Raw genomic sequence first — 288,358 nt, 5'->3', positions numbered from 1 at the left:
GGGATATGGAGATTGGGTAGTGGGAATTGTGTGGAGTTGTACCCCTCCTACCCTATGGTTTTGTTAATTAATCCTTTCTTAAATAAAAAAAATTTAAAAAAAAGAAATATTGTCTGATAAAATGGTGTCAGAGTAGAGAAAGGGGCTATAAAGTTGGATTAGGGCAAAAAGTAGCTCCCATTCTTGGGGGAAAAAAAAAACCTCTCTGGGTAAAATTGGCTATTCACCTCCATCAATCCAGCACTAGAGCCTGTGTAACCTCTAAGTCCCTATTGGTCTGAACTAGCATCTCATGGTCACAACTAGGAACACTGTAGGCTGCACTCATTTTAGGACCAGTCTTCCTCCTCGGGTGGTAGGGCAGGATACTCTAGCCTCCCTTCAGAGACTGGAGCGAGACTGGGGCTGTCCCTACCACACTGATTTATGGTGAAGGCAAGGTCTTAGCAAGGCACACAACAGGGTTTATGATGATGTTCTTGACAGAAATGGCCAGTGGTGGTGCAGAGAATGATCCATTAGAAGTCTAGGCCCATCATGTCTGTGTGGGAATCCAAGGGTTCCTTGACTAGGGCCCCAGATGATGAGATGGTGTGTATTGATCAAAAGGGCCATTATTAATTGAGCTATTCTGTTACCCTTACCCAACTGTTATAGTCCTCTCTTTATTTTGATAACCTTAGACTTTGTTTAAGCATTGAGTATCATTTATTGAACCAAACTAGAATTTTTTTCTTTGTGATATGTCTTTGGGTCTTTCTGCTAGATTGCCAAGCTAATTTGGTCTAAGTCTAATCAATTAGATAATTTATGACACCTTCTTTAGGCACTTCAACTGGGATTCTAGGTTTATTAGGTCTAAGACTAGTCACTGAAGACTACTGAGTGCTATTACTTTGAATTATATAATTGCCCCTTGCTTATGGATACATGCACACCTGCACCCAGTACCCTAAACCCTAGCCTATATCTGTCATCTATTGTGGATGTAGGAAGTCTCATGTGTTAGGAAAGATCTCACACAGGTTTGAAGAGTTGCAAGGTTGACACGTCAGACTTGGTTACAGTCCACAGTAAGAATTCAGTAGCAATCTAATGTGGGATGGCAGTGCTAGTAGCAATTCAGTTGAGGTCAATAAAGGTAGTGTGGTGGTAAGGAATCAAAAAAAAGAAATGTAAAGAAGTATAGGTATAGTCCTAGAAGTTTCAGGACTAGGAGAGATGAGAATCTTAAAGAGAATGCAAGGGTTTCTTGTAGTCTTAGAAATAGCTTGGAATAAGAATAATTGTTATTAAAACCAGGTTAGTTGGGAGTTTGTTTTCTATGATAATCCAATGGTTAGCATCTGTAGTAATATACTTGACCTCACTATGCTTTGTTCCCTTTTAGTGGTATCTGATCATCTTCATATTTTAGATACTGACAGGGCCCAATGGTCTTGATCTTTCTGGCCTAAAGTTGTACTTGACTTAGATGTTTAAAAAGCTATATATATAGATATATTTTTAGAGCTCCTTAAACTATTTAAACCCATTCTCAGTTTGATCATCTTACAGATTTAAGATATTAAATACTTAGGCTAAAGCAAATATTTGTACTTAGGGTTATGATCTAGGTAGTTATAGAACTTGAAATATTAAATATATTTCCCCCAATATGTCATATTAATAGTGATTTATGTGATTATAGATCAGTAGGATTATAATTTCATACCTTTCCCACAACCAAAATTCTGTGCCCACTCCCCTCCCCTGTAGGTAAACATTGTAGTTTTTGACAGTCTAAATATAGGTTGTATTTTCTTTGTTTCAAGAATATGTGTTCAGTTCTCTAAATTCCACATATGAATGAAACCATCTTGTGGATTTCCTTTACCTCCTTGCTTACTTCACTAAGCATAATATTTTGGAGTTCTATCCATTTTATCCCAGAGGATATAAAATCATATTTTTTATTGCTGAGTAGTACTCCATTGAGTATATGTCCCATAACATTATTCATTATTATCTAGTCATCTGTCAAAGGGCATTTTGGTTGCTTCCAAATTTTGGCTATTGTGTATAATGCAGCTATGAACATGGATATATATATATATATATATATATATATATATATATATATAATCTTCAAAATGGTGTTATCTCTTTTGGATAAATGCCTAGGAGTGGAATTTCTGGATCATAAGTATTTCCATCTGTATTTGTTTAAGAATGCTCTATACTGTTTTCTGTAGTGGTTGTACCAGTTTGCATTCCAACCAGCAGTGTAACAGCATTCCTTTCTCTTCAAATCCTTTCCAACACTTACACCCTCCAGTTTTATTGCTGAAGGCCATTCTCACAGGTGTGAGGTGGTATCTCAATGTGGTTTTAATCTCTGTTGATGAGTGAATTAGAGCATTTCCCCAAATGTCTGTGGGTCATGAGTATCTCTTCTTTAGAGAACTTCCTAGTCATATTTTCTGCCCACATTTATTTTATTTTTATTTTTTTTATTTTTTCCCATTTTGTTGCTCTTGTTGTCACCTTTGTTGTTGTCATTATTACTATTGTTGTCATTGCTGTTGTTCTTGTTGGATAGGACAGAGAGAAGTTGAGAGAGGAGGGAAGACAGAGAGGGGGAGAGAAAGATAGACATCTGCAGATCTGCTTCACCACCTATGAAGAGGCCCCTCTGCAGGTGGAGAGCTGGGGGCTCAAACCAGGATCCTTGCACTGGTCCTCGCACTGTGTGCCATGTGTGCTTAACCCACTATACTACTGCCTGACCCCCCCTGCCCACTTTTATTATTGGGTTATTCTTTCTCTTTTTCTTGAGACATATGAGTTCTTTATAGATGTGTGATATCAACCTCTTGTCTGAAGTATGGTGTGTGAATATGTTCTCCCAGTTGCTAGATTTCCTATTAATCCTTATTAAGTTTTCTTCTGATGTATAGAAGCTTTTTAATTTAATATAGTCCCATTTGTTCAATCTTGTTTTTGTTTCCCTTGCCCATGGGGTGAATTCTCCAAATATGTCTTTAGTGTTAATGTCATAGAATGTTTCATTGATATGGTCATCTATGTATTTCATACTTTTGGGTCTAATATCCATACCATTTATCCATTTTGAGCTAATCTTGGTTTATGCCATCAATTGGTGGTCTGGTTGCATTTTTCTGCAAGTGGATATCCAATTCTGCCAATACCACTTGCTAAAAAGATCTTCTTTTCCCTAGTGGACAGAATTGGCCCTTTTGTCAGATATGAGGTACTTATACATATGTGGGTTAAATTCTAGATTCCCTATTTCATTGGCCCATATAACCATGTTTGCTCCAATACCATACTGTTTTAATTTCTACTGCTTTGTAGTATAACCTAAAGCTAGGTATTGTTATACCTCCATTTTTCTTCTTTTTCCTTAAGAGTGCTTTGGCTATACATAGATTTCCAGAGTTCCACACAAATATTTGAATAATCTGTTCAATTTCTTTGAAATACATCACTAGTATTTTAATAGAGATTACAATGAATTTACAGATTGCTTTTGGCAGAATTGCCATTTTGATGATATTTATTCTTCCAATCCATGAATAGGAGGTTTTCTTCTATTTCTTTTAACAGTGTCTTAAAGTTTTACTTGAATGGGCCCTTTACATCCTTTGTTAGATTTATTCCTAGGTATTTAATCTTTTTGGATTCAACTGTAAATGGGATTGCTTCCTTCAGTTTTTTTTTTAACTCTGACCCATCTTTTATATAGAGAAGTGCCACAGATTTGTGAGTATTGATTTTGTAACCTGCTACTTTACTAAATTTATTGATGACTTCCAGTAGTTTCCTTTTATTTATTTTTTTAATTTTATTTATTCTTAATTTCTTTATTGGGGGATTAATGGTTTAGAGTCAGCAGTAAAATACAATAATTTGCAAATGTGTAACATTTCTCAGATTTCCACATTTCCATTCTTCCCCCAGTAAGTCCTTCTCTGGCATCATATTCCAAGATCTGAACCCTCCTCCCAACCCCAGAGTCTTTTACTTTGATGCAATGATTTCCAGTAGTTTCTTGGCAGAGTTTCTGGGGTCCTCTAGGTATATCAACATATCATCTGCAAATGATGATAGTTTAACATCATCCTTTCCATTAAGATTCCTTTGATATCTCTTTCTTGCCTGATTGCAATGGCAAAGACTTCTAAAGCTATGCTGAATAAAAGTGGTGAGAGTGGTTATCCTTGTTTAGTTCCTGATTTTAGGAAAAAAGCTTTCAATGTTTACCCATTGACTATGATGTTAGCCATGGGTTTATCATATACAGCCTTTATTATGTTAAGGAATTTTCCTTCCACTCCCAGTTTCTTGAGGGCTTTTATCATAAATGGGTGTTGGAAATTATCAAATGCTTTTTCTGCATCAATTAATAAAATCATGTGATGTTTATTTTTCTTTTTGTTTACATAGTGGATTCCATTGATTGACTTGCAGATGTTGATGCATCCCTGTTTCCTAGGGATGAATCCTGCTTGGTCTTGGTGGATTATTTTCTTAGTATGTTGTTGGATTCAATTAGTCAATATTTTGTTGAGGAGTTTTGCATCAATGTTCATCAGGGATATGGGTTTATAGTTTTCTATTTTGGTGGGGTATTTTCCTGCTTTGGAGATCAGGGTGACTTTAGCCTCATAGAATGTGTTTGGGAGTGTTTCCTCTTCTATTTTCTGGAAGAGAGTGAAAAGTATGTGTATTAGTTCTTCTTTAAATGTTTTATACAATTCATTATATAGCCATCAGGACCTGGGATTTTGTTTTGGGGGAGGCTTTTAATTACTATTTCAATTTATTTTACTAATGATTGACCTGTTAAGCTTATCTAGTTCCTCTTGTGACAAGGTTGATAAATGGTATGACTCTAAGGATGTGTTCATTTCTTCTAAGTTGTAAAATTTAGTTTCACACAGATGTCCATAATATTCTTGCATAATCCTTTGTATCTCTACCTTATCTGTTGTAATATCTCCTCTCTCGTTTCTGAGTGATTTTACCATAGGATTCTCTCTTTTTCTCTTGGTGAGTGTAGCTAGTGGTTTGTCTATTTTAGTTAACCTTTAAATGAACCAGTTCTTTGTTTCATTAACCTTCCTAGTAGTCTTCCTGTTTTCTATTCCATTGATTTCTGCTCAGACTTTAACTATTCCCAGTCTCCTGCTGACTGTTGGGTCTTTTTGCTACTTCACTTCTAGTTGGTCAGGTGGATTGTTAGATATTTTACTAGTGATTTCTCCTGTTTATTAATATGGGCTTGTATTGCTATGGACTTCTGTCTGAGAACTGCTTTTGCTGCATCCCATAGTCTGGTGGCTAGTTTTTTCATTTACATTTGTATTGAGGTAATTCTTAATTTCTTTTTTGATCTCTTCAATGACCCATGTATTGTTCAGAAGCATATTGTCTAGTATCCAGGCTTTGGGGCAATTTCTTTTCTTTTTTTAGTTAGTTTCTAGTTTTCATGGTCTGAGAAGATGCATTTTATAATTTTAGTATTTACATATGTGATTGGGCTATCATTGTGGCCCAGCATATGGTGAATGGTCCATGTGTACTTAAGATTAATATGTATTTATTTCTTACAGGATGAAAAGTTCTGTATATATCTATTAGGTCTATTTAATCAATGGTTTCATTTAAGATCACTATTTCTCTATTGTTTTTTTTTTTTGTCCAGATGTTCTGTTTCTTGCTGTGAGTAGCATGTTAAGATCGCCTACTATTTTTTTTTTAATTTTTAATATTTATTTGTTTTCCATTTTGTTGCCCTTGGTTTTTTTTTGTTTTTTTTTTCCTCCAGGGTTATTGCTGGGCTCGGTGCCTGCACCATGAATCCACCGCTCCTGGAGGCCATTTTTCCCCCTTTTTGTTGCCCTAGTTGTTGCAGCCTCATAGTGGTTATTATTGCCATTGTTGACGTTGCTTTGTTGTTGGATAGGACAGAGAGAAATGGAGAGAGGAGGGGAAGACAGAGAGAGAGGGGAGAGAAAGATAGACACCTGCAGACCTGCTTCACCGCCTGTGAAGCGACTCCCCTGCAGGTGGGGAGCCGGGGGCTCGAACCGGGATCCTTATGCCGGTCCCTGCGCTTTGCGCCACGTGCGCTTAACCCACTGCGCCACCGCCCAACTCCCAAGATTGCCTACTATTATTGTGTTTCTGTCAATGTCTGCCTTAAGTTCAGTATTTGGTTTTTTGTTTGTTTGTTTTCAATTTTTATTTATAAAAAAGGAAACACTGACAAAAACCATAGGATAAGACAGGTACAATTCCCACCCCCAGAACTCCATATCTCCTCCCCTCCTCTCCCTTGATAGTTTTCCTACTCTTTATCTCCCTGGGAGTATGTATCAAGGGATGTTATGGGGTGCAGAAGGTGGAAGGTCTGGCTTCTGTAATTGCTTCCCTGCTGAACATGTGCATTGACAGATCAATACATACACCCAGCCTGCCTCTCTCTTTCCCTAGTGAGGTGTGACTCTGGGGTAGTGGGGCTCCAGGACATATTGGTGGGGTCATCTGCCCGGGGAAGTCTGTTTGGCATCGTGGTAGCATATGTAACCAGGTGGCTGAAAGAACAAAAAGCCAAACAAATTGTTGACTGATCATGAACCTAAAGGCTGGCATAGTGCAAGTTGCAGGCGGATGCAAGTTATTGTCTGGGGAGATGATGTCATGGCTGGAAAAAGGTCCAGAAAGTTTGAATAGGGAAGAGAGTAGATCCCTAATATGGGAAAGGGGTATAAATATTGTTGACTGTAAACCCCATCGGTCTGATGTGATCTGGGGGTGCATATTCAGCTTAGGAGCCTATGTGACCTCTGCATCCTTGTAGATCTGAACTCACATTCTGTGGTCATAAGTAGGAATGTTCCAAGCTGCCCCAATTTCAGAACCCATCTTCCTCAGGTGGAAGATAGAGTATGTTGTCCACCTTCCCTTCAGAGGATGGAACATTCTCTACCATTGTTGATCCACATTGAGGGCAAAGTCCTCTGAGGGCCCACAAAGAGGTCTATTGTATTGTTCCTGATAGAGATGACCAGTAACAATGTAACAATGGAAAGAGGGATTTATTTGAGGTCTAGGCGCATTGTGTCTGTTTGGGAATCTCAGGACTCCCTGAATAGGGCCCCAGCTAATGGGGTGGCCTGTTAGTGACTAAAGAGTCATCGTTAAAGTATGCCAGTCTCTTGCTCTCATTCAGCTTTTGTAGTCCTTACTTTGATAAGGTTAACTTTGGAGTGACTGAAGGAAGTATAATAGGAAGTAGATGAGGAATGTATCTAAGTCTAATAGAAACTATTTCCTTAGGAACTTTATGGTGTCTTTTTAGATCTTTCTACTTGCTTGCTGCATATATTGACTCACTGCAAACTATTGTGCACTTTTGCTTTCAGGTATATATTTTGTCCTAATTGATGGATACTTGTGAACATATGCCCTATCTCATGGGACCTGGTCTATATCTAAGTTTCGAGACTTCATTAGGAAGTGAACCAACCTGAAATGGAATTAGAGAATCTTATGAGAAAGGAAGGGTCTCACCCAAGTAATGTGGCTGAAGGGTTGACATTCCATACCTGATGACTCTGGACATAGGCTGAAATAAAGCATGCCAAGCTGGTACTCCTTGCATTGATTAGGTTGAGGTCAGCAGATGCAATATCATTTGGTATGAGTTGAGAGATGCATTCAGGAAAGTGAGCTCTACTCTAGAGGTTCCAGGAGTGGGGGAATTACAGGCTTTATAGAGGAAGCAGGAAGTCCCTGCTGTCTTAGGTCTTAAGAGGACAATAGACAGTTATTGCTATAATCCAATTATTTGGTAACTGGGTTAACTTTGAAAATCCCATTGTTAGGATTTTCTGTATCATACACAACATCACCATAATTTATATGCTTTGACATTATTTATATATAGCTGTGTCTTACAGAGTAAAGCCACTGGTTGCTTCTGTTCTCCCTGGTCTAAGCTTTTAGGAGAGTCTTTGAAATCAAAGACTCAGCCAATCATCTGTGAATTAAAACATTTGAGACATTCAATCAATGTTTCCCCTCATATTAACTGAATAGTGATTTATATGACTACAAGTTAATAGGAGTGTACATAAACACCACTCTCACCACCAAAAGACTGTGTCCCATCCTCTCCCTTGCCTCCCCCTTAACCCCCCCAACCCAGTGAAGATGAGCATCTACCCTCACCCTCAACCCAGAGTTTTACTTTAGTGCCCTACTCCAAACTCAGTCAGATCCTGTTTTGAGTTTCCCTTTCTGTTCTTCTTCCTCAAATTCTGTCTATGAGTGGTATAATCCCATAATTGTCTTTGTCTTTCTGACTTAGCTCACTTAACATAATTCCTTCTAACTCTATCCAAGATGGGTCAGAGAAGGTGGGTTCATTGTTCTTAATAGCTGCAGAGTAGTATTTGTTTTATATATTTGGGTTCACCTGAATTTTCAGCATATATGTTTGTATCTTTTTGTTAGAATAATCCTTTAGCCATTATGTAGTGTCCCTCTCTGTCTCTGATTACATTATTTACCTGTAAGTCTATTTTATCAAAGAACAGAATAGCTGTCTCTGCCCTTTTTATGAGTTATAATCTTGGAATATCTTGCTCCAGCCTCATATTCAGTTTCTGTTTGTCTTTTCTTTGGATGTGTGTTTCCTGAAGACGTATAGTGGTTGGGTCTTATTCTTTAATCCATTTAGCTAATCTGAATCTTTTGGCAGGTGAATTTAGGCCATTTACATTTAGGGTGATTATTCATATATGTGGTTTATTTACATCCATTCTGATTTTTGTTTTGAGTTTGTTTCAAATTGTTGATTCTTTGCCTATTTGTTTCTATTTATCCTTTTTTTTGTTTGTTTGTTTAAATGAGTTTCTTTGGTGAATTCCTCATTGATTTTTCTTGTACTTCCCATAAATCTGTTTCCTGTTTTGTTTTGTGGTTACCATAAGTGTTATAGGTAGCATTGTGTATCTAGAAAAGTCTTTTTTAAGTTGATCATGATTAACAAACATTTGATAGAGCTGCTTTATCCTTTAATTACCTCCTTGATTTGCTTTGTTGCTCTTTCTTATTTTTATTGTGTTTTGAGTTCTAGTCTACTTCTGTTCACTTCACTTAGAGTATATATTCCTTTGCTTCCTCCATTCTTATAGTATTCCATTCAGTAATTCTTGCAAGGTGGAGTTGATTGTGCCAAATTTCTTTAGTATTTGGATATTTGAGAAAACCTTTATTTCTTCCTCATATTTGAAGGATAATTTTGCAGGATACAAAATTAATAGCTGGAATTCTTTCTCCTAGTACTTTGAATATGTCATTCCACTCTCTCCTTACCTCTAGGGTTTTTGTAGAGAGGTATAATAAAGCCTTATAACTCTGCTTTTGTATATTACTCTTTCTTTCCCTAGCAGCCTGAAATTTTTTCTTTGTCATCAAATTTTTATACTTTTACAATAATATGTCTTGGTATTGGTCATTTTTTAATTTACAAACCTTGGTGAATAAATATTTTCTGAGGATTGCCTAAGTGAGGGAAATTCTCAGCTAAAATTACTCTGAAAATTATGTCTGGTCCTTTGACCTGGTCTTCATCCTCAGATATTCCTATCACTCTTATGTCTGACCTTTTGATGGAGTCTGTAATTTCATAGAAAGTCACTTCATTCTTTAAAAACCTTTCCTCTCCCTCATCTTTAAATTGAAAGAGTGAACTAATTGTATCTTCGAAATTGCAAAAAATGTGTGAGCCTACTTCCTAAGCCTTTAGCTTGAATTGCACTCAGAGTATCTTTCACTCACTGTGGTTCTGTTTGAAGTTTTTCCTTTGTGCTTCCCAACTTCTTGGTGAATTCTGATTGAAGTGCTTCTTTCAAGCTTTGTATTTTCCTTAGAAAACTCTATTCTGAGTTCCTCTTTTGTGTGTCTTAATTCCATAGTAAAATGCTGTTTCAATTTTTGGGTATATTTCTCCATACTATGCTTAGATTCTTGGCGAGTTATCATAATGAGATTTCTGTAGTCTGTCTAGGATAGTCTTTCTGTATCTGTAATCTCTTGGAGTTCCTCTGTTTCATTTCTATGTAGCTGATGTGACATCATACTTAATTGTTTATTCCTATTTCTTTGATTAAGCACCTGCTGTGCTGGTTATTGCTGGCCAACAGGTGGTGGCGCTATTGCTGTGCTCTCTAGCCTCTTTCTTCATATGTTGAGTAGTATAGGGGATGGGGGCTAAGTTTGAGGCTTTTTTTTTGTTTAATGTTCTGTGTTTTTTTTGTGTGTATGTGTGTCTTGTGTGTATTAAGTTATTCTGTGTAATTTTGATCTGTAATTACACCTTAGGAGGTTGCTGCTGGGCTTTAGCTGCTTTCATATAAGCAAGGTTAGCAGTGTGTTGTAAATTATGTTTAAGTTTGGGCAACAGACGAACTTTTTATGGTGGTGAATGGTGCAGGTAGAGGCAAAAATGTCACTGAGCAGTGTTGCCAGGAGTGGAAAATTTCTGTCTTTGCCTACAAACCCATGCCCCTTCTTGCCCCAGCCATGTACAAGTGTACCCACCTGTGGCTACAGATGTCTCAGCTGTAGCTGCTGACTTTGACGAGGTCTGTTGTTGTAAATATTAGTTGTTTGGGGGAGAATCCTGTTTCCTGTTACTCCATGGCCACTTCTCCCATAAATCCTCTACCACAATTTTCTCAGCCACTCATCTGCTATTGGGCACCAATAATTTTGGTTATTACAAATGGTGCTGTTATAAACATAGATATTCACAGATCATTTTAGATGGGTATATTTGACTCCTTAGGATATATCCCTAGAAGAAGAATCACTGGGTCATAAGGAAAATGTATTCCTAGTCTTGTGAGGGTTCTCCAGACTGCTCTCCACAGTGATTGGACCAATTTACATTTCCACCAGCAGTGCAGGAGGGTCCCTTTCTCCCCACTACCTCTCCAGCATTTGTTGTTGCTATCTTTCTGAAGTGTGATATTCTCACAGGGGTGGGGTGGTGTCTCATTGTTGTCTTTATTTTCATTTTTCTGAAAATCTGTAACTTTTAGCTTTTTTTTTTTTTGCACATCTGTTGGTGTTTTGTATCTCTTCTGTGAATATTCTGCTCATATTCTCTTCCCACTTTAAATGGGTCATTTATTTATTTTTATTAGTCATTTAATAATGATTAACATGATTGTAGGATATCCATAGCCTCTCCATTGGAAGCTTCCCTATTCTTTATCCCTCTGGGAGCATGGATCAGTTGGGGGAGGGGGGTCAGGGGAGAGAAAGTGGAAATTCTGACTTCTGTAAATGCTTCTCCACTGAGCATGGGTGTTGGCAGGTCAATCCATACCCCCAGCTTTTTTTTTTTATCTTTCTCTCTTTCCCTAGTGGGGTAGGGCTTTGGGGAGGCGAGGTTCTAGGACACATCAATGTGGTCATCAGCTCAGGAAAGTCAGAATGATTTCATGGTAGTAGTGCCTGTAACTTGGTGACAGAGTACTGAAGCTGGAGAGTTGACATCTGGGACTTGGCAAATTTGGATACAGTCTGAAGTGAAACATGGCAAGGTGGCACTGGTTGCATTGATTTAGTTGAGGTCAGCAGACACAGTAAAAATGGTAGGGATAAAGAAAAGCATGAAGAAAAATGAGCAAAGTCCCAGGGGTTCCAGGACTGGGAGAAGTAGGGATTTTAAAGAGAATTAGGAAGGTTCCTTGCTGTCTTAGTCTTCAAGAAAGCAATAGATAATTATTATTTTAACCAAGTTATTAGGGAGCTTGATTTACTTGGAAAATCCCATGGTTAGGATTTACTTTTGAATCGAGTCATTTACTTTCATGTTGATAAGCTTGGTGAGCTCTTTATATATTTAGCCTCTTGTTTGATGCATGGCTTATAAAGATCTTCTCCCATTCCGTGAGGGGTCTTTGTGTAGGTGAGGAGGGGAAGACAGAGAGGGGAAGAGAAAGATAGATACCTTCAGACCTGCTTCAACACTTGTAAACGACTGACCACCCAGCAGGTGGGGAGCCAGGGGCTCAAACAGGGATCCTTACTCCCATCCTTGCGCTTTGTGCCATGTGTGCTTAACCCACTGGGCCACCTCCTGACCTTCTGCCACTTTTTAACCCAAGTTGCAGGCACTACCATGACATCATTCTGACTTCCCTGAGCAGATGACCTTACCAATGTGTCCTGGAAACTCACTTCCCCAGAGGCCTATCCCACTAGGGAAAGATAGAAACAGGCTGGGTCCACCTGCATATTAGATGTCAGGCTCAGGCAAAAACTAGTAAAGTCATGGGCTCTATGGAATATACCTAAAACAGACCTACTAGCTTTCTCCAAAATGGAGACCACAATCTTCATTTACAATATTCATGCCTTTAGGTTCATGATTAGTCGACAATTTGTTCTGCATTATATCTTAATTATTTTTCAGCCACCAGATCCCAGATGAGATCATGATGCCAACCTGACTTCCTTGAGCAGAGGACCCCATTATGTGTCTTGGAGCTCAGCCTTCCCAGATCCCTGCCCCACTAGGGGAAAAGAGAGGCAGGCTGGAAGTATGGATCAACCTACCAATGCCCATGTTCAGCAGAGAAGCAACTACAGAAGCCAGACCTTCCACTTTCTGCACCCCACAATGATCCTGGGTCCATACTTCCAGAGGTAAAAAGAACAGGGGAGCTATCAAGGGAGGGGCTTGAATATGGAGCTCTGGGGTGGGCATTATGTGAAAATGTACCCCTCTTATCCTATAGTCTTGTCAATGTTTCCATTTTATAAATATAAAGAAGAAAGAAAGAGAGAAAAGAAAGAAAGAAAGAAAGAAAGAAAGAAAGAAAGAAAGAAAGAAAGGAAGGAAGGAAGGAAGGAAGGAAGGAAGGAAGGAAGGAAGAGGCTGAGAGTATGGATCGAGCTGCCAACATCCATGCTCAGTGGAGAAGCAATTACAAAAGCCAGCCCTTCCACATTCTGCACCCATAAAGAATTTTGGTCCATACCTCCAGAGGGAAAAAAAATAAGGAAATTATCAACAGAGAGGATATGGAACTCTGGTGGTGAGAATTGAATGGAATTGTACCACTCTTATCCTACAATCTTGTTAATTATTATTAAATCACTAATAAAGATAAATAAATATTAATAGTGGAATGACATAGGGAGACTAAAAAGTGAATGAGCATGCTGAAGTTGTCCCCTCCCTTCCCTAGGTATGGACTAAGGACTTGAACCTGGGTCCTTATGCATTGTAATGAGTGTTTTCAACCAGATGTGTCACCACTCAGTCCTCTTCATGATTTCTTTTAGTGCAAAAAACAACATGGGGGAAAAAGAAGATATGTTAAATAAAAAGGTTTTATTTAACTCAAAAAAATAAAATATTTGGTAAAGTAGTATTGGGAAGATAAAATAATACTTATGCAAAAGGTCTTTCCTGCCTGAGGCACCAGGTTCAACCCCCAGCACCACTATAAGCCAGAGTTGAACACTGCTCTAGTACAAAAATAAATAAATAAATATAAAAATAAATAGGCTCTTAATATATCATAGTAATAATATCACACCTATCCATTTTCATTGAGTGTGTAGCCTTGAGCTGAGATGGAGCTCCCTTGAACTGAGGAGAAAAGTCTGGGCAGATGCAAACAACTTCTGTGTTTAGTTCATTCCTCCCTTCCTCCACCTTTATTTTTTTATGAAAAGGAAACACTGACAAAAACCATAGGATAAGAGGGGTCCAACTCTACATAATTCCCACCACCAGAACTCCAAATCCCATCCCCTCCAGTGATAGCTTTCCTATTTAAAATATACATATATTTATTTATTTATTTATTTATAAAAAGGAAACACTGAAAAAAACCATAGGATAAGAGGGGTACAACTATACACAATTCCCACCACCAGAACTCCATATCCCATCCCATTGCCTGATGGTTTTCCTATTCTTTATTCCTCTGGGAATATGGACCCAGGGTCATTAAGGGGTGCAGAAGGAGGAAGATCTGGCTTTTGCAATTGCTTCCCATTGAACATGGGTGTTGGCAGGTCGATCCATACTCCTAGCCTATCTCTATCCCTAGTGGTGTGGGGCTCTGTGGAAGTGGGGCTCCAGGACACATTTGTGTGTGTGTGTGTGTGTGTGTGTGTGTGTGTGTGTGTGTGTGTGTGTGTGTGTGTGTGTGTGATGAATAGTTGTTTTCAATATTGGGTGTAGTCCCACACCACAACCACCACTAAAATTCTATGTCCCCACCCTCCCAAGGATAACTATCAAAGTTTTTACAGAATCTTAGAGACAATTTGTTTACTTCTGCTTTTGTTTTTTTATTTGTTTGCAAGTTCATGTTTCATTTTTTGAGATTCCACATACCAGTGAAAAAATGCGGTAGTTGTCTTTCACCTCTTATTTTGTTAAGCACAGACACTTCCAGCTACATCCATTTTGTTCCAAAGGACACAATTTCATATTTTTTATTGCAAAGTAGTATTCCATGCAGTATATATCTATAATATTTTTAAATTATTTGTATTTATTTATTGGATAGAGACAGCCAGAAATCAAGAGGGAAAGGGGCCATAGAGAGATACAGAGACAGAGAGACACCTGCAACATTGCTTCACCACTTACAAAGTTTTTCCCATGCAGGTGGGGACTGGGGGGTCGAACCTGGGTCCTTGCACATTGTAACATGTTTTCTCAACCAGATGCACCACCACCAGACCCCTCCCATAACTCTTTTATGTAATCTTCTTGTTGATGGACATTTGGGCTAATTCCACTCTTTGGCAATTGTGAATAATGCAGCTAGGAACATACAGTTGCATATGTTCCTTCAAACTAGTGTTTGCACAGCCTTTAGATAAATTCTGTCCAGCATTTATCCATCTTAGAAGGCTGAGAAAAGGACCCCAACAAGTTTTAGATTCAAGTGCTCACAAACACTTTAATATTCTCCCTAATGGTGGATTAATGACCATTTTTTCTTATGTTATACAGGTACTATCCTTATAAACAGGAGTTTATCATCAAGTTGTTATCTTGCCCTCTAACTATAACTTGGCTTTTGGAATCACACTGGCCATGTTCAAACAGTGGGCCCATCCCCTAGGCAGGTGCTGAGTGATCTAGGGCACCAAGCATCAGTGGCCTCAGTTTCTTTCTCTAAAATAGGCCTATGAATCATGTTGTCAGGTTTAACCAAGTTAACACCCTTGAAACACTCAATGCTTACCAGGGACAAGTGGCCTCTCAGTCAGTGTCAACTCCTGGCTTGTCAGTTGTTAAAACTCTGTAGCTCTTGTTTATCTTCTTAGCAGCTCAAACTCAGAATTATACCTTCTTGGTTTTGCCCGGCTTACACAAAAACCAATCGTTTTGAGGTACATTCACAGAAACTTTTTTCTCCTAGACTTAATACTCTGTCTTTCCTCCTCCTCCTCCTCTTTCTTCTTCTTTTACTTCTTCTTTTTTGAAATTCATTCACTTGTTGGGCTTACACTTCCAGCCCAAGTCATCCCCCCCCCCCCATTGGCACATTAAGTCAGTGAGCCTCTCACACAAATCAATCTGCTTTGTAAACTGAATCCTCCATGCCAAAGGATTGGTCCAACTTTTGCTGGGAAAGGACAGATGGTAAATATTTTAGACTATCTGCTGGCTGTCTCTGGAGCCCTCACTTCACTATGCTATTGTCATCAAAAGCAGCTGTAGACAATACACCAACAATGCTCAGGGCAGAGTTCCAATAAAACACTATTCACAAAGATAGCTGACCGGCCAGAGTTAATCCTCAGGCTCTAGTCTATGGGCCCTTTCCCTCCACTTTCTCAGGAATTTGTGCTGATTAAGTCTCTATTGATAGGCAGGCCACTTGATCTGTGATTGACTCTTTGCCCACCCATTAATTATCTGGTCTAAAGTGTCTCTTACAATTTCTTGAAGAGGATGGGTGAGGGAAATAGTGGTTATGCAAAAGTCTTTCATGCCTCAGGCTCTAAAATCCCAGGTTCAGTTCCCCATTCCAATATAAAACAGAGCTGAGCAGGTAAAAAAAAAAATATGTAAATCTTATTTAAGAGAGTAATGTGAATAGGCATGTTCAAAAACCTTGCTGAATTTAAACTAGATAATACCTACCAGGACTATAACTACAGTTCCATACACAAATTTATGGAAGAATGCAGCACTGTCATCTAGATGTCCACACCAGTGCTATTTCCCTATGGGAACCATGCATTATAGAAAGATCTGATGCATGAGATCACTTCTACTGGGAATCCCATTTTATGTATTTTATAATCATTTTCCTTGTTTTTGAGGTCACCTTGGTGAGCAGTTTCCCCTCTCCCAGTCTGATATGTTTTCATTTAAAGAGAGACAGACAGACAGAAAGATAGAGAGGGAGAGCTTCTCCCAGTGACATGGCACTCCTACATGTTGCAGGGAGGGAACAGAACCTGGATCACAAGTATGGAAAGGCACACACCCTACTCAGGGAGCTGTCAATCCAGCCCCGTAAGTGTTTTAGAAGTATAAATCTCACTATTTGAAATGTGTTACCACACCTCACCTACCACCATCAATACCCCTCCACCAAAGTCCATTAGACACCTCACCTTTGTAATCCACTCTCCAGGCCCTTCATAAATTCATTCCAACAGTCCAAGTCTGGAGATTTGTCTTCACTTGACTTTGTTCTCTTATTTTGTTCCTTTATTTACTCCGTATGCAAGAGAGAGAGAGAGAGAGAGAGAGAGAGAGAGAGAGAGAGGGAGCAGTCACAGTTTTCCTTTTATGTAAATACCTTTAGTATTTTTCTTATGGTGGATGTGGTACCAAAAATCTCACCACTCCTTCAAACCTGATTAATAAGCTATCCAAGTAAAGTGGTTTGGGGTGGATGTCTTCCATGTGAAATGTTGGCTATGCTCTACCTATCCTGCCTGTCCTTTCTGTTCTTTAGAGCTTTCTTCTGTTGAGAAATCAGGATTATGGGAATCCCCTTGTTACTTTGTGGCTTTTGTGGTTTGGTTTGGTTTGGTTTTTGTGGGAGTTTTGTCTGATTGTTGATTTGGTTGGTTGGTTTTGTTATTTTTACTGCTGTATGAAGCTCTTAGAGCATCCTGGATCTGAGTGTCTATTTCCATCTATAGTCTATGGGGATTCTCAGTTGATAGTTCTCTAAATAACTCTATCTATCTATCTATCTATCTATCTATCTAATCTAATCTATCTTATCTATATATATATGTCTATCTATCTTACCTATCTAACTTATCTATCTTATCTATCTATCTATCTATCTATCTCTCCTTTCTCCTGGTACTGACATCCTTTAATGTGAATGCTATTCCTCTTGATGTTTTCTTATGACTCTTCTATATTATATTTATTTGTTTCACTTACTTTTCTTTGCTGTCGTTTTTTTTATCCACTCATTCACCATATTTATTTTTCATAGTCTGCCTTTCTACTGATATTCCCCTACAGTTAGGACTTTTTTTTTTCATTTTGTTTCTTTGTTCTTAATAAATTTTATTTATTTTCCCTTTTGTTGCCCTTGTTGTCTTTTTATTGTTGTTGTAGTTATTATTGTTGTTGTTATTGATGTCACCGTTGTTAGATAGGACAGAGAGAAATGGAGACAAGAGGGGAAGACAGAGAGGGGGAGAGAAAGATAAAGATAGACACCTGAAGACTTGCTTCACCACCTGTGAAGTGACTCCCCTGTTGGTGAGGAGCTGGGGACTCGAACCGGGATCCTTACTCCAGTCCTTGCGCTTTTATCCACTGGTGCTTAACCCGCTGCGCTACCACCTGCTCCCCAATTAGGACTTCTTTCACTCATAATTTTTATGACTTTGTTAAGGTTTTCTTCCACTGAACTTTTCATTGCAGTGAGGTTTTTTGTTTTTTTTTTTTTAGGAAATTTATGTAGCTCTGGTGTATGTAGGCTTTTCTTCTAGTTTCTGTGTTTTCCCATCAAGGCAGGTTATTTTTTCTGCCTTCTCCTTATGTTTTATGGGTCACCATCTCTATCTTAGTAGTCACTACTGGTCACCTGTCTTGGCTGGAATCCTGAAAGAATATGACTGCTCTATCCTAGATTCTTCCTTCTTTATCCAGGAAGTGCCCATTTCATCTCAAAATGTTCACCTTGATGGGGAATTCTTCCCAACCACTTTGAAAGAAACACCACAGACACAGAAGTAAAGAGCTCTGGGAGTCGGGCGGTAGTGCAGTGGTTAAACTCATGTGGTGCAAAGCGCAAGAACTGGCATAAGGATCCCGGTTGGAGACCCTGGCTCCCCACCTGCAGGGGGGTCGCTTCACAGGCATTAAAGCATGTCTGCAGGTGTCTTTCTCTTCCCCCTCTCTGTCTTCCCCTCCTCTCTCCATTTCTCTCTCTCTTATCCAACAATGACAACATCAATAACAACAGCAACAATAAAAAACAAGGGCAACAAAAGGGAAAATAAATAAATTTTTTTTTAAAAAATTTTAAAAAGAAAAAGCTTTAAAAAAACAATCCGGAGCTCTGGGTAATTGCTTAGCTTCTCTAAGATATTGTAAACTTGGCCTGGGAAGGAAGCAGCTTCCTAAGACCATGGGTAGTCTTGGGTATCATGGTGTCTCTTATCCCTTGGCATATTCCCCTGACCTAGTCACACCTGTGGGTACAGGTGTTCTATGCCTGAGTTAAAATAAGAAAATCTGCCAGATATAGGTGGGACTCAAAGATACATGGCAGGGAAGAGCTACAGAGAACAGCCCACCAAAAAAAAAAAAAAAAGGAAAGAAAAAAAGGGTGAGGCCCAGAAAGTGCTAAGTGAGGTACACAAAAGACATGGTAGAGCACCAGTTTAGAAAGATGTGCGCTTTTCAAGGGAAGGCCAACTGGAAAGCCATAAAGCTTCAATTTTCCTCCAAATGTCTATGATTTGGGAAGTTCTGGAAGGCTCGTGTACTTTCTGGAAAAATCTTTGCAGGGTAAAGTTTCCAGGCAGTCAAGGCAAAAGGGAACAGAAACAGGTGAAGAACAACTTTCCTCAGCCTCACCAAGGGTCACCCCTTCACCTGCCAGCTGCAGATGGCAAGAGTGCCCACTCTTGTCTGAGGACTACATCCCAAATGCACTCCTGGATCACAAAGGACAGAGGCAGAAAGACACCTGTGAGTCCACTCTAGAAAGAAGGACCACTGAAGCACAGCAACCTGTGCTTTTCAGACATTCTGGTCATCTGAGGTTATGCAGAATAGGAATAAAGGGTTCCAGCTTGAGGAATGAAGGAAAAAAGGAAGGAAGGAAGGAAGGAAGGAAGGAAGGAAGGAAGGAAAGAAAAGAGGGAGGGAGGGAGGGAGGGAGGGAGGGAGGGAAGAGGGAGGAAGACAGGAAAGGAAGAAAGAGAGAGAAGGAGGGAAAGAAAGAAGGAAGGAGGGAAGCAAGGAAGAAATGGAGGGGAAAAGGAAGGAAGTAATGATGGAAGAAGGGAAGGAAGAGAGATATGGAGGGAAGCAAAAAAGGAAGTGGGAAGTGAGGGAGAGTGACAGAGAAGGATGAAAGGAGGAAGGGCCCTCTTGGAATCATGCCAAGGTGTCACCATGGCAGATCAGGAGTTAGCCCAGGCCCAAAAGGACTTGAATGAACTGGACATGAGTCCAAAGCTGAGCTGTGAGGAGCTGTGGGCCCTGCACCCCTGTTATTTCAGTCCCCCAGGCATGACTTTTGTCAGAGGTCTCTGTTGGATCTCTGCTCTCCTGGGTCAGTCTATGGAAGAAGATTCTCTCCCTGGGAATGGCACACAGAGAGTCAGGTTGTGGGTGGATGACTTTGGTGGTGTGGGGGACCCAGATTTGATGGCTGCACTTCCAGTTACTTTGTGCCTCTCCTTGCCCTGGGGGGGGAGCTGGCCAGTGCTACTGAAGCTTTGACTCCTCTGCTGTGTCCATTTTAAAACATTTGCTGCCCACCTCATTGTGTATTAATTACCTATTTCAGCCGCCTAATGATGGGGCTCTCCCTGTGTTTACACTGATTGAGTAATTGAGCCTTGATGACACTAATCAGGCTAATGACAGAGGATCCCAGGTGATCTGGGAGGGACACTGGCCAAGAGGGGAGGCAAAAAGCCTTCAAGGGCAGGTCAAGCTCTATCTGTCCTCTGTCTTCAGCCCACCCTTCCCCAACCCACCTCCTGAACCTTCCAGAACCAAGGACAGGCATCAGCAAGACTGTCACTATAGCCCAGGAGAGCACAACAAAGTGGCACAGATTCTACAGGCCCCCAGACACCACAGTGGTGGATACATCAACCTTTCCTAACATAGCAAGTCTTTCCAAGGCCTAGAGCCTGGGACTAAATGACCTTCCACAGGGGTTTGAGGTGGGTCTGCTGGGGAGAAACTGCATGAGCTGGTGGAACAATGCTGCAGGTGTCTCTTTGTCTCTCAGTCTCTCACCTTCTCTCAAATAAAATGACCACCAGAGGCACACCTGGATAAGCACCCATAGTACAAAGTGCAAGGAGTTGTGCAAGGATCTGGGTTTAAGCCCCCAGTTCCCCTCCCTACCTCACAGATGGTGAAGCCAGTCTGCAGGTGTCTATCTCTCTCCTTCTCTATCTCCTCCTCCTCCTCTTTCAATTTCTCTCTGTAATATTCAATAAAATAGAAAAAAAATGGCGGCCATTTGGATCCATAGTGTTGGCACTGAGCCTTGGCAATAATAACACTGGAGGCAAAAAGAAGAAGGGAGGGGAGGGGGAGGAAGTGGAGGAGGAGAAGAAGAGGAAAAGAAAAAAGAAAATGACCCCAGAAATGGTGGAGTCATGAAGGCATTGAATCTCAGTGGTTCCTTTTGTTCCTGGATGCAAATATTTAAAACACATGCAGTTAAGGTGCTAGGTGGTGGTGCACCTGGTTGAGAGCACATATCAATATGCACCCTGGTTTAAAGCCCTTAATCCCTACCTGCAGTAGGGGAAGTTTCATAAACAATGAGGCAGGGCTGCAGGACTGATTCTCTCTCTCTCTCTCTCTCTCTCTCTCTTTCTCCCTCCCTCTCTCTTTCTCTACTTATCTCTATCTATCTCCTCCTCCCCTATCAATTTTTCTCTGCCCTATCAAATAAAAGAAAAAAGAAAATGACTGCTGGGAGCAGTGGAATCATAATGCAGGCACTGAGCTCCAGGAATAAGCTTGCCAACAATAAAAATAATAATAATAATAAAATAAAAATAAAATAAGACACAGGTTTCCAGTTCAGTCTGTCTGTCTCTTCCCACTTATCAGTTCTTCTCAAGAGGCCAGATGCAGAGTTCAGTCCCAAGCTCCCTCTCATTTGTCTTGCTCCCAAAAGCCTCTGGGAATTTTCCTGGAGTGTTTTAGGCCTACTTTCCCAATCTCAGTCCCAGGGCTGCTGGAAGTCGATGCTTCTCACACTTAATGGCTTTTGAAAGTGTTAACTGATCAGAGATATGTCAGATCCCTCTGGTTTTTCCATGCATGGAGATGCAGAAGGGCAAGAAATCAAAAAAGCAATACTATTCACAGTAGTATCAAAACAGCCATATACAGCAGCCCAGCAGGTAGTGCAGTAGACGAAGTGCTGGACTCTCAAGCATGAAGTGCTGAGTTCAACCCCTGGTGTCACATGTGCTAGAATGATTCTCTGGCTTTTTTCCCACTGTTTCTCTCCCCTTCTCTTTCTCTCTCATTAATAAATAGATAGAGGGGCCAGTTGGTAACATACTCAGCTGAGCATACAAGTTGCCAAGTGTAGGGACCTGAGCTCAAACCCCTAGTTCCCACCTGTGGGCAGAAAACTTCAGGAGTAGTGAAGCAGTGCTCAGCTGTCTCTCTTTTTCTCTTCCTCTCTTCCACTCCCTCTCAATTTCTCTCTGTGCTACCAAATTAAAAATAAATAAATACATATTCAAACATAAATTAATCTCCCTGTTATTTTTAAGATAAAGGGAGAAAAAGCAGAGAAGCAAAGAGAGAGAGAGAGTGCAAGAGAGCATAGCACCAGAGCTTCCTACAATGCAGTGGGGGTTGGACCCAAACCTGGGTCATACGCATGACAAAGCAGATTGGTATGCAGGTGAGCTATTTCCTCAACTCTCTCCATAAATATCTGAATGAAAGAGGTGACTCAGAAACATCAGAATGACATGTGTGTAATACCCTAGTGTCACAAAAAAAAATAACAGCAAAGAAGCAGACAATCAGAACAAGAAAACATCCAGCTGAAACAGTAAAGGTGATACACTATGGTTTCAGAGCAAATCTTCCTATCCACCTCTGGGAAGGGTAGTGACATTTGGAGGGTGACACAAGTGACCTTCACAACATACCCTTGCCACACTAGTCAATCACTCAGCTGAAGGCTGCTCTCCTTGCCACCCCCTTCACACACAGAGAGAGAGAGAGAGAGAGAGAAGGAAACTGAGTCACTCTGCAGGGAAGCAGTGCCTGATTTACAACCATATGGGCAGCTGGGGAAAAGCCAAAACTTAAAACCCCAGACAACCATAACACAGATGTGGAGGCCAGGTGGTGGCACACCTGGCTGATCACACATTACAGTATGCAAGTGTCAGAAAATTGTGAGGAGCCTCAGAAAGCACCCTGCATTCCTGATACTATGGCCTATCTACATAATCATTGTTTTGCCTGAAAGATCCCCACCCATTTCATTTCTTTGATCTATCTTCTTTCTACCCTCAAGACCCTCCCTACCTCCAGGATATTATTAATCCAGCAGTTAGAACCCTTGCAACAGTCCTAAGGAAGTTCCTACCTTTCCAGCCCACTTTTGCCTTCCTCTGCCCCTTTCCTAGCCATTTCCATTTCTTTTTTTTTTTTTTTTAATTTTTTATTTAAGAAAGGATTAGTGAACAAAAGCATAAGGTAGGAGGGGTACAACTCCACACAATTCCCACCACCCGATCCCCATAACCCACTCGCTCCCATGGTAGCTTTCCCATTCTCTATCCCTCTGGGAGCATGGACCCAGGGTCGTTGAGGGTTGCAGAAGGTAGAAGGTCTGGCTTCTGTAGTTGCTTCCCTGCTGAACATGGGCGTTGACTGGTCGGTCCATACCCCCAGTCTGCCTCTCTCTTTCCCTAGTAGGGTGTGTCTCTGGGGAAGCTGAGCTCCAGGACACATTGGTGGGGTCTTCAATCCAGGGAAGCCTAGCCAGCATCCTGGTGGCATCTGGAACCTGGTGATTGAAAAGAGAGTTAACATATGAAGCCAAACAATTTGTTGAGCAATCATGGATCCCAAGCTTGGAATAGTGGAGAGGAAGTGTTAGGGAGGTACTCACTGCAAACTCTAGTGTAATCCTGCTTTCAGGTACATATTTTGCAGTAGTTTATGGATACGTGTGCACATAAGCTCTCTCTCACAGAAACTGGTGTATATCTAGGTTATGGGACTTTGTTAGAAAGTGAACTACCTGAGATGAAATTAGAGTGTACTATTAAAGGAAAGATCTCACCCAAGTAATGAAGCTGAAGGGTTGTCATTCCACACGTGAAGTCTCTGGATACAGTCTGAGGTGAAGCATGTTGAGATGGCAATCGTTGCTTTGGTTAGGTTGTGATCGGCGGATGCAATATTATTTGGTTAGGATTGGGAGATGTATACGGGAAAGTGGGCCCTATCCAAGGGTTCCAGAACTGGGGGAAGTAGGGGCTCTATAGTGAAGATGTGAGGTTCCTGCTGTCTTAGGGTTCAAAAAGACAATCAATAGTTAATATTATCATCACATTATTTGTTAATTGGGTTAACTTTGAAAAGTCCCTTTGTTATGGTTTGCTGTACAGTACCCAGTATCTTGTATATAGCTGTGCTATTGGAAGCTTCTAATCTACTTGGTCTAGGCTTTTGAGAGAGTCCGTATATCAAATACATAGCCTATATATTAAAAAGATTCAGTTTGTGTTTTGAGAAACTTTGAGACATACAATTGATTTCCCCCTCTCATATTAATTAACTACTGATTTATATGTCTACATTTTGCTAGGAGTGTACATAAACACCATTCCCACCACCAAAGGACTGTGACCCATCCCTCCCGCCCACTCCCACCCCCCACTGGCCCAGGAAGCTACATGTCTACCCCTCACCACTGGGTTTTTACTTTGGTGCCCTACTTCCATTTCCATTTCTGACTTGCCCCTTCTGGGTCTGTTCTTTAAAAAGTTTGGCTCTCTAATCAATAAATATATTGCATTGCCACACCTCCACAAGTCTGTTCCTGAGTCACCTCCCTCATATCGCTGAGTGAGCAGCAGCCCAGGCTGGCTCCGGTCGAGTTCTCTCCAACCCAGAGAGTACACACCCGGGAAGAGGCACCCCCACGCTAGCCCAGCATGCAAGGACCCAGATTCAAGTCCTAGGAGGGAAGCTTCAGGAGCAAGGAAGCAGGACTGTAAGTGTTCTTCTTTCTCTCTCCCCCTTCCCTCTCAATTTCTTCTCTGTCTCTATGGAGCAGAAGCAGTGGGTTCATCGCACAGGCACTGAGTCCCAGTTATAATCCTGGTAGCAATAAAAAATGTTTTTTAAATAATAAGTAGTGCCTGGAGTGATATCTCAGTAGGTACAGGTAAGATGTATGCCTTGCCACTCTTAAGGCCCAAGCTCGAACCCAGGCACTATCTGGGAGTCCCTTGGAATCAGGGGAATCCCTGGGGCTGGGGCTGTGGTGTCTCTCCCTTTCTCTCTCTGTCTCTCTCTGGATGAAAAAGAAAATCGAGAAAGAGTTGAAATCATATACACATAATGTCCTAGCTCCACAAAGCATAAGTTAAGTTTTTTTGTTTGTTTTGTTTTGTTGCCTCCAGGGTTATCCTTGGGGCTCAGTGCCTGCACTAGGAATCCACTGCTCCTGGAGGTAATTTTTTCCATTTTGTTGACATTGTAGTTACTGTTGTTATTATTATTGTTGTTATTGCTGTTGTTGTTGGATAGGACAGAGAGAAATCTAAAGAGAAGGGGAAGACAAACAGGGGGAGAGAAAGATAGATACCTACAGACCTGCTTCACCCCTTATGATGTGACCCCCCCCAGCAGGTGGGGAACCAGGGGCTTGAACCAGGATCCTTTGGTCTATTCTTGCGCTTCACACCATGTGCACTTAACCTGCTGCTATACCATCCAGCCCCTGGTAAAGAATTTTTTTTTTTTTACCTCCAGGGTTATTGCTGGGGCTCAGTGCCTGCACCATGAATCCACTCATCCTGGAGGCCTTTTGTCCCCCTTTTGTTGCCCTTGCTGCTGGTAGCTTTGTTGTGGTTACTAATGTTGTTGTCATTTGTTGTTGGATAGGACAGAGAGTAATCAAGAGAGAAGGGGAAGACAGTAATGGGGAGAAAAAGATACATACCTGCAGACCTGCTTCACCGCTTTTGAAGCAACTCCCCTGCAGGTGGGGAGCTGGTGGCTCAAACTGGGATCCTTATGCTGGTCCTTGTGCTTTCCGCCACGTGCGCTTAACCTGCTGCGCTACCTCCCAATCCCCAGTAAAGATTTTTTAAAGGAAAGCTATTATCATCTGAGAGCCAGTAAGTGGCCTCCCAGCTCCACCACTGGCTGGACCCTCCATCTGCCCAGCAGAAGAAGGATGAAGACAGAGGAAGGACAGTATGAGCCCTGTCACACAAAGGCTCATGTCCATCTGCCATGACCCTTTTTTTTAGCCAGACAGCAGTGGCCCAGAATAGCTGTGATCCAGCTTCTATTTGGGGAACCACACAGAGTCAGAGGGAAAGGTGGTGTGAGTTGCTGTCACTCCTGTCACCCCTGCCCTCCCAACACATAGGAGCTCCCAGAATCCAGTCCTCACAATAGCATCCTCCAATCCATCATTGCCTCCCCCAAACATCAGGTTTTGTGCCTCCCACTTCAAGCCCCCAGTCCCCAGCTGGAGGGGGGAAGCTTCATGAGTGCTGTAGGTGTTTATTATTATTATTATTATTATTATTATTATTATTATTATTATTCTCTCCTTGTTTCTCTGAGATCTCCCTCTATATCACTCACTCTCTGTCTCACAATATATCAAAAGAAATGTGGAGAGGAAATGCCAGATGGTGGTACACCCAGTAGAGAGCACACATTACCATGTCCAAGGACCCAGGTTTAAGCCTCTGACCCCCACCTGCAAAAAGGTAGCTTCACAAATGTTGGAACAATACCTCAGGTGTTTCTTTCTCCCTCCATCTTTCTATCTGTCACCCTCAAAAAAATTATGGCTACAGGGAACAGTGGGGGCATGCAGGCACTGAGCCCCAGTGATAACTGTGGTAGCAGAAAACAAAAAGAACAGTCACTTTCCCCTGAAGCCTCCTGGATTTCCAACTGGGGATCCTAGAATCATCTGGGAGCCACCTGCTGTGCCAAGAAGAGAAAGTTGGTCACCTGTTGGTGTGGCACTTCCCCAGCTGTGGAGTAGGAGTGACCTTTATACCAGGGAACCCCACTTTTCCAAGAGACATGTTTATTCCTCCATCCAGCTCATTATGGGAGCCGCCCTTATCTGCAGTCATGCCACAACTTCATGTTCTCAGAGAAGGGTGCCTGGGTGCCTGGGGTCCCTGTGGAATCAGCGTCCTGTCCACTTCCTGGTACATGATCTTGAGCTCATGTGACCTTGACCTATTGGACAAGGCCGCCGAAAGTCCAAGCCATGGGCTTCTGGCCCCATCTTTAGGCTACTATCCTTAGACACAGTCCCCAGACCTTTCCTAGGCAAGGACTCTGCTCTGTGCCCTGTCCTACTGAGGAGAAGAACAGCCTCCTCCCTGCCAGGCAGAGGAACAGCCTACAAAGGTGGGCATGTGGCCAGCTTATGTCTTTGTTCCCTTTGCAAAGTAGAGGCACTGGCCTCCAAACTCCCCAGGAGAGGCTGGTTGGAACACAGGGCTGGCACTGTGTCCTCTCCCTGCTACAGGGCTGAGCACCCAAATGAGACTGACTCTGCCATGAGATGCCATCACAGCTGACAGGTGCAGCCAAAGCATGGGACTGGCAGGTGCACAGTCCCATTTCTGATCATTCCCTGTTCATTCCCCTTGGAGAGAAGAGGGAGAGAGGAGAGACTCAGAGCTCTGAAATCATTAAAACCAATTCCCTCCCTACCTCCCCTCAGTCCCCCCACCCCCATCTGTGGGCCTGTTGCCTCTGCAGCCCCTCACAGCCTCTGCCACTATCGATCCATGTGGAGAAATTGGTATTGACCCAGCTCAGCTCCCTGCACTTCCTGGCTCTTAAAGACGCAAAGCTGAAGCCAGCTAAAGAATGCCAATGAGAGGGAGAGGGCAGCCTGCTTCTGGAGTCTCAATTTGCATCTAACAGGGCTCCCAAAAGGCTTTCAGAAGACAGTCATAGGAGCAAAACTCCATGCCCTTCCTTTAAAAAAAGAAAGAAAGAAAGAAAGAAAGAAAGAAAGAAAGAAAGAAAGAAAGAAAGAAAGAAAAAAAGAAAGAAAAAAAGAAAGAAAAAAAGAAAGAAAGAAAATGAAGGTCTGCAAAAAACAGCACAGTGGTTCTGCAAAAGCCTTCCCTGCCTGAGGTTCTGAGGACCCAGGTTCAATCCCCAGCACCACTACACTACTGGAAGCCAGAGCTGAGCTGTGCATGTGTGTGTGTTTTGTGTGTGTGTCTTTATTCCTCTCTGGTCTCTCTTTAATAAGTAAATATTTATAAAATTTTTAAAAAGGGTAAATGAAGTAGCTCACCTGCATAGTGCATGCTTTGCCATGTGTGTGACATGGGTTCAAGCTTGACCTGTCTATCATCTATCTATCTATATATCTATCTATCTATCTCTCCTCTTGAAGAGAGCAAGCAATCATGTGGGTTTCCCAATCCCCTAATTCAAACCATCTGTGAAGATGACGTTACAGCTTGTACAATTGCTAAGGTAATTGGATTTAGACTCCACTGAAATGACATTTAGTAGATCAATCTCTTGATCAAAGAAGAAACAAGGAGGTAGACTTGAGACTCACCATACAGATGCTTCCATGACATAAAATAGAACCAGCAAATGGTGGCCAACTGGTGACTTCGTTAATCAGGGATCTATTAGCCTTGTGGGAAAAAATCATATATATGCCTATGGAATGTTTCTGAAAAGCAGCAGGTCAATAAAGCAACAAGACTCTGGCATGCTAGTGTGTTAAAAAAAAAAAAAAAGCAAGCAAAACAAAATGACAACTTTTAGCTAAGTGCCTTTACAAATAGATTGTCAGGATTATCATCATCACCTTCCTCTTCTCCTTCTCCTCCTCCTCCTTCTTTTCCTTCTCCTTTCTCTTCCTTGTCCTTTCTCTTCATTACTGTGTTTGCATGTAGAAAGTCATCTTTCCTCAGGGAGAAAAGATGGGTTCAAGAGCAGTTTAATTTCCATGAACATCAACCACCCTAACAAAGATTCAGGATTTGGATAAATGTTTCATTGAAGATAAGTGGTAGGGTGACACTATGAGGCAGATAACCAATTTCACAAGGGCAGGTGATTCCACACTGATACTATAAGAGCAAGATGTACTCAGGAATCTACAGGAGGGCTAGTAAGGAAGTTACTAGTGCAACCGTGGACCTGATCCAAAAAGCAGATCCAAGAAGCTTACAATGAGGCAGCAAGGAAAAATGGATAGAAATCAGGTAAGGAGAAGCTCATGACAGGAAAATTCACAAGAATTGGAATAACTGAATTTAATCAGTGAGGACAAGGCAGATATCCAAGAAGACTCAGACTTTAAGAAAGATTGTCCTTTGTGTTTTGAGATCCTGCAAGGCCCCCAAGTTCATCTCATGCAACCCATTCTTGCAAAGATGAAAAGTAAATTCTAGAGATTGAAGGGTCAGTTCAAGGTCAACTAGTTATTAACATTAGACTAAACTTGAGACTTTCAATGTTCATGAAACTTATCAAAGGTTGAGTGAGGAAGCAACTGTATGTATCAACCTGCCAGTGTCCATGTCCAGCAGAGAAGCAATTACAAAAGCCAGAACTCCTTCCTTCTGCACCCCAAAAATAATTTTGGTCCATACTGCCAGACAGGGAAATGTTCGGGGAAGATGATCAGAAGCCTCTGAATCCCAGGTGCACCAACCTGTAATTTTTGTGGCAAGGAACTTTTATTTGTACACCATCACCAAGAAGGAAGAGATTATGGAGAATACCCAAGGAAGTCAGGTGCTCTTTCTCTTATCTGAGAGGGAAGAGGGGGAAAAGGAGAATGATGGGATAATTTTGCTCATAAGAGGAATATAGAGAATTGAAACACATGAATGTGAAAAAGAAAAAAAAATGTATATATAAACATGTAGTCAACCTGTAACTATGACCTTGGGAGAGCTATAGTGGTTACCACTGGGAATTGGGGGACAGGACACAGATCTTTGGTGGTGAAAATGATGTGTAGTGATATTATAGTCTTATAAGTCACAATTAAACCACTAATAATAAATAAATAAATAACCAGCCAAAAGTAAGGCATATTGAAGAAGAAAAATAAATATGAAGGGCAGAGGTAGATAGCATAATGGTTATACAAAGAGACTCTCATGCCTGATGTTCCAAAGTTCTAAACTCAGTCTCCTGAACGACCATAAAATTAAAAGGAGGAAGAGGAAGAGGAGGAGAGAGAAAAAGATGAAGACAGTAACTTCAACAACAACAACAACAAAAGCAGGATGCCTTCTGTCATACACTTCTACAAACCTAGAAATGTACCTTTGCAGAGGCTATACGACATCAACTATGGGCTGCAGAGACAATATAGTTGTTATGTAATAGGAATTTCATTACTGAGATTTCATGTCCCAGGTTCAACCCCCAGCATTACCATCAGCCAGAGCTGAGCAGAAACTTCAAGAGGTTCAGTTTTTCAAGTATTAACAACTTACCACTCCTCTATGAATTACTGACACCTTCATTTAATATGCACAATTGTCCTTCTTGAAAAAAATATTTATGACAAAAGAGATAGCACAGTGATTCTACAAAAGATGCTCATGTCTGAAGCTCTGAGGTCTCAGGTTCAGTTCCCATCACCATAAGCCAGAGGTGAACAGTGCTCTGTTCTCTATGTAGCCTTCTCTCTGTTTCTCTCATTAAAATAAATTAGAAAAAAATTAAATCACTATTAAAACACAAAAGGTCAACTCTATCAATGAGGAAAATATATTTTAAATAATTTTTAAAAGCAAAAACAGAGTAGACTGAAATCAACCTCCTACCCCAAACCCCCAAGATGATAACTTTGACTTTGTTTTTTTAACCAGAGCACTGCTCAGTCCTGTCTTCTGGTGGTGCTGAGGCTTGAACCTGGGACCTCAGAGCCACAGGCATGAAAGATTTCTGCAACATCATTGTACTATACCCCTGCCCTCAGACTATATTTTTCATAACCCAACATCTAAAAAGCTTTCCTTTCAAAAATTTTATTTTATTTTGAGGGGGGCTGCAGTACTTGATTCACCACTCATGAAGCTTCCCCCATGCTGGGAGCTTGAACCCAGGTCCTTGTGTGTTGTTGAGCCAGATGTTGTTGAGCGCGGGCCGCAGAGATGAGAGAGAGGACATCTGGAGCGAAGAGGAAACACAAATCTTTATTTGCGCTGGCACCTCAGAGTTGGGTGCTAGAGAAGCAGGTTGGGTCACGTGGAGGTAGCGAAAATGGCTGCCTCACGCAGTAACCTTTCCTGCATCTGAACACCGGAGTGAAGTGCTGGCAAGAGAGAGAGCTGCGGAAAACGAAGGGTTTTTATAGGAGTAGCTTAAACGAGAATGGGAAGGGGGAGGAGTAACCATAGCACTCCAGGATAGGATGATAACTCTCGTGAGAATGGGAGGGGGGAGGAGTAACCAAAGCACTCCAGATATCGCGGGGATATAGACAATGTCCTGGGAGCATAACATGGCTGAACAGGCACTCTGAGAATGTCCCAACTCTTGCGGGAACTAGTAGCCTGAGGAGACAACATGGCAGATGTGACTGCATCGGCATAATTTCCCAGCACTTGTGCATGGTGATATGTGAGTTCTCTGAGGAGCACCACTGCCCCACCCATTCCCGTGCATTTCACATGTAGCTGGTTATCTTTGGAACCATCTCCCAAGCCAGCCAAAATGTTTCTGTAACTTGAAGAAGGCACAACATGCCCTGTTTTATCATTCTGCTCAGTGTCAGAGAGGATAAGAGAGAGTTGTGGAGAAAGGGAACCACACTTGAAGTGCCTAGAGAACAGAAATTAAAGAGGTGGCTGGTGCAGCCAGGCTGTGCATTGTGAAGTTGATGTCAAGCAGGAGTAGAGGAAGGGATCTGGGCTTCCCATAAGCAGGATCCACAGAAGCAGCAGGATGCAAAGAAGCCTTCAGTAGTCTACCCACTCCCCCATGCACAATTTGCTGACTCTCTCCTCTTTTTCCACTCTTCTTCTTCTTCTTCTTCTTCTTCTTCTTCTTCTTCTTCTTCTTCTTCTTCTTCTTCTTCTTCTTCTTCTTCTTCTTCTTCTTCTTCTTTTTCTAAATCAGAGCACTGTTCAGCTCTGGCTTCTGGTGGTGATGAAAGAGAATTGTTCTGCAAAAGATTTCCAGGTTTAATCCCAGGCACCACGGACAGGAAGGAGGGACAGAAGAAAGGGAGGGAGGAAAGAGGAACATAGTGAAGAAATAGGTTTCCTTGACTTCTGATTCACTAATATTAATACCCTCATTTGAATGAAAACTTCAGGGTAAAAACCAATAGCAATGCAATTAAGGCCTACATTTGGGTGCAGGGGAGACAGCATAATGGCTTTGCAAATACCTTTTATGCCTGGGGCTCAAAGTCTCAGGTTCAGATCATCATAAGCCAGAGCTCAGTAGAGTTCTGGTAAACACACCACACACACACACACACACACACACACACACACACACACACACACACACACACACACACCTTTATCTTGTGACCTGAGTTCTATCATCAGCATTGCATGTGCCAGAGTGCTGCTCAGATTCTCTCTCTCCTTCCTCCCTCCTAGATAAATGAGAGAAAAAAGCAACAGCAAGAGGGAAAACGAGAGAGAGAAAGAGAAAGAACACAAGGCCTAGGCTTTCTGGTCACAACTATTTCCAGAATTGTCCTTTTTTTTTTTTTCCATTTCAAGTATTCCTGATTTCGTTTTTCTGCCACACTTGCCCCAGGTGTCTACCCCACCTGCTCCCAGGAAATCAGGGTGTCCCCCTCCACTTCCTGTCTTTGTGAACAGGAAGACAGATGGATGCAGACAGTAGCCCCCTCCTTCCCTATCCCCTCCATTCCCTCATGCCCTCCCCTGCTTGGTTTTGTCAGTTCCTTTCTCTCCAGCACTGCATCTCTTTCAGTTCCAAAAATAGATCATTCAATTTAGAACAATTAACTATGATGGAAAGAAGAAAAGAAAAAAAAAATCTGAAGTATGGGGAGGCATCTCAGCTCATTGGCAACTCCACCACAGTGTGGACAGGGTGGACGTGCTAAACTGGAAGCTGCTTGAAGCCCGGGGGCTCAGTTTCTCCAGTCCCATGACCTCCACTTGCCAGCTCCACACATGTTGCAGCACCAGGGCCCAAGGACAAACAGAAAATACTTCACCAGAATGGACATTCCTGGATGTTTTGCCAGTTAGATACTTCTCACCAGAGCCTGGGAGGTGGCATGGAAGATAAAACTCTGGACTCTCAAGCATGAAGTTCCAAATTCAAGCCCCAGCATGGAATATACCAAAGTGATGTTCTTCTTCTGTTTCTCTCCCACCTCTAGAAAATGCATATATATTTTAAACATATACTTAGTAATTTCTCTATATATTGACCTGTCCCCTGAGAAGGAATATTCATAGAACATTCTAAAAACTATGGGAAATTTTCATGCCAGATGTCAGGTACCTATCTAATGGCAAATTTTCTCTAGGTGGGATCCTTAGAATCACCTGGACTAGGGCCTGGGTTGTGGTACACCTTGTTGAGCACATATGTTACCATGCACAGGGACCCAAGTTCAACTCCCTGGTCCCCACCTTCAGGGGGAAGCTTCATGATCCAGTGCTGCTGGTGTGTCTCTCTCTCACAGAGATGTCTCCCCAATTCCCTCTCCATCTCTTTCTGCCCTACCAAATAAAAGAAAGGGGGGAAAGGGAAACTTACTCACTGGGAGTGATGAATTCATTGTGTAGACACCCATTCCCAGCAATAACCCTGCTGGTAATACACACACACACACACACACAATACCTACACTAGAATCAGCTGTGTCCTTGATCAGCAGGCAGGTTCCCAGCAGATATCCAGATGATTCTAAGAAGGCAATAACGCTCAGGAAATGCTAACAAGGATGTGAACACCCTGGCTATGCTCAGAAAGTTAAAGACCCTTTACAGCAACAATCTCAACCCAGGTGATCCAACCTTCCAGACCATCTCTGAAGACACCTGTGGAGTTGCAGGAGTCACAGGCTCAAGCCCCTGACTGCTATATGGGAGCGTCCTGGGAGCACAGGTGGGGGGAGCTTCCCAAGTAGGGGAATTACTAGGGTTTCTTCTCTCTTTTCCCCTCCTCTTACCTCCCCTCCTCTCCTCCCCTCTCTTCCCCTCTTCTCTCCTCTCCCCTCTCCTCCCCTCTCTTCCCCTCTCCTTCCCTCTCCTCCCCTCTCCTCCCCTCTCCTCCTCTCTCTTCCCCTCCCCTCCCCTCTCCTCCTTTAACCTCCCCTCTCCTCCCCTCTCCTCCTCTCTCTTCCCCTCCCCTCCCCTCTCCTCCTTTAACCTCCCCTCTCCCTTTCCTCCCCTCTCCTCTCCTCCCCTCTCTTCCCATCTTCTCCCCTCTCCTCTCTTCTCCCCTCTCTTCCCCTCTTCTCTCTTCTCCTCCTTTATCCTCCCCTCTCTTTTCCTTTCCTTCCCTCTCCTCTCCTCTCCTCCCCTCTCTTCTCCTCTTCTCCCCTCTCCTCCCCTCTCTTCCACTCTCCTCCCCTCTCCTCTCTTCTCCTCTCTTCTCCTCTCCTCCCCTCCCCTCTTCTCCACTCCTCTCTTCTCCTCTCCTCCCCTCTCCTCCTCTCTTCTCCTCTCCTCCCCTCCCCTCTCTTCTCCACTCCTCTCTTCTCCTCTTCTCCCCTCTCCTCTCTTCTCCTCTCCTCCCCTCTCCTCTCTTCTCCTCTCCTCCCCTCTCCTCTCTTCTCCTCTCCTCCCCTCTCTTTTCTCCTCTCCTCCCCTCTCCTCTCTTCTTCTCTCCTCCCCTCTCTTCTCTTCTCCTCTCCTCCCCTCTCCTCCCCTCTCTTCTCTTCTCCTCTCCTCCCCTCTTCTCTCTTCTCCTCTCCTCTCCTCTCCTCCCCTCTCTTCCCCTCTCCTCCCTTCTCTCTTCTCCTCTCCTCTCCTACCCTCTTCCCCTCTCCTCCCTTCTCCTCTCTTCCCCTCTTCTCTCTTCTCCCCTCTCCTCCCCTCTCTTCCCCTCTTTTTCCCTCTCTTCCCCTCTCCTCTCCTCCCCTCTCTTCCCCTCTCCTCCCTTCTCCTCTCCTCTCTTCTCCTCTCCTCTCCTCTCCTACCCTCTTCCCCTCTCCTCCCTTCTCCTCTCTTCCCCTCTTCTCTCTCCTCTCCTCTCCTCCCCTCTCTTCCCCTCTCTTCCCCTCTCCTCCCTTCTCCTCTCTTCTCCTCTCCTCTCTTCTCCTCTTCTCTCCTCTCCTCCCCTCTCTTCCCCTCTCCTCCCTTCTCCTCTCCTCTCCTCTCCTCTCCTCCCCTCTCTTCCCCTCTTCTCCCCTCTCTTTCCCTCTCCTCCCCTCCCTTCCCCTCTCCTCTCCTCTCCTTCCCTCACCTCCCCTCCTTTCCCCTCTCCTCCCCTCTCCTCTCACCTCTCCTATCCTCTACTCTCCACTCCTTCCCTAGCTTCTCTTCTCCACTCCTTCCCTATCCTCTGTCCTCCCTTCCTTCTTCCTTCTTTCCTCCTTTCTTTTTTCTTTCTTTTTTTTCTTTTTCTTTTCCTTTTTTTTACCAGAACACTGTTCAACTGTGCTTATGGTGGTGCTGGGAACTTGGAGCCTTAGGCATCAGAGACTGTTTATATAACCACTATGCTATCTCCCCATCCTTTTGTCTGTGTGTCTGTCTCTCTATATCTCTGTATCTAACCCTTTACTTAAAAAAGAAGAAAATGTTCATTTCAGTTGCATGGATTTGCTTAATGATTGTGTGATATGTAAAAGAAGACGAAAACAATTTTGCTTCTACATGTCTTTTCATTGTTAAACATACCACATACATTGCATAAACTTCAGGAATGTGACTTCAGGAATCCTTCTCTTGGTGACCAGGTGGTGGCACACCAACTTAAGCATGCTCATTACCCTGTACAAGAACCCAGGTTTGAGCTCCCGCTCCCCATCTGCAGGGGGGAAACTTCATAAGCAGTGAAGCAGGTCTGTGGGTGTCTCTTTTTCTTCCTCTGTTTCCCCCTCCTCTCTCTCCTATCTAATGAAAAATAGAAAGACAAAAAAAAAAAAAAAAGAGGAAAAAGTGGCTGTTGGAAGCAGTGAATTTATAGTGCCAGCACCAAACCCCAGCTATAACCCTGATGGTGAAAAACAAAAATGCTTCTCTCTCTCCCTGTTATTTGTTTTTACTGGGATACTGTTCAACTTTGGCTTATGGTGGTGCTGGGACCTCAAAGCTTTAGGCATGAAAGTTTCTGTAGAACTGTTATGCTGTTTTCATTCCCCTCCACTTTTTTTTTTTTTTTTGTCAGAGGGTCATCTCTAGGGCTCAGTAGAGAGTCAGAGAGATCAAGAGGGTGAGAGAAACAGAGGGAGGAGAGATACCACAGCACAGCTCCCCCACTGTAGTTTCCCTATTCTGTACCAGGGCTTCAAACCTGGTTTCTCCATCATGGTAACATGTGCATTCTACTGGGTGAGCCACCTCCCAACTTTGAAGGATTATTATCTTGGCCTGGAAAGCAATCTATTTATCCTCTCTCTCTCTCTCTCTCTCTCTCTCTCTCTTTCTCTCTCTCTCGTTCATGCCTGCTGCTATATATGCAATCCAGGCCTCTCAGTGAAAGTGGAGCAGTGCTCCTGGTGTCTCTCTGTCTATCTCCGTATTTCTCTCTCTCTCACCCTCTATCAATAAAAATAACTACCAAGAGTGATGAAATCATTCAAGTACGGAGTCCCAGAGATAATCCTGGTGGCATAAATAAGTAAATAAATCCTCTATAAATGTTCATCAATGCTGAGTTAGAAATTTTTGCTTAGGTACTGTATGCATTTGATTAGTTTTGTTGATCAAATGTTTTTATTTTAGGACATTGTAAATGGTGGCATTTAGAAATGTTTAGGTTGTTGATTATAGAAATACATTTCCTAAAGGTGTAACCATCAGATTCATCCACAACTTTGATAATTTATCTAGAAATTCTGTGGAAATTCTCTGCATGTGTGGTTTGAAAGTTTAAAAGCATTTTATTAATACTATATAGTATTATATTAATATATAATACTCTCTCTATATATATTAATACTATATATATATATATAGATATATATATATATAGAGAGAGAGAGAGAGAGATGTCTGAGGAGACAGAATAATGGTTATGTAAAAGACTTTCATACCTGAGGCTCTGGCCCAGCACCACCATGAACCTGAGCTGAGCAGGGCTCTGGTATCTCTCTCTATCTCTCAAAATTAAATTAAATCAAATCATATATATATATATATATATATAGAGAGAGAGAGAGAGAGAGAGAGAGAGAAAGAGAGAGAGAGACCAGAGCACAGCTCAGCTCTGGCTTATAGTGGTGCTGAGTATTGAATTTGGGGCCTAGAGCCTCTGGTATGAGAGTCTTTTACATAATCATTATGCTGTTTCCACAGTCCTAATTTGAGAGTTTTATTTCATACATTCCAATACATTTTCTATGCTTATTTCTTCTCTTTCTCCTTCTCCTTCTTTTTCTTCTTGCCAAAGGATAACCTCTGGAGTTCGCTACCTACATAGTTTCACCTTTTCTGGTAGCTATTAATTTCTTTTTGATAGAGAATGAGAGATAGTGATAGGGAGACAAAGAGAGAGAAAAGGAGAGACACCTGCAGCCCTGCTCTACTGCTTGTGAAGCTTTCCTCTGCAGATAAGGACTGGGGACTTGAACTCAGGTCCTCACATACAGTAATGTGTATGTTCTACCGGGTGCATCACCACCCAGCCCTGTTCTTTATTTCTTTTTCTCTTCTCATGCCTCTAGATGGTCTCCAGTAAAAAGCAGAATAAACCTGTGATATCAGACAAATCTGTTCCTGACCTCCAGAGAGAAGTTTTTCCACACTTAGTCATTAAGAACTAAACTTACCTGTGCTTTTGAGAGATGATCTTTTTTCTTTCTTTCTTTCTTTTTTTTTTTTTTTTTTTTTTTTTTATCAGCACACTGCTCAACTCTGGCTTTTGTTGGTGCTAGGAGGTGAACCTGACACCTTAGAGCCTCAGGCATTGGAGACTTTCTGCTTAACTATTATGCTGTCTCCCCCTTCCCCTTCTAGAGATAATCTTTATCATCATAATAATGCTCCTTTTCTTAAAATGGAAAAAGTTTTTTATCATGACTTGATGTTGGGTTCTATTACATGTGTTTACTGCAACTGGTGAATCTGATACTATCATCTTCCCCTTTTGTTCTGCTAATGTTGTGTTGTCAAGCCACACTGATGTTTTCATATTACACTTGTTCTGTATATTGTTGAAATGAACCCAACTCTGCTATAATGTATATCCTCTTACATGTTGAAAGATTTACTGTGTTAACAGTATATTTTGCCTATAATTTCTCTCTCTTTCTCTTTCTCAATATATCCACTATGGATATCTCTGGAGCTCAGTGCCTGCATCACTCCATCATTCTTGGTGGCCTTTTTAATTTTTTTTTTATTTTCCTATAGATAATTAGAGATAAAAGTAGAGATATCGGGTAGACATGCAGCTTCCTGGGACAGTGGGGGGTGGGAGTGGGTGGGAGGGATGGGTCACAGTCTTTTGGTGGTGGGAATGGTGTTTATGTACACTCCTAGTAAAGTGTAGTCATATAAATCACTAATTAATATGAGAGGGGGAAAATTAATTGTATGTCTCAAAGTTTTTAAAACACAGACTGAGTGTTTTTAATATATAGGCTGTGTATTTGATATACAGACTCTCTCAAAAGCCTAGACCAAGTAGATCAGAAGCAACCAATAGCACAGCTATATACAAGATACTGTACAGCAAACCCTAACAAAAGGACTTTTCAAAGTTAACCCAATTACCAAATAATGTGATGATAACATTAACTATCCATTGTCTTTTTGAACCCTAAGACAGCAGGAACCTCACATCTCCACTATAGAGCCCCTACTTCCCCCAGTCCTGGAACCCTTGGATAGGGCCCACTTTCCCGTATGCCTCTCCCAATCCATATCAAATAATATTGCGTCTGCCGATCACAACCTAACCAATGCAACAATTGCCACCTCAATGTGTTTCACTTCAGACTGTGTCCAGAGACCTCACATCTCCACTATAGAGCCTCTATTTCCCCCAGTCCAGGAACCTTTGGATAGGGCCCACTTTCCCGTATGCCTCTCCCAATCCATATCAAATAATATTGCATCTGCTGATCGGAACCTAATCAACATAACAATTGCCACCTCAACATGCTTCAGCTCAGACTGTGTCCAGAGACTTCACATGTGGAATAGCAACCCTTCAGCTTCATTACTCAGGTGAGACCTTTCCTTTCATAGTATACTCTAATTCCATCTCACATGGTTCACTTTCTATCAAAGTCCCAAAACCTAGATATACACCAGTTTCTGTGAGAGAGAGCATATGTTCACACGTATCCATAAACTACTGCAAAATATATACCTGAAAGCAGAAGTACACTAGAGTTAGCAGTGAGTACTCCCCTAACACTTCCTCTCCACTATTCCAAGCTTTGGGTCCATGATTGTTCAACAATTTGTTTGGCTTCGTATGTTAACTCTCTTTTCAGTCACCAGGTTTCAGATGCCATCAGGATGCTGGCCAGGCTTCCCTGGACTGAAGACCCCACCAATATGTCCTGGAGCTCCGCTTCCCCAGAGACCCACCCTACTAGGGAAAGAGAGAGGCAGACTGGAAGTATGGACCGACCAGTCAACGCCCATGTTCAGCGGGGAAGCAATTACAAGAGCCAGACCTTCCACCTTCTGCAACCCACAATGACCCTGGGTCCATGCTCCCAGAGGGCTAGAGAATGGGAAAGCTATCAGGGGAGGGGGTAGGATATGGAGATTGGGTGGTGGAAATTGTGTGGAGTTGTACCCCTCCTACCCTATGGAGTTGTTATTTTATCCTTTCTTAAATAAAAATAAATAAATAAGTAAATAAATAAATAAATAAAAAGTAGAGATATTGTAGCACCATCCACCACTCTTAATGTTTTTCCCCTGTAAGTAATTCCATGTGGTGGCATGGGGCTTGAACCTGGGTACTTGTGCATGATTAACATGTGAGCTCTATTGGGTGAGCCACCTACCTGTTGGCTCCTGGATCTGTATTAAAAGAAAAAAAAAGCAGGTCTAACCTTTTTATTTCTCACAATCTTTTTACAGATTATTGATACCAAGGTTATGAAGGCTATAAACTGTTTCAATGAGAGCAGGAGGGAGGAAGAGAGAGAACAGCACTCAAGCTTCCCTTAATGCAGTGGGTGAGGCTTGAACCTAGGTTGCATGATTAGTAAAGTAGCATACTATCCAAGGGAGCTATTTCACATTCTGAACTCAGAAGCCTTTTGTGGAAAAGTATTTAATTATCAATCCAACTCCTACATGCTCCCAACATTCTCAGTTTCTTTGAGTGACCTTTTTAACAAATTCAGTTTACTAGAAATTTTCTTCTTCAATTATTTATCAAAGAAAATTAAAAATAAATATTTCCTAGCAATACTCACTCATGCCTTCTTCCCTTTTCTCTCGGTCAGTCTTGCTGGGTATCCATTGTATTGGTATGAAAGAAATCTGATCTATGCATTATTGACAGAAACATGCAAACATTTTCTGACCAAGATTATTCATTTGTTTCTCTTTGTAGGCTTTTTAAAGTTTTATCTAGTGAAAGACTATTTTTATTATATGCATACAAATCTAGGACAGCTATCTATTTGGAAATCACTAAGTTGGATCATATCTCAAGCACATATCATAGACAAATAAACACATAAACTCGCTTCAATAAATAATAAGGCCATTATTTGTGGAAACCTTTATCAAATAATCCAGAAAGTCTAGAAATCCTAAAATAAAATATTGATGCATGTGGCTATATCAACAAATATTTGTATATGACAGAAAAATACCATAAATGAAACAAAAAATAGAAAAATATTTGCAAATCAATTTACAATTTATAATCAATTTAAAATTTTATAAAATTATAATCAATTAAAAATCAATTTATAATTTTGCTTAAGTATAAAACCTCCTTTGAATCATTAGCAAGTGAAAACAAAATGAGCAAAGGGTATTTTAAGTAGCTTTAAAATACAAATAACTTAAATCTGTGATATGCCACTCTGTTCAATCACTATGTGAAAAAAATATAGATTTAGTTTACACTAAGATGTTGGCTTTTTACCCATCATTTTGGCAAAGATCATGATAATTGACAAGTTATTGATTTGGTAAGGGGTAATAGGACTGCTCAAATATTAATGACAGAAGTAAAAATTGATGTGAGTTTCATGAAGGAGGGCATTATAATATGGCAACACCTATCTAAATTAAAATCATCTTTTGGAGGCCTCTGAGATAGCAAATGGATAAATCTTTTTTTAATTATATTTATTTTCCCTTTTGTTGCCCTTATTGTTTTTAATGTTGCTGTTGTTATTGATGTTGTTGTTGTTAGATAGGACCAACAGAAATGGAGAGAGGAGGGGAAGACAGAGGGGGCAGACACCTGCAGACCTGCAGGCCAGGGAGGGACCTCGAACCAGGATCCTTAGGCCAGTCCTTGCGCTTTAACCGCTGTGCTACCACCTGACTCCCGCAAATGGATAAATCTATGAGCTCCTGAGTTCAATCTCCAGAATTACATGTGCCAGAGGAATGCTCTGATTCTCTCTCCCTGCCCCCCCTCCATAAATAAATAAATAAATCTTTTAAAATATGTTTTGGCCCAATAATTACAATTTCATAAATGGATTCTAAAACCACACATACATATATTTGTATAACTATATATACACATTTACACAAACACTTTTCTATAACTATTGTTTATTAGGTTTGTGATGTTTTAACTCTTGTTTGTTATAAAGAAAATTAGAAAAGCCCAAATACCCACCAAGAAGGAACTTGTTAAAGTAGTTATGACTTAAGCAGACAAGAAAGTATTATGTAGCAGATAAAACTGTGTATTGCTTTTTTAATTACCTATTTTTTTTGCTTTTTTTTTTTTTTTTTTTTTTTTAGAAACACAGAGAAAGATACTATATCACCAAAGCTTTTTTCAATGTCATGGAGGCCAGGCTCAAACCTAGGCCACATACATGACAAAGTAGAATACTATCCAGATGAGATATGTTCCCAGCTCGTAGAACCATTTTAATTATATACAGGCAAGCAAAATAGACAAAGAGTAAAGCATAGTCTGTGCAGTGCTACTACTGTGTAAAAACAGGTCAAAGAAATTATTGTGCTACTTGGCTATTCAAATAATTAACATGGGTCACACAAGACTAATTTCTATTCTATCAGGGAGAGCTGGGGGTCTCCTCAGTGTCAAGAGAACAGGGCTGGGAGGGAGTTAACTTTGAACTTTTCTACCTTAAAACACTTAACTACAAAGCAGGTGAAATGGCTCACTTGGATAGTGCACCCCTTTGCCGTGAGTACAATTCAGGTTCAAACCTGGTCCCACTGCACTGGAGGAAGTTTCAGTGCTGTGTCCTCTCTCTCTCTCTCTCTGAATAAATTATTTCCCATGCAATAGATAAGTAGAAGTTCACTGGTCTAAATGAGTTGCCCTTAAAATGTTTAGTCAGGATCACCTACATCAACTATTTCTCCTTTTCAGCTGAAAAAATAATTTGGTGAGGGCTAGGAAGACAGTATAATGGTTAAAAGGTAAAATGCCTTTCATGCCTGAGACACCAAAAGTCCCAGGTTCAATATCTGGCACCACCATAAGCCAGAGCTGAACAGTGCTCTGGTAAATAAATAAATAAATAAATAAATAGAATTTGGTAATAACAAAGAAATAAATATAGAAGTAAGCCAAGGCAGGAGCCAGGTGGTGGTGCAGTGGGTTAAGCGCACATGGCACAAAGCGCAAAGCCCCTCTGAAGGATCCCAGTTCCCGGCTCCCCACCTGTAAGGTGTTCACTTCACAGGCGGTGAAACAGGTCTGCAGGTGTCTTTCTCTCCCCCTCTCTGTCTTCCCTCCCTCTTTTAATTTCTCTTTGTCCTATCCAACAGCGACAACAGCAATAATAACAACAATAAACAACAAAGACAATAAAAGGGGAAAAAATAAAAATAAAATATTTAAGCGGGAGTCGGGTGATAGCCAGTGGGTTAAGCCCATGTGGCGTGAAGTGCAAGGACTGGAGTAAGGATCCCAGTTCAAGCTCCTGCTCCCCACCTGCAGGGGAGTCGCTTCACAGGTGGTGAAGCAGGTTTGCAGGTGTCTATCTTTCTCTCCCTGCCGCCACTTTCTTCCCCTCTTCTCTCCATTTCTCTCTGTCCTAACAACAACATCAGTAACAACAACAATAACTAAAATAACAATAAAAAAACAAGGGCAACAAAAGGGAAAACAAATAATATAAAAAATAAAAAATAAATAAAAGTAAGTCAGGGCAGTTAGACATCTTCCTTAGCAGTGCAAGTCTGGCTGACTCATGTTTGCATTTGTAGTATTCTATCCCTTAAGTCCCAATTATTAGGAAAATATGGCCCAAAAATACTGTCCATATAAATGTAAATTTTTAGAAATTGCAGTATTAATAAAACCAGTAACTTTCAAATCTTTTTAAATACAGTCAACAGTAGGAAATTCTGTACCCTAGCATCCCGGCAGGTGTCACAAGTGGTTAAAATAAATAATACAGTACGAATATACAAAGTAAAACATCTTTAAAACATCTTTTTCTAGTCAATTTTATAATTTTCCCTTCCCTTTTCATATTTCTTTTTCTTTTTTCCTTTCTCTGATAATGCTGAGGCTTCACCACTTGTCTGACTTTTTCCAGATAGATAAAGACAAAAAAGAAGAGAGAGAGAGAGAGAGAGAGAGAGAGAGAGAGAGAGACCATAGCACTGAAGCTTCCTCCGTTGGAATGGGGGCTGAGCTTTAACTTAGATTGCACATGCGACAAAGCAGTGCATCACCCAGCTGAGCTATCTTCCCAGTCCTCCTTTCTTTTTTTATGGCTGGGTTGTGTCCCCATGTGTTAGCAGCTGGCACTGAGCTCCCACCAAGGAGAGGGTGGGAGTGGTAAGGAACTATATCCATATTATCTTATAACCTTGTAAACCACTATTAAAACACTATATTAAATAGTAGAAGACATTCCCCCTGTGATGACTGGGGAATCAGGTGGCTCTAAGTAGATCTTTGCTAAGAAATATCTGCCTCAGTTTCCCAAACCAGATAGGCCACCAAACTGCCAAAGACCTCCTAAGACAAAGTCTAGAGTGAGAGTCAATCTCATACCACAGTCAGGACTAAGGAGATCAGAGGCAAATCTAAAATTTGCAAGGGGAAGAGGTTGTATCTTCTGACTTAATGGTTTGATATGGAGGTGGGGGTGGGAGGATAAGAGGGCTAAAGCTTGCACTGTAGCATAGGAAACAACCAGTAAGCACATAAGGAAGTCTATACACTCAGAGACTCACAGATGTTGTGGATGAGATACAAGTAGGGGGAAGGTGACACAGAGTAGGGGTGGCAACATGGAATAGGGAGAAGACTTGCTCAGAAGGTGGCATTTGAGGTTAGTCCTGAGTGAGAAGTCAATATAGGCAGATCCTAGGAGAGAGAAAGTACAGATGACATATGCTAAAGGCTTGAAGGAGAAGAATCAGAGAGAGAAAAAGCATAGAAAGATGGAATCAGGGAAGCACACAGAGACCAGACAACATTAAGGATGTTTGGGCCCCTAATAAGGACTGTGGATTTTATACCTTGTGTATTTGAAATCCACTTGAATGAGGGCCAGGGAAATAGCATAACAGTTTGTGCAAAGACTTTTCATGGCTGAAGCTCCAGAGTCCCAGGTTCAACTCCTGGCACCATCATAAAGTGGAACCAAGCAGTGCTCTGGTTAAAGACAGAAAAAAGAAAGGAAGGAAGGAAGAAAGAAAGGAAGGAAGGAAGGAAAGAGAGGAAAGGGAAGGAAGGAAAAGAGGGAAGGGAAGGAGAGAGAATGAGACAAAGAAAATCAAAGGGAAGGAAGAAAAAAGAAGGGAGTGTTAGAAAAGTGAGAAACAAAAGAAATAAAGGGGGAGCTAGGAAGACTGGAGCTTACTAAACAGGGGCATATCAGCAAGCATTGATTTCACAAAAAGTCTTTGACAACAAGAGATTTGTTGGTCATTTTTTGTTTACCAGTGGATTTACTGGCAAGGTATCTGCTCACTCCTTCAGCCCTGGAGGGGAGAGGAGAATGGAGAAATGAGGAGACTTGGGTAGAGGACCAGCCTGTGCCGTGCTGAGATGCTAACATGTCTGCTCTAGTGTCTGCGCTGACTGTGAACTTCTGGCTGCCATGAGTTCCTTCCTATCAGTGAAGAAAGGTCAAGCTCACTGTGAGAGATACTTGCAGACCTGCTTTACCACTTATAAAGCTTACCCTCCTGTAGGTAGGAAGTGGGCGCTTAAACCCAGGTCTTTGTGCATGGAAAGATGTGCACTATACTGGACACCCCAATCCAATCTCAATAGAATCCAATCTCAGCCATAATTTCTCCCCCCTTTAGTATTTTTTTCAATTTGTTTTGGATAGAGACGGTGAGAAATTGAGAAGGGAAGGGGAGTGAGAAAGAAAAAACACCAGTAGCACTGCTTCACCACTCATGCAGATGGAGGCTAGGGGCTTAAACCTGTGTCCTTGTGCATGGTAACATGTGCACTGTATCAAGTGTTCTACCATCCAGCTCAACAAGTGATCTCTTCCGAGATCAGATAAGATCAGTGGTATGGCCATAGACAACCAGTGATCTCTTATCACAAAGAAAATCATCCTCAGATTTGTAGTTTCAAACTATTCAATGTAATCCTTCCTTCCTTCCTTCCTTCCTTCCTTCCTTCCTTCCTTCCTTCCTCCTTCCCTCCCTTCCTCCCTTCCTTCCTTCCTTCTTTCCTCCCTTCCTTCCTTCCATCTTTCCTTCCTTCCTTCCTTCCTTCCTTCCTTCCTTCCTTCCTTCCTTCCTTCCTTCTTCTCTTCCTTCTTTATTCTTGCTAGAGGGAGAAAGACAGAGAAAGAGAGACACTTGAAACACTGCTTCACAGCCATCCCCTATGGGTGGGGACTGGGGGACTGAACCTGGGTCCTTGAGTATGGTAACCTGTGCACTCAACTAGGTGTACCCCTGCCTGGCCTTTATAACCATTTCTTATGGCTTCCAGAGCTGCCATTCATTTGGATGTTTCTGCTGAAACAGGTGTGTTTGGACATATGTAATCAGGTTGTGAGGACAGCTGGAAGGTGGCTGGGAGCCTGTCTGGTCTGGGACAGCCTCATAAGAATGTTCCCTGGTTGGCTGGCAATGGTCTGGGGTGATGACAGCCATTGGGCTGTCATGCCTTATCGTCCATCAGTTCAGCCCAGACTTGTTCCCAGGGTGGGGAGAAAGAGAAAGCTGTTTCCAAGAGAGAAAGTGAAAGCACATGGAGCCTTTCTGAGCCTGAATTTAGAGCTGGCTCTTATCCAACTCATCCCAAGCAAGGGCTACAGCCAACCCAGAGTTGTAGGCAGGGGATTAGGCCCATCTATACTCACACTTGGTTAGAATTGGCTACAACACCCACTTGCCAAGGTGGAGAACAGGGAAGGAAGCTGGCAGCAGCTGAGACTCTGCATGGACCTGTGACATGGGACATGTGGCTTCCAGGAGGTAAAATCAGGCCCTTGTCTACTTGTCCCAGAGAAACAGGCCGAGGCCACTCTGTCTCCACAACTGGCCTTTCTAGATCAGTACTACGTTAGAACCACATTTTTCTCAGACCTGTTCTTGAGCTAAATTTATTATTACTCTTTTAACCCCTACTATCTAGGGTCAAGAGATAGCTGCCTCTCCTCCCACCACCCTTGTAGAGCACACACTTTGCCATGTGTGAAGCCACCACATAAAATACCATGCAGAGGGAAACTTCATGAGATTTAAGAAATCCTGTGCTGTCTCTCCTTCTCTCTCAGTCTCTCCCTCTCCTGTTTGACTCTCACCTTCTGTCTGAAAAGAAAAAAAAAGGCAGGAATGAAAGAAGGAAGGAAGGAAGGAAGGAAAGAAAGGAAGAAAGAAAGAAAGAAAGAAAGAAAGAAAGAAAGAAAGAAAGAAAGAAAGAAAGAAAGAAACTAGGGGCTGGGGTGGCATTTGTGGTTGAATACACCCATTACTATGTGTGAGGACCCAGGCTTAATCTCCTGGTTCCCACCTGCAGGGAGAAAGCTTCATAAGTGGTAAAGTACCACTGTGGGTATCTCGCTCTCTCTCTCTCCCTCACTATCTCCCCCTTCCCTTTTGATTTCTATTTGTCCCTGTCCCATAGATAAATAAATACATGTTTAAAAAAGAAAGGAGATTGGAAAGAATAGGGGAAAGAGGAAAGGTGCTTGGCACTAGAGGGTATAGATTAAATTATATTCAGTGACCCTTGACCCCCCTAGGTCACATACTCTTAATTCTTGCTGGCATCTTTAATGTACATATGCATCCATGCCATATGTAGACACTGAGGCCTCTGAGAAACCACCGCACTTCTTTATATCTTATTTATTTTATTTATTGGATAGAGACAGAAAGAAATTTATCAGGGGGGAGTAGAGGGGGTGACTCCTATAGTACTGTTCATTGCTCATGAAGCTTCCCCCCTGCAGGTGGGGACCAGGGCTTTGATTTGGGTCCTTGTGCATGGTGATGTTTGCACTCTACCAGATGTGCCACCATCAAGGCCCCTTTCTGCCTCTTTATATTGAAAAGGAAACTGTGCCCGTAAGGTCCAGTTGCCTCCATGCCTCCAACCTACACAATATCTAACTCAGAAATTTTGACAGAGAAGGAAAATTGCAGCAGACCCCTCCCCCTTGCCCTCGGGCTCCCTTGTGTAGGTATAATCCTATGCTGTAATTCCAGACAGTGAAAGAGGAGAATGGGGAGCACTGTGTTTAGCTTCTGGGAAGTCAGCTTGAAGATCATGTTTTAAGATCTTACAAGTCCTGCACTCTCCGGATGGACTCCATGAATCTATTTTTGTTTTTAGTGTTAAAAATATATGGGCTTCTCCAAGACCTTTCCCTCACTTTAAAGTAGCAATGGTAGATACTGCCCCACTCTTCAAAGGGAGGCTGGATCAGCTTATTATGCCACTCCAGGTAGACTGGTCCTGAGATGAGTGCAGCCTAGAATGTCCCCAGCTGTGACCATGGACTGTGAACTCAGACTGACAGGGATTCAGAGGTTACACAGGCTCCTGTGCTAAATATACATGGGCTCTAGGTAAGATCTATGGGGTAAATGGTTAGTGGTATGTATATACTTTTCTCATGTTTGGGAACTACTGTCTGATCAAATCCAACTTTCTAGCTCTATTCTCAACTCTAACACGGTCTTCCCAGACAATATTTTTAGCCCACTTGCATGTTAGCTATCAGCCTTATACAAAAATTACTAAAGTCATGGGCCCCTTGGTACATAACTAAAGCAGACTTCTTATTTTCTTTCCACCCGGAAGATCCCTAATTTCATCTGCTCTATTCCTACCTTTGGTTTCCTGTTTATTTGTCCTGATTTATATCTTACTGCCTTTCAGCCACCAAGACACTACTACACCATCCTGACTTTTCTGGGCAGATGACCTCACCAATATGTCCTGAAGTCTCACCTTTCCAGAGTCCTACTCTACTAGGGAAGGAGAAACAGTCTAGGGTTATGGATTGACCTGTCAATGTCAATGCCCAGTGAAGAAGCAATTATAGAAGCCAGGCCTTCCACCTTCTGCACCCTATAAAGAATTTTGGTCCATACTTCCATCATTAAAGTGTGCTGGCTTCTTTCCTTTTTTTTTTTTTTTTTTTTTTTGCCTCCAGGGTTATCACTGGGGCTCAGTGCCAGCACTTCTTCTTCTTCTAGCGTTTGCCCTTCTTCCGTAGCCAGTCAACAGCGTCAGGTTGAGCCTGATGTAAAGTTTCGAGATCTCCTTTGAATCTGGAGAGGTGGCAGTCGTTGACTATGTGGGTCATAGTCTGTCTGTAGCCGCAGGAGCAGTTCGGGTCGTCTCTGGCTCCCCAGCGATGGAACATAGCGGCGCACTGGCCATGGCCTGTTCGATAGCGATTGAGGAGGGCCCAATCATAATGTGCTAGATCAAAGCCAGTTGACGCTTGCAGGGGTCTGTGATGAGGTGTTTGTTCTTTACCTCAGCTGACTGCCAACTCTGTTTCCAAGAGTCTGGAACAGAGAAGTTCAGTGTAGGTGTAGGGGACCAGACTGGGTGACGAGACGTCAAGCGTTGGACAGGGTGGGTGAAGATATCCGCATATATTGGCAGGTCCGGTCGAGCGTAGACGTGGGAAATGAACTTAGATGATGCCACATCCTGACGAATATCTGGTGGGGCGATGTTGTTAAGAACTGGCAGCCATGGAACTGGGGTGGAATGGATGGTTCCAGAAATTATCCTCATGGAGGAATATAATTTGGAATCGACCAAGTGGACATGGGGGCTACGGAACCATACTAAGAATATACCAGCACTAAGAATATACTGCTAGCGGCCATTTCCGCCCCCTCATTTTATTGGATAGGACAGAGAAATTGAGAGGAGAGGGAGAGAGAAAGACAGACACCTGCAGACCTGCAGACCTGCTTTGCCACTTGGGAAGCATCCTCCCTGCAGGTGGGGAGCCAGAGGCTTGAAACCTGATCCTTGTACAGATCCTCGCACTTAGTATCATGTTATCATGTGTGCTTAACTGGGTGTGACACAGCCCAGCCCCCAAGAATGGGGAAGTTTCCAATGGAGGGAATGAGAAAGGGAACTCTGGTGATGGGAATGGTATAAAATTGTACCCCTGTTATCTTACAATCTTGTTAATCATTATTAAATACTAAAAATGTACAAGTTTAACATTCCTGTGTTTTTTGCCCACCCTCCTTCCCTACCTTGTTTCCTTCCTTCTCCCTATCTTTTTATTTTATAATATTATCTAGAAGCAAAAGAGTTGTTTTGGGACCAAGAGAAGGAAAGATGTTGTGATGGATGGGAGAATAAGAAACTGGGAATGGACTGGACCCTTAATGATTTACTTGAAAACCATACTGATCCTTGACTGTCTACTTCTGGGTTTTCTGTTACTGGCAATAAAATGATCCTATATTTGCAGAGACCATTGTCATTGGTATATATGTGTTCCCCAAATGATTTTTTTCTTTTCAAAATCACTTTACTTGGGGAAAGTGGTGATTCCCAAAACAAAAGAATTGTGACATGAGTACAGTTTCTTATCTCCCTATTAGGTATCTAGGTACACAGAAACTGATTTTTTTTTTTAAGTTTTTAGTTATTGATTGATTTTTGTCTCCATGGTTATTGCTGGGGCTCAGTAACTGCACTAGGAATCCACTGTTCCTGGTGGCCATTTTTTATTGGATAGGACAGAGAAAAATTGAGAGGTGGGGAAATAGAGAGAGACAACTGCAGACCTGCTTCATTGTCTGTGAAGCATCCCCCCACACACACAGATGGGAAGCCAGGGGCTTGAACCTAGATCCTTGTGCTTAGCTGAAGTCTTCCTCCACCATCTGCACTTAATCCCCTAACACCTTCCTCTCTCCCTCTTTTAGAGGCCTTGGTTCTGCTGCAATAGGCCACAACTGGTCTCAACTTCATCCTGTGTACTCCCCTTTCCCTTCTTTCCTTTCTTCCTTCTTTCCTCCTTCCCTCACTCCTTCTTCCTTCTTTTCTTTCTTTTTCTTTTCCTTTATTATTTATTTACTTATTTATTTATTTATTTATTTATCAGAGCACTGCTTGCTCTTGCTTCTGGTGGTGCTGGGGATTGGATCTGGGAACTCTGAGACTCAGAGATGAAAGATTTTTTGCATTTCCACTAAGCTGTTTCCCCAGTCATGTTGCTGTTTTTATTTTCCAGATAGACACGGAAGACAGAGAGTCAGAGAAACAATGAAAGAGACTACAGTACCAAAGCTTCCTTCAATGTGGTGGTGGTGGTGGTGGGGCTTGAACCTAGGTTGCACACATAGAAAAGCAGTGCATTTAAAAAAAAAATTATTTACATATTTATTAGATAGAGTCAGAGCTGTTTCTCTGGCCCCACTGTTGTATTTTAAGAGACTAAATCACAAGAATTCTCATCACAAGAAATTCTTTCACTTGCTATCTCCTATTACTGTGCCTACATGAGATAATGAATGTTAATTTACTGCAATAACTATTCCTCAGTCTGTTTAAATCAGCCCATTATGCTATGCACCTTAAACTTATAGTTACATATATTGATTATATCTCAATAAAACTGGGGAAATATTCTGGAGCTTGCCATAATATAATACATACTCTCTCCCAAAATAAAAAAGATAACATGGTGTGTCTACTTGTAAGGCAATGTAAGGCCACATGATAGTGAATTTACTTCTGTGTTTGGACACCATCTTTGCAGTCATTCTATTTGGTGGGGACAGGACCAGAATACTTGCACATCCTCAATATACTCTACCTTTGGTACCTCCACAAAGATAAGCTTATGTCCTAGAGACAAAGTGACATATACCATCTTAATAACATCCACAAGAAAATATTTATATTGGCTCATATATTGACACAGAGGCAACATGACAGAAGACTTTGTAGACATCAGTATAAGATCAGAATTGAGAACCACTTTTATAGTTGGCCAAATTTTGATAATTGTTCCCATGATTGTCCTCAGTTGGGTCCCCATGACATAATTCAGTGGATTTATATTATGATTCTGAGATAGTGTGAAGGTTCATAGCATGTATTCTTTTAGCACATGTTTGCCACATGCCTATTACAACACAACTGCTCATTGCTGAGACATGGAAGGTATAGAGAATTATTAGCTATTTATCATCACAACCCATACTACATTGACAATCATATGGATGTCTCTCCTCTGAACCTATTTTTAGACATCTCTATACAGATAAGAGCAGATTCTAATTTTTGGTCTGTTGCATCTGTAGTAGCTTCTCCTTTTGATGCCAATTATATTCTGTGATGTACTAAACATGAAAGTTTGGAAACTTGTGCTTTTCCAAGTCATTCAAAGTGTTAGTCATTCACCATAAGGAAGTTGTTAAGATGAAGGGTCATCTACACCCTGTTTTCAAATGTGACTGGCATTCAACAACTTGTATCTACAGTGTTCCTCATAATCTTCTCATCTCAAAAAATTTCATGTTGGGTAACCAGCTCATACTTTCAGAAACATACTTTTCTGCTTCCCTGTTATAAACAAATGAACACACATTGGTAGATAGCTCACATGGTATAGAGCACACATCTTACACACACACACACACACACACACACACACACACACACACACACACACACACACACACACCAGGTTCTAGGTTTGAGCCCAGCTTCACATGAGAGCACCATGATGGCACTGGAGGAATTAACTCCTCCAGGAATGTTGGGGCAGCAGTGCTATATTGTCACTATTCTGTTCCAAGTTCTGACACCTGCATCTTCTGAATATAATTACTGTTGTTCCTGAAGCAATTGCCAATAAATGAACCCTTGCCAAGTTCATTAGCCTGTCCCCTGGAAGCAACACCTCCTTCAGACTTACCTCAACTTCTCAGAGTCACCAAAAACTGGTAGACGACATCTTAATGTCATCTCTATGGCCTTCATTCCATATTGAAATATCCTTAGCAACACAATAGGACAATAGTTCATAGCATATAGCAAAGACATCATAATGTCATCTCTATGGTCTCCATTCCATACTGAAAAATCCTTGGAAACATGATAGGACAATAGCTCATAGCACATCAGTGAAGTCAGAAAGTTGGAATGATTAAATTAATAAGGCATCTTAAACGTTAAACATAGCAATGAGTACTGTTGTGTCTGGTTTCAGAAGAAAACAAAGAAATTTATTTTAAAAGAAATTTCTTTTTTCTTACTTTATCCCTCTCTTTTTAAAAAAATTTTATTATTTATTTATTTGTTATTGGATAGAGACAGAGAGAAATTGAGAGAGAAGGGGGAGATAGAGAGGAAGAGAGACAGAGAGACACCTGCAGACCTGCTTCACCGCCTGTGAAGCAACTTCCCTGCAGGTGAGGAGTAGGGGGTTTGAACTGGGATCCTGATGGTCCTTGTGCTTTGCACCACATATGCTACTTAACCCACTGTGCTACCGCCTGACTCCCCCTCTTTCTTTTTTTTAGATTTACATATTTGCTTTTATGCGAAGCAAAGAGACTAGAACACAGTTTAGCTCTGACAGTAGCAGAGTTAGGGATTGAGCCTGGGACCTCAGGCATGCAAATTCTATTCATTATATTTTTCCAGTAATTTTTCAGCATAATAATAATAAATGAACATTTATTATTTCCTTTTCTTATAGAAACTGAGAGTGAAAGAGATCACAACAGTGTACTGGAGGCTGGGCTCAAACCTCAGTTATACCCATAGCAAAGCAATACACTTTCCAAGTGAGGTCACATTTTAATTAGCTCACATTCCTTGTTTCCTACTGAAATGATCCCCCGGTGCCAGTGACCAGGTGGTCTTGATGACACTTTGCCAGTACTTTCCCTGGTGAACTCTTTGTTCAATTTTCAGTTAGGATGACTTGCTCACAAAGTGACTTCTTGGATGATCTGAGCTAAATTCTCTTCAAGCATGAAGATGTGATCATTTCATCTGTGGAAGGGACATGCTAACTCACATTCATGAGGACCCTGGACTTGAAGGCATAGTTTTGGGCTAAACTTTCTACCAGTATGGATTTTCAGATCTCTGTTTTAAGTCAGGGTTTGTGTTTACAAACACAATAGTGATTCTTATGAAATGTGACATCTTAATGATAATTAACACCCCCAATGCATGTCCTCATGCCAGTAATGCAGAGTAATTAGTTAAAGAGCTACTTAAAAGCATACAAAAGTTTGTCAAGTGCTCCTTATTTTGTCAAACTTGCCTTTTCCTAATGACTGGGAAGGAGGTTGGACTTGTGAAAAAAACAGAATTCCATTTGAGGATCTCAAAGTATCTGTCAAGACTGCTTTCCATTTTTCACATAGGGTACAGTCATGTCTGTCCACATTGGTGGGATACATTATCTTTGGCTATTCCTAGAAACAGAACCAGCTATAGGAAAGAACATTCTAGAATGTTCTGGAATCTTCCTAAGTAGTCCATCTTCTCTTTACTATATGATTCTTCACCTTGTTGGGCGAAGACTGGGGATTTAAATTCATGGGTCAGGGGCCAGGCTATGCTACACCTGGTTGAGTACACATATCATTATGCACAAGTACCTGGGTTCAAGCCCCTGGTCCCCATTTGCAAGGAGAAATCTTCAGGAGTGGTGAAGCAGTGTTGCAGGTATCTTTCTCCCTCTCTAGTTCCCCTTTACCTCTTAATTTCTGTCCCTATCTTATAAAACATTTAAAAATATTTTTAAAAATTTATGGGTCTACTTGTAGTTTTGGTTGTCTTCTATGAGTTTCTTTTTTTTAATATTTATTAATTTTCCCTTTTGCTGCTCTTGTTTTTTTATTGTTGTTGTAGTTATTGTTGTTATTACTGATGTTGTCATTGTTAGATAGGACAGAGAGAAATGGAGAGAGAAGGGGAAGACAGAGAGGGAGACAGAAAGATACTTCACCACCTGTGAAGCGACTCCCCTGCAGGTGGGGGGGGCGGGAGGCTCGAACCGGGATCCTTATGCGGGTCTTTGAGCTTGGAGCCACGTGTGCTTACCCCACTGCTCTATAGCCCGACCCCCATCTATGAGTTTCTTATTGACCGCCCCTCCATTTTGTTCATTCTTTGTGTTTTTATTCTTTCCCATTGAATTTTCAACTTGTGAAAGTGCCTCATTGTCATTAATTTCATTCTCTCTCTTTCTTAATATTTGTATTTATTTATCAATGAGACAGATAGGAGGAGAGAAAGAACCAGACATTACTCTGGTACATGTGCCTCCAGAGTTCAAACTCAGGATTTCACGCGCTTGAAAATCCAATATTTTATTCCCTGTGCAACTTCATTCCCTTTTCAAACAAGGTGATCAAGACTTCCACAATGAATTTCTACACTAGTAACACATTTCTGTTGGGCCAAGGCAGATCGTATACTGAAACCTTAGGCTAAAAGTAAGAAAGTAACGCTTGGGTCTGGATTCAGACCAGGCACTTGATTGTGGGATCATTAATTAACCCCTCTTACCTTCCACAGAACTCCCAGAGATTAAATCGAACAAACTCTGTGCATAGTGGGCATTCAATATCTGCTGGTTATCTCCTTCTCTCAGTTCATAACTGGTATTAGAGCAGACTGAGAGAATACATGTCTTGATTAAGTATTTAAGCCCAATAACTAATTTCCCGGGAGGGAGAGAGATGTGTTGATTCACTTTCACTGGGTGAACTTCTCTACACAGGGTGAACTTCTCTACACAGTCTTCCCCCACCCTCCCTTCCTTTGTCATTATTTAGTTTCCTAGCTCATAATTTACTTTTCATGCAACAAATGTGTCAACGTCTGGGTATTGCTTTGAATTCGAGTGTGACTTTTTTTAAGTCGATCGCATTTTCCGTGTATTAGCGATCGCTATTAATTTGATTAGCAGCTCGGTGGCATTATATAACCAGGGCCTTGGTGTTGACAAACTTTAGTCTGGATAGCTTCCCTGAGGTCTGATTTCATTGGCTAAATAAAGAGCCTTGCTACAAAGGGGAAGGAGGGCGAGGGTGTGGGGGGGTCAGTGTCCCCCCCCTTCACTCTCCCATGTCTGCGTCTTCTGCTGTGTATCTCAGGCGCATGCATCTGGCTCTGGGCAGCCACGCAGTCCTGGAAGACTGAGGCAGTCAGGCAGGCAGGCCAAAGACCGCCCCGAGTTGGAGCTACGGGTGCCCTTGCACCTTTAAGAACCAGGGCGATTCTGCAGGGGGAGCTCGGCCTCCTCCGCCGGCCCACCTCCGAGCTCTGATTGACAATGCGCAGCCAGGAGGCGGAACTTAAAGTGGCAGAGGGGCGGGGAGGCGGGGCGCTCTGTCCGAGAGGACCAATCAGACCTCGGGGGCGGGACTAAGGCTACCTCCTTTTTCTCCCCCCCCCTCGGTTCTGGCTCTCGCATCCCCGCCCCTCTCCCTGCTCCTCCTGGGCGCCCTCCTCCTCCCCCCACCACCTCCTCCTCCTTCCACTCTTGCTTCTCCTCTCCCTCCTCCCCCCTCCCTCCTCCCTGCCCCCTGCTTCCCTTCCCCCTGCTCTCCCTCTTCCCTTCCCCCTCCTCCCTGCTCCTCCTCCCCCTTTCGTCTCTGGCCCCCTCCCCTTCGCCTCCTCCCGGCCCTCCCTCCCCCCTCCTGGCAGGCTGTGGTTTTCCGAGCCCGTTCCTGGAGTCGGAGCCCGAGCTAAACAAAAGCAGGAGCCGCCGGAGTTGGCGGCGCGGGCAACAGGAACGCGGCGGCCCGCAGCCTGGGCAGAGCGGCCGGGGAGGGCGGAGCAGGAGGGTGGCCGGCGGGCGGGCGGGGGCAAAGTTTGCGGGAGCCTCCCCGCGCCCAGCCGCTGCCCAGCCCGCCGCCCAGCAACCCGAAGCCGGACTTGGTGGGCGGGGGGGGGGAATCACAGAAAAAGCCAAAGAGAAGCGAGCAACCCTCCCAGGCGGCTCTTCCTGCGGGCGCCCAGCTGGGGGGGCAGGGTGCATTGGTCCCCCCCCCCCCCCGTGCATTTCGGCGCCCCGCGGCGCGGGCCCGGTGACCGGCGCCCCCCTTCCCCTGCCGGCGGCATGGACGAGCAGCCGCGGCTGCTGCACGCGCACGCGGGCGTGGGCATGGCGGGCCACCCCGGCCTGTCCCAGCACCTGCCCGACGGCCCCGCGGGAGCCGAGGGCGACGGCGCCAGGAAGCAGGACATCGGCGACATCCTGCAGCAGATCATGACCATCACCGACCAGAGTCTGGACGAGGCGCAGGCCAGGTGAGTGGGGCGCGGGGTGACAATGGGGACACGCAGGCCTGGGGTCCCCACCGCGGCAGCAGCTGGTGGCAAGTGGCCGCGGGCCCCGAGAGTGTGGACGCGGGTCCGAGCCCGCGGCCCTCCCTATCCCTGTGCCCGCCCCCGCCACTTTTTACTGCTTTGCAAAAATAAATAAATAAATAAATAATAAAAATATATAGGGGAATAAAGTCTCCGAGAGAGAGAGAGAGAGAGAGATTTGTCAAGTTTTTGAACAAGATTTCCACGCTTGCGGGTTTTTGTTGTTGTTGTTGTTGGGGATTCTGGTGTTTGGGGGGACTCTCCAGGACCCCTGCAAAAATCACTTTGTCCCAACAGCACTTTTTTTTTCTCTGCAGCTTTCGGGAATCCGAGTCCTGACTCTGAATTTTTTTCTTCCCGGACTGAGCCCTCCAAAATAATGATTTATTTTAAATCTCACCCACCACCCCGGATAAAAAAAAAAAAGGCAAAAAAGAGGTCGATTGTCAGTGTAATTCGATATACAAGAAGGGTCTTATGGCACGCGTTTAATTCAGTTTGATTTTTATTTTTAAAAACCAACAAAACAAAGCGGGTGGAAAGGAAAAACAAAGGTGGTTCTTTTTCTTTTAGGATATGTATTTTCTTAGTATTCTGAGGCCACTCTGGGAAGAAGCTCAACTTTATTGTCCCTTCGTTTTAGTGGCTTTGCTGGCTTGAGGGGGCCCCAGAATGATGGGGAGACGCAGGAGCTGGGAAAGGGACCCCACAGCCTGCTGATCCTCTAGGCCTTCTTCACCACTTCCACTTACAATTCCACTCACAAGAAATGAGGGCGATGAGCATTTGCTGGCATTTGGAGTCTGTCTCCCCGCTAAGAACCAGGCAGCGGAATAAAGAAACTGTAGCTCCCCAACTTCGTCACCCCCCCAACTGGCATTTATATATATATTTTTTCTTTTTTTTTTTCTTCTAAACACAATACAGGGCTTAGCGGACACCCACCAACAGTTTGCCTGAGAGGAGCCAAGGAAAGACTTTTCAAAAAAAAAAAAAAACCAAGGAGTACTAAGCATTGTTCAATCTCAGGAGTAGTTGTTTCATTTTTATTTTTATTTTGTAACACACACACATACACACACCCTCTACTTCAGATTACTTAGTTTCTGGAGGAAATCCCTCTCTAGATTTTTGTCTGAAGGAAGTTGACATTGGATTTGAAATCATGGAGGAATTGGGCATTTTTGCAAGGATGCATGTTAGGAGTCACACTCTACTTTTCCTGTGAGCACACTGCAACTTGAAAACTCCCAAGAACTGAGTGAGGTCTGCTGGTTGCAAAGCTGAAAATACTCGGAGAAATGGAACCATTGAAATTCCTTCCTTCCTTCCTTCCTTCCTTCCTTCCTTCCTTCCTTCCTTCCTTCTTTCTTCTTTCTTCCTCCCTATCTTTCTTTCTATCTCTCTTTATATCTCTTTCTCTCTCTTTCTTTCTTTCTGGAGAGCAAAGTTTCAGAAATGAATTGGCTTGAGTTTTCTCATAATTGCATTATCCGGAAGATTTTGCTTATCTTCCCTGCTAAGTGAGAGACTCCTGCTGGCTCTCACTTACTCTTTGAACTGAACCCATGTCTCTATTACATTGTTCTTGAAAAATAAAATTACATAAAATAATAAAGTCTTGGCATAGTAGGAAACTATGGTTTGAGCACAAGTGTGTGTGGGGGGGAGAAAGAGAATGAGTAAGAACCAAATCCAGAGTTTTGTGATTCTTACTATTCTTTTTGTGCAAGTGGCCTCTCCCTTCTTCTAGTGGCCTGAGAGGTTAGATACAATTTAGGGTAGGCTGTGGCAACACACTGGGGTCCCTGCTGCTGCTTTCTTTTTGCTTTTGCTTTGGGGCCTAGCTCTGAGAATATAAACAAAACTATTTTTGAAGACTTTCCAAGAGGTTTTTTTTTTTTTTTTTAATTCCTAAATGGAAGTCTTTCTTCCTCCCCTTTTCTTCCACCCTTGCTATTTTTCCTCCTCTTTCTTTCTTTCTTTCTTTCTTTCTTTCTTTCTTCCTTCCTTCCTTCCTTCCTTCCTTTCTTTCTTTCTTTCTCTCTCTCTCTCTCTCTCCCTCTCTCCTCCTCCTCCTCCTCCTTCTTTTTCTTTTTTAAGAATGTAACTCCACTCAGAAAACCTTCTTTTCTATTTTGTGTTCTGGAGGCTTAGGGTCATAGCCAGGCTAGGGTTCATTTTGAAAAGTCTTTCTTTCTTTCTTTCTTCCTTCCTTTCTTTCTTTCTTTCTTTCTTTCTTTCTTTCTTCCTTCCTTCCTTCCTTCCTTCCTTCCTTCCTTTCTTTTTTCTTCAAACTTTAAAGGGCTGGAGTAGGGATAGGAGGGTTCAGTTTCTTTTCCCATACTGATTTCCAGTGACTAAACAGAATTCCCTGAGCTCACAGATGAGGAAACCCTCAGTGTTCTTTGGCCTACGCGATAGCTATCCTTCTAAATGCTTCCATCCTCGAAAGCAGGGGAAGGTATTGTCTTGTTCAGATGCCTTGCAAGAGGCAGACCCAGGGCAGCAGGGCCAGAAAAATCAGGGATCCTGAAAGGAGAACTTGTGTTTATTTTTAACCCACTCAGCCCCTCCCCCCATGGGTGCGAGGTCCTAATTGTAAATAAATGCATTTCAACACCTGCCGATAACGGGGTGTGCATGCTGGAAGGAAGGCTGCCTGTAGATGCAGAAATGAATTTCTTTCCCAGCTGGGTTGCCGTGCCCTGAGGCCCTGCATTTCCAGACTCTTTAACTTGGGGGGGGGGGGAGATTGTCTAAATTGACAGTCACACTCCGAAAGCCCCTTTCTCTCTCCCAGCGTCTGGCATGGATGAGAGGACTGGGGCATCTGCGGAATAAATTCAAACACATGGGTGAATTTGATTTGAAAACACACACACACACACACACACACACACACACACACACACACACACACACACCCCTACTTCAGCGAGGGAGGTTGTATGGGGTTTTTAGAAACTGTTAAACCATGCTTTTGGCCTCACGGGATGGAATCAGAACAGGCCTAGGTGGGAGGATTGCTTTAAGAAATTTCCACTTCCAGCAAAGTCTTCTAAAATTAAAAAAATAAAGGAGAAAGGGCTTCAGTGGGCATCATTTTGGCTGGTTCTGTCCTGTAGGTAAATCCCCCCTTCTTTCCCTGGGTTTCTTTTTCTTTTTTTCCTCCCTTGAGCGCGGGGCCTTGTTTTGTTAAGTCATAAAACAATTGGAGCCTGCCACAGAGTTCTCTGCCTGGGAGAGAGTGCTTGGTTTCTGTGCTGAAAAATTTCCCCGGCCCCTGCATGTGCCTGACCCAGGATCTCGGATGTCCACCTAAGCCTGCCTGTTCTCTTCTTTCTTCATCTTTATGCAGGAAACACGCTTTAAACTGCCACCGCATGAAGCCGGCCTTGTTCAACGTGTTGTGTGAGATCAAGGAAAAGACAGGTAGGAGAGCTATCCCAACATATTTTAAGCCTTTTTCTTCTGGCTGCCTGACCCATGACTCCCTGTGGCTGAGCCATTATTTCAGTATTCATATTCAAAATGCTCTCAGAATTCAGCTTGGATCTTCTGCCTAGGGTCGGCTCTCCAGGAAAGAAAAAACTCCCAAGTTTTTCTGACAGTTAATTTCTAATTTTACTGGTCTGTTTTGCCTTTGCTGTCTTCTTTTCTTTGGAATTATGGCTGAGAAAATTTCTTTTTTAATTGGGGGGGGGTTTTAGAAATTTCTAGATTGAGGACCTTTGTGTGTGTGTGTGTGGGGGGGCTATGAAAGAAAATGTCTGTTTCCAGAAGATGTTTCTGGTCCACATTTAAAATCCAGCATTTTTTTTTCTTTTGGAGTTGGGCCTGGTTGGAGGTGGGGGGTGGGTAGGGAGCAAAAGGGGCTAAACTGTTCAAACCCCCCTACACACACATACACACACACACACACACACACACACACACACACACACCTGAAATTACAAGAAGCAACTGAGCACAGGGTCAGTCAGTCTTAGGCTGGTGTTGTCAGTTCCTTAGATGAGAGTTCAGCCTTGGGTGATAGGATATGGCCGCTGAGCTTGGTGGTACCAGTGCACCAGGGATCACTCACTCTTGTGCTCTGGTGTGCTATGACTTTCTGGGGACCCCTCCCCACCATCACCAACACACACACATACACATAACCCCCCTTGTTGAAGGAATAGGCTTCCAGGCTATCCCAGGAGGGCATTTTACATTTTTAAAGCTATAATTAAAAAGTGACTGTCATCCATCAGAGAGAGGTTCTTAACTTACATATGTGCCCTTCTGGCATGTTGATTTTTTTTTTTTTTAAACTTCTTCCTTGGTTGTTTTGTTTTGCTATTTTTCCCTTGAAAAGGGGGTGGTGGTAAATTGCTCCCCTGTGGTAAGGGAGACCTAAGAAGGAAAGCCAGCTATAGCAGGCAGTACTTACAGCAAGTCTGACTGAGCTGGGCTGCTGGAGCCTGTGCAAAAAGGACCCCCCCCACACACACACACACTTATTTGTTTCATTTTGTGAAACAGAGGAGCATTAGCCTTTAGGGGTGCCTATTCCGCCTATCTAGATGAGAGTGTGACATGAGTGGAAATGACCATCAAGATGATCACATACTGATTGATGGACATCTTAGAGACTTGTAAAAAAAAAAAGGGGGGTGGAGAAGGTCATGGTGAGGGTGGTGGTGGTGGCTTGGGAAGGAGGAGGAGAGCCTGTCAGCTCTGTCTGTGTCTTTCCTTTAAAAGAAAAAGAAAGAAAGAAGGAAAAGCAAAGAATTATTTCAAGATGTGACTGCTGTGGTTGGTGGTGGTGACATCTGAAAGAAGTTCAAGAGATGATATGGATTTGCAGGTGCCTTTGTGGAGTGTGGGCCCCAGGGTGAAATAGCTTACCTGGACTTTGGTCTGGACCCTTCCAGAAGGCCGGTACAGAGGTTGCTGTCTGGCCCGGACCTGACTTGCTGACCTAGCTGTCTGTGCATGACTCCCAGCAAGGCATGCAGATAAATAGGAGAGCGTTCATCAGTTTGTGACACCGTTTCCTTTAAAAAAAAATTTTTTTCCCTCTGTCCATCCAGAACAGGAAGCCTTCCTGCGTGTCTTTCTGTGTCTCATTTGGAGAGTGGCATGTGTTCTTTCTGGGCTGTCTTGTTCCTTTCTGTGGCCCCCGATGTTTATAGCATTTGATTATCTGGTTGGTGGAAGTGTGCACTTGCTGAGGGCCATTGTTTTATCAAATGTCAAATCATTCTGGAGAATTCTGGCTAAGGAGGTTTTGGTTTTTCATTTTCTTTCCTTCTCTCTCTTTTTCTTCCTTTCTTTCCCTTTTTTCTTTCTTATCCCTCTATGTTTCTCTTCTTTCCCTCTTTCCCTTCACCCTTTGCTTTTCTTTCTCTCCTTCCTTTATTTTTTTCCTTTTCCTTTCCTTTCTTTCTCTCTTTCTCTTTTCTTTCTTTCTTTCTTTCTTTCTTTCTTTCTTTCTTTCTTTCTTTCTTCATTCCTTGCTTTCACTCTCTCTTTCTTTCTCACATTATCAGACTTGCAGGGAAGACAAGTTCACCGGGGCACCTGAGTGTGGCCAGAATGTCCCCTTCTGATTTTCTGAGACCTTTCCCTGCCAGTGATCAGAGAGGGTGGAGATCACCTGAAGTCAGCTCAAGCTAGCCCCGCTTGCTTTGGCTCCTGGTTTACCTTGGTTCCTTGTGGCCCTGAGTCAGACTCCCCACACTCCCATGCTGTCATTGAGAGTCCTGAGTGCGTATCTTGGGCCTTTATGTATTTTTCCTTTGCTTGTGGACATTTGTAATGGAAGGTTTGTTTATTTGTTTTGTTTGGAATTGCCCTGATGATTTTACAGGTCACCTCTGGGGCAGGGTGTTGAAAATGAAAATTTTCTTAAAAATTGTGAGGCTCATTTTCTTTGCATCTGGATGTATATGTGTACAGAGTTTGGGAATGTGGGAGTGAGAGGGCACATGTGGGTCAAAATAAAAAAAAAGAACAAAAGAGAGAAGAAGGAAGGAAGGAAGGATAAAATGAATGAAGAAAAGAAAGAAGCAGAGGCTGTTGACTTCCTATCTTTCATCTTGTGTATTGGCAAGTTCTGGAGACAGGTGCTGTTTACTGAGTACCCTTTGATTCTCATACGGGTTGCCTTGGTGGCTGTGGGCTTAAGTCCCCTGTACTTCTGTCATAGCCGGCGTGTCCTGGGCCTCATCACGTGTCTGAAAAGTTGCAGGAGCCTTTTTCTGTCCTATCCCCCTGGATGTAGAGCTGGTGACAACCTGGCCAGCAGGCACTCTGGGCGCCCCTCCTGGTGGGTTTGTGCCTCTCTCTTCCTGCTATCCCTTCCCCACTGATAGAGCTGAAGGAATGGCTTCTCAGCTCCCCCTGCCGTATTGCAGGGTCCCCTCATTCACGGTGGGCTTTGTTCCTCAGTGTGTGGGGACCTGTGGTCCACCGTCGTCGGGGTTCACCTTAGCTGTTAGGAAGCAGTGGGGAGAAGAACCTCCTTGCCAGTTTGAATTGGAAAACTCTTGAGAGAAGCAGGGAAGCAGACTGGGGTTGTCTCAGAAATGTCCTCCCCCTGTCAGTTACAGTAGATTGACGGATCTCCAAATCAGGAATGTCTGAGTCATAATAATAATAATAATATTAATACTCATGTTCTTGCTTTTGGAGAGTATGGGGCAAATTTTTATTACGCTTTTTTTTGCTTTTGGATTTTTGAATCAATGCTAAATCAAAAAGGATACCTGGGCCAGTGAAATAGCTTACCTGGATAGTGTGCTGCTTTGCCATGCTTGAGACCCATGTTTGAGTCCAGTCTAGGGGGTGCTGTGGTCTCTGTTTCTTTTTTTTTTTTTTTCCTCCAGGGTTATTGCTGGGCTCTTGACTGCACCATGAATCCACCGCTCCTGGAGGCCATTTTTCCCCCTTTTGTTGCCCTTGTTGTTGTAACCTCGTTGTGGTTATTATTATTACCATTGTTGATGTTGTTCGTTGTCGGATAGGACAGAGAGAAATGGAGAGAAGAGGGGAAGACAGAGAGGGAGAGAGAAAGATAGAAACTTGCAGACCTGCTTCACTGCCTGTGAAGCAACTCCCCTGCATGTAGGGAGCCGGGGGCTCAAACCGGGATCCTTATGCCAAGTCCTTGCGCTTTGTGCCACGTGCGCTTAACCCACTGCGCCACCGCCCGACCCCCATGGTCTCTGTTTCTTTGCCTCCATCTCTTTGTTGCTAATAAAATAAAATAATGCGTTTGCAAATAGTTCATTGTCAGTTCCCACAGGGCCAGTCCCAGGCAGGGTGACAGCTCTGTAGATCTCAGAAGTGACTTCTGCTTCTGCAGGGGAATCACTGAGTGTCTCATTTTGTTTGTAAGAAGCCTGGGCCAGGAGCTCAGTTTCACCTCTTTATAAGTGGTGTGTGTGTGTGTGTGTGTGTGTGTGTGTGTGTGTGTTTGTGTGTGTGTGTGAGAGAGAGAGAGAGAGAGAGAGAGAGGGAGAGAGAGGGAGGGAGGGGGAAAAGGCCATGGAGATCTCAGTTTTAAATGAAACAAAACATAAGAAAAACAAAAAACAAATAACAACAACCAAAAAAAAAAAAAAAGCAAAGCAACGCAAAACAAACACAAAAAAACACCTTTTCCCTCAGCTTCTACTATATCTTGATTTTTTTTCTTTTTTTATTTGTCATCTCTGTACCCCAAAGCATGCAGGTTAAAAAATCAGGACCACACATGGGCTGGGGAGATAGCATTAATGCGTCTGCAAAAAGACTTTCAAGCCTTAGGCTCTGAAGTCCTAATTTCAGTCTCCTGTACCACACCGTAAGCCAGAGCTGAACAGGGCTCTAGTGACAAGAATAAATAAAAATGAAAAATGGGAACATGCACACAAATATTGGGGTGTTTGTATTTATGGGTATGGAGAAAGAACTGAGCTTCTTGGGGACTTTTTAAAAAAATTTTTAGAATATAATAGGTATTTTGGGATGGGGTAGATGATGTAATGATTATGCAAAGAAACTTTCAAGCCTGAGGCTACAGAATCCCAGGTTCAACCCCCCTCATCAACATTAGCTGTAACTGAGCAGTGCTCTGGTTAAAAAAAAAAAAAGCTTCACATGCTTTTTGTGACACTTCTCAGTCGTTCCCCCCCCCCCCACTCTTGTACATCCTGCCTTGAAGTGAAATACAATCGTTGAAGGCGGGTTAAGAAAATAATCTTTTTTTCCCTCTTGCTTCCTCCACACCCCTTTGGTCTCCCCCCCTTCCCCTTTCTGTTCAATTAAAAACCTCATCAGAAGTAGTTTTTTTTTTAAGTCTACGACAGTATTTCACTTGTGACACTTTCTTTCTTTTTCTCTTTTAATCTAATCTACTCATGGCATGAGGGCACTTCTCTGTGTAGCGTAGAAGCAGGCGCAAATGTTTGTGTGTGTGTGTGTGTGTGTGTGTGTAAGCACGTGTGTGCCTGCCTGTAAGTGTGTGTGTGGAAGGAGGAAGCTATGACTGCAGGGCTGTGACCCTAGGTGGCTTTCAAGCCTGCAGCAGGGGACAGCAATGAAGCCACTTTTGGCCATTTCAGGTCCTGTGGTAGATGGTCTTTTGGGGCTAGAGCCTCACACTCAGCAGGCAGATTAAAAAAAAAAAGCTATTTTTTTCTTAGAGAGGGAGAGAGAATTCCAGTGCTTGGTGTGTGTGTGTGTGGGGGGGGCAGTAGTAAGATTGTGGATGACCTTTTGGGCTCAGCAATGTGTTAACTGTGTCACATGACAAATTCTACACTTGTTTCTTTTAATCTAGATGTGGTTCCACTAAGGGAGACACAACATGAGTTTGTTTCTGTCTCCATCCTTTCTCCCTCTCTCCTTCCCTCCTTCCCCTCCCTTCCTTCCATCCTCCTCCCCTCTTTCTTTTTGCCTCCAGGGCTATGGTTGGGGCTTGGTGCCAGCACTATGAAGCCACTGCTCCCAGCGTCCATTTCTTCCATTTTATTGTATAGATGGAGAAAAATTGAGAGAGGAGGGGGAGATAGAGAAGGAGAGAGAAAGACACCTGAAGACCTGCTTCACCTTTTGTGAAGTGCCTGCCTTGCAGGTGGGGAGCTGGGAGCTCGAACCTGGATCCTTTCATTCATTGGTCTTTGTACTTAGTATCCTGTGCACTTAACCTTGTGCAACACCACCTGGCCCTCCTCTTCTTTCTTTCTTATATTCATATTTAGGAAGATACAAGAGTTTCTTTTCCTCCTCTCCCTCAGGAGAGAGAAGAGAAGTAAAGCAAAGTCACTCAGATACATGTAATTCCAGGATTGAACTCTGGACCCTGTGCCTCAAAGTCCAAACCCTAACCTCTGTACCCCCTCAGCATATGTGTCTGCTGGAGGTGTGCTCCCTTCTCCTGGTACAGCACTGAGCAATCCATGTTTAGAAGTGACTTTAGGAAAATAAAATCATTGCAGGAGAGGGAACAGTGTACTTGTAACCACTTAGTAGGATCTTGGGAAGTGGGGTTGTTTCCTTTTAATCTGAAGGGTGTCCCTGAGCCTTGGGAGCAAGAGGGGATACCAGGAGAACTTGGAGATAGAGACACTAGTGACCTGGGACTGGGACATGCCTGCAGCTGGTAGCAGTGGGGTGTGTGTAAGGGCGCTGTGGGTCTTGCTGAGGGGAGATGCTGATCATCATGTGCTGTGGATTGTGCCAGTGGGTCATGTGAGTGTCCCCCACTGTCTGCCCACGCATTTGAGTTTTCAGTTGTCATTTTTGACCAGATAACAGAAATACTCCCCAGCTAGCACATGCACCAAACTGGGGTACCCAACCTATTTAACTAGGACTGGTGTTTATTTAATTTATTTTTTTCTATTTTTTTTTTTCAGAGAGAAATTGAGAGAGGACAGGCAGATAGAAGGAAAGATAGATACACCAGCAGACCTTCTGTAGCTCTCCTCAAGTGGACCCCCTTTAGGTGGGGAGCAGGGACTCAAACCTTGATCCTTGTGCTTGGTACTATGTGTGCTTAACTGGGTGCACCACCGCCTGGCCCCTATTTATTTATTTATTTATTTATTTATTTATTTATTTATTTATTTTTACTTACTTATTTTTGATAGAGAGGCAGAGAAAGAGAGTGCAAGAGATCAAGTCACTCAGGCCACAGTGCTTTGCGGTTGAGTTTGAACCTGGGCACACACATGACAAAGCAGTGCACTATCGAGGTGAGCTGTTCTGCCTTCTTTTCTTCCTCTCCTATAAAACCAGCACTTGACTCCAAGTTCCATATAGGAGGGGCAGTGTTCTCAGCCTGGACCCCTATGCCAGCTTATCCCTGGCACCTGGATTTGAGGAATTGTGTAATTCTCAACTCTCCCCTTACTCTTTAGATGCCCTGGCCAGGGGGTATTTTATAAATAAAACTAAGGTGTGTGTGTGTGGGTCAGGCAGTGGTCCACCTGGCTGAACAAACATATTACCATGTTTAAGGACCTGAGTTCAAGTCCCTGCTCCCCACCTGCAGGTGGGATGTTTCACAAGCAGTGAAGTAGCTCTGCAGGTGTCTGTCTCTTTCTCTCTCCCCTCTCAATTTCTTTCTGTCCTATCAAATAAAAAGAAGAAAAAAAATGAAAATAAATTAGTAAAGCCAAGGTAAAGAGGGCTCTGAGTGCCCTGGCTATGTAGATAAAGGGTGTTGGGTTTTTTCTTTTTTTTCCTTTAATAAATCACTTTTCTCCATTGGTCCCCAGGCTAACTCTTTTAGGCCCAAGGCGCACACATCAGTTAGCCGGTGACAATGTGGTCTATGGTTTGGGTCTATGGTTTTGCATGTGGGACTGCAGCCTGGTTGGCTGTTATACCCACTACCTGTTTCAAAATGCCTTTCCTCAGAACTTGGCAGAGTGGCTTACAGGGGACAAGAAATTAAAGGTGGTCAGGTGGTGGCACATCTGGTTAAGCGCAAACATAACCATGCACAAGGATATCTGGTTTCAAGCTTCTGGTCCCCACCTAGGAGAAGTTTCACAAGTGGTAGAGCAAGTCTGCAGGTCTCTCTCTTTTCCCCTCCCTCTCAAATTCTCTCTCTCTCTCTCCCCTTCTGATAAATAAATAAATATTAAAAGAATGGGTGTTTGGGGGCCGGACAGTAGTACAACAGGTTAAGTGCATATGGTGCAAAGCACAAGGACTGGCCTAAGGATCCTGGTTCTAGTCCCCGGCTCCTCACCTGGAGGGAGGTCACTTCACAAGTGGTAAAGCAGGTCTGCAGGTGTCTATCTTTCTCTCCTCCTTTCTGTCTTCCTGTCCTCTTTTTTTTTTTTAATGTTTTTTTTAATATTTTACTTATTTATGAGAAAGATAGGAGGAGAGAGAAAGAACCAGACATTACTCTGGCACATGTGCTGATGGGGATGGAACTTGGGACCTCATTCTTGAGAGTCCAAAGCTTTACCACTTCAGTACCTCCCAGACCACCCTCTTCTCTCTTGATTTCTCTCTGCCCTATTCAATAACAATAACAACAGCAATGGCAACAATTACAGCAATAATAAGGGCAACAAAAATGGGAAAAAATGGCCTCCAGGAGCAGTGGATGTAGGGCAGGCACTGAACTCCAGCGGTAACCCTGCAGTAAAAAAATAAAAAGAATGGGTGGTTGCAGGTGTAAACTGCCTGGAGTTGTCAAGCCCATGTCCCTTGGGGCAGATGTATGGGACATTCTGCAGGGATCCCCTCTGGTGGCCCTGCTCTCTTTTTCTGATCTGAGGGGATGGTGGGGATGGTGGAGATGTTCCTATTACAAAGGCTGGGACATTTTGTCTTTGGGGGGGTTTGGCCCCGATCCCAAGGACATGGTCTGCAGGCACTTTTGTTACTGACTAGGTGCTGGCTGGGTGTTCATCTGAAGTCCTTCTGAGCTTCCCCCCCACCCCAAGCTCCCCACCAAGTGTTTACAAGGCAACAGGATTTTAGGGCCTGGTGGGATAGCTCATCTGGGTAGTACACCTGCCTTGTCCTGCCCACTAAGATTCAAATCTGGCCTACCAATGTATTTGGGGAAGCTCTGGTATTGTAGGGCTTTATCTTCTTTCCCTCTGTCTCTCTGTCTGTTGTTTCTCTGGATCAAGAGAGCCAGCCTGGAGCAGCAAAGTTATGTTAAGAGAAAAAAATTAGGCACTTTCTGGAGGGGGAGGGCACAAAGGAGAGGTGTATTGGATTGTCAGAAATGTCAGGATGCATGTTTGCATAGAAAAAAATGAGTCATAGGTAAAATGAAAGAAAAAGAAAAAAGATGCCATGACTTTTTCAATAACCCAGTAATGGTAGTTTTTAAAGATGCAGCGGCCTCGGGAGCCTGAGCCCCAGCTGTGTGTCTCAGATCCTCTTCTGAGCTGTATGCCATTACTTGAGTGACTCTTCCTCTCTGTCCCAGATGCCCTCTGAGGATTGTCCTGCAGATGTGTGTCAGTGATAATGCCTGGCATAGGACAGAGAGTTACTAACTCATCTTTCTTATTTCTGGCCATGCATTCCTCTAAGAAAAAAAAGTCACTTGCTCCAGATGATTCTTAACCAGCAGACAGAAAGGGTGGAATTTAAGATTCACTCTTCTGTTTCTCTCGCTGGTCTCTCTAAATTTAATTATTTATCTATTTTGCCCTCCTTCCTCAGTCTGGGCTACTATTTTCATTCCAAGAGAGAGACACATAAACAGACAGGGATTTCAGTTGCCATTTTTATTTTATTTTATATTAGTCATCATGGGGGCTTCTTTGCTCTCAGTTGACTTTTTCAAAAAGAGAGCTGGAGAGGGAAGTTGAGGGAGGGTGGGAGCTAGGGAAAGACACAGAGACACCACAGCACCAAAGCTTCCTCCAGTGTGGCAGGGGTCAGGTTCTAACCTGGGTCACACACATGGCAAAGCAACACACTGTCCGGCCCCAGTGGTCATTTTCAGTGGAACATAGAGAACTTTCTGGTGGTAGTGTATTGCTCAATGTAAATTGCAAGCAGTGGAGTCAATTGGAATAACACACCCTGCTGGACACAAATAGATGGAAAATGTTTTATAAAGCATGTGGCCCATGTGAAAGCTAACACGGTATTTTCCATTTTTATTTATTCTTCTTTTCCTTTGCTCCTTCACTTCTACCTCTTCCTCCTCTTCTGTTTTTTTTTTTTTTTGCACTAAGACTTTGAAATCCATTGATGCATTGTGTGTTTTACATTGGCAGCATATCTTTGACCTTTGCCTGTCCAAAGAGGTCCATTTACTGCTCTGTTTCCTTCTTTCTTTCTCCTTTCATTCCTTCCTTCCATCCTTCCTTTCTTTCTCTACTTTATTTACTTTTCTGTTGTTGTTATCAATGGGGTTCAGTGCCAGCATTATAAATCCATGGCTCCTGCTGGTCATTTTCCCCTTTTCCCCCTATTTTTCATTTGCTAGGAGAGAAATTAAGAGGGGACAGGGAGATAGGGAGAGAAAGAGAAACACGAGAAACACCTGGAGACTTACTTCACTGCACATGAAAGATTCCCCCTGCAGGTGCGGAGCGGTACTTGAAGCTGTGTGCTTAACTAGGATCACCCCACACACACACACACACACACACATTATTAGAGCACTGCTTAGCTCAGCTCTAGCTTATAGTGGTGCTAGGGACTGAATATGGGACCTCAGAGAATCAGGCATGAGAATCCTTTTGCAGAACTACTGTGCTGTCTCCCCAACCTCCTTTCATTGTATGCTTTGTTCTCTTATCCTTTACAAAATCTGAAATGTCCTCTAAAATGGTGTGTGTGTTTATAGTAGCCCCCTTCCTGTTGTTTGCTTGTTAGAGAACAAGGTTGCAACTCATGAGTTCTGGGGTTTCCTGCTGAGTGTGCTTTTGAGCAGTGTCTCTGTGTGTCACTTTGGAGAGCCAGGTGGTTGACCTCTCCTCATTCTGGGGGTCATAGCCCCAATATAGACCCCATCAGGAGCCCCATGTGGGCTTAGGACCTCAGGCAGGTGCAGCATCCTTGGCCTGCCCACTGTCTCAGCTCTCCCTTGCCTCCGTTGGCTGCTTTACCCAGGCTGAGTCACTATTCAGACACCTGTCCATGTAGGCGTGGATACATGAGTGTGACAGTACTGACACATGAGTGTGACTGTACTGACTGTCCCTGGGGCATTGGGCCACAGAGTGTCTGAGCTGTGTTTCCTGCATGCAGGGTGCCCACATGGTATAGACCCATGGGTGGCAGTGTAGATTGGTGCTTGGTACTGTTTTATCTCTACTCCATAAATATTCCCATTGGTGTGGAAATGAATCATGAGGCATTATCTGAAGCTGCTGCAGAAAATAGCCCCTGTTCCCATGTTTTTAGGGAACCCTTCATCTTATGCCAGGGTTTTTATAAACCCAGAGACAGCACCTATTTTTGTGTTCAGGTGGGTCTAATTCCTTTCATGCTTGGAGAATGTGTGGTGGTGGGGGGTCTTTGGACAGACCTTCTTTCTCCCATGGTGTTTTGGTCTTGGAGAAGGAGAGTCTGAAGGAGCTTCATGCTTAGCTCAGAAGGTGGCTGGAAGTGTCTATGACCAAGCACAGCCAACGACCACTGAGCTGTTTTTTCCTTCTTGTAAAGTTGCTCAGGAAAGGTGTTCTGGGTGTGTGACTGGGTCTTAGACTCTCCTCCTACAGCCTTTATAGCCTTGAGGATATTGGTGCTTCTGTAGACCTCCTAGATCTTTCTATGGCACAGAGGAGACATGGAGAGAGAGAAAATTCAGGAAGGACGAGTGTTCTCATGGTCTGGAAATCAAGAGATTAACTGTCTCAGCCCAGAGAGTTGAGAAATGAAGAGAAAGAACATGTAGGTAGACCTCTAGTGGGTGTTGGTCTCTGTGCCAGAGACAAGAAGTGTGAATGGGAGAAGCAGATAGGGTGTGGACCCAGGTCCCACAGTGGAGGAGAAGGGTCGTTTAGGGTGGAAGGTGTGGCATGCCCACAACTAATGTGAGGCCATGGGAACTTGGGTGCCTGCGACAACAGTGACAGTGTACATCATAACTTTCGACTACCCTATAAAGTGATTGAATGAAACACAATTCCCAACAACCTGGTGTTTTGTCTACCAGCTGAGGGATCAGGCCTCTAATTAGCCTGAGGGTGAAAGCAGAGATGAGCTCCAGGAGCTCCAGAGTTCAAAACCTGCATGTGTACACGTTGTTCCTTCTTTTTATTTATTTATTTTTGGATGGAGACAGAGAGAAATTGAGAGGGGAGGAAGAAATAGAGAGGGAAAGAGACAGAGAGAAACTTGCAGCCCTGTTTCACCACTCGTGAAGCTTTCTCCCTGCAGTTTCTCCCTCTCTGCTTGCTCTGGGCTGGAGTGTGGATGGGTGGGCCTCCTTGAACTCATGCTAAGGAGACAGAAGCCTGCCTTTGGGGGTTTCCATTAGGGAGGCAGCAGTTGCCCAGTTGGCTTGCCCTGTTAAGCCCCTTGCAGTGCTCACAAGTCTGGTGTTCTCCACTCTGCTCCTCCCTGTCCATTGGGATGGACCTTTTCTTTTCTGACATTTGGCTCCTTTGTGGAAGCTTAACTGTCCTTCAACTTGGTTTGCCTGCTGATGTTAGCAGACTTTCTGCTCTGGAGATGCTGAAGGGTGGGGGAGTAAGAGTCCTACCCCCTCCCCACTGCCCCACAATTTGATAAGTGTAAGTATTAGTCCTCAGTTCCAATCTTAGTTGCTTTTCAGTTTAGTTCTGCTGTCCACTCCAGAGGACTAGTGACATAGCAGGATGACAAGAGTTCTATTTCAGTCCATTGGCTGCTTTGCAACTGTTTGTGCAGAGGCTGGGTAGTGGCACACCTGGCTGATATCATATGTTACCATGTGCCAGGACACAAGCTCAAGCCCTTGGTCTCTACTGCAGGAGGCAGCTTCACAGCAGTGGAGCAATGCTTTGTTTCTTTCTGTTTCTGTAAGGGGTGGGAGGCCACTGGGAGTGAGGAAGTGGTGCAGATACTGAGCCCCAGCAACAATCCTGGTAGCAGCAAACAAAAAAGTAAGTATCTGTGCGACCTTCCTATAGGATTAGGCTGTGGATCCTTTTCTTCAAGGTGCTTCAGCCCTAGAAGGGACCCGAATCTTGGTCATCATCCTTGTACTATAGACTGCCAAGTCCCTGTGTCCCCAAGGGTCGCCAAGAACCACCTTCTGTCACCTTCTGGGGCATAGGAACTGGCTCATATTCAGTTAACCCCATGAAGATGCTGCTCATGCTGCCTCGGAGTTCCTGCACTGCAGGTCCAGCACTTGTCCCTCTGCTCTGTCACTGCTGTCTTGACCCTCCCCCCACCAGCCTGCCTTCTGTTCCTCCCTCTCCTAGGGTGGGGATGGCGGGCGCACTGAGTTTGCCTGGCATTTCCCTGGGATGGCTGGAATTCATGCCTCTCTGCGTGAGCCTCTCTGATATTTGTTCTCCCTGGTGACTTAGCTGCAGAGTACTCCTGGCTAGTCTGTGAGTGTGTTAGCCGGATGCATCAGGCTGGGCCTGATTATTCTTTTCGTGCTTGTGTAGAATTTCTTAGTTGTGTGTGTGTGTGTGTGTGTGTGTGTGTGTGTATACATCTCTGTTTCATGTTTGTTTATGAGAGAGAGAGAGAGAGGGAGAGAGAGAGAATGAATGAGAAAGAGAGAGAGGGAGAGGAGGGCAGAGAATGAGAGAGAGTGAGGGAGAGAGAAAGTGGAAGTACACTAGAGCATCACTTTTGGCAATTGTGAGGCTGGCAATACAACTTGGGACCTCATGCTTGCATGTCCCAGTTCTATCCACTACACCATCTCCTGGGTACTTTGTACTTTATTATTATTTTTTCTCCCAAAATGTATTTATCTGTAAGAAATAACTACAGTATCACACTGGTACATATGATGCCAGGAATTGAACTCAGGACCTCATGCTTGAGAGTTCCACCTTCCAGGCCACTGTAAGTATGTTCCTCAGGCATCCAGTAAATGCAGACAGACCTTTTCAGTGTTGGCTGTCATTCCTGAGTCACTGTGTTAACAAGCTCCATTTCCACAGCTAGCTGCATCTTACCTATCTACCCCTCCCCACCCCATGGCTGCCTGCTTTTTTCATTCTCTCTTTGTCTGACAACAGGAGACAATGGGTCACCTGGTGCTCTGGGGCCTTTAATTGATTAATTAACATTGAAAACATTGAAAATGTTTCTATTTATTAATGTGAGAGAAGAAAGATGTGGATGAGGGAGAAAGAACCAAAGCATCACTCTGGCACTTGAAATACCAGGGATGGAATTGGTGATCTTGTGCTTGAGTCTAATACTAGACACACACACACACACACACACACACACACACACACACACTTCTTTCTTTCTTTCTTTCTTTCTTTCTTTCTTTCTTTCTTTCTTTCTTTCCAGAGCACTACTCAATTCTGGCTTCTAATTATGCTGGGATTGAACCTGGGAACTCAGAGCCTCAGGCATGAAACCGTTTTGCATAACCATTATGCTATCTTCTCAGCCCCCTAGATTTTTTCTTTCCCCAAAGTCAAGCTATCTTCTGTTGTCTTCAGTTTACTTTGTACTTTCTTTAAAATATTTTTATAAGGTCCTTTTTCTCTCTGTTCCTTTCTTTCTTTCTTACTTTCTCTTATAGAGGTAGAGAAGGCAGAGAGAGAACGTCAACTGAAACTTTCTCCAGGGAAGTGGGGACCAGACTCAAAACTGGGTCTTGGGCATAACAAAGCAGCCCAAAATGTAAGTGGGATTCTGTGTTCAGGTGTAGACCCAGAAGCAGGTTAAGTAATTGATCTGGAAAGTTTCCTTCTCCTCCAGTCCCCAGGCCCTCCTTACACACCCCCCCCCCCCCCACAAGTGAGCCAGGAGGGCTCCTCAGCTCTCTCCCCTCAGGAGTAAATGGAACAGTCCCCTTCTGAAGTGGGAATTCCTGGCTGTGGAGTCTGTGACATCTCAAACCACCTGTCATCTCTCGAGGTCACTCCTGGGGTGGCCTTTCCCTGCCCCTGGCTGGAATGGCTCATACTTTGAACACAAACAACCCTGCAGCAATTAGCTGCCCCCCTCCCCCAAGCCTTTGCCTATGAGCTATCATGGGAGCTCACCCCAGAAGTCAGTGCAGCCCTCTCTACTTCAGAACTCTCTAACTCTGTACTTTGTGATTTCTTTTTCCTTTTTCTTTTACATCCTGATCTTCCTTTGTGGAAGGGTCCCTTTACTTATTGCAACAGGTTAGCAAACTTGCGTTAGTTTAGAAGCTCACTCTCTGACATTTCTTGAGTGTGTAGTTTATTTATTTATTAGCAGAGTGCTGCTCAGCTCTTGCTTCTGCTCGTGCTGGGTATTGAACCTGAGACTTCAGAGCTTCAGGAATGAAAGTCTTTTGCATAAACACTATACTGTCTCTCCTGCCCTCTTACTAACACTCACTCTATCAATCAGTGGCTCTTGCATGGACTTCTAAGAGGAAAGTAAGCCAAGAAATGCTTTGTGAACAACACATCCCAAGACAACCTTGTTTCCCTCTGTGGTTCTACTCTCGGTCAGGGCTGTAGAGAGCATTCTAGCAAGGGAACAGTCACAGATGGACAAAGCCTTGGGAGGACTGAGTGAGGACAGGGCTGAGCTTCCTGCATCTCCTTGAGCACTGAATTGATATGGTGGGCAGGCAGTGGGAGGCAGAGGTCTGGGGAGGGCATACTTAGAGAGGTGTGAGCCCCCATTTCAGGCTGGGGTGCATGTGTCTGGGGCTTTGGGGAGAGGTGATGCCGGGATGAGTGTGGTCTTTGAATGACTCGTGTCCTTGCTGTAAGCCCACTCCCTTGAGTTGTAGTCCCAGTGTGTGTGAGGGAGGGCTGTGTGTGTGTTCGTGTGTGTCTGTGTCTGTGTCTGTGTTTGTCTGTCTGTCTGTCTGTCTCCTGGACTGACCTGACTTTAAATGAGGGGCTGAAATTGGCCCCATGGATTGGGCTGAGCTGCCGGCTTTATTTGTGGCCACGCAAGGTCTGATTTGTCTTTTTGTTTATTTGAGACAGAGATGCAGAAAGAGTGAAAAAGATCACAGCACCAACACTTCCTCCAGTGTGCTGGACACTGGGCTTGAACCTGGGTTCCACACATGGCAAAGCAGTGCACTATCCAAGTGAGCTATTTCACTAGCACCTGATTGATCTTGTCTATGATCTTTGTGCCTCTGTTTTTCTTTGAACAAGGACATCACTGAGCCTCATTGATTTCATACCTCTGCTTTCTTCTTAATTAATTAATTAATTAATTCTTTTTTGTTATTGTCCAAGTTTCACCACTCTTGGCTTACTGAATGGTCAGAGAGAGGGAGGGAGGAAGGGACGGAGGGAGGGAGAGAGGGAGGGAGAGAGAGAGAGAGAGACTGACCACAGTGCCAAAGTTTCTTCAATGTCATGGGGGTCGAGCTTGAATCTAGGTGGTGCACATGGCAAAGCATCACACCGTCCATGTGAGCCATCTTGCCAGCCCCAGTGGAAGGGTTGACGCATCGGGACTGCCTGCCGACTCTGGCTTCTCCTGTGGGTGAAGGGCTCCTCCAGATGGTCCAGTTCTTCATCCCTCTGTCTGCTTTTGTAATGATGAGAAAAGACTTTCGCTTTCTCTTATACCTGCATACCTTTGGGTGGAACCTGGAGTGGAGGGGCAGGGTGGCTCAAGGACAGTGGCCCATTGACACAAGGTGAACAGCAGCCACCTGCCCTCAGGGAGTGGGACTGGAGGCCTAGCTGTTGGGGATCCATGGGGTGTCGGGCAAGAACACTTGAGCTGCTCATGTATTCCTGTATTTAAGACATTTGGATCCTGGGTGAGGGACTCCATGGAAGTCTTGCTTTGAGGTTGAGGGGCCTGGGCTGGCTGCTGCTCTCAGCTCCTCTCCTCCTGCCTCTGCTCCAAGCTGGCTTTATTAGGAATTCCCTGGCCTTTGGAGGGGGGACATCCAGGGAGAGAGCCCAGTCCTGCTCACATTTGGCAGGCAGCCCCACAGCCCTGGCCATCAGTTTCCTCAAGCTATTTTCCCCCATCCCCCCAGTCTGCTGCCTTTTTTTTTTTTTTTTTTGTCTGAGGTGACTGGGGGTGGGTGGGCTGTTTCTCCCTTTCCTTCCAGCCTCTCCCTTTTGAAAGAGGCCCCCCTTTCTCTGGTTCCAGCCACTGGGCTCTAGGAAGAGAGAGAGGAGGAGGGGGGAGGGTGGAGAGTTCATCCAGAGTTCGCATCCAGATTCCCCCACAAAGTGCCTGGGACCTCTTGCTGACTCCTCACCCCTTGTCCTCATCACTCAGCGACAGACAGGAATCCAGAGCCTGGGGCCCAGCCTGGGCCCTGGGGGAGGGGAGGCCTGAGCCCCCTTTCCATTAGGCACTGGAGGGTGGGGTGAGGGGGTTCTGCTCCCCCCATGCCCAGCCCTTCCCCCTGCCCTCCCCATCCCAGCTTCCTCTGGTCTTTGCTTTGGGGCCCAGCTGGGAAGGCAGTTTGGGGCAGAGAGGGGATCAAACAAAGCTTGGAGGGGAGGCATCTCCTGAAGCTGATATTATCTACTCCCCCATTCTTCCTGCCAGACTCCTTGGGAGTGAAGGCATAGGTACCTGGGAACCATGAGGCTCAGGGTTTTGCAGAGCATTGAGTGGAGCCTACAAAAGGCAGGTTATTCAGGGACTATGGCAGGGAATCATCCAGCTTCTGTAAGGCCACTTCCCCATCCTCCCCTGTCCTGCCAAGTGCTCTGGGATGCAGAGTGGGAAGGTGAAGGGACGCCCCTAAGATGCCCCACATCCCTTCCCCTGGGGAGTGGGAGTGGGAGCCAGACTTAGCTGCTGGTCAGGGAGGGAAGGGTGGGCTGGGGTAGCAGGGGCGGGTGGCGGGTGGCTCTTCCATGGTGTGCCCTAGCTTTACACATTTTCTCTGATTGCCCCCAGTGTGGGACACCTTCACGACTGTCCCCAACCTAGGACTGGACCCTTCAGTGGTTATCCTCCACATGTATACATTCTCCTGACTGTCCCCAGCCTGAGACAGCTCCATGATTGTCCCCAGCCTAGGACAACCTTGGAGCAGGAGGGGCATTGGGAATTCAACTTGGTGGCATGAATGGGAGGTTGGTTCTGTTTCTCCTGACCATTGACTTGCTGGAACCCTGGCAGCCAGGGAAAGAAACCGGACCCAGCCAGTGCAAGGGTGTGGGGACTTGGCACTGTCTGTCCAGGGAACCTGATGGAGTGGCCTCATATTGAGTTGTGTGTGCTGCTCCTGGACAGGACTTTTCACCTGGTGATCTGAATGTGGCCAGCTTGAGAAACTAGGATGCAATAGTCCTGAGCGGGGGCATGCGGTCATTGAAAGAGCTTGCTAGAGAGTGTAGAGGGACTGGGGAGACAGCATAGTGGTTCTGCAAAGGACTCTCCTGCTTGTGGCACTCAGGTTCCAGGTTCAACCCTCAGTACCCACCATCAGCCAGAGCTGAGCAGGGCCCTGGTAAAAAACAAAGCAAAGGAAAACAAAACAAAGCTATGTGTATTATAGTGGAATATAGTGCATGTCCAGCTACATATGGTGTGTGTATGGGTATGTATGTATACAAATAGATATTTTATTGCCACCAGGGTTATTGCTGAGGTTTGGTGCCTGAACTATGAGTCCAGCATTCTTGGTGGTAATTTTTTTCCTTTACCTCCTCCTCCTCCTCCTCCTCGCCTCCTCATCCTCCTCCTTCTACTTCTCTTTCTTCTTCTCCTTCTCTTCCTCCTCCTCCTTTTCCTTTCTTTCATTAGATAGTAGAGAGAGAAATTGAGAGGGAAGGGGAAGATAGAGAGGGAGAGAAAGAGAGACAGTTGTAAGCTGCAGTCCTGCTTTACCACTTATGAACCTTCTTTCCCCTGCAGGTAGGAACTGGGGGTTTGAACCTGGGTCCTTGGGCATTGCAATGTGTGCAGTCAACCTGGTGCACACCACTGTTCAGTCGTGTGTATGTGTATATTAAGTAATTTATTTTTAATGCCAATATTAAATCATCTGTATGATTTTATCATGCTTGGAGAGCTCTTTTCCCTCCTCCTCCTCTTCTTTTTTTAAATATTTATTTTCCCTTTTGTTGCCCTTGTTTTTTTATTGTTGTAGTTATTATTGTTGCTATTGATGTCAGTGTTAGATAGGACAGAGAGGAATGCAGAGAGAGGAGGGGAAGACAGAGAGGGGGAGTGAAAGATAGACACCTACAGACCTGCTTCACTGCCTGTGAAGCGACTCCCCTGTAGGTGAGGAGCTGGGGGCTCAAACGGGGATCCTTATGCTGGTCCTTGCACTTTGCGCCACATGCGCTTAACCTGCTGTGTTACCGCCCGACTCTCCCTCCTCCTGCTCTTTTCTTCAAGCTAGGGGGTGAGAGACAAGGAGTAAGAATCACAGAAGGAGGGAGAGATAGAGGAGAGACCCCCGCAGCACCACTCCACTGATAGGAAGTTTTCCTTTGCAAATGTTCCCATGCAGTGGCTATAGCTTGAACCCAGGTCACCTATTGGGTGAGCCATCTCCTGTCTCCTCCAGTAATAATTTTTAAGGGTGTATTTTCTAGTATAATAGAGGGAGAGAGGGAAAGAAGGGGTGGGGGAGAACTGAAGACTCAGTCTTTTCCTGGGTGTTACCTGGGATTGAAATGGAGACTTTGGGCTTACATGTCTGATATTCTATCCACTGCCTGGCCTCTCTGGTTCCTGATTTCTTTTTGGGCAGAAAAGCTGGTGCACAGATCACTTGGGAAGAGAGAGAGAGAGAGAGAGAGAGAGAGAGAGAGAGAGAAAGAGAGAGAGAGACACTATAGCACTGAAGCTTTCTCCAAGTAACCACAGGCTGGGGAGAGAGGGTGCTGTCTGGTAGGTTGTCCCATTAGCCCTAGTGGGTTTGGGATGTCCCTTATTCAGGGACACATATGCTTAGCTCCACAATAGGGCCCAGCCCACACTGGTTGTCCCAGTCCTCACCCCTGTGTGCTCTGGCCTTCTGGCTTCCTGAGGGCTCTCCAAGGCTGTCTGGAAAGTTGGGGTTCCCCACCCTTTGCAGGGGGGCTCCTGAGGTTGGATGCAGTCTAGACTCCCATCCTCCCCAGGGCTTCTCACGGAAAGTTGACAGGTGTAATTGATGAGTTATTCTAAGAATGTGGTTCCTGGGGAACTCTCTGGAATGGAGTGGCTGCAGTTAGTGTGGCTTTGGGGGGGAGGCTGGTGGTGAGGGGTGGGGTGCAAATGGAGGGAGGAAGCTGCAGGTTGGGGGAGGAGCTCTGTTTAGCCCCATCATGGTGTTTTCAGGCTTCTGTCTCTTCTCTCAGGGTGCCTGAGAGTCTGGCTCAGATGAGGCCACTGTGTCTCCTGCACTTATTTTAACTTGCCTTCATCCCTTTTCAACATTTATTAGAGAGAGAACCAGGGCATGACTCTGGCATATTCTGTACTAGGGATCAAACCTAGGACAAACTTGGGACACCAGCACTTTCTCTCTGGATTGTGCTCTATCCTGGGCAGCTCACTTATGAATAATCACTTGTAAATACTTGTGAAATTATTGTCAGTTGCACCAGTCCTATGGGTTGAACCAACTTCTCCTGTCCAGGGACCACTCTCTCCCCCTACTCCCTTCAATGCTCAGGGTTCTGTCTGCACAGCTTGTGGGCTATTGAGAAGGGACTGGTGGAGGCCCCAGTATAACCCCCTGTTATCATTGCCTCTGGAGGACAAGGGGCTGGAGCCCTGAGCTTGGGCCTGGCTCTTGGATGAGAAAGACTTGGGGTGGAACTGGGGTGACTTGAAAAACAGGACAGAATCTGTGGCCTTTAGTGGCCATCCTGATGATGTCCTGCTGTCAGGACTTCCTCCTTTGTGATAGCTTTGTTTGTTCCCAAGTCTTGGGGAGCCCTGATTTCAGGGCTGTGCTCCTGGAAGATTAGAAATGTGTGATCTTGCCCATCATCCGGCCAGTGTGAATTCTAGCTTCCAGCTTCCAGGTGGAATATTAACATGTTATTAATATTAACATGTTATTAACTCTTCCTTTTGTCTATGTCTCTGTCTCCCTTTTAGGTCTGTCAAGTTTGGGGTTCCAACTTAACCTCTAGGTGTTATTGGTAGAACTAAAAATATAAAATATTTTTAACAACAAGTATTTAATAACAAGTATTGTAAAAATACTTGTTATTGTCTTCTTTTTTCTCTTTTCCTTTGTTTTAGATAGAGACAGAGAAGTTGAGAGGGAAGGGGGAGATAGGGAATGAGAGACATCTGCAGACCTGTCCCCTCCCTCCAGGTGGGGACTGGGAGCTTGAACCTGGGTCCTTACTACTTATTGTCTTTCTTTTTTAGTGTCTGTCCTCATGGCCCCAAGTGTCCAAAGTCCACGCTGAGATGACACCACACAGTGACAAAGGGACACATGTTTCAAAGGTGCTCCAGTTGCTGAGTGCTGCACTGTCCTGTCTCCTGGAGGTGGGATGTGCCCTGTGTTTTGGGAACTAATGTACTTTTCATGCCCCTTTCCCTCCTCCCCCACCTCCCTCAGGCACCATGGTTACTTTCTGCTTTCCACTGCTCCTTCTAGAATATTCCATGTCCTCCTTCTCCCAGAAGTTCAGCTCCCCACCTCCAGGTTCATTCCTGCTTATGTACCCTGGAACTCATGTTGGGTTCATTCCCTTGCTGTAGGAGAAAGAAACTTTCTGACTTCTTCCTCCCTCCTTCCCTCCTTCTCAGTTTCTCTCCTATCCTCTCTCCCCTTTCCCTCTAGTCTTTCATTCCAGGCTACTCGTTGGGGGGTAGGGGGACACCTCCTGGCATGTGACTACAGAGTGTGTCATCATGATAGTCATTTTGCAGAGCACACCCTTCTTTTCCAGCCACTTCTCTAGCTTTTCTCTCATCAGACAAGACCCTATCCTTGCAGGGAAGCAGTGTAGCTGCCATCTGTCTGTTTCTAGCTTTCTACCCCAAGGTTGAGAAGCACAAAAGGAAGGAGTGTCAGAGCTCTAGCATCTAGTCCAGCACTGAGAGAACAGACAGGACCTTTGAATTCACAAAGAAAATGCTTATGTGCCCAGGAGGGGGCACCATGGATGAGACATTGGGCTTTTAAGCATAAGGTCCCGAGTTCAATCTCTCATCTCATGTGTCAGTAACACTCTGGCCTCTTTCTTTTTTTTCCTTAAAAAATAAAACATTTAAAAAAGATGTTTAATATGTGATGACCATGTTCAGAAAGGAGAATTAGCTACTACATCCCCAACTTAAAAAATGCACTAGGGGTTAGGTAAGTAGTGCAGCCGGTTAAGGGCACATGGTATGAAGTGCAAGGACTGGCATAAAGATTGCAGTTCAAGCCTCTAGCTCCCCACCTATAGAGGGGTCACATCACAAGAGGTGAAACGGGACTGCAGGTGTCTATTTATCTCTCCCCATCTCTGTCTTCCCCTCCTCTCTCACTTTTTCTCTGTCCTATCCAACAAAACAACAGCAATGGCAACAACAATAGTAGCAACAAGGGCAAGGGCAAGAAAATGGAAAAAATGGCCTCCAGGAGCAGTGGATTCATAGTGCAGGCATGGATCCCCAGCAATAATCCTGGAGGCAGAAAAAATAAATGCTAACCATGATGTGTACTCTGTATAAAATACTTGATGCCATTGACCGATCTTCCTCTTTCTCTCTGTCTCTCATATCAAATCTTCAACACTGAGTGTGTGTGTGTGTGTGTGTGTGTGTGTGTGTGTGTTACTCTTTGCATGTATCTCAGCTTAGACTGGCCCCATTGCAACCATCCTGGAGCTGCACACAGAGGTGATGGGTGTCAGGCCTGGGGTTAGGGGGCTCCAGCCTGTCCATTGCTTGTACAGATGGTGATCCTGGGGGCCCAGAGTGTCACAGTGACTAGGGGAGGGGTGACAATAACACAGGTATCCTGTGACACCTTCTTCTTGAAGAGCCTGGGTCTTTTCTCTGAACTCTGTGGTTTGAGGTTAGGGGATGTGAGGGTCTGCAAAGATGGCCTGCAGTCTTCTCTAGATATTCTTGTCCTCGTGGTAATCCCTGTGGATGGTGGGACACTCTGTCCAGCACCCCATTGTCTCAGGCACAGCCTTGGTTACCTTGCTTCAGGATTCCTGGAAGCCATTAGCAGTGCCATTGGCAGGTTATGACAGGTAGGTGAGGGGACAGGAGTCACAGCCTCCAAGCAGAGGCAGAGACAGCTGTGAGGGAGAGCACAGTTGTCCCAGCTGAGGTGGAGCTTCTTGAGGGAGGGGGGCAAGGAGAGTTTCACATGCCCCCTGTGTCAGATTGGGATAACTCATTGGCTTGCAGCCCCCACTTGGCTTAGCTTTGCACTCAGCAGGTGAGCTCCCAGTGGGCTGGCAGGTGCCAAGGAGGTTGGGTCTTCTGTATGGTAACCCAGTCCTTGCTGGATTACCAGCAACTTCATTTGGAACCATTATCATCATGATTATTTTTATTTTTACCATCAGGGTTATTGCAGGGGTTCAGTGCCTGCTCAGTGAATCTACTGCTCCCAATGACTATTATTTCCTTTTCACCCATTTACTTAATAGGACAGAGAGAAATTGAGAAGTGATGGGGAGATACAGAGAGAGACAACTGCAGCACTGCCTCACCACCTGGGAAGCTTCCCCCCGCAGGTGGTAACTAGGAACTTGAACTTGGGACCTTACCTTGGGTAATTTGTGCACTGTTCTGAGTGTACCACCACATGACCCCCGTTGTCACCATTGTTTCTCTTTATTTCCCCAGTTCAATAATATTTATGCACCTTTAAAAAAATTTCTTATTTTTCCATTTTATTGGGTGGTTAATTGCACTGCTGTTGATATACTGGTAGAGTTTCTCATCTTATGATAGGTGTCTGCAAAATACTCATTCCCAACTTAGGTCCCTTCCCACCATCATACACCAGGACCCTAAAGTCATTACCTCACCACCATCCCAGAGAAAGGGGGGGGTCAGATCACCTTGGGGGAGTCAGGGCATAGGATCCTCTGGGGATAGTGTCAGAGCATCTTGGGGGTCTCAGGGCACTTTGGGGGATGAGAGCACTGAACTAGTTCCCTGAGTGGTCAGAGCACTGGATAGAGCCCTTTCTCAGCAGTCTGTCTTGTCCCAGTTTACCTTGTCCACTTTTTGTCTCCCACCCAGGAGCTCATTCCATGAACAGGGTGAACCCACCCAAGGTATGGGGTCTCACAGTTGCTTGATGCCTATCATAGGCTCTCCTGGAAGAGGTGGGGTCATTCCTACAAGTGTCCTGCTTTGGCATAGGGTGAAGCAGGGTGGGACTGGGCACAGGGTGGCACCTCACAAGTGAGTCATTGCTGCTTGGGGGGATTGTAGCTGCAGCTTCAGGTGGCTCTGAAGATGGGACCCCTCATTCTGGAGGACTTAGTTTACAATGAGCCTTCTGGATAGGCTACAAGGAGTCCCTTTGAAGGGAAGTTGCTGAGAACAGACACCACCTCTCCTTTACCTTCTTCCTGGGTGTCACATGCAGTCCCATGACTCTCTGTTGGGCTTTGCGGACTGGGGATTCGATCCTCCATCTTCATGTAGAGCTCTGATTACAGGTGTTTTGCTCAGCTACCCTGTCTCCATTTCTGCTCTTGCTGGAGTTGGGTGGTGGTGGTGGTGGAGTGTGTTCTTGCAGCAGAGTTGCCCAACCAGTTTCTAACCTGGTGAGGGAGAGCCAGGTAGACAGCCCAGGCCTGCAGGACGGGCCAGGAGAGGCTGAGCCCCATTCACAGAGCAGGTTTGCTGGGGTGTTTGCATGGCACCTTCCCAAACCCTTAAAACAACTGTCAGCTCAGAGCTGAGATCAGAGGCTATCAACTCTCCCAGCCTGGCCTAGCCCAGCGCTTCCTGAGAATCAAGTTTCATTTCTCTATTCTCTCTCTCTTTCTCTCTCTCCACTGAAACTTCGTCCAGTATGCTTGGGGATATGCTCGAACCAAGGTGAGGCACATGACAAAGCAGCACACTATCCAAGTGAGCTATTTCCTTAACCTTTGGTCTTTCATGTCCTTCATTTGTCCCTCCCCTCCCTTCCTACCTCCCTTCCCCTCCCCTTCCTTTCTTCAGATAGTCTTCTTTCAGTGGGAATGTGTGTTTGAATTTGGTGGGGTTCTTTAAGAACTGAACACAGGATCAGTATTTCTGTCCCCCCCCCCCCCCCCAGGGTTTTCACTGAGGCTCAGTACTGGCATTATGAATCTGCTGCTCCTGGAGCCATTTTTTCCATTTTTTTATTGGCTAGGACAGAGAGAAATTGAGAGAGGAGGGGAACACAGAGAGGGAGAGAGAAAGACACCTGCACATCTGTTTGACCACTTGTGAAGTGACTCCCCCCCCTTGAGCGGGTCCCTGCACTTTGTACTATGTGCGCTTAACCTGCTGCACTACCATCCACCTTTCCTTTTTTTACTTTAATATTATTTATTTGTTTATTTTATTTTATTCTTTTGGATAGAGACAGGGAACTCGAGGGAGCTGGGAGATGGAGAAAGACAAAGAGAACGAGAGACACCTGCAGCACTGCCCCACTTCTTGTGAAGCTTTCCTCCTGCAGGTGGGGCCCAGGGGTTTGAACCCAGGTCCTTGCACATGATAACATGTATGCCCTGTTGGGTGCACCACCACCCAGCCCCTGCTCTGTGTTGATGACTTTTAAATCTCCTTTCTAGAATTGGGTGTCCAGTGGTCCCTTTAATTGAAACTCCAGTACTTGAAGGCTTGGTGATGCCCTTGAAAAGCAGAAGATAAACACACACACACACACACACACACACACACACACACACACACACACCTCTGAAATTAATACTCATATGTTATGTGGGCTTAGATGTCTGGTGTGCTGGGGTATGTACTTCAGTTTGCTTTGGGAGGATTGGCTGGAAGGCTTTCTTATCTCCCACCTCTCTGACTAGCACCTTGGGCAGGTTAATGTACTTGTCAACTTGTATGCTCTTGTATAGGGGGGGCTGAGAACACCAAATAGTACTTCTTGGTGGAAACTTAATTTGTGTTTATGTCTCAAACCAATCAGATGTTCCTTTTTACTCCAATTTCAAAATACTCAGATAGTTTTGAGAATTCACTCTTTCCCTCCAAAGTCCCTAGCTTGGTCAGGTTTGACTGTAATTGATATTTTATTTTATTCTTTTCTTTTTATTAGAGCACTGCTCAACTCTGACTGAAGGGTGGTCCTGGTTTTTTTTTTTTTAACTTTTAATCTTTATTTATTGAATAGAGACAGCCAGAAATCAAGAGGGGAGGGCGTGATAGAGAGGGAGAGAGACAGAGAGACACCTGCAGCACTGCTTCACCACTTGCAAAGCTTTCCCTCTGCAGGTGGGGACTGGGGGCTCAAACCCGGGTCCTTGCGTATTTTAATACGTGCCTTAATCAGGTGTACTACCACCCAGCCCCGGTCCTGGGGATTTTATCCTGAGTCATCTGGCTAGTTTTGTGACCTTGATGCCAATACAGGTCTCCCTGCTGCTGTTCCAGCCTCTGTGGGGAAGTAGCACTGGAGACTAGAGAAGTCACAGCTGTAAATTGATGGGTTTTTAGCTGATTTTTTTTTTGTTTTCAGTCTCTTTGTTGCTAAAGTTCAGACCTGGAAAGGTGTCTCAGAAACCAATCTAATTTGATGTCTGCCATCTCTAAGCACCGGTTTTTAGTCCTAGGAATTACCCATTCACCACCTTTCTATCCACAAACCACATATATGTCTCTGTTCACCGGTGGCTTAGGTGATCGCCTCTTCCCTCCCCTCCCCTCCCTTCCCCTTCCCTCCACTTTCTCTTTTCTCTTTTCCTGCCTTCCCCTTCCCTCCCTCCCTCCCTCCCTCCTTTCCTTTCTTCCTTCCTTCCTCTCTCTCTCTCTCTCTCTCTCTCTCTCTCTCTCTCTCTCTTTCTTTCTTTCTTTCTTTCTCTTTTTAACTATTTGTTTCTTTAACTCGTACCCAGAAGTGGTGAACCTCAGCTGTCACTCTCCTAGTTTGGTGCCAGTTTTTTCTGAGTATGGCCTTTTAGTCCTGGAATCCTCCCTCACCCCCTTTCTGTCCACGAGCCACACATGTATGTACTCACTTGTGGCTTGTTGAGTTTTTGAAGAGATCCTAGTCCTATTTTGTTGGGTTTCCAGGTGATTCTCCTTGCTTTATCTAGTTGATTGAGGAGAGCAAAACTCAGCTGCTGCTTCTCCATAGCCACACCTCTGGAATTCCCCGGTCCTGGGGATTGAACCTGAGACTGGGAGCCTTAAGCATGAAAGTCTTTTGCAGAACCACTAGGCTATCACCCTAGTCCTATAATTGCACTTTTCCATAAAGATATCGTTGGGCTAGTGAAGTAGCTTACCTGGATAGTGCTGCTTTGCCACATGGTGTGTGTGTGTGTGTGTGTGTGTGTGTGTGTGTGTGTGTGTGTGTGTACACTGCCTGAAGAAAGTAGTCCTCTAACATACTTAAGGTGTCTGGAATATAATCTCTATTTGCTTTCTGTTTGTCATTCCCAGCGCATTACATTCTGTGATAAAGGAGCCTGGTGGTGGTACACTTAGTAAAGCAAACAAGGATCCAGTTAAAGCCCCTGGTCCCTTCTTGCAGAGGGGTAGTTTCATGATTGATGAAGCAGGTCTGCAGGTGTCTCTCCCTATCTCCATTTCTTTCTCTATTTATTTCTCTTCCATTCTATCCAAAATAAATAAAATTAAAATATAAAATGTAAAAATACCTTATTTTAAGTTCTGTGATGACAGGAGTGAGACAGTAATCAAACTTTGTCCTTTTAATTTATTCTCATCCAGAACATTCCCTGCATTTGGCCAGGACGTGGTACATTTATTCACTTGACTGAAGGAAACACTGAGTGCTTTCTTTGTGGGTGGAAGCTGCTGCTGTTTGAACAATCTGTGTAAAAGACACCTCAAACATTTACCCAGCTTTTGTTATAGTGACTTTTTGGAGGAAGAGAGGAATTTCCTGGTTGGATGGTCTCTTTTATTTGAGGAGGATGGCAGAGCTGCATCATGCCTTAGGCACCTGGGAGGTATTTCAAGTGACACTGGACTCGATTTCCAGTGGACGTTGGGCACTGCTGGGGTGAGCTGAAGTGTGGCTCTGTGTGTTCTCAGCAAGGCCCCAGACTCTGGGTCCCATCTCTAGGTGAACTCTGAGGATTCTACACCCAGTTCAGGGTCTTCGTAGCAGAGAGCTTTGGTTGCTGGGACATATCCACCACTGCATCAGATACTCACTCATCCCCTTTTCAGCAGATCCTCACTGAGTCCCGAAAGTGTGCCCAGCCCTTTCAGGAGTTTGCCAGTCAAGTGTGAGGGGTGACAGGCTTGTCACAGCCCTTCTGGGGGTAGGGGATAGATGGGGTTGGCACAGACTGGGTTTCTCTCATGCCTCCACAGAAGAGGTGCTCATTTGCCATGTGGAGAGCCAGGCACAGAACCCCCAAGCAGAGTTGCCAGGTAGCAGTATTTTAATACAAGTGTTGCTCATATTCTGGAATCTTCCAGGACCTTCTAGAAGCCAATGGACAATGCACATAAGGATTTTGCTAGTCACAGTGGTCCCTTATCTATCATTACCTATGACTTGGTATCATGTGGCTCTCTAGTCTGCTGTCTCTTGGACCTGGGAGGGGGGTGAATGTAATCTTAGGTCCCGAAATAATTCCTAGTGAAAGATTGAGCCCAGACCCCTACCCACCTCGCCAGTGCCACCTCCCAGACTTCTGAGGTTCAATTTAAAAATCAGACTGCTCTCTGAATTGGGACAGCCGTAGAAGAGACCGGAAGATGGTTGGTGGGAGGAGGAAAGAGGATCACCTTCCAGAACTTTACTGGGTTCCCCATCCACAGTTCCCCAATTTCTCTCTGCAGTGAATTTCTGTGAAATGTTAAGAATTCCAGCAATCCCTGAGGGAGACTGCTGGCTCCTGAAATGTGAACCAGCTGTGTGTGGGGGTCTCCTAGGAGCCCCCCACCTCCCTGTCTGGGGAGAGGAGCTGATACGAAGCAGACATGGCTGCAGACAATAAAGCTACCCTCCTCCCCCTTTTGCTGATGAAGGAGAAAATAAAGGCAGGTACTGGGGTGTCACACTTTTCAGGAGGCCTGTCTCAGCACTGATTTTTAAATCCTTTTTTATTTTTGTCCTAAGAAGTCTATTCAGAGTAAGAGAGCAAGTATCTAAGAGCACAGGATCGAGGCTTTGTGTGGGTTGGCCCATCTCTGTGGCCCTACTGTGTGCTAGTATTTCAGAGGGAGTTTTGGAGCAGGGGTTATGTCCATGATCAGCAGAGATGATAGAATTGTGGCTCACATGTGACAACTGGAAAACATTGGCAACTTCCTTAAGCCACCTCTCTCACCCCCTTTCCTTTTATTTCACCCTACAACCCCCTTTTCTCTTCTGTGACTTTCCCATCCTCTACTCTCCAGCCAGCCTGAGGATCTTAAAGTCTCCTAAGAGACTTCTAGAAGCTTTTAGAACTTTTTGGGAATATTCTAGAATCTGGTGTTGAGATAGATCTCTCTGCACCTCCTTGTGAATAGCTGGATTTTTGAGAAGTCACTGAAACTCTTTTATATTGAGTGTGAAGACAGTTAGGCAGAGGGGCTGACATGCTTGACAGCAGAGTCCTCTCTGGTTTGACCAGTCACAGGACCAGCTCTGATACCACTCCTACCCCACAGCAGGCATTTGGGGTGTGGCCCCTGGGGGATCTGGCAGCATGGGAGTAGGGGAACTGGACAGTGCCTGGGCATCACCAGCAGAGAAGGAAGTCCCCAGACTTGGGGACCTGGAAGCATAAGAGCCCTACAAGTCTCCAGCAAATCTCATGCCCGTGACTCTGAAGGGTTGGAGCCAGTTCATGGTGGCCCTTAGTGTCTGTGACTCACAGTGTCTGTCACCCTCTGAGTCCCACCAGACTCAGCACTGGTGGAGGTGGAGGTGGCTGGGTGGCTGTGCCAATGAATCCCGGTCTGCCACAGCCAGCCAGCAGACACCAGTAACAGGACTGGACAGGAGTGGGTGGAAACCAGAGTCCAGGGGGGCGCCTCTGTCCCATTGTTTCTCTCTTTTGAAAAGTCAGTGTGGAAGGGTACTTTGAAGATCCCCAGGGCCCTATCCCCCTCACACAAAGTGGAGGGGGACTCCTGCTGTGTTTCAGAGAAACTGCCAAGCATCACCCCAGAAGTGGACTCTTATTAAGTGGGAAACCAGTAGTCTTTGGGCTTGGATGATCTGTCAGACAAAGGGGTGACACTCCTGCATTTTCTGCTGTAGAGATGTCCTAGGTTTGTCCTTAGTTCCAGCTAGAAGATGGGAACAAAGGAAAAAGAGAAGACAAAATGTCTCACAAACAAAAGTCTCTGTTTCCTGTCTCTCTTTCATTCCTCCCTGTGGTTTTCACCTGGTGGCTGGGCCTCCTGTCTGTCCTCGCTCATCTGGGGTTCCCCAAGTATTCTGTTACTTTAGATGGGGGGCCCCATCCCTTCATATATATATATATATATATATATATATATATTTTTTTTTTTTTTAATTTTTAAAAGTATTTATTTATTTGGGTAGAGACAGAAATTGAGAGGAGAGAGACACCTGCAGCACTGCTTCACAGCTTGTGAAGTTTTCCTCCTGCAGATAGGGGCCAGGGATTTGTACCCAGGTTTTTGTGCATTGTAGTGTGTGCACTCAACCAGGTGTACTACCATTTGACCCCCACCCCTTCACTTTGAAATGCTGCTTTTCCCTTCTCCCTCATTTTTTCCCCCTTTACTTTCAGGAGTCTTAGTTTGATATTGCTTGGCCCTTTTGTATGTGTGTGAAAAGGTCTGTTTCTTTTCTCCCTGTGTCTGTCCTTATAGTAAAAGCATCCTGTGCACAGTTGTGGTTCTGTTCTTTCTGGGCCTGTCTCCTCAGAATCCCTGAATCTGACTCAGAACAAACAAATAAAATAAAAATAAATCAACCAAAGAGAATTGGTCTCAGGGTTTTGTTGTCTTTACTGCTTCTTGAGGCGTGGGGATAAAAGTTACTTAGCTGGTCTCTTCCCTGGCAGGCTGGGAAGGAGGGGGTTGCCCTACAGGAAGAGGGGACCCCTGCTTTTTTTTTTCCTTTGAGGAGATAAGAGAGGGGAGGCAGCCCTGCCCCTGGACTCCCACAAACCACTAACATTTCTTCAGCTCCTTTACCCCCAGCCAGAGGGGCCCAGAAGGCAGGAACAAAGACCTGCTTTCTTCTCAGGCTGTTTGGATAGTGTTGGGTTACACCCGGCTCCCGGCCCATTTATAACCCCTGACACGCCAGCATGATGTCATGTGATTTTTCAGGCTCTCAAGGAGGGAATGTTTTGCCCTGGGTCAGAAGAATGCCAGTTGAGTTCTTTGCTGAAATGAAGGATGGCATGGTCTAGTGGAGGGGCTCTTTCCTCTTAGAAGGTGGTGGTGGGGAGCTAGTGTGAGGGCTGTTCGGGATCCCTCCCCCCCATTTGGATGGAGGCAGGCTGTCTCTTTTGTGGGAGGGCTGCCTATTTTGTCTTTGTCTACATTTACAGTGGAGCCCTCCACCCCCACCCCAGTGGCGAGCTTGAACTAGCTGGGAACATGTGCTTGCTCCTCACCCTGCCCCCACATTCCTAGGGGTCCCCTTAGTGTTGCCCTGCTTCATTGTCCCTAGTTTCCTGGCCCTGGAGTCCTGCCTCCCCAGTATGTAGGTCTTTCTGCTGCCTTGGTTATACACTGTTGTCCTGAGCTGTGACTATGGGAGCCCCCAGTCCCCCTTCCCCCCACCCCCCAGTTGTGCATTAGAGTATTAACCCTCCCCTCCTCAGCTAGCACAAACCTGCTCCATCCCAGTGCCCTCTGCTTTCACTAAACACGCCAGGCTTTGAGGAGAGCTAGCATAAGGGCTGTTTTTGCCTGGGGGAAGAAACACAGAAATCACTCTTACTTCTCTGGGGCTGCAAGAATTCTTGGTCCAAAGTACTGTGACTTCAAAGAGTATATAGAACAGGGTATAATTTTTCTTTTATTATTATTAATAATTTATTTGTTTACTGAAGAGACAGAGACTGACCCCGACCCCAACCGGAGCACTGCTCAGGTTTGGCTGATGGTGGTGCTGAGGATTGAACCTGGGACTTCAGTGCCTCAGGCAGGAGAGTCTTGCAGAACCACTATGGTCTCTCACCAGCCCACTTTTTTTTTTTTTTTTTTTTTGCTGGGGAGGTGTATGCAGCTGATCCCTTAACTTGGGGACTCCCAAACCCAGAAAAACATGGCATCCTATGGCCTGGTTGGGAGGCCATACTCAACTTTAGTTATCCCAGGCTGACCTTTCTAGATTCTTCTTTTTTCTTTTATTTGATATGACAGAGAGAAGTCAAGAGAGAAGTGCCCACTTGGAGTACTGACAGTTCATGAGCAGTGCTTCAGGTGTCTCTCTTCCTCTCTGTCTCCTACTTCTCTCTTGATTTCTCTCTGTCATATCAAATAAAAGAAAAAAGGAGATTTGATGGGCACTGAGGGCTTGAACTTGGATCCTCACTGATGATAACATGTGCATTCTACTGGCACGCCACAGCCCAGCCCCTTCTAAACTCTTTCTCTATAGGATGGTTGATGGCAGGGAAGTAGAGCCAAATGGAAAACTCTGGCAGTAAAACTTAACTGTTCTGGGCTCCCAGTGGTGGAGGCCTCAGGCTTAGAAGAATAGAGGCCACTGGCAAGCTGGGATGGGTGTTTCAGAGTGCAGGGCCCACTCCTCCATCTCCTAAGTGAGGTGGGGAGCAAGGAGGCTCTAGGCTCTGTCCCAAGAACCTGGGGAGTTAAGCTGGGGAGCCAGACTGAGAGGTGGTGCCTCCTACAGTCCTGGCTCTGCACCTGCTCAGCTTGGGTCCAGGGCCTTGTTGCTATGCTTGGGGGCTCCTTACACGTACACCCTGCCCATGGAGCTCATGGGTGTCTGCTAGGTGGCACTTGACTCTTCCTTTCCTTGCCACCCCCTGCCATGCAGACACAGGGCAGGAAGGAAGGCACTTCCCCCCCCCCCCCCCACCTATGGAACTCTGAAGAGTCCTTAATGGAACACCTGTACCTAGACGTGGCCAGCTGGTGCCTGAGGACTGTCTGAAGGGGTGTGGCACATTATGTGAACCTACCCCCCATGCTCAGCCTTTTTCTTCCTTCAGGGATGAGGAGACTTCCAGAAGATTCCCTGGGTCACCAGCAGAGGTTTCTGGAAACATTTTCTGCCTATCTGAAAAAAAGAAGAGAAAAGGTGGCTTGTATTTCTTTTTTCCTTGTTTATCCCCCATCTAGAGGGTGAGTTTGGTCTTGTGGATATCTTAAAGTTCATTTTTGTTAGCTTGTTAGCTTGTTTTTCCTTTTCTTCTTGTACTGGGACTCAAACCCAGGGCCTCAGGCATACCAGGCTTGTTTTTTTTTTTTTTTGTAACCACTGAACCATTTTCCCTAGACTTTTGTGTTTCCAGTGTTGGCCAGAACCATCTTTCACACAACTTCTAGGGCTTTTAAAAAGAAGATTAGTTGGCCTGGAGGTGGCTCAGCAGTAGAGCACTGGACTTGCATGCTGGGGGCTCTGTGTTCAATTCTTGGCACTCCAAATGCTAGAATGATGCTCTGCTTCTCTCTCATTATGCAAATAAGTACACCTTTAAGAATGAAAATAGGCTGTTTTGCCATGTGTGAGGCCCAGGTTTGAGCCCTGCCCCCATGGCACTGAAGTAGGCTTCAGTGTTGTTATCTCTCTCAGTCTCTGTTTCACATTCTCTGTCTAAAAAAAAAACAAAAAACAAAAAACCGAAATGGTGAAGCCCTGGAAAGGAAAAATAAATGAATAAAAAAGAAAACAAATTTTGTCTCATTTTGTTCCTGTAGATCTGATTTTCTCTGTACTGATAAAACCAGCGTGAGCCATATAGCATTTTCCTATTTTATTTTTAATCACACATGAGCTTCACCACTCCAGTTTGAATTTGTTTAGTTAAAAAGAGGAAGAGAGAGAGAGAGAGAGAGAGAGAGGAAGAGAGGAGCCACAGCACTAAAATTCCCTTCAGTGGAGTGGGGGCCATGCTTGAAACTGGGTTATGCATAGGGCAAAGTGGCACAATGTTCAGGTGAGCTTTCTTGTCATTCCTGTGACATCTTTTTGCTAAGCATTTCCTCCTTGCAGGTCAGTGACTCTTGGTTAAGTGGAGCATCTCGCTTCTCTCTGGTGTCCTCCTCTCTGGTCTCCTCCCCAAAGCCAGTGTTGAGATGACAGCCCAGCCTTTTAGTGCCACACTGACCTTTAGGCCATCAATGGACTGAGATGAGGGGGTGATGAAAGCCACCAGCCTAGTCCTGGGGTGTTTTGTGGTCAAAGCCCCTATTTTCAAAATGGCACTGAATTGTGTCTGCTGATACTCAGTCAAAGCTAGGTGACAATTAAGATGGCCTGTCCCCTGGCCACCATTCCTGGTGACATTGGGTTTGCCTTTCCTGGGCCAGGCCCACCTGGAGAGTTCTTGGAGGGCTGGAACCAGGAGTCTTGGGGGACCGGAGGTGGGGACAAATGTCCCTGTGCTCCCAGTGGTCCTTTGCCCTAGGGTGGGTTTGACATGCGCCGGGGGTGCCTGGGCCCCAGAGACATGGGGCAGCTGACTGCTGTGTGTCCCCATCTATTCTCCTAGGTCCTGTTGCTCCTGGATCCTCACTGCCTCAGCTCCATATCCTTTGGGGAACCCTCTTTGCTGATCTGTGTCATAGCTTTGGTGGGATAAACTCTGGCTAACCAGCAACTAACAACCCTACCTAATTATTTAGTATCATCTTGAGGGTATCTCCCTAAGGGAGAGAAGTACTGGGGTGTCTGTTGGCACAGAGTGAGGCTCACTTAGCTGAGTCGTATTTCACAGCTGCTCTGATGATGGATTTAGAAGCCAGTTTTCAAGGACACAAGCCCGCCGAGGCCACCGCCTCCCACACGCTGGGATTTTCAGGGACGGATCAGAGGCAGGCTCCTGATGAATTACAAGGTGCAAAAACACTTCTGGCACAGAAAGAGGCAAAATTCCAGGTCAAGTTTTCTTTCTTTCTTTTTTCTTTCATGGATGTAAACTTAAGCAGGAGAGCAGGCTGTGTCTTTAGAGATGATTTCCCTCCTTCCATCCCTTCCCCCCCTTGCTATCCCTCCCTCTACTGTTTTCTCTTCTTTCATTTCTTCTCTGTTTCCCATAGACAGAGATAGACAGCAGGCACACACAGAGCTAGATAAAGAGACCACTGCACTAAAGTTTCCTCCAGTGCAGTAAGGGTTGGGCTTGAACTTGAGTCATACATATGGCAAAGCAGCACACTGTCCAAGGAATATTTCTCCTGGAGCTTGTCATGACTTTGAGTTATTCCAAGGCCACCTTCTCTCCTCTTCTGCTGAATTTTTTTTTTTTTTTTGCACAACCTCGGTGGCCCTGTTCTGATCATTGTAAAATGAAACAATGTAAGGTACAAGTGAGAGGTATGTCTCATTGTGTGGTACTTAAAAACAGCCCAACAAGGTCACCAAAATCAGTAACTAAATGTGTGTGTGTGTGTGTGTGTGTGTGTGTGTGTGTGTGTGTTGGGGGACAGAAAAAGAACCAGAGCATCACTCTGGCATTACTAAAGATCGAACTTGGGACCACATGCTTGAGACTCTGCACTTCATCTACTGCACCATCTCTCAGGTGTGTATTTATATATTTATTTTTAGCCAAGATGTGTACCAGTATTCCAATACATTGCCTGAGGGATTCATTACCACAACATAAACACACCAGAAACTCCTTGGTCTTCTTCCCATCTCTCATGTTTCTGAGGTACTGCGCCTCTCAGCCTGCCAGCAAGGAAGCAGGATGATTTCCATTGCTCCCCGGCACACACACACACAGTTTGGGGGAGGGTTAATTTGGATTGAAAATCCAGGTGGCAGAAATAGCTTCCCTGCGTATTGTGCTGCCTCACTATGTGCATGACCCATGTTGAAGCCCAGCCCTCAGTGCATTAGAGGAAGCTTTGGCACTGTAGCCTCTTTCTTTCTGTGTCTCTATCTAAAAAGAAGGGAAAGGAAATACAGGGTTCACCCACATATGAACATTTGTTGAACTTTAGAATTTACAGAGCTCGGGAGTCAGACGGTAGTGCAGTGGGTTAAGAGTACATGGCGCAAAGCTCAAGGACTGGCATAAGGATCCCGGTACGAGCCCCTGGCTCCCCACCTGCAGGGAAGTAGCTTCACAGATGGTGAAGCAGGTCTGCAGGTGTCTTTCGATACCCCTCTCTGTCTTCCCGTCCTCTCTCCATTTCTCTCCTATCTAACAATGATGACATCAATAACAACAATAGTAACTACTACAACAACAAAAAACAAGGGCAACAAGAGGGAAAATAAATATAAAAAAAGTTAAAAGAATTTACAAAGCTCTCTGGTTATGAATATTGGTGTTTAATGCCCCCCTTTTGCCATCAGTGTTAACATTGGGGTTCAGTGCCAACACTACAAATCCACCATGCCTGGTGGCCATTTTTTCCTTTCTATTTTGTTTTTTAAAGGACAGAGAGAAATTGAGAGAGGAGGGGGAGACAGAAAGGGAGAAAGACACCTATAGTCCGGCTTCACTGCTCCTGAGGCATCATTCCCCCTACAGGTGGGAAGCTGGGGCTCAAGCCTGGGTCCTTGTGCATGTAATGTGTGTACTTAACTGGGGGTATCACCACTCAGTCCCTGACCCCCCCTTTTTATTGTATCCACTAGTTAATTTAATTTTTGATAGGACCCCTGCTGCTGGGGGCCAATGGCTTGAACTTAGGTTCTTGTACATGGTAATGTGTGCACTCTACTGGGTGTGTTGCCTGGGCCCAGCCCCTCATGCTGTGGTGCTTAACAAAAGCACTTTTAATTGTATGTCCTCTGGGTTCCCAGTGAAATTGGGGATTGGACCTTCTCCTAAGTAGAGAAGGGGATGAACCCTTTATGTGGAATATGTAATCCCATAAGGTTGTGTGAGGAGAACAGAAACAAAAGAGGAGGGTCACAGGGGCTGTCCCTCATTGTGGGACTTGCCAGGTGCCCCCCAACCCTTGTGTGACAGTGTCTTATTCCTCTTTGTGACTATCAGGTGGGACAGTGAGCTCTTGGAGCCCAGCTGGAGACCCCCTCCTTCCCCATGCACTGAAACTTGGCAGGCCTTCGAAGAAGCATGTTAGTGAATGCTCGTTTGGACATGGCTCAGAGTTGAGTTCCACTGAAGCTAGTTATACAGACTTTCCCCAATGTCCTGCTGGATGATCAGGTTTGAGAGGCTATGGATGGGGGTGCAGGTGCCATCCTCACACTGATAGGATTGTGGCCCCTTCAGCACCTTTTTGTGGGAGGGGACCCACCCACCTCTGTGAGGTCAGATGATCCTTTGACTTCTGAGCAGTGCCAAAGAACTTCCTGTCTTGTTGGGTTCTAGAAGGTTATATTCCAGAAGGCTAAGGAAGGACTGGAGTGCTCTCTGGGCTTGAGAGAAAGGGCAGTCCAGGCAGCCCAGCCTTGAAGTCCCTATAGGTCTGTCTCCCAGGATAACCCTGCAAGTTCAAGGCTCACAGTTTGGGAAGTGACAGCAAATTATTAATTATTATTCTTTACATATTTGTCTAGAGTCTATTTAATCTATTTTAATGAGAGAGCTACCAGAGCATTGCTCAGTTCTGGCTGCTGGTGGTTCTGGGGATTAAACCTGGGGCCTCAGCCCCAAGGGTATGTTTAGTTTATGGTTATGGTTAGTTTGAGAGTTATGGTTAGGGACAGGGTTATGCTTGGAGTTAAGGATAGAGTCATGGTTTAGATAAGGGTTATGGTTAGATTTTTGGCTAGAATCTGGGTTTGGGTGAGGGTTATGATTAAGGTTAAGATTGTATTTAGAGTTACAGTACAGTTACATTGAAGGTTACTGTTAAGTTTATGATTCGGGTTAGGACATGTGCTCTTGGTGTTCATTCCTCTTTTGATGGAGGGTTAGTGTGATGGTTAGGGTTTTGTTGGGATTAATGTCAGGGTTATGAATGATAGGGTTAAGGTTAGAGCTATGATTAAGGTTAGGCTTAGGTTTAAGGTTAGGGATTTTGGTTAAGGTTACAGTCATGGTTTCTGCATTTCTTCTAAGGGTTTAATGCTTCTCTGATGTTGGTATAGGTCTAGCATTGGGGTGAAGTTTGGGGACGTGCCCTAGGGCTTCATTTACCACATGTTGTGTGGCTGGGATTTGAGTTGGGGTTGTGATAGATTTGTGAATGGGGTTGGGGTAGGGCTAGAATTGGTGTGAGGGTTAGTGTTAGGTTTGTCAGTAGGGTGTGTTTGGATTAGGGCTTGAATAGGAAATTGTTTGGCCTTCTCTTATAGTCCTCCACCTCATATCCATTGCTCACTACTGCCTTACCCTGATTTCTTGGTATTATATTTACAAGGACAAGACTATGGGTTTTGGTCCCTTTTGCAACTGTCTCTGTTCACACTTCTTGTCTCACTTTCTTAACTGCCTTTTCATTAGTGCCTGTCCCCTCCATCATCATTCCTAGAACCCACAAATGCTGTCAATTCTCTGTTAGACTCTGGGTACAGAGAGAACTTCCCAGAACTTGCTCAGGAAAGGCCCTGCAAAGATAATGAGTCCCCCTCTCCCAGTCCTGCCCATGTGAAGCTTTTTGCAATTGTTGATAACTCAGGACCAAAATGGGTAGGGGGGCACCCCCATGTCCAATGCTCAGCAGGAGGGAGAAGGCACTCTGTGCATGGTGTCCTTCTGGTCTGGGAAGTTGCTGGTTCCTACTCTCTCCACAGGGAGCAGGGACCCTGATGCCCTCATCACCTCATGCCTCCCTCCATCTGCTGTAGCTGCAAGCTGTTCAGTGCTGCCTTTGGGGTGTGCACCCTTTCTTGTTCACATGCACCCCTCTCTGCTTCTGCCCTTGCCTAGACCTCCATATCTCAGTCTTGGGGTCCAAAGGCCTCCCTTTCCATGCTCCTGCCTGGGGCCTGCCTGGTGCTTCTCATTACCAAGTTAACAAACTGGAGTGGTGCCTCGCCGGGACGCCTCATACGTTATGCTAATGACCAAGAGACGTGTTAATGATATTTTAGAGGCCTAATTAGTGGAATATATAACTATATGCAATTTGGTAATGGGCTGTGACAACAAGTTGTTAAAAGGGAGCTTGACAAATCCCGCCATTGCTGGCCTCTGACACACAGGCCCTGAGTGTGTTGGAATGGGAAGAAGATGGAGTATGGGGGCCATGGACTGAGGTTTTAGGCACCTGCAAGTCCTCATGTGGGAGTCAGTCCTTCTAGGGGTGATCAAGGTTTCTTCTAGTCTCCCTGGTGCCTGAAACCACTGGGCTGGCTGCAGGGAGAGTGTTACCCACTAACTTCACTCTTCTCAACTTTGGCCCTGTGAAACAGCTCTCCTGGATAGTACACTGCTATGTGCATAGCCTGAATTCAAGCCCGGCCCCCACTGCTCCTAAGGAAACCTCAGTGCTGTGGTGTATTTCTCTTTCTGCCCCAGTGCCTTTAACTAAAAACAAAGAAACAAAATACAATAAAAAAATAATAAAACACACATTCCCTTAAAAGAGTACCTCCTTCCCCCCTCCCCTTGCCCAGTCTGGGAGCTGGTGTAGTGGATAAGGCATTGGACACTGGACTCTCAAACATGACGTCCTGAGTTCCCAGGCATAGCATGTGCCAGAGTGATGCTCTGCATCTCTCTGTATTAGTAAATAAATAAATATGTACATGTTATTTTATTTTATTTTTCCAAAAAAGAACTTTTTCCCCTGCTGGTTTCTGTTGGCAGTGTGTTTATTTGTACTTTCTTCCACTTGTAAGAAGCTAAAAATGTCGGTGTTCTTAGGGCCTAAAGGTGCTCACCTGGTGGAGTCCACACTTTGTCATGCTCAAGGACCCAACTTTGTGATCCCCCCTCCCTGCCGCCACATGGGTGTACCGTGCACAGTGGAGGCATCATGAGTGTTGGAGTGGTGCTGTCCATTCTTTATCTGGAAAAAAAAAAAGAGTTCACTGGAAGCCTTGGAATCCGCAGACCTGAAACTCTAGGAAAACCCTTGTAGGGAAGTACAGCAGTTCTCTTGCAGGGTTCCTAAATATTCTGGAATGCCTGAGAAAGGATTCTCTGTGCTCACAGAGACTGGGGATTTATCATTAGTATTATTATTTTTTTTATTTATTTACTTTGACCAGAGCCCTGCTCAGCTCTGGATTATGGAGATGCTGGGAATTGAACCTGGGACTTCAGAGCCTCAGGCATGAGAGTCTTTTTTGCATCATCACTATGCTGTCTTGCCAGTCCTAGCTGTCCCTTTTGACAGCAGTTTTCATTGTAGCAAACATCATGGTGAGAATGTCCTTCCAGTAGTGTCTTTTTCCCCCTAGTGACTCTTGCTCTGCCTTTAGGGGTGTATCTCCCTAGGTAGAAAGGTCCCCCCTTCTCCAGACATCACAACTTTTGAATGGAAGGGCTCACAGGATGCTGAAGCTACTGCTTGCATGCTTGTGCGGTGGGGTTCTGTGTTAAGGACCTGCCCTTCTAGAAACTTAAGCTGCTGTTTTCAGTGTCTGTGAAAAGTGTGTCTGTGGTACCACCCTCCACCCTTCCCTGTCAGGGAATGCTTTTGGAAATCAGTCCAGACAGAGCCTCAACTTGTTACTTCCTTTTTCTTTCTTTCTTTCTTTCTTTCTTTCTTTCTTTCTTTCTTTCTTTCTTTCTTTCTCTTTCTTTCTTTCTTTCTTTCTATCTTTCATTTTCTTTGTTTTATCTTTAACCAAACTAACTTCCCTTCCCACTTCCTTCCTTCCTTCCTTCCTTCCTTCCTTCCTTTCTTCCTTCCACCTTACTTTCTTTTAATTATTTTACTTTAATTATAAATGAAAGAGATAAGAGAGCGAGACATCACTCTGCCACATGTGATGGGAAGATTGAACTCAGGACCTCATGCTTGAGAATGTAGTGCTTACATTCACTACACCACCTCCTGGACTGCCGTCTTTGCTCAGTGCAGAGTAGTATTCCATGATGTATGTGTCCTATAAGTCACAGACATATGTCTATCATATGTAAGTCATATGTCTGTCTACTTGTCTGTCTATTTTTGACTGTTCTGCTCAAGCCTTTGTGTTATTTTACTTTATTTTATTTTTTATATTTATTTTCCCTTTTGTTGCCCTTGTTGTTTTTCATTGTTGTTGTTATTGATATCGTCATTGTTGTATAGGACAAAGAGAAATGGAGAGAGGAGGGGAAGACAAAGGGGGAGAGAAAGATAAACACCTGCAGACCTTCTTCACCGCTTGTGAAGCGACTCCCCTGCAGGTGGGGAATCAGGATCCTTATGCTGGTCCTTGAGCTTTGCACCACCTGCTGCACTACCGCCTGACTCCCTGCTTTTTTTTAAATGACTTATTGAACCCATTTCTGTGTCATGTGATCCCCTTGTGGTTGATGCTGAGTGTCAGGCTGGATGACAGATTTTTTTTCCCCTCAGCTTCCCTTTATCTGGTTGCCTTAACTTGAACACAGGGATGGGGGGCCTTTTACCTGCCCAGAACTATTTGGGGATTTATAGCAATATTTCTGGGCTGTACCCAATGCTGAGCTGAAAAGTCAGTGCTAGATGTTACTGTGACAAAAGCTCTGGTCGCTTTGGGGTGGAGCAGACCAAATGTTTTCTTGGGCTATATATGGATTTTTAAAAAAAGATTTATTTATTACTAAGTGGGGGAGGGAGAGGGAAAGAGACCACATCCCCAAAGCTTCTTTCAGTGAATGCAGTGGGGACTGGGATCGGACTTGGGTCCTGCACATGGCAAAGCAGTGTCCTAAGTGAGATGTTTTGCCATCCCTCCCCACCCCCACCACATCCTTTCTCTTTACTGTTTTCTTTCTCCCTTCTGGACTCTCCACTGAAGTGGGACTTTTAGAGACCTGGATCCTTGGTCTTAAGACTTGACCTGCTTTTTGTAAAGGTTCTGTAACATTCCAGAAGCCTTTCCCAGTCCATTCTGTCAGTACCCTCATTTTAAAAGTAAACCTGCTATGAGCTATTCCCCACTTCCACCTGACCTTTGTATTGGTAACTCACTGAAGACAGAGGCGTGCGTGTGTGTGTGTGTGTGTGTGTGTGTGTGTGTGTGTGTGTGTGTGCGTGCGCTCTCGCATGCTCAGGACTCAGCTGCTACATTGGATATGTGTGTCTGCTGACAGATGAGCCCTAGTATTTTTTTGGGGGGTAGAGTATGTGGGGGGTAGAGGAAGATGACGGAAAGGGAGAAAGTTAGAAGTGAGCCTGGTGGAAGAAGTTCATTCATTACTGTTGCTTTTCTTGCTTAGTCGTTTGAAGCTGGGAAAATTAGCAGCCTCTTTGAAGCTCAGGCAATCTTTCATCTCATTTGTGTGCATGTCTGCCTGTGTGTGTGTGTGTGTGTGTGTGTGTGTATGTGTGTGTGGTGTGTGTGTGAATGTGCTAATATTAAGTGGAGATTCTTTTTTCTTGCCACTTATTTGGCTTTTCTGCTAATAATGAAATTATAATGAGATCCCTGATGGGATTAAAAAAGGGGAAGAAGAAGCTGAAACACCTCACATGAATTATCCCATCCCCCCAACTCTGTAAAATTTATTCTGCATAATAGGTCTTTGTCTGTGGTTTGGGGACAGAAGTAAAGGGAAGGCATCCAGGAGTGGGAAACCCCATTGTTCTTTTTGATGAGTGAGATCTAACTTTTTGGTGTGTGTGTGTGTGTGTGTGTGTGTGTGTGTGTGTGTGTGTGTGTGTGTGTGTGTGTAAGGGGCTACTTGCATCAGACCTCCCTGGCCTCAGAGTCCCAGGACCTTACCTCCTCACCAAGCAGGAGACCCACTAACTTTATGTGGAAAGGAGGGGCAAGATGAAAGTTCAATGCTCTTGCTATTTGTGGTGTAGGTATTTGTACCCTCATCCCTTTTACTTTTGTGTTTTTAGGTAGAAACAGAGACAGAGTGAGTGAGTGAGTGAGTGTGTGTGTGTGTGTGAAAGAGACCACAGCACCCAAGATTCCTTCAGTGTGGTGGGGGTGGGCTCAAGCCTGGGCCACATCCCTGGGAAAGCAGGGTACCATCCTGGAGAGCTATAGCCACCCCACCCCTACTTCTAGTGTTGATTACAGGCTCTGGTGTGCCACACCTTCACCTCCATCTCCATGTGCAGGCTCAGATGTTTGTCAGTCTCAGGGAAACCTAGATCCCAGTGGCAACACTTCCAGAACAAGCCCTCCACCTTCTCTGCCTTCACTCCTGTCCCTCTATCTTTTACTTGCTAGGCCTTTCACAAATGCCACCGATTTGCCAGAGCATCATGTGTAAGCCAGAACAGCCATCCACGTGGTGGTGGGTTATTGGAGCCCCTCCCTGTAGGACAGTATATCAACAGAGGGTCAGTTAAAGACACATCTATTTCCTGTTCCCAGGAAAAGCAGTAATAGTCTAGCTCAGCAGTTGAAACCTTGGCAGCTCTTAGTTACAGAAAAATCCTTCCAGAATTCACCCTCAGTCCTGTTAGTATTTGGCTCATGTCTGAGTTAGTCAACCGCTGCTTGTGAGTTGGAAGAGCCAGGGCCAATGGTGAGATGGGAATAGTCATCTCCAGATGGCTTGGTCCAAGCCATTTTGGGGACTTCTCATGCTTTGGTTTATCTGGTCACTGTTAATTCCCCTTTTCAGAGGCTCCCTCCCACTTCTGTCTTTAGCCAACCTTACTTCCTCCCTACATTAAAGAGGTGCAATAAAACAGGGGACCCTTCACAGCTGGTGGTTTTATATCAGAAAGCAGAGATCACAGCCAAGGCTGACACACAAAGCAAATGTAAAAATTAACGGTGTTCTCAGTTTTACAATGCATTTGGTGGTAACGATTCTTATAAATTTAATATCAATTAAGCACTTATCTTTTTAACCCCTACCCACATCTAGTTTTGGTGGAGTGCTGGGAAAAAAGAAATTAATTGGACATCTTAAATCTTGGGTTCCTGGTAACTTGACAGAGGGGTTTCAACACCACTTAGAACATCTTGGATCCTTTGATCTCCCTTTTACCTTACTGAAGGTGTCTTTTCTCCTCTCTTCAAGAAGAGAGAATGATTTGCTATCATCATCATGGTGATTTTGGAGGACATGTGAATTACAGTCTCCTTTCCTAGCTTGAGCTAGGACTTGTGGCACATTTCACTCCTGGCCCAGTGGGACATGTGAATTACAGTCTCCTTTCCTAGCATGAGCTAGGATCTGTGGCACATTTCACTCCTGGCCCAGTGGAAGCTGTTGTTCTAAATGTCCACTCTGTTGTGGAAACTACTGGATGGGTGTGTTCAGCCCAGGGTGGTCTGCTTTGTGGAGGGTGGTCTGCCTTGTGGAGGGTGGTCTGCCTGAGGAGAGAGTGAACTCACTTTGGCAGTGAGGACCTTGTGGGAGTCTTAGGTCCAAAGACACTGCACTGTCTGTGCAGTGCCACAAGGCAGCACCATGGACAGGAATTTCCATGGATGGTAGAGCAGGACTGTGGGGTCTCTCTTTTCTTTCTCCCCACTTTTCAATAATAAATATACATTAAAAAGGGGGGTGCTGGCTATTGCATTCTCACCTGGACATCATTTCCTGTAAACCAGGCAACAGATGCCTATGTTTCAGGAAAAGCTCAGTGGAAAAGTCTCAGTGGTAGTTTTTCTACAATGTACCAAAGCTGTTTAATCCAAGGAACCTCATTTCTTTCTCATAGTACTGTGGAATATGGGGCAAGGAGACTTCAGGCCTCTGCTTTCCTGCTGTGACCAAACACTTGGAACTAGCAGCTGAGAGTCTGAAAAACTAGAGCATGGCTTTCAAGAAGGCCTTTCTCTACCTACATGCAATTCAGGTGACTGAGAAAGCCATATAGTGACTGCCTTTTGGGGACAGTGCTCCATGGGGTCTCCTGATTTATTTGGACCTCACTTGAATAAAACTCAGAAGAAATGAAATGGAAGAGGGGAGACAGTGGATCAATCATTCATTTTGCCAAAATATTCTGAAGAATCTACTCAAGGGAGCAGAAGACAGGTTAGTAAGTAGAGTACACATATTGCCATGCATGAGGCCATGGAACCCTGTCCTGGCACCACTGGACAGCACCATGGACGGCACCTAGGGAGTTCCATGGGTGGTAGAACAGGACTGTGGGGGTCGCTTCTCCCTCAGTACCCTGGACAGCACCCCAAGTAGCCCCATGAATGGTGGAACAGGATGGTGGGGTCCCTACTCTTCTCAGTACCATGGATAGCACCCAAGGCACACCATGGATGGTGGAGCTATGCTGTGGGATCTGTTTTTCTCTCCCACTATCTGTGTCTCAGCATATAGAATAAAATAAAATAAAAGTGGCCTAAGGAGACCCTTGGTGCCATGCACACACAAGACCTTCAGTTTGTTTCTGGGTACAAAACTAGTTTTCTCTCACTGCTGGGGAGGTGGGTCAGCATGAAATTGCCCTCTTGAAGCCTCAGGTTTGATCCTGACAACACATGTGCTGCCACAGAGGTCTGATCTCTCTCTCTCATAATGACAGCAGCCAGAGAGGCAGCACAGTATACTGAGGCATGAGGTCCTGAGTTTGATCCCTGGCATTGCATGTGCCAGAATGATGCTCTGGTTCTATTTCTCTCTCATAAATAAACAAACAAATACAAAGTTTTTAATAAAAAAATAAATATTCATTGGCCCAGGAGATAGCTTTGTACAATTACACATTGGACGCTCAAACCTGAAGTCTTGGGTTTGATCCCTAGCATTGCATATGCCAGAGTAATTCTTTGGTTCTCTCTTCAAATCAACCAATAAACCTTGATAACTTAAAAAAAAATGAACATTTAGCTTCTACTCCCAATCTTCTAGTCAACTCACATGACTGTGAAATCACTAAGAATAACCCCTGCATTGTGTTTGGAGTATGGAGAAGAACCTAGATGTCCATCCCCGAATTGTTGGAATCCCCACCCTGGCAGCAGTGCACCTGGGCTGTTATCATGAGTAAGAGTACCTTTGGGTCCAGCTGGGCAATAGCAGATTAGAAGGAATGATAAGGGTGTCTGGGCAGGGCTTTCCCCCCTGTTACTACTCATTGCAGCCTGGATTTGACAGCCTGTGGTGTCTGATCACATGGATTTGGGTAGGGGGACATCAGGGTGAGTGGCAGGGCCCAGCAGCCAAGGGCCTCTTCGCATGCTGGCTGGGCACTTTTGTGGATGGCTTCGTGTCTGACGCTCCACCCGGTTCCCTTTTGATATGTGGGGCGCCATAAAAATTTTAGTGCCTGACTTTGGGCTGACCGCCTTATGGCTCATGAGCGAGCCATCCTGGGCTCCTAACAAGTGGCAGTAAAGGCTTTACGGCACCCCTTACACACATGGATTTTTGTTTAGGCCACAGATTCATATTCTCTCCCCCCCCCCCACGCCCGCCCCAAGTCTCCCTTTGAGCCTGTCCCTGGGAAGTACCTCAGTTGCCATGGTTACGGCTCCATCCTCACTGGGGGAAAAAGGAGGGGGAGGGCGGAGTGAGGTGACATCTTCCTGTAGGATGCTGAGAAGCCAGCTGGTGGGGGCTGGCCTGGACCCCAAAAAATGGAGTTGGAGGGGCTCACCTCCTGTGTTTGTGAGTCCTCTTGTTCACTCACTCTTGTGCCCTTGTGACCCTCTCTGGTGACTGTGGTGAAAGCAACACTTTTGCTCTCAGCAAGAAAGGATAAGTTAGGGCTCAAGGCTTGGGGTGTAGAAAGGGGTGCTGGGTTTGATGTGAGTAGCCTTGTCCAGGCAGAAAGATAGAAACCTTTTGGGCACTCTGGCATCCATGGACTCTACATCTCCTGGTCACTATGTGTGTCTTTGATTGTTCCCTGTGTATCTAAGCTCATCATCTCCAAACCTATTTTCCTTTGCCCCTCTTCTTTCTTTCCTCCTTCCCACTCTCCCTCCTTCCCTCTGGGTCTGGGCACACCATCCTCTGCTTTAATAGGGAACTGAGGCTTACAGCAGTCACCCACCTCTGGGGGCACAGGCCAAGCTCCCCAGTGCCCACTGGGGGAGTGGCTTGTGGCTTTCAATGTTGACCTGATTAAAACACACACACACACACACACACACACACACACACACACACACACACACACACACACACACACACACACGTGTGTGTGTTTATTTTATTCATCTATTTTGCATAGAGATAGAAATTGAGAGGGGAGGGGAGATAGAGAGGGGGCTAGAGAGAGATACTTACAGACCTGCTCCTTTACTGGGGAGGCTTACACTGCTGCAGGTAGGGACTTAGGGTTTAAACCCAAGTCCTTGTGCATGGTTAACATGCACACTCTACAGAGTCTCAAGAGCTGCACCTCCTTCCAGGCTGCTGGTTGAATCTTTAAAGCAGAACTTACTCAAGACATCTCACCTGCAGACCAGTCTCCATTTAACTTCCTCTGCCCCCTACCCTGAATTCCATAAAATCTGGGTACAGCCCATATGAGTTTATCATTTGGTGAAAGCAGACAAGTGGCAATGAGCTCCTCCTACCCTTATTCCCCACCTCCAGGTTCTTGTCTCTTTTTTCAACATGAGGCACTGGCTTGCCAACTGCTCCTTGAGGAAAGGCAAGAGTCCCCCTATCAGATTGCTCCCCCATACCTGCCAGGCTTGTACTTGTGTCTGTGTGTCTTTGTGTGTTTCATATGGATGATATTTTGACTGTGCTTTTCAGTTTATTTATTTTTTGAAAGACAGCATGAGTGACTGAGTTGCCAAAAACCTCAAAAGATCCAAGTGATCCTACCAGTACAAGCACTTCCCCCTGAACACTCAGTGGCTCCCATAGTCCCCCAAACAGCACGGACTTTTTCTTTTTCCTCTTGATGTTCTTTTGCAGAGTCATCAGACAAGCTGGTCTTTTCAGTATTTTCTCTCTCTCTCTCTCTCTCTCTCTCTCTCTCTCTCTCTGTGTACATATTCATAGACTTTTATACACCCAACAAGAAAGGATTTCATTAGGAAAAAGAATCCTGATCTGGGAGCTCAAACTCCCACACGTGAAATAGTCTCTCTTACAGATGGGGACTGTGGCTTCAAACCCCATTCCTGCACTTGGTAATGTGTGTGCTTAACCAAGTGCATCACCTCTTGGCCCACAATGCTGATTTTCAAGTTGATTGTTTTCTCTGCCCCATAGATGCTTTTAAAAATATCCAAGTGACCCTATGTAGAAATCAGTGTCTCTGCCTTTTATTCTATGAAAAAAAAAAAAGAGTGACTAGGGAAGTAGTGTGGTGGATAAAGTATTAGACACTCAAGCATGAGGCCCCATGTTTCATCTCTGGCATCACATGTGCCAGAGAGATGCTCTGCCTGTGTACATGCATGCCTCTCTCCCCATCTGTTTTATAAATAAAATAAAGAAAGCTTTAAAAAGAAAATAGATATGCCTACCAGTAGTGATGGAATCATGCAGGCATGGAACCCCAGCAATAACCCTGGTGACCTAAAAATATATTTATTGATTACTCATGAGAGAGACAGAATGAGAAAGGCAGAGTATCCTGGCTCAGCATGTGGTACAGTGGATAGAGTGCTGGACTCTTAGGCATGAAGCCCCAAGTTCTTTTTTTTTTTTTTAAATTTTTTATTTAAGAAAGGATTAATGAACAAAAACATAAGGTAGGAGGGGTACAACTCCACACAATTCCCACCACCCAATCCCCATAATCCACCCCCTCCCATGATAGCTTTCCCATTCTCTAGCCCTCTGGGAGCATGGACCCAGGGTCGTTGAGGGTCCCAAGTTCTGTACCCTGAAATCACATGTGCCAGAGGGTTGCTCTAGGTCTCTTCCCTTTCCAATTCTTATTAGCATATGAATACATTTAAAAAAAGAACATCAAAGCACATGGACTTGCTGGGAGTGGAGTCCAGGACTGCAGGCATGAGCCTTTCCCCATGTTCTCCTTCTAGCATTCTCATCGGCAGCTGTGCTCTGTCTTTCCTCAGGAGTCTTGCTGTACATGGGCCCTTGGATCTTGTGGAATTTTCGAGGCTCAGGTCATAAGGACTGTAGTGCCAGGGATTTGCCTGGCAGAGTGGATGTGGAGGTGGGGGCCTAGAGTCCAGTGTGTGGGCAGCCCTGCATATGTGTGCTTGGAAGCTATCACTGCAGTACCCTGACTTGTGGAAAGGGAGTGCTAGAAGGGCCTTCTTTTACTCACAGCATACAGCACACAGCAGCTGGTTGCACCTGCTGGTCTCTCAGGTCACCTGGCTACCCCTTGTCCTGTCTGCTCCACTTTTTTTTTTTAATTTTAATTTTATTTATTTATTCCCTTTTGTTGCCCTTGTTGTTTTATTGTTGTAGTTATTATTGATGTCGTTGTTGTTGGATAGGACAGAGAGAAATGGAGAGAGGAGGGGAAGACAGAGAGGGGGAGAGAAAGACAGACACCTGCAGACCTGCTTCACCGCCTGTGAAGGGACCTGCCTGCAGGTGGGGAGCCGGGGGCTCGAACCGGGATCCTGACGCCGGTCCTTGAGCTTAGCGCCACCTGCGCTTAACCCGCTGTGCTACAGCCTGACTCCCCTGCTCCACTTCTTAGCTGTGGCTGGCAGCCAGCTAGGGCCCTGGAAGCCAATGTCTCATGGGGCTTGAAAAGTCATGGTGGCTGGTCCCCTTGGGGCTCTACTTCCCTTGGTCAGCCCAGCAGCCAGCACCCCCCTAACCCCCCCCCCCCCCCCCACTGGCTATTTTATCTCACCTGTCCTTTCCAGAGGAGAATCTGAATATTGCATCCGGGTGACTCAGATTATCCTGTGGGAGGCTGGAGCAGAGCATCTTGTGTGGGGCGTGGGGGTGGGTCAGAGCATCCTAGGAGAGGTAAGGGTTGACCATTTGGGGAGGGATCAGAGAATCTTGGGGAAGGTGGATGGGACTCAACATGTTGGGTAGTGTTCAGAGCACCCCAGGCTTGTTCAGTGATTTTCAGGGATTTGTATTTTGGAGATCAAGACACCCCTCAGCTGTCTCCCAGCCTGTGGTGGCCATGCACAGGCTGGGACATTGGGCATTGGGGCTGGGCATTGGAGCTGGTCAAGTCTTGGGGCATCCTGTCCAGGCTCCACATGGACTCTTGAGTCCTGTAACATCTCTACAAGTCCCCAGACTCCTCTCAGCCTCCTATGAGGTAACCAGAGGCCCCATATCTGTCTCCAGGGGTGACATCAGAGGGCAGGGAGAGGGCCCAGGAAACTTCTTTCCATGGCTTAAAGACATTTTAGACAAGGTTGAAACTTGTGTTTGTGTGTGTATGTGTGTGTAGAGCCTAGGGGGTGGGAAGGCAGGGGGAACAACTGTAAAAATGTTAATTTATTAATCACTGAATATATAGCAGTTCATCTGCAATACTGTTGCTATGACAACACACTAGGAGTTTATTTTCTTAATCCAAGAGGGGAGCTCTCAGTCCCTGGCTCCCCTGCTGTGTCATTTGAATTTACTGCTGCCACTGCTGCCACCATGGTATCTGTTTTAGAAAGTGTGTATGTGTCTATGTGTGGAGGGGACCTCCAGCCAGTATGTAGTTGGGGGAGGGTGGGCAGGGGATGGTGGCCCAGCCACCAAGGCGCTCCAATGCAAAGCAGTGAGAGGCCCTTCGCTCTCTGCGCGACTTAGTAAAAATGACACAAATTAATATACTCTACTTAAACCAGACCAAGATTAATGGTCCTCTTTCAGAGCAGCTTAGCCCAACTGTCACTCGCCTGGCGTTGGTGGGACAGAAATCAACACTAATCCACATTTATTCCTCTCTTGCCCTTGGGTCTGATCTGGGCCCCAGCACCCGGCTACGCTTTTCACCCTCCATCCATCCCTGCCATACATCATGCTGGCCTGGCCTGGCCCTAGCCCCTAGACCAGGGGACATTAGTGGGTGACGGACTTTCCCTTTTAATTTTGATCTCTTCTATTCAGCAAAGGACACCCTCCCCAATCTCCTTGGGAGAATTTTAGCGCTGACTTAAGGTAGATTGAAGAAACAGCTTCAAGTAGACTCCTCCTCCCTGTATATTCTCATTCTCTCTCTCCCTCTCCCTCCCTCCCCTTTTTCCTTTCTCCCTCTCTCTTGATATACTAAATTCTTCCCCTGATCCTGGCTTTCCTTCAAAGGATGAGCACATTCTTAATATTTTACTTTGTTTATTTGATGGGACAGAAAAATTGAGAGGTGAGATGGAGATAGGGAAAAAGAGAGACACCTGCAGACTTGCTTCACCATTCACAAAGCTTCCCCCTTGCAGGTGGGGAATAGGTGCTCAAATCCTGGTCCTTGTAAGCGTTTGTGTGTGGGGGCAGGGAGTGTGGGGGGTGTTTCTCCCTGGCCTAGCCTGACCTGGTACCTAAGTGGTCTTTGACAGATTGCTTGCCCCTTCCCTAGCATTCGTCCAACACTTCTGCTCTTCTTTTTCTCTTTATCTCAGATATTTCCCTTTGCCCTGTTTAATTGTGTGTGTGTGTGTGTGTGTGTGTGTGTGTGTGTGTGTGTGTGTGCGGGGGGTGGGGGGGGTAACTGGGATTAACTCAGAGCCCCAGTACCTGTAAACTGTTATGTCTGCCACTGAGCTATAGTGGTATACCATTGCCCTCTCTTAAATCTCATAAATATTTGTATGTGAGAGAGGAGGGGAGAAAGCCAGAGAACCAAAGCATCAGTCTGGCACATATTGTTCTGGGAATCAAACTCAGGACCTTGTGCTCCAAATGGCCAAAATGTTCAATCCCTGGCCCCTAGAAGGCCTGAGATTTTATTTTCATTTATTTCTATTTCTGCTTTTTTGTCCCTGAGGATCTCATTGGGGCTGCTTGCTGCACTACTCCTTTCCTGGTAGCCAGCTATTTTTTCTTTTCCTCTAGATAGTGAGTGAGAGAGAGAGAAAGAGAAAGAGACAGACATAGGAAGAACTGGTGAAGGTGGACACATCACCAGTTTCAGTGAGAGGGTGATGGGAACTCATGGGGTGGGGCCTTCACTCCTGGCAAGATATATTTTGTGGAGGTGGTTGTTTGGTTCTCTATTTTCTGGGCCCAGGAGACAGACTCCAGAGTGCCTTGAAACCCCTGGGCAAGGATTGACTTTGGCTGTGAGAAGCTCACTGACTAAGCTTAGTGTGGTTTGGTAAGGGAGGTGGTGTCACCCCCTTTTTGGAGTGGCTGACCAGGTGCCAGGGGCATTCACTTTACAGATGTGACTGCTGCTGGAAGAACCTTGTGTCTGTTGCTGTGATTTTATCTGAAGCCACCAGGTAGCAGGTCTAGGATACAGGTCCTGTCAAATGACATTTTGCGTTTTGGACCCAAGGGGCAGGTGACATAGGTATCTTTCCTCCCTGCCTGTTCCCGTCTTGCCTCGCACGTCCCTGTACTTGGGTGGGGGGCCATTATCAGGTGCAGAGTCATCATAACCCAAGGGTAGCCTTCTTGTTCAGAGAGACCATGGTGAGTGGCTGTTTTCCAGGAAGCTGGGGTACATGCCTGCAGCTCAGACCCTGTGCCTATGGGGGTGGGAGATGCTGGTTGCCAGGTAACTAGGGACAGATATCCCGTTGCCTGGCAACGCAGAGCGTGGTCACTTGCGCCTGAGTGCCTCTTCCTGTGGGGCTGGCAGAGGAGGCCGCTGACTTCCAGGAAGCAGGACAGAAGGAACCTCTAGTCAGCCTATGTCTTCAGCAGTAGACTTCCATGGTTTGGGCTCACAGAGGGCTTGGAGTCTTCCAAAGGCTGCAGTGCCTAACCCTTAGTACCTGCAGCAACTTTGGGGCACCTGCCCAGGAGGTGGCACAGTTGGTCAGGCATTGGGTTTGAAAACGTGAGGCACTGAGTTCAATTCCCAGCAGTTCATGTGCCAGAGTAATGCTCTGCTTCTCTTTCCATTTTCCTCTCTCTCACACATACTTGAATGCTGGGAAATTGTGCCCGCGCACAACAACACTTGAATAAATACTTAAAAATAGATTCAGGGGTTTGTAGTTGTGCACCAGGTTTTGCTCCTATCTGCAGGTGGAAGCTTCACAAGCTCTGGACCAGTGCTACAGGTGTCTCTCTGTCTCTGTGTTGCTCTCTCTCTCTTCCCTCAGTCTTTCTATCTCTACCATACATACATACATACATTATAGAGGATTGGGGGTGGCAGTGTCGCTCAGTGGTAGAGCTCAGGTCTCACAGGTGTTGGGGTTCTGGGTTTGGTCCCTGGTGCTTCCTGCAGTTTAAAGGGAAGGAAGTTCAGATGAGACAGCATGGTTTGTATGAGTGATGTGTGAGTGATGTGTGAACTTGATTCCTTGGATTCAACTGGAGTCTTGGTGTTGGGTGCCCTCTTTATGCTCCACGAACCTCCAATTCTACCATCAGGTGAGGGTGAACCTGTACCCAGTGGGACCCGTCAGTACGATTTGGCTCAGAAGAGCTTGACATATCTCCATTCATGTCCCAGGATATCCTAAGGCCCCAGTCCACAAAGCATAGAGGAGTGAGGAGGGAGAGACCCCTGATGGTTACAGGGTGGGTTCACATCCTGAAACCCCTGGAGGTGGAGGTAGCTGGAGAGGAAGTCAGATGGGGTCTGAATGTTTTCAGGACTTGGGTTTTACCCTTCAAACTGGCAGTGGTTCTGTGACATTGGACTGACCAAAGAATGGTTTCTGGAAACTTCTCTAAGCTGGATAGCTTGTCAGGGCTGGAAGGAGACCTGGTGTCTGTCCTATTTCTGCTTCTCTGTGTGCCCATTAAGCAGAGGGATGGCCCATCTTCCTCCCTCAGCTCTTGTGTGGTGTGCTTATTCCTGGGGGGTCTGCCTGGAGGAGAATCGTAACTCTTTCTTTATGTCCAGTATCAACTTGGACTCCTCCAGAAATGTTCCTCCAACAAATGGGTCCTCAAAGACCACACATTGACAGTGGTCTGCTTGGTTTTGACATGGGGTAGTCTTGAGTCTGGTACATTCTAGAACTTTCTTGTTGGGCCAGGACCCTAGACAGTTTCCCTGGCTGGTGAGGTCAATTGGGCCACAAGGTGATGAGCACCAGGAATGGCCCTGCCACCCTCCCCAGTGCCTGATAGACAGAGCCACATCCATGGTCCCACAAGGTCACTTCTTCTGTTCTCTGAGACTGGAGGACAGAGGTCTTGGGGCCCAGTGCCAGCCCTGGTGCAGGGACATATGTGCCCATGCTCCATCCTCAGCATGGCATCAATGTAATAGTTCTTGTATGCCACCATCCTTGTTCTTCCACCATTCCCATTCCTCCTCCTTTTCCTCTATTTCCTCCTTCTCCCTCCTCATCTTATTCCTCCTCATCCTTCTCCACCTCCTCCTCTTCTTCTTTTCCTCTTCTCTCCCCTCTTTCTCCTGCTCTTCCTCCCCTTGCTCCCATGCCCTGCTGCTTGAGAAAGGAGTAAGGCTCCAGGATGGGGAGCGATAGCCCTAGATACAGCTTTCTCCTGGGGACTTCCTCAAAGTTGTCATAGGAGCCTCTCCCAGGCAGATAAAGAGAGGCTGATGAGGCTGAGCTGGTTTCTTCTTTATGGAGTAGGGAGCTGGGCTGCTCCCTGTCCACCCCATCCATAGCTCATGGGTGAGGGAGGTTGGTTAAATGGGATGTGGCCGGCGCCCCTGTACCTTGTGTCAGAGCCAGTCACCAGCCAGCAGCCAGATAGAGCTGAAGGCCAGTTGCCCTCTGTGACAGGGGTGGGGCTGGAGGAGACAAAAGCTGGACAATCACTGAGCCCATATGAAAAGGGCCAGGTGTCAGGGGGTCTACTGTGCTCACTTTGGGAGAGAAGGCCTTGTTTCCTTTCTGCTCTATGGCTGTCCTCCTCACTCCTTCAAATCCCAGGCCACCACAAGGCATTTTGGCCGTAGGGAGGTGTTTCCCAAGAAAGATTCTAGAACATGATCTTTTCTGGGTGCAAACCAATTTTGTCCTATTTGAGCCAGATCTATTGCCTCTCTGTACTCAGGGGGCTATTTCCCCATTTGTCTGCTTTTTTAAAAAAAATTTATTTATTTTCCTTTTTGTTGCCCTTATTTTTTATTGTTGTTGTAGTTATTATTGTTGTTGTTGTTGATGTCATCATTGTTAGATAGGACAGAGAGAAATGGAGAGAGGAGAGGAAGACAGAGAGGGAGAGAGATAGACACCTGCAGACCTACTTCACTGCCTGTGAAGTGACTCCCCTGCAGGTGGGGAGCTGGGAGCTTGAACCAGGATCCTTAAGCCAGTCCTTGCTTTTTAAAAGAGATAGAGGGACTGGGGGGTGACAGCATAGTTGTTCTGCAGGTGACTTTCTTGCCTAATACTCTGAGGTTCAACCCCCAGCACCACCATAAGACAGAGCTGAGCTCTGTCTCTCTAGTCTCTCTCTTTTTTCTGTACCCTCTCATTCAAATTAAAAAATAAAGTATTTTAAAAATAAATGATAAAGGGGGCTGCATGGCGCTGCACCCAGTTAAGTGCACACAGTGTTCATGAAAGGACCTGGGTTTGAACCCCTACTCCCTAACTGAAGGGAGGATGTTTCACAAGTGACCAAACAGGTCTGCAGGTTTCTATTTTCCCCCTCTATCTCTCCCTCCTCTCTCAGTTTCTTTCTGTACTATCCAACAAAAAGGAAAAATTGGCCACCAGGAGCAGTGGATTTGTAGTGCTGGCACTGAGCCCCAGCGATAACCCTGGAGGCAAAATAAATAAATAATAAATCAACCATCTAGGTGACCACAAATGACTCACTCAGTAGAACACGTATATTACTATGCCTGAGACTTGAGTTTGAATTCTTGGTCCCCACTTGCAGCAGGGAAACTTCATGAGCAGTGACACAATGCTGCAGGTGTCTCTCTGTTTCTCCCTTTCTCATTCTCTTTGTCTTATCCAAATAAACAAGTAAATAAGTACATTGGCAAATAAATATTTTTAAAAAAGAAAATGAAGTTTATTGGACTGGGGCTGAATAATGGAAATCCCTTACTATCCATGCACCAGCTCTGTCTCTTGGCCTCATGCTGGTTTTGCCCTTGTGGGGGCAGTTGTGAGGATTGGGGAGCAGGCCTGTGGCTTCTGGGGTACAATGTGGACAGGGCTGTCCTCCACTGGAGTCCCTTCTAGGCTTCTCATGGAGTCCTTCTGCAAGTCTGTTTCCCTCTGTGCCCCACAGCCGTGCTTCAGGCATAGGGTTCCCAGCATCCCTGTGTCTCTGTCTCAGGGTCTCTCCCCTAATCACGTAAAGAAAGGAGTTAGAGCCTGCTACCACCACCACCCCCTCCCATTTACTTCAGCCCAGGGGTCTAGAGAGAAAGCCTAGAGGAAGGAGAGGATTGTTCCCTAATAACCAGGGTAATCCACTCTCTCCCCTTTCCTCCCTTTAGACTAGGGAGGATTGCGGAGCCCCTTTGATCCTGATGAGTCTTGGGTCCTAGGGGACAAACCATGGCTGCCTTCTACCCCATGCTGTCCTGGACCTTCTGCCACTGCCTACCTCCTTCCCCCCACCCCCCACCCCTATACTGGGAACCTGAACTCCCAGCAGGGGAGAAAAAGTTCACAAAAGAAATGAATTATGCATGTAGAATTCATTTCCTTGATGAATAGGGAATCTGAACACAGTCCCTGGCTGTTTGCTTTACAGGCAGAGGGGGGAGGGAGGGTGCCTCTAGGGGCAGAACAAGGCATAAGGGGTGTGTATGAGGGGGGTAGTGGTGGTGATGGAAAGGAATCACTGCCTGAGTTGGGACAAATCCTCAGATAGAAGCCACAGGTCTGGAGTAGGGAGGACTGAGTAGATCTGTTGTCCTTTGCAAAGAGTTCACTGCACATTTTCATTGCCTACACATACCTCATTCCTGAAGCATGTGCACAGTTGTCCTCAGGGAAGGTGTGACTGGTCTCAGACTAGATCTTACAGGAATGATGTAGCAGCCAGCAGGTCAAGACCCTGCTGAATTTTAAGTTCTGCAATGATTACAGAGTCACTTTCTTGCAGGCTAACAATGGACACTTCAGTGTTTCTGTTCGTGACTGAGGAAGGAAAAAGAGTGGAAAGAGAGACCCCACAGTTCTGCTCTATCATCCATGGAGCTTCCTGGTTGCTGTCTATGGTGCTGAGAAACACCACAGCACCACCACTCTACCACCTGTGAAGCTTCTTCCCTCACAAGTATTCCCATATGGTGATGGAGGTGGTGTCTTCAACTTGGGTCCTCACACATGGGAATGTGTGTACTTTACTGAGTTAGTCACCTCTTGAGTCCCCACAAATGCCTTCATTTCTTTGTTTCTGGGGCTAAGGGTGTTTGATGGACTAGAACTCTCCCCTTATTTGTCACATAGCTGTGTGTAAGGTGCACTTAAGTCTTTAACCCTTACAACCCTCCTGGTATGGTGTGGGGGTCTCCCAGGGTCAACTGGTAGGAACCTGCCTCTGAGAAACTTGAGGAGCCAGCAGAGCTGAGAATAGAGCCTTGACAGCTCTGAACTACTCATCTGCTTGTCAGGATCTTTTTTTTCCCTTGCCACCAGAGTTAATGCTGGGGTTTAGTGCCAGCACTTTGAATCCATAGCTCCAAGAGGCCTGGCCTGGCCTGGCCTGGCCTGGCCTGGCCTGGCCTGGCCTGGCCTGGCCTGACCTGGCCTGGCCTTCCCTGGCCTTCCCTGGCCTTCCCTGGCCTTTCCTGGCCTTCCCTCCCCTCCCCTCCCCTCCCCTCCCCTCCCCTCCCCTCCCCTCCCCTTCCCCTCCCCTTCCCCTCCCCTCCCCATCCCCTCCCCTTCCCCTCCCTTCTCCTCCTTTCCCCTCGCCTCCCTTCTCCCCTCCCCTCCCTTCTCCTCCTTTCCCCTCCCCTCCTTTCTCCCCTCCCCTCCCTTCTCCCCTCCCCTCCCTTCTCCTTTCCCCTCCCCTCCTTTCTCCCCTCCCCTCCCCTCCCTTTTCCTCCCCTCCCCTCCCCTCCCTTCTCCTCTCCTCCCCTTCCTTTTCCTCCCCCCTTCCCCTCCCCTCCCTTCCCCTTCCCTCCCCTCCCCACCCTTCCCCTTCCCTCCCCTCCCCACCCTTCCCCTTCTCTTTCCTTCCCCTCTCCTCTCCTCTCCTCTCCTCTCCCCTCCCCTCCCCTCCCCTCCCCTCCCCTCCCCTCCCCTCCTCTCCTCTCCTCTCCTTTCTTCTCTTTTTTTTCTTCTCCCTTCCCTTCCCTTCCCTCCCCTTCCCCTCCCCTTCCCTCCCCTTCTCAGAGGGAAGGGGAGATAGAGAAAGACACCTGCAGACCTATTTCAACACTTGTGAAGCTTCTCCCCCTACAGGTGGAAAGTAGGGGCTCAAACCTGGGTCCTTGTGCCCAGTAACCTGTGTGCTTAACTGAATGCACTACCACCTGGTCCACTGTTTGTCTTGATTTTCATGGCCCCTTTCTTCCCAGGTAGGTCTGGAGCACCATTAAGCGCTAGAGACTTGAAACAAGTCTGTGGTGGCAGATGTGTAGGGAAGGATGGGGACAGAAAGGGAGAGACCAAGAGTGGGTGGGTGGTGGACAGTCCCATCTGTGATCCTCCACCTGGGCCAAAGCAAGCAGGTAGTGGGGTGACGGACCTGCTCTGAGGTTTCTCCAAGGGAAGGAGGGCAGGAGAACACCTGGTTGACCTCTCCTGCCCCTTCCAGGTGTCCTCTTTGCCTGTTTCAGGTGAGAAGACCAATGCCCTGGCCAGATTGTCGTGGTGAGGGCATATTCTGGAACATTCTATATGGGTCTTTCAATCACATGGCAAGCTCTTGCCTGGAGAGAGTTGTTTCTAGCCCAAGTCACCTGTGATCAATGTCTGGGACTCAGGTGTGACCAGGATGGAATACTTTGTGGGGTGATCTCAAAAAATCCTGGAGGGGAATCTACTCTGGCCAGTACAGGTGATACCCACTTTGACTACTGTGGGAATCCCCAAGGGTTTTCAGAAGGTGCCCCTTGGTTCTGCTTAGTGCTCTCACAGAGCCCTGTTCTTATTAATCACCCTACCTCCTGCCTCCCAGAACAAAATGTTCTAGGGCAATATTTTTTCCAGCTTGAAGCAAAGTTAGTCCTTAAATGCAGTACAATCAGAGAATTCTAGCTATGCTCCCCACCTGCAGGGGGAAGCTTCACAAGCGGTGGAGCAGTATTGTAGGTTGGTCTCTCTCTCCCCTTGATATATCTCTGATCTTTCATTTTCTTATGCAAGAACAAAATTAATTAGGGCACTTGGAATAGTGAAGTTGTCCTGCGTAGGCATTGAGCTTCAGTGATAACCCTGGTGGCAATAAAAAAAAAAAATCACACATGTAAACACTCTTAGAAATGGGTCTCTTTCTCTTTCCCTGGGGACTGAGGAAACAGCACTTTACCCGCCACCTTGGGTCAGGGACTGTTAAGTCCTCACTGGTGAGGATACCCAAGACCATCCGAGGAGTGGAGAGACTTGTTTTTGTGGGGACTCAAGAAGTATCCAGTAAAATTGTCAAGGCTGCAACCCAGGAGGTGGAGCAATAGGTAAATTAAATTGTTGGACTCTCAATATGAGGTCCTGAGTTCAATACCTGACATTGCATGTGCCAGAGGGAGGCTATGATGCTTCCTCGCCTTCTCCCCCCCTCCCTCTCTCTCCCCTCTCCACTCCCCCCTCTCCTGCCCTGTTTCCCCATACCACTTACGGTTATCAAGACTCTGCTGCCAAGTTTTGAGTTCATAGTTTGTGCCCCACCCTCTCTAAAGGATGTCCTGGGACCACATAGTCTCATGTCCACTTGGGTGTCTGCTCTGGAATCTGGATTCTTCCCTCCACCCAGATTCCATAATGCTTCCCTGATCTTTTATTTATTTTTGCAGACAGAGCCTCCTGTCTGTACAACTTTGAGGACCTGGGTCCCCTTTTCCTTTAGGTAGAATGACTTACCGAGGAACAGAGAGAAAGGGAGAGACACCATTGCACAGGAATCTCCCCCAGTGATCTGACGCCTCACACATGCTGCCAGGGCTGGGACTTGGGTTGGCATGGTATGCTTTCTAGGGCAGACTCTGGCTCCCTCTGGGGTCCTCTGGAGCCAGGGGGCGAAATGGTTGATGCTTCTTGGGTAGGGGGCTTGGAAAGCAAAGCAGCCCTGGCTGACCAGACCCCCCAGAGTAAAGTGTGGACCCTCCATCTCTGCAGGTGCTCTATCAGGTTCTAGCTAGTTCCTCTTGGGGACCCCCATGTGAGTTGAATCCAGTCTGTTCATCCACTGATTTTTGTGTGCATGTGATAGGGTCTCTGTTCAGTCTGCCTGAGTTCAGCCTTCTAGAATGTTCTTTGCTCTCCCCCCCCCCCCACAAGCTAAGCATGCCCCCTTACTGACACCTCTGTCCTGCATCCTCTTTCCTTCCTCCCTCACACTTCCTCCTTCTAGCACTCCTTGGTACCCTGCGTGGGGGGGGGGGGAGGGGGGGGGACTGATGGTGGTTTAAGGTGGGAGGAGTGTTGCTCTTGGAGGGGTACAGAGTGCAGCTTCCCCAGAGCCTCAGAAACCCCATCTCGGATTTGGTGAGTGACACCTTTACTTTCCTCTGGTACTGAACCAACCACTGTGGTCCCTGTGCCCAAATGAAGATCACTTAATCAGGTCCCATCCCGACCCCATGATCCCATACAATCTCTGCTTCTTGAGCACCATGGAGAGCCCCACACTAAGCTGTTGGTCTGCATCCCCTAGCTGAGTCCGGCCTCCACCTGGCTGCTGTGGCTGCCCTCCTGCCTGCTTGTGCATGGGCTGTCATGCTGATGACGTTCATGTTTATTTCATTGCGCGTGGCGGCTGTCTCGTTTCCCTTGCCTCCGATGTCATTAACACGCTGGGCGCGGGGCCCCGCGGTGTGCAGCCTAATGAATTCCACTGTGACTGGCCTGCCCCCCACCCCCCAGCCTTGTTACCAAAGCTCAAGGTGTCAAATTAAACCCAGCCTGGAGTGAGTAGGGTGTGTGTGTGTGGGGAGCCACACAGCTGAAGGTGACAAGAGTAGGGAGGCTCCAGCAGTGCCACAAAGAGTGACCTCCTGAGAGGGGCCATTCAGAGCAAGGTGACCTAGTAATAGAGCAGGACACTTAGACCCACACTCCATCCATCCATGTTTCTGTCTATCCATCCACCCATCCGTCCGTCCGTCCGTCCGTCCGTCCATCCATCCATCCATTCATCCAGTGTTCATGCATCCATATTTTTACCCATATATCTTTCTGTGTGTCTATTCATTCACCTACCTATCTGTCCATCCATCCATCCATCCATCCATCCATCCATCCATCCATCCATCCATCCATCCGTGTGTGTCCATCCATCCATAAGCTACATGTACCCATCTATAAGTCCACTAGTCTCCACTAGTCTCCCTATGCAGCTTCAGCCCTTGGCCTCAGCTATTTTTTGGGTATCACCAGTAAAGGCTTTTGCCCAGCTTGATGCATTGCTCTGACCATGAAACTTTGCTCCAGACCATGTTAGTGTCTGATTCAGTATAAGGAAGGGATGAGGATTATGTAGTAGAAGTAAAACTGTGGCCACCTTTCTGGTCAGAACAGGAGTAACAGGTACCTTGAAACTGAGCCATTCAGTGTGAAATAGGAAGAAAGTCTAAAGAAGAGAATAAGGCACTCAGATGGACTTTGTTAGGACTAAGAGTGAGTGAGGCTTGTGACTATCACTTCTGCTTATGTCTTATTGCATGTGAATGCTATTCCACTGTGTTGTTTATATATGCTAATTATTAACACATAGTGTTCATATTTCATATTATACAAATATACTGTGTACTGCAGGTATAGGTGATAGGATTTTTCCTTTTTTTTTTTTTTTTGCATTGGTACCCTGTGTATACATGATCTTGCTACTCCAGTGCTATTTTTTTATGTTACTTTTATTTAAGACAGTTGAGGGGAGGAAGATACCACAACACTATCACACTACTATCTGTGGAGCTTCCTTTGATGCTATGGTGGCTGGATTCAAACTAAGAACCTCATGTTTGAGCATCCAAAGCTTTATCTACTGTGCCCCCTCTTGGACTGTGATGGTAGTTATTTATTTATTTTTTAAATATTTTTATTTTATTTATTTATTCCCTTTTGTTGCCCTTGTTGTTTTATTGTTGTAGTTATTATTATTGTTGTCGTTGTTGGATAGGACAGAGAGAAATGGAGAGAGGAGGGGAAGACAGAGAGGAGGAGAGAAAGATAGACACCTGCAGACCTGCTTCACCGCCTGTGAAGCGACTCCCCTGCAGGTGGGGAGCCGGGGTTCGAACCGGGATCCTTATGCCGGTCCTTGTGCTTTGCGCCACCTGCGCTTAACCCACTGCGCTACAGCCTGACTCCCGGTAGTTATTTTTTAATTTTTATTTTTTGCCTCCATTCTCTGGGGCTTGGTACTGACACTACAAATCTATCACTCCTGGCAGGAATTATATATATATATATATATATATATATATATATATATATATATATATATATATATATTCCATTTTATTTGATAGGATAGAAAGAAATTGAGAGAGGAAGGGAAGATAGGAGAAAGAAAGGTAGATACATGCAGACCTACTTCACTTCTTGTGAAACATCCCCTCTACAGGTGGAAAGCAGGGGCTTGAACCCAGATCCTTGAGTGGATCCTTGTGCTTAATATTAACGCTATGTGTGTTTAACTGGGAGTGCCACTGCCTTGCTCCCTGATGATATTATTTTTATCTATCTTGGGGGTCCTGCCATAAAAGCTGTGTGAGTTAACTGGACTTTATGTGTGATGCCAAACCTGTGCTAAAAAGTAAACACAACAAAAGAAAGAAAAACAAACAAAAAACTCCAGTGCATGAGTCATTAGGCTAGAGCAGGATCATAAACTAGACACTAGTCTGAATCACTTATTTATTTATGTATTTGTGTATTTATTTTCATTGTCACCAGGGTTATTACTAGAGCTCATTGCCTGCACAATGAATACGCTGCTCCCAATGGCCTTATTTTTTCCCTTCCCCCTTTCTACTTTATTTGATAAGACAGAGAGAAATTGAGAGGTTAGGGGTACATAGGGAACAAGACAGAAAGAGACCTGCAGACCTGTTTCATTGTTCATGAAGCTTCCCTCTTGCACATGGGAACCCACGTCCTTGCTCAGGGGGACCAAGCAGGTAACCACCTTCTGGACCCAATAATATCTTTTCGATGAACAAAAGCTGCATAATGTTCTGGCATTGTTTGACAGAGGGCAAGAATTCACTCAGTGCTGGTGAAACTGGAGAGACGCACATGGAAACTGGCACCCAGGGCAGGGCTGAGCCCAGTAATAGCACGGCTTCCAGCTGCCCACTCCTTACCTGTACCCCTTGCTGGCTGGTGACAGCATGTTGGTGACCAGCATTGGCATTTGTGCAGAGAGGGTCAGGACACCAATAAATCTGGTGAACCAGCACGGCATATCTGAAATGGATGAGCGGAAGTCACACAGATTGGCCTTGGCTGCAGGTGGAGACAGCCCTATCACAGCTCTTGCTTTCTTTGGGTCGTTGGAGACAGGCAGGGCCTCCAGCCCATCTTGGATGCTAGTGAGCTCTTCGGTGGCCCTGCACTGGAGGGGTTCATTGTCCACAGACAGTTCCTTTCGCTGACTCCCCACTCGACAGCTGTGAATGGAGCCTGCTGTGTGGGCTGAGGGTGCGATAGGAAACTACCCTGTGACCTGCTGTCCCCTCACAGAGGCCCTGTGAGGCCCTCCCTCAGTCTCACCAGTGCTGGTCCCTGTGCCCTGCTATTAGCCCATTCTGGGGGTGGGGGCCCCCAATATAGAATGACTCTGCTGTCATACAGGAGTGGGGGCTTCCCCTCGAGGAGATGAAAGAGAAAGGAGAAGAGGAATGGAGAAAAATGGGCTTTGTGTGCTTGTGAGAGGTTTAGGGTTTGAGCCCCTGTGCTATGCACAGCCAGAGCCATGGACAGAGCAGACAAGCAAAAGCCAGGGCCAAGCAAGTCACACAGCAGACCCGCCTTGCATGCACCTTTCATTCTGTAGGTCACTACCTGAGGCCTTGGCTGAGCTTCAGGTATGTGGCTGCAGGTATTTCTGGGGCTTCGTTCCTGTACCCTCTGAAAGCTGCCGCTTAGGAGCTAGGGTGGGGATGCTTGTGGGAAGGCCAGGGCCAACCCTGTTGGGGGGCCCAAAATTGAATTGTCCCTCTGGTTTTCTGTGGGGCCCATATGGTCTTGCTCTGGCTGGTGGGGTGTTTTTCCAAGGGTGTGGGACAAGGCAGTGACCCCTACACTGCCAAGAGTCCTGAGTACCCTGTGGCTTTTGGGTCAGCCCCCGCTCCCGTGCTGTGTCCTTTCATCTACTGGCCCCCCACTTCTGGCCTTGGATCACATCTTGGTACATGGTGGGCTTACTTATTTATTGATTGATTAACTTAGTAATGATCAACAAGACCGTAGGATAAGAGGGGTACAAATCCACACAACTCCCACTGCCAGAGTTCCATATCACATCCCTTCCATTGGAAGATTTCCTATTCTTTTTTTAAAAAAATATTTATTTATTTTCCCTTTTGTTGCCCTTGTTGTTTTTTATTGTTGTAGTAGTTATCATTATTGTTGTTATTGATGTCATCGTTGTTAGATAGGACAGAGAGAAATGAAGAGAGGAGGGGAAGACAGAGGGGGAGAGAAAGATAGACACCTACAGATCTGCTTCACCGCTTGTGAAGTGACTCCCCTGCAGGTGGGGAGCCAGGGGCTCGAACTGGGATCCTTATGCTGGTTCTTGTGCTTTGCATCACGTGCGCTTAACCTGCTGCACTACCACCCAACTCCCAGCTTTCCTATTCTTTATCCCTCTGGAACATGGATCCAGGATCATTATGGGGTGCAGAAGATGGGAGGTCTGGCTTTTTATAAGTGCTTCCCTGCTGGACATGGGCATTAGCAAGTTGTTCCATACTCCCAACCTTTCTCTCTCTTTCCCCAGTGGGGCAGGGCTCTAGAGAGGTGTGGTTCTAGGACATGGTGAAAAGATCATCTGCCCTGGGAAGTCAGGTTGGCATCATGGTAGCATCTGCAACTTGGTGGCTGAAAAGCATTAAGATATAAAACAGAACAAATTGTTTAAGAATCCGGAGCCTTAAGGAAATAATATGACAAAGTGGTCTAGGAGGTGGAGCAGTGGATAAAGCATGAGGTCCCTAGTTCAATCCCTGGAAACACATGTACCAGAGTGATAACTGATTCTCTCTCTCTCTCTCTCCTCCTTTCTCATGAATAGACAAACAAAATTATAAAAACAAACAAACAAACAAAAGGATATATCAGTTGGGATTTGCAGGTTTCCATTTTGGAAAAGTCGAGGAAGTCTATTTTAGATGCATTAATTTTTGCTCAAGCCCAACAACAAATATGCAGGTAGGCTAAAGATATTGTCTGGTGAGTTGGTGTCAGCATTGGAAATAGGACCAGAAATCTGGATCAGGGAAGAAAGTAGCTCCCAAATATGGGAATAATATATAAATACTGTTAACTATAAAACCCATCAATCTGATCTAGGGCCCATATTTAGCACCGAGCCTATATAACTTCTGTATCCCTGTAGGTTTGAGTTCACATTCCATGTTCATAGCTAGGAATATACTAGGCTACACTCATTTCAGGACCTGTCTTCCTTGAGTAGCAGAGCATTTTGACCTAGCCTCCCTTTGGATAGTGGGGCAGTCTACATTAAGGGCAAGGTCCTTCTAGAGGCCCACATGAAGGTTTATGATCCTAATAAAGATGACCAGTGATGGTGGAGATAGGGATCTGTTAGAGGTTTAGGCCATATATAGGAATCCCAGGATTCCCTAACTAGGGCCCACACAGGGGGTTTCAAGGCCACATGGTGAGAGTAGATGTCTGTGGAGCATGCACTACTGTGTGTGGTGTGCTTGTTGCTGTGTCTTCTTGCCTTTGTTTCCCATTTTCACACTGGTGCACCCCTACCTGCTCCCACCACCCTCCCCCACTCACACATTTAGCCCTGGTTTACGGTGGTGTTGGGGATTGAAGCTGGGAGCTTAAGAGGTTCAGGTATCAAGGACTCCTGCTCATTCTGGTCTCTGACCCTACTCCATCCCCAGTGCAGCCTGGCGCTGGTGCTTAGATATGCAGACACCTTTCTTCCTCAAGGCTGTTATGTGTTCCTGTGCACTGCTGGCATATTCCATTCTCTTTCTTTCCCTGGCATCAGCTTGGGCCTGGCTCACTAGCCAAAATTTTTCATTTCTCCCCATGTAGAACCAACCCTCTCCTGGACTTTCTTACTGTCTTTATTTTAAATATTTCTTTATTGGACAGAAACAAAGAGAAATTGAGAGAGACAGAGAGATACTCATAGCACTGCTTTACCACTCATGAAACTTTGCTACTGCAGGGGACAGGAAACTGAACCTGGCTTCTGGAACCTGGTTCTTTGTGCATAGTAGTGTGTGCTTTACTGAGTGTGTCACTGCCTGGCCTAGATTCTTTTATTTTTGTGGCCAATGTGCAAATGGGAGATCTAGTACTTCTTCTGTGCTCTGGGGTTCCACACCTTGAAAACTGCCCTGGCTGGCTTAGTAACCCCATTTGGATGCTTCTAGAAGCCAGAGCTTTGTGTATTGCTCAGCCAAAGACACATCTGTTCTTCCCCCCCCCCCAAAAAAAAAAATTCTTTGAACTTGAGGCCTGTTGGGGCAGAGCTGGGTATCTGGGTAGGGTACTGTGCACCTCCTGATCCCTACCTTAGGGGACAGGCCACACCTTGAGCAGGGACCTTGGGCCTTTCCAACCCCTGTTCTGAAAGTGAAGATACTTATGCATGACACACTGTGTATGTTCTTTGAAATCACAGCTATGTCAGGGTGTTGTGAGGGTTGGACATTATAGAGTTCACACATTATCATGTGCAAGGACCTGGCTTCAAGTCCCTGATCCCCACCTGTAGGAGAAAGCTTCACAAGCAATGGAATAATGAATGCTGTGGGTGTTTTTCTTTCTCTGCCTGTCTCTTACCCTCTATTGGAAAAAAAAATGATAAAAGAAAATGACTAGGAATGGTGGAGTCATATAGACACTGAGCCCAACAATTACCCTGGTGGCAAAAAGGAAAGACAAGCAAAGCAAGTACAGCTAGATCAAAATTGTGTCCCTTTGATGAGATGACTCTCCTGTCCCTCATTATCGCTGTCACATCATTGAGCAGTGAAGCCCTTCTTCATGCACATCTCAGTGTGTGGCTCCAGGTACCCTGATAACATTCACCAAGCCTGGTGGCTTCCCGTAGTGCCCCACTCCAGAGGGGCTCCCTGATTACTCACTAGGTGCCTCTCTCCTGGGCTTTTCCAGCTTCCAGAAGATTCTAGAGTTTGGCAGGTGGGGAAAAAGGAGGCTGGTTGGAAAAAGGAGGCTGCATTGAGTTCTTGATGTAGATGCATTAAAATGCCATAGTACACAGGGCAGGCAGTGGCGTACTTGGTAGAGCACATGCTTTTCCATACACAAGGAGCCAGGTTCAAACCCCTGGTCCCCATCTGCAGGAGGGAAGCTTCATGAGCGGTGGAACAGTGCTGCAGGTCCCTCTCTTTCTCTTAGTCTCTGCCTCCCTCCCTTTCCTACCCACCCCCCTAATAAAAAAGAAAGAAAAGGAACTGGCTTCTGGGTATGGTTGAGATTACGTAGTCACTGAATCCCAGAGATAACCCTGGTAGCCAGGAACAAAAGCAAAAAAGAAGAAAGGGAGGGAGGGAGAAACAAAGGCAAATAAAGGAGACTGAAATTTTTTACCTTTGTTCTTATTTGCTTTCATACTCAGATACACTCAAGGTTTTTGTTTTTGTTTTTTTGTTGTTTTCTCCACTTTTTTTTATTGATTTAATAATGATCAGCAAGACTAAAGTTTTTTTTTTAAATATTTATTCTCTTTTGTTGCCCTTTATTGTTGTAGTTATTATTGTTGTTGTCATTGTTGGATAGGACAGAGAAAAATGGAGAGAGAAGGGGAAGACAGAGAGGGGGAGCAAAAGATATACACCTGCAGACCTGCTTCACCATCTGTGAAGCAACCCCTCTGCAGGTGGGGAGCCGGGGGCTTGAACTGGAATCCTTACACTGGTCCTTGCACTTTGTGCCACCTACGCTTAATCTGCTGTGCTACCACCCGGCTCCCAAGACTGTAGGTTTTAAAGACCCCACTGAAGGCTCAGCAGCTGCTTGGGTTGTTAGTGTGTTTGTTGTTAAACCTGTTGGAGATGAGGAATTGGTTAATGATCACAGCTCTGAGAGCTTGACTTTAGCCTGACTGCTGAGGCTGGTGTTCTGCAGTGGGAGAAGCTCCACAGAAGTGGAAGGCTTTCTGTTTTAGGCCCAGTCTGGTCTTGGACCTCTCTGTAGACAAGTTTTTAAGGGCTTCATGATGCCCAAACCCTGGGAGGTGGTATGATGGATAAAGTGTTGGATTCTCAGATATGAAATCCCGGCTTTGATGGTCCCTGGCATTGCATGCACTAGAGTCATGCTCTGGTTTATTTTCTCTCTCTCTCTCTCTCTCTCTCTCTCTCTCTCTCTCTCTCTCATATAAATAAATGAATCTTAAAATATAAAAACGAATCTTAAAATATAAAAATGAATCTTAAAATATAAAAATAGGCCTGGTAAAATAGCTCACTTGAATAGTGTACTACTTTGCCGTGTGTATGACTCAGGTTCAAGCCCAGCCTCAACTATATTGGAGGAACCTGTTACAGTGCTGTGGTCTCTTTTCATTCTCTTTCTCTGCCTTGGTTTCTTTTTACAAATATTTTATTGGGGCCAGATAGTGGCATACCTAGTTGAGCACACATGTTATAGTGCACAAGGACTATAAGCCTCCAGGCCCCACCTGCAGGGGGAAAGCTTTATGAGTGGTGAAGCAGGTCTGCAGGTATTTCTCTTTCTATCTCCTCCTACCCTCTCAGTTTCTGTGTCTAACCAATAAATAAAGATAATTTAAAAATTAAAAGAATAAATAAAATAAGGACTTTAAAGCATTTTACTTATTTTTCATAGAAGCAGTTGAGAGGGAAAGGGAGATATAGAGGGAGAAAAAGAGAGACAGCGACAGTAATCCTTTACCACTTGCGAAGCTCCCTGTGCAGGTGGGGCCTGGGGGCTTGAACTTGTCTCTGTGTCTCTGCTTCATTCTTTAAGAAGCCCAGAGGAGAGTTTTGAAACAGACATGGAGTGTGAACAATCAGACAGGAAGAAACGTGGTACTTAACTGGATTTTCAAACTGAAGGGGGTTTTACAGACCAAGTTCTTAATCTTCACTCTCCCCTTATTCAACAACAGACCACAATATAATTAATAATCTCCATGTTGGATTGAGTGCTAATTTTACCCTGAGGTCTTTGTAAGCCAGGGGTGTCATTTAATCACCACAGTGCTCTTTAATGGAAGGGTTCATTGCTTCCCCTTTCTTGGATGAATAGACTGATTTTTTTTTTCCTTCTGATTTTAGGGATGTCCCTTTTGTCCTTTGTTTTTTCTAGGGTGGAGCTATGCTTTGAGCCTGGAGTTGCTGCTTAATTTTTTTTTTTTATTTATTAGATAGAGATGAAGTTTCAGATGACACTCAGAGAGGAGAGAGATTGAGAGAGAGAGAGAGGGAGAGGGAGAGAGAAGAGGCTGAGAAGTCAGAGATCCACTCTGGTGCATGTACTGGCAGAGATCAAACTGGGACCCTCTGACATGCAAGCTCTATTTTATACCAGTTAAGCCATCTCCATCACCTGGATTTAGCTTTTAAAAATCAGGCAGGCTAGATGTGGATAGGGGTCAGCCTGGGTTTGAGCTGAGCCCAACACTGAAGGAAAGGTTAGTGCTGTGGTAACACTTGCCCCTTCTCCCCCTCCTCTCCACCACTCCTACGTGGGTGTCTTCACTACCCTCATCCAGTGGGAGCTTAGGATCTGAGAAAGTGAATACTGGCTGGACCATAACTCCCCCTCTGCGGGGGCCAGTAGACAGAGAAGCAGGGAGTGGGGTCAGGGGTCTCTGAGGAAACTGAGGACCCACTGAGTCATGCTGTGACCCAGAACATTGCCAGCAGAGAAGCCCTCTGTGGGCACATTGCTACTTTGTTTTGAGGGAAGTGGCCCTGGGCCTTCAGGGGTTCCATGTCTTAGAATAGGTGGAAAGAGAGAAACAGAGGGTCACTCTGGAACATGCAGTGCTGGATATTGAACTCAGGATCTCATTCTCAAGGATCCAGCATTTTAGCCACTTTGCCACTTTTTAGATGGCTGATGCTGGGTCTTTTTGTTTTGAATATTTATTTATTCATTAATGAACTAGAGACCCATAGCATTCCTCTGGCACATGTGATGCTGAGGATCAAACTTGGGACCTCATGCTTGAGAGGCCAACACTTTATCCCCTGCACCACCTCCAAGGCCACTAAAAGTGGGGTCATTTGAGAGATGAAGGGTGACCAGGAGAACTTTTGAGGGTTGAGCACTGTGTACTGAGTCCACATCCTGATTTCCAAAGTACCCTGCCCCCCCCCCCACACACACACCACAGATCTCCATGACATCATGTAGTATCTTTTTTCCTTGTTAAGTGGAAAAGCATGTAGGGATCCTCTCTCCATTCTGACTCCTGAATCTCCCTCCAGCCACCTCCCAGCAGACCCCCCCCCCCATGGCCTCAATGAGAGAGGCAGCATTTCCCAGTACTAATACTGGGGTCAGTCCCCAGATTATGGGAGCAGGTTGGACCACAGCCCTCAGTTGCCCAGGGCATGTGGACACATCACTGCTTGCCTTTTCCTCCTCTTTCCCCTCTCTCTTTCCCTCCATCCCACAATGCAAGCACTTAACATCTTTTGATCAGAGGAGCCTGGTGTGGCTGGGCTGGGCGGCCAGGGAAGCAGCCGACGTGGCAGCCGCCACAGGCCCCCTCAGCTTGTTAGACTGAAAGAATGTGCCTTTTTAATTAATGATATGTAAATATCCTTGAATGGGCTGCATTTGCATATTAAGAGAGATTTGCGGAATCTGCGGAGTAATATATTTTAATTAAGGATTAATTAAAAATAATGGGAATTTCATTTCGCCTGGCAGAATCCGTTTAGATCCAAGCGTGCGTCTGCTCACAGGGGCTGCTGGAGAAGGTCTCTCTCTCTCTCTTTCTCTCTCTTCCCCCCTCTCCCTCTCTCAGTGTGCCTTGGTGCCCTAGGAGGAGAGGGGTTCTCCAGCGGGGATCCTCTTTGAACCCCATATTGGGGGAGCAGAGGGAGGCTGTCCAGTGAATGCGATCCTCACTTGGCCTTCCCTCAACCCCCCAGCCCGCCGCATCCTCCCCTGGCTGTGATTTTTCGGGCTGTTTTTGGTATTCTTTATGGTAAAGTAAGTAAATGGCTCTGAGACACGGAACAGTAGTTGTGTTGGCAATTATGTTAATGGGATGCTATTAGGCTATGATTCTATATGAGCAATTGGGGAGAAGGAACGTCGTACCGAGAGCCGATGATACAACAGACGTCTGTCTCCTTGATGGAGCCCGGGCGGTGCTTTCTGCATAATTACACCCGTCCTCTCTTTTTCTCTTTCTTTCTTTCTTTTTTTTTTTTGTAGCTGGGGGAGAGGCCACAATGGCGGGGGAATTGGGGAGCCCAAGGCTGGGATCTAGGGTGATGGCCTTTTGTAGGTGAGCAAGAGCCACCACACAGAAGCCCTCCTGCTTGCTCTCCAGTTTACTCCCTGGACTCTGCTCCAGCTGAGACTTGTGTGCCAGTGCCCATAGATCTTTCTAGAACTTGATATCTCTGGCCTCAAGCCAGGAAGGTAGCATAATGATGGTACGAAAAAGACATTCACTTCCAGTGTTCCCAGGTTCAAGCCCTGGCAATGCCTGAAGTCAGAACTGGGCAGTGTGCTGGTCAAAAGGAGTAAATGAAGTGGCGAGAATTCTCTGGAAAGAATGAGCAAGGTGGTGCCACGCCTGGTGCCTGGTTGAGCAAATACGTTACAATACTCCAGAACCAGGGTTCAACTCATTAGGCCCCACTTACGGGGCACGAAACTTCATAAGCAGTGGAGTAGGGCTGCAGGTATCTCACCTTCTCTGTTTCTCCTCTATTTGTGTCTCTCCCTAGGAGTGGCAAAAACAAACACACACATATGTGTCAGCTCTCTGTCCCCATAGCTTTGTAATGGATGGTTGGGTGGTGGGGGCAGTGGGTCCACAGATTTTTGCCATTTTTTTTTTCATCAGAGCAGTGCTCAGCTCTGTTTGATAGTGGTGCAGGGGATTGAACTTGAAATTTTGGAGCCTCAGGTGTGAGTCTTGTGCTTAAGTATTGTGCTATCTACCCTCTGACCTCTTTATTTTTTGTTTTACAAAAATTTCTATTTATTGGATATAGACAGAAATTGACATGGAAAGAGGAGATAGAAAGAGATCAGCAGCTCTGCTTTACCACTCATGAAACCTCCCCCCTGCAGGTGGGGACCTGGGACTTGAACCCACATCCTTAACATCTGCGCTCTACTGGGTGTGCCACTGCTTGGTCTCTGTCATGTTTCTTGTAGGCATCTGACCAATATCTCTGTGGCTGTCTGTAGTGAGGACCTAGTCCAGAAGGAAGATAGAGAGATAGAGAGACAGGGAGACAGATAGACAGAGACAGACAGATAGGGACAGCCTTGGGTGCCAAGTCGTCTTCTGAAAGCTTTTGGAACCACAAAGCCACTTTGGGTTAGGGAAAAAAAAAAAGAGGCAAAGCAGGGCAGGGACACACAAGTCAGAGGGCTGTGAGGACCAGATCTAGATCTGGAAGGCTAGGGTGAGATTGGGGTCAGCCCCTCGGGGACAAGGGAGAGGGTAACATCCTAGGTCCATTCCCAAATCTGAGTGAACCTTTGCAGAGGCAGTGGCTGTCACAGTCGCCCCTGCAGACTGAGAGGCCTCAGATCCTGCTAAGTGCTCCCTAATAAATAACAGCGAGGTTCCCTCCCCTCCTGCCCTGACACCCTGCATTTCTCTTCCCTCCGTGCCAGCCTGAGACGTTTAATGAGGTGGCGCTCCTCCTGGGATGTGAGGACCATGCTAATGGCCCGTGCTTCCCGCAGGAGGCGGGCGCAGTGCTGGGGACGCCCCGCCCGCTGCCTAGTGATCCTGTACCCTCAGGAATTTCGAAAGAAAGAAAAAAATGTATGTATGTATGTATGTATGTGTGTGCTCCAGTGTGTGCAAAGGTCCAGGAATATCAGGGGCTCAGTGGCAGCACTCTCTCTACCCCAGAGCCAGGGAGAGGGTGTGTGTGTGTGTGTGTGTGTGTGTGTGTGTGTGTGTGTGTGTGTGTGTGTGTCCATCCATCCCTGATTGTCTTTATGGAGAAACCCAACCAGGCCCCGGTTCTTGGTCGCTGGAGGATTTCATTAAGGGAATGAAGGAAGAGAATCAATTTCAGCGCTTCCCGGTGTCCGTGGTAATGGGCTCTGACGATTCTGATGAGGCGCCCAAGAGAGAGGGGCTTGGTTTTTTTTTTTTATCCTTTCTTTATGTGCAGTGACTGTGTGGGGGTGTGAATTGTGGCCAGGCCTGGGGCGTGTGTGAATGTGTACTCCAATGTGTGCATACGTGCCTATGTGTGACATGATCACATACATATATGCATGTTTGCAGGTGTGTCTGTGTATCCAAGTTCATGTGTGTGCACCTATGCCTGCATGTGTATACATGTGTGTGCCCACCAAGAACAGGGCAGGGGGCATCTTCTCCTCCTGGCCTCTGTTCATATCCCTTGTCATAACCTTGTTCTCACCCCCAGAAGGCCTCTTAGGCAAGTCTGTGGAAAGCTGACCCTGTCAGTGTTCTTGTAAGTGGAGGGTGAGGATGGCATGAGAGAGGGGGGGCGGGGCCTGGTGGCATCTGCATTTGGATCCATTGCTGCCTCATACCTCCAGTCTGGGAAAGGAAGGGTAGAGGTGGGTGTGGGTGGCTTGGCCCCCATCTGCAAGGGCTATGCCTCATCTTCCCACTCCCCCCACAGCCTCCTCCCACCCGACTTTCAAAGCCAAACACATCACAGGCGGCACAGTCCACAGCAGTGCCTCTATTATTAATTGCTTCCCTTTTATTTATTTTTCATGGATTTCCCCCCCTCCATCCTCTGGTGGGGTTTGTGCTTTGCTTTCTTCCTTTTTCTGTCTCTGCTGCCTTTTATCTGCTCCTGGGCTCTGTGTGTGGACGGCCAGCCCCCACCCACTCCCCGCCCAGCTCCTCTGTGTGCCCAGAGGTGTGAGCATGGTGGTAGCCACTGTGTCCCACACTCTCCCCTTTGATGAGCTGTCACCTGGCCCCCATCTGAAGACCCTGTGGATAGCATGAAATGCCTGCTCCTCCCTGGGCCACTGGCCTGAGTCCCTGCACCCTCTGCCTCTCCTCTCCTCCAGCCTCCTGCTAACGATTCCAGGGGCTCCCCCTAAGCCCCCTTCATAGTATCCTCAAATCTAGATGCCAGGACATGACCGAGATACTGATCAGAGCTGGAGATCAATAATTTAGGGCCCTGGCTGGCTCTCAGGGAAGGGCGGGGAGCAGCAGTGGCCTCATTCAAGAAGAATTGTGGGTGATGGTTTTGCACAGCAGGCACAAGCCAGACCTGGGAGCCACAGTGTGCAGCTCACCCGGGCAAACGGTCCATACAGCCATTCTGACTTTAGTTCTCTGGGGAGTCGCCAGTGCAGTCTTGGGCTTGGAGGAGGTGGGACACCCCATGATATATCCTTTGGAAATTTATCCATCCTGCAAGCTCTTCAGTGGCTCCTGGGGGTGTGGACTGTGGGTGCCTTTCTGTTTTTGCCTTTCCCATGTTCTTTTCTTCTCTAATTGACCCCTTTATGTCAGAGCTGCCATGAGACTAGGTGGGAAAAAGGGCTGGGGTCCCCTAGATGCTTCCCCCTTGCATGTGGGGGTAATGACCCCCAGTCTACACCCTACAGGGTTGCTGTTGGCATGATTCCAGCAGAGCACTCTCTCCTGGTTGAGAGACTCAGATTCAGACCAGACAGAAACAGGATTTAGGGTGAGAAGAAAAATTAAAAAAGTAAATAGCCCAGTGGATTTCAGGGGTATCTTGGGACATCAGTTACCACAGGGCTGGTCAGTACCAGGGACAATGTCAGGCTCAAAGCATTAGAACTGGAGTGGGGAGCATGAGATCTGGACTCCTTTGAGGCATGGAAGGTCAGGGGTCACCCTGCAGAAAGCCCAGCCTATCTAGTTTCTGCAACAGATGTTGCCATTTCTGTGAGCCCGGAGGTGGCATAGTAGATAAGACACTGGACTTTCAGGTGTGAGGCCCTAGGCTCCATCCCTGGCATCATCGCATGTGCCAGAGGGGTGCTTTGCTTCTTTCTCACACTTTATCCTATTAACTAATAAAAAGATATTTTTAAAAGATACTGGTATTTCTTTTTCTTTTTTTGTCTCCAGGGTTATCGCTGGGGCTCGGTGCTTGCACTACATAGTCACTGCTCCTGGAGACCATTTTTCCCTTTTTTTTTTTTTTTGCCCTTGGAGTTGTTATTTTTATTATAGCTGTTGTTGTTGTTGGATAGGACAAGAGAGATGGAGAGAGGAGGGGAAGACAGAGAGGGGTTGAGAAAGATAGATACCTGCAGACCTGCTTCACCACTTGTAAAGCAATTCCCCTGCAGTTGGGTAGCCTGGGGCTTGAACTGGGATCCTTACATCAGTTCTTGTGCTTTGCACCATGTGCACTTAACCCACTGCCCAGCCCCCAGATACTGATATTTCTTAAATGTTATCACCAGGTAACTGACTACCATGACCCTCCCTGTTAGTTGTCTTTGTGAATTCAGGAGAGAATGTGGTTTCTTCAGCTCCAAATTCACATCCTCCAGTGTGATGGGACTTTAAACAGTGGGGATACCACACCCAGCTACTTGGGGGGCCATGAGGCAGAGTGGGGCATCCCAGTTCCCCATTCTTGTCCATCAGCAGAGCAAGCCCTCTGCTGGCAGGACTTAGCAGGGCTAGAGGACTGAGTGCTATACCTGGGCCCTGGAGAGTGGAGCTTGGACATCTGAGCTGGAAGGACCTGGGTGTAAGCAGGTCCCACTGTTCCATAGTTTTCCCCTCCATTTGGGATGTCCCCCTCCTAGCTGGGATTCTGTCCCTCAGACTCATCAAGTTTGGGGCTCCCTACCTGCCCAGGAGACAGGGCTGCAGGTGTGCCACCCCACCCCCAAGCATATTTCTGAAAGTTCATGGTCTCTGTATTGAGTCCGTATAGTGTGAGGACTGGAACTCCAGACCTGCAAGCTGGGTCTCTCTGTAGTTTCACGGGGTTCTGGTTACCTCTGTGGCTCAGATATCCTGCTTTTCCCCCTCCTCCTTTCCTCCCTCCCTCCTTCCTCCCTCTTTCTTTCCTTTTTGATTTATTGTGCTCATCAAGACCTGCCAGCTTACCCTCTTGTCTCCTTCCCTGGAGTGAAGGCACTTGGCATGAAGGCTCCAAATCATGCTGTCCTGGATAAGCCATGCCAGGCATGGAATAGCCTGGAACCTCCTCTGGGGGGCTGGAGTTTGTCCTGCAACATTAAGTGTAACCACAAGCTTGATGCTACCTGGACAGGCAGAAGCACTTCCACACATGGCCAGAGTTCTGAAACAGTTGGGGTGCTGGAGCTGGGGTAGGAGGTGGAGCAGAGCGATCAACCCCAACCAACAGAGAGGAGAAAAGGAAGAAATACTTAAGAGGCGGAATCCAGAATTGTGTGTGTGTGTGGGGAGGGGGGGGGAGTTGGTGGGCATAGTGGCAGTGGGTAGCTGATGATAGAAACAAGTCCCAGACCCACCATCTGAAGTGGCCTTTGAACTTAGGGACTATGGCTGGGACTCTCTTGTATCTTTGTTTTTTTTTTTTTTTTTCCTCCAGGGTTATTGCTGGGCTCGGTGCCTGCACCATGAATCCACCGCTCCTGGAGGCCATTTTCCCCCTTTTTGTTGCCCTAGTTGTTGCAGCCTCGTTGCGGTTATTATTGCCATTGTTGACGTTGCTTTTGTTGTTGGATAGGACAGAGAGAAATGGAGAGAGGAGGGGAAGACAGAGAGAGAGGAGAGAGAAAGATAGACACCTGCAGACCTGCTTCACCGCCCGTGAAGCGACTCCCCTGCAGGTGGGGAGCCGGGGGCTTGAACCGGGATCCTTACGCCGGTCCCTGCGCTTTGCGCCGCGTGCGCTTAACCCACTGCGCCACCGCCCGACTCCCCTCTCTGGTATCTTTGAAAGGAACCTGTTCCTTGGGTGAATGGGCTCATGGACTTGTTTGCATCTCTGGTCCCATTTGATGGAGTCTGCCACATTGAATAGGAAAGTGAGCTCATCCCTTATTTGCCTATCTCACGTAGCACCATCCTCTCCAGGTCTGTTGAAACTGTTGCACAGGACAGGATCCCATCCTTTTTCATACCTGAGTCGTATTTCATGATGTTTACAAACCACAGCTTGCTTCTTCACTTGTTCTGGGGAATATGGGTTGATTCCATCTCTGGGCTACTGTGAATGGTGCTGTAGTGAATGAACATAAGTGAGGATGGGGGGGCTGTTTGGAGGTCCTGGTGGGGACTGGACTTGAGGTGCTTGCTCTGTTACACTAGATCTGTCTGCTCAGGCTGCTGTAGACAGTACCATAGACCCTATGGTGTAAACAGGGTGTTTTCCCCTGGTTCCAGTTACTCATGTGGTAGGTAGAGAGAGGTGGCAGTGATGCCCCTAAAGAGGGCCTGTACCCCTCCCCAGGCCCCCAGCAGCCAGCTCCTCTATGTCCCCAGTGCTCTCTCTATAGAGATGCTGGCTATGCCAGCCCGTGTCCCCACAGTGCAGGACGTGTTTGTGATATGCCATGTTCATCAGCTGGTGTGCACTGGTCACAGCCTGACCTGGCTGGGGCCAGTTCCCACACTGTATCTGAACTCAGTGGTGGGGGGCACACATTCTGGCACAATATGCTTTCCTTGTCCTGGCCATCACTTAGACTTGGGGAGAAGGAACACCAAGTTTTGGAGACTACTTCCTCCAGCCCCTTCTGCTGTCATATTACAGGGCAGCTTCTCTGACAACTCCTTCCTCCTCAGAGACCACCTTGGGCTTGACATGTCCTCAACTTCAGGGACGCTGGGTCTGGGGGAGCTCCGTAGGCATTTCTGTGATGTTTATCAGAGACCCCAGGAAATGTTTTCAATGGGGGTGGGAGGCAGTGAGTCCTATTGGCACAGGGGAAGGAAGGAAAAGCAAAATCAAATTTTACATGCTTTTAAAATATTTTATTTTATTTTATTATTTATTTTAATGAAAGGTAGACACAGAGAGAAAGATTAAAAGGCGGGGAGGGGAGGGAATTGGAGAGACCAGAGCCCTGCTCAGCTGGACATTGAACTGGGACATCAGAGCCTCAGGCATGAAGGTCTTTGCAGAACCATGATACTTTTCCCCCAGCCCTCTTCATGTAGGGCAGAATTTTGAGAGGTGGTCTGGATGATGGAAGGAAAATATTAACCACAACCCTGCCCTCCTTAACTCTAACTTCAACCTTCACCCTATATTTTATCGTAATGTAAATCAATAAAATGTGTGTGTGGTTTTTTTAAAAAAAATTTAAAAAATATTTATTCCTTTTTGTTGCAGTAGTTGTCGAATAGGACAGAGAGAAATGGGGAGGGGGGAGAGAAAGATAGACCTGCAGACCTGCTTCACTGCCTGTGAAGTGACTCACTGTAGGATCCTTATGCTGGTCCTTGCGCTTTGCACCACCTGTGCTTAACCCGCTGCTCTACCACCCAACTCCCGTTAAATGTGTTTCCCCTCCCCTTTTTTTATTGTTGTTGTCATATGTGTGTTTTTAGTTAAAGGGGGAAAATAAACAAAAACACCTAACTAACTCAAGGAGTGTGAATTCCTCAAGCTTAAGCATCCTGTTTGCTTTTCCTTTTTTAAATATTTATTTGTTTATGAAAAAATGGGGAGAGAGAGAGAGAGAAGCAGAACCTCTAGATCTCTGGCAGATGCAGTGCTTGGGATTGAACTCAGGACCTCATGCTTGAGAGGCCGCACACCTTACCCCTTGCTCGGCTTTCTGAGCCTCCCTGCTTGCTGTTTGTAGCTGCCTCCCTGTGAGTGGATGAACCTGGCTCTGCCAGAGTTAGCATCCCCTGTCTCCTATGGCCTGGTATTCTGAGAAGGCTTTACAGAAATAAAAGGATTGCCAATAGTCTTTGAACTCTCAGAGTCCTGGAAAAAAATTGAGGGAGAACAAAGGAAATCTCTGCTTTTGTACTTATTTCTAAGTTCTGACAAGCAGGTTCCAATTGTCTGAGGCCAGGACTCACAGAGCTCCTACAAGGACAGGCAGACAGACTCTTGTTGGACTTCAGCCCTAGGCTCAAGAAACCTGGAGTTCAGTATCAGTACTTGGTAGAGCACACATGTTCCCATGCACTAGGGCTGAGATTCAAGCTGCAGGGGGGAAGCTTTAGGAGCATTGGAGCAGTACTGCAGTTGTCTCTCCCTCCCTTTTCTTTCTGCTTCTGGTCAATAGGAACAGTGGCGTAGTATAGGTACCAAGCCTCATTGATAACTCTGGTGACAGAAAAAAAAAGTTTCATTAAGCACCTAAGACTCAGAGACTAGAGTGTCTGCACAAGACCACCAGATGAATATTGCTGTTGCTTCCAAGAGGTAACTGATAGGGAGAGAGAATTCTCACCCTGTGTATCCAGAGATCACTTACAAACAAGATGGACTTGGACCTGGAATTGCCTGTTTGAGATCCTGGTACCATGTGCATTGATAGAAGCACTCTGCTCAGTACAGACCTTTGTTTTTTCCATTAACACCAGGGTTGCTGCTGAGGCTTGGAACTTGCACAGTGAGTCTATTGCTCCTAAACACCTCATGTTTTTCTTTAATTTAATTTATTTGCCTCCAGGGTTATCTCTAGGGCTTGGTGCCTGCACTACAAATCCACTGCTTCTGGAGGCCATTTTTCCCATTTTGTTGCCCTTGTTGTTGCACTTGTTGTAGTTGTTATTGTTATTGTTGTCATAGCTGTTGTTGTTGTTAGATAAGACAGAGAGAAATTGAGATAGACACCTGCAGACTTGCTTCACCGCCTGTGAAATGACCCCCCTGCAGGTGGGCAGCTGGAGGCTCAAACCAGGATCCTTACACTGGCCCTTGCGCTTCATGCAATGTGCGCTTAACCAGGCCCCCCTTTCCCCTTTATTTTTATTTCATAGGACAGAGAGAAATTGAGAGAGGTGAGGAGATAAGGAGAAAAAGAGAGACTTGCAGACCTGTTTCAATGCTCCTGAAGCTTCCCCCCCTATAGGTGGGGAGTGGAGCTTGAACCCAGATCCTTAAGCGTGGTAACTTGTACACTCTACTAGCTGTGCCACCTCCTGGCCCCCAACCCTTGCTTCTTAATTCATATGCAGACAGTACTTCTTGTCTGCATTACTTCTACAAAGTAGGAGCAAAGTAAACATTTGGCATTGTCAACTCAAGTAAGCAAACACTCTGTAGTCTCTTGTCTGGAAGAACCTCTCAGTCTCTTGTATTGAACTTCAGTATAAAGTAGTCCCCCTCCAGAGAGGGAGGGACAGAGGGAGGGAGGGAAAGAGAGAGAGAGAGAGAGAGAGAGAGAGAGAAGTGAATAACTCATTTGGATAATGTGCTGCATTGCCATGTTCTCAACCCATGTTGGCGCCTAGCCCCCAACACATTGGGGGAAACTTCATGGTCTCTATCTCAATCTCTCTCTCTGAAAAAGTCAGCAAAGAGCAGTGAAGCCCTGGAAATGGGGTGTGTGTGTGTATGTGTGTATGTATGTAGATAGGAAGCATAAAGAAAAAGACTCCCTTGTAGACCTGCTATACCCATTTAACAGCCACTAGCACCTTGTAAATGGACGAAAATCAATTATGAACAGGGACACTGGGTCTCAGAGTGCTTCTGGGCCTACCTCATGGGCACAGGGTGCTGGGCCAAGACTGGAGTCTGGTCCCCTGAGCCCTGTGTTCAGGCTGCATGTTAGCTGAGTTTAGGACAATCCTGCATCTGGCGCAGATCCTACCAGCCGTGTGGAGGGCTCCCACTGCCACCATTCTTCCTAGAAGACAGGAGTACCACCTCCTCCCCCATTATTATTATTGTTGTTATTTTTACTTCCATTTTTCTAAAGAAATTTAAAAAAGTGCTTGGCCCAGGAAAATATAGCATAGCATCTATTTATCAGAATGTTCCAGAATGGAAGGAGTGGGGTTATCATGCCCACAGTGTAGAGGGACCTCCATGCTTGGCTGGGCAGGACAGGGGGGACTATGCCCCCATCCTAGCTGTCGCCATGATGGGACAGGCTCCTTCATTTTCTGGCCTGCATGGAGCTCAGGCTTGTGACCTGAGGGGAGTGCATGTTGTCCACACTGAGGAGCCTGCCCTCCTGCCCCAATGACTGTGAGACCCTGGCTTCCTTGTAGCCCTCTGGGCCTAGAGCACAGCCAGCATCCCCAGGGGTACTAGGGGATGGGTAGCCCCAGCTGAAGGTCTGCCTTGGCTGTTCCTTATAGGACCCTAGGGTACAGTGCCTCTTTTAACTCTTGGGGCCACTGGCTACCATGCAGGGTGGTGTAGAAGTGGAGGTAGGTAGTGCCATGTGGAGCCCTGAGCAGGTGTTCTGTTCTGGAGCTGACCACACAGGCTATTCATACCAAATATTAGGTCTCCTGGGGGCCTGTGTACAGCCTGTGTGACATGTGGCCTGGCCACAGCTGGCTGCCAGTGCCATGTGGCTGGGGGCAGGGACACTGCTATAGATGACAACAGGTGCTCTGTACTGTGTCTAAGGGCTCCTGTGAACGTGTGGACCCAGATCCCATAGACAGGCAAAGATCCATGAGTGTGTATGTGTGTGCCAGTGCCATGGAATCCAGGCTGTGCCAGGGCCAGCTGTCTGCCTGTTCTCAACTTCTGCTCTCTGCTGGGAGCCAGATCTTGCCAGGTTTGCCAAGCCTGGGTGGCTGGGCTGCTCTGGAAGCTCCCTGGCCTATTTAGACTAGTTCCATAAGGTGTTGACAGGCTCCAGTGCATCACAGGGGCCCAGCATGGTCAGAAAGACATGTCTGGAACCACAGGAGGCCATGGCTAGGGCAGGGTTCCTAGTTGTTTATGAGTCTTTGGCAGGGGGAAGTATCCCCTTGGGGTCCCAGAGATGAGCCTGTGATGTTTCTGGATTTCTCTGCTTCTGGGGACAACTCCAAGCTTGGCCATATACTCTGGACAAGGGAGGGATGCCAGGAGCAAGCCTTCACAGCTCTCGTGTGCAGATGTTGTGTTCAGATACTCAGCAAAAAACTGGGGTGATATGGGCATCCCTGGATAGAGAGGGCCAGCGCTACCTCCTAGATACAGGGCACTAAGCCCTTGGGCAGCAACTGGTGGGGCTAGGGAGGGGAGAGCGAGGCCTTGCAGCTGGGGGCAGTGAAGGTATATGCTTCCAGACAGAAGCATCTTGGATAAGAACCTGCGATCCTGTGGCTTGGTGTGTGGGGGTCAGCCCACTTGTGTGACCCCAGGGATCTTGGAAAACATGAGGATGAGACCACCCCCCCCCCCCCCACGCACACACATCTGTCTTGTTGGCAGAATGGTTGTTTAGAAACACGTTCTGGCTTCTGTTATTTCCAAAGCACACCTGGGGCTGGCAAGAGAGCTCACTTGGATAGTGCATTGTTTTGCCTTGTGCATGACCCAGGTTTGAATCTGGCCCCCACATCATTGAAGGAAGCTTGGCGCTGGTCTGCATATCTCTCTGTCTGTCTATCTCTGTCTGTCTGTCTATCTCTGTCTGTCTGTCTGTCTGTCTCTCTCTCTCTGTCTCATCTGAAAAAGTCAGCCCAGAGCTGTGAAGCTCTGGTAATGACAGAAAACAGAACCAAAACAAATACATGTGTGGAGAAATAGGGCCCAGCCCTCAGCTGCACAGTGGTGGAGGTGATAGGAACCAAGTAGGTTTCCAGATCCTCCTTCCTATGCTCTCATTTGCTCTCTGACAGACCCTTTAAAGACACCGTGTGTGAGTGGTATCCCCTCTCCCATGGGTCTTGGGCCCAGCTCTTCCCTCCAGCTCGTGCTAACTAGCTGGGTGGCTGCAGGCACTGTCCACCCACCTTCCCCATGGGAAGTCATGACTGTGTCTTCCCAAATATGTGCAGCTCTCCTTTGTCCTTCAGCAGAATGACCATTCAGACTGAACCAGAAGTGACCAGCCAGATGGACTTAATCTTAAGTGACAGCTTAGAGAGATTGAACCGCAAGTGGTCTCTTGGACTGAACTAGAAGTGGCCATTCAGAGAGTCTGAACCAGAAGTGACCGCTCAGACAGATTTGAGGGTGGCTGCTCCTGGTCTGTTGAGGTAGGGTCCACTGGCTGGCCAGGTGGATTCTATCATGCCTTTGAGTGGGCTGAGTAAGAGCCATGGGAGGATTTGCTGCCTTTGGTCCAGAGCTGGTGGCAGACCTGCAGATGCAGCTGGAATAGAAATGTCAGCCAGTGCTGTTGGCCAGGCTCTGCGGAGTCCCATCACTGGGCTTTACGGGGTTGTCCCACCCATTCTTCTTTCTCAGTTCTTGTTGGTGCCTTTGCTCTGGGATGAATGGGTGTTTCCAGAAGGGACCCTCCAGGTCTTATGCTGGCTGAGGACTCCTAGGGTGACACTCCCATCTCTCCTAGTCTCTCCTCTGGAGGGCACCTGCAGACCTGTAGTACCACCCTGGAGCCAGGCCTGGAGCCGGGGTGGAGGATGAGGAATTGGGGCTCGCCAAAGTGTTGAAACACCAGGATTGAAATGAATGTCCCCTCGCTGGTGCCCATGCTGGTAATCCATTACTGTGCATGCTTTCCCAGAGTGGAATGAATGCTTGTCGAGGCTCAGGAAATACATCAGAGCACTATGATGCTGGGGGTGATGCACAAGGGCGGGGGGGTGGGTGTTTTCCATTAAATTCAGGAGGGGAGTCAAGGGATGGGGACAAGGAGGAGGATGGTCTTTTCTTCTGTTTTCTTCTTTTCTTTCTTTTTTTTCTTTTTCTTGTTCTTGTTTTTCTTTTTCCCCTTTCTTCTGAGTAACCCGTCCACAGCTGTGTATTGGGAACATTAATACGGCTTTAATGAAAACTCCAGTTGATCTGTCCAGAGATATTGATGAGTATTCCCGGCCATATTAATCATCCTGCGAGGGAGGAAATGAGGGGATGGGTGAGCGGGCTTGTGTCAGGTGCCAATCCAAATGAAGTTGCCTGTGCTTGTGCATGTGTGTGTGATTCTTTCTTACCCCTCATGCTCTCTCCATGCCCTGGATTAGGGGCTGGACTCCTGCTCCCAGCCTTTATCCCCACTCCCACCACTCAGGAAACTCCAAAGTCAATTGTAAGCGCTTCTGCCAATACATCCATTACCGTTAATTATACCTAGAAGGCCACCGATCCACTCACAATATCCCATGGATTTTCATTCTTGTGTGGAGGTCCTGGCTTCCATCTCCTTGGTGGCTTCCTGCCTTCACTTGCTCCTTGCTGTTTCTCTTCCCTGAACAGGGCCCATCTGTCTCCTGGACTCTTCTCTTCCTCTCCTGTCATCTGTCCTCTCTCCTCCTCCTCCTCCTCCTCTCCTCTGTCCGATCCAGTTCTTTTGCCCATCCACTGTCTCCTCTGCCCCCCCCCCCCCCCAGTTCTCCCTTGAGTGCCAAATCTGTGCGCTGAGCAGCCGCTGTCTTTACGGCGTATGGCAGGCTGCCTTGATTACTGCTGCCGCTGTACCCATTATGTGAATTAAATATGTATTCAGCGGCGTGCTGCTTGCAATGTTATTGCATGCTGACATATGGTCTTGACTCAATTAGAGTGAAGCTAGCATTAGATAACCCTTCTGATTACATGCCTCCCGACCGATCCTCCTAGTTTTCCCTCCGTGCTCCCGCCCAGGGCCCGCGGGTGCTCATTATGGGTCATCATCACTAAGGCTGCAAAGGGGGGACTCTGGGAGAGGGCTGGGCCTGGTGGGTGTGGGGTACAAAGGGGCCTGGTGCTGGACTGTGCCCTTGACCTTTGTAGTGACATCCACTGCCAGGGTCAGGAGAAGAGGCCAACCAGATCTTAGGGTGGCTGGGCTGCAGATCAGACAAGGACTGGTGAGCTGTGACAGGTGTTCTGGGATTTCTTCTAGGTTCTGACCTGGAAAATGATTCCCTCAAAAACACAAGACCCCACGCCACCCTACCCCCTGTGGATAGCAAATGTTTGTTCCTGTGTCAGTAATGAATTTTTGTTTTGATTTTTTAAATATTTGTATTTATTTATTATTGGACAGAGACAGAAAGAAATTTAGAGGAGAGGGGAGAAAGAGAAAAAGAAACAGAAAGACACTTGCAGTCCTGCTTACCACTTGTGAAGCTTTCCTCCTGCAAGTGAGGACCAGGGACTTGGACCTAGGTCCTTGTACTGTAACCAGGTGTACCACTGCCTGGCCTCATCTTGTTTTTAGATTTATTTTATTGTGAATGCCATAGAGAGTGTTTATTTTCTGTTTCAAAATTTCATTTATTTATTTATTTATTTATTTATTTATTTATATTAATGTAAGAGATAGAAAGAGACCAGGGCAGTGCTCAGCTTTGGCTGATACTGGTGGTAGGGATTGGACCTGATACCTCAGAGCCTCAGGCAGGAATCCTTTGCAGAACCATTATGCTATTTTCTCTGCCTGAAAGTTACCTGTTTTCTTTTTTCTTTAAACTTTTATTATTTTGTTTTATTTTTTTTTGCTTTTTTTCCCCTTTTTGTTGCCCTTGTTGTTTTTTTATTGTTGTTGTAGTTATTATCATTGTTGTTGTTGATAGTACAGAGAGAAATGGAGAGAGGAGGGGAAGACAGGGGGATAGAAAGATAGCTACTTGCAGACCTGCTTCACCACCTGTAAAGTGACTCCCCTGCAGGTGGGGAGCCAGGGGCTTGAACTGGTATCCTTATGCTGGTCCTTGTGCTTTGCACCACGTGTGCTTAACTTGCTGTGCTACCGCCCAACCCCCAAAGTTATCTGTTTTCTATGAGAGAGAGAAACCAGAGCAACCCTGGCAGCTGTGATACTGGAGATTGAATCAGGAGCCCCAGGTATGTGAGTTATATATGACATATAAATGATATATTTGAGGGTCTGGGCCAGGGACTGAACATATAGCTGGATGGATGGTTGGATGGACAGATGAATGACATCTCCATGTACGTTTTGTGAAAGCAAGAGGTCTAATGGGTTTGCTTGACTGCCTCACCTGGTCTCAGTCATCCTACTGTTTGCACCTCATTTATTGTGTCATTTTTTTGTTTGGACTAGAAGTGCTTGCCAAAACCACCCTTTCATGGTCTCCCAGATTTTAAGCTTGCCTTGGATGTAATGTAGGCACTCCAGATATGTTCATTCAGGAACCAGGACAGAGGTACCATGCTATCCAACACTCCCATCTTGAGAGAGAGAAGGGGGGAGCTGTCTGTGGAGAGCTTCCTGGCTCATCCTTGAATGGCCATCTGGCCTTCAGCGTGTCACAAGAAGTTTTCCTGTGCCTCCTTTCCATATACCTGGACTGCTTGGGGGACCTGTCCTGTGAAATGGCTGCTCAGACAGTAGGGAGAAAGGGGGCTGATGGTCAGCATTGAGGTGGCCATGAGTTCACATAAGAGCTGAGCAGGTGAGGTTAGAATGAGGTTAAAATATGGAGACCTAGTGGCCCTCACACAGTAGAATGTACATGTCACCAAGCTCGAGGTGTCTACCTATGGAGGCTGGGCTGAGTATTTCATGAACAGTGGAGCAGTGCTGCAGGTGTCTTTCCTTCTCTGTTTCTATCTTCTATGCTTTATAAACAAAATGCTCAAAGAAAATGCTTGCCAGAAATGATGACATCATAGAGGCAGGGGCTCCCAGTGAGAACCCTGGTGAGAAAAAAGAAAGGGAGAGAGATTTAGTGGTTACAAGGGTGAGCCAAGTGTTGATGGAGCTTTGGTCTGATCAGAGGAGGCAGAAGGTGCTAGATCAGAAAACCTGTGAAGACAGGGGTGTGTGCTGGGAGGCCCAGGGGCCGGGGTTCTGGGGAAGGGAGTTGGCTTTAAGGATGCAGAGGGATCAGATTAGGAAGGAGCCCTTGAAAGGGAGATGGGACAGAGCCCATCCAACACTTGGATGAGGGGAAGCAGCCAAGGGTATTGTGTCCTGAGGCAGAGTGGGGATTTGAACCTAGGTGAGCGACTAGAACTGTAGAGTCTTAATAACTGAGTGGTCTGTGGGTCTCCTGTGGAATCTTCAAACTGTGCTGAGCCCCATTGATTTATTAGTTTGTTTTATACCAGAGCACTGCTCAGCTCTGGCTAATGGTGGTGTCAGGGATTGAACCAGGGACCTCAGAGCTTCAGGCAGGAAAGTCTTTTGCACAACCATTATGCTGTATCCTTGCCCACTGAGTCCCATTCTATGTCTGTCTGTTGATCTATTTATCTATTTATCTATTCATCTATATCTAATCATCCACCCACTTTTTTGGTCTTCTGTTTATCTGTCATCATACATCTAATTATCTACCCACTTGTCTGTCTGCTTGTCTTACCTTTGAATCCACCAATCCACTCATCCATCAACCTATCCATCCATCTAGCAATCTGTATGTCTATTATCTGTCTATATATCTGTCTGTCAATCTTTTCATCCATCCATCCATCTAGCAATCTGTGTGTCTATTATCTGTCTATATATCTATCTTTTCATCCATCCATCCATCCATCCATCCATCCATCCATCCATCCATCTATCCATCCACCCACCCACCCATCCATCCAGTTGTTCATTCATCTGTCTGTCCAGCCATCATTCATCTATGTGTTTTTCCCTTCATCTCTCTAGCTATCTGTTCATGTGTGTATTTGTCTCTCTATCAGTCTCTACCCACATATCTTTCTATCCATCCATCCTTCCTTCCATCCATCCTTGTATGTATTTGTCTATTTTTCTATTTCCCTTCTTTTTGAGATAGTGTTAAAGATGTACCATGGAAGAGAATATATCTTATTTCCAGAACAGGAGAATAAGTGCAGCTTTGCTCCTCCTCCTTGTCTTGCAGGCATGTGTGGTGCTCCCAGTGCACAGCTTCCCTCCATGTTTCACTTTGAGTGTCTTCCCCATGACCACATGTGCCCCCCCCCACTTCTGGACTGGCTCCAGTCAGCATATTGAGGGCCCACATGTCACCTGCTGTCATGGGGGCTGCTGTGATATGCCTAGCAGGTGGGGAAGGCAAATGCCCTTCTGGAGGCCTGGTGGCAGTGTTGGAGTGGGAGGGCACAGAAGGGTCCTCAGGGCTCCCTCTAGCAGGGTAATGGGTGTCCAGCTGTCCCTGTGGGCCGCTTTCTCTGCCATGCTCAATCACTCCTCCCTGCTCACCCCTCAGCTCCCTTTTGTGAACCCTATAAGCCTCCACCCCACAGGAAAGGGAGCTCGCCACCACTGCCATCCCTGCGGAGGCGGCCATGGTTATTTATTTTCCTCAGCCGCTGCTCTGCCAGCCCGGAGTTGACAGAGCGGTTTTGTAGAATAGAAACATTATAGACTGTTACTGTCAGGGTGTTAAATGTGATGGATAGAGAAGCGGGCCTGGAGGGGGCTGGCACTCAGGGCCTGGGTGCTCATGGGAACCCAGCCCCTCACAGCAGCCAGGAGTGAGAGGTCATGTGGGGAAGGCGATGGCCCTGGCAGCTCCCAGGGAGGGGGATATGCACAACTGCTCCTGGGGATGTGCCCTCTGCAGCCTGGGTGTCATGTGGCTATGGGATCCCAGGAGAGGACAAGGGATGCATAGACAGGAGGTCCTGAGGGTGGCTTTGTGTCCTAAGGGAGCTGGCATCACTGCTGTCACCTGGGTCCCTTGGAGAAATAGGAGGACTCCCCACTTCTTCCCAAATTCAGCTCTTCTCTCAGCCAGCAGGTGGGAGCACAGAGTGGCATCTTTATTCTCTCTCTATCCAGGACCATGCCTGCAGGAGAGGAGACAAATGCATCTAGGACAGGGCCAGAGACATAGCTTACCTGGATAGTGCTCTGGTCTCTTTCATTCTCTTGTTCTGCCTCTATGTCTTAAAAATAAATAAAGATGACCAGGACAATGGGCTAAGGGGAAGGACCTTAAGCTGGCCTGGGGCTACTCCATCCAGGTTGTGGGCTCCTGTGAGCTTTGCAGCCCATCTGGGCATCTTGGTGGTGTTGTTACCCTTGTTGTTTATCATTGTTATTATTATTATTATTATTGTTATTACTGTCCTTGTTGTTGGATAGGACAAAGAGAAATCGAGAGAGGAAGGGAAGACCGAGGAGGGAGAGAAAGACACCTGCAGACCTGCTTCACTGCTTGTGAAGTGACCCTCCCCCCCCCCCCCCCCGCAGGTGGGGAGCCTGGGGCTCGAACTGGGATCATTGCTTCATGCCATGTGTGCCTAACCTGCTGCACTATGGATTGACCCCCCAAATCAAAAACTCTTTCCATGGGTCTTGTCAGTGGTGCATCCAGTAGAGCACGTGTGTGTGTGTGTGTGTGTGTGTGTGTGTGTGCGTGTGCGTGCGCGCAGGTGGGAAATTGGGGCTTGAACCCAGGTCCTTACATTCACCTTCCCCTAGACACCTCAGCTGGGTGCTCCTGCAGGTGGCAGCTGACTCCTAGCAGCTATGGTTGGTACCTTTATTGTTTCACTTGAAAGTCGTTTCTCTCTCTGAAGAAATTTTTTAAAATCCTGGTATAAATGGCACATGCCTGGTGCTGATTTGGCCCACACTGCCCGCCTTCTCCTGTCCTCTGACAACTGTGTCTCTGCCTGGCTAAATGACTGCGGTGTGAAGGGGAGGTATGGTTGGAGCTTAGATCTGGCAGCCTTGGGCCCAGGTTCAGATCACAGGAGTTTCTGTTGCCCATGGAATAAATTAGTCCATTTCTTTGAAAACAAACAAACAACAACAAGAAAAACCCCACAAAAACCTGTTGACAGTTTTTAGACTTCTCTAGTAATGGTCACAGTTAAGTGTTGGCTGAGGACTCTTCATTTTGGGGAAAGAGGGAGTTGGAGGAGAGTTCTGTATAAAAAAGATAACAAAGGAATAACAGGGGGTGTTTGACACAGGACCCGGGAACCTACATTTCAGAACCCCCTTGTATGAGCTGGATGTGGTGACATTATTGCATATATGTGACACAGTTGTGGGTTTCTGGGTGTTTGTGATTTAGGGGCCCCACATGCTTGCTGTGTAGGATGGGCAAGGAAACAGGGCATGAAGAGGAGCAAGGGAGAGGCTGCATAGCTCAAGCTTCTTTCCAGGCTGGGGCTGCTGTTGCAGGGCCTCCTCGGGGCAGAACTTTGGCTGTGACACTAGGCTTCCCTTGCTCTTTGGGTCCTTGTACCTACCCCCAGCGGAGGAGCAGCCAGACAGATCTCAGGTGGCCAAGTTGTGTATGCATAAATTAAGCCACCGTGCATGTGGACCCACCCAAGTGTGTGTATCCCTGCTGATGCTATGGTCTCTGGGAGAGACTTGTCCATATTCCAGAGATCAGGTGGTTATTCACATCTGGCCTGTGTGGTGGCCTCTGACTTCTCAGAATCCTGCTGTTTGCATAGGGTATTTGGCCGCCATGCTATTCCAGGGCAGGGAAGGCAAAAGAACTTCTGAAAGGTGGCATAGAGTCCAGAGAGAGCAGAGAAAGCATTAGGACAGTAGGGCTAGGTGTCTATCCCAGCTACAGGCCTCCTTCTCTGGCCTGTCACCAGCATCTGGGACCATCTGGAGGTGAGTGTGTGTGTGTGTGTGTGTGTGGGGGGGTGTCTCTCAGGCCTGAGCCAGGTGAAGAAGGACATGTGCTTTCTAGAACCTTCTGGTGACACCCAGGAGGACTGAGAACCACCTGGTGGCAGAGGCCACTGACTTTCTGCCACAAATCACCTCTGATTGGAAGTTTCTCCCATTTCACCCTCCCTGGCTGGGCATTGAAATCAGCCCAGAGAGGAAAAGGAAGGCAGAGAAGGGAGGGAACCCCCCCTCCCCTTCCTCCTGCAAAAGGTTTATTTGGCAAAATGTAGCGATAGATGCTTGTCAGAAATAATTCATTCCTGTTAGCTGTAATCTGAAGGAAACCAGATCCAACTCCTATAGACTGGGAAAAAAAAAAAGAAAGAGAAAAAGAAAGAAGAGGTGGGGGGAAGCTGTGTTGCTTTTGCTGACAGTACAAAGGTGTCATATACAAGAAGGATTGACAGAGACCAAGGGGTCTTGTGGGAAATATGATAATAACTATAAAGAAGACAGATTATTCCCCCGTTGCCAACATTCAAACCTTTTTACACTCAGTTCAAACATATAAAACTTTATTGCTCTAGCAGAAAGGGGAACAATTTCTGGTTCCACAGCTCTCCCGGCCGGGGTTTATGCTGTCTGTGTTATTGCTCTACGGTGGCATTTTAAAGTTTATTGAACAAGACTTTTACAATTGAAGGAAGTATATAAAACTGTAAATTTATTAGATTTTTTTTCCTTTCTGGGATAAGTGCCCTTTTTTCCAGTTGTGCTCAAGAATTTTGGTGCTCCCAGAAACGGCTAGTTATAAGGTGTATTAATATTAAAATCTTTTACTGGGCTCAGAAATAATATGATTGCCTGATGGGCTGTCTTGAGGCCTGAAGTTACAGTATCCAGTGCATACACACTTGATGGTTGCTAGCTACTAGGCATGCTGGCCAGGCTGTAGAGGTTCACTGTGGTAGAGTCTCCTTCCTTGGCCTGGTATCCTCTGTTCTAACAAGGTTATTTTCTGGCATTTTTTGAATGTATGGCCCAGTCAGGTGAGAGGTTCTTGGGAGACATGTTTCTGCTAAGTTAACACAGCCACAGTTCCTCCCCACCCACTCCCCGGCCCCCTACCCCCAAGCCACTCTGCCTGTGATCTTTGGATCTTTGAACTGTTGCTCAAGGAGCTTTGCTTTTCTGATTTCCATTTTCTCAGACGTGTATGCAGTATAAGTCTTATTTGGTTGTTTGTTTGCTGTCATCTCTGGAACTTCACTGACTTTTCTAGAGAAAGGGAGACCATAGCACCAAAGCTTTACCCAGTGTGGTGAGAGACTTAAACCTGGGCCTCACACCTGGCACAGTAGGTGACCTATGCAGGGGAGCTACTTCACTGGCTCTGTTAGAATAGATTTAGAGATGTGATTCAAAGACTGTGAAAGGTTGGTAGCACTCCATACCTGGGTCTCTTTCCCTCTGCCCTGCTCACTTTGTGAGTCAGAGGTTTCTTCTCTTGGGTGTGGGCTCGTGTGTGTGTGGAGGGGGAGGAGGGGGCCTGATCTGGGCACTACCTGCATTCCACAAGACAAGTCAGATCAACTCTTTACATGCATGCCATGTGTCATGGGAGCATTTCCATGTCTCTCTGGGGCCCCCTCATTTATAGTGTCATATTGTGTGTAAGATTGTATTTTCTATAAATAAATAATGCCAGGTGCACTTGATCACGTATGAAGAACCACAGGGCTATTTCCTCACAGAAGAACTGTTGGACTTCATGCTAGGAATAGCCCACTCTCTTGAGTAGTGCATTCTCAGGAGAATGGAGTAGCCCTTGCTTGGCCTCAAGAACTTGATGAGAGGGTCAGCAAGCTAGCTCACCCGGGAGGGTGCCTGCTTTGACACATGTGCAGCTCGAGTAGGAATCCAGCCACCACTGCCCTGGGGGAAGCTTGGGTGCTGTGCTGTCTCTCCCACTCTCAGTCTCTAGTGTTTTATATAAAATGGCCTGGAGAAGTGACAAGAAATAAACAAAAAGAAGAGGGCTAGAGCTCACCTGGATAGTGTGCTGCTTTGCCATGTACAGGACCCAAGTTCAAGCCTCATGGCCATGACATATTGAAGGGAGCTTTGGGGCTGTGGTCTCTTATTTAAATAGTAAATCAATAAAAAAAAAAAAAAGAAAGAAGAAAGCTGAGAGAGACTAAAAAACAACCAAATCACTAACTGCCCAGTTTTCCCAGAATCTTATGCTTTAAAACAAGCCATGGCAGATTCACTGACTATGTGTTTTTTTTCATATATATATTTTTTCATTTTTTATTTTTTTCTCTTTTGTTGCCCTTGTTGTTTATCGTTGTTGTTGTTATTGCTGTAGTCATTGTTGGATAGGACAGAGAGAAATAGAGAGAGGAGGGGAAGGCAGAGAGTGGGAGAGAAAGATAGACACCTGCAGACCTGCTTCACCGCTTGTGAAGCAACTTTCCTGCAGGTGGAGAGCCGGGAGCTTGAATTGGGATCCTTATTCCAGTCCTTGAGCTTTGCACCGTGTGCGCTTAACCCTCTGAGCCACCACCCGGTTCCTGGCTATGTGCTTTTATCATTTATGGAGACCACTGCTTACTTTCCCATTATTTTATGATTAACTGTTTTTATGTGGTCACATGTGACACATGTAATGAATGACTAGTCACATACAGTTGGCCAGTCATCCCATACTTTGTATGGTGGATTGTAACCCTAGCACTTGCCCTAGAACCACCATGTACTACTGCCCTGTGTTGGACACTTAGAGACTTCTTTGACTTGTCATGCACATATGTGCAGAAACATACGTGGATACATGTCCATGAACATGAGTGTATAAAACATGATGTCACGGTGAACGAGTAAAGGACTTGAGGATCACAAGACTGCAGGGCATGCCAGTGGCACACACACCTGGTTGTTACCATGTGCAAGGATGCGGGTTCAAGTTCCTGGTCCCCACTGGCAGGGGAGAAACTTCATGAGTGGTGAAGCAGGGCTGCAGGTGCTTCTCTGTCTCTCTTTTTCCCACTTTCCCTCTCCCCCCTGTATTTTCTGTCTTTATGAAAAAAAATTAAAAAGAAATATCAGTGACCACCAGGCAACAACCCCCAGTGATAACCCTGGTGGCAAAAATAAGAAGAGAAGCCCAAAGTGATTATTGAAGCCAGTTCTTCTCATTTGCTGTGTCTGATCTTGAGATACCTTCAACTTGCCCATGATTTTTAAATTTTGTTCTAAAAGAGCTTCCATTTCCTCAGTAGCCTGTATTGGTGGCCTGGTCAAGGCACCTTCAAAGCAGCTATACACAGCAGCTGCTCACCCCAGTGCTACTTATAGGAACCCCAGAACTCAGGTGAGAATGGTTCTTTGATCTGGGGTTTTGTGATTATTTGCCTAATGGCCACAGCCTCTGCTGAAAAAAATTAACACCAGTGTTTTCAAAGAGATGACATCATGAAGCCCTGTAGGTTTTAACTGCCTGAGTGTTGGTATCCTGCATTTGTCTTTTCTTCTTAAAATTCCAGCCTATTCTGCCTTTCTAAGTTGACTTCTTGAAAATATCCTACTTGGGTCATCAGCACAGCACACCTGTTTGGGGCACATGTGTGACCCAGGTTCAAGCCCAGCCCTCACTGCACTGCGACAAGCTTCTGTGCTGTAGTGTTTTTTCCCACTCTCTCCCTGTTTCTCTCTCTCTCTCTCCCTCTCCCTCGCATATAGTCTCAAAAAGTCAGTCTGGGTTTGTAAAGCCCTGGTGAAAAAAAAAGGAAGGAATGGAGAGAGAGAGGGAGGGAGGAAGAGAGGAAGAGAAAGATAAGAAGGTGTCTCAGTTATATTCTTTGGTGGAGCCAGCTCTTATTATCTTTTCTATAAACTGGGGTGACTGGATGAGATCAATTATATGACTGTGACATTTCTTTTTTTTTTAAACAATTTTTTTATATTTACTTATTTTCCCTTTTGTTGCCCTTGTTGCCTTTTATTGTTATTGTAGTTATTATTGTTGTTGATATCGTCATTGTTAGGTAGGACAGACAGAAATGGAAAGAGGAGGGGAAGACAGAGATGGGGAGAGAAAGAGAGACACTTGCAGACCTGCTTCACTGCTTGTGAAGCGAATCCCCTGCAGGTGGGGAGCTGGGGGCTCGAACCGGGATCCTTACACCAGTCCTTGCACTTGGCACCACATGCACTTAACCCGCTGTGCTACCGCCCGACTCCCTTTTTTTTGTTAAGATTTTAAGATTTTATTTATTTATTAATGAGAAAGATAGGAGGAGAGAGAAAGAACCAGACATCACTCTGGCACATGTGCTGCCAGGGATCGAACTCAGGACCTCATGCTTGAGAGTCCAAAAGCTTTATCACTGCGCCACCCCCAGACCACTGACATTTCTTCTTCATTTTCTTTTCATCAGAGTTATCTCTGGAACTTGGTTCCTGCATGACAAATGCACTGCTTCTGATGTCCATTTTCTCCCTTTCTTTCTCTTATAGAGACACAGAGTGATAGATATGGAACGATATAGGGGGGGATAAAGAGAGACACCTGCCCCAGTGCTTCACTACTTGTGAAATTCTCCCCTGCAAGTGGGGCCCAGGGACTTAGACCTAGTTCCTTATGCATAGTAACTAACGTGTGCTTTACTGTGTGTGACATTGCCCAGTCCCTGTTAGGCTACTTTTCTCCTTGCCATGCCTTGGGTCCCTATTCTGCTAATCAGGTGTGTGTGTCTTTGTGTGTGTGTGTGTGAGAGAGAGAGAGAGAGAGAGATATTAACAAGCACATCATCTACCTACTGTCTGTGCTGATCTAGTGTGAACTCATGGATTTGAGGGCCAACCATTTAGAAACCAGAGGGACAACATGTGTCTGAGGCTTGTCATCTGTGAGGTGGCACCTGCAGCACTGAGGCTACAGGAGGCCAGAGGGAGTGGCTAGAGTGGGAAGGACAGGGTCCAGCAGGTGTCAGGAGCCGTGTGTGCATCTCTCCTGAGACCTCAGACAGCCTGGTCATAGCTACCCCATCCCCCATGGCTGAGTGGGGGGGGTCATATTCTGGAAAGAGGTCACTACCACTGCCCAGAAGCTAGGCTTCACTATTCCCTGCCTCTTAGCCATAGCCGTGCTCTGTGGGTATTGCTCTGTCTGACCTGGCTGGGTTCCTACAGGAGGCTGAGGAAAAAGCCAGAGAGTTGTGCTCACTGAGAGATAGTTGTACAGAGTGGGGGGAGTGGTAGAGAGAGAGATGCAGGGGTCACCTGCCATCCTGGCTCTTCAAGGCCCTGATGCTGACACCCACTCCCGTGCTATTCATCAAGTCCCCAGAGCCCCCTCAGTGATAGAGGGAGGGGAGATTCCCCACCAATACCATCCCCCCTCCATGCTGAAAGAATTCCTTGTTCTGGAGCCCGCCAGGGACATGCAAACAGGAGTCAATCATTGTGACTCCCTACTTTGAGGGGCAAAAGGCTGAGAGAAAGCCAGCTTTAAAGAAAGAGCCAGTGCATGGGTGTGCTTTCCCCAAGGGGAGTCCTGAGTCCTGAGTCCTGCTGTGGTGGTCTTAGGGCCTGAGCCAGCAAGTCCTGCAGGATGTGTGAATTTTGGGCAGGAAGGAGGCCCAGGTGGTCCTTTTGGCAGCAACACAAGCTCTGGGGGGCAGGGGCATCTCCAGGTGGGAGCAATGGATTGGGGGGGGGGGAGGTGGAGTGACATGACCAGGCTTCAGATGTGATCACTGGACCAGTTTGCTTTCTCTGAGTCGGTCACATTGGGTAGCCTGGTGTCACCCCCAGACTTGAGGAGGACACCAGGGGTAATGGAGCATCGAGTGACCATGTGACCCTTGACATCGCTGTCTTTGATTGCATGGGGGTAGGGTGTGGCTGACAGCTTCTTCCCCTTAACCAGGGACAGTGGCCAGCACCTCCCTGTGCCATGAGTTTGGTGACAGATCTATCCCCCAGGTCCTTGGCATGTCCTTGCTTTGGGGGGGGGGTGCAGGGACTATTACAAGGGGGCCATTGAGGTAAAGGTGGTATTGGGAATGGGGGGCAAGAAAGCTCAGCAGAGAATGTTTGTGACTTAAGGTGCAAAACTCTGGGTTTGAGGCCTGGTACCACAAACTCCATGATTGGTGAGTGTCTCGTCTCCTTTTTAAAATTAAAGAATAAGAATATGGACCTGATCAGACTTTTGTAGTGGTGTTGAGGATGCAGGAGATTGTTCATTTTTAGTGTGACAAAAAAAAAGGAGAAATAGGCACCCTGGGAGGTGGTGCAGTGGATAAAGTGTTGGACTTTCAAGAATGAGATCCTGAGTTCAGTCCCTGGTATCATATGTGCCAGAGGGGTGCTCTGATTCCCCCTCTTCCCCACAAACAAACAAATAAAATCTCTTGGGTTGGGAGAAAGACTAAGCCGTGTCCTTGGAAACAGAAGGAATATAAAAAAGCAGACAGAAAGGCCTGTGAAAAGCTTACCTGGAGGTACACTGCTTTGCCATGTGCTGGATCCAGGTTTAAGCCCAGCCCCCACAGCATTGGAGGAAGCTTCAATGATATGGTATCTTTATTTTTCCTCTGTCTCATGTCTTTTTTCTCTCTGCAAAAGTCAGTCTGGAGCAGTGAAGGCCTGGAGAAGAAATAAATACTTAAAAAACCAAGCCAAAATAAAAAACAGGCTGAAAGAAGGAATGCACTGGGACCTATAGACCCTACCTGGGAGGTCTGAGGGTGTGGTGGTGGGCTGCTCATGTTTCTAGAACATTCTCTAATGCTGGTGGCCATTGGGGAAAGGCTACAGTGCCCTTGACCTCCCAGGGTATGACCCCTAGGCCTATACCCAGACCACCCTGTTTGAGTGCTTGGGACCTGCCACGATTTTTGTCAGAAGCCCCCTGATCCTGGGGAGGGGAAGAGCAAGGAGGGTAGAACTGAAACCACAGGCAGTCTGTCCTGTTAGCTGGCCCAGAACCTTCTCTCCCTCCCCCTGGAATCTGATAACCTCATTGGGCCAGGCAGAGGACTCATCTCTCATGCATGGCGAGACTCCATTAGAGGTCTTGGGACAAGACTCAGTGATTCTTGGAGACTTTGGAAGGGGGGGGAGGTGAGGGCTAGCCACTTGCTGGTCCACACAGCCCTGCCCAGTGGGTTCTGAGACCACCCAGTCGATTTAATGTAGCCATTTTGGTGCTGTGGTCTCTTTCTCTGCCTGTGTAATAAAATATTTTGTTTATTATTTTTAAAATATTTATATAATAGGACAGAGAAAAATCAAGGGGGGGGGATGTGGAAGTAGAGAGAAAGAGACACCTACAGCCCTGCTCCACTGCTTATAAAGCTTGTGGGGAGCAGAATTTGAACTCAGGTCCTTGCCCATGTGCACTTAATTTAGTGCACCACTGCCAGGCCCTAATGTCAGGGTTTACTTCTCACTATCTGTTCTGTCTTGTGCTGGGTTTCAGAACATTCCCGGTGGCAACAGGATTTCTTCCTGGCTGTCTCTCCCCACTACCCCCTGCCTATGCAAGTTTTCTAGAACATTCCAACCTAGGTAGCCTCAGGATTTTTTATTTTTTCCCTTTTGTTGCCTTGTTATCGTTGTTGTTGTTATTATTGTTATTGCTGTCTTGTTGGGTAGGACAGAGAGAAATCGAGAGAGATGGGGAGAGAAAGACAGAGACGTGCAGACCTTCTTCACTGCCTGTGATGCGACTCCCCTGCGGGTAGGGAGCCAGGGGCTTGAACTGGGATCCTTACGTTGATCCTTGTGCTTCGCTCCATGTGCACTTAACCTATTGTGCCACCGCCTGGCTCCTGCCTCAGGATTTTTTTATTTTCTTGTGAAGAGCTTGGGTTTAGGGACCTCATACAAGTCAAATCCCCTTTGAAGTCTGGGAGGGATTTGGTAAAAGTTGCATTGTGATTATGTCAGAGCAGGGAATACATATTTAATTATTTTTTAAAGATTTTATTTATTTTATTAATGAGAAAGTAGGAGGAGAGAGAGTACGTGTGGTACGTACTCTGGTACGTGTGGTGCCAGGGATTGAGCTTGGAACCTCATACTTGAAGAAATTTAAATTAAATTATTGGATGGAGACAGAGAAAATGAAGGGAAGATAGAGACATAGGAAAGAAGGAAGATAGATACCTGAAGCCCTGCTCCACTCCTACTTAAGATTCTTTGTTTCAGTGTACTCTGGTCCTTGTGCACAGGAATATGGAAGTCTACTCTTCTGGTATTTTTTTTTCTTCCAGGGTTATCACTGGGGTTCAGTGCTGGCACTATGAATCCACTGCTCCTGGTGGCCATTTTTTCCATTTTTTTTAATTGGATAGGATAGAGAGAAATTGAGAAGGGATGGGGAGATAGAGGTGGGAAGAGAAAGATAGACACTTGCAGACCTGCTTCACCACTTACTTCCCTGTAGGTAGGGAGCTGGGGACTTGAACTAGGATCTTTGCGTGGGCCCTTGTGCTTCATATTATATGTGCTTAACTAGGTGCACTACTGCCCGACCCCCATATTTTCTTTATTTTAATGAAAGAGTGAGAGAACCCAGAGCACTGCTCAATTCTGCCTTCTGGCTTTAAGAGGGATTGAACCAGAAACTCCAGAGCCTCAGGCACAAACATCTGGTACATAAACAACTCTGCTATCTCCCCAGCCTGAAAAAAAAATTCTTAAAGGATCCATCTGCTTTTTCTAGGGAAGGGGTATGTATATGCAAGAGGTAGGGAGATGTTGTGCCTTAGGGAGGGTCTCAGATATCTTAGCAGTTCAGGTCTAAGAAAACGGGGGAAGGAGTAAGAGATTGCACATGGAGAGACACAGGCACACCCACAGACAGAGATATGGACAGACATAGCCATAGACACACAGGCAGCCTGTCCCATCCATGTAGCCCCACTGTCCAGCTGAGTAAGTGCCTACCAGCGGCTGTCTGCTGTGTGTGGCCCATATGTTCCTGTGCTGATAGCGAGGACTGAGCCTGTTCTGGGAAGTGATAGTGAGTGTTTATTACCCTGGTGGGGGCCAGGCCTAATCAGGCCCAAGCACATGGCCACCCTGCTGATAAGGGCTGGCAGCCTCCTTATCTTGGCCAGATAGCAGGCAGCCAGCCCTAGCCCTTACCCCCCACAGCGGCCTCCTATACAGGCTAAGCTTTATTTTTAGATCTCTGCTTCCCAGCTGATAGGGGAGGTGGGGTCATGGGCACATGGGGCCTCTGCTTCCCTGCTCTGAGTCCCCCACAAATGAGGGGAGAACAGAGTGCTAGTAAAGGGGGCAGGAGTGACATGCATGCAGGCTGGTATGGGATCCTTTTGGTCCTGGGATGTGGTTCCTCTGCTTGGGAGCACACCCTTCCTGGGTGGGGAGCACAGAAGGCGCACACCTGGTTCTCCACCTTAGTTTCTAGCAAGAAGGGACTTCCAGCCCACTCTGCACCCTCACCTCACTGTAGCTGGAGCCAGACTGGTGGGGGCCTGTGGGGTAAGGAGAAAGGAACTTTTAAGCATGGTTCTGCACAAAAACTCTCCTGCCTGAGAGATGAACAGCATATTGATCTTGGAGTCCCTGGCCTCAGTTGTCCATCTGGACACCTCCTCAGGCCTAGGACTGTAAGCACTTTGGCCTTAGTCATCTGCATCCAATCGATCCCTAGCATCATATCGGAGCAAACTTAGCTCCTATTGGTGTAGTTGCCCAGCCCCCCGGAATTGTGGAGCTCCCCCAGTCTTTGTGGATACTCCCCATTCCTCTGCAAGCAGAATCACACTTGGATTAGCTGGAAGAGGAGGCAGTAGCCCCTGGGAACTGGCCGCCTGACAGCTGTGGGCTGATAAGAGGAGTGTTTCCTAGTCCTGTTCAGCCTGTTTCCGCCTATGAACATCACATCTGATCAACTCGGGATGGAGCCACCAGATGCTGAGGAGGGAAGATATGGCAGGTCCAGGCTCTGGAGGAAGGGGAGAGAGAGCCTTGGGGAAGGGTTCCCAGAGCAGGACACTCAGGGGTGCCCCTCCTCTGGCTCAGGTTAATATTTGAGATTGGTGAGGGATCCTTTGTATGGCAACTCCCCCTCCCCCGAGGGAGGACTGATGCTGAGTGGTGTTTCAGGTAAGTGCTGGCTCAGCCTAGTGCCTGTCGTGAAGTCCTTCTGTGATGAAGTCACTCTGAACCTCCCTGTCAGGATGATGTTGTTGCCCTTTGTCCTTAGGATTTGATTGCAGAGACCTGTATAATTCAAGAGGACTGTGAATGGGGGTGCAGGCAAAAGTAGGGGAGCCACCAGTGTCAGAGCCACTGGGGGGCTTCTTTGGATGGATAATAAAGTCTGGACATAAGCACTTTTGAAATTTCTTTTTCTTTTTTTCTTTCTTCCTTTCTCTGTCACCAGGGTTTCACTGTTCCTGCTCATTTTTCCTTTTTAAACTTAATTTATTAGTTTTGTTTTTTTTTAAAAAAATACTTTAGAGCTTTATTGAGTAATAGTTTATAGTATAGTCTTTTTTGATTTTTCTTTTCTTTTTTTTTTCCTCCACCAGGATTATTACTGGGGTATGTGCCTGTGTGACTGCACTATTCTTGATAGCTTTCACTTTTTTTTTCTTCTGATGAAGACAAACAGGAATAGAGAGGGAGAGAGGAAAAAAAGAGACATCTATAGCTCTCATGAATCTTCCTCCCTGCAGGTGGGGACTATGGGCTTGAACCCAATTCCTTGCACATGGTAACATGCACACTCAACCAGGTGCATCATTGCCTAGCCCCACCAGGGTGACTTTTTCTGATAGTAAGAGAGAGAGGCAGAGGCAGAGAGAGAGAGCGCGCGCAAGCAAGAAAGAGGCCACAGTACCGAAGGAAGCTTCCTTCAATACAGTGGGGCTGGGCTTGAAGTCTGCTCACACACATCCAGGTGAGCTTTTTCACCAGCCTGTGGTTTCAGACTTTCCAAGTGCATCTCCTCTGTTCTTCCCAACTGAACCCAGAGACCTATCTCTCTAGATGATGACAGAGTGCCAGTGGCTTTGTCCTTTGGATGCTCTTCAGCTCCCAAGTGTGTAGGGTATGTGTGCATGCCATGATCCGTGTCTGAATATGTGTGTGTGCTCATGCTAGGTATGTCTGAGCATGTGCATGCACCTGCTGTGTCAGTGGGTATATGCACATGTGTGCCCTCCTGAGGACATGTGTATGCAGGTCTGCTTCTATTTCCTGATGGCTGACCCTGTGCCCTAACCTAAGCTCAGGGTTCCATGACCCTACTCCCCCCTGTCTGTACCCTGCAGCCCCCCCCAACCATGTGTCCCAGGCTGACCTTTTCAGGGAGCATTAGGATCAAGCCTGAAGACTCCAGCTTTCCTGCCTCTGTGGAAATGTTTCCCTCAGGGTGTGTGTGTGTGTGTGTGTGTGTGTGTGTGTGTGTGTGTGTGTGTAAGGGGGGGTGGGGTGGGGAGACCATTTGTAGTGATGTTCCATGGCCAACTGCCTCCACCCAACCCTGCAATATGTATCCCTTGTAGAGACAGCCCTGCTTGTGAGCCAGAGCAGGTGTTTACTGGCTCTGATCTCACTTCTTCCTTCCCTCCCTTCTTTCCTTTCTTCCTGATCCTGCATGTTTTACAGTCCATGGGGCTGAAGACACAGGACTCTGGGCACTTGGGGAGCTTATGCTGTTTGATCCTGAGGCCTCTAATATTATAATTAAGAAAAAAAAAGGACTTTGCAGGAGCACAGCTTGGCATGGATTAAAACAATCAAAGGTTTATTATTACATGGCAGTACAGCAGTATAGGATGGTATATTTTAGGTACAGCAAAATAAGCTGGGATAAGAATAAACCAGGCCCTTGAGATAAGTTAATTACCAAAGTTCAGCTTCACTTGTACAAGTCCCAGGGACGAGTGGCCACGGTGGACCGAGAACACATAGGAAAGCAGGGAGCCTGGAAAGCAGAATGCAGCAACAGAGCCAACTTCTTCCTGGCATGTGCTTAAGTTCAATCAAACATCAGCCTGACACCAGCCGTATGCTAATTATGTTCCTCAGTAGTATGCTAGTTATGGCATAGTTAGGCCTCAAAGTCCTATTCACAGGCCATATCACAACACCCTGAGGGCAGAACCCAGAAACTCCTTGCTCCTGCCTATGGCCAGTGCCCACACGGAGAACCTCCAGCACTGCACTGGCACCCACCTCCAGTGGATGTGGCATTCAGGGTGGAGAGCCATGAAGCTGAGGGCCTCAGGGGAGTGTTACCTGCTTGTAGTGTGACTGCAGGTGCCAGGCCCAGGGCCAAGGTTTCTGGAAGCTTCTGTAGCTTCTGCTTAGGGTGTGTGTGTCACAGATTTTTGGTGGTTGTACCTTCTTTGCCCTAGAATTCAGATTTTTAGGTGACTTATCTTGGGTAGGGAATGGGGGGACATAGGAGGAAGTGGTCACTTTTTCCAGAAGGTAATTGCTGCCTTTTGTAGACTCCCTCTCTGCTTCCTGAGACTGGTAGTAGGTGGCAGGGTGGGAGTACAGGCTCTGTGGCACCTTGGCCACTCAGCAGTGACTTGCAGGAGCCCCTTCTCTGTGGGGGCTCTCTGTCAGACCTGTGAGTCTCCCAGGGGAAACATTGGAATGGTCATAATACTCTTGATGCTCAATAATCTCTGATGACAGTGAGTGTGGGTTTTTTTGTATATTTATTTGCTTATTTATAGTTGTCCTTCCTTTATTGTGGTTAGTCAATTCTAGACTCTACTGCAGTAAGTGAATTTCCAAGTAAGATTCTTTATAAATCGAATATTTTCATAGAGCATAGAAAACCTGTCTACAACCTTCTAAATACAGTTTTTGACATTATTAGAGCCATGAAATAACATCCCTTTAGCTTTGCTTCCTGTTGAAAGGGGACAGTAGCTGTTGCAGGGGTTTTCTTTCCATTTTTACGGGTGAGGTGAACAGTAGACTCATTCAAGTAGTAATGGCGGGCAGCCTCCATGGTTTTCTTGCCATCTTTGATCATATCCAAGAGTTTCACCTTCTCCTGGATAGCAAGCATCTTCCTCTGGCACTTATTTTCATTGTCAGAAAGCTTAGAAGAAGCAGCACATTTAGGAGCCATTGTGGGACTTAGATAAAGGTTTACAGAATACACAAACACAAGAGCAAAAATGCTTCTGTTGCTAGCAATGTAGAAGGGAGTATGAGAGAACACACTTGGCTTGGTTTCCCCACACCTGATTTCAAACACACACAAGGAGTGGTTGAGTGTCTACACCTGGTGTTGAAGGATTTGCAGGGGTGCTAGAATACAGTCATTGTAATTGTAATACAGGGGTGTATAATTGATTCAAGTGACCAAGCACGCAATGTATCATTTTCACTGTCTTGATCACCTGTTTTTATTTTATTTATTTTCCCTTTTGTTGCCCTTGTTAGACACCTGCAGACATGCTTCACCACCAGTGAAGCAACTCCCCTGCAGGTAGGAAGCTGGGGGCTCGAACCAAGATCCTTACACCAAAACTTGTGCTTCGCGCCAGGTGCATTTAACCTGCTGCGCTACCACCCGACTCCCCTCGATCAACTTTTTAATGGCTATATTTTGAGAAAACCACCATAGAGTGAAGCCGCTTAAGTTGAAGTGCTAAGTGGTGAGGGACTACTGTACTTGCTTATTCATCTTTGCCAGCCGAGTTATCAGTATGTGTGTGTGGATCCACTGTTCCCAGTGACTGTTTTTCTTTTAGTTAGAGACAGAAAGGGAGAGTGACGGGGAGGATAGACACCTGCAGACCTGTTCCACCACTTATGAACCCCCCCCCCGTGGGTGGGGACTGGGGGCTTGCACCTGGGTCCTTGTGTATGGTAATGCATGTGCTCTATCAGGTGTGCCACCACCAGGCCCCACGGGCCACTGTTTTGTCATCCTCACTGCACCCTTCATGCCACCTCAGTCCATTTTGTTCTCTGAGCCTGCAGGTCCATGGTACCTGCTGCTTACTTAGTGTCAAGCTCTTAATTAATCCCATCGATTTCAAATCCCACTGGGTTTGACATCCTTAGATTTCTGCAGCAGCAAATGGAATGTCTGAATTCCAACCTTGGCTGTGGACAGATTGTTTTGAGGAGGACGGCCATGATTTTATCTCTTGGGAGGTGTTTGTCTGCGTACATGGAACCCCACATTCTGAACTGCGCTTTTGGTCCAAAAGGTCAGAAGGAAGTTTTCTCCTCCTTGCTCTCTTCCCTTCTAGCTCCCCAGGAATCAATTCCTCAGTCTCCTTTTCTTCCTTATTGTTGGACTTTTTTTTTCTTTTTTAAAATTTTAATTTAATTTAATTTTTAAAAGTATTTTTATATTACAGAATTACATGTTGACAGGGGTATGAATCCACACCATTCCCACCACCAGAGTTCTGAATCTCCATTCTCCCCACTGCAATCCACCACAGTTCCCCTAAAGTTTTAGATATGGGTCAACAATCTTCTCTACAACTATCTGTCCACATTTATACATAGTTGCCCCTTCTTTTTCTGATTTAATCCTCTCTTCCCCTTTTAAGCATAAAGTCCCAAGTTAAATCCCCAGCATTGTATGTGCCTGAGTGATGCTCTGGTTCTCTCCCTTTCTCTTCCTATTTTTTCCTCATAAATAAATAAGCCTTGGAAAAAATAAATGAAAGAGATGCTGCTTCATTGAGTGCACATCCCATAATATCTTTTTCCAGTTGTCTGTAGGACATAAAGGTTGCTTCTGCATTTTGGTTATTGTAAATAATGCAGCTCTGAACATAGGAGCACATAGATTCTTTGAAATTGCTGTTTCCATGTCCTTTTGATATATGCCTAGGAGTGGAATTTCTGGATCATAGGTCATTTCCATGTTTTTTCCTTAAGAACCTGACTCTGTAATTTGCAGAGGTGAGATTGGATTCTCCTGAATGAAAGGGGTAGGCATAGAGGTGAGTGCATTGAAGGAACTAAGTAGAGAGGTGAGGGACAGCTACCCAGCTACCTGATCTATGGTTTTGCTTCTGTGTAGGATGTAGAGGACAGAAGCCAGTGATCTTGGGACAATAGGAAGGTCACCAAACTCTCTTAGACCTCATGGGAACTCTGGTGGCTGAGGTGAGGGTGGGGGGCGACAGAATTTTGGTGGAGAGTTATGCCTTATACTGATCATGTGTGGGTGTGAGAGCATGCTTTTGAAATCTGGGAAATTTGTAAGATTCTTAAATCACTAATAACACTAATAAAAAAGGAGGGTAGGAACACACACACACACACACACACACACACACACACACACACACACACACCTGCCTAGGGACTTTTTTTAGAAGGAAGCCGTGATTTCTAGTGTCCACACTCATGAGTTTATGATTCAGGGGGCTGCCAGGGAAGAGTTGGGGAACCTGCGTCAACATCAGGGCTGTGTAGAACAGCTAAGAGGGGCAGCTACTAGCTTTGAACAGAACCTTCTAGAAGAAATGAATTCATTGTCTTCAGAGGACCTGAGTTCAGGGAGTTTGCACCCCACTGGGGGCTGACCCAGATGGGACTCACCAGTCCATTCTGAAAGGTAACATTCTGTGGGCACTCTGGAATATTCCCTGTTGCAGCTGACACCAGGCTGCCTGCTCAGCCACAATAGCTAGAGGGAAAAGAGAGCTGCCAGAAAGTTCTAGAGTTCCCGCTGAGGAGCTTGGTTTCCTGCTTGGCCTGTGGGACTGGTGGCATTGGGTGGGTGGCCCAGTCCTTTCAGCAGTCACTCACCAAAGCAATCAGGTGGGAGTGTGTGGCTGGTTGGGTGGGGGAGAGAGAGAGAGATGGAGAGGGAGAGTATGAGCAGGCACCCTCCTCCATCCATCCCCTGTCTGACCCTTGAGCATGCCCATCAGAGTCTGTCCACCTGCCTGCGGGCTGAGGCCCCAGCTCTGTGTTGCCTGATTTCATTATTGCCACCCCACCCCCCATGCCTGTCTCCTGGGCAGCTGGCACTGTTTTAATGAAGCTTCTGGAATCTCGGCGGCATAGGCAGCGGGCGCTGGATAATCAGACGCTGCCGTGTCAGAATCGGATTAATAATTCATGAAATTAAAGCGTCGAATTAATTCGCCCAGCACCAAGGAAGGGGTGGGCTAGAAACAGCTGGGGCTGAGGGTTGGGGGGTGAGCTCAGTCTCTGGGGGCCCCCAACCTCCCCAGCATGGCAGTGGGAGTTCTTCCTCAACTCCCTGTCCTGCCTAGATCCAGGGGTCCTCCACCCCACACTGAAATTCCTCATAAGAAGCACCATTTATGACCTTGGGTCCTTCCCCTCTTGGTCCCCCAGGAGGGGGGATTGTATTGTGAAGGGGCTGTGACATGGACAGATATGAGGGGCCAAGTGTCTTTTTGACCTGGGAGTCCTTTTGCAAGTACCTTATTTCTTGCATGCCTTTCTGCCTTTTGGGAGGATGTAACTCAAAACTGGCATTCCAGACTTCTAAGCGTTTTGAAAATGAAATTGGAATTGAATGAATAGATGTGTAGGGGACCCTTCATGAGACCACACACAGAGAGAAGAGACAACTGCTCCAGGGGACCTGGAGCTCCACCAGTGTCCTCATGGTGTTGCCATGTGGAGCTGGGTCTCAAGCCCAAGGTCTTGCATGTGGCTGGGCTAGTGCTTAACCTTAAGAGATGTCTCTAAATAGTTAAAGCTTCTGAATTCTGTATCTCCAGTTGACCTTTTGGGCCACTGATTTCTCTCTAATGAGTGTTCCCCAGGCAGCTGCCTCTGTATAGCCTTGAAAATAGGTCCTTCAGGAAAACATGGACTGGACATTGTATCAAAGCAAAAGACTCTGGGGAAGGTGGTGGAGGGAGAACTAGAAGAGAACTTGGGGCTGCACCCAGGTGCCAGTGAATACACTGTGAACCATTAACACCCTCAATTTAAAAGAAAGAAAGGGGGGGAACATTACCCCCCCAATTTAAAAGAAACAAAGGAAGGAAGGAATAATAATAATAAAAAAAAAGCACAGTCCTTTTGAGCATCTTCTTTCTCCTCATGGTTGCCCTGCAATGACAGGACAAAGACCCACTTCTGATCCCTCTGAGCTCAGGCCAAGGGCACAGGGTGACTGAGCCTGGAGTCTCTTACTCTCCCTTCCTCCCCAACGGAGCCTGCAGAGACCAGAGTCCAGTGGGAACCTGTTCTTGTCCTAGCTCTTGGCAGGCCCTCCCTGGCTCATGTTTGGAAGGGACACATGATCATTCCCTGGGGGTCTGGCTGAGGCCCCCCCCATATACTGGGGTCTTGGGCATATAGCCAGGCCCCTCACATAGAGGGCAGAACCAGTAGGAGGCTGTGGGCTTCAGACCCCAGGTCTGTCCTGCTGTGTCTTCCCCTCCCTTCCTGGGCCTATAGGCTTCCTGGGGTTGTGTCCTGCACTTCCCAAATACCTGTTCACCTCCACCCTCATTAAGGTGCAGACACAGGGCTGACCACACCTATACACATCTCCTATCTGTAGAGCTCTGGGTTCCCTTTCTGGTGATTCTGAAACCATTCTTAGTCAAGGTGCTGCCCCCACAATGCCAGCCTCAACGCGTAGCAGGCATTCCTGTGCCTGGGAGAGTGGGATGGTGTCACCTTCTTATCTGGGGTCCTAGTGTCAGATTGGGGGCAGGGGAATGACCACCCACCCCTAGGACCTATTTCTGCCTTCTCTGAGTGGGTAGTGGGCCGTGTAGGAGTGAGAGCAGGAGGGGGGCTGTGTGTCACACCAGAGCCACAGGCCCTTGGGCAAACCAGACACTCTGAGGTGTTTGGGGGCATCAGTGATGGTCTATGACATGCCCGACTGAGTGCTCGGGCTTGGCACCTACAGGGGTAAGTCCTTCCCGGAAGTGCTTACCATCAAAGGTTCCACTCTCTGGCTTTAGCTGGGAACCAATGGCTCTGAGAGTGGAATGCTTGATGTTAGAGAGATAAAGATAGAAATAGACACCAAGCATGTCATTCTGGCATATGTGATGCTGGTGATTGAACTCAGGACCTCCTGCTTGATGAAGTAATATTGTATCCACTATAGCACCTCCCAGGCTGCCTTGTTTATCTCTTTTAAAGTTCTACCTAATTATTTATCAATGAGAGGGGAGGCAGAGAAGCAGTGTCGCTTTGACACATGATGCTGGGGATGGAACATGGGACTTCCTGCCTGAGAGTCTACTGCTTTCTTTGTCCATTGTGCCATCTTGTGGGGCCAATTTTTCTTTCTTTGTTTAGTTAGCAGAGATGATGGGAATAGTGACCAGTGGGGGTTGTTGTTTTGGGGTTAATTATTATTATTACCTTCAAAATATTTATTTTTTAATATGAGAGAAAGAAGGAGATAAGGGAGGGGTATGAAGGGAAAGAGAAAGAGATGTACAGAGCATCACTCTGGCACAGCCATGGCTGAGATGGAACTCAACCTCAAGCTGTCAGGTGCACCACTTCCAGGCTGCAGGATTATCTCTTCCTCACTTACACCAAGGGGCCTGAGGCCCAGAAAGGTTGTCCAACTCCCTTAGGGCACGCAGCTGCTTCCTATTTCCCTGTCAGTTCTCCCCTGCACTGTGATGGTTGGTGACATGAGACAGTAATGATGCCTGTCTCCTGTGTGGGTTCTAGTGATCATTACATCTTTACCCCTCCACCCCCCATGATATGGTCCACTTGGTCCACTCTGTAGGGGTGAGCCCCCCCCCCCCCACTGGGAGGATAAAGAATAGACTTAGTTTCCTATTTCCCCTCCCAGCCCATATTCCCACTGGGTTCACAGCACCAGGCATGTTGGTGACAGGGCCTTGGGGTGGCAGGGTGGGGTGACAGTTCTGCTCACTCTCAGCCAGTGTGGCTGCTGTGACCAGGAACACAGCGCATGCCCCAGGCCTGACACCACTCTACCCCAGAGCAGAGCACACCTCAAGGACTGAGGCAGGTGACAGTGCTACCCCCACAGTGCCAGCCTCAACACACAGCAGGCATCCCTGTGCCTGGGAGGGTGGGATGATGTCACTTTCGCACCTGGGGTCCTAGTGTCAGATTGGGGCAGGGGAATGACCACCCACCCTGGGGACGTATTTCTGCATTCTGAGTGAGTGGTGGATGTGTAGGAGTGAGAGCAGGATCGAGGCTATGTGTCACACCAGGGCTGCAGGCTCTTGGGCTGGAGCCATCCTCTGTGGGCCTGAGGGACTTCTTCAGAGGGGGCCAGGACACCCCCTCTCCTCCTTTTCTTACCCTGGACCTCCCTGCCCATCACCATCTACCCTCCCCACCCCGACATGCTAATCACTCTGATCATTTCTTTTCATCAGCCAGAAAGGAAAAAATAAACTCTCTCGCTTGCCTTCTCCTCTGCTTTCTGCCTGTCACTTGATGAGGTCCCTGCTATTTATATTTTTGTTTGTGAGGAGGGAGGGTGCCTGGGCAGATATGTGGAACCCTGGAGAGCCCTGAGGAGTCTTGAGGAGCCCAGCCTGCCCTCCTGAATGGGGGAGGGGTGGGGTTTGGGGCTCCCCCTCACTGATGGTTAAATGGGGAATAGAGACCTGGGGGGGGAGGTGATTGGGGGGTGGGGGGGGAGAATGCAAACACAAACAAGATGCAGATGAGGCCTGGGCAACAGGTAGCCTAATCAGGGGCTGTCAGATGAAGTCAGCCTCTCTCCCCATCCTGCCTGTCGCCTCTCTGCCCGCCTCCCCTGCTCCTTCCCTCCAAGCCCCTCATCTGCTCCAGATGTGGCTTAATTTACTGCGACTCGGCTAATTACTATAATTAAGGATTAATTACTGTTAATTACTTTCACATAAACTCAACGCCAGTCAGAGAGCTCAGCCTTATGAAGCCTGCCACAGGGAGACTGCAAGAGGGTGAGCAGGGCCTGGTGGCCTAGGTCTCCACTTGTGGGCCTAGGGTTGGGGTTGGGGGGCTGCCTGAGCAACCTGCCTTGCCCTGAGGGGCCCCTGCAGGCGGAAGGCCAGTGGGGTGGGTAGTCAGGTCAGTCACAGGCTCCTGCAGGACTTGGAGTGCCAGGTGGGTCTCTGCACCCGGGTCACCAGTAAGATGGGGGAAGGATGAGAGATTGCCCAGGCCACCCCCAGAGCTCAGGGGTTAGTCCTGATTACCTTTTGATTATGTCTGCAGAGGGAGGAGCTGGTGAAGGTGGAAAGAACCAGGAGGCTGAAGTCTGCCGGCCTGTCTCTTATCCTTCCTCCTCTCCATCATCCTTTTCCTTTTTCTTCCTCCTTCTGCTTCCTCCTCCTTCACTTCCTCTCCTTCCTCCTCCTCTCCCTCCTCTTCCTTCTCCTCTTCTTTCTCCTTCTTTCCCTCCTCTCTCCTCCTTCCCTCTTCTTCCTCTTCCTTCCCCTCCATTTCTACCTCCTCCTTCTCTCCCTCCTCTTACCCTTTCCTCCCTTCCTCCTCTTCTCACCTTGACAGCAAGGAGTGGATGGAAGACCGCCCCCCCACAGAAGGAGTGTGGGTGGCCCCCTAGATGCCTGCTCGTGGGACAGCTAGGCAGCACATTTACCTGCTCCAGAGCACCCAGTCATCCAAGTGGCCATTGGGATAGTGTGTCCTCTCCAGAGTTCTCCCTCCAACTTGCAGGTCTTCTGCATCCTGGAAAAATGGGGCCATTGTGGTCTCACCCTCCCCCTACTTGTCACTCCCAGCAAGTGTGCACCCCCTTTCTTCTTCTCTCTGCATCTAAATACAGACTCTGTGGGCCATACCTCTGGGCTTGGTCATTCTCACTGTGTCCCTCTTCCCTGTTTCCCTTCCCTGTGCAGTTCTGGGTGCCCACCTATCTTTGTGATATGTGGGGGCGGAGGGGCCTCAATCTTGCTTCCAGGGTTACCATTTGCCTCCACTCAGGAGTTTGTGGTTGGGATTCCTAAGTCCTGTCTTGGCAGCATGTAAGAAAATCCCAAGACAATCAGATTTATTTATGTATTTATTTATTCATTGTATATAGAGAGAAAGAAATGAGAGGGAAGGGGAAGACAGAGAGGGAGGGAGATGCCTGCAGCATTGCTTAACTGTTTATTAAGTCCTCTTCCCCCCACAAGTAGGGATGGGGGACTTGAACCCAGATCCTCAGGCATGATAACATTTGAGCTCTCTGGGTATGCCACCAGAGGAACCTATATATACTATATCTTTATTCTGCTTGCTGCCATTGATCATTGATCATTGATGTATGAAAACAAGCCTGATTATGTGTAGATAAGATTGTCTCCATACAAACTGAAGGGTACTTACTGCTCAGGTAAAAAATAAAATAAAAACAACAACACATGAATGTAATCTTAATTTCTACTTAAATAGTGAAATTAATTTTTTACCATATCCAATTAAATTTTAAACATGTTAAAGAAAGAAAAAATAAGCACCTTTACATTTGAAACAGATTGCAAGTGTGATTTTTTTTTTTTTAAGTGGCCAAGAGCACAGCATAGCACAAAACTTCTTCAGTGCTTTGGGGCCTGGGTTTGAACCTGAGTCGAGCACATGGCAAAGCAGTGCACTATCCAAGTGGGCTGTTTTGCTGGTCCCTTCCCTCCTCCCCTTCTCTCTCTCTTACAGCAGACCCTTAGTGGTGAGCAACAGATATATACATCACAGACAATGCTTTGTCATGTGACACCTGGTTGTTTCTTCCTCCAAGGACTAACTTCAACATGAGAATTCTCTTTTAAAGTGATTTTCATTTGTTTTGCCAGTCCTGACCTACAGACCCCTTTGCCATAACTCATCCTGCATTTGCCCTTTTATTTGGGAATGGAGTCTCTCAGCCTGATTTTCTGAGGTGTCTGTATTCAAAATGTTTCCCCAAACAGGCACTTCTTGAGTAGTTGTGTAGGGCGCACCTAGCCCTAAGTCCTTCAAGGGAGCATGTTGTTGGATTACCTCTGACAAAACACTATGAGCGCTACAGGTTTCAGGTGAAAAGTGGACCATAAGACATTTCACACGCTGTTCCGGGCATCCCATAAACCTACACTTGCACTTGAAAATTCTAAAGATTTATTTACGTATCAATGATTGGGGAAGGAGACAGAAACAGCATCACTCTAGGATATGTGATGCTGGGGATTGAACTCAGGACCTCCTACCTGTGAGCACTGATTCTATAAAAGGAGGCATTTTGAGCTGAGTATTCACTCAACACTTGGGCAGCTTTAAAGATGTATGGGGGTGAGAGGGAGAGACAGCATAATGGTGATGCAAAAAGACTTTTATGCCCAAGGCTCCAAAGGTCCCAGGTTCAGTCACAGCACCTGCAATGCTCTGGTAGTGGTGGTAACAACAACAACAATAATAATAATGAGACAGCATAGTGATTATGCAAAAAAGACTTTGATTCCTGAGGTTCTGAGGTCCCAGGTTCAAACCACAGCACTACCAGAAGCCAGAGCTGAGCTAACCCTCATATCTCTATCTCTCTCATATGTTCATATAAGATATTTTAAAAAGAGTGCATTGAGTGCTTTGAGAGAGGAGAACTAGGCATGCACATGAATCCAGTCTAGAAGGAAGGGGGCTGCATTCTACAGAAGGTGTCCAGGTGTGGACAGAGCTGCACCTGTGCATCTGTGGTGAATCTCACAGACACCATGTCCCTGTGCCCCATGTGTGTGGGTGCATTTGTTTCTAAGGTTCAGTGGTGAGGACTGGACAAAGCTGGACAGGAGCAGGGGTGGACAAGGGGCCAGCAGGGAGGTGATTGAGCTGCTGGCATTGTTCTCCCAGCTCACTGGCTGCAGCTATTGTTTCCCGGGTGCCGGGTGTTGGGAGGCAAGACATGCTCATTTAGCTTTCAGAATGGATAGCTTTAATAAGGACAGAGCAAGAGGCGGGGGCAGGGGGTGGGGTGAACCCCCAGGGCCATCGTGAGGGGCACATGATGAGAGCTCTGTGCTCAGGACAAGTTGGTGACCCACCACTGTCAATTGGGGTCCCCAGGGGCTGGTGGGGCTGCACAGGGCAGGGAGGTATGACTCCAGCACTGCTCAGGAAACAGCCACCACGGGGACCCAGACTCAGGGGGTCACCACCTATGGTGCCTGAACATCTCAGGGAGCATCCCCACTGGGAGGACATGGTCCTGCCCTGGTTGCACTTGACAAGACACACATCTGTGTTAGGATTTGGGGGTGGGGAGCATCCTATAGCCATCCCCTGCCATCACTGTCTCTGTCTCCAGTCATTTTGGTCACCATCAAGAGACATAGCTATTGGGGAGAGGCACTGGGAACCAAGGCACCAGGCTTGTGTGTCTCCCCTGTCCCCAGCCCCTGGAATCACCCACCCCCTTTGGAGCTCCAGGGACCCCAGGATAAGGGATCCACTAAAGCCTGCAGATTCCATGGTTGTCAGCTCTGCTCAGGCCACCTGTCAGAGAAGAGAAGCAGGCGGGTTCATTGTTTTAATTGACACCTTCCTTCTCTGGTTCCAGGCTTAGGGCTCAACCTAATTCCTTCTTTTATCTTCCCCCTTTGGTGGGGGGAGGGGACAGAGGGGCGAATCGGAGGGGTGAAAAAGGAGTGAGTGTGTGTGTGTGTGTGTGTTTGTGTGTTGTGTGTGTGTGTGTGTGTATGTGTGTGTGTGTGTATGTGTATAATGTTTACATGGAACATTGTCTTCTAGAAAGCATGCTGATTTGCATGAAAGCCCAAACTAGGAAGCACACAGAAAGTCACAGTTATCACTGGGCTGAGGCTATGGACAGATGGAAGGGACAGACAGACAGAAGTGGGCAGGAGGAGAGACCAGCTGAGCCATCAGAGAGGAGAAGGATGGAGAATCACCTGAGTATGGCAGTGCATCCCCTGTCCTGACCCCTTTCCTTGGAAACCTAGACACCCAAGTAGAGAACTTGATGCCACAGAAACGCCCTTGGCTCTGTTCAGTGCATCACACGGATGGTACACAGACTTTTGGGAGTTGCAGGTGTGCCCAGTCAGGGTGTAGTGTGATTGAGGGGTGCTAGAAGACAGAAAAACACATCTGTGTGAATATATTATTTATTTATTTACTTTGAGCAGAATAGGGAAACATCAAGAGAAGAGGAAGAAATAGGGAGAAAGAGAGACACCTGGCCTGCTGCCTCCCCTCTCTTTCCTCAAAGGCAGCTGGATGATCTTTCTAAAAAATACACACTCATGAACCTCCTTCCACTCACCTGCGAACTACATCTCAGTAACACCCTTGCTTAGGGGCTAAAGTTTAGAGACTTTTTTTTAATTTTACTTTTTAAAAATATTTTATTTATTCCTTTTTTGTTGCCCTTTTTATTGTTGTAGTTATTGTTGTCATTGGAGAGGACAGAGAGAAATGGAGAGAAGAGGGGAAGACAGAGAGGGAGAGAGAAAGATAGACACCTGCAGACCTGCTTCATCACTTGTGAAGCGACTCCTCTGTAGGTGGGGAGCCGGGGGTTCGAACTGGGATCCTTATGCCGGTCCTTGAGCTTCACACCACTTGTGCTTAACCCACTGCAAGTTCAGAGACTTTTACATAGCAGATATGGCTCTTTCTGGTTTAATCCTTCTTTACTTCGCAAATCAAATTCTCATTATAACTATTTCCCTCTTGATGGTCACTCTTTCTCCTCAGTCCTTGTTGTAAGATAAAATCCTCAGGTGTAGAGTCAGACTTCTAGAAAAAGAGCCTAGGACCAGGGAGTCGGGCTGTAGCACAGCAGGTTAAGCTCAGGTGGCGCAAAGCACAAGGACTGGCGTAAGGATCCGGGTTCGAGCCCTGGCTCCCCACCTGCAGGGGAGTCGCTTTACAATCAGTGAAGCAGGTCTTCAGGTGTCTAGCTTTCTCTCCACCTCTCTGTCTTCCCCCTCCTCTCTCCATTTCTCTCTGTCCTATCCAAGGACAACAATAATAACTACAACAATAAAACAACAAGAGCAACAAAAGGGAATAATTAGATTAAATAAATATTAAAAAAAAATTTTAAAAAGCCTAGGACCGCTTGCACAAATAGGCTTCATAGGGGAAAACAGCAATGAACTGTGCTTGCGTTCTTTGTAGCTCAGCACAGGAATTGCTTGTGTCTCAACATTACTCTACACCTACAAGTGGCTAAAAGCACTGCAGTGTTGTAGCTAAAAGCAGGGGGCTCTGGAACTAGACAGTCAAGATTCAAAAACAAACAAGAAAATAAAAAGGAGAGACACTTGCAGCACTGCTTTACCACTCATGAAGCTTCCCTCCTGCAGGTGGGGACTGGGGGCTTGAATCCGGGTCCTTGAGTATAGTAACATGTACCATCAACTGGGTGCATCTCTGTCTGTTCCTGTGTAAATGGATTCTACCCAGTGGTCTTTGAATGGTAGCGGTAGCCATCATGTCTCTGTGATGTCAGTTGGGTTTTTAGATGGAGCCCCCACACCTGCTCCCCAGGTCCCTGGATCAAGATGCAAAGGGGGATTAGGTTGAGGCAAGGCATCCATAGGAACATCAGTGTTGGGACTTGCTGTCTCCCCCTGCTTCAAGTTTTAATTAATTCAGAATGCCATTTGCTTCATCTGATAAGTGTTGACTTGTATCTGTGTCTCCCCAGTCCCCAGCCAGTCAGGGCCACTGGGAAGGGAGCTACCCACAGGGTCTCCTCACACCCCACTTGTCACCCCACCAGCATTCCTGCCATACTAATCACAGAGCCCCCCACACACACACCCCGTTCCCTTGGATTAGAGAATCTCTTCTAGGATTTACAAGGGAGTTCTGTGGACTGAAGCTTCTATATAAATCCACTGAGTGGCATTGGGGGCATTTAGTTCATTAATCACTTGACTGGGTGGCCTGCTCCTTTTTGTAGTTGAGTAGTTTTCCATCTCAGAAAGAGACAAGCGCATATATCTGCTCACCCCTTGGCAGACACTTGGATCATTTCCATCCTGGGGCTCTTGGGGCCAATCCCCAGTGGACATCTGCATATGATGCCCTGTGAGGCATTTCTTGTCACTTCTGGTTGACACCCGGCACATCCAGCATTGCCACGGGGTGACTCTATGTTTGATTTCACAGGCAGGGTCCAAGCTGTTTTCTGAAGCTGTTAGTCCTCTCTTTCTTCCTTTTATCCATGCTTTCTTTCTTACCCAAGAAGTATTTGAGGAGATGTGAAGCACAGTGAGAGATACCAGGGTGGCCAACTGATGTTACCTTCCTAAGGTCTTTTTGGGGAGCAGATGATGGTCTCAGCAGAGCCCACTTACACAGCAAGACAGCCTCAGAATTAAGATGCTGCCTGAAACCCACCAATCTTCTTCAGCTACTGCCACTGAAGTTTGTGATGGTTTAAGAAAAGGGAAGACCAGGTGGGCTCTGCCACCCAGGGTTTTTTTTTTATATTGTTACCATTTTATTTACATATTTATTGGATAGAGGCATAGAGAAACTGAGAGAGACAGAGAAGATAGAGAGGGAGAGAGAAACACCTGCAGCACTGCACCATTGCTCATGATGCTTCCCCCTTTGCAGGTGGGGACCACGGGCTTGAACCCACACCCTTATGCCCTGTAACAAGTGTACTTAGTCAGGTGAGCCACTGCTAGTCCCGGCACCCACGATCTTCTGCAGCCCTCTGGCTCACCTTCTAGAAACCTCTAAATCGCTACACGTTAGACTACATTCCCTCTTCTCTTTCCCACTGCTCTTTTTATTATTATTTTATTTATATATATTTATTATTTAATAGGACAGAGAAATTGAGAGGGGAACAGGAGCTAGAAAAGGAGAGCCACTCATGAAGCTTTCCCCTGCTGGTAAGGACAAGGGCTTGAATGTGGGTCCTTGTGTGTGGTAACATGTGCACTCTACCAGGTGTGCCACACCTAGCCTCTCCTACCACTATTCCTGATGCAGACACTCTCTCTGGGTGTTATTTGGTGCAGTTCCCCAGTGTGGGTTCTGCTGGTGCAGTGGCTGTTCTGGTTAGGGATGCTCATTGGGTTCTCAATTCATTGTGTACTTACCCCCATTGTTCGAAGCTTTCTTAAATTCCTGCCTAGCCTGCGGATGCTTTGGGTCCAAAGCTCCCTCTTCCTGAACAGGCTGAAGCCTATACTCCTGGTTTGCCTGGCCCCCTCCTCCATATGTGCTAGTTCAACTGTCTGCAGATTTTGGAGAATAGCTGGCTGTGGCTTTGGAACAGCATCCCTCACTCCCTAGATAGCCTATCATGAGGCTGGTCCAGCCATGGAGCCACTCAGTCCTATTTGCAAAGAAACTTATCTGTGTCTTTCCCTCTGATCTTGAAAATATGGCATGTGGCTGCAATTGCTGTTTTGAAAAATCTCCACCACAGTTCTACCCCCACCCACCTCCATCTGCTTTCTTCCATTTATCAGCAGCACAGTGGTTAATAAATGTTATGACTCTCATGCTGGAGCTGGGCACAATGCCTGCTAAAGCATTTGTAAAGAGTCTCTCTCTCTCTTATTTTTTAATTTTTTTAAATATTTATTTATTTTCCCTTTTGTTGCCCTTGTTTTTTATTGTTGTTGTAGTTATTGTTGATGTTGTCATTGTTGGATAGGACAGAGAGAAGTGGAGAGAGGAGGGGAAGACAGAGAAGGGGAGTGAAAGATAGACACCTGCAGACCTGCTTCACCGCCTGTGAAGTGACTCCCCTGCAGGTGGGGAGCCGGGGGCTCGAACTGGGATCCTCATGCTGGTCCTTGCGCTTTGCGCCACGTGTGCTTAACCTGCTGAGCTAGCTCCTGACTCCCTCCCCTTCTCTTCTTTTCCACTGCAACACTGCTCTTGTAAATGGTGAGTGTTCTAATCAGTCCCCTGGCCATTGTCCTGGCCATCATCCTTCTGGATGGAGGGCGTAGTGTCTGGCTGGTGTCCTCAGAGGCTGCTGTGTGTTTGTGCTTGATTCATGAACTGCTAAAGCCATGGTGAAGTGCTGGGCCAAAAAGCACCAGTGACCACAAGAGCAGAAGTTGTCATTATCAATTCAAGTGGGGCTTGTCAACATGGAGCCACAGCCAGCATCCTGACTCCTCTCCACCAGGAGTTTCCTTCCCCTCACCAGGAGAGATATCAACCCACCTGGGAAATTATGGATGTGTGGGCAAGAAGAGAAGCTGAGGGGGTTGTTTTCATTAACAGGAAAGCAGGCTGGCTCATCACTGAAAGGCAGTCAGCCAGGGACTGTTGAAAGAGAAGTGTATCTTTCTGACATAATGCCTCAGGACCTGTGAATGTTATTTCATTTGAGGGAGAAGGAAGAGTCTTCAAACCCTATAGAGCATCTCTGTGATTGCTATTCTATGCCAAGGGTCACCAAGAGAGGTTTCCAATACAGTTATAGATTCATCTTAGATAGGAATGAATGAATGAGTGAAGAATAAATGAGTGACACTCCTGGCTTTTTATAAATGAAGCTGGGGGACAGGAGGTGGTTTACCTCTAATACTTCACTATGCACAGGGGAGTCGGTTGGAGCCCCTAGCCACCACATGGGACCACCAGGCATGGAGAGGAAGCTTAATGAGTGGTATAGCTGTGCTGTGGTGTCATTCCTTCACTCTTTCTTTGCCTCTCTCCTTCTAGCTGGAAAAAGAGGAGAAAAAAAAAAGAAAGAAAATGAGAAAAGAGTGGTGGAATCACGCTGATGCAAAAACCCAGTGAAATCACCAGACAAAAATTAACAAAAGGAATCAGAACTAAATATCCCCCCCCACACACCCTCAAACCCCCCCCCCCCAAATGATCACATGGAGATCATTTTAACCAACCAGGCTTTTAAACAGACAGCTTCTGAACAAGGGCTGGATGCTTGAAAACACCAGAGCCAGGACCCCTCAGAGCCACTGTAGAGCACTTGGTAGTGATGCATAGAAGCTCGGAATGAATAATGAATAATGCAGGAGGGCTATCACAGCTTTGCCTAGGGTTACTGGGCAGATGGAGAAGCCCTGAGCTTCTACTCCAGTCATACACTCAGTTCTCCAGCTTTGGGGTTAGTAAAAGAGTGGAAATACTCTCGAGGAACCAGAACCCAGGAAGGAGCAAGGTCACAGAAGTAAAGGACTGCTCTTGGTGGCATTTAGTATCTAGTCAAAGTTTCACCCTGTGTTTTCCTTTTCTGAAGTTCTACTTATAAGTGAAGTCATTCAGTATTTGTCCTTCTCTTTTTGGCTAAACTCACTTAACATGATACCTTGCAGTTCCATCCAAAATGAAGTAAAGGAGATGACTTCATCATTTTTAACAGCCAAGTAGTATTTCATTGTATATACAAACCACAAATTTCTTAGCCACTCATCTGTTCTTGGACATCTGGGTTGCTTCCAAGTTTGGATGTTTACATATTGTGCTGCTGTGAAGATAGGTATACAGAGATCTCTTTGGATGGGTGAATATTTGTTTTTTGTGGGTATGTCCATAGGAGAGGAATTACTGGGTCATAGGGCAGGTCCATTTCTAGTCTTCTGAGAGTTCTCCAGACAGTTCTTCACAGGGGTTGGGCCAATTTACACACCCACCAGCAGTGCAGGAGGGATCCTTTCTTTCTCATTGTCACCAACACTCATTTCTGTCCTTTATGATGTCTGCCATTCTCACGGGGGGGGGGGGGGCGTTATCTCAGTCTTGTCTTTATTTGCATCTCTGATAATCAGTAACTTTATGCAGTCTGTTGTGTGTTTGTCGGCCCTCTGGATTTTTTTCTGTCCATGTCAATGCCCATTTTCTAATGGGACTGTTTGATTTTTTGTTGCTGAGTTCAGTGAGCCTCAGGCATGACCATTCTGCCATCTCACTCAACTGTGTTCAATAAATCACATTCTCAGAACTCAGGGAACCACCCAGCTCTCACTATCCCCTATTTTGATGCAGTCCTACTGGCTTATGTTTGCTTTGCTTTTCCTTGCTGTTGGACTCAAGTCTTCAAAGACATATCTAAAGCAGACCTCTCAGTGTTCTGCCAATATTTCCTCCTGTGTTTCTGCCAGTTTCTGGTCTGCCATCCATGCTTTTGATCCCTTTGGAGGTGAGTTTTCCACATGGTGACATGCAGTGGCCCTGTTTCCTCTTTCTGCACATTTTAACCCACTTTGCCCAGCAGCATTTGTTGAAATGACTCTCCTTCCTCCATGTAATGCCTTGGGCCCCCTTGTCATCAATTAATTACCCATAGGTGTGGGGGCTTATTTCTGAACTGTCAATTCTCCTCCATGGGTTCATGTACCTATTTTCGTTGTAGTGCATTATTTTGATTGATTTTTTTTTTTACAGAAATATTTTCCTTTGCTGCTTTGGGAGTGTGTTTGATCCAAACTATCATTTTGCATTTCCACACATTTTAGACTTCTCAGAGTTCACTAGATTTTTTCCACAAGGGCTATCCTCCTTCTTTTTATTCTTTTTTTATTTTTAAGATTTATTTATGATTTCTGAGAAAGAGGGGGACAGAGAACCAGAGCATCACTCTGGAACATGTGATATTGGGCATTGAAGTTGGGGCCTCATGTTTGAGAATCCAGTGCTTTTATCTATGGTATCACTACTGGGCTGCCTTCTCAGTTTTTCAGTTCAATTAAATTTAATTTATTTTGTTACCAGGATTCTCACTAGGATTCAGTGCCTGCATTACTTCACTGCTTCAGGTGGCCACCCGCTCCGACAGTGGGTGAGAGGTAGAGAGGAAGAGAGATAGAGAGAAGAGACATTTCAGTACTGCTTTACTGCTCCTCAAGCTTCCCTCCTGTAGGTTCTCCCATGTGGCTTGAACCCAGGTCCTTGTGAATGGCAACATGTGACCTCTACCAGGAGAGTTACCTGCTGACTTCCTGACATCATCTATGATCAATGTATTTCCAGAACCAATTCAAGGATTTCCAGAATCCTGCCCGTCCACTTACTAACTCTGTGTCTCTTAGAATTCTGTCTGCTAGCTACGTGAAAACAAGACCAGACAGTATTTCAAGGAATAGAATTCAATTCTGGTATGAAGGACCTTCCAAAGACAGTATTTCAAGGAATAGAATTCCAATTCTGAAAAAAAAAAAAAAAAAGCCAATTCTGGTATGAAGGACCTTCCAAAGAAAGATATAGTCTTACATTTCACATCAGTCCAGAGCAGAGCTCCAGGAGTCCCAACCCTTTCACCAATGTTCCAGGCAGGTAAGAGGGATAAGATAAGGTAAGATAAGGTAAGAGGAAGCTCCAAAGGATGTGCTTTGCATCTGATCTTGTTCCCTTTAAGAAGTTCTCTTCAGCCTCCCATAGAATAGATCTTATGATACTCTAAATTGGTCTCTGCTGATTTCTAGGGAAGTTGAGAAATTCAGTCATTCATGGGGTATGTGGACTCTGGGAATGGAGTGGATTATTGTTTCTGAGAAGGACAGGGAGGGTGACTGTTGTGTTCAGAAGAATGCATATGGTGGCAGATCTTGGAGAACTCCATTCATGTTTGTCTTTTGGTAGCAGAGATGCCCCTGAGGGAGGACAGGTAGAGCTCTGAATAGCAGGAAACAGTGTCAGAATTTGAGCAAAACCAGAAGATACACTGGACATTGATTCCCCACTTTATTGTGTTTGCACAGAGAAAACTATGGAAAAATTTTCCAACTACAGAACACAACTCCTCTTAGCCAAGGTAACAGCTCCTCCTGACTAGGCTTTTGGAAGTGGACAGTCACGAACATGTCCATGATCCATTCCTTCTCTTACAGGGTACTTACAACACAGGGGTATAGCTCACCTGGGGGAAACTACTTAAAGTGGCTCCATCAGCTTTGCTTCAACCTCAGTGACTGCAGCAGTGACTCACTAAGGGACTCAGGTGGTTTGAAGCCTTTGCTTCCCTTCCCAGCACCAAAATCAATACCACGGACAGCATTCACAGGAGCTCCATGAATGATGGAGCGTGTTGTAGGGTCTCCTCTTTCAGTACCTAGAAAGCTCCATGGATGGTGGAGCAGGACTGTGGGGGGGTCTCTTTTCTCTTAGCACCATGGATAGCACCAAGTGAACCCCATGGATAGTGGAGCAGGGCAGTGGTATCTCAGCACCACGGACAGCACCTGGAAGAGGGATGTGGCCCATGGATGGTGGGGCAGGGCTGTGGGGTTCTTTCCTCTCTCGACACTCAGGGAGCTCCATGGATGGTGGAACAGTGCAGTGATGTTTCTCCTCTCAGCATCATGGACAGCTCTGCAGGGATGGAGGACTAGCAATGTGGTTTCTCCCCCCAACCCTGATTTTAGTCATCAGAACAGGCATGAATTTGACATTGGTCCCAAGTCTTAACTGAGCTCTTTGGGTTAACATCTGATTTAAGAAGCCCTGAGACACAGTTCAGGGGACATAGGGAGAGCAAAGAGGAATTGCACCTCTCACCTGCAAAATTCTATTCCTTATCATACACTATTCTTGCAAGATGTTCTTTTCACATCTCCATATCAAGCTGGTGAAGATATATTTTTATCCTCGATGGAACATGCATGTGCTAATACTTTTCTGTTCTGTACCAAATGTGCAAAGGAACATGTGTCCTCACTGGAAGGGTGGGGGAAACTGAGTCTGAGAGATGATAGGTGTCTGCTCAAGGTCAGATGTCTACCAGAGGGCACAGTAGGTTATTAAAATCTGTATTTTCCCACCATGCTGCATTAACTCTCTGAGGAAAGCTAGCCAAAGCAGGAAGCTTAAAGCTTCACTGTGACAAATAACAGGGACACACGGGCCACAGACTGAGCAATGGCCTGGAAAGGAGAATGACTGAGCTCTGTCTCGTCCATTGCTGCTGCCCTGAGACCTGCCTCCTGCACCCCAGGCTGCACATCAGCCCTGCTTGATCAAGGCTTGAATCTTCACTGATATATGCCTGTCCGTCTTTATGGTGGTGGTGATTCTGTGCTTAGAAAACTAAGTTCATAACACTGCTTATTCACCATGGTGCTGGAGTTACCGAAATTGTTGGGAAATGAAGAACCTTTCAAGCATCACTACTCATCAAGAAAGTCCATTACAGGAACCAGGTGGTGGTGCATATACCAGTATACAAGGACCATGGTTCAAACCCCTGGTTCGCACCTACAGGGGAGAAGCTTCATGAGCAGTGAAGCAGGGCTGCAGGTGTCTTTCTTTTCCTCTTCCTCTTATCTTCCCCTTCCCTCTCAATTTCTCTTTCCTATCAAAGAAGGAAAAAAGGGGCAGGGGAAAGCCCATTTGGAAAGTGATTGTGGGTCTTCAAAAATTGCTTTAACAATCATAGTAGTCATAAAAGAACTACTACTGGGAATTGGGCGGTAGTGCAGCGGGTTAAGTCCAAGTGGCACAAAGCACAAGGACCGACTTAAGGATCCCGGTTCGAGCCCCCGGCTCCCCACCTGCAGGGGAGTGACTTCACAGGTGGTGAAGCAGGTCTGCAGGTGTCTTTTTCTCCCCTTCTCTGTCTTCCCCTCCTCTCTCCATTTCTCTCTGTCCTATTCAACTACAGTGACATCAATAACAACAATAATAACTACAATAAAACAAGAGCAGCAAAAGGGAAAATAAGTAAATATTAAAAAATTTAAAAAGTACTATTACTACTAGTAGTAGTATTAATAATAAATTTCCCAAGAAGGTAGCCATAATAGGAACACTATCAGTCCAATAGCAATTAGGAACCCAATCCATTCAATAGTAATAGGTACTGAACTCAGTCTAATGAAAGGCCTGATGAACACATTAGGCTTTTTATGCCTGGGGGTTGGACTCTACTGTGAAGAGCCAGTTAAAACCACCAGCAGCACAGTATCTTCTATAAATCAAAGATTTCAAGTAACAAATAGGCAGCCTGGAAGGTGGCACAGTGGACAAAGTATTAGACTCACAAGGATGAGGTTCCAAGTTCCATCCCTGGTATCATATGTACCAGAGGGGTGTGTTCTCTCTCTCTCTCTCTCTCTATCTGTATCTCTATCTCTCCCTCCCTCTCTTCCTCCCTCTCCCTCTCTCTCATATTAATAAGTAAATCTTATTTAAGGCATAGAGGAGACCTTTCCAATCACTTCCAGAAAAGCGTCACTGGGAGTTCTGCTGAGCGCTTCTATGCAGGTGTGGCTTGAAAATCACTTGTAGACTGTTCAGCAAAATACTTCATGCCTGAGGCTCTGAGGTCTCAGGTTCAATCCCTAGCACCACTATCAGCTAGAGCTGAGCAGTGCTCCAGTACCTCTCTCTGTCTCTCTCACTCTCACTCTCTTTTTCTCTTATTAAAATAAGTTAAAACAAAAAATTGAAGAGAATACACTCAAAAATAAGAAGCATTTATAAACGGAAAGAAGGGAGCTAGAGGAGCACAATATCACTTTGGCAGGTGTGACGCTGGGGATGAAACTTGGACCTTATGCTTGAGAGTCTTAACTCCTTATTCACTGTGCTCCCTTTCCGAGTTGCCTGTTTATTATTATTTGAAGTCTATGATTTGGAAGGGGAAAGGAAGATTCTTTCAGGAATACAGATGAGCAAGATTTGAGATGTAAAGCATTAATAGCTAAGAGTGTTAGAGTCCTCTCACTCAGGATAGGAAGGAGAGAGGATGCAGCTTTACCATCAAGTGTGTGTGTGTGTGTGTGTGTGTGTGTGTGTGTGTGGTGTGTTTGGAGGATTCTTCTGCCTTCGTTAGCTTCTGTTAGCTTCTAGAAGCAGCCATGAGTGTCAGAGGACAGGCCCAGGGATAATTAAGTAGAAATGAGAACTTTGCATCCAAACCCTCAAATAGTTGTAGCCCAACCTCCTAGTCATTCCTGAACCCTGCTGCCTTTGATGGCCAAGGTTAGCCTAGCTGATGTGAAGCAAGGTCACAGCCAGCCCCCAGGCAGCCCTCATCTGAAGTTAACTGTTGCATCCTCAGTTGGGCCAGTGGGAAGGAACAGATTCCTTGTTTATGATTCATTTAGTCCAGGAGCCTCTGGCTTCTTGGAATCGCTGCCACAGATTTTGTGGGTTCCCAGCAGGAATGTTCTTGCATCATGGTTTGACTGAGTTCTGAGAACATTCATTCACTTGTGGGTCTAATGAGGACAGGAACATGTCAGGGGGACCAAAACACCATGACTTTTGTCCCTCACCCTGAAGAATTAGGAGAAAGGTCAATAACCCATGACTCAATCTGGAATGAAGGCTTGACAGAGTCACCTAGCACAGGGGGACAGCTCAGGATATGGAGGGTGGTATGCAGTGGGAGGGGATGATGGAGAAGATAGGAAGCAATTGCTCTCCATTTCCAACAAGTGTGAGGTGGACATTCTGAAGAAAAAAAAAGGCAGAGCTCCAAAGTCATTGGGCGTTAGCCTATTGTGATGATTGTGACATGGCTGATTGCAGACACTGAGCCATTCTGACCCCCCCCCCCAAAAAACCCCAAATATTATGAAAAAAAGACTTGTAGGAAGGTTCCATTTATGTTTGTAACTCATCACTTCTCTACATAAAACAGTATGATGATACTTGAGTAGCTGACACAATTTGGAAACAAAAGGGGTAAATATTGTTGGTCCTGCCCACAAAATACTTCAATTTACTGCATTAAAAAAAATGTTCCCTTTTCCATGGTCACCCATCTGCAAACTGCAAGGAAGCTAGGTAAATAAGTAAGTGGATGAAGAGATAGGTAGATAGGTACATCCATAGAGACTGGATAGCAAAAACTGGAGTTTATGCTTACTACAGTCACAACTTAAAACTGTAGGCGTTTCCCATGTGATGGTACTTTCATAGAATTATTATTATTATTATTGCTAGAGATAAGAAGAGAGAGAATGAAACAAACCACAGCACTAAAGCTTCCTTCAATGTGGTGGGGGCTGGATTTCAACCTGGGTCATGCACATGGTAAAATAGTGCACTATCCAAGTGAGTTATTTCCCTGGCCCCATAAATTTTTAACAGCTACTTAAATACTCCTTAGATGGAGATGCAATAGTCATTGCTCTAGTAATAGGTTCAATGACCAGTGACTAGCATTGTTGTCCTCAGCCCTGGGCAGACATAGAAGAGTTTTTCTCATGCTTTAAATTTTGTCAAACGTCACTTGACAGTACAACAACAAAAATGAAGTACATATTCAAATATTTGGTTTTGAGTTGCTGGGGGATTTGAATCAATTTGACCTTTCACTTGTATTAGCAAGGTTTCATAACAATATTAAGGACAGTAGATGTGGAGGTTAAGGACAGTAGATGTGGTTGGACAGAGTACAGGGATCAAGAGAGGGAGGGATGGATGAAAGAGAAGGGAGAAAGGATGGGAGCTAGAGGAAAGAGAATGACGGGTAGATAGAAGAAAGAAAAGCATGAATGGATGACAAGGAAGGAGGAAGAGATAGGTGAATGGATGGGTGAAAGGAAGAAGAGGTGGATGATAAGTAATTGGATAGATGGTTGAAAGAGAAGGATAGGGGTTGATGGATGGATGGTGAACAGCTGAATGAATAAAGATAAAATTCATCTCTTATTGATGAAAGCACTGACACATAGGATAGAAGAATCTTGGAGTAAGCAGACCAGTGCATCTGAAAATGGTTGCCACCATCTGATGGATCAAGAGTTGGTGTGCAGTAGAATAGTCTAAGTGAGTGCAAGAGTAGCCAGACCTAATGTGCTTTCCAGAAGAAACTGAGGTTTAAATAACAGCATGGTATCAGAGAAAATACATACTGCTTTTTTTTCTTTTTAAGGTGATGTTTCATCACCTTGAAATTTCAAATTTAATAGGTCTCAATATACACTTCAAATTTAAGCAACACTAGGCAAACACCACTACTTTTTTTCATTTAAAAGAAACTTTTCAAACTGAGGGAGCTGAGTAGTGTGGTGTGTGTGTGTGTGTGTGTGTGTGTGTGTATACACACGTGTGCTTTTCCTAAATGCTCACTGCTGTTTGATGGCCTTTCTTACTAAAATTCATGTGTGCATGTCTTTGTGTATGTACGAAATATCCTCAAGTACAGTATTTAGACCCCATTAGCAAGGGTAAAAATGTACAGATAAACTATCATTTATGGTTATGATATGGCTACTGTCAAAATAACAAGCTATTTTGACAGCTGCTTTATCTTTACTCTCACCGAGTCTACAATAAGAATCTAGTTTCTTAGCAACTAAAAAAAAAAGTCTCAAACAAGAGCATTAAAGGAGGGGGAAGGAACACACAAAAGAAGAAATACACCCATAGTTGATGTCTGGGCAGGTTGCTCCTGTTGGGCGGGAATGAACTTGATCCCCTGTTGTCAGATGATGTCCCAGGTTCTGCAGCTGCCCTGGGGCCTCATCAAGGGCTGAGGCAACTTTTCTTAGAGATCTGGGACTTTCAGACAAGAGGGAGCTTGCCAGAGCTCCACAAGGACCTCCTTTGTTTTTCCCTTTTCCATTTTTCTTTTCATTGTTTGTCTTTTGATCATTCCTCCTCTGTACATAAGTTCTAGGAGAACAAGCACCTAAATCCTTCCTGTACTCAGATTTGTCCTCTCCTTTGTGATATCTAACCAGCTTCTTTTCTAACACAGAAGGGGCAAGGGAGTGAAGTGGGGGTTAGAGAAGGAAGGATAATAACTGACTTTTGCTTGTTGTCCTTTGTCCCTGGGACATTTCCTTCCTTCCTTCCTTCCTTCCTTCCTTCCTTCCTTCCTTCCTTCCTTCCTTCCTTCCTTCCTTTATTCCTTCCTTCATTTACTTATTTATTTATTTATAAAATGGAAACACTGACAAGACCATAGGATAAGAGGGGTAAAATTCCCACCACCGGAGCTCCATATCCCATCTCCTCCCCTGATAGCTTTCCTATTCTTTATCCCTCTGGGAGTATGGACCCAGGGTCATTATGGAATGCAGAAGTTGGAAGGTCTGGCTTCTGTAATTGCTTCCCCACTGAACATGGCCATTGACAGGTCAATCCATACTCCCAGCCTGTCTCTCTCTTTGCCTAATGGGGCAGAGCTCTGGGAAAGTGGGGCTCCAGGACACATTGGTGGGGTCATCTGTCCAGGAAAATCTGGTTGGCATCATGGTTGGCATCTGGAACCTGGTGGCTAGAAAAGAGTTAACATATAAAGCCATACAAATTGTTGATTAACCATGAACCTCAAGGCTGGAATATTGCAGATGAAGATTTGGGGTCTCCATTTTGGAAAGAGCTAGTAGGTCTATTTTAGGTATATTCCAAAGGGCCCATGACTTTATTAGTTTTTGCCTGAGCCTGACATCTCATATGCAGGTGGACCCAAGTTGTTGCCTGGGGAGATAATGTCATGGCTGGAAAAAAGGCTGGAAAGCTGGATCAGGGAAGAGAGTAGCTCCCAAATATGGGAAAAGTGTATAAATATTTTTAACTGTGAATCCCATCAATTTGATCTGGGGCCCATGTTCAGCATAGGAGCCTACATAACCTCTACATCCCTGTAGGTCCGAACTCATATTCTGTGGTCATGAGTAGGAACATTCTGAATTGCACCAATATCAGGACCCATCTTCCTCAGGTGGTAGAGTATGTTACCCAATCCCCCTTTGGAGGATGGAACATTCTCTACCATTGTTAATCCACTCTGAAGGCAAGGTCCTATGTTGTTCCTGATAGAGATGGAGATGACCAGTGATAATGGAGAGAGCGATCCATTCGAGGTCTAGGCCCGTCATGTCTGTGTGGGAATCTCAGGACTCCCCTACTAGGGCCCCAGCTGATGGGGTGGCCCTGGAACATTTTCATTGGGGTCTTAGAGTATGGTCTGTATGAGAAGCCATTGGGATTTATAGGGATTTTGATGATGATGATGATACTAAAATGAAATTTGCATTTTCTATTCTTAGTCTTTCATGAAACATTCCAGAAACCACACAAGAGAGCATTCAGTTAATTACCTTCAGTGAAATCAGACCTGCAAAAAAGAGTTGCAGAATCTGTAACAAACCCAACCTACTTCTTTTCTCTCTCTCTCTCTCTCTCTCTCTCTCTCTCTCTTTTAAGTTCAAATGCAGTGCCTTGCGGCCTAGGAAGGAGGTAGTGCAGTCTAGAAAGCCATTGCCAAGCATGGGGGTCTTAAGTTTGATCCCTGGCTTGGCATATGCCAGGGTTATGGTCTCTTTGCTTACTCTTGTGCTTGCTTTGTCCCCCCCCCCTTCATTAATTAATAACACTTAAAAAAAAAAACTGTGTCCCTCAGAAAACCATGCTATTTCTGCTAATATGTCATGGACTTCTGATGGTTTTTAAATGAGTTGACAAGCATTTGAAAATGTCCTAGTTGCAAGTTTCGAAAGCACGAATCATTGATAGATATAATCTGTTTAAACCAAAGCTCTTTAGGTAGAGGCTCGGATTATGTGGAAGAGTGTAAAGGGGTTCTTTTTAGTAAGGACTGGAAGTCAGTAGACTATGTTGATAAGGAGTGAAATTAGATTATGTTAAAGCAGTAAAGGAGTTGGTAGATTTCATGGGAAAGGAATAGGATTGGTAGATTATACTGGCAAGTAGTGGAATTGTTAGATTATGTGGCAAATCTATTTCTTGCATCTTGAGAAAAAACTATTTCCAAAGAAGCTGGGCCAGTTTTCACTCCCATCAATAAAAGATGAGGGCTCCATTCTCCCCACATCCTTGACAGTGCTGGTTTCTGACCTTTTTGATATCGGCCAGTCTCCCAGGTGTGACGTGGTGTCTCACTGTGGTTTGGATTTGTGTTTCCCTGAGGACGCTAAGTGGCATTGGGTCTGTTGAAGATCCTATATGCCTTCTTAGGTGAACTGCCCACGGTTTGAATGGATTAAATCATTTTTTTTACATTGTTCAATTTTAAGAAATGAGTGCTCCAAGATGTTAGACCCTTATATGTCAATTTTGTTTCTTCTACATACTTCCTTGTGCCTGCAGTACTTGAATACTTGGGTGGATGGAGGATTGATTTGCCTTGCTATGCCACCACTAATGTCTTGCTAAGGACAATGACCTTGGTGCCATCTCCAAAGTCCTCCTGGCCAGCCTGCCATCCCAAGGCATGAACCAAGAAATAAGACATGAGAGAATGCAGAATGTGGAAGGAAGAGAAGGGGAATTGTTAATTAGGCTCTATTAAAAATTAATTGAAATATAAATTCAGATCTTCACTGACTCCTGACAGTTATATAATCTAATTAAGTGGCCAGGTCCCTTGGTCCTGAGTGTCACCAGGGGTGTTGGGGGAATAATGTGATCTTCCCCTCATAAACACCACCAGAGCTGGATTAATCAAGGTGGTTCCCAATAACAGAAGCAGGGAAGTAGACCATTGTGCTGATTTTATGAAACTGGGAGGTGTGCAGGCGGTCATGTTTACCTGGTAGGAGGAGCACAGTCTTCAGAAGGACACAGCACCTCCTGCCAGTTTAGGTTTCTTAAATGTCCACTTGAGGAATTTCCTATTGAATCCTTAGGACTGATTTGAATTTTTTAAAGTTACCTTCTGGGCATGTGTCTTTTCTCTGTGTGTATGAGAGAAAGGAATGAGGATTTGGGGAGATAATAAATTGAAGAGACAAATTTGACTTTGAACTAGTAAATATAAATTAGTGTGTTCGGCAGATTTTCATTGATGTGGCTTATGTCAAGGCTCAGAGGTTTTCTCTCTCTCCCTTTCTCTCTCTCTCCCCCCACTCTCCTCACCACCCCCCCCCCCCCCACCAAAGGGCTGACTGGTTTACAATGATGCTAGGGATTGAACCTGGAATCTCTGGTGCCTTTGACATGAAAGTATTTGCATAACCATATGCTCTCTCTCCAGCCATGCCAAGACCTTTTTTTTTTTTTTTTGCTTAGTGATTTAATAATGATTAACAAGATTGTAGGATAAGAGGGGTATAATTCCCACCACTAGAGTTCCGTATACCCTCCCCTCCACTGGAAGGTTCCCTATTCTTTATCCCTCTGGGAGTATAGGCCAAAGATCTTTATGGGGTGCAGAAGGTGGGAGGTCTGGCTTCTGTAATTGTTTCTCATTGGACATGAGCATTGACAGGCCAATCCATATCCCTAGCCTGTTTCTATCTTTCCCTAGTGGAGTAGGGCACTGGAGAGGTGGGGTTCCAGAACACATTGGTGAAGTTGTCTGCCCAGAGAAATCAGGTTGGTGTCATGGTAGCATCTGCAACTTGATGGCTGAAAAGCATTAAGAAAGCAGAACAAATTGCTTAATAATCAAGAACCAAAAGGTAAGAATATAGCAGATTTGAAGGGTGTTCATTTTGGAAGAAGCTAGGAAGTCTATTTTAGGTATATTCCATGGGGCCCATGACTTTATTTTTTCCTGAGCCCAAAAGTTCATATGCAGGTGGGATAAAATCTGGGAATGATGTCAGAGTTGAGAAAAAGGACTAGACACTGGATCAGGGCGTAGTAAGTAGCTCCCAAATATGGAAAAAGTATAAATGCTATTAATTGTAAACCCCATCGACCTGACCTAGGGCCCATATCTGGGTCTTTTAAGAATGTCCTCAACCCTGGACAAACCTATAAAAGTAGAGTTACCAAAAATTCTTACTAGAAAATCAAAATATGAGGGAGTCAGGTGGTAGCACAGCAGGTTAAGAGCAGATGGCGCAAAGCGTAAGGACTGCGTAAGGATCCTGATTCCAGCCCCCGGGTCCCCACCTGCAGGGGAGTCACTTCACAGACAGTGAAGTAGGTCTGCAGGTGTCTATCTTTCTCTCCCCTTCTCTGTCTTCCCCTTCTCTCTCCATTTCTCTCTGTCCTATCTAACAATGATGACATCAGTAACAACAACCACAATAAAACAACAAGGGCAACAAAAGGGAATAAATAAATAAATATTTTTAAAAGAAAATCAAAATATGAGTGATATCGTCTACACCATTGTTATTTAGAGTAGATGTTTGAGTACCACAAATCCTGAAATAATTTATATGAGCACAAGCTTTCAAATTTCTTGCTTTACAAAAATATAGCCTGATGTTCTGAGGTTTCATCATTCTAAAATGTCATGAGTTATCTTTTAAATGCATAGGCTGTGGTTCTGAGGGCTTTTAATGTGGTACAACTCAGGTTGAAAAATAATTATCATAAGTCAAACAGCATCTACTTTCAGTCTCTGATGTACTGATTCTCTCATTTTTCAGTACAGAAGTGGAAACATTTGAATGTTCCACTACCTCTGATTCTTTGGGTTGAACTGGGTTGGGTTGGATTGGGTTGCATGGGATTGCATTGAGTAGGATTGTGTTGTGCTGTTTAGATTGAGTAGGTTTGGGTTGGGTTGGGTTGAACTGAATCTGTTTGAGTTGGTTTGGGCTAGACTGAGTAGAGTTGGATTGGTGGATTTAGTGTAGTTTAGTTGGATTGGGCTGACTTGAGGTCCTTCTTGTTGCTTTGGACTTTTTGTACCCCCGCATTGCTGCTATTTTTACTATGTCCTGGTTTCTACCTCCTAACATCTGTAAAATGGCACTTTCATTATAGGAAAGAACTTCCAGGCTGGCAAACTAGTTCACTGCCCCGGTTTGAGCTTGGCCCCCACTGCATTTAAGGAAACTTACATGTTGTGGTTTCTTACACTCTTTTTTTCTGCCTTTCTGCCTTCATGTCTCTATCTAACAATAAGTTAGTCAATAAGCAAATAAATCAAATACTAATTGTTATGGGCTGTGCCCTCTTGCCCTCCTCCCCATATATTAACCATTTTTCCCCATTGCCTTTTCCTTTGGGGAAAAGCAGAACTCCCTCAGAAACACTCCCCTAAAGAAATGTGGACCAAGGCTACTGGTTTGGGAGCCAGAAGGACCCTCTCCCACTACAGGGTGGCCTTGGAGGGGAGATTGCAGCTGGCATGGCTGGAAGAGATGATGCCAGGTACTGGAGTCATAGTTTGTGTTTGGGCGCCCTGCCTCCCAGGGCTGGGAGGAGGCCGGAGGAGGCCTGCCTGCAGAGGGACTCAAGATCTTGCTCTCCATTGGGATAGTGGGTCAAGCACCTTCTCCTGTCTGGCAGGGGCAACCTGACTTTGGTGCTGGGGTCTGTGCCCCTGCTGCCACCTCCCAGCCAGGGCAATAGAACTGAGAACCTGCCAGCACATGGCGAGAGGGCCTTCATCATCTCTGTCAGCTACAGCACAGCCTGCGTGTTCTCCATACATCTTCCCAGGGTGACAGCATATTCAGCTGTTATTAATTGGATGCTTTCTCATTTAACTGCTGTGGGGAAGGGGGCGGGGGACTGGCATGTTTCAGACAGTGGAACTGCATCTGCCCAGGGCCTGAGGCCAGTCATCCTGGGGTGACAGACATGGGAAGGGCTGGCAAGATAGCTCACCTGGACAGTGCACTGCTTTGCTATGTGCACGACTTAGGTTTAAGCCTGGCCCCTAAACCATCAGTGCTGGGGGTCTCCTTCTTCTCCTCCTCCTCCTCTTCCTCTTCCTCTTCCTCCTCCCCCTCCTTCTCCTCCTCCTCCTTCATCTTCTCCCCCCCCCCCATCTGAAAAACTTAGCCAGGAGTTGATTCCCTCCCATACACATTTTTTTTTTTTTCGGTGCCATTACCCTGACAGGATAACTTGACAGCAACTTGTGAGTTCTCCAATTCAGGAGAGAGTGAATCCAGAGATCTGGCTGGCATTCCTCCTAGGACTCTTAGCTGGAATGTTCTGGAAAGTCAGATCACCCCCAGGGTGCTGTGGAACTCCCCAGCCCTGCTCCTGTGGGCAGCTGAGCTGGACTCAGGTGGCTGGCTGCCAAGCTCTAAAGAGTACTCTAGGGGTCCGGGGTGGGGGGCCCTGGATGCTGGTTAGCACTCTTTGTAAGAGGCAGCTCAGGGGGCATTGTTGCTGGCATGATTTCTGGGACTGGCTTTTGCTTTGCTCTGGGGACAATGTGGAGAAGTATTATTCGCACTGTGGCTTTTGATGGGAGCCCTGGCTGTCCCACTATGCATCTCAAGAGGTAGGCAGACAGAACACACTTGCCCCTCATCCCTCCATCACAGCCCCCCCCCCCCCAGAACCTCAGTCCTCTCAAAAGAGGCATAGTAGTTATTTTCCACTCGTATAGAAGACAGCAGGTTCAGTGGGAAACCTTAATTTAAAACAAAAACAAGAAGAAAACACTCCCTTTGATTTGGGCAAGTGAGAAACCAGAGGGTTTCAGGTTGAGGAAACAGCTCACTTGGATAGTGAGCTTTTGCCATGTGCACAAAACAGGTTTGAGCCTGTCTTCTACCACATTGAAGGCAGTTTTGGTGCTGTTCTCTCTCACTCTCTCTCTCTCTCTCTCTCTCTCTCTCTCTCTCTCTCTGTGTGTCTTTGTCTTTCTATCTGAAAACACTGGCCTGTAATGTTTAAGCAAGGGCCATGACCAAACAGAAGCCAGACCTCCCACCTTCTGCACCCCATAATGATCCTGGGTCCATACTCCCAGAAGATAAAGAATAGGAAAGCTATCAGTGGAGGGGATGGGGTATGGAGCTCTGGGAAATGTGTGGAATTTTATCCCTCTTATCCTATGGTTTTGTCAATATTTTCTATTTTTTTATTTTATAAATAAATTAAATAAAATATAAATAAAAAGAAAGAAAAGAAGGAAGGAGACAGTAGTCTAGTAGTAGAGAAATAGCTAGTTTTGAAGAGGGTGCATTCTAGAAGGTGATGTAAAGGGCTAACCTAGTGGAGCCAAGCTTAAGGAAATCTACCCATGCACATTGCAGCAGTTCTAGGCTCAGCTCCTTCCTGCTCAGTTCTACATGATCAAACCCAAGACACGGTAGTGAAACTGAGCCCATAGCAGAGGCCCCTTGTACAGAACTAGGGTGGGCCTGGAGAGAGATAGCTGGTCTCATTCTAATGGTGAATTTGATAATGCACCTTTTGGAGGTGATGCTTGTGTTCCTGAATCCATCTCAGCTTCTGGTCCTTACAAGGTAGAAGGGAGCAAGAATTAAATCTGGGAAGCCTGTGTGAGGCAGAGTGCCTCCACCCCTGTGGCCCAGGTAACAGTGACAACAAAATCACAGCAACAATTTCTGGGACTTCCTCACTGGAAATGCCCAATGACCTGTGACCATTTTCATGCAGCTAGTTATCTTCAATGGGCTTTTCCACTAATAAGGTATCAGGTCAGGAGAAAGAGGAAAGAAAGGAAAAGAAGAGAAAAGAAAAGAAGAGAAAAGAAAAGAAAAGAAAAGAAAAAAGAAAATGGGAGTCGGGCGGTAGCACAGTGGGTTAAGCGAATGTGGCGCAAAGTGCAAGGACTGGCGTAAGGATCGCTGTTCAAGCCCCCAGCTCCCCACCTGCAGGGGAGTCGCTTCACAAGCGGTGAAGCAGGTCTGCAGGTGTCTTTCTCTCCCCCTCTGTCTTCCCCTCCTCTCTCCATTTCTCTCTGTCCTATCTAACAGTGACGACATTAATAACTACAACAACAAGCAACAAGGGCAACAAAAGGGAAAATAAATAAAATAAAAAAGAAAAGAACGAAAGAAAGAGAAATCAGAGCACCTATTTTTAGCTAGTTTTAATTTGTCAATCATTAACCTAGTTTTCTCCAGAAAAAAATTGCCATAAATTAATAACTAACAACAACAGTACTGACAGTAAGTATATGTAGTATTTATTTATTTATTTATTTATTTATTTATTTATTTATTTATGTTTGTCAGCACTGAGGGACTGAACTTCAGGCAGAATATCAGAGAGAGACAGAGGCAGACAACTTCCTTTAGTGTGGCAGGGGTAAAGGCCAGGCTTGAACCTGGGTCTTGTGTGTGACAAAACAAACACACTATCTAAATGAGCTATCTTGCCAGCCCAACATCTAACTTTTACCTTCACAATAACTGATGTAATAGTTTTATCATCTATTGTCTACAGTTTGGGGGTGAAGGGGAACTCTAGGCCACCAAAGTTACAATTTTGGTTTCTTATAAATTTTAGGATCAGGCTCAATTGCAACAGAAATAGTACCACTCCATTTCAATGAACAGAAGAACAATGGAATCCTTGGTTAACCTTGTGATCCAAGGTGGCTGCTACCACCCCAGCCAGCCTTTATGAATTCCAAGCATGGGGAAGGGAGATGGGAAAAAAAAGCAGGCTGGGCTTATTCTCCATTATGAAGCTTTGCTAGGGGGCTCCTGAGATAATTCAACTGATATAGTGCCAGCCATGCATGCCTGAGATCCAGGTTCTATCACCAGCATCACATGTGCCAGAGCGGTGTTCCTGTCTTTGTTTTTATCACATTTCAAAGTCTCTCTCCTATATGTCATACATCAAAGAAATCTGGGCTGGAGAGACAGCACAGTGGTTCTGCAAAAAGATTTTCATGCCTGAGGCTTGGAGGTCCCAGATTCAATCCCCAGCATCACCAGAAGACAGAGCTGAGCAGTGAAAAAAATTTTTTTAACAAATCATCTCTCTCTAGCAGTGTCTCTCTCTCTCTCTCTCTCTCTCTCTCTCTCTCTCTCTCTCTCTGCCTTTCTTTCTTTTATTCCTTTCTTCCTCCTCTCCCTCCCTCCTTTCTTCCTGGAGTGACCTTAATTCTAGTATTGGTTCATGAAGGCCACCTTTGGGGCTCCCAACAGAAATGTGAACAGCACAGAACATCTTCTTCCCAGTGCCCCCATAGTGTCACTTCCACTCATCATCCAAGAATGCCTTATAGGGGTATAGAGATTTTCAGAATCAACTCCTTGGTATTTTTCATGTCATAGATCAAGAGGCTTAAGTGCTCCCATGATTTAGCAGCAAGGGCTTCAGAGTGCCATCTTCACTCCTGCTCTCCTGGTCTTTATGAAATGCTTTCTGCTGGACATCAAGAGAACCCTTGACCTTGAGCTTGCAACTCTCTCCCCCAGGCTCACAGAGCCAGAGGTTCTGCTGGCTGGTGGCTGCCTGTCATCAGTTCATACTCTTTAAAGACCAAAATAGAGACAGAGAGGGAGGAAGGGAGAGGACAGGAAGCAAAGCACTGCAGCTTCCTCCAGTGCTGTGGGGGCTGGGCTTAAACCTGGGTTGCACACATGGCAGAGCAGCACACTATGCAGATGAGCTGTTTCACTGGCCCAGACACCCCCCCCCTTTTGAAACCACAAGTTCCCTCCCATTGTCTTGTTGTCTCATTTTGTTAGGAATTACTACTGAAGCTATTCTTTCTTCTTCTCAACTCAATTGGGATCGATCTCTGTCACTTATGTCCACCGTATAGGAAAAAAAAAAAAGACCTTATTAGTTGTGGCAACATTGGGAAACTCATCTATATGTCCTATAACTCAAGTGCAACATTAAATGCTGCTTCCTGAGGAAACCTTATCATAACCCTGCATGAAACCCCGGGGTGGGTATCTTTCTTTACTGTTTTAGAAACTGCATTCTGTGCTTCAGTCAGATGATGCTGCTAAATCAAGGCCTCAGTTTTTTCTTTGCAAGTTGAGTTGTGGAAATGAGAACTTTCTTTTGTTCATTCTCTTTTTTCCCCTTTCTCTTTTTTCTCTTTCTTCTTCTTCTTCTTCTTCTTCTTCTTCTTCTTCTTCTTCTTCTTCTTCTTCTTCTTCTTCTTCTTCTTCTTCTTCCTCTTTTTCTTCTTCTTCTTTTTTCCTTTTTTCTTCCTACCTTCCTTCTTTCTTTTCCTCCACCATTCTTTTTAAAAATATTTTTATATTTATTTTCCCCTTTTGTTGCCCTTCTTGTTTTTTATTGTTGTTGTTGTTGATGTCGCCGTTGTTAGATAGGACAGAGAGAAATGGAGAGAGGAAGGGAAGACGGGGGAGAGAAAGAGGCAGACCTGCTTCACCTCCTGTGAAGCAACTCCCCTGCTGGTGGGGAGCGGGGGGCTCGAACTGGGAACCTTTTGCAGGTCCTTGCACTTTGTGTCATGTGCGCTTAACCCACTGTGCTACCACCTGACTCCCTTCCTCCACCATTCTAATAGATGAAGCTCAGTGCCTGCATGACTTCACCACTCCTGGTGCTGTTTACTTATTCATTTCTTTTTTTCTTTCCTTTTATTCTGATAGAGACAGAGAAGAGCAGAGAGGGGAAGAAAAGTAGAGAATTGTTTCACCATTCATGAAGCTTCCCCCCTTCAGGTGGGAAGTGAGGGCTTGAACCTAAGTCCTCACACATGCTAGCTTGTGAGCTGGCTTGTGAGTCTCCTCCTGGAGACTAACTCAACTTCTCAGCTTCAGCAACTTCTCAGCTTCAGGGGTGCAGAGATACCAGACAAGAAGCAGCAGTCCCACCTATAGTTCTGCCCTTAATTCTAGAGGCTGTACCACTTTTAATATCAGTGTGTCTTGGCCATGTTATATACACCAGTGTATATATGTATGTGTGTGATTGTGTCCTTGTACAGTGGAGTGCATAGCCCATGCCCTTTTTCATTTGTGTATTCTTACTTATTTACTAATGAGAGAGAGAAGCAGAGCATTACTCTGGCACCTGCAATTCCAGGCATCAAAATCTGGACTTCATGCTACAGAGTTCAATGCTTTACCCACTATGCCCCCTCCCAGGCTAAGTCCTTTTCCAATTGAAAAAAAAACATTAAACTTGGTGCCAACTCTTGCTTGAGGCAAGTTAGTGCTTGCTCAGTTAGTCTTCAAGTTTGGATGCTGATTATTGTACCTATAGTTAAGGCCCTCCCTTGCATGTCCCTCAGTGCCTTCCATGTGTCTTCCTGGCATGAGGACAGATGGGACAGAGAGGGGCATACCCTTCACATCTGTCAATCTGGACCATGAAGCAAAACATAACTGCACAATTCACACCACAGGGTCCCAGAATTCAACATGATTTCCAGCCAACAGCCTGCATGGTTAGATGGAATATGGGTTAACTCCAACTTTTGAGGGAAGAGGGCTGTTTTGGGGAGATCCTTTCTTTATGTGCATACTTAGACATTGGGGTCCAGCAGGTGGCTCACCTGGTAGAGCACACATGGTACCATGCTCAAAACAAAGACCTGGGTTCGAGCTCCAGGCCACCACATGGGAGTGCCTGCAGGAAAGAACATCAAGAGAACCCTTGACCTTGAGCTGAGACTTGGCCATCCTGAGCTTGTACCTCTCTCTCCCAGGACTCACAGAGCCAGAGGTTCTGCTGGCTGGTGGCTGCCTGTCATCAGTTCATACTCTTTAAAGACCAAGATAGAGACAGAGAGGGAGGAAGGGAGAGGACAGGAAGCAAAGCACTGAAGCTTCCTCCAATGCTGTGGGGGCTGGGCTTGAACCTGGGTTGTACACATGGCAAAGCAGCGCACTATCCAGATGAGCTGTTTCACTGGCCCAGACACCCCACCTTTTTTTTTTTGAAACCATAAGTTCACTCAGTGAATGATTGGTGGGGCGGTGCTGTGGTGTCTCTCCTCTCTTTCTCTGTGCCTCTCATCTTCTATCTAGAGGCACAAAATGAAAATTTGGCCACTGGGTATAGTGGATTTGTGTAGGCACTGGTACCCAGAGATATCCTTGGTGGAAAAAATACATTTTTGTATATTTTCCCCATATATATGTGTATGTACACAGATCACTGCACCCTCTATCAAAGTCCTGTGCCCTACCTCGGATAACTGTTGTAGCTCTCATAACATCTTAAGGGACAATTTGCAAGTTCATTTGTTTTGGTTATCTATGTTCTACACACATGTGAAACCATCTGATATGTCTCTCACCTCTTTACTTATTGTGCTGAGATTAGTCACCCCCAGTGCCACCCATTCTGTTCCAAATGAGATCATCTCATTGTTTTTCATTGCATAGTACTATTCCACTGAACATGTCTCCCATAAATTCTTTTTTCAGCCGTCCTAGGGTGTTTCCATGTAAGAGCTATCGTGACTAGTGTAGTTATGAATGTAGATACTTCCAGTAGGCCCATTGCCTCAGTTTGCGTCTATGGGTGGGCTGGTTCCTTTGCAGATAAGTAGAATTTCTGACTTTAGATTTGGAGGGCTCATGGGAAATCTCACAACAGCTGGATTAGGCTGGGGTCTCAAGTTCTAGGTTCTACACTCTGCTTTATTTCATTTCTCACCCCAAGAGACCTGAGAAGAAATATCCTTCCTTTTACTTCAGATCCTGAAGGGGGAACATGGGAAGGCTGGGAAGAATTTAGTGTTGGAGACCTACTGCAGAGTGTGGAGAGGACCTGGTCCCTGATCAAGGTGCTGGTGCCATCTCCCTCCTAAGTGGAGTGGAGGGCGGGAGATAGGAGCAAGGAAGGAAATGGAATGTGGCAGCCTGAGACCTTAGGACAGGAAGATGGACCTTGGGACAGGAGCTCCAGTACTCCCTTGCCTGCTAGAGACCCTGGGAGCTCTCACCAACACTGGCTCTGAGATGCACTTGAAGTTCACAAAGGGAACTCAGCTGAGATTCATAGTTTAGGGTTCAGAGTTGGGCTCGGAGCCTGCACAATTCTACCATTCCGAGTAACCATAGCTTTTCTTTCCCTCTTGGGGTGGAAAAGGCAAAGAGATCAAGAAGGAGACAGAGAGAAGTCATTCGTGTGTGTGTGTGTGTGTGTGTGTGTGTGTGTGTGTGTGTGTGCGCGTGTCTCTGTGTGTGTGTGTATTAGTGACTTAATGTTGATAACAGCAGAACAATTTCACACCATTCTCACCACCAGAGTTCTGTGGCCCTATTCTTTCCATCAGAAACTGCATTGGTTCCCCCAAGGTCATAGATATGGTTTGACTATTATTTCTGTACTATCTATATTTATATATATTTGCCCATTTATTTCTATGGTCCTGCCTTCTCTTCCTTTCTAAGTCACACCTACTACTTTTGAGTGTCTTCACCCCTCCCTTGATCCTCCCCACCCCATTAATTTTTTTCCTTTTCTCTCTGGGCCCTAACATTTACCTCTCTAGGAATATGGACCAAAATTCTTTATGGAGTGCGTAAGATGCTGGCTTCTGTAATTGCTCTCTGCTGGACATGGGCTTTGGTAGGTCAATCCGGACCTCCAGCCTGTTGCAATCTTTCCCCAATATAACTTGTTTTGCCACCACAGTGATCATTGAGGCATGGTGCCTGCAAGGCTTTACCACTCCTGCTGACTTAATTATTTATTTTTGGTTTATCTTTTACTTTCTTTTTGATAGAGGAAAGAGAGACAGAGAAAGCTTCACAAGCGTGAAGCTTTTCCCTTCAGGTGGGGACCAAGAGCTTGAACCTGGGTACTTTTGCATGGTAACTCCTGTGTTCCAGCAGGTACACCACAGCCTGGACTCAGAGATGCTATTTTGAATGAAGCCACAGTCAAGGCTTTCTGGTCTCTCCGAAGTTGTCAAGTACAGTGGGATATGGCAGCATTAGCTACACCCTCACTGTCCCCCACCCCCACCCCAGTGCCTGTCCCATTTCTCATTTGCTGTCTCCCTGCATTCCAGCCCCCAGCATCTTTGTGCACTTCCTGGAGGTGGTCCACTGGTACCAGCCTGTCCTCCAAAGCCCCTCAGGGACTGATCACACTTGGTGGCTGTAATTCAAGCTAATCCCTTGCCCTGGGAGCAGGTCTGTTCTCAGTGATAAACTGATTCTCCCAGCCCAGTGCCTCCAGCCCAGCTCTCTCTCTGCTTTCTCGTGTGCTCTCTCTCTCTCTCTCTCCCTCTCTCTTCTCCTTTCTCCTTCTCCCCCTCCACCTCTCTCCCTCTCCTTCCCCTTTTAAAAATACTTTATTGAGAAAAGGAGATACATAGAGACACAGAGAAAAAGAAAGTCCAAAGGTCTTCTCAGCTTGGGTTGATGGTGGTGCTTCAGATTGAATCTGTTATGCTGCCCTGATTTATTTCTCTTTATGAAAGAGACCAAAGTGTTACTCAGCTCTGACAGATGTTGTAGCTGGGCATTGAACCTGGGTCTTCTGGCTGCAAGTGCTGTGTTCCATCCATCACTGCACTATCTCCCCCAGTCCCTAAGTGAGTTTTTTTTTGGGGGAGGTGTCATTGCTAGAGACTCACTGATCTTGGTTATCCCTAAAGTTATCAGGAGGAAAAGGTTTCATCTCTGGAAGATAAAGGGCAAGGCTAGGCACTCTGCTGTCCCTTGCCCACTTCCCAGCACACTATCCAGGTGGCTATTTTGTTGACAACCCCAACACCATTTAATTACCCATGAGAACCTAGTCCCAGAACGCCATCTGACCACACCCTCTCCCCTGCTGGCTTAAGACTCAGTACTTCCAGGGAGGAACCTAGGAAGTTCCCAGAAGCAGCTGGAGTCTCCCCCACCAGACCCTGTGGGCCTCTGGGAGGTGTCTGGCTAAGTATAAGTGCTGTGCATGGCTGTGGGAGGAGTCCTAACTAGGTTATGCTGTGAGTGACTGGGCTGGTGGGTCAGACGGGAAGCCCTCAGGTGGTGCCCCCAATCCTCCCGTCTCCCCAGCCCCCCAGCTTCTGCTGATAGGCCCCATGGGCACCGAGAGGCCCTCTACAGCCAGTGCCTATTTCTGTGCTTCTTGCAAGGAGAAGTTCTCCCTGGTGGCTCTTAGGTTTTCTGTGACTCGCTTCTCATTATTAAATCTGCCTTTTTCTAATTTCCTCTGTAACACTCAAACCAACAGGAGATTTCTCTGCCTCAGAGCATGTTGCTTTTCTTTAATAGCCTGAATTGTTTAGCACACTGCAAAAATAAAGAGGAAAGGAAACAAACAAACCCAGACAACCCCCCCCCCCAATTATGCATCTTATATACAACATACATGCTTTCTCTCACTGTCACATAAACTGAAGTCATCTCTCTGAGCTGCTTGTTAGAGTGTAAGAGCTCCTATTTGGTTCCCATTCCTTATAGATTCTATGCCCTAAGCCAACTTGTGGTCCAAAGTGGCTGCTGAAGCTCCAGCTATTACATTCATGTTCCAACTTCAAGAGAGCAAGGAACAAAAAACTAGGGAGAGGGGGGAGGGAAGGGAAGAAGAAAGGCGGGAAGAACATTTCTTTTTTTATGGAAATTCTACCCAGTGCCCCTCCCTTCATGTTTTTTTTTTTCTGTAGAATTATAGCTGATTCCCTTAATTGTAGGTCACTGAGGTGCTATCTGAGGTATGTATGCCCTCTGCTGTGCCTACCCAGCTCCCCTTCTCCTTCCTCACATGCTGGGTCTTGCAGGCATGTCTTCCCAGCAACACCTGCTCCTCAAGGTAAAATGGTCCCCTCTACCATCAGGGGATGTCCCATCAACATCCAAGACTGACTGGGGACCAGAGCCTCACCCCAGAAAGGCAGGGCCACAGAAAGTTGTAGAACACAGTGGATCCCCTGGCCCCAGAGGAAGCACGTGCTGGTATTTGTGGGGTGAGGTCCTCAGGCACCTCAGAATCTGGCCCTCAGGGGCCCCCTTGCTGGGCTCAACCCTTCCTGCCACTTCCAGTGGCCTGAGAGATCCCACACCTGTGGGTGTTCTCCGCTCATCCTCCTGCCAGTCCCCAAGCTGCTCTGGGACTGAGGGTCACTGCAGAGCTGACCCTAGATGTGGTCACCGTGGGGTGTGGGGGTGGTCTTATAAACTTGGACTTCAGTGTTCAGTAGGAGAGTAGGAGTGCCTATCTCTCTGTCTCTGTGTCTCTGAACCTAGAATCAGGCCTCTGGACCATCCTATCCTGTCCAGGTCTTTTCTGCCCCCCATTCCCCACCTCGCCCTGCCCAGGGTGGACACTGGTCTGAGCCAAGCCTGTCCAGAGTTTCTGCAGGGCCAGTTCTGGGTGAAGAGAGTGTGCCCTCTAGTGGCCCTAGAGGAAACTTCTGCCATCCCCTCTGGGACAAGGACAGACCACACAGCCCAGAGCTTGGAAGAGATGAGAGAAAGACTGAGGTGGAGGCATAGTGAGTTCTGAGTCTCCACAACTCCCCCATTTCCACAGCTCTGTCCAAGATGGTCCTGGAGGCCAGCAGGGTGTCAGGAGGGTTGTCACCCTCAGTGACACACTCTCAGTCCCTGCTTCCACTGTCGCTGGAGTTAGATGCAAAGGATATGAAAGCAACTGGCCTTTTGTCCATCAGTTGTCCTCTTAAAACCCCTAATCTGTTTATCCTGAACTTGGACCTTAGAGCCACAAGACACATGGATGATTGGGCATTTCTGAACCCAGTTATATTAAATTTTAGTCAATGGGGACCAGGTAATGGCACATCTGGTTGAGCACACATTTTACAGTGTGCAAAGACCCAGGTTCAAGCTGATGGAGACCACTTGCAGGAGGGAAACTTCAGGAGTGTTAAAATAGTGCTGCCAGTATTTCTGTCTCTCACCTTCTATTAAAAAAATGTGGCCTCCTAGAAGGGTGAAATCTTGCAGTCATTGAGCCCCAGCAATTACCCTGATGGCCAAATTATTATTGTTATTAGTTGAGAGTGTGGATAGACCAGCCTAATTGCCAGGTAGACTGGTTGTAAATTGATTAGGAGGCCTATCTATTTCTCTTTACCAATCCCCAGCAGATGTGTAGAACTGAGAAGTCAGGAGTTTGGGGGCCAGGGACAGAGCTCAGTGGCAGCATACAGGACTTACCCATGAGCGGTCCAGGATTCCAGTCCAGATACCCAGTAGCCAGGGCTGAGCTGAGTGCAGAGACTGCCGGCGGCTGGAAGAGAGCTCACCCCACCTCACCAGTTTGACATTTTGCTTTTTTGTGAGTTCTTTCCCTTCTTTGCTCACCTGGGGAAGATCCCTTCACACCTCACTCTCCACACTAGCTGGTTTACCTGGCCTGGGAGCACTGCAGAAATGAAAAACCAGGGTGGCTGGGACCCATGGACATCTAGACAGAGGAACACATGGAGAACTCTGCCTGTGTGAGAAATCAGGCAAAAGCCGGAGAAGGAGACACTGGATTCTGTGATAATGAGTTTGGAGGTAGCTCTGAAATCCCTTCTGTTGTGGTCAGATAGGCAAACCTGGACTTTAAGCACTTGGGCTGCTTCTTGGATCTAAAGTCATGGCATTCGTTGCTTTTGCTCCCACATGCCTCCATCAATCTCTCTGGAACTCGCTCACCTCCCAGATGATGCTCTGTACCTTAAACTCTGCCAGAAGGGAGATCTTCACCCTCACCCCCCCCCCCCCCCCCACAGAACTGTTCTTTACTGCCCGGCCCTACTGACATTCCCCCCTCTCTGCTTGCCTGTAGTTCTCAGCATCCGGGGTGCCCAGGAGGAGGAGCCCACAGACCCCCAGCTGATGCGGCTGGACAACATGCTGCTGGCTGAGGGTGTTGCAGGCCCAGAGAAAGGCGGCGGCTCGGCGGCGGCAGCGGCAGCAGCAGCAGCATCAGGTGGTGCTGGCTCAGACAACTCGGTGGAACACTCAGACTACAGGGCGAAGCTCTCCCAGATCCGGCAGATATACCACACAGAGCTGGAGAAGTATGAGCAGGTGAGCCACAGGGCCGGGGGCAGGATCCTCTGCACACCACAGCCACCTGCTGGACCCGGGACCCTGCCTGCTCCTCAAGGAAGCCCCAGGCCTTGGAGCAGGAGTCCTCGGGGTCAAGAACAGCCTGCTCTGAGCTTGGAACTCCACATTGTGTGTCCCCACAGCCATCTGGGGTCTACACCCATAAGTGTCTGCTAGCCAGCGGTGACCAGGAGCCCTTGGCTGAGCTAAGCCTGGAAACCCCTGGTTTTTCCCTGACTCAATTCTGAGGATCTAGGTGTCTACCTCTTACTCTCATGCAGGCCAGGGATGGATCCCAGAGCCTTCTGCACTGGTCCTGTGCCTCACTGGCCACCAGAATTCAGTCTGTAGCCTGAGTCCCAGTGCTCTGTGGAGTCACCTGACTGTGCTAATGAGAATGCACCCTGGGGACACCGGGACAGCAGCTTGTGTGGGCACCACCAAGCTGGTTAAGAAAATGTTAGCGCAGCGGGTTAAGTGCAGGTTGCGCAAAGCCCAAGGACCGGCATAAGGATCCCAGTTCTAGCCCCCGGCTCCCCACCTGCAGGGGAGTCACTTCACAAGCAGTGAAGCAGGTCTGCAGGTGCCTATCTTTCTCTCCCCCTCTCTGTATTCCCTCATCTCTCTCCATTTCTCTGTCCTATCCAACAACGGACAACAACAATAATAACTACAACAATAAAACAACAAGGGCAACAAAAGGGAATAAATTAAAAAAATAATTTAAAACAAAAGAAAAAGAAAATGCTCCTCCCGGGAACCCTTCTTCTGTCCCCTTTTGTGTCTTGTTGACCAGAGCACCCAGCCACGACCTCTGTCTATTGGTCGTACTGGGGGTGGAGCCTGCAACCTCTCCTGTGCAAGTCCTGTTCATGACCTCTGTACTATCTCCCTTCCCCTCCTTTTTTGTCTATGCACAGCAGTCTCCTGCATGTGTTAGAGCTCTGAACAGTGTCCCAGGCCCAACCTTTTCATCCTTCTTTGACAGAGAGAAAGCAAAGTAATATGAAACTATAGAGCTCCCCCTGGTGCTGCCTATGGTGCTCCCATGGGTGCTGGGTCTCAGACTCAGTGTGTAGCTTATGGCAAGGCTGGGTGATCCATCCCTCGGGCCCCCTGTCCATAATAACAAAGATGGCAGAGGGCCACCAAGGTAGCTCACCAGGTTGGTATGCATGCTCTGTCATACAAAAGACTCAGATTTGAGCCTGGCCCCAACAGCACTGGAGGAAGCTTCTAGGCTGGGGTGTGTCTCCCTCTTTGTCATTGTCTCTATCTGGAAAAAAAACACCAGGTCAGAGCTCAAGTGACAAGAATAAAGAAGGAAGTAGGGGAGAAAGATGAAAGGTAAGGGGGACTAGGCAATAGCACATCTGGGTAAATGCACATATTATAGTGCATAAGGACCCAGTTTCAAGCCCTTGGTCCCCACCTGCAGGAGAAAAGCTTCATAAGTGGTTGAAGCAGGGCTGCAGGTGTCTATCTGTCTCTCTTCCTCTCTATCTCCCCATCCCTCTCAATTGCTCTGTCTTGCATCCAATAATAAGTAAAGAAATATTTAAAATATATTTTTAAAATTTTTATTTATAAAAAGGAAACACTGACAAAAAACCAACTCCACACAATTCCCACCACCAGAACCCATATCCCTGCCCTTCCTCTGATAGCTTTCCTATTGTTTATCCCTCTGGGAGTATGGACCCAGGCTCATTATGGGGTGTAGAAGGTGGGAGGTCTGGCTTCTGTAATTGCTTCCCCGCTGAACATGGGTGCTGACAGGTTGATCCATACTCCCAGCCTGCCCCTCTCATTCCATGGTGGGGAGGGGTTCGGGGGAAGTGGGGCTCCAGGACACATTGCTGGGGTTGTCTGCCCAGGGAAGTCGGTTGGCATCATGGTAGCATCTGGAACCTAGTGGCTGAAAAAAAGAGTTAATATATAGAGCCAAAAAAAAATTGTTGACTTATCATGAACGTAAAGGCTGGAAAAGTTCATATGAAGAGTTGAGGGGAGGTGTCTCCATTTTGTAGATAATTAGTAGTCCTATTTTAGTTATATTCCAAAGAGCCCATGACTATACTAGTTGTTGTTGTTTTTTCCCTGCACCTGACATCTGATATGCAGGTGGATCTAAGTTACTGTCTGGGGAGATGATGTCATGGCTGGAAAAAGGTCCAGAAAGCTGGATCAAGGAAGAGAGTAGCTCCCAAATATGGGAATGGTATATAAATATTATTGACTGATATTTAAAATATTTTAAAAAGTGAAAAAAGGTGGTAGAAATGTGATAGCTCCCTCAGCACTGAGCTAATGACTTAGTGTGGCAGTAGTAGCCCATAGTGATGATTCTCTAGAAAGTCCTAAGGATTCCTTTTCTTATTCCTGTGGGCATTTTCCAGGGCTAGAGCAGAGAGCAACTCACACTTGGGCACTTGCAAATGTGTTGAGTTCCTGGTGATTCCAGCATAGGGCAGGTTCCCTGGGATCTAGCCCAGGACTTTCTAGCTAGAGTCTGCAAGACCTGGCTTCTTTCTTTTCCTGCACATATTCCTCATGGGAGTGATTTGGAAAAAGAGGAAATCCCAGTAAACTAAGAACATATATGTTCATTTTAGCAGCACCAATATCAAAATACTAAACTGAGCTGGGCCTAGTGGTGATTCACCCAGTGGAAGGCACCTATGGCACGAGGACCCTGGTTCAAGCCCCAGTTCCTACCTGCAAGGGGGAAGCTTTCACAAGCTGTGGAACAGTGCTGCAGATGTCTCTTTCTGTGTCTCCCACAATCTATTTAAAAAAACTGACCACTAGGAGCAGTGGACTCTGAGCCCCAGAATCCTGGTGGCCAAAATAAGATAAAAATAAATTCACTACCTAATAGTTGATTCCACTGCTTTTAGTATTATTAAGTGTAGCTTTCTATTAGCTCCTATGGAAGCCCTGAAAATCCCTAGGTCCACTGCTTGAGGCTGAGCTTCTACTTAAAGAAGTTTCTGGAAGCTTCCACTAGGAAGGAAGGATGGAAGGTGATGTGGAAGGTGGGGTGGGCAGCTCTGGGTTTTGAGGGTGGGCTTAGACCTAGGCAGTGCCATGAGGTCCTGAGAACAGGCAGATAGCTAGCTCCATGGCCCATGCCCCGGCACTGTCCACAGTGCTGAATTATTGATCTGTGTTCCCAGGGCTATTCTGATGGGAAGAAAAGCCATCCATGAGAGTGTCCCCATAGCTTGGGGGCCTCTCCAACTCTTATTCAGAATGCTTTTCTGGGCTAGGTAAGACTCCTTTATAAATTTATAGCCACATGGGGTGATCAGGTGGGCAGTTAGGGGAAGGGGCACAGATGCAGCATGGTATGCAGATTGAGAGCAGAGGGCAGGAGTGAGCTTGCCTCATGGACTGGAAGCCAGCTTGTCAGGCCTCAGAAGGCTGCTGTGGAGCCCATTCTTGACCTGGAAGCAGAGTGGTCAGCTGTCTGAAGTGCCCCCTCCTGGGGGCTGCAGGAACTGCAACTCCAGCCTTTAGCTCCTGTGCCTGAGCTCAGAAAGCCAGCCAGCCTATGGTTCCCTCTGCTGTGCTTGTCTGTCACACTGATACACCCAACTCCTGTTGTTTTGTGGTGTTAGGGGTGACTTCCCCCACCAGTACTGGGGAAGTGGAGAGGAGCCCTGCTCGGCTCTGGTGTAGGGTGAGGGTGGTGGTGAGATAAAACCTGGGGAGAGAGAGCGGTAGAGGCAACAGACAGGACCAGAACCAACTTCCCTTGGTGCAGTAGCATGACGGGAACTAGACCCAAAAGCAAGCCTGGTTCTTTGAGAGATTGACCAGCCCCCACCCCCACTCTACCCCACCCCCACCCACACACACATTTTATTTTTCCACCATAGCACAGTTTAGCTCTGGTCGTTGGTGCCAGGAATCCAACCTGGGACCTTTCACATGCAAATTCTGTATGTTGTCACTGTACTATCTCCCTAGCCCCATAACAGTCTTTAAAAAGAATCTCAGACTGGCTGTAGTCTCTACCCCCTCCTCCCCTCTCTCTGCCTCTCTGCCTCTGTCTCTGTCTTTAAAAATTAATCACCATGGTGGCCAAAAGGCAAAACCAAATGGTCTAAAAGGCTTGTTTCCCACCAGGGTTATCACTAGGACTTGGTGCCTGCATGACACTACCATCATTCCTGACAGCCATTTAAACATTTTTCCTCTTTCAATTGCTTCCCTTCCCCTTCCTCCCGCCCACCCTCCCTCACTTCCTTCCTTCCTTCCTTCCTCTCTCCTTTCCTTCCTTCCTTTCTGCTGCCACCAGTGTTATTGCTGGGGCTTCTGTAGCCACCAGTGTTATTGCTGGGACTCCACTGTCCTTGGTAGTCTTTTTGTTCTTCTCTCTCCTTTAGATGGAGGGTGAGAGACAGAGAGGGAGAGACACCTGCAGCACCAATCTACTGCAACTGAGCTCCCCCCACAGATACTCCCACAGAGAACCCAGGGGAGGGGTCTGGGTCCCAGGTCCTAGAGTCTGTGCAGGTGTGCACCCCGTCTGCAGCGTCCCCAACTCCCCCTTCATGCTTTGCAGGCCTGCAACGAGTTCACCACCCACGTGATGAACCTGCTGCGGGAGCAGAGCCGCACACGGCCAATCTCCCCCAAGGAGATCGAGCGCATGGTGAGCATCATCCACCGCAAGTTCAGCTCTATCCAGATGCAGCTCAAGCAGAGCACCTGTGAGGCCGTCATGATCCTGCGATCCCGCTTCCTGGATGCACGGTGAGGGCCCAAGAACGTGCGAGCGACCCCTGGGGACTGCCAGAGAGATGCCCAGAGACCCTAAAAGAGACACTCCAGGAGAAAAATCCCAGTTGAGATACCCCAAGGAGAGACCCTCAGCCTGGGAGAGGCCCCTCTAGAGACACCCCCTCCCCACTGTAGACCCCGGACTTCATCCTTTCCCCATCACCTCTGCTTGTGAATGCTGATGTGACACCCGGTGGGGGAGGAAAGATCTGGGTATAGGGACTCCCAGCCCCCCATCCATTAGCTAATGTGCTTCCTGGTGCCAGGGGGCAGTGCTAAACACCAGCAAGCCCTCTGGGGATTTGGCTGGACTGGGACCCACAGATGGGCACCCAAAGGTCACCTGCTACCCCAGATACCACTCCTAAGAGAGCTGGGGTAGCTCTCAGAGCTCTGGTAAAGGCACTGAGAACAGAGGAACTCAGAAGCAGCCAGGGAGAGGAGGACGCAAGGGTCTGGGGGAAGCTCAAAGAGCACCCAATGTTCCTCCTAGAGCTGTGTGCAAGTTTCCTGATTGTCTGGTACCTGAGCCCCCCAACCCTTCCCTACAGTGTGGGGGGTTGGGCAGGGCTGAGTACACCTGTGTTCTTTGTGTCCATTGTTCTGCCCACCAGCTCCCCTCCCTGACAGCCAGGAGTCGCCTCAGGGACACTTGGATCACTCTGCATTCTCACTTTGAAGAAGGATTTGTTCATGTATGAGAGAGAACCAGAGCATCACTTCTGGTGTTTGTGATGCCAGGGATCAAACTCAGGACCTCATGCTTGAGAGTCTAATGTTTCACCTGCTTTACCACCTCCCAGGCTATCTTTTATTTTTTTAGTTAGGTGTACACTTTATTTATTAATGAGAGAGAGAGAATACCAGAGCATTACTCTGACACATTCAGTGCCTGGGATTGGACTAAGGACCTCATTGTTTCAGAGTCCAACACCTTATCCACTGCGCCTCCTCCTGGGCTGCCCTAATGGTATATTTTGATGACTGTCCTAGTAAATATGTCTTCAGAGCCAGCACATCCTTTGTAAGCTAGGATTCCCTTGTCTTCTGTTAAAGACAGCTCTCACATCCCTTTTATCCATTCCTGGAGTTTGTCCCAGTCAAGGATGATGATGGCTCAGATGTTGATGTGTCAGCAGATACCCCACCCCCCTGGATCCCTGCTTCTGTCTCATTTCAACCAGACAGAATGATCCAAGGCTTGTTATTAGACCTTTCCACCCAGAACTTCAGCAGATATTGGAAAAAAGCAAAGTGAGGCCCAGGCTGAGCCCTTGTCAAGAGAGAAACAGGACAATATGGACTGAGAGCTATTCTTTCTGGGGTTTCTTCTGTTATTGTGCCCTGCCTGCTGGAAGATCAGACTCTGAGGGACCAAACCTAGTGAACTTTGGCCTGGGTTGTGCCCATGGGCAGAAAATGACCCTCTCTATAGGATAAGCACCTTGGCTAGAGATAGAGCACTGCTTTGTTGTCTGTGTGACCCAGCCACTGCTTTGCTGTCTATGTCCCCACCACACTTAAGTGCTTAGGTCTTGATTTCTCTTTCTCTCTGTCTCTCTGTCTCTCTCTGTCTCTCTCTCTCCATATATATATATATATATATATATATATATATATATATATATATACACATATATACACATACCTTTCTGTCTCTCTGTCTGAAAATGTCAGCCAAGAGTAGTGGAGCCCTGGATATGAAAAGGAAGAGGAAAGGAAGGAAGGAAGGAAGGAAGGAAGGAAGGAAGGAAGGAAGGAAGAAAGAAAGGCTACTCCTAGCCCTGGGATTTCAGAGGTCCTTGGTAGACTCCATGTGGATGGAAGGAGGGAGGGAGTGCACCCAGAAAGGAGGTTGGGAAGGCTGCCTTTAATTTCAGTTGGAAGGGTTCTGCAGTGCTCATGCCAACAGGAGTGAGAGAGCCCAAAGCTGAGACACCCTTAAGGGGAGCCCTCCCTCCCCCCTCCCCCCATACACACATACTAACATACCTGACCCAGCACCCAGCCTGAAAACAACTGCCTTCTTTGGTCAGCAACAGAATCAGAGATCAAGTGGCTCAGTCCCCCCACCAGCCACTCAACTTCTTACTCACAGATTCTCATCCACCCAGAGCTTAGCACCCAGGTGACCCAGAAACTCAGCAGGTCTTCAAGTGACCAGGACAGCTGTGGTTGCCAACCTATGGACAGATGGTGCTTGTCTGGTCCAGCCAGGAACCTGATTGTGTTCATTGATCCAGATGGGACGCCCCCACCCCCAAATACCACATTGGTGTAGGGAGAATTTCCTGCCTAGAGAGGTGAGCTTGGGCTAAATCAAGAAACCCTCTCTCCTACTGATTGTGGGTGTCCAGGATGCCTCCTCTACAAGAACAAGCTGTAAGTGCAGATGAGGACAGCTGAAAGGTCACACCAGTACCCTCCAAGATAGCACCTGACCCAAGCATGGCAGCTCCACAGTGGCCCCACACAGCCAGTCTTGGTGTCCACAGACTGCCCTGCAAGACCATAGCATGGCCACTCTTTATTTTTATGGTACTTTATTTTTGCCACCAGAGTTTTCTGTGAGCTCATGTCTGCACAGTTCCACCACTTCTGGTGACTTTTTTTTAAATAGAGGGTGAGAGACAGAGGAGAAAGGAGGGGGGACAGGGAGATGGAGAGAGAAAGACAGAGAGACCTGCAACACTGTTCCACCACTCATGAAGCTTCCCTCCTGCAGGTGGGGACCAGGGCCTTGAACCGGGTTCTTATGCATGGTAACATGTATAACCTTTGAGGTATGCTACCACCCAGCATCAAAGACCCAAATTTTAAATGTGTTCAGTTAACAGTTTCTTTCAAAGACAGAGAAGCATACTTCCTAAAGCAGTTCTGCCTGTAAATGTCAAAAAAATATACCTGCAGGTTTAGGCTAGGCTATAGTACAGTTCTCCTGGCTGCAATATTGCCCCCCTCTCATGGGGATAAGTTCATTATGCAGGGCTTTAATATCAGTCACTCCTCTGCCTCTTCCTGAGGCCCTTTAAAAAAATGTCTCTGTTCATGAGGAGTAGAAGAAGGAGAGAATCATAACTTCAATTTACCCATTGTTGTTATTACTACTAATAATAGGGGTTTATTTTACATTTTTACATTAATATGGTTATATGGCTATAGAGTTTTCGCTAGGGCTCAGTGTCTACAGGGCTCCACCGTTCCTGGTGGCCTTTCTCCATCTCTCTCTTTCTGTCTTCCTCTCTCTCTCTCTCTCTGTCTCCCTGATGAAGGCTGAGAAATATAGATGGAGACATACAGAATCATGGAGAGACACCTGTAGCCCTGCTCCACCACTCACGAAGCTTCCCCCCTGTGGGTGGAGACCAGCAGCTTGAACCCAGGTCCATGTACATGGTAATGTGTGAATTCTACTGAGTGAGCCTCCACCTGGTGCCATCCCCCCCTCCAATAGCTTACTGTTACCATATGACATTACCACGTCTTTCTGTAATTACCAGGAGGCTAAGAGAATAGAAGAAATTGTCTACAGTGCACAGGTCTGAAGACCTTGGCTCTATGGCATAGCAGATAGCTGGTCTTAGACCTGAGTTCTTCATTGCTGAGTGGAGATGATATGTGGTGGAGAGTAAATAGGCCCAGGAGATGGTAGAGTGTTGAACTCTCATGAGGTCCCAAGTTTCATCTCCAGCATCAGATGTGCCAGAATAATGGCGCTGATTCTCTCTCACTCTATCTATTTCACACTCTCTTGTTGATAAATAAATAAAATACTAAAAAGTAAGAGAAAGTAACTGGAATCCATGGCTAGGCGTGCCGGTGTCGGTCACTTGGAATTTGGAAGCAGGGACTGTGGCTTTAGGTCCCAGCTGTGGTCACATACCCAGTGAGCTCTGGGACTCTCAGTGCTGGGTCAAGTCAATTCTCCTCACTCAAGGGCCTCAGTATAATGATGTTCACTGTCAGCTGAAGAAGCTGACACCTAAGAGAGTTCTTCACAATCCCCAATTGGTGCAGGTTTCAAAACCAAGATGATGCAACTTTGAAACTCCATGTTCCTCACCACCACTATATAAATATTCTAGATTTGTTTCAGCCATTGCTTGGGAGGTAATGAACAAATACTTGAACCAATGGTGGGGGAATATAGCTAGACCCTTTATGCAAACCTCCTCAAGTCTAATTTTCCCTCCAAACTGTATTTCTTGGGCCTGGAAGATAATGCAGTAGATAAAGCAATGGACTTTAAAGCATGAGGCCCTAAGTTCAAGCCTTGGCATTACATGATGATCTGGTTCTTTCATCTATCTATCTCTCTCTCTCATATAAATAGATTAATTAATTTTTGAGAGAAAAGGTTTTCTTCCTGGAAATTGCTCCCCTGTCCTCTTTTGTCTATATATGGTCGGTACTTCTTCGTTGTCATCTTTTATTTTCTTTCTTTGCAAAGGCGGAAGAGACGAAATTTCAACAAGCAGGCAACAGAGATCCTGAATGAATATTTCTATTCCCACCTCAGCAACCCTTACCCCAGTGAGGAAGCCAAAGAGGAGTTAGCCAAGAAGTGCGGCATCACTGTGTCACAGGTAAGGAAGCCTCTACACTCACTCCCCAGCCATAGTGCAGTCAGCCAAGGTCTTGCTTTGCTGAACTTTCATGCCTTGCATAATTCCCTCAACTCAGAGCCAGGGGTGGAGCACCTTGTAGAATGACACATTACCATGTGCAAGGACCTGGGTTTAAAGACCCTGCTCCCTACCTGCAGGGGGGACACATCACGGATGGTGAAGCAGGGCTGCAGATGTCTCTCCTTCTCTGTTTCCCCATCTCCTCTCAATTTCTCTATGTCCTATCAAATAAAAGAGAAAAAAATGGAAAGAAGGAAAGAAAAAGTGGTTACCCTGAAGGGTGGATTTATGGTGCAAGCACCAAGCTCCAGCCATTACTCTGGTGGCAAAAAGAGAAAAAGGGAAAAAGAAAAGAAAAGGAAAAAATAATCCATTAACTCCACACCTGAATTGTCATACTCAGCCCCTTAGTGTAGAAGAGAGTTTCCAAGTCTGTAAGAACCCAGAGAATTTTGAAAGGAAGTAGCAGGCACCAGAGAACCAGGGGTAGATTTTTTCTCTCTGGGGCCTCCATTGTTTCAAATGCTTGTGGATTCTAATATGTTCTTAGAAAGCTATTGGCTGGGGAAAGCTATTGGCTGGGCACAACAGTTTACATACAGTCTTGTATGACTGTGGCTCCCAGGTACCAGGTTCAGTCCTCAGCACCACCATAAGCCAGAGCTGAGCAGGGGAAGGGAGGGGAGAGGGGGAAAAGGGGGGGGGGACAGGAACAGGGAGAGGAGGCAATTGCCTGCTTCTCTCATTTTTTTTCTCAGTCATGTCCTCAGTGCCTCCCCTCCTTTTGTATTTGTTTGTTTGTTTTTTCATTTGTTTATTTATTTTATCCAACACCATAATTTTAAGAGTCAGTAAATGATGGGAGTCGGGCTGTAGCGCAGCGGGTTAAGCGCAGGTGGCGCAAAGCACAAGGACAGGCATATGGATCCCGGTTCGAACCCCGGCTCCCCACCTGCAGGGGAGTCGCTTCATAGGCGGTGAAGCAGGTCTGCAGGTGTCTTTCTCTCCTCCTCTCTGTCTTCCCCTCCTCTCTCCATTTCTCTCTGTCCTATCCAACAACGACGACAACAACAATAACTACAACAATAAAACAACAAGGGCAACAAAAGGGAATAAATAAATAAAATAAAATATTAAAAAAAAAAAGAGTCAGTAAATGAAACTTACCGTTGAGAGGGACTTGAATATATTCTTTTGAAGGGATGGTCTGTGACTGGTGGATAGGCTGTAGGGATTATTGTGTCACTGTGGTTTTGTAGGGATGGTCACCCAGAATGTCACTGAGCATCCTGTCCTTTAAAGAATGATGAAGGGGTCAGCTGGCATGGAAAGATTAGAATTTTGGTAGACCTGGAATCTGCAGAGTTAAGATAAAGTAGCTATGTCAGCCATATTTGTCTGTACACATCATTCACTGGAGAAATCTGTGCACACATCTCATTGAGTTGGAACCTCAGATTCCACCATGTGACTCTGGTTAAGACCTCTAGTGATAGTTCAAATAGTCAGGGAAAATTTTCCTGAGAATACACCATATATAATGGTAAAATTGGGGAGAGGGGGTTGGAAAGAGGAGATCTGAGAAAATTTACTGAACAAGTTCCTTTAAAAAAAAAAACTGCATTGATTGATTGATAGAGGGCAAGAGATGGGAAGACAGAGAGAAGGAGAAATGCCTGCAGCACTGCACCAATGCTCATAAACTGTGAACGTCATAATGCTCATAAAGCTTCCCCACTGCAGGTGGGGAGTTGGGCTTTGAACCTGGGTGCATGGCAATGTGTGGGATCTGCCAAGTGCATCGCCACCCAGCCCCTTCACTGAAAAATGTTCAACTTGATGCTCCTTTGTACAGACTAGGCATCTGTGCTTTCTTGAATTAAGTCTTGGCTTCAGTCTCCTTCCCTGCCAAACACTAATTAATCAGCCCATTTAGCATTGCAGAGTCAGTGCTAGTCAGAACACAGAACCATGGCGGGGCAGGTGGAGTGGCAGGAATGCCAGGGCACTCGCAGCAAACTGTGGGTGGTCTTCTAGCAGCCTTGGAAACAGGTGCAAAGATAGCTCTTTTCTTTTTTCCTATTTGAGAGAGACCAAGACCCCAGCACGGAAGCTTCCTCTAGTGCAATAATGCAGTGGGGGCCAGGCTTGAACTTGGGTCAGGCATATGGCAAAGTAGTGCACTATCCATGTGAACTATATATCCACTTGCCCAAGAATAGCTTCTTTCTCCACAAGCCCTTGGACCCAACTGAAAGTCCCAACCAACTTAGTGGTATCTGTACCTCTGGCCATTGCTGTCCAAATCTGGAGAGAAGAGATGATTTCTGATACTTGCTGTAGGTTGGAGGGGCATGGGGTTGCCAGGCCTGACTTCCCTGCTGCCTCATAAACTGTGAACGTCAGCCATAGGTTCAAGGTTGGCTTCCATCACTATAGCACTCATATTCAGAGTCCCCCAACATCTGTGGAAACAGATAGGACTCTTCCAGAGCTTGCCTGTCTCATATCAAGATAAAAGATGGAATTCCACAAGGACTGGCATAAGGAATCCCGGTTCAAGCCCCCAGCTCCCCACCTGCAGGAGAGTCACTTCACAGGCAGTGAAGCAGGTCTGCAGGTGTCTATCTTTCTCTCCCCCTCTCTGTCTCCCTCTCCTCTCCATTTCTCTCTGTCCTATCTAACAAGGACATCAATAACTACAACAGCAATGAAAACAAGGGCAACAAAAAGGGAAAATAAATAAATAAATATAACAAAACAAAAAAAATATGGAATTCCAGCCTCGCCCAACACTTACTTGACTATAGAAACCCAGGGTGTAAACTGTTTGTCCAGGGCTCAGGGGGTGGCTTGCCTAGAAGAGGTTCAAATCCCAGGTCCCCACCTACAGAGCGGAAGCTTCATTAATGCTGGAACAGTGCTGCAGGTCAATCTCTGTCTGTCTCTGTCTCTATCTTGCTCACCTCCTATCACAACAAAAACAGTGGCTTCCAGAAGTGGTGAGGTCTCACACATTGGCACTGAACCCCAGCAATAATCATGGTGGCAAAAAAAAAAAAAAGCATCCACTAAAATGATCCCCCCCCCCCACTGCCCTACAGATAGAATAATACTGGGGGGTGTCAGGCCGTAGCATGGCGGGTTAAGCGCATGTGGCACAAAGTACAAGAACTGGCTTAAGGATCCTGGATCAAGCTCCTAGCTCCCCACCTCACCTGCAGGGGAGTTGCTTCACAAGCAGTGGTGAAGGTCTACAGGTGTCTATCTTTCTTTCCCCCTCTCTGCCTTCCCCTCCTCTCTGCATTTCTCTCTGTCCTATCCAACAACAACGACATTAATAACAACAATGATAACTACAAGGGCAAAAAAGGGAATAAATAAATAAATATAAAAAAGAAGAATACTGGAAGAATGTAGCTTTTCCTAGGAGCCTACTTAGGCCTGTAGTCAAACCTGGGCTTTCTTGGGGATTTCAGTTGTCATTTTTTTCACCTATGGTCCCAGGGCACTCTTCTAAGTTCTTAACTTTCCCTCATCCCATATCTGAACTGTGGTGTGTGTGTGTGTGTGTGTGTTTGTGTGTGTGTGTGTGTGTGTGTGTTTGTGGTGAATTGATAACCACCCTTTCTCCATCTGAAACCCACCCTACATCCACGCTTCTGCCTGGAGTTTCCACCTCTTGGGCCACACCTATTCCATCTTCTCAGAGCATCCCTCCTCTCTGCCATCTTCAGCACCTGCCCCACCTGATGACTCCTCACTACTTTTTCAGCCACATTCTTTTAATTTGCCATCAGGATTATCTCTGGGGCTTGGTACCTACATGGCTCCACTCTTCCCAACAGCCATAAAAGGGACAAAAGTCCCTTTCCTTTCTTTTTGATAGAGGGGGAAAGGAGAGAGTGAGGGTGAGAAAAATAAAAAAGAGAGATACCTGAATAGTTTGTATTGAAACTTCATGTTGCCTTTTTGCTCTCTTAGTGGCTAATATCAAAATAGTATGATTTGACTTTAGAAATTGAAGTTCTGGCATTTCTGCAGTTGTCTAGACAATATAGGTGCAGGCAATTTTGTCATGTGTTATAGAAGTAAGTTAAATCCTTGCTTGCCTTCCCCTTATTGTGAAGAAGTACAATTCCCCATATATGCTGCTGTACTTACATGGTAAACCCCCTCTTCTCAGGAAGCCATTGTTTAGTGATGACTAAGACTTGGGATTTTAGTTCAAAAAAATCCCATTAGGAGTAGGATAGATGGGGGTTGCCCCCCAGCCCCCCACCTGCAGGGAGTCACTTCACAAGAGGTGAAGCATGTCTGCAGGTGTCTATCTTTCTCTCTCCCCTCTCTGTCTTCCCCTCTTCTCTCTATTTCTCTCTGCCCAACAACAGTGACAACAACAACAATGACAATAAACAACAAGGGCAACAAAGGGGAAAAATTGCCTCCAGGAGCAGTGGATTCATAGTGCAAGCACTGAGCTGAGCAATAGCCCTGGAAACAAAAAAAAAAAAAAAAAAAAAAAGAGAGAGAGATGGACACTCAGGAAGACAGAAACAATCTGGGGTGTAGATCAGCAAGTTAACATCCATGTCCAGTGAATAATCAATTACAGAAGCTAGAACTCCCACCTTCTTCTTCACCCCATAAGAATTTTGTTCCATACTCTCAGAGGGCTGTTAGGGGAAGATGACCAGAGGGCTTTGAACTGCAATTCCATCAGGTCCTGGTGAGAAGAGAGGGAGGAAAAATGGAAGGAAGGAAGGGGAAGAAAAAGAAAGGGAGGGTACTCACAAGTAGCAGGTGTGACTTAGAAAGGAACAGAGGGCAGGAACATAGGGAAAAAATGGGCAAATATAGTTGAATATAGATAGATAGTTATAGAAATAATAGTTAACCCGTATCTGTGATCTTGGGAGAGCTAATTCAGTTTCCAGTGAAGGGACTGGGAACACGGAACTCTGGTTGTTGGGTGAGTTGTAGAATTATACCCGTTATCTTACAACTTCGTAAATAAGTATTAGATCACCAATAAAAACATTTTTGAAAAGGATACTTTCATGAAAAAAAGAGTGGAGTATAAAACTCCCTCCTTGTAGTCCGGGAGGTGGCACAGTGGATAAAGGACTGGACTCTCAAGCATGAGGTCCTGAGTTCAGTCCCCGGCAGCACATGTACCAGAGTGATATCTGTTTTTTATTTTTCCTCTCTCTCTCCTCTTATCTTTTGCATTAATAAATAAAAGAGATAGGGAGAAAGAGAGGAGGGGAGACAACTCACCACCACTCCTGAAATGTCCCCCTTTGCATGTGCTCTTGTAAAGAGATATACAACTTGAACCCGGGTTCCTTGTGCATGATAGCATGTGCGCTCTACTGGGTTAGCCACCTGCCAGTCTCTCAGCTTGAATTTGAATTTTACTGGGTCTACAGTTGGCTCTGGTGATGGTCTGCACATAAAGGGAACAGGGACTCTGGATCCAGACAGGAGAGCTGCCCTGAGCCAGATTGGGGGGGTGGATGGAGTAGCAAATGAAAAGAAATTGAGTTTATTCTGCACACTGGCTTTGACACTGAGTGGCTAGACTTCGTAAGTATCTCTTATACTTCAGTTTTCCTTCATGCAAGTAATAGCAAGCTGCTAGGAGGTCTAAGAACACCCATTGTCTTGAACTGTATTGATCCCAAGGTCTAGAGAAGAATTCAGCTAAGAAACTAAGCCCATATAAAAAGCTTTCCAGCTCCTTCAAATCTAAGCACACTGTTGAAAGCCTTGTGTGGCATACATGTGGATGGCTAGTTAAAGAGAATCATGGGAGTCAGGAAAGAATGGGGTGACATACTCAGGAGGTTAAAGGACAATAGCAGCCAGCCACATATACTTCACCCTGCAAGACTATCATTCAAATATGAAGGAGCAACATAGCAGTTCCAGACATACAAAAACTAAAGGAGTTTGCCATTACCAGACCTGCCTACAAGAGTTATTAAAAGGAGTGCTACAAGAGAAGGAAATAAGGGACATTTAACTCTCAACAGGGTGATACACAGTAAAACAGACACAGAAATATAAGACCTGAAAATAGGAGACAACTTTAAAGTATGAAAGCAGAGAAAAAAAATGGATAGAGGATATTCAAGCAAAGAACAATGAGACAAGAACAGTTTAAAAGGACTCTTAGATGTATTTATATACATCTATTTATAGACATATGATGTAAGTTATGCATATACTTATATATTAGTTATACATATAACAGTCCTCTAAGTTTTTACATATTTCTTCTTTTTTAAATGTTATCTGTAATATAATTTAACACTATTTTTTTTTTTAATGAGAGAGATACAGGAAGAAAGACCAGAACAGGGCTCAGTTCTGGCCTACGGTAGTGTTGGGGGTTGAACATAGGACCCTGGAGCCTTGGGAATGAAAGTATTTTTCACAACCATTATACTGTCTCCAGCCCCCTACATAAATTATACATATACTCACATATGTATAAATTATACATAGTTGACTTATATTTAAATTTAATGTAAACTTACATTGTTTTTTTAATCTTTCTTATCATATATAATACTTTGATATCCTTTGATTGGTATTTCTGCCCAAGATTACTTTGTCTTTTTGTTATATTCCTTTATAGAGGGCTATGTAAGTTTTGGTGATCCAAAATTAGTTTTAGTATAGATAAGAAACAGATATTGGCCCCTGAAACATGTTGATTGTGAAGATAACAGCAAATATGAGATGTTTGCTCTAAATGAAAACAGCTGGTGCTAAATAAGCAGCTCCTCCCCACCAAAAACTCATAGCAAAAAAGGTCAAAATGTTGCGTAATCTTCAGAGTTCTTATTCTCCAGATGTGCTCCTCTCAGAGCTCAGAATGCAGATTTTTTTTGTCGTGGAATCACACAGGGAATAAGAGGAAGTAGACTACCTCCGCAGTCCTCTCTTGAATTGTGTGTGTGTGCGCGTGTGCACGCGTGCGCGCGTGCATGCACGCACACACGTTAATTCATGTGCATGCACATAAGATGAGCTATTAACTTTCCTATCTCCTCTTGAACCGTTCCAGGTATCAAACTGGTTTGGAAATAAGCGAATCCGGTACAAGAAGAACATAGGTAAATTTCAAGAGGAAGCCAATATTTATGCTGCCAAGACAGCTGTCACTGCCACCAATGTCTCAGCCCATGGAAGCCAAGCTAACTCACCCTCAACTCCCAACTCAGCTGGTTAGTTTTTGTCTTTGCTTTGGGTGAATGGTTCTCCATTTTCATACTTGGTTTTATATATACATGTACATACTTAGAATTTCCTTTGAATCCTTCAGGCTTCTGGTTCTGAAAATTCATTATCTAATTTTCTTTTTCTTTCTTTTTTTTTCTGTTTGTTTGTTTGTTTTCAGTGCCACTGTAACTTTTTCCTTTTGTTTCCAAGGTACAGAATATCATGGTCTTGTGATATGGGCTTGTCCTATGTTATTCTGCAAAATTAATTCCATTGATTTCAATGAGGATCCCTCAAAATTCTACTTTCACTAGGTGGTGAAAGTACTTAGTACTTAGAAGTAAATCCTTGGGGTTATATCATTCAGTCTCATGTCAAGGCTTGATTCTTGTCTATTTTCTGTCCTTATCACATAACGTCTGGAATACCTACTAATGTATGTTCCATGCAGACATATTTACTCATTCAGCAAATATCCCATTAGAAAGTTCTAATCCTTGGGGGCCGATTGGTGGCGCTCCCAGTAAAGGGCACATAATATGAAGCACAAGGACCTGTGCAAGGTCCTGAGTTCAAGCCCCTGCTCCTCACTGCAAGGGGTCCACTTCACAAACAGTGAAGCAAGTCAACAGGTTGGTATCTTCCTTCTCTCTCTCTGTCTCTCTCTCTGTCTCTCTCTCTCTCTCTCTCTCTCTCTCTGTCACTGTCTTTCCCTCACCCTCTCAATTTTTCTCTGTCCTGTCAAATAAAATGGAAAAGATGGCCACCATGAGCAGTGGATTGGAAACCCCAGTGATAACCCTGGAGGCAAAAAAAGAAAAAAATAATAATTTCTGATCGTCAAAGTCAGAACCTAATGCATTGCTTATAGCTTTTATTCCTTAACTGTTTTTATTTTGTTGGTTTACTTTATGTAAACTGCAAAGAAAATGGCCAGTCACTAATTCATATCATTCAGACCCTACTTTCAATCTGAGTACCAAGTTCAAGACTCCTCATTTAACTCTTGTTCTGCTAACATTTTCAGAGTTTAGACTGATGTAGTATGTTTTGTGCGTGCCTTGTCCCAACTACTGGTTTTGAATTTTCACTTGTGAGAAAAATAAATAAATAACATAGTGATTCTATATAAAATAAATTGCACTCTTAACATCTTTATCCTGTGCAAAAGCTTGTTGGCACATTTTTTTTTTAATGGTAAAGGGGAAATGGAATCATTTTATTACTCATAATGTAGCTAACTAAATTTAGTATCAAATTATGATATCTTCCCCCATAATGAACTAGACATGTTGATTTTTCAGTAGTGGAGTATACAGAATTGGAAATGACTTTCTGACATTTGAGGGGAGAAGTGTCTGGGAGCCCAGAGCTTGTTTGTCCACTCAAGTAACTTCTCTTCCTAACTTAATTATCCCTGGAGCTGTTTAAGTCCCCACACAAGGGAATCTTGTAGAAACTTTTCCTTTGTTACTGAGTCCTCAAAATCACTGCCATCCTTCTATGTAAACGAGATAGTGCAGTGGTCTAGAGAATGGTGTAGTGATTAGGGCTTTAGACTTCAAAATGCAAGGCCCAGAATTTGATCCCTAGCACTGCATGTGCCAGAGTGATGCTCTCTCTCCATATCTATCTATCTATCTATCTATCTATCTATCTATCTATCTATCTATCTCTATCTATCTACCTATCTATCTATCTATCTACCTATCTTTCTCTTTCTCTTTCTCTCATTAATAAATAAATTGCCTAGATATCCTGGAACATTTACTCTTATCTTCTTGGTCTCCTATTTCCTTAAACATAATTTCTAATAGTCACTTAGGATCCAGAATTGTGAAGGCATTTTGCTTTTTTTTTATTTTTTATTTTTATTTACTTATTTATTCCCTTTTGTTGCCCTTGTTGTTTTATTGTTGTAGTTATTATTGTTGTTCTTGATGTCATCGTTGTTGGTTAGGACAGAGAGAAATGGAGAGAGGAGGGGAAGACAGAGAGGGAGAGAGAAAGATAGACACCTGCAGACCTGCTTCACTGCCTGTGAAGCGACCCCCCCTACAGGCAGGGAGACAGGGGCTCGAACCAGGATCCTTAGGCCAGTCCTTGCGCTTTGCGCCACATGCGCTTAACCCACTGTGCTACTGCCCAGCTCCCGTCATTTTGCTTTTAAAGATACTTGATGTGCTTCAATATTGTCTTAAAAATATATTTATGTATTAATGAAGGATAGAGAGAACCAGAGACTCACTCTGGTACATGTGATACCAGGGATTGAACTCAGGGCCTCATGCTTGAAGGCCCAACACTTTAACCTCCTCACAGGCTGCCTTATATATCTCTTTTAATTATTATTAATTATAATTATTTATTAATGAGAGAGAGATATTGAGAAAACTAGAGCATGATACTAGAACATGCTATGCTGGGAATCAAGCTCAGGACCTAATGCTTGAGGATCTAATACTTTATCCACTGTGCCACCTCCTGGATTGTAGCATGTTACAAATTTTATACCCACAGAGTTGGGCAAAATGGGTGAAGCAAAGAGGACTGATAGAAAGGGAATCCAAAAATTCAGTTTTGGAGGGAAAAAAATGTAAAAGTGGGGACTAACTGCTATTTTACTATTACTTATAAATAATAGTAAATAATTAATTGCAGTATTAATACTATTAATATAGTAATCACCACAGGTCTACAGTCTTTGTGGAATAATATAGAATGACACATTCTCTTTTCCTATTTAGATGGGATTATAAGCCCAAAAGTTTATGAGGACACGTGTGTGTGTGTGTGTGTGTGTGTGTGTGTGTGTGTGTGTGTGTTTATTCCATGATAAAGACAGAAACTTAGAAGGAAGGGGGAGACAGAGAGAAGGATACCTATAGTATTGTTTCACTGCTCATGAAGCTTCCCTTTAGCAAGTAGGGACTAAGCCTTGAACCCACATCCTTGCACAGTATAATGTATGCAGTTAGCATGGTGTACCACCACCCAGCCTTGGATACTTCTTGTGAAGGGCTTGATTATCTCCTGGAGAATGTGTTAGCATCCAAGAAGAAAGGAATGTACTGTGCTTCATAGATAAGAGCATCAACTTTGATATTTTGCTAGGTGTTGTGATTGGCTAGGAATTTCAGAACCCCGAGAAGTGAATTAACTTTGCTTAATTTCATGAGTGTTTTGTGAGTGTTTCATTTCAGCCATGAAAGTACTTCCCCCTGGCACCATCTCTTGTATTACTTTGTACATACCTCTAACTGTAGGGTTGGTGCTTTCCTGGACTGGTGGAATACTCTAGCAAAAGTTATGAATTCTTGCTTCCTAAGGGGAGTTATGGTAACACACCTCATAAGAAATTTACTGGCCACATCTATTCGATCCCTAGACCCCTCACCCTTTTGTTTCTCTAAAACATGTGAAAGGATTGATCCCACATGTTTTTTATTGTATTCTCCCTGCCTGTGTTTTTTCCCTTTGTATCTAAGTGAAAAATGAAATCATCTTGGAATTGGTACTCTGCTTCTTGAGGGGTGCCATTATCACTCAGACAATCTCTTCCCTCTTGTACTTGGACCTTAGTAGAAGATAGCACTGTTTGTTTTTTCTTCCCATTGGGGCTCAGTACCTGCCTGACTTCATAGGCTCTTGGCAGCCTTTTTTCTTTCTCCTTTCTTCCTTTCTTTCTTTCTTTCTTTCTTTCTTTCTTTCTTTCTTTCTCTCTTTCTTTCTCTCTTTCTTATCTTTCTATCTTTATTTTCTGTTCTTTCTTCTAGATAGAGAAGGGGGTGCTTGTGGGAGGCGGGGAGAGACAGAGAGAGAAGGAGAGACCGTACGCAGCATCAGTCCACTGCCCGTGAAGTTTCTCCCCCTGCAGGCATTCCCATGTAGTGATCCAGGGGACTTGAACTCCTCATCTTTATGCAAGGTAATGCGTGCACTCTACCAGGCGATCTGCCTCCTGACCCTCACATGAAATAGTGAAATAGTGATCATGACATCATTCAGCTTACATTTGTCAAAAGACATTCCACATTCAGAGTTTATAGATTGTAGAGGAGTATGGGTCACATGGGCCACAAAATTGACCTAAGGTTATGATCTTTTTAATTCTGTGAGAGAGACTGGGGCCCCACTTGTCTTTGCCTTAGACCATGTCAGGAACGGACCCTGGGACCTGGAGCCTGCAGTTCCTGTGCTGTACTGTTGACCTGTCTTCCAAAGTGGAGCTTTGATTTCCAAACTGCAGGTGCTAGGGCATGTCCTATCAGGGTGCTGTGATAAGAGAGCCTGAGGCTTTTCAATGATGTAAGTTCCATAGGCTGAAGAAACCACCTAGCCTTCTCTCAGATACTGATTCTCAACTAGAGAGAACCTCCACCATGACTAGAGATATTTGGGGCATGTTACTATAAACATCTAATATACAGGGACCAGGTGGTGGCACACCTGGTTGAGTGCACATGTTACAGTGCACAAGGACCCAGGTTTAAGTCCCCAGTCTCCACTTGCAGGTGGAAAGCTTTGCAAATGGTGAAGCAGTGCTACAGTTGTCTCTCTGTCTCTCTCCCTATCTCCCCCTTCCTCTCAATTTTTGGCTGTTTCTATCCAATAATAAATAAAGATAATAATTTTTTTTAATAATGTACAGACCCTAGGACTGTGAGGGACACTGTAATATATAGGACAAGACCCACTTCATCCTAATCCTCCCAAGGTCAAAGTCAAGGATATTCTATCCTTCACATTCTGTTTGGGGACAGTCAAGTGAATTGTGTCTCCCCACACACCTTGAGCAAGATCCCCTGAAGACTCCTTAGAGTAGAAATCAGTCTTCAACATATGGTGTCTATGGAAATGAGCGGAAACTCAGGCACAGCCCCCCCCCCCCACACACACACACACACATAGCAAATGCATCTGAAGCCAGTAGTCACCCATTGTCACCTCTCTGTCTGGTTGAGCTCAATCCAGGTCTTTAGTGCCTGAAAGGTGGCCTCACAGAGTCATTTGCCTCCCTTCCCAAGTCATGTTGACTCCCTTCCCAAGTCAGCTACCTTTGAGGTAGCTGAGATTGCCAACCCATCTTATTAGCAAATTGGAGACTTTGTTTTTGTTCAGAGGATTTTAAGCCCTTCAAACAGCCTTTCTGTTTTTAATTAATTAGTGGGAAAGAAGAGCATCACTCTGGCACATGTGATGCTGGGGATCAATCTCAGGCCCTCATGCACTGCCTTCCAGGGCTTTTCACTCTATAGTTTCTGAATGATGCCATTTGCAATTGGACATGCGCACTGAGCAAATGAAGACCATGCTTATCTCCATCATCTGTGTGTCTGATTGTGCCTCTTCCCACTTTCCCAGGTGTCAGCAGCCCCTGCCTCTTCCTCAGAGCTGTCCTGCTTCTGGTTACATGTCAGAAAAGCAGAAGCCACTGTAATGTCAGGGCTGGGTGTGGAGAGACCCCAGAATGCTGCAGCAGCACAGCCCAAAGTGGGACCACTCACAGCTGCTCCTTCTGTGGTTCAGATGTGTCCATGCACAGGACCATTGAAACATTTTTTTGAATCATCAGTGTCCATGGTAGTGTGTTTTAAAAATGCAGCCGAATTCCCAGATGACTTGTGGGAGTCTTCCCCATTTCTCAGTTTGTGTCCTGTCTTCCAGAAGCTATCAGCCAGCCCTTCAGTATCTGCTTGTGTAGCACCTGCCATTGGAACAGAAAGAATATATCTGGGTTCCTCTTTGAAAAGGGGAGAAGGAGGGAGAGACACCTGCTGTTAGAAAGGCTGTAATCATTTGTGTTACATTAGTAACTGTGCTTGGTCCTAGTGCCCTCTGAATGTGCCATGCTTGTGGCACTCATTCCAAAGACCCTTCATTATATAAAATTATCAATATATGTTACTATTACTGTCAGGTAGCTCTGTATGATTAGAGGAAAGCTTGGAGAGCAGTGGCATAGACTATGCAGGCCTGGGTGGTGTTCAGCTGACTGTAAGGATGTGGCTGTCACACATGGCCCCATCCAGTTGGGATGGTCTTTGAGGGATTTATAGCAGGTATTTGTAAGAAAGATCCTGACCACCAAAGCTACACACACACACACACACACACACACACACAGTGTGCATCTAGCTTGGTGCCTCCTTTGCCTGAGATCCAACTTTCCAAATTCTGTTGAGAGAAGTGACACAGAATATTGAGAGGCAGGCATGATGCAGAGCCATGAAGAAGTATTCTTTCTTTAGGTGGCCCTTGAGTTGTCCCTCAACAAAGAAAGCACCCTTGTTTTCCCAGAAGAGAAAGAGCTTGGCAGAGCAGTTTGAATAGCAAAATAGGCAGCAGCTTCCTGACAGAAGGGTAAATAGCCCCCAAACAAAGTGGAGATTTGAGACTGCCCCCAAGAAGTAACATGCCCACAAGGCTGGGGCGGGGGGGGGGGGGAGAGGTGTCCTCTGGCTGGTTCCTGCCTAATGTAGGAAGATGCAGGACTGAGTGAACACAGAACAAGTGGCAGAGCTCCACATCCTGGCAAGTGACATGGTCCTTCTCTGAGGAAGAGACCCTGCCCTTTGTGTGGTAGGGGATCCCATAGGAGATGCTGCACAGGGGACACTGTCTCAGACCCATGGACAGGAGCTCAGGAGTGGGTGGAAGTGACAGCCTAGCCCGACCTGGGTCCCTCACATCTCTCCTTCTCCAGGATAACATCACAGCCTAATCCTCCTTGCACGCTGAGCTTTCTCTCCTGCTGCGCTGAGCTGCATGATGACCCCAAATAACAAGCTTTCCCACACCTGTGTGTGGAGCTGGGGGTTGGGCTAGGTCTCTTACAGGGGTGCCAGGTTGGACCCAGAAACTAGTTCTGGGGTAAGTCCATCTCTGGGAGGGGAAGCAGATGGACTTTTGCTCTTCCCCAGGCCCTTCTTACTATGGTTATCAGCACACCACCCTTGCATCATGTGGAGGTTGCTAGGCCATTATTTGTAGCCACTTCTGGTTACCATGGCAGCTGCCATTGATGGTTTATTACTATGGCCATCATTGCTGGTCTGTTGCCTCAACTCCAGCCCTCATGGCAATCACCATTGCTGGTCTATTGGCACAACCTCTGAGTATAATGGCAATGGAGGATAATCATTGTGCCTTCCATACCTGTGGTCCTCAGGGCTCTCTCAGGCTTCTGGATGCCCCATATGGAACCTCCCCTTTCATCTAGAGCTCAGGCCACATAGCCAGCCAGCCATACTCTGTGGACTGGGAAGTAGCAAATCCAGACTCCACCTGTGAAACCCTTCCTTGTGGTGGCCCAAGTGTCACTGATCAGCCTCTGCTATCCAGCTTGCTGGTCTAGCCTAGATTCTCTAAAGCATGAGTGAGAGCTGTGGGCAGGCTGAGAGGCTGTTTGCATGGAGCACAGTCCAAGTGGAGAAGTGCAAACCTTCCCTTTCTCAGTAGAGGCTGCCAGGGAAGTAGCCCTGGGGCAGCTCACAGACAGACTGAGGCTTCCTTGAAGCTGACCAGCACACACCTCAGTGGCTTGCTCTGTGCATTGCACTACTAACCAGACTGTCGGGGTTGTTCTTAGTTCCCTCTGTGTTGGGGGTGGGGAGGGGTTGCTTTGCATGTCCTCCTCCCTCCTGGCTGTCCATTTGCGGGGGTGGAGCTTTTTCCTCTCTGTGATTCAGGTGCCTCACTCTTTCCTTTCCAGGTTCTTCCAGTTCTTTTAACATGTCAAACTCTGGAGATCTGTTCATGAGCGTGCAGTCTCTCAATGGGGATTCTTACCAAGGGGCCCAGGTTGGAGCCAACGTGCAATCGCAGGTAGGGACCCAGCCGACTGACGTGCCACCAGGTGCATGCCTTAGAGTCCAGGGCCCTCCAGGGATGGCACGTCCCAGTGCTGGGGAGAGACAGAAAGAGACAGGCAGACAGAAACACAGAGAGAAATGTGGAGACAGCACCAAAGTAGTCAACCCATCCACACTTTGTCACTTTGTGAGTGCGTTTGGCTCTGGCAAAGGCTGATGAGGAACAGCCAGCCCAGGAGAGAGGATGAACCTTCCTGGGAAGCAGACTTGTGTTCTCCTTGTCACTCCCTGGACACTGGAACAACAGGCTACCATCTTGCCTGTGCTGGCTGAGTAAGGTCAGCTAAGGAGGAGAGAAACCCTATAGGGTCTTGTGGTTTTTGTTAGGAGCTTTGAAAACACCTGACCAGGTTGATTCAGCTCATCTTCTCAGCCATCCTCAAGATCAAGAGATTTGGATTTGGGGGTAGGGGTAAGGGGGAGGGGCATCTCAGACCATATTGGAATGCAAAAATCAAGCCAGTGGTACAGACCCTCGGGGCAGCCCTGTGAACAGCCCAGCTCCCAGTTACAATAGAAGCATGATGCCTCCCAAGAGGAGGCAGTAGACTGTGGTCAGGGTCTCTGGAACGTTCACAGTCTTGTCCATTCAGCTCCCTGGTGCCCAGGATCGGACCCCTAACCATTGATCCTACCACTGTTACCTCCTCCCATTCTACCCCCACACTCAGGAAATGTATGCAGAGGTATGGGAAGAAGCAACTAACTGGATGTTACTTGTGTCCCCAAAAAGAAGACATGACAGGTGTCCTCTGCTCTCTCTCTGGGAGGGGGTGACCTAACTCTCCAAAACACAGCCTTTCCTTTCCTGGGAGACTCAGCCAAGGACAAACTGTAGAGCGTGATCTGTGTAACTGCACATTTGTATATGATCTGCATAACTGTATAGGATCTGTGTAGCAGTAAGTAAGCTATAGAGCCTGAGCTACATTGCTATTCATGCTCCATCTGCTCTCTATAGCAACATATACCATGTATGCTCTGCTTGATCTGTGTATATTTAGCCGACCTCTATAGCAATAAATAGGCTATAGGGTACAAACTACATAGCTATTTATGTTCTATAGCAACACATGCCATATGTGATCTGAACAATGTATGTAGTCTTATACAACCTATGTAGCATTAAACAACCTATAAAGCATGAGCTACATTGCTCTTTATGCTCTATGCTATTTCTACAGCAAGTGTATCTGCTCTACAGAGCTATATGTGTGTGGCCTTTTGTAAGCTCTGGAGTACAATCTATATAGGGATGCGTGCTGTACATGGTCTGCATGACCTCTCCAGCTGCACCCAGCCTTTGTTGCCACCTGCAAGGTACAAAGCACAATGCAGAGGGGAAGCAAGTGCATTTGCTCTCTCCCCTTGCACACTGTGGGGACATTTCCCACACTGGGGACCCCATATTCCATGGCCCACATTCCTGTCCTGGTGACTGAATAAGAACAGTGGCTCTGGCTAGAAGGGGCCCCCCTCTACCAGAGAACCTTCTTGGGAAGCACATCTCCCATGTGGCAGTGTTGCAGGGGCCTCCAAGGGAGGGTGCCCACCCATTCCCCTGCCTGATTAACCTCTCTGTTATTGTTCATTTAGGTGGATACCCTTCGCCATGTTATCAGCCAGACAGGCGGCTACAGTGACGGACTCACAGCCAGCCAGATGTACAGTCCACAGGGCATCAGTGTAAGAATCAAGACCCGTCCCCCAACCCCAGGCACTCTTCTACCACCACCAATTATTTCAGGGCCTTGGGACTAGGGGATGCCACTCAGTAGGACACCCCTTCGCCATTTACAGTTACCTCATGTCTGGTTTTGGGCTGGGTCATGCCACGGGCAGCGTGGCGGCCCCAGATGACCAGGCAGGCTCTGTTCAGGCAGCTGGCGTCCGGAGCTGTCAGAACCCATCACTGTTTGCATGGCACCTGCGGCCACATGCCATCAGCTCACAGGAGCTGCCAAATAGGTGACAATGGGGGCAATGTGTCACCATACACCGGAGCCTAGGACATGGGGAGGAGACCACTGAGCCCCCCCCCCCCCCCATTCACAGCATCAGGGACAGTGGTCAGAATCAGATCCCTTCCTTCCCTTTGTCCATGGATGATTGCCTGGCAGCCTGAGCCAAGCTCAGAGGCTGGGCGTGTGGCTGGCCAGGGAGGGGGCCTCACACTGCCTGCCTGATTCTGGGGTGCGCTGGCGGCTGCTGGCTGGCATGAAAATTCATAACGACAAGCTGTGTCGCAGGAGTGGAATCGCTCAGACAGACATGAGGGCAGGCGAGTGAGGACTCAGGACAGCAGTCCAACTCGATTTCACAGATCAGTTGTCCACCATCTCAACGGCACTGACAGTGAGTTGGGATGGGAGACTACTGTCAGTATTGGGGTGCTTTCCTGGGCTTTGGGGGTGGGGGGCTCACAGAGACACCCACCAGATATTGGTGGGAGTGATGGGAAAAAGCCATTTGATACTGGTGTGCTTCTGCATTTAGGGCAAAAAACAAACAAACTGTTTAGTGGGGGTGGTGTGCCAGGAAGGAGGAAAGGTGAACATAGACATTCCCAGACTCCTAGTCTGCACTAGTTTGGGGTTTGTGTCTGCTGTGAAGGGAAGGGATGTGCCTTCAGATATGAATCACTCAAATACTACAGTAGACACTACTGGACACCAGAAGGAGTCCAAAGCAGACCTGTCTCCTTAAACAAGGAGCTGCTGAAGGAGTAAGGGACACCCAGCTCTTAGTTTTAGACGTGACCATTGGTGTGGAGCACTTGGAGACATCAGGATTCAAGTAGAAGTCAGATAGCCTTTGTGGGTGGCACAAGCAGGTCCTGAGGTCTCTCAGAGCTAGAGATGCCATACCAGAATACCATTGCTCTGAGAGCCAAACTGCCACCTCACTGGACTCCTTGGACACCGTGCACTGGCTCCCTAATATAAGGATGTGAAAGGAGAAAGTCAGTCTGAGCTGCAAGAGAAGCTGGCCTTCAAGGCCCCTTCTAGTTAAAACCTTCTGTCTGGTTTCTTTTGGCAGAGTCCCTTCTGAAGTCACACTCTCCCCTCATCCCTGGGCATAAAGAAGAGGTGGTCTCAGTGAACCCCATTGAACATTACTCTAGAGAGTCAAGTCCCTTTACGGGAAAGATCTTCCAGAGCACAGAGGTCTTCCCTTCATGTGCTCACACTATGCTGCTCACTATGCATGCTGTGGTCATTGCCAGCTTGTGAGAATCTTCTTAGAAAAATACAAGACATCTCATGGTAGAGAAATAAGATAGCTGCTTTGCCATGTACACAACTCAAGTTCACCTCCACAATGAAGGAAGCTTCAGTACTGTGGGTGCTCTCTCTCTCTCTCTCTCTCTCTCTGTTTAGATAGAAGCATAGAGGGGAAGGGGGAGAGGGAGAGAAATAGGGTTTCATGCTTTGCCTTGTACATGACTTAGGTTCAAGCCCGATCCCCACTACATTGAAGCAAGCTTTAGTGCTATGGTCTCTTTCATTCTTTCTCTCTCTGCTTCTCTGTCTGAAGGGGGGGGGGGTATTCAAACACACATCTACTCTTGCCTTTCTGAAATCTTCTGGAGCTATCATATAGAATCTTCCAGAAAAGCAAGATACATAGGCAGGTGTTGGGAAAAGGACTTGGATGAAAGTCTTGGGCTATCAGCTCTGCTCTCTGGCATCTCTCTTCCCTGTCTGAATTGGGGGTGGAGGGGGGTCTGACACTGACCCCTCTGATGTCATCAGGGGAGCTTGGGTTCTATCTTGGAACATTGTGGTCAGACATATGAAGAAGATTAGGTCTGATCCTGTCAAACCAAAAGCAAATCCAGGCTTGGCAATGCTCCCTGGAAAGACCCTCTCATTTTGCTGGCTGAAGGAGGGGGGCAGGGGGAGAACACACACATATGTGTGACGTTGAGGGATCTGGCTACCAGCAGCAGAGGAAAAAAGAGGGAAATAAAGAGAGAGGGATGGGGGGGCAGAATAGAAGACTGGAGAGAGGAATGAGAGGTTTGAGCTCCTAGCCCCCAGACTGCAGAGTGGTTTCCATCTGCTATTAGGTCTGTCTCTCTTCCTATGTGATGTTTTCTGAGCAGCTCATCTGCCCCCTGGCTGGCTTTTCTAGCCTCCCTCAACTTGCCTGGTCTATCCACACCCAGTGCCCTTAAGTTCAGACCAAGCACCTTGAACTCAGATCATGTTCACATGGAACATTCTGGAAGATCTAGGTCCCAGAAAGTGGGTTCCAGTTTTGATCACTGGAGCCTGCCTGCCAACCTGTGATCAATGAAATGGGGTTCTGACTCCCCACCCCTAACACTTTGAGGAAAATGAGTCACAAGTGAGAAAAGAACTTGGCCACGCATGCATCATATGTTGGCTACTATGAATGTGCTCTAGAATTGGTAGCAGCAACCACTTCCTGATCGGGCTTGTGTGAGCACTTTCCTCAGGAGCAGCCAGCAGGGAGGATTGGTTAGGGTGCAGCTGCCCCTGTTTTTTTTGTTTTTTGTTTTTGTTTTTGTTTTTGTTTTTTGCTGATGGTTGCAGACTTGCACTGAGGCCAGATAACTCCCTTATTTAGCTGCAGTTGAACCCAAAATGACAGCCCCTCTAGTGCTCTGCATTCTAAAGTGACAACAGGCAGGTATGATGAGGTTCAGAGTAGAGGGACCCCTCCATTTCTGTCAATCTCATACCTGCTTTGAGATGGCTCACTTCAACATTCCCTTCTTTTCTTCTCCCTTCCATGGCTTCCACCTTGTTCTAGAAATAGTTTCCCAGTTCCATCCCTTCTGAGTCATCGACCATGTCTGTAAATATATTCTCTCTTGTGCATGCATGCCCTGAGTTTTGTCATTCCTTCCCATCATCCACTGGGACAAGGAGGACCTAGCGTGTGACTTGCAGGGTTTCCCACCTGTGGGCCCATGGCCTGTCCTTTCACCTCTGCCTTGTGTCATGTGGATGAAACCTCTAGTAGTATGGGCAGTACCTGACTAGACCTTGCAGATCCCCAGCATTGGCTCAGTTTGCCAAGTGCACATATGTCCCCTCAGCTCTGCTCCTCTCTCCCCATCCACGGTACTTTGGAAGTCAGACATCCATCCCAAGTCTGACTTCTTTTGCATCTTTTCCATAGTCCTCCTACTTGCTCACTTCTTGGACCCTTTAGGAACAGTTGCTTGGTCTTTAGGTATTTTCTGAATTTGCATGTGGTCCTAAGTATCAGTTGCTTGAGACACATTTGTGATGTGAACAAGTCAGATAAGAGAAGATAGGAAGACCGAGCATTTGAAATTGCTTTTGAGAGGCTGAGGGAAAGTTTGCCTGGTAGAATGTGCACCACAAGGCAGCACCCTGGACAGCACCCAGGAAGCCTTGTGGATGGTGGAGCAGGGCTGTGTGTGTGTGTGTGTGGGGGGGGGGTGGTCTCTCCCTTCTCAGCACCATGGACAGCACCAAAGAGTTCCATCTCCATGGATGGATGACTGGTGCTTTGAGGCCTCTGTCTCTCCCTTGTTTCTCTCACTTGTTTCTCTGTCTACAATAAAACAATAAAATTGCTCCAGGGAGTCACTCAGTGGTGACATCCTGCATGTGCAAGTCTCTGAGATCAGTCATGAATTATTTAACCGTCACTTTGAGTTGAAAAGTATTACTTATGCCCTAGAATCCCACAGGTCCACTCTCTGGTTCTTGCTTTTAGCTTGGGGGACACTAGCCACAGTTATAGACTCATCTCCCCAGAAAACTTTTCTGTTGAAAAGAACCTTTTGATGCTCTCCAGCCACCCCAAAGACCCCCATCAGCTGCACCTGACTGAAAGGAGGAGGAATGTTTTTCCTCAAATTCCCCGAGATCTGTGCCAACAGAAAGCGATCTTCTCTAGGAATATAGCAATTTGTTTTTCATTATTCTCAGATGAGTGTTTAGGGAAAGAGGCTTGTTCCAGCCAGACTTAAATGTAAATACGAGTTTTCTTACTCTAGAGCCTCAGTGAGCATGGAAATAAAGTAGGAAATCTTCACTCCATAAAGGTAAAGTGGCATAATGTCCGTTGGTGTGCAGGAATAAAAATCTCAGGGCTGGATGGTGGTGTACCCAATTGAGTGCACATCTTACCATGTGCATGGACTGGGTTCAAGCACTGGGTACCCAACTGCAGGAGGGGAAGCTTCACAAGTGATGGAGCAGGGCTCTAGGTGTCTCTGACTAGCTTTCACCACCTCACTCTGTACCATGCCAGAAGCTCACCTTTCCAGAACATTCTACTTAGTTTCCTAATGGAAACATTCTGTTTCTGGGCCATCTGGAGTGTTTGCCCTTTGGCAGTGGTGGCAGTATGTTGAGCCCTTGAAGTGTTATTGGAGTGACCCCAGGTAGGGATTTTACTATTCTTTGATATGAGTCAGCCTTCTGTAAATATCAGCCACACATGGCCCATAGCTGGACTGTCATATGGTAGCAGCAAGAGATGAGGATGATGGTTTTGTACTGTGATCACATTGTAGGGTCCCAGGGAGCTTCCTATACAGAGTCCAAAAGGTGGGCACTTTCACTGAGTCAGCCTCTCCAGATGGAAGAAGAGTTCTTCATTAGATAGTGAGTGATGGCACACCTGGTTCAAGCCCCTAATCCCCACCTGCAGGAGGAGCGAATCGGGGCTGCAGATGTCTCCCTCTCTTTCTCTCTCCCTTTCTCCCTCTTCTTTCCCTCATGGTCCCGGTCTCTCTCTCTCTCTCTCTCTCTCTCTCTCTCTCTCTCTCTCTCACAAATGAATACATAAAATAAGATGGCCCAACAAGTTTACTGTGATTAGCATCATGACTTGGTCAACACTTGATGTGCATTACTGTGTTTGATTTATGTTTTTTAAACCAGTTAAGGTTTATAAAATAAGTTTTATAGATGTAAACAAGAGGAAGACTGATAAAAACCAAGAATCCAAACAGTAATAACAGCAGGCCCCTACTACATTGCAGGAAACCTCAGTGCTGTGGTTTCTTTTGTGTTCACTTTTTCTCTTTCCCTTCTCTGTCTCTATTAAATAATAATAATAAAAAAGCAATACTAATAAGGAAAACCTCCTGAAGTCTAGTGAACTAGACTGCAGGTGTCACTGATGTTCCTCATCTAATGTCACTGCTTCTACTATTGAGAGTCACCAAGTGCCTTGCCTGGTACTTGTAGTAGAATTCTAGAAGTCCAATGCTCATTAGATATGGGCCCCCTCCTCATGGCTAATCAGTTCTGCCTCTCCTAGAGGCAGCCCCTAGTGGCCAGAGTTCTCAAGAGTGAAACCCAGCTGAGAAAAGATGGCAGCCATTAGACACCTCACAGCTGTGCTCATTTTTCTGTTCCTGCTCAGAAGCATGTCTTCTCCCAGAAGTACTTCTGATTCCTCCACACAGTGCCCATACTGCCCTTAGTAGGCTGGCTGAAAGGGGAGTTCTTTTGTAATTCTTACCTTACTTCCTCTGTCAGATTCCTGAAGGGAAAAGCTGTAGTTTTGGACCCCAACCTTTAATTCAGGCTGGAGACACAGTAGGCATATTAAGATGAGCCTACTTTAGGCTGTTGTTCAGAGCTTGTTTGAATTTTATTTTTACAACCCCCTTCAAAAAAAAAAAAAGGAAGGAAGGAAGGAATAAAGAAAATAAGAAAAAGGGTATAGGAGCTCAGCCTGTTAGGGCATTAACTTGCCTGAAGCCCTAGAAACTGCAGGTTCAATACCTAACATCACCTTGTGCCAGAGCAGAGATCTTGTCACTCAGATGCACAGTGGAGAAATAAATAATGCACACTTGATTACGCAAACATAGCACTATGCAGTAGGATATGTGCATGGACCCCAGTTTGAGCTCCCGCTCTCCACCTGTAGGGGAGAACACTAAAAGAGTGGTAAAGAGAGTTTTCAGGTGTCTGTCTTTCTCTCCCTCTCTCTGTCTACCCATTTTCTCTGAATTTCTCTCTGGCCTGTCTAATAATAATAATTTAAAAAAAGGAAAAAGTGGTCACCAAAAGCAGTGGATTCGGATTCGTAGTGTCAGTACTGAGCCTCAGCAACTGGAAGCAAAATAAATAAGAAAGAAAGAAAGAAAGAAAGAAAGAAAGAAAGAAAGAAAGAAAGAAAGAAAGAAAGGAATGATGCTCAAATGAGACTCCTCCTCCCTCTATTCCTCCTTTCCTTTCTTTTCCTCTGCCCAGGGCTTTACTGCTCTGAGCCAGCTTTCTCAGAGAAGGAGAAAGGAAAAACTACCACAACACCAAAGATCCCTCCAGTGCAATGAGGCCAGGCTTGCATCTGGACCCATAACTAAGTAGGCATACTATCTAATTGAACTATCTTGCTAGCCCTAGGTTGACTAAAAAAAAAATAATAAAAATAATAATAATAAAACATTCACTGGAAGCTTCTCTACTGTAGGTGGCAACCAGAGGCTTGAACCCAGGTCTTTGCACATGGTGACATGTGTGCTCTACCAGGGAAAGTTACCTCCTGGCCCCTTTAAATTAGTATTCAATACAAACAAACAAACAAACAAAAAGTAAGATCACACAGATTTCTGTCTGCTCTATTGCCTCAAGCATTCTGTGTGTGCGTATGTTCTAAGTAGGCATGCAAAAGCCAGGTCCCATCCAATCAAGAGTTTTGTAACCTACTTATTTGCCTAAGGATTGTTATGAATATTTTCTGTGTCATTAAGCATTCCCTCTCAAACATAACTTTAATAACTGCTATGGAGCCAGCTAGATGGAAAGTCCATAATTTCTCTAATCATTCTGAGCTGTGGGATATGTGAGCTTGGTTGTTATTGTAACTATTGAATATTACCACTGTGGTGAGTGTCACAGAAAGGCTCGTGCATGTTCTGTTATTTTCCTTGAATCAATTCCTATAAGTGGAGTCTTCATATCCAAGCCTATTAACAAGCTGCGGGTCTTTGTAATGGATCATAAATGAATTTCCTGGAAATTTCTGGAAATTCTGGGCAGCCACCAACAGCTTAGAACTTTGGGCATTTTCTTACAGCCTGGGGACAATGTCTTCACAGTTCTTCACTCCTTGTCAATGATTCAATTATAAACTGGCACCTCATTTTTATTTTAATTGAATTCATCTCTTTAATGACTTGTGACAACGGGCATTTTTCATCTGTTTATTAGACTTTCATGTGTACTCTTGAAGTGTTCATCATTTTCTTGTGGAGTTCTGAGAAGTCTTATGTGTTATAGTAAGGATAATTTTCCATTCTGCAATTGACAAGCATTTAAGAAATAAAAAAAAGGTCTCAGCCCATTTATTTCTGTGGAAAGTTCTCCATTGTGAAAATTAGACATCATTGTTGTTGCCACCAGGGTTATTACAGATGAAGATTTGGGGGGAGTCTCCATTTTGTAGATAGTTAGTAGGCTTATTTTAGTTATATTCCAGAGGGCCCATAACTATACTAGTTTTTTTTCTTTGTGGTGGTTCTGAGGATTGAACTTGGGACCTTTGGTGCCTTAGGCAAAAAAAAGTCTCATTGCATAACCATTATGCTGTCTCCCCAGGCCTCCTTGTGTCTTAAATTTCACCTGTAAGTAAGATAATCTGGTATTCGTCCTTCTCTGTTTGGGCTTATCTCATTTAACACAATGCCTTCAAGCTCCATCTGCAATTTTTTTTTAATTTAAAGAAAAAAATATCAGCAAGACCATAGGATAAGGGTGGTACAGTTCCACATAATTCCCACCATGAGAGTTCTGTATACATCACCCCTTCCCTTAAAAGCTTTCCTGTTCTTTATCCCTCTGGGAGTATGGACCCCCAGGGTCATTGTGGGGTGCAGAAGGTGGAAGGTCTGGCTTCTGTAATTGCTTCTCCACTGCACATGGGCTTTGGCAGGTCGATCCATACTCCTAGCCTGTCCCTGTTTTTCTCTAGTGGGGCAGGGGTCTGGGGAGATGGGATTTCAGGATACATTGGTGAGGTCATCTGTCCAGTGAAATCAGGTTGACATCAGACTAGCTTCTACAACTTGGTGGCTGAAAAATAATTAAGATATAAAGCAGGACAATTTGTTTAATAATTAGGAACCTAAAGGCAGAAATATAGCAGATGAGATTTGGGGTTTCCATTTTGGAAAAAGTTAGTAGGTCTATTTTAGATATATTCAAGAGGACACATGATTTTATTAAATTTTGCCTGAGCCCAACAGCTAACATACAGATAGGTCAAAGGTTTTATCTGGGGAGGAGATGGTATCAGAGTTGGAAATACGACTAGAAAGCTGGATCAGGAAAGAGAGTAGCTCCCAAATATGGGATAAGTATATAAATATGTTTTACTGAAAAAACCCATTGATTTAATTTTTAAATACATGTGTCACTTCCAAGCCTGTGCTCTCTTGGCTCCACTGGAAAAAGCATTACAGCACTGAAAGCAACATTATTCACCCAGGGCTCAATCTGGTATAACAGGGGCCAGTGTCCCCTTCTGGTATTTTCCAGAGTGTCTCTCTCTCTCTCTCTCTCTCTCACACACACACACACACACACACACACACACACAGACACACACACACACTTCTGTTAGCTGAGAAGACCCTGCATAACACTAAGTGGCTTGGAGTACATTAAGCGCCAAACTCTCTGGTGACATAGCAATTAGGGTTCTGAAATAAATTGGGTGCGTCACAGCAGAGAAGGGCTTTGCTAGTCTCTGTTGTGATTACAGCCTGTGACTCCCCCAAATAATAGGCTTCTAGATGAGAGGCTGCCAGCGCAGCCTTTGTGGCTCTGTCTCCAGGATGCTGCGGGAATGGCTATTAATGTCCCAAGCGCACTTGAAGATGCCAGTCTCAGGGACAGTGTAGGGCTGGCTCTGTGTCTTCTCTGCACATGACGTGTCAAATGCGGTGGGTGGGGAATCTGGGAGATGGCTGTCTCATGGGTCTTGGATTTGGTCAGCGGGGGGTGGGAGGGTGGGGGAAGGGCTTTAGCTTCCCTGATGATTGGGGGTGGGGTGGATATCTCATGTCCCCTGTCCATCTGTAAGGTGTGTACACTCCCTCTGTGCACCAGGGGAAATGAGAGCCTTTCAGCCAAGTCAAAGCTGAGGAAAAGAAAATGAAGGAGAAAGGACAGAAAAACCAAGGGCTTCAGGGACTTGGCCAGGGGGATCAGTTCTATTGACATTAGAGGCAATGCCCTTTTATCTAATTCTCCCAGATCTGGGGAGGTGAGTGAGTCTGATTGTTTCATACAACCACTTTTCCTTTCTTTCTTTTTGCTACTAAAGTTATCACTGGGGCTTGGTGCCTGCATGCCTGCCATGCATTGCTCCTGGCAGCCTCACTTTGCCCCTTCCCTCCCATCTGCTCCCCTTCCCTTCCCTTTTTCCTTTTTCCCTCCTTCCTGTTTTCCTCCTCCCCCCACCCTCTTCTCACCCACCCCCTCTCTTCTCTCAGCAGTCTTTTTTTTTCCTTTGGTCTCTTTCTTTCTCTTTATGTCTCTTTTTTATAGAGGGTAAGAGACAGAGAAAGGCAGGGAGAAAGACCAGACAGAAGCATAGGAATTGAAACACCTGCAGCACTGCTCCACCAATCATGAAGCTCCTCCTATGCAGGTGAGGACCAGGAGCTTGAGCCTGGGGTCCTTATGTATGGTAACGTGTGCTCTAGTGGGTAAGCTACCACCCAGCCCCCACAGCTACTCTTTCTTCAGCATTAGCTGTACTCAAGTGTCCTCTGTAAGTGTTGCTTGTCTCCCTCACCCCCTCCCAGAGGATGTTGGGACATCTCTTAGCCTAATATTACTGTGCAGAAATGCATGTGGGTGTATGTGTGTGTTTGAGTGGGCAGGTCTGAGCATAGAGGATGTTTATTCTGATGTCATTTCATACACCTCCAGGATCAGAGGAGCTTGTCTTTCTCTGCTGCCCAGGCTGACCTCTGGAAGGTACAGCAAAATCTACTGTCCATCCTTCCTACTGTACATCCATTAACCCAGTTTGCCCCAAGCTGCTACACCAGAGCAGCGGGGGAAGCTTCATGAGTAGTAGGGCAAGTGTCTTTCCTTTCTGTCTTTCCCTCATTCTCTGTGTCTTCTCTGTCTCACTATCTAAAAATATGGCTGCCAGGAGCAGTAGAGTCACATAAGCACTAAACCCTAGCAAGAAAAAGAAGGCAAAACAGAAAGAAAATTGTAAACCCTGTCTTCTGGGGGAAAATCAGACCATCATGCATGTGAATGAGCCAGTGAGAAAGAGAAGCAAATGAATGGAAAAGGCAGAAGCAGAGGAGCTGGGCTCAAAGCTGTGTCCAGCCTCAGTCAGAAACCAGAGTGTGATCCTGGGTTCTTCCTCTCTACCAAGGGCCTGTGGGCAGACAGCTGACAGTATCCAGATTGCAGACACACTCCTCAGAGCGTGGAGTATGTTGGGGGGAGACCAGTGGGCCTCCCAAGCAGAGATAATAATACCCTCCCCTTCATGCCCAAGCACTCAGGGCAGAAGGAAGACAGCATAGAAACTGGTTGACCAGATGTCCTCCTAGGTCCAACCTGCCAGGCTCAGACATCCCTCTGTGAGATTCATGGCAATGGGAGAAAAGAGGTCTTGATGTATTATGGACAAATCCTTGGAGCTGGTTGTCTCCCATTCTTACAATGCTGTGGTATTATTGGAATGGGCTGATCATGGGAAAGCCATGCTTTTCAAATAGTTGGGGAAATTATTATTCTAGAACAATTGAGGGAAATTATCTTTTCCTAGAACAATTCGGGGTAATTGGTCTTTCTTGAATAATTGAAGAAAGCAATCCTTCTAGAAGATTTGGAGGAAACAAACCTAAATAAATTAAGGGAATTATCCTTCTAGAATAATTGGGGGTGTGGCCCTTCTAAAACAATTGGAGAAAATAATCCTAGAGCAATAGGGGGAAGCAGTCCTTCTAAAGCAATAGGGAGACTGGGGTGTGTGGTGGTGTTGGGTTGATCCCTTTAGAACAATCCAGAGCTACAGGGAGAGGAAGTATTCACACAGAACCCTCCATCTGGTCTGGTCACTGTTCTGTCACCAAACTTCCCAGGTACCTTTCCCAAGACTGTGCTCAAAGCATACCTTCCTGAAGGCCCAAAAAGTTGGAGCAGTGCCTTCTCAGGGAGCTTCACCCTGAGTGATTTCCCCATCTCCCTGAGATGATGAACCACATAGAGAGGGTCTGGTTTAGCATTTTGCACAGAGCAAAGGTCACCCCCGAAGTGTTCAGGCAACCCTTTATTTTTCCCAAAGGGCCTACATTGCCAGGGTAAGAACAGGACACCCCTGGTGCCGCTCACCATGCACTGGAATCTGACTTCTCTCCCTCTCTCCTTTCCAGGCTAATGGAGGTTGGCAGGATGCCACCACCCCCTCCTCCGTGACCTCCCCCACAGAAGGCCCGGGCAGTGTCCACTCCGATACCTCCAATTGATCTCCCAGCACCACGTCCCAGCTGACACCCCTGCACGCCTCCCAGCTGGGCCCGGCCAAGAGGGTGGGGCCTGGCCTGCAGGTGGAAGCAGTCAGCAGACACCCTACATTATGCCCTCTTCCCCTGGCCTGCGGGACGCTGTCTCAGCCTGCCTGGACACTTCTTTATACTCTCCTCCTTCTTCTTTTCTGGGTAGAAGTCCCCATCCCCCTCTGACTGTCCCTCCCTCCATCCTAGGCCCCGAGTTCCCACCCACCTGCTGTCACTCCCTTGGATGGATCTTTCCAGCCACGCAAGGCATTTTGAAGAGAGAAGAAAAAAATCATGCAAAGGAAGTGAGGATGGAAACATTTCTATGTGTGTCCCCACCCCCCAATATACAGCCACCTAACTGAGACCCTGGTCCCTCACCTACAGTCCAGCCTCTCCCACTTATCTTTTGTGTGACTCTCACTACCTCTAGCAGCACGAATACGCAAGTTGCCGCCTCTGTCCCAGACCACCATGCCCATCCTGCCCTTTCCCTCACACCCCTGTACCCCTGATAGGAACCCCAGACCTCCCCTTCCTCCAGGGACCCCACCCCCGGCTCAGAAGCTGTCACCTTATCTTCTGGGCTCAGGACCCTGGATGGACACGCAGGTGGGAAAGAAGAAACTCCTGGGAGGGTAGGACTGAGTCTTCGGGGGCTTCTTGGACTCTTTCTGAGCATTGTCCTGAACCTCCCACACAGCAGGACTGAGTCGGAGCTGGGGAGTAGCATGAGGACCATTAGAAGGCTCTTGTCCCCATCCACATCTACACACAGTGTCACATGGGCTTTCCTGGCATCAGCCAGATACCACATAGATGCCCTCTTGAGGACCCAGTTGCAGTATGCCCTGTGTACCCAGAAAGGGTGAGCAGCTCTGGAGGTAGGAGTCACCCACACAACAGTCCATGCATGCCTGGGCCCCAGCACCATGTAATTCAGTGGGGATGTAGACCAGCTTTTCAGGGCCACCACTTCTGTCTCCTCCCACCTCTGAGTGCTAGAAAGTGAGGTGCAAAGTACTGGCAAGGTCTGCAGTGGCTCTGGTGGCCTCTGGGTTCTGTGTTTCTATCAGGGTCATTTCAGTCCTTGTCCATAGTTCACTGTTGCACTGTGTTCTCAAACCCTGGCCTCTTGTTCCAGAGGAGAGAACCATGTACAAACATGGCTCAGGTGGCAGTTGTGCTAGTTTTGTTAGAGAACCTACTACATTCATGGGGACAGGCCAGTGGGACTTGTCAGGGAAGTCACCACAGTCATCTTAAGCCCTGGGAGCACTCAAGAGTAAGGAGCTGGCACCAGAAACTCAGTCTCTCATGCCCCCGGAGCTTGCCTTTAGAGCCCATGGTGCCAGGCGGCAAAAAAGATGGCAGTGTTCTGGTTCTGTTGGGTGGGAGGTGGGAGTAGGGGTCCACTTGCCTGACTTGCCACAGGGCCTGCAACAGAATGTCCATGTGGCATCAGGGGAAGATGAGCCAGTCCCCACCACCCGCAGGGACAGCACATAGGTCTCTTATTATAGTGTCTAGTTGCCATTGGCTCCTGATACTATCTCCCACTGGGTGAGAGGAGGAGCTGCTGAGGTTGCTAGTATCTTGTTTTGGTCTGTTTGAAAGATATTAGCCTCGGAAGAAAGATATTAGCCTCTAAACTAGAAGAGGATCAGGCTGTCCTCTGGACTCAAGTCCAGTATGTGGCCTTGTCAGAGCTTGTGCCCCTCGGATATCTGCTCGGCTCAAGAGGTTGCTGGGAGGCATGAAGCAGGGCTACTTGTAAGGCTTTGGTGGTTCTATCCTGTTTTGCTGTGTGGCCCTGGGATGCTATTGTCTGTGTTGGTGGAGGGAGTGTTACTTAGAAACAGGGACGGGTGACATGAATTAGCAGTGGAGGCAGAGAAGCAAATGCAAGGAAGGACAAAAATAGCCCTAGGGGACCAACATCCCTGTAAAGACTATACAGGCTCCTGAGGAATATCCCTGGAAACAGCCATCTGTGACAACTTATAGTGGCAGAGCTGGTGATAAGTATCCCCAGAGTAATGGTGGAGGGTTGGCGAGGCACACTGATTTTCCCCACATGGGGCTACAGTGGAGCCACGTCTGCCTGGTGTTAGGCAGACAGGAAAATGTCAGCAAGGGGCTCTCTTAGGAGTGGGATGGGCCACTCCAGATTGGGCCACTTGAGATGGATGAAAAAGGTCCCAGCTGTATCACCTTCACCCAGGTAGCTTCTACTTCCCCACCCACCGCTCCACTCTGCCCTCTTACCAAGGCCTTCCTCACTATTCCCCTTCCATGCCTTAGATCTAAGATGGCACTCAAGATGGTGTTGCCCCGTGCTCCATTATGTGAAGCATAGTATAGAGACACAAGCCACAGAGAGATAGAAAGACAGTTCCCCCGAACATGTAGCTACCTTGAAATTCATGCTAACTCAGATGCCAGAGTGTGCCACAGGGTTCCTCTACCTTTACATTGACATGGGAAGGATTTAATCTTCCCCAAGAAAGAACACTAGATCTTGGGTTTTCCATCTTCTAACTCTTTATCCTCTCCTTTTCTTCACCCCAATAACACTTCTCCCGGCATGGAATGGACTCCTGTGCAGAAAAATTTCCAAGTTATATCTTCCTTCTGTTCATTTTGCTTATTTGTTTTGTTTGTTTTTTAATTTCAATTTGGTGGTGGGTCTTTATTTCTGGTTGCCTTCTCTCACACATATCTCCCCCCTTCCACATTTTATTTTTCTGCCCAGAAAAAAAAAAAAAAAAACCTGACTTCGATACCAAAAAAAGATGAAACTGCAGAAACTCAAATTTAAAAAAAACTAAAAAAAAATACTCGATTCTTTCAGCTTTATTAACATTTTCCATTGTTTCCTGCGACTTGTGTCTCGTTCTTTGTAGTATTGATGACGAACATTTGATAATGAATGTTCTTGTATATTCAGATAAAGAAGAAAAACCAAAAAGGCGGTCTGAATTTAATAGTGTTTATAATAAAAATTTTAAAAATTGCCCTCATAGCACGTAAAAAAAAAGGATGGGGCATGTCCCCTCTTCCTTCTGTGACAATGCGCATTGTTCCTGCATTAGTTTTGACACCAAACTACCTACATTCATCATTTTCCTTTCCTTTTTCTTTTATTTTCTTGCATTTGTGAATTAGTTCAAGAATGCTAGAAAAGTGTCGAGTTGTGCATACCCATTTCCTGTTTCACAATGTTTAAAAGTGACAGTAATTCATTTTGTAAACTAAAAAAAAAAAGTTGGAATAGTAAGCATAATAGGTACAATCTAACACATTATTATGATTAACTTGGAGACCCAGAAAATAAATTCTTCCCTTTACTCCTGCTTTTTAACATATTAAAAAAAAACGTTTTGTCTTATATTATTATTTTTTTGTTTACTGGGTTTTACTTTTTGTCAGGATTATGATCTTGTGTTTATTCCTTGAAGGTGTAGTTGAGGTGATGTGAAGAGATACCTCCTTCCTTCCTTTTCTCCTTTTCTTCAGAATTCATTTGGTATCCAAGATAAAATTGAAGCTTATGCTTCTGTCACATGACCCACCTGAACTTCCTAAGCATTCAGTCCTTTGAAAATTCAAGGAATTGGTCCAAACAATCTTTTATTATATCTCACAGTAAAAAGCTTCTGCCCTGTTGATTAACTGTCACAAGGATGTGCTTTCTTTTCTTCCTCCTGATTAATAACATCACATCCCATGAGACTCTTTTCAACTAAAGGAAAGAATCCCACAGGGAAGAATGGTGAGTGGCTACCATATTAACTGAGGAGAGGAGGTTTCCAGGAAACCAGAAGGGTCCACCAATCCTTTGGATCCTGACTTTGAAGACACAGTGAGAGATCAAGGCAGACTCAGTATCACTGTTTTAATGTTAAAGGACTGATGTGGACAATACACCTCTTATGAGCCTAGGTAGTTACTTCAAGAAAATTCTAACACTGGCTTGACTGGGAGATTTTTATTATTAATCATGGGGAAAAAAAGAAAATGCAGTTTTCTGGAAGACACTTGCTGTAAACAGTGTTTCCTTCAACAGATTGTTTTTTCAGAAAACATCCAGAAAATTTAAAAAAAAAAAAAAACAGAAGGAAGGAAGGAAGAATAAAGAAAGGAAATGAAGAATGATGGAGCAAGCCTTTTGGAAGTCTTCCTTCCTGGATGCTAGTGTTCTTGGTTGTACAACAAAACAATGAGGGCATTTTCACATCACCTCTGGGTTCAGTCCCTAGCTCCAAGTTTTGTGGAATCTTATCATCACTATTATTACTTTTATAAGCTTATTTTTTTCTTTGTTAAATAAAGCCTTTGATGTCCACCTCCCCCTTATTACTTCTTCCCTTTGCTGTTCCCCATGATTTTGAAGTGCTTTCTTTGGGTTGTTGGTTTTATTCCCCTCCTCTGCCTCTTCATTCTTATTACTCAGAGTTTAGCCCTGCAAGCCCCTGCTCTGTTGGGGTTTCAAAAGCTCCCAGCTTCTCTGCTTTCACGAGAGCACAGATGTCTCTCCCCCTTTTGGCTCCAAATGAACCTTTTGTGTTCTCTGAGGATACTAACATGGTGTAGGTTTTCCAGTTTCCTAATTTGTACTGGTAATGCATATTCCAAATAAATAGTTTCTTTTGTTGCAAAAAAATAAATAAATAGACTTGTATTTTTGTGTACATTTCTTCTCTCCCCGGCTGCCGACTTAGGTGGGGCAAGTATGGGTTGTGATTGAAACCATGGCCTTGATCATTTTGGTCTTCACAGCACCTGTCAGGGTAGTTGGGCAGATGACCTAGTGGGTCACTTATCTAAAAAAAAAAAGTTGAGAAGCGTATGGGTAGCACCAGAGAGTGATCATGTTGATGCCAGATATGCTGCAGGAAAACAAACACCCCAGAAGTACTAAGGGGACTTTTCTCCAAAATCCATCCTCCCTTTCAAAGTCCTCTTTGCCTAATGCATCTTCTCTCCAGGAAGAACATTGGGTGGCATCCAAGAGCTGTTCCAGGGAAGGGAAAAATGGGAGAAAAGAGATGGTCAGAATCCAACCATGGGAATTCACCTCTTGTTTCTGTAGGGCACAAATAATAATAATAATAATGTCGATTAGTCTAAGCCTTCTCAGAGCAGCCACCAGAAATGCCAAGCTAATTCCTTGCTTTGTGCATCATTACTGTGTTTGCAAACTTTGCCCAGATGTCAACTTCTAGATCCCTGGCTCCAGCCAAACCCACACACACACTCATCTCCAAGCACATGTCCACCCACTCACACAAGCATTATCCCATCATGTACTCATTCAAACTTCAACTTGGGCCCACACTTGAACTGTAGTTGAGTGTCTTCCCAAAATTGTTGTGAGAACCCAAGGGGCCAGACCACTGAAACACAAAAAGAAGCTCTTCATGATCCAGGAAGTGCTGTCATGAGTAAGGCAATCTCAAGCACGATGTCCCTAGTTTGATCTCTAGTATATCAGCTGCCAGAGTGATGCTCTGGTTCTCTCTCTCTCTCTAATAAGTAAATTTGAAAAAATAAATAAATAAATAAATAAAAGGTTCCTAGTAAATAAAAAATGGAACAGAAGGGGGGGGGGAGTAAAAGTGAAATCAAGAGAGTAGAGAATTAAGAGGGAAGCAAGGAAGACCAGGGAGGGAACATAGTGGTCATGCAAAAGACTTTCCTGCCTGAGGGTCCAAAGTCCCAGGTTCAATCCCTGGCACCACCATAAGTCATCTGGTAAAATAGAAGAAAGGAACAGGAAAATGAAAGACAGGCAAGTAAAGGGCAAAGAAGGTGGCAGGACTAAGCATTGATGAAATGGTTCTAAGCTAGGGAAATAGCCAAGCAAAGACCCTGGGGTAGAAGCACATCTGTATGCTGGAGGAATTGCAAAAGCTAATGTGGCTGGATCAGAGCAGAAGAGGAGGGTATGCAGGATGAGTAACAAAAAGTGGGCTCCAGGTCCTGGGCATAGCTCACTCAATCCTACTGGAGTCCCTGGACTGAAGAGCTGGAAGCACCATGGACAGCATCAGGCAGAGCTCTATGGATGGTGGAGCAGTGCTGGGGGGGGGGGGGGGAGGTGTTTTCTCTCAGCAGCATGGACAACACCCCGGGAGCTCCATGAATGGTAGGGCAGGGCTGGGTATCCTGTCTGCCTCCTTTCCTCTCTCTGTCTCTCACAATAAATAAACGTGGAGGGGGAGAGAAGCCACTGGGACTAATGAAGGCACTGAGCCCCAGCAATAACCCTAATGGCAAATGAGAGAGGAGAGAAGAGAGGAGAGGAGGGGAGAAGAGAGGAGAGGGGGGAGGGGAGAAGAGAGGAGAGGGGGGAGGGGAGAGGAGAGGAGAGAGGAGAGGAGAGGAGAGGAGAGGAGAGGAGAGGAGAGGAGAGGAGAGGAGAGGGAGAAGGCAAGGAAAGGGAAAAGGAAGGGAAGGGAAAAAGGAAATGGAAGGAGGGAATTTAGGGGCCTGTGTGGCCTAGAAGCTGCCACTGAAAACTGAGGTAAAACAGTAGTAGGTTCCAGACTGAAGAGAGGCAGGTGCAATGGTCATGATAAGGCAGTTTATCTGCAGGTGCCAGCACCCAACTTCAAGCCAGAGAGAGAAGGGAGGTTCCCTGATGACCAGGGGTGGGCGGCCAAAGAGGTGGCAGTCAGGGCCACAGGAAACTTCTAGGCATTTCCTCATCTGCTTGTGAAACAAAAGGAGAAGAAAAAGACACCCACCTCTCTCTATCCTGCAGACTTAGAAGTGAACTTGTATGACCCTGCCATCCTCCACACAGTGAGTGGCTATTAACACAGGGCCACTGTATAGGAGCTGAGACTTGAAACCCTTTCAAAGGGGGTGCAAAGGACACTCAGGGGACAGGGGAGAGGATGGGGTTTCCTAGCCTCCACACTGCACAATGCCTCTTCTATTATTTGTTTCTAAAGATTCACTTGGTTTTATTTTTTATGACAGAGAGATCACAACACCAAAGTTTCCTTCAATGCAGTAGGGGCCAGGCTTGAACCTGGGTCTCACACATGACAAAGCATCACACTATCCAGGTGAGCTACTTCCCCAGCCCTCTTATTTTGACTAGTTTTTTTTTTTTTTTTTTTTAATGGGAGCACTGATCAACTGGCTTGTGGTGGTGGTAAGTGATTGAATTTGGAACTTTGGAGCCTCAAGCATTAGACTTTTTGCATAACCTTTGTGCTATCTATCCCTGCCCCTTTGACTAGTTTTAATAAGTCTTTTTCCTAGAACAAATAAGACTGGAATCTTATGGACTACAGACAGGCAGAACAGAAATGCCAGAATTGGGGGCTCAATTTCACCTGCTCCCTTCTCTGGAAGGGGTTGGGGGCAGGGCCTGGCACAGAATAGCCTCAGAAGAGGGATGCCCTTGCATCCTGTCAGTGTCTTCCCATGGGGCAGCCACTGAGTATCCAGAAGTGGAGCTGACCAGTGAAAACAGCAGTGACTTGGGGGCTGTATAGAGCATGGAAACATGACATGTTGCTGATGGTCCTTGCAGCTTCTGCCATGCCTGGGCATGCGGCCTAGCTCTCTGGGAGCACTGGTATCACTGGACACCAGCCAGTGAGAAATGTAGGTATCACGGGAGGATCATGGTGGGGAGTGATGCAGAGGTAGAAGCAGCACGCCCCCTGCCCCTCAGTGTTGCACCTAGCATGGGACTGCCACCAGGTCCAAGGCAGGGGAAGCCTAAGTGGAAAAGCAAAAGTGTGTCCTACTAGTGGCACCAGTATAATGATTCTGATCCTCTTTCCTGCCTCATGGGGATCCACCAGTGTCCCTTGCTGCCAGGCTCCCCAGCCCTGCAGTCTCCAGAGCACTAGTGAATCTCCCCAGACTGGTGCCCACCTCACAGTCACAGATCCTCCACTGCAAGCCTCTGCTCCAGCACTGGCCCATGATGCTCCAGGCTGCATAGCTATTTATGTATTTCCCTTTTATTCATTTGGCATGCCTGAGTCTATCAATAACTTGCATTCTGTGACCCTCCCCCAGGCCTGACCATCTTTAGCAGAAATGAGCCTATCAGAGGCAAAGGTGCCTAGAAACTTCTGGAAGTCTGCAGGACAACTGAGGGCACTAGCCCAGTGGGGGGTTAGGCCTAAGTGTGACCTGTGGCCTTTTCTAGTCCAAGGGGCCTGGGGTGACTCTGTACCCTCCCCAGCCCAAGGGAATCAAGGGTTGCCTATCTCCACAGCATGTGGCTGGGAAAAGGGGCACTGAGCTTTTGAATCAAGGACAAAGCAGGAACCACATGGGACCCCAGAGCCATGTCCCAGAGCTCACCTGTACCCCTCTGTGTCACAAAGGCTTCCTGCTTCTGTATCCACCCTAGAATGGACACAGGCACCTTGGATGTAGCACTGACCAGATGCCACAAGTATCCTGGGAGTCTGGGGTGAGTGCCTTTGAGGGGAGTGTTGAGTGAATAAGTGACTGGCAGATAGATTTCCAGAAGCAGCCCCATTCATAATTCATGCTTCATTGTTATTATTGTTGTTGTTATTACTATTATTATTCAGTCAGTGTTTTATCATTTGTTATACCCAGGCAGTTATTTCTGATGTGAGGCATGATGTCATAGTTAGTATGACAATGGCACTCAACTCAATTCTCAGCAAGGGTAGGGAATTTACAGGAGACATAGGCAGTGATGGATGCCCACAGGGCTTCCTACACTCACTTGCAGCTGCTGCCTCCTGGTGGGCTCCAAGTTCTAGCCCTGGAGTCTCAGCATAGGAAGGGTAATACCAGGTGCTGCCAACACACTGTGACACCACTGGGAAGTCCCAGACATGAAAGTCTGTTGTGTAAACCACTAGGCTGCTTTGGGATTCTTCTCCTTTTTCTTTTTCTCCTCCTCCTCCTCCTCCTCCTCCTCCTCCTCCTCCTCCTGCTCCTGCTCCTGCTCCTGCTCCTGCTCCTCCTCCTCCTCCTCCTCCTCCTCCTCCTCCTCCTCCTCCTCCTCCTCCTCCTCCTCCTTCTTTTATGGTTCTGGGGGTGGGTGGATATTGAGCCTGGGACTTTAGAGCCTCAAGCATGTGTCTGTTTGCATAACCATTATGTATCTACCCCGCCCACTGATTTGTAGCTTGCCGTTTCACTATTTTCAGGCCTTTGGGCTCCTGAACAAAGGCAGGCACTTTGCAGATCCTCCCCAGAACAAGCTTGAAGAAATCAGCCCACTTAAAGTTGACTAGGGCCAGAGAGTTAGCACAATGGTTCTGCAAAAGATTCTCATGCCTGAGGTCACAAGTTCAATCTCCAGTACCACCATAAACCAGAGCCAAGCAGTTCTCTGGTCTCTGTATTTCTCTCTCTCTTTCTCTCTCTCTCTCCCTCTCTCTTTCTCTCTCTCTCATTAAAGTAAAACAAATACATATTATTTTAAGTAAGGGAAGGGCTAATGAGACAGCATAATGGTTATATAAAAGTCTTTCATGACTGAGGCACTGAAGTACCATATTCAATCCCTGGCAACACCAGAAGCCAGAGGTGAAAAAGATTCGAGTTAAAAAGGGGGGAAAAAAAGACCTAATGAATCAGGGGGTAGAGACAGCTACCCCAGTAGAGTGCACACTTTACCTTGTGTGAGGACACAGGTTTGAGCATCCAACACCATCCAATGAAGAAACTTCAAGAGCAATGGAGGCTTGCAGTGGTGTCTCTCCTCCCACTATCTGAAAAAAAAAAAAAAGCAGGTGATCCAAGAGGTGCCACACTAGATAAAGTGTTGGATCCTGGGTTTTATCCCCAGTGTCAAATATGCAAGAGGAGGTGCTCTGCTTCTCTCTCTCTTTTCCTATCTCACTAATAAATACAATTTTTGAGAGAAAAAAAAAAGAAAGGAAGGGAGGAAGAAAGAATAAAAGAAAAGAGTCTGCTAGGAGTGGTGGATCACACACAGGCACAGAGACCTTCAGCCAAAAAAAAAAAAAAAAGAAAGAAAGAAAGGGAGAGAGAGAGAGAGAAAAAAGAAAAAAGTGCAGCACAATTTAGACTTATTTTTTATTTGTTGTTACAAGATTGTAAGATTATAGGGTCTAGTTCCGCATCACACCCACCACCAAAGCTCCATATCCCCACCCTTTCACCTCCCTAAGATAACCTCCGTTAACTCTCACAAGTCTTACAAACAGTCCACTTGCTTCTCTTTTGTTTGCATTTTCTTTTCTTTATTTCTTTTTTCTTTTGCAATTTCATGTAAATCAGATCTCTAAATTCCACATATGAGTGAAACCATCTGGTATTGTCTTTCATCTCTTTACTTATCTCACTAAGCATAATCACCTCCAGTTTCGTCCATTTTGTCCCAAAGGACACAGTATAATCTTTTCTGATTGCAGAGTAGTATTCCATAAAGTATATATCCCATAACTTCTTTAGCCAGTCATCTGATAATGGCTATTTAGGCTGCTTCCACTCTTTGACTGTTGTGAGTAATGCAGGTATGAACATAGGGGTGCATATGCCCCTTCTAATTGGTGTTTGAGTGTCCACTGGATAAATTTCCAATAGTGGTATTGCTGGATTATTAGGTTATTCCATTTTTATTTTTTCAAGGACTCTCCATACAGTCTTCTAAAGGGACTGCACCAGTTTGCATTTTCATCAGCAGTGTAGCAGAGTTGGATTTTCTCCACAACTTCTCCAACACCTGTCATTTCCTGGTTTGTTGATATAAGTCATATTCTCAGTTGAGAGGTGGTATCTCAGTGTAATTTTAACCTTTATATTTCACATGTGTCTGTGGACCCTGTGTATCTCTTCTTTAGAAAACTGTCTGCTTGCCTCTTCAGAGCTCTACCCCCACTAGGGAAAGGTAGAAACAGGTTGGGGGTATGGATCAACCTGTCAATGCCCAAGTCCAGTGGAAAAGCAATTACAGAAGCCAGAACTCCTACCTTCTGCACCCCATAAAAAATTTAATTCATACTCCCAGTGGGGGAAAAAGTGATAGGAGGAAGAGGACAAGAGGGCTCTGAACTCTATCAGGACCCAAAGAGAGAAGAAGAGGAAGGAAGAAACATCTGAACATCTGGGTGTAGTAATAAGGTCATGCGTGGCTTGGAGGGGAAGAGAGGACTGGACCTGGCAGAAAAGAGAGGGCAATTATGTACAAATCTAGACAGATTTGTAAAGATGATAGTTAACCCATCTGCAACCTTGGGAGAACAGTGATGGTTTACAGTGGAGGAATTGGGCATTCAGAACTATGGTAGTGGGAGCAGTGTGGAATTATATCCCTGTTGACATGTAATTTTGTAAATCAATAGTCAATCACTAATTAAAAAAAACTATTTAGTTATTTAGCCCACTTTTTTACTGGGTTGTTTTTGCTTCTTTTGTAAATGTGTACCAATTGTGTGTATATGTCTGATATAAATCACTTGTCTGATATGTGATGTACAAATATGTTCTCCCATTCGGGTTGCCTGGTTATAGCTGTGTAGTTTGTTTTTGATGTATAGAAGCTTTTTAGTGTAATCCCATTTATTTACTCTTATTTTAATTTCCTATGCCCAGGAATTTGAGTCTCCAAGTACAACTTTGATGTGAATGTTCTGCACTGAAATTTTCTTCTATAAATTTTAGTTTCTGGTCTAATATTTAGTTCTTTAATCCATTGTGATTTGACCTTGGGGTATGGTGTTAGGTGGTGGTCTAGTTTCACTTTTCTTTATATGGCTGTCCAGTTTTCCCAGCACCATCTGTTGAAGAGGCCTTCTTTACCCCCCACTGAATGGCTTTGGCCCCTTAGTCATATACTAGGTGGTTGTAACATGTGGGCTCATTTGTGGGCTTCTGATTTTTCTCCATTGATCTAAGTATTCATTTTTATTACAGTACCATGCTGTTTTGATTCCTATTGCTTTGTAGTAAAACTGAAGTTGGGGAATGTGATACCTTCATATTTTTCTTTTTTCTCAGAATTGCTTTGACAGTTCATGGCCTTTTGTGATTCCACACAAATTTTTGGACAAGTCTTTCAATTTGCTTGAAAAATGCCATTGTAATTTTGATAAGGATTACATTGAACTTATAGATTGCTTTTGTTAGAGTAACCCTTTTTAATAACATTTTATCTTACAATCCAGGCCCAATTCTTCCACTTCTGTGTGTCCTTCTCTATTTCTTTTAGCAATGTCCTATAGTTTTCATTGTAAAAGTTCTTCATCTTCTTTGTGAGATTCACCCCAAGGTATTTTATCTATTTGGGTTTAATTGTAAATGGGACTGAGTCTTTTAGTTGCCTTTCCTCAGACTCTTTGTTTGTATACAGAAATGCCACAGATTTATGTGTATTGATTTTGTGTCCTGCTACTCTACTGAATTTGTTAATTATTCCCAGTAGCTTTTTGGTGGAGTCTTTGGGTTCTCTAGATATAATATCATGTCATCATCAAACAGTGATAGTTTGATTTCTTCTTTTCCAGTCTGCATGCCTTTCATATCTCTTTCCTGTCTGAAGGCAGTGACAAGGACCTCAAGAACTATGTTGTTGTATAACAGTGGAGACAGTGGACATCTTTGTCTGGTTCCCAATTTTAGGGGGGAAAGATCTCAGCTTTTCCCTATTGAGAAGGATATTAGACGTGTGTTCGTCAGAAATGGTCTTTATTATGTTGAGGAAATGTCCTTCTATTTCCAGTTTCTGGAGGATCTTTATCATAAAGGTGTGGGGAAAGGCCCACTGTCTGAAGTCCAGGCCATTATTTCCATGATAATCTGAGTGGTTGACCCCGAGCCCTTTCCTTCTCAGGAAAGGCGATAGGCTGGTCTCTCCTGACCTTGTGAACTTATGATGGATGGTCTTTTTCAGACTGGGAACTTTCCTGCACATGCTTCCTCATTTCCCTTGAACAAAGGCCATGAATTACCATGTATGGCCAACTGAAACCCACCGCAAATATCCTGACTTTGTTCACCTGCTCCCTTCCCCCCTGCCCAGAGGTGCTTATAATTCACCCTTAAAGAAAAAAGCCTACCTATGTATTGTGAGCTCATGACCAGACCCTATATGGTAACTTCCCAGCTAAGATCAAACACCTGACAGGTCAAGCTTTAACTCTGCATTGTGTGTATGGCTTAATGATTATCTTAACCTTTCTCAAACCTGTTGGGTATATCTACCTGCTTGTATCCCCCAATAAACAAGTCATCTCTAAGGCTTCTCCCAGAGGAGGTTGTGTGTCTCCTTCTTCTCTGTGCATTCTCCCTCATCACCAGGGTCTCCCTGGAACCCCAGGGGTCATCTTGGTCTCTGCCACCAGTGGCCAGGGAGGTGGAGGGCCCAAGAACGACCCACATAAAGGGGTACTGAATCTTGTCCAATGCCTTTTTGCCATCAGTTGATATAACCATATGATTTTAATCTTTATTTTTGTTGATATGATGAATTACATTGGTCCCTGTTTCCCAGGGATGAATCCCACTTGGTCTTGGTAAGTTATTCTCTTAATGTGTTGCAGTATAATGTGTTATTAATTATTTCCAGTAGTTTTTTGGTAGAGTCTTTGGGTTTTCTAGGTATAATATCATGTCATCAGCAGTGATAGTTTGATTTATTCTTTTCCAACCTGTATGCCTTTTTCTTGTCTGACTGCAAGATTTGCCAAGATCTTGTTCAAGATCTTTGCATCAGTGTTCACCAGGGGTACAGGTGTATAGTTTTCTTTTCTGGTAGAATCCTTTCCTTCTTTAGGGATCAAAGTGATGTTTGCCTCATAGAATATGATTGGTGGTGTTGGCCCTTCTTCAAATTTCTAGAATATTTTGAAGAAGTAGTTATTAGTTCTTCTTTGAAAGTCTTATAGAATTTGTTAGTAAAGCCATCTGGGCCTGCGCTTTTATTCTTGGGAAGATTTTTTGATTACTGATTCAATTTCTATACTGGTTTTTGGCTTGTTTAAACTATCTACTTCCATGGGTTAGGCTTGGAAGGTGGTAGGATTCTAGAAATACATCAATTTCATCTAGGTTATCCAATTTATTTCCATAGAGATGTCTATAATATTCAAATATGGTTCTCCCTATCTTCTATTGTAATTTAATCTCTCTCATTCCTGATTCCTTTTATCATAGCTTTCTTCCTTTTATTTATTGTGAGTCTAGCCAGTGGCTTATCTATTTTTATTTATCTTTTTGAAGAACCAACTCTTGGTTTTGTTAATCTTTTGTATTGTCTTTCTGGATTGTATTTCATTAATTTCTACTGTGATTTTGACTGTTTCCTTCCTCTGCTGACTTTTGGGTCTCTTTGTTCCTCCTTTTCTAGTTGACTCAGTTGTGATGTTAGGTAGCTTATCTGAGATTTTTAATGTTTGTTAATATGGGCCTCTATTGCTATAAACTTCCCATTTAGGACAGTTTTGTTACATCCAACAGGGTCTGGTAGTTGATCTCTTCATTCTCATTGGTCTCCAAGTAATTTTTAATTTTCTCTTTTGATTTCATCAGTGACCCAGGTGTTACTCAGAAGTGTATTATTCAGTCTCCATAGTTTGAGTGTATTTCTTTGTTTCTTTTTGTAGTTGATTTCTAACCTCATTGCTTTATGGTTAGAAAAAATACTTTTTATGATTTTTCTATTCATATATTTACTAAGGCTGTCTTAGAGGACACCTTAGACTTAAAGAGGACCTCAGGACAAGCCCCACCACACACCTTCCTCTTTCCAAGTGGGGCCAGGGCTCTCCACAAATGGGTTCCACTCCCTGCAGTGACACCTCCTGGAGCTGTTCTGAAAAAGATGCCTGTAGCTGTGCTACAAGCCCAAAGTTCCCAAATGTCCTGATGGTGATGACTCAGCAGGCAGTCTGCTGTGGACAGCAGGCATCAGTGGAATGCTCCCTGCTTCCCTAGAGCTCACTGTGTCCTCCCTCCACAGCTTCCCACCCACCGTGTTCACCTCCCCATGTGTCTTCCATTCTGTCAGTCTTGAGCATTGGGTCACATAGACTGAATTCCCTTCAGGAAAGACACCTCTCTTGCCTTTGGCTGAGGAAAATGATCTGTGATCCTAAGCCACATGAGTGGGCAGATCAAGTGAACAAGACTGGATGTCCTCCCACCCTTGAATGGTAGCCTGGATGCCATCCCCTTTCAGTATCCACACACTTAGTGGATGGGCTTGTAACCTGCCAGCCTGGAAACCTGCATTTGCAGCCTGCAGAACTGAGCAGCAAGGGTTAACACAAGAGGGACTGGAGCCAGCCTGAGAGCCTGAGAGCCAGGGCTTCCACCACACCTGGGCACCTGGGAGAACAACAGGTGATGTGATTCACAGAGGACTGGACCAGGAAATGGTCATCTGCAAGAACCCAAAGCACCTGAAGGTTTGGGGGGGGGGGGGCAAAAGGAGACCACAACACTGAAGCCTCCTTCATTGCATTGCTTAAACCTGGGTTACACACATGGCAAAGCATCCCACAAAGTGAGCTATTTCACCAGAACTTTCCCCCCTCTCAGTGCCAGAGGGGAGTGGGGGAAAACATCACTGCATCACTTGTGAAGCCTCCCCTGTGTGTGCTGCTCCCTTGTGGTGCTAGAGGCTCAAACTCATGATTAAGTGTGCACTCTACCAGGTGAGCTGTATCCTAATCTAAAGCATGCTTTACTGGAGTGTCTGGATGTTTACAAGCCATCACTTGGATAATTATAGGTTACCTGAATGACAAGCTTATATCATTTGAATTTTGATTGTTTTGTATCAACTGATCCAGATTTTTGGGGGTGCAGGGTAATCTGGCTTCACTACTACAGGATGACTTTTTCATATGGAAAGACAGAGGCACAGAGAGAAATGGAGAGAGAAGGCAAGAGAGAGAGAGAGAGAGAGAGAGAGAGAGAACAATACCGTAGCTTCCTTCAGTGTGGTAGAAGCCAGGTTCAAACCTGGATTGTGCACATGACGAAGCAGCGTACTATCCAAGTGAGCTGTTTCACTGAGCCTGGTTTCATGTTAAATAAAACATTTTCTCCCTACAAATGACAGGATAGAGGCTATGATGGGCCAGTGCTGAACCAACCCAGAGATGCAGATGCTTTGGCTTTGTTTCCAGCTCCAAGAGTTCTGGAACCTTCTGCAGAAAAGAGAATGAAAAATCCCCAAGCTGGGTGGGATCCAAGGAAGGTGGGGGGCAGGCATGGGGAGGAAGGAGCAGCCTGGCTTCAGTCACAGCTCACCAGCTGCTCACGTCCCCCGGGACTTCTTGTCAATGATTATTCAATCTCATAGCCTGACCTTTCTCTTCTAAATAACACAGCACTATCTGCAGGGCCCAGCCAGCCACCCCTGCCAGGAATGAAGTGTATCTGGTGCCCGCAAGAGACCCCGGAAGTCCTTGCAGTGGCGGCCTGCCTGGCTTAAGGGGAACAGGCACTCGCATTCACTCATGCGCCTGCACCCCCCTCCTAATGCTCGTCTAAATATCACTGGCTCCCAGCTGTTTCCTCCTAATAAATACTCATTGAGTCTCCAAACAGACAAATGTTAGGTCTCAGGTGGGCTCTGTACTCTGTGAAGCTGGAATGTGAAGAGAGGAGGTGGGGAAAAAGAGAGGGGGGGGAGAGAGGGGAGGGGGGAGAGCTTTCATGACAGTTGTCCAGGGCTGTGGTGCTGACCAACCACTGAGCTGTCCTTCCTTCCCCAGGGATGGACTTGGCTCCTGTGGGGAGGAATGGCCTAGGGACCCAGAATCGGCTGGAGGAGCCTCTGAAATCACAGTTCTCTAAAGTGGAGGTTTCCAGTGTCACTGGGAATCATGTAGCTCTAAGCTGGGGTTCATACCTGAATGCAAATCACTGCACCACTCTTGGAGACCTGTGGTTAGGAGAAAGAGCATCCACTTTACATCCTCCTGCATTTGGCTGATTGTTTTTGTTATGATTTTTAAGAAGGCAGCGGCGGGGGGGGGGGGGGGTGTGGAAGAGGCCATAGCCCAAAAGCCCCCTTCAATGTGGTGAGGTTCAGAACTTGGGTCACATGTGGCAAAGCAGCACACTATCCAGGTGAGCTGTTTTGATTACTTATCAGCAATCATGAGGTCTAAGGAAATGGTGGGATGGAAGGGAGGGTACAAGACCAGTCCTGGAATGCTTGGAACCCAGATACTGCATGATAAGGAATTCTCAGCCCTGGTTTCCTTGGTCTTTGAAGAATCTACTGTGTTAGGAAGGTCACAGTCAGGTGTTACCCGAAAGTGTCCCTCCCCTCATCCCACCTGGGAAGGGTAGGGTGTGGGGTATTTTTACTTATTAGCTTTTGGGAAACAGAAAGAAGCAGAGCATCACGCTGGCACATGTGATGCCGGGGATTGAGCTCAGGACCTTATGCCTGCAAGTTCTGTACTCTAGCCACTTCACCCGCTCCTGGAGTGAAGGTGACAGCTTCAATAACCAAGAATTTTGCTTCCACTCTTTGTCTCCCCAGAGAGACACATAAGAAGTTTTTTTGGCACCTCCTCCTAAATCATACATATTATATATATTGTCAGCAGGCTGATCACTGGGGCTCAGTGCCTGCATGATTCTACCACTCTCACCTGTTGATTTTTTTTTCCTTTCCTCTAGATAATGGGAAAGATAGATAGATGATAGAGAGAGACTTGCAGCACTGTGTCATCACACATGAAATAACCCTCCTACAGGTGGGGACTGGGGCTTGAAACCTGGTCCCTGCTCATGGTAACAATGTATACTCAGCCAAGTGCACCACTTCTCAGTCCCAATATTTATTTGTTTATTTATTTATTTGAGAAAGAAGCCTAAAATTACTCCAGCACATGTGATGCTAGTAATGGAACTCAGGACCTCATGCTTGAGTGTCCAGCACTTTAGATCCACTGTATCACCTCCTGGGATGTTTATTTTTATTTTGCTACCAGAATCATTGCTGGAACTCAACACCTTCATGGAAACTCCAGTTTTTGTTTTGTTTTGTTTTGCTTTGTTTTGTTTTTATAGAGACAGAGAAATAAATAAGGTGGGGAAGAGAAAGAGAGACATCTGCAACACTGCTTCACTGCTCATGAAGCCCCCACTGCAGGCAGGGACTGGGAGCTTGAACCCAGGTGCTTGTGTAAGACAGTGTATGAGCTCAACCAGATGTAAGTTCCTCATTAAGTTTTTTATAGCCAGTGTTTGGAGGAGTGATTGGAAATGGCCTAAGTGGTCTCCAGAGTGCAGGGCAGTGAACCTCCCTGGCTGTCCTTGGGTTTTCCCTTAGTCAGCTCTTTGGCCCAGGCAATGACTAAATGATTGTTATTGAGCTTTGTAGACAGAATGGTGGGGTGACACCACATGGCTATAGCCATAGGGTGGCAGGATGGTGCTGGCCTCTGTTCTCCAATGGTGACGTGGCTGGCATAGCAGTGCCTGCAAAGCTGAGCAAGGGGATTGGGAAAGTATCCTTTGACTGGACACTTAAGGTGCTTCCTCCAGGGATCCTGCCTTAGCCTGTGGTCTCTGCAGGATGAGAAGAGGGATTCTGGGAGGCTTCAGGCTCCATGGGAGGCAGGAAGCTGAGATAAGGACAGGCAATTTGGGATGTGCCTTTCTGGAGGGTGTAGGGTGGTTGATGGAGCAACTTCCTGCCTGGGCCCCTGGTCTGAACACATTCCTGCTTGTGCCTTCTGCTTTGTCCAGTACACAGGCCCTGGAGGGTAGCTACAGGAGACAGTCTGGGATAACACCTCAGGGAGGCAGGGTGGCATTGGGACCCCAGGTCTGAAGGGCAGTGACTCTGATCCACTTGGAGCCACCACAGGACCCATGGGCAAAAGCCAATTATCTCTGACTAGATGCTGCACAGGACAACTAATTAAAATAACCCACAGTGCCTTCTGATAAGGACATTTGGAAAAGGGACAAAGCCATCACCCCAAGCAGCCATGAGAGGCATGACTGAGGGAGCACACCTCTAGCCAAACCACAAGTTCCTGTGTTGTGAGTACTATGTTCCTATCATCTGCTTCTAGCCAGTGCTCCCAACCCTCTCTGGCTCCTGGGTGAGCATGGTTTCTATTGACCTTCTGGGAGCCTGAGCTGGCTGGCCTGACCTTCTTGGTTTCCTCTGCCAGGAGCCTGTCCTCTGGAGGCTGAAAAGAAAGGAAGGTTCTCTGTCTCGGGGAAACAGCTCACTCTTGCCCACTATAATGGACTCCCTCATGTGGTATTTGCAAGATCCCCAAAGAGGTGAGGGAGAGAGGGAGGGAGGGAGGGGAGGAGGGAGGGAGGGAGAGAGAGAGAGAAAGAAGGAGGAAAAGGAGAGGGGGCGGATGGGTGGTAGTGCACCTGGTTGAGCAAACATGTTGCAATGCTCAAGGTCTCGGGTTCAAGCCCCCTGTCCCTACCTGCAAGGGGAAAGCCTTGGGTGTGGTGAATCCAGGCTACAGGTGTCTCTCTGTCTCTCTCTATATATATATATCTCCCCCATCCCTCTTGATTTCTGGCTGTCTCTATCCTATAAATAAATAAAAATAATTTAAAAATTTTTTAAAGAAGAAGAAATAATAGAGAAAGAAGGAAGGAGGAAAGGCAAGAGAGGAAAGGAGAGGGAGAAGGAAGAAAAAAGAAAAAGAATGAAAAAGAAAGAAGGAAGGATGAAGGGAGGGAGGAAAGAAGGAGTATAATGTGAATAAATTAAATACAGTAGCAAAAATATAAATATGTAAAAAAAATGTGTCTGCTTTGCAGACTCATATCACAGGATGAAAAATTGTAGCCATGTGCCAATAACTGTAATGTAAACCATTAACCCTCTCCCCAATAAAGTGATTTGAGAAAAAAATGAAAAATAAAATAAAAGAATGAAGGATGAATGTGGGAAGGGAGAAAAGACGAGCGAATGAAAATGAAAGAAAAAGGAAAGGAAAGAAGGAAAAGAGGGAAAAGGGAGGAAGAAAAGGGAAAAAGGAAGAAAGGAAAAATAAAGGAAAGAAGGAATGAGGAAGGGAGGGAGGGGAGGAGATGAGAAAGTAAGGGAATGAAGGAGGGAAGAGATGCAGGAAGAAAGGGAAGAAGAAAAGAAAGGAAGGGAGGAAAATAAAGGAAGAGAAAAAGGAATGAAGGAAAAGGAAAGGAAGGATAGATAGAAGGAAAAGAAAATGAAGAAAGAAAGGCAATGATAGGAAGGAAAGTAGAAAGGAAGAAAGGAAGGGGAGGACCGGAATCCTGATAAACAGTCTTATTAAGACTGTCAGGAAATTGGCTTCAGATTTTTTATTGGGGTCTGCACACATGAGCTTCTTCTGTGACAACCAGCCATGGACCTAGGCCTCTGGACCTTGAGTAGAGAGAGGCAAGGAGAAAGAATCTGAATGATGCAATTCTTCCTCCATGCATTTCCATGAGACCAACCTTCACACCTCATACCATGACAGAGAGGAAAGGGAAGGTGAAGAAAGGAAGAGGGGAAAGAAACCCAGGAAAACAGTGGAATCCTCATGTGAGTTCCCACTATCCAGGCTGCCCCAAATTCTTCTATAAAAATGTGAAATAGCATCTATAAGGGATTCATGGCTGCCTCTTTTGATCTAGTGAAATTTTCCAGCTTGAATAAGGTTGAGGTCTGCTCCTGGGTCTAGGTAAATCTAACTTGGTTTGTGTCTGTCTACCTCCTCACAAAGCCTGGTTCACAGCACTTCTTGGCTTGGGTAAAATGCAAGCCCTTGAAGAATTAGCAACCACCCCCATGGTGATGAGAACTTTCTGTTTACACTACTGTTGGTGGGTGGGGCTTGGTTTTTGTGCACCTGTACTGATGGGAAGAAGTTAATAGTGACCCAGAAGAAACCTGTCTTCCAAGGGTGTTCAGTTCACTGTCATATTGCCAATATGATGGGCTGAAGCAACACATCCCTGGCCATGTGGCCCTTTCTCAGCACCAAATGTGAATATGATTATTGATTGCAATTTTCCTTATGTAAAAATAATACTTTGTGTACTAACCTGGTGTGCCACCACCCGCCCCCCCTAAAAAAGCACACATAGAAAAATAAAAGCGCACAAAGTAAAAATAATAGAAAAAGTCTGTGCAACATATGTGACATTGGGAAAGCAAATTCCCAATTCCATTAATTTTGTATGACAGTATTTGTTTTCCATGATTCTCTTTTGATTTTGCCCATATGTTTCTATGAAATTAATGTTTTCCATTTTTCAGATAGCTAGTAGGCATATTTTAGTTGTATTCCAAAGGTCCTGTGGCTATACTAGGTTTTTTTTTTCTTTTTCTTTTCACCTGAGCCTGAAATCTGATATGCAGGTGTATCCAAGTTATTGTCTGGGAAGATGGTATCATGGCTAGAAAAAGGACCAGAAAGCTGGATCAGGGAAGAGAGTAGCTCCCTAATATGGGAAAGGAGTATAAATACTGTTGATAGGGAAAGAGAGAGGCAGGCTGGGAGTATGGATCGACCTGTCAAAACCCATGTTCAGCGGGGAAGCAGTGACGGAAGCCAGACCTTCCACCTTTTGCATCCCACAATGACCTTGGGTCCATACTACCAGAAGGTTAACAGAATAGGAAAGCTGTCAAGGGAGGGGATGGGATATGGAGTTCTGGTGGTGGGAATTGTGTGGAGTTGTACCTCTCTTATCCTATGGTTTACTCAATATTTCCTTTTTAATACCATAGGATAAGAGGGGTACAACTTCACACAATTCCAACCACCAGAATTCTGTTTCCTTTTTATAAATAAAAAATTAAGTGGTCCGAGAGGTGGTGCAGTGGTAAAGCTTTTGACTCTCAAGCATGAGGTCCTGAGTTTGATCCCCTGCAGTACATGTGCCAGAATGATGTCTGATTCTTTCTCCTCTTATATTTCTCATAAATAAATAAAATATTTTTAAAAATAAATAACAAAAAAGGAAAAAAGAGAAATTAATGTTTTCCGCAATATATAGGCAGATTGATTTATTATGAGATTTTTTTTTCTCAAGATAGGTTTGGAGAAATAGTACTGCAGTAGAGCAGAGAACTTGTATCCTAGAGAACCCATAGCCAGAGTCCACTACTGCTCTGGTCAAAAGAAAAATTGTTTTTCTCAAGTTAACCTTGGCCAATGTTTGAGTCCCAAAGTAGTATTTCCTTCCTTTCTTCTTTTTTTTTTCTTCCCTTCCTTTCCGTACCCATAGTTTCCCTGCCTCTTCTTTCCTCCCTTTCTTTCTTTGAACTTTCCTTTCTTACTTCCTTCCTCCCATCTTCCCTTCTATCCATCCTCCTTTTCTTGCTTCTTTCCTCAAACTTCCTTCTTTCATCCTTCTTCCTCCCTCCCTTCCTCTCTTCATGTACTTTCTGCATGTCCAAATTTATTCTACATTCTCTTTCCCCCCACTTTTGATATTCCATCTTCTTCTGGTTGAATAGGGGATGTTTTATATTTGTGACATCTATTCAGACAAGTTCAGATTAGCACTCAAAATATCTTTAATTCATAGACAAAACATTTCTGTTCTGTGAAGATGTGTTTGTTTAGAGGGGGGGTCTGTATCTGTTCCCTTCAGGGAGAAAACAGTTCTGTGTTGTTCCCGCTCAACTTTTCTTGACCTGCTATAGAATGTGGAGAGACTACTCTTTGTTGATGATATGCAGAGAGAAACTACTGAACTTGGATTAGGAACATCTGAGGCCTGGGTTTGCAACTCACCAGCTTTGTATTCTTGAGCCAGTTATTTAATACCATATAGGCCAGCTGCTTCATCTGCCAAACATTGGCAATAATGACTGTTTTATAGGGTTGTTATGAGCATTAAAACAGATAATGTAAGAGAAAACGGGTACATCATTGATGTCTTTTTGTCTTAAAAATGAAATTACATGCAGGGCTCTGCATCGAATGACGCTTGGCATTTATCATGGAGGCTCATTCCTGCATTATCAGAATGAAAAAGTAACTTCCATTTCTGATGGCTGATGAGCCTTTTCCGGAATTCTCTTGGCCCAGGCCTTTCCCTTCTCTTCCTATTCTCAGCTAGTTAGCTGCTCACTGAGATCTTGCCAGAGGGTGGGCAAAAGAAATAAGAACTGAAATCGGTCAATTTGACTCTTGGAAGGCAGCCCTGATGAAGGATTTCAGGGTAAAGGAGTGCTCATGTTGTTAACTAGAATGGAATCTTGCTTCATTCCCAGGAAATCACAAGGACATATGGAGGCTTTGGATGCTGTTCTCTTGATGTAGGATGTCATCTGCTAAATGAAAGGTCTTTCAGAGGTACACAGACTTTTGAAGGAGTAACTGGGCACATGGTGATCAACCTCAGCAACCAAGACAAGTCTGGTGACTGTGGTCTGCCAGATGTCGCAACTAGGTCACCCTCGGATCAATAGAATTCTAAAGCAACATTCACTTTTATTTATCCCTACCCACTCCACCAACCCGGTAATCACATCTAAGCACTTACTATGTTTAACCACTTAATATAAAGTGTCACATCTAAATGTATAAAACAGCTTCTCAACTCTCAACACACTAAGAAAGCAAAGGTTCTGCATGTGAAAACACTATGACTCCATAGTGGAATTCAATGATGGAGACAATGGCTATCTCTAGAGTGCCTCTTACAAGGATTCACTGTGTGTGGCATCCCATCCTGGTTCTAGAAATGATCATAAGTGGGGTCATAGATGTTGTGCTTCTTGTACAAAGTCTCTTATCAAGAATGCACACAGTCTTTTCTTCCAGGTTACAAGTGACTGTTTCTGTGCTCTGTGGCCCTTTGGGTCTATTAGCACTCTTCTATTGTTCTGCTACTTTCCCATGGCCAGTGACAGAAATCAGAGTTTAGAGACATTATGTATGCAATGTAAGAATTAAGACAAGACTATTCCTAATGCTTCTCAATCAAACATACTGGTGACCATTGTCCAAGTCCATGCATTGGCTGGGGAAAATTTTCTAAGCAAAGAATGAATGTCTAGACTCTGGGGTGAGCAATAGTGGCTGCTGCCTCATCTCCCATCTTATATATGTCTATATTATCTTTCATCTTGTGTGTGATTTCATTATCCTTCAGCATCTGTGTGCCTTTATTAAACAGATAGCTTCTATGTGTCATAATCACCCACCACCCTCCATGTGTCTTCACCATACCCCTCCTTTTGTGTATCTTCATCATCTACTATCTTGTATGTGTCTTCATCATCCTTCATACTCTGTGTGTCTTCATTATCCTCCATCTTTTGTGTGTCATCATCATCCTGAATCTTGTGTCTTGATCATCTACTATCTTCTATGTGTCTTCACTGAACCATGTTGCTTCCCCCTGGAAAGCCTGTAGTAGATCATTTCTGCATTTTCTGACCCACTTACTCTTTGCTGCAGTGTAGGCATACAGTACACCAGCTGTGACATCAACCACACTTGAGTCTGAATCCTAGTTCTGTCCTCAAGATCAGTGTTGAGCAGTTACCCTGGGATGTCAGTTCACACACAGCTCAGCAAGGCCAGCAGTATGAAGTAAGATAGTAAACCTACCTCAGTATCTTTACTCTTCTTGTTTGTTCCCTTGAGCAGTTACCTCAGTGATACACAAAAGTCATTCTTGCCTCCTCAACTCTTCACCCAACTCTAGAAATGATAAAGACCGTTCTTGAGTATGATGTCCCAGCCACAGATCAACCAAACATAGGGTCTCCTTTTGTGGGGAAAGGCCCACTGTCTGGGATACCAGGCCATCATCTCTATGAGGGTCTGAGAGGGTCGGCCCCAAGCCCCCTCCTCACAGGAGGGATGGGTAGGGTAGGCAGGTCCCCACTTGACTCCATGACCTTATGATGGATGGAGTTTCTAGGCTGGGAACCTTCCTGCACATACTTCCTCATTCTCTTTGAACAAAGGCCATAAGTTACCATATATGGCCAACTGAAATCTACTGCAAATATCCTGGTTTTGCCTAACTGCCCCCTTCCACTTTGCCCTGAGGTGCTTGTGATTCACCTTTAGAGAGATGCCTACCTATTCATGGTGAGCTCATGACCAGACATTGTATGGTAACTTCTCAGTAATAAATAAACACCTGATAGGTCAAGATTTAACCCTGTTTGTGTATGTGTGGCTTAATGATTACCTTAAGCTTTATCTAACCCTTGGGTATATCTGTCTGCCTGTACCCCTGAATAAATGAGTTGTCTCTCTGAAGCTTCTCCAAGAGGAGGTCCTGATTCCTCTCTGTGCACTCTCCCTCATCAGCAGGGTTCCCAAGACCCCCAGGGTGGCCCATCTCCCCCGGGTCCTCTGTGGTCACCAGCTGATGCACAGAGGAGAAACAGCCCCCACTGTCTGGGAAACCAGGCCATCATCTCCACGAGGGTCTGAGAGGGTCGACTCTGAGCCCCCTCCTCATAGGTGGGGTGGTTGACAGGTCCCCACTTGACCCCATTACATTATGATGGGTGAAGTTTTCCAAGCCAGGAACCGTCTTGCACATCCTTTATCCTCCATAGCCCTCTAGACCTTCCATACCAGATACGGCACTTACCTCTCTCATCCACTATCTATCCCACCTCTAGACGTCCAAATCTTTTTTTTTTTTTTAATTCTGAACTGTTGTATCTTTGGTTTCTACAATCATCTAAGTGTCTGATAAATGTTGACTAAATGAGTGGCTGTTATAAATATGAGAGTAGTTTTAAGTATGAGAGTCAAGTGTTTTGGCTGTCTATGGGTATAGAGCAAATATCCCATATACATTTAATCCTCTTCCTATCCTCCTTCTCCTCGTTATTATTATTATTATTATTATTATTATTATTTATCACATCTTACTGGAACAATGCCTTCTACCCCCAAGAAGCTCAGGATTGGTGTTCTAACCACCTTAGTAGACGAGAAAACATACTTTGTTGAGCTAAGTCTAGAAATAAGAAAATGAAATTAACTACCAAAAAGGTTGAAAAAGCAAAGTTAGCATGGTAGCTAACCAAGCCATGGTGAGATGGCTTGGATACCAGTTCCAAAAGCAAATTAGTGCTGGTTGAGAAAAGATTTAAACAAAATTCGACATCTGAAGATAGGGAAAGTGCCTCAGGAGAGAAATCTTCCAGGAGCTGAATAAGCACATTCCACAGCCTTGAGTGATTATCATAATGAGTGACAAGGTATTTTTTTTTCTTTTTTTGCTACCAAGGTTATCGCTGGCACTTGGTGTCTGCACAATGAATCCACTTCTCCCAGCATCGATTTCTTTTCTCCTCTTCTCTTTTCTTTCTTTTTTCCTTTCCTTTCCTTTCCTTTCCTTTCCTTTCCTTTCCTTTCCTTTCCTTTCCTTTCCTTTCCTTTTCTTTTATCTTCTCTTCTTTTATAGATAGGATCAGAGAGGGAGGAGAGAGGAATGGGGAGAGAGGAGAAAGGGAAGGAAGGAGGAATATTTATATTAGAGAGAGAGAGATCTGCAGCACTGCTCCATTGCTCCAGTACTCATAACCACCCCCCACCCATAGATGGAAACCAGGAGCTTGAAACCAGGTTCTTACACTTTACAATCTGTATACTTTACTGGATGCTCCACCACTCAGTCCTGAGAGCTTAGGATTCAGTCAAGGGCTTCATTCTTAGAAAGCTAAATATAGGGGGTTGGGCAGTAGTGCAGCAGGTTAAGCACATGTGGCAGGAATCGCAAGGACTGGCATGAGGATCCTGGTTCAAGCCCCCGGCTCCCCACCTGCAGGTAAGTTGCTTCACAGGTAGTGAAGCAGGTCTGCAGGTTTCTCCTTCTCTCCCCTTCTCTGTCTTCCCTACCTCTCTCCATTTCTCTCTGTCCTATCCAACAATGCATCAGTAACAACAACAATAACAATAATAATAATTACAACAACAATAAAACAATAAGGGCAACAAAAGGGGAGAAAAAGCAAATTAAAAAAATTTTTTTACAAAGAAAGCTAATACACACACATATATGTAAACACATTTGCATAGACACAGTGTATATATAGGCATGTGTCCCTATATACTTGTACACAAACACAGAAATAATATACACTGGCATGTTCATATATGTACATGTGCACACAGAGAACATACATAATAACTACACATGTGTACCTAAAATACACTGCACTGTCACACATACAGACACATATCATATACATTGCACATATGTATGCACTGAGATTCCTGCAATTATAGGTATGCACACACATGTATACATAGACAGAAAATGCAGATGCCACCCACATGTGTGCACCATATACATAAACACATGACTATAATATACCACATGTACACAGGTATACACAGATATGTGCACACATACCTTAATGCATGTACATATATACATATGCTCTAGGCAGGTCACAAGCATCCCTCTGATGCACCCAGAACTGAGGACCAAACTGAGAGCCTCAGGCATGCAAGTCCTGTGCTCTATCAGCTGAGCTATTTAGTGGAGGCAGATGTTATCTGAGACCCAAAGCTCACTGAGTAGTTCTGAGTGTTTGAGTTGAAGGGCATAGGTGAGCAACAGAAAAGTTCTAGCAGAAGTCTTCCAGATCCCCCAATGTGCAGCTGTAGGCTCCCAACATGTAGTAGAATGCTATGCCCAGCTTTCAGGACCCATCTTCCTCTATCTCTGTGCACATGGTGTCCCAGTTGTCACTGGAAGTGTCTCACTGATTATTCAAGGCCACAGGGTCAGGAGGTACAGGGAGGGGGCTGGCTGCTGACAACCTCAGTCCCACTCATGATCCAACCCCAGTGGATCTGGTCACAGTGGAATCAACAGGACATGCTTCACCGATCCTGGAAGCCTGGCCCAGGATTCAGGGACAGGCAAGCAGAGCTTCTCTGTCACAACTCTTGCTGGGTGACATTTGAGTGATTGTCCTCATGCAAATAGGAGTTGTGCCTTTCTTTGCAGTTTCTACCTGCACATAGGATTCTCTCTCTAGTGGCTAGGGTAGAGGGGTCATGAATAAATGGGCATGCCATGGCCCTGGGGAGCTGTGAATTTAATCAGACCCTCATAGATACACCATTTCAGCATCTGTAAAGCAGGTGACACTACATCACCACCTCATTATAGAATATTCTGAAGAAAATCGGCATACATTCAGGGCAAAAGACCAGGGGGAAAGAAAGGATCCCAGTTCTCCCTTGGAAAGATCCCAATCCATCATCACTTCAGTGTTAGCATTTTGTGATCCCTATCTTGGCAAATGCAAAACTAACCAGATCTTAGTGTTCCAAAGTGGGCCAGCAGAATAGCTTACCTGGACAGTGCACTGCTTTACCACGTGAATAACTAAGGTTTTAGTATGGCCCCCACTGGATTGGAGGAAACTTCAGGGATGTTATATCCATCTCTCCCCCACCCAAAGAATAAAGTCCGAGGAAACATTTTGTGGACATGCTGCAAAAATGCTTGGAAAAAAGCAAAAGATCCCCTTGGGGATATTTTTTCCATTTATTTTAAATTTTTAATTTAATAATGATTGACAAGACTGTAGGATAAGAGGGGTGCAATTCCACACAGTTCACACTACCTGAGTACTATATCCCATCCCCCCCATTGAAAACTTTCCTATTCTTTATCCCTCTGGAAGCATGGACCCAGGATCATTATGGGGTGCAGAAGGTAGAAAGTCTGGCTTCTGTAATTACTTCTCCACTGAACATGGGCATTGGCAGGTCGATCCATACTCCCAGCCTATTTCTATCTTTCCTTAGTGGGACAAGGATCTGGAGAGGTGGGGTTCCAGGATACATTGGTGAGGTAATTTGTCCAGTGAAGTCAATTTGGCATCATGGTAGCATCTGCAACTTGTGGCTGAAAAATCATTAAGATATAAAGCAGAAAAAAATGTTTGATAATTAGGAATCTAAAGGAGTAATACTATAACAGATGAAATTTGGGGTCTTCATTTTGGAAAAGGCTAGTAGGTATATTTTAGTTATATTCCAAGGGGCCCATGAATTTACTAATTTTTCCTGAGCCTGACAGCTAACATGCAGGTGGGCTAACAGTATTGTCTGGGGAGATGGTGTGAGAGTTGTAAGTAGGACTAGAAATCTGGATCAGGGAAGAGAATAGCTCTAAAATATGGGAAAAATATATAAATACTGTTAACTGTAAACCCCATCAAGTTGATCTGGGCCTTGGAGATATTTTTAATAGAATGTTCTTTGGTAAAATCTGTAAGTCTCTAAGACAGGCAGAGCCAAGATGGAGACTGAGAAGTAGCTACTGGCCTGAGCTCCAACAACATGTGCTAGAAATGGCAGGATTTTTTTGCCTTCAGCAGGACAGTAAATATGGGGTCCTAGCTGTGACACCAAGGGGGTTAATATGGCTCAATTTGGGCTAGAAAATAGAGAAAAAAAGAAGTAAATTTTTTATATTATTCCCGAAACTTACCCCCCCCCACAACCAGACACTGGGTGCCAGAGAGCTGCTCCTAGCAGGCTCCCCCGCTGAGCTTCTTTCTTCACCAAGATTCCTGGCTCAACAGGGGTTTCATGCAATCCTATTCCTTTCTGAAATACTTGGCCCTTTTTCTTTCTGTATAAGTGGCCAATTGGACCTACAAAAGGGAAAGACTGCCTGGAGGTGTTTCTGTTTTGTTTTGTTTTATTTTGGTTTTTTTTTTTTTTTTTTTTTACTTTTTTAACAATCAGCTGCCTCTGCTCAGGTGGCTTGGGGCAATCTGGAGCCATCCAAGCTGAAGACAGGACAGGTTTTTTACTCTGCTCTATTTTATTATTAATATTATATATGTGTGTATCCCTTTTCCTCCCTCCTTCAGATTGACCAGAATTAACTCTTAGTGTATTTTCCATTGCTAGGGGACTAGGTGTCTTATACATTGCAAGAGGAACTTGTTTCACTATTTCTACCTCCTCTACCCACTCTCCCCTTCTCCCTCCTCCTAGCTAATTAAAAAATTAAAAAATAATAAATAAATAAATAAAAACTATTCCCTTTCACACTTCTTTTATTAGTTATTTTTCTTATCTTTTTTCTTTCTCTTGTTTTCTTTCTTTTCTTTTTTTTCTTTTTCTTATTCTTGTCTTCCTTTCTTCCTTCCTCCTTCTTCTGCCTTCTGAATTCACTGATAGTCATTTGTGAATTAATTGGGGGAAGAAATCTGACTCAGAGTGGACTCTGTTGTGTGTATCTCTGCTCTACTTCCCTTTCTCTGCTTGCTACCCCTAGAATATACAGTGAATAGTAGATTGGCATAATTGTCTATTCTTGCTATCCCTTTTTTCCTTTCTCTTTCTTCTTCAGTTGGACTTGGTTGCTAGTTTTTCACGGACTGGAGACATTGTTTGGCTAACTGGTAGTGGTTAAATTTCAATGCTTGCTTCAATTGCTATTGTAATTTGTGAGGTTGGTGATTGCATTTTTCATAAAGGTATTTAGTATAGTATTGCTTGTACTCAAAACACAACAACTGAGGAACAACAGAACATAAAAATAAGAAACACATTAATCAAAAAAATGGGTAGATGAAGAGCAAATAAAACTGCTACTACAATGAATGAAGACAAGAGCCCAGAAGAAACTACAAATCAGCCAGAAGTAACCATAGATAAGAAAAATCTGCAAGCAATAATAAACTTATTAATAACAGAAATGAAAACAAATTTGGAGGAAAGGAATGGCAGTGTTAGGGAAACAACAGACGACCCTAAAGGAAAATACTGATTACCTTGAGGCATTAGAGAACTGAAAGCTGAAATCGCTGAACTTAAGAAAGCAGCTGAGGGAACGGAGCAGACTAACAGAAGCAGAAAACAGAATTAGTCAGAGAGAGGATGAGCTAGAGAAAACTAATAAAGAGGTGAAAGAGCTCAAAAAGAGATCAAGAGACACTGAAAACAACAGCAGAGACATATGGGATGATCTCAAAAGAAGTAACATTCGTACAATTGGCCTGCCAGAGGAAGAAAGAGAGGAAGGGGAAGGAAACATTCTAGAGGAAATTATAGAAGAAAACTTCCCAGACCTGAACAACAGAAAGGACATTAAGATTCAAGAGGCCCAGAGAGTTCCAAACAGAATCAACCCAGACCTTAAGACACCAAGAAACATTATAGTCACAATGAAAAGAAGTAAGGATAAAGAAAGGATCCTAAAGGCTGCAAGAGAAAAACAAAAAAAGTCACATAGAGGGGAAAACCCATAAGACTATCAGCAGACTTCTCCACTCAAACTCTAAAAGCCAGAAGAGAATGGCAAGATACCTATCAAGCCCTGAATGAAAAAGGGTTTCAACCAAGGATAATATATCCTGCTAGACTTTCATTCAAACTAGATGGAGGGATCAAAACCTTCTTAGACAAACAACAGTTAAAGGAGGCAACCATCACCAAACCTGCTCTGAAATAGGTTCCAAAAGACTTCATATAAACAAGAACATCACTATAATACTTGCCATATATCAGAGCAAATAAAAATTTGTTGAACAATGGCACTACAAGACATTAAATCCATAATATTAATAAATATCAATGGCTTAAACTCATCCATCAAAAGGCACAGAGTGGGAAGATGGATCAGAAAACATAACCCAACCATATGCTGCTTGCAAGAATCCCATCTGACACAACAAGATAAACACAGACTTAAAGTGAAAGGATGGAAAACTATCATACAGACTAGTAGACCACAAAAAAGACAGGAATAGCCATTCTCATCTTTGACACAATAGACTTTAAATTAAATAAAGTAATAAAAGATAGTCAAGGCCATTACATAATGATTAGAGGATCAATCAGCCAAGAAGACTTAACAATTATTAACATCTATGCACTCAATGAGAGACCTTCTAAATACATCAATCACCTACTGAAAGAACTTCAAAAATAAATCAATAGTAATACAATAATAGTGGGAGACTTTAACACCCCACTCTCACACTTAGACAGGTCAATAAAGCAGAGAATAAACAAAGAAACAAGAGAATTAAATGAAGAGATGATCAGACTAGACCTCCTGGGCATCTTCAGTGCCCTTCACCCCAAAAAACTGGAAAAAACATTCTTCTCAAATCCACACAACACATACTCAAGGATAGACCACATGTTAGGCCACAAAGACAACATCAATTAATTCAAGAGCACTGAAATCATCCCAAGTATCTTCTCAGACCACAGTGGATTAAAATTAATATTTAACAAAAAACAGAAAATTATTAAAAGACACAGAATTTGGAAACTCAACAACATACTGCTTAAGAACCACTGGGTAAGAGAGTCACTCAAGCAAGAAATTCAAATGTTCCTGGAAACAAATGAAAATGAAACACAATCTATCAAAATATTTGGGACACAGCTAAAGCAGTATTGAGAGGGAAACTCATAGCCATATAATCACATATTAAACAACAAGAAAAAGCTCAAATAAACAACCTTACTGCACACCTCAAGGACTTAGAGGAAGAGGAACAAAGGAACCCTAAAGCAACCAGGACAGAAATCAATAAATTAGAGCAGAAATAAACAACATAAAAAATAAGAGAACCATACAGAAGATCAATGAAGCCAAATCTTGCTTCTTTGAAAGATTAAACAAAATTGACAAACCCCTAGCCAGACTCACTAAACAAAAAAGGGAGAAGATTCAAATTAATAGAATTGTAAACAATAGAGGAGATATCACAACTGACACCATAGAAATCCAGAAAATCATGAGAAACTTCTATGAAAAACTATACGCCACCAAGCTAGAGAATCTGGAAGAAATGGAACAATTCCTAGAAACATATGCCCTTCCAAAACTGAACTAAGAAGAACTACAAAACCTAAATGCACTAATCACAGAAAAAGAATATTAAAACCGTTATTAAGAATCTCTCCAACAACAAAAGACTTGGACCAGATGGCTTCACAAACAAATTCTACAAAACTTTCAGGAAACAGTTAGTACCCATACTTCTCAAGCTTTTCCATAAGATCGAAGAAATAGGAACACTCCCTTCCACCTTCTATGAAGTCAACATCACCCTGATACCAAAAGCAGATAGGGACACAACAAAAATGGAAAACTACAGAACAATATCTCTGATGAACATAGATGCCAAAATATTAAACAAGATCTTGGCCAGCCGGATACAGCAGCATATCAAAAAGATTGTTCATCATGACATAGTGGGATTTATCCCAGGAATGCAAGTTTGGTTCAACATATGTAAGTCAATCATTGTCATTCACCACATCAATAAAAGCAAAAGAAAAAAACCGCATGCTTATCTCAATAGATGCAGAGAATGCCTTTGACAAAATCCAATACCCATTCATGATCAAAACCATACAAAAAATGGGAACAGACGGGAAATTCCTCAAGATAGTGGAATCCATATATAGCAAACCTACAGCCAACATCATACTCAGTGGACAGAAGCTGAAAGCATTCCCCCTCAGAGAGGGGACTAGACAGGGATGTCTACTATCACCATTACTCTTCAACATAGTATTGGAAATTCTTGCCATAGCAATCAGGCAAGAGAATGAAATCAAAGGAATACAGATTGGAAGGGAAGAAGTCAAGCTCTCACTATTTGCAGATGATATGATACTATACATAGAAAAACCTAAAGAATCCAGCAGAAAACTACTGGAAGTTATTAGGCAATATAGCAAGGTGTCGGGCTACACAATCAATGTACAAAGATCAGTGGCATTTCTTTATGCAAACAGTAAATATGAAGAAGAAGACATCCAGAAATCGCTCCCATTCACTGTTGCAGCAAAATCAATAAAATACCTAGGAGTAAAGCTGATCAAAGCAGTGAAAGACTTGTATACTGAAAACTATGAGTCCCTATCCAAGGAAATAGAAACTGATACCAAGAAATGGAAAGATATTCCATGCTCATGGATTGGAAGAATAAATATCATCAAAATGAATATTCTCTCCAGAGACATATACAAATTTAATGTGATACCCACCAAAGTTCCACCATGCTTCTTTAAGAGAATAGAACAAAAACTACAATCATTTATCTGGAACCTGAAAACACCTAGAATTGCTGAAACCATCTTGAGGAAAAGAAACAGAAATGGAGGCATCACACTCCCAGACCTCAAAGTATATTATAAAGCCATCATAATCAAAACAGCATGGTACTGGAATAAAAATAGGCACACAGACCAGTGGAACAGAATTGAAAGCCCAGAACTAAACCCCCACACATATGGACATCTAATCTTTGATAAGGGGTCCTAAAGTTTTAAATGGAAGAAGGAGGCTCTCTTTAACAAATGGTGCTGGGAAAACTGGGTGGAAACATGCAGAAGAATGAAACTGAACCACCTTATCTCACCAGAAACAAAAATCAACTCCAAATGGATTAAAGACCTGGATTTTAGACCAGAAAAAATCAAGTACTTAGAGGAAAACATTGGTAAAACACTTTCCCACCTATACCTCAAGGACATCTTTGATAAAACAAACCCAATTGCAAGGAAGACTAAAGCAGAAACAAATAGGACTACATCAAATTGAAAATCTTCTGCACAGCCAAAGAAACTATCACACAAACAAAGAGACCCCTCACAGAATGGGAGAAGATCTTCACATGCCATACATCAGACAAGAGACTAATCACCAAAATATACAAAGAGCTCAGCAAACTTAGCAACAAAAAACCAAATGACCCCATCCAGAAATGGGAAGAGGATATGAACAGAACATCCACTCCAGAGGAGATCCAAAAGGCTAACAAACATATGAAAAACTGTTCCAGGTTGCTGACTGTCAGAGAAATGCAAATTAAGACAACATTGAGATACCACCTCACTCCTGTAAGAATGGCATACATCTAAAAGGACAGCAGCAACAAATGCTGGAGAGGCTGTGGTGACAGAAGAACCCTTTTGCACATCTGGTGGGAATGTAAATTGGTTCAGTCTCTGTGGAAAGCAGTCTGGAGAACTCTCACAAGGCTAGACATGGACCTTCCACATGACCCAGTAATTCCTCTCCTGGGGATATAGCCCAAGGAATCCATAACACCCAACCAAAAAGATATATGCACATCTGTGTTCATAGCAGCACAATTCATAATAGCTAGAACCTGGAAGCAACCCAGGTGCCCAACAACAGATGAGTGGCTGAGAAAGCTGTGGTATATATACAGGATTGAATACTATGCAGCTACTAAGAACAATGAACTCAACTTCTCTGACCCATCTTGGTCAGATCTAGAAGGAATTATGTTAAGTGAGCTAAGTCAGAAAGATAAAGATGAGTATGTTATGATCCCAATCATCAACAGAACTTGAGAAAGAAGATCAGAAAGGGAAACTAAAAGCAGGATCTGACTAAATTGAAAGTAGGACACCAAAGTAAAAACCCTGTGGTGAGGGGGAGGGTGGACATGTGGCTTCCTGGGCTGGCGGGTGGGTGGGATGGGACACAATATTTTGGTTGTGGGAATGGTGTTTATGTACACTCCTATTAAATTGTAGTCATATAAATCACTATTTAATTAATATGAAAGGGGGAAAATTGATTGTATGTCTAACAAAGAGACTTAAAGTTAACCCAATTACCAAATAATGTGATGTTAACAATAACTATCCATTGTCTTCTTGAACCCTAAGACAGCAGGAACCTCACATTTCCATTATAGAGCCTAAACTTCCTCCAGTCCTGGGACCCTAGGATAGGGTCCACTTACTCGCATGCTTCTCCCAGTTCTTATCAAATAATTTTGCATCTGCCAATCGCAACCTAATCAACACAATGAGTGCCACCTCAACATGCTTCATCTCAGACTGCATCCAGAGACTTCAGGTGTGGAATGACAACCCTTCAGCTTCACTACACAGGTGAGACCTTTCCTTTCATAGTATTCTCCAATTCCATCCCAGGTGGTTTACTTCCTAACAAAGTCCCAAAACCTAGATATACAACAGGTTCCATGAGATAGAGCATATGTTCACATGTATCCATAAACTAGGGAAAAATATTTACCTGAAAGCAGTAGTACACTAGAGTTTTCAGTGAGTACTCCCAATATTTCATCTCCACTATTCCAACCTTTGGGTCCATGATTCTTCAACAATTTGTTTGGCTCTTTTCAGCCACCAGGTTCCAGATGCCATCAGGATGCCAGCCAGGCTTCCCTGGACTGATGACCCCACCAATGTGTTCTGGTGCTCTGCTTCCCCAGAGACCCAACCTAGTAGGGAAAGAGAGAGGCAGACTGGGAGTATGGATTGAACAGTCAATACCCATGTTCAGCAGAGAAGCAATTACATAAGCCAGACCTTCCACCTTCTGCAACCCACAACAACCCTGGGTCCATGCTCCCAGAGGGATAGAGAATGGGAAAGATATTGGGGAGGGGATGGGATATGGAGATTGGGTCGCAGGAATTCTGTGGAGTTGTACCCCCCCATCCTATGATTTTGTTAATGTCTCCTTTCTTAAATAAAAAAATTAAAAAAAACCTAAGTCTCCATGGGGGGAGGGGTCTGGGGAAGGGCTCAGTAGCAAATGAAGGGCTTGCATACCTGGGGCTCTGAGTTTGATCCCCAGCAGTTCATGTGCCAGAATGACGTTTTACTCTTTTTCTTAGTATTTAGTTATTTATTTGATAAGACAAAATTTAATTAAAAGAGGTAGTGGAGTGCTGGAATAGCATGGGGATGCCTTTTCCCGAGTGTGTACTCTCTGGGTTGGAGAGAGCGTGACCAGAGCCAGTCTGGGTTGCTATACACTCAGCGATGTGAGAGAGATGACCCAGGAACAGAGCTAGTGGTGGCAAGGCAATTCAATTCAATTCTTTATTGATCAAAGAATCAAGGCTTTTAAGAGTCAGACCCAGAAGTGGCAAGTCGGAAACAGAAATAGATTCACATGGTTTGGAAAGGGACGGAGAAAGGCAAAAAGGGCTGGAAAAGGTAGAAACTTCCTTAGCAACTTTTGCGAGGGTTTTAATTAGTAGGATTAATAATACCCTGAAGGCAGGGAGGGTCTTGAGGGTAGAAAGAAGATAGATCAAAGGAATGGAATGGGTGGGGATCTTTTAGGCAAAACAATGATTATGTAGATAATAAGGGAGCAGGCCATTGTATCAGGAATGCAGGGTGCTTTGTGAGGCAGGGAGTCTGATAAGATGAGGCAAGCCTTGGGGAATTGTGTCCCTCCTTGCTGGACCTCTCAGTAGAGAGAGAGAGAGACTGACAGGATGGATGTCCCCTCAAGTCAAACCCTGCCAAGCTCAACCACGTCTGCACAATTTCCCTACAGTGGAGATAGAGAGGAAGGGAGAAAGATAGACACTTGCAGAAGTGCTTCACCATTCATGAAGTCTTCCTCCTGTAGGTGGGGACCTGTATCCTTGTGCATGGTGATATGTGTGTGTTACCAGGTGTACCATCAGCCAGCTCAGTGGAATTAAATTTTATTTATTTATTCATTTATTTATTTGAAAGAGAGAGAGAAGCCAAGCATCACTCTGGCACATGCTTGAGAGTACAATGCTTCAGCATCTGCATCACTTACCCTGTGGGATGCCACACATCCTTATTAAAATAAGACATGGTTGTAACCTTGCTAAAGAAAGAGTAAAGATCTGCTCAGAAGGATTTAGACTGCATTCCTTTTTTCCTCTTTCTTTCTTTCTTTCTTTCTTTCTTTCTTTCTTTCTTTCTTTCTTTCTTTTTTATTCTTCTCTTTTTTCACCAGAACACTAGTGACCCCTGGCTGCTGGTGTTTCTGAGGATTGAACCTGGGACCTCAGAGCCTCAGATATGAGTCTTTCTCAGAATCACTATGCTGTCTCCCCAGCCAAAAGACTACACACCATAAATTGCTCTGGTTTCTTAACCAAGAGCCACGTGGGCAAAGCCAGGAACTGTTCCAGCTCTCACAAACAGGGTCCGTTCTTCCTCTTATTCCCTTGAGTGAAGCTTGGAAAGTGACCAAGTCAAAAGCAAGCCCAGCTAGGAAAGTGAGGAAAAGCAGGCAGATCTGTTGCCATGGGTGGGTGGGGCTGGTGACATCCTGGAGTGAACTGTCAGTGGGTTGGAGAGGTAGTGAGCTGCACTGATTTCTGTGCCCTTCAGCAAATTCTATATTTGATTCTGGCCTCCCCAGGGCTTCTGAAAGTGTAGCAGGGAGTACCTGACTGGAAGCAGAGCTGAGCTGATATGCAGTCAGTCTCCTGTCAGAGGTGTAGGGGCAGATGCATTGCCTCCCTCTCAATTTTTCCAGTGTGCTGACTGAACTTAAGCTGCATAGTCCATATACCATCTCAAAAGGGAACCTTGTGGGCTAGTCAAATAGCTCACTTGGATAGTATGCTGCTTTATCATGTTCACAAGCCAGGTTTGAGCCCAACCCCCACCACAGCATTGAAGAGCTCTCTCTCTCTATCTCTATCTATCCTATCTCTATCTATCTCTCTCTCCTCTCTCTCTCTCCCCTGAAATAAAATATTGAAAAAAAGACATTAGTGGTTCTATGTCACACATGAAAAAACTGAAGGTTAAGATCAGAAAGACCAATCAATGAACTATTGTGAGAGGGCTTTCACCCCTAGTCTGTCTAATTTCAAAGTCCATGACTTCCCACTGGCTCAGTTTTGCTTGTTATTTATTTATTTATTTATTTATTTATTTATTTATTTATTTTATTTTACCAGAGCACTATTCAGTTCTGGCTTTTGGTAGTGCCGGGGATTGAACCTTGGACTTTGGAGCCTCTGGCATGAGAGCCTTTTTGCAAAACCACTATTCTATCTTCCTGGTCTCCAGCCCAGGTTTGTAATGAGCTGTTTTTGCAAGTGTCAGCTATATTCTGCCTAGCTTAGAATCACCGAATAAAGGTTTATCATGACCTGTCTTGAAAGTCTCTTGTATCTGAAAAAGGTTGTCACTAACAATAAAAGAGAGAGAGAGAGAGAGAAGACCACAACACTAAAGTTTCCTCCAACTTGGTGAGGGCTAGGCTTGAATCAGAATTCTGCACATGACAGAGCAGTACACTATCCAAGTGAGCAATTTCCCCCCCACTTTTTCCCCCAAAGGGACAATAGGAAATGAATCCAGGGCCTTATCCATAATCAGTACAACTGAATGAACTTAGCCTAACTTTTGCATTCTTTGATTCTCAGAGATGGAGAGACACACAGAAATTAGAGACACAATTGTTCCACTGTTTCTCTCCATGTTGCTGAAAGAAGAAGACACCACAGTACAGCTTCACCATCCACGGATCTCCCTGGGTACTGTCCATGGTTGAGAAAGGAGAAAAACCCACAGCACTGCTCCACCAAGCATGGAACTCCCCCCTCCAGTGCCATCAGTGGTGTTCCTATGTGGTGCCGGGGCTCAAATCTAGAATCTCAAACCCAGCAAGGCATGCATTCTACTGGGTAGAACTATCTCCCATGATATATATATATATATATATATATATATATATATATATATATATATATATATATATGGAGAGAGAGAGAGAGAGAGAGAGAGAGTAAATGATATTTAAACTGATATCAGAGACTTCTAGCTAGGGTATATCTTCATAAGCTTGGCCAATACAGTTTCTGCCAAACTGAAATAACAAAGCTTTAGATTATTGTAGTTATTATTTTTTACACATGCAAAGAGTTTTGTTTACATCATTCAAAACTCTGCACTAAGAGATGGAATTAAATAAATGCCCCTCTGGCAGCAGAATGACTTTTTGAATTATTAGGTCTTATTTCTGTGCAACTGAGTTCTAAGTATGTTATTTAAAAAAACATCCATTCACGTGTACTATCGTGGGTGGAGGTCTCAGCTAATAAGGGTTTTCCAATAGCTTCTCAGTCATTCAGAACATCAGTTTCATATATATATATATATATATATATATATATATATATATATATATATATATATATAGTGGATAAGAAAGGGTGTCTGAGATAAAGGCCCCCAATTCTTTCTTCTGCATGACCCTTACATGATAATCAAGGAATCTGTCCTGGGAAAGTCAAGTGAGTGTCAATATTGTTATCATTACTATCATATTCATAGTAGCTTTGTTTTTCTCTTTTTATAGGAGGAATTAATGGTTTACAGTATTTGCACATAGGCACAATTTCTCATCTCCCCACAATAGATGCATACAAAACACCCTCATCCTCAACTTAGGTCTTTTCCCACCATCATGTACTAGGACCCCTAAGACACCACAATTCTTTTCCTTCTCTTCCTTCCCCAGAAATTTCAATATTATTGAGCAAACTTGATGTATTATATGAAAGGAATGGGTGCAAAGAAGAGATATTTTATTGCCACCAGAATGAGTGTTAAGGTCCAGGGCTGACACAGCTTTTTTTTTTTTTTTGTATTATTTCTTTACTGGAGGATTAATGTTTTACAGTCAACAGTAAATACAATAGTTTGTACATCCATAAGATTTCTCAGGTTTCCACACAACAATACAACTCCTACTAGGTCTTCTGCTATCCTGTTCTAGGACCTGTACTCTCTCCCTCACTCACCTCAGAGTCTTACTTTGGTGCAATACAGCAACTTCAGTCCAAGTTCTGCTTATTGTTTCTCTTCTAATCTTATTTTTCAACTTCTGCATGTGAGTGAGATCATCCCATATTCATCCTCTGTTTCTGACTTATTTTACTTAGCATGATTTCTTCAAACTCCATCCAACATGGGCTGAAAATGGTGAAATCACCATTTTTAACAGCTGAGTAGTATTCCATTGTGTATATATGTTATGGAAATACCCATGTAACAGCTCCGAGTATTGCAGATCTGAGTGTTACAGCTCCAAGTGTTTCAGCTCAAGAGTGCAGCTGATCCAAGAGTCTGAGGATGATAAGAGAGGACAGGGAGATACTTTATTACACTGGTAGAAGCTAGTGGATTCCTGCCAGGCTAGACTGTCCGCCTGATTTGGAAAGCTGGTTATATACCCTTTAAGCTAGCCGCTGCATGTGTTGATTAGTTACAGGTGGTTTTGAAAAAAGGTACATTTTGATTGGTTACAAGATAGTTACAAGGTGTACCAATAAGGTGTGTTCAGGTACAAGGGTAATGTGCTAACAGATTGGTCACATTTTGAGTCATCAAGGTACGTGTAAGATGAAGGATGAGGTAGATTGGTTAAATTCCATTCCCAATCCGGGCTGCCAAGGTGCAAGTGAATACAGAATGAAACATAAAATTTGGTTGGCTACATTCTGCTAAATGATGATTCAACCTGATTTCTAGTCCTCTAGGTTTGCTAAAATGCAGGAATAGCAGACCCGTCTGTCTGTCTATTGTGGAACTGAGGGACATTTTATTTCATATTACCACAACTTGCTCAGCCACTCATTTGTTGTTGGACATCTGAGTTGCTTCCAGGTTTTGGCTATTACAAATTGTGCTGCTATGAACATAGGTATTCACAAATATTTTTGTATTGGTGTGTTGGGTTCCTTAGGATATATCCCCAAGAGAGGAATTACAGGGTCATAGGGTAGGTCCATTTCTAGCCTTCTGAGAGTTCAGGTCCTTGTCAGAGAAATGCAGATAAAGTCAACAATGAGATACCACTTCACTCCTATGAGACTGTCATACACCAGAAAAGAAAGCAACAAAGAATGCTGGAGAGGTTGTGAGGACAAAAGAACCCTCCTGAACTGCTGGTGGGAATGTAAATTGGTTCAAGTGCTGTGGAGAGCTTCACCATTTCTGGTGGTTGTTCCCTTTCTTCTCCTTTCTTTTTTCTTTTCCTTTATTTTCCCCTCTTTTAAAAATTTTATGTGGTGGGAGATAGGTAGAGAGAGGGTGGGACATCTGCAGCACTGCTACATCACTCATGAGGCTTCCCCCACTTGTAGTTGATGATCTGGGGCTTGAACCCAGGTACTTATGCACTGTAATGTGTGTGCTCTACCAGATACATGACCATCCTGCCCCAGAAGAGATGGGATACCATACAGCTGACAAAACTGTACTGTTAACTTACTGCATCCAAGTGTGGTCATGCTATTTAGTGAGAGTTGGGTGTATAGTGGAATATCTGCTCTGATTTTGTAAGCCATTTACCTGTTAATTTGGGAGCTCCAGCAAGGATATTGCTGAAAGACTGACCCCATTGGTATGTGAAACTTTGTGGGAGCTGCTGAGATAAATTGAATACATGCCTGGGGCTGAAGTTCATGCAAGATGATGCTTTAGAGGTAGAACTTTCCATGGTAATGGAAAGAAAAGAAGAAATGGATGATTTCAGTGACTCAAACTCTCCCCCAATAGCTAAACTGGTTCTGGGAGAAGAAACAGGAAGAAAGACTAACAGGAGATTTTGTTTATTAAAACTGTGCACCACTGGAAGACAGGCAGTAGCACACCCTGTAGAGTTCACACATTACCTGTTCAAGCCCACTTGCAGGAGGGAGCTTAGTGGGTGAACATTGAACAGTGCTGTAGGTGTCTCTTCTCTCTGCCTCTCTATCCCCCACTTCCTGTTCAATTTCTCTCTAAATTAAAAAATTTTTTTCCACTGTTGGAAACATATGAGGCCACTTCTAGCCACAGGTGACAAACCTCAGAAATCTGGGAGAAGGTCACTAGGCCACCATGACTATAACTTCCAACCGGGCTCAGGAACCACCATCAGTGACCACCAGAGAGTCTCTCCATGGGCAACAGTACCAGCTTGGGTCATGAGGTTGGACCCAAAGATAGATATGTCCCCAACCCAGATGAGACATGAATCACTACCCAAGATCCTTTGGAAAGCACCAGACATGGCCAAGCACAAGTCAGGGCTGAGGTCTGTCACCATGTGTCTTCTTGAATTGAATATTTATTGAAGACTGTGTTGTTAGGGTGCTTTGTACATTGAGGAGCATGCCTGACTTCTCCCCAGTAGATAATGACAGAAACAGAAACAGAAACTGCTGTCCTTGCACTGGTGTGACCACAAAATGTCTTCAGAGACTATCCAATGTCCTCCAGGTCACCACTGATTTAATCCCAAATTGTTGAGGACTGTCACATGGCAATGGCTAATTTGGCCATACTCTCTTCTAAGTGCTTCCACCTTGGACCTCAGCTTGACCAGAGGGTTCTTCCTTGCCTCTCTTGTGTAGATGAGGGCACACCCAAGCACAGCAGGGAGTGGCTACCCTGCTCTGGAGCAGACCCTCTCCCATCAGTATGGCTCCTGAGCCTTCACACCAACACATGGGCAACCACAGACCTGCCATGTGGTCACAGGTTGTCTTTCTCTCAGCTTCAAATATCTTCCTTGAGCCAAGAAATCATTCCGATGGAAACAGTCATGTGTGACTGTTTACCTGGTGATCCAGAAAAACCTAGTACTGGTAGTAATGGTGTTGTGGGGGGTTGGGGAGGGGTTTAGGGAGTGGAGATTCACTAGCTGGAGAAAGGAGCTAGGTGACTGTCCTGGGAGAAGGCAGGCTGAGTGCTGTCCATGGTGCTGATGTTTTGGCAGGTGGGCATGGGTAGAGGGCCAGGCCTCTGTTAGAGACCCCCCCTCTCCATGCCCAAGCAAGGCTGGCCCCATGCTGAGCACAGCCTGCCTGCCTGTCCCTTACAGGACTGCTTCTGTCACCCCTTAATGGCTCTCCCTTGTCATCTGCCTGGTGTCGCTTTTATCTTGCCTGGCCTAGGTCCCTAGAGACCAGCCTTGCTGGAAGAGCGGGTGGAGTGGAAGTGGCCTCCTCATATTGCTTCTGCAGCTGCCTCCTCCTCCAGCTAGTGACCCCCACGACTGGGGGAGCAGGGGAGGGCTCTTCCCACAGCTTTGTGGGCGTCCTTTAGGGGGAGGCAGCTGTAGGCAGGTCTGCAGAACAGAGAGGCCTCTAGAAAGTGCTGTTGCCTTAATGTCCACACCTGGGAGAATTCCATCTGTTTCTGGTTCATTTGCACTAACTTGTCACATTTTTCTAGAGAGCCATTCAGTGCTCAGAAGGACTTGTGAGCTTTTTAAATGCATATCCATCTCTTAAACAACAAAAAAACTT

The 288,358-nt window shown here is 45.5% G+C and overlaps 1 protein-coding gene and 1 long non-coding RNA gene across 5 annotated transcripts; both read left to right on the top strand.

Moving 5' to 3' along the window:
- Positions 1–55,807: 55,807 nt before the first annotated feature.
- On the top strand, positions 55,808–248,477 carry PBX1 (PBX homeobox 1). Of its 4 annotated transcripts, none has more exons than XM_060198194.1 (9): positions 55,808–56,542; positions 59,964–60,037; positions 206,064–206,308; positions 210,903–211,093; positions 215,571–215,706; positions 222,827–222,986; positions 230,696–230,808; positions 232,452–232,541; positions 248,426–248,477. In XM_060198194.1, exons 1-9 carry the CDS (start codon positions 56,352–56,354, stop codon positions 248,456–248,458), a joined length of 1,233 nt encoding a protein of 410 aa, XP_060054177.1. In that variant the 5' UTR covers positions 55,808–56,351; the 3' UTR covers positions 248,459–248,477. The 4 variants fall into 4 exon arrangements, with proteins under 4 accessions (XP_060054177.1, XP_007535336.1, XP_060054178.1 ...); XM_007535274.3 differs by having other exon boundaries at positions 55,810–56,542; positions 244,234–248,477; XM_060198195.1 differs by lacking the exon at positions 230,696–230,808 and having other exon boundaries at positions 55,811–56,542.
- LOC132540456 (uncharacterized) lies at positions 72,605–82,332 on the top strand. Its single transcript, XR_009551637.1, has 2 exons — positions 72,605–72,660; positions 81,011–82,332. It is a non-coding gene; the product is annotated as an uncharacterized LOC132540456 (long non-coding RNA).
- Positions 248,478–288,358: the final 39,881 nt, after the last annotated feature.

This window comes from Erinaceus europaeus, chromosome 9, assembly GCF_950295315.1.
Source record: "Erinaceus europaeus chromosome 9, mEriEur2.1, whole genome shotgun sequence".
In the NCBI taxonomy this organism is placed as follows: domain Eukaryota; kingdom Metazoa; phylum Chordata; class Mammalia; order Eulipotyphla; family Erinaceidae; genus Erinaceus; species Erinaceus europaeus.
The sequence above is the reverse complement of the archived record's forward strand: the minus strand, read 5'-3'. Positions and strand labels throughout refer to the sequence as shown.

Coding starts and splice junctions, on each gene's coding strand:
- PBX1 (XM_007535274.3), top strand. CDS start 56,352: ATGGACGAGCAGCCGCGGCTGCTGCACGCGCACGCGGGCGTGGGCATG. Junction 56,543..59,963: donor CTGGACGAGGCGCAGGCCAG/GTGAGTGGGGCG, acceptor ATCTTTATGCAG/GAAACACGCTTTAAACTGCC. Junction 206,309..210,902: donor AGCTGGAGAAGTATGAGCAG/GTGAGCCACAGG, acceptor CATGCTTTGCAG/GCCTGCAACGAGTTCACCAC.